Genomic DNA, 285998 nt, shown 5'->3' on the forward strand with positions numbered 1-285998 from the left:
TTCCCACAGTACTGGGATTACAGGCCTGAGCCACTGCGCCCGACTGTAGCAGTGTTATTCCACATCTCTCCCAATTTCTTTGCAACATCACCAATGAGTAGGCCTGGGTGTTCTTTCATTTTTGGGGAATACTCAGAACAGAAAGACAAAAAGGCTACAGGAGGCCTTTTGGATGCGCTGGGATCTTTGAATTTCTTTTTGTCTCCCCTTCACAGGGGACATAGGTTTTCATTTCTTTCTTTTTTTTTTTTTTTTTTGAGATGGAGTCTCGCTGTGTCACCCAGGCTGGAGTGCTGTGGCCGGATCTAAGCTCACTGCAAGCTCCGCCTCCCGGGTTCCCGCCATTCTCCTGCCTCAGCCTCCCGAGTAGCTGGGACTACAGGCGCCCGCCACTTCGCCAGGCTAGTTTTTTGTATTTTTTAGTAGAGACGGGGTTTCACCGTGTTAGCCAGGATGGTCTCGATCTCCTGACCTCGTGATCCGCCCGTCTCGGCCTCCCAAAGTGCTGGGATTACAGGCTTGAGCCATCATTTCTTTTTTATAATGGTCCTTGTCCACCTTTGCCATGTCTTCAAATTTTCCTTTCTCTTTAGCAGATAGTTTTCTACCTCTCTGAGCACTCTTAGAAAACGCTGGCTGGGCGTGGTGGCTCATGCCTCTAATCCTAGCAGTTTGGGAGGCTGAGGCGGGTAGATGACCTGAGGTCAGGAGTTCGAGAGCAGCCTGGCCAACATGGCAAAAACCCTGTCTCTACTAAAAATACAAAAATTAACTGGGTATGGTGGTGCACGCCTGTAATCCCAGTTACTCTGGAGGCTGAGGCAGGAGACTCGCTTGAACCTGGGAGGTAGAGGTTGCAGTGAGCCGAGATCGCGCCACTGCACTCCAGCCTGCCCAATGGGAGTGAGACTCCATCTCAAAGAAAAAAATAAAACTCTGAGAAGCTGACTGAAGCCTCTGGTTGCTTATGTTCCTCCCGACAAATTTTACTCAAAGAATGCATATGATGACATTTTGCCTCTAGGTTTCTAAAGATCTCCTTTGCTTATGTTTAGTTACCTTACCTCAGTGAGGCACAGGGTCACCCTGTGCATGTCAGGCTCTCACTTGCCCTGGTGCTGTCTCCATGGAGCTTAACATGCTGCAACAGCTGCCTACTTGCTTTTTTTTTTTTTTTGAGACAGAGCCTTGCTCTGTAGCCCAGTCTGGAGTGCAGTGGCATGATCTTGGCTCACTGCAACCTCTGCCTCCCGGGTTCAAGCGATTCTCCTTTTTCGGCCTCCAGAGTAACTGGGATTACAGTTGTTCACCACCACACCTGGCTATTTTTTTTGTATTTTTAGTAGAGACAAAGTTTCACCATGCTGACCAGGCTGATTTTGAACTCCTGACCTCAAGTGATCTGCCTGCCTCAGCCTCCCAAAGTGCTAGGATTACAGGCATGAGCCACTGTGCCCTGCCTTACTTGCTTTTTATCATTTTGTTTTGCTTTTGTTTTTTTGAGGCAGGGTCTTGCTCTGCCACTCAGGCTGGAGTGCAGTGGTGCATTCATGGCTCACTGTGGCCTAAACCCCCTGGATTCAAGCAGTCCTCTCACCTCAGCCTCCTGGGTAGCTGGGACTACAAGCATGTGTCATCATGTTTGGCTATTTTTTGTTTGTTTGTTTGTTTAATTTTTTGTAGAGATTGGTCCCCCTTTGTCACCCAGGCTGGTCTCCAACTCCTGAGCTCAAATGATCCGCTCATCTCGGCTTCTCAAAATGCTGGGATTACAATCATGAGCCACTCCACCTGGCCCTGTCTACTTGTTTCCTTTTCTTTTCTTTTTTTAGACGGAGCTCATCTTGTTGCCCAGGCTGGAATGCAAATGGCGCAATCTTGGCTCACTGCAACTTCCGCCTCCAGGGTTCAAGCAATTCTCCTGCCTCAGCCTCCCAAGTACTTGAGATTACAAGCATGTGCCACCACATCTGGCTAATTTTTTATTTTTCGTGGAGACGGGGTTTCTCCACGTTGGTCAGGCTGGTCTTCAACTCCTGACCTCAGGTGATCAGCCTGCCTCGACCTCCCAAAGTGCTGCGATTACAGGCATGAGCCACCGTGCCTGGCCCTGTCTACTTGTTAAATGGGAAAAACGAATCCCCTATTTGGTTAAGCTTGTTATTTGCAGTTAATCTGTTACTTTCAGTTGTATTCAGTTTCAACAAATAGATATCCTTGATAACAGTGTTTCTGAAATTGGTATTTGTAGGCCTCTGTACATTCCAATATAATTTAAAAAAATGAATGCTTGTAAATTGAAGAATTCAAGTGTTTTCTGAAAACTGTCAAATGCAGTGTTTTTCTTTTAGTGATAATCTAAAAAAATTTAGAATAAACATATTCTAAATCATCTGTATGAAAAATGAGCCCGGTAGTGGTGACTCAGCCTGTAATCCCAGCACTTTGGGAGGTTGACGTGAGTGAATCCATTGAGAACGGGAGTTCGAAACCCCCGTGGACAACATGGCATAACCCTGTCTCTACTAAAAATACAAAAATCAGCAAGGCATGGTGGCACATGCGTGTGATCCCAGCTACTTGGGAGGCTGAGGCACAAGAATCGCTTGAACGCAGAAGGCAGAGGTTGCAGTGAGCCGAAACCACGCCACTGCACTCCAGCCTGGGCAGCAGAGCAAGACTCTGTCTCGAAAAAGAAAAAAAAGAAAGAGGAAAAAAAAAAAAAGAAAAATGTCTTTTTGTCTTGTGATTTGGGTTCCCGTTGTTTTATTTTATTATTATTTTTTGAGACAGGGTCTCACTCTGCTCACTCTGTCACCCAGGTTGGAATGCAGTGGCGCCATCTTGGCTCACTGCAGCCTCGAGCTCCGGGACTCAAGCGATTCTCCCACCTCAGCCTTTGGAATAGTTAGGAGCACAGGCGCACACCACCCCACTGGGCTAATTTTTTATTTTTTGTGGAGATGGAGCTTCGCCATGTTGTCCAGGTCGATCTCAAATTCCTGGGCTCAAGTGATCTGCCCACCTTGGCCTCCCAAAGTGCTGGCTTTACAGGCATGCACCACTATGCCTGACATCCATTTTTTTATCTTGCATATGTTGTTACAACTATCTGAGAGCATTAGTTTCATGGTTTATGGGTTTAATTTTAATGGTTTATAAGTTTATAGAAGGCTGCTATTAGGTTAGCAAGTCTTACTGTTAAAATGATTGCTGTCCTGGTACATGGGCTTTATACTTACATTGAATTGCCTTACCTTTTACATTTAGTTGGCTGTGAAGAAGAGATAATGGCTGTTGATGAGTCAGGTATCTGTCTCCCATAGCAAATTAGTGCAGTGATGTAACTACTGCTTTTTTTTTTTTGAAATGGAGTCTTGTTCTGTTGCCCAGGCAGGAGTGTAGTGGCGTTATCTCGGCTCACTGCAACCTCCGTCTCCTGGGTTCAAGTTCAAGCAGTTCTCCTACCTCAGCCTCCCAAGTAGCTGGGAGTACAGGCTCATGCTGCCACACCTGGTTAATTTTTTTTTTTTTTTTTTAATTTTAGCAGTGATGGGGTTTCACTGTGTTGCCCAGGCTGGTCTCGAACTCCTGAGCTCAAACAATCCACCCGTCTTGGCTTCCCAAAGTGCTAAGATTACAGGCGTGATCACCACACTTGGCCTTTTTTTTTTTTTGAGATGGAGTCTTGCTCTTGTCGACCAGGCTGGAGTGCAGTGATGTGATCTCAGCTGACTGCAACCTCCGCCTCCCAGGTTCAAGCACTTCTCCTGCCTCAGCCTCCCAAGTAGTTGGGACTACAGATGCCTGCCACCATGCCCAGCTGATTTTTGTATTTTTAGTGGACACGGGGTTTCACCATGCTAGCCAGACTAATAATCGAACTCCTGACCTCAGATGTCGTCCTGCCTTGGCCTCCCAAAGTGTTGGGATTATAGGCGTGAGCCACCGCTCTCGGCCCGTTTATCGTTATTTTAAACCTCAAACCTGCTTTTCTTCCAGTGTTTCTTATGTCACAGGTTAATGACATCACTCATGTCACCAAGGAACTAGATTTAATGTACTCTTTCCTTTCATCCTAAATCCAATTAATCTAAAGCCTGAAGAAATATACCTTGTATTTCCTTCTTTCCATCCTGCTGCTAATGTCACATTATAGTTCTGAGACTTCTCTTGTCTGGACCATTGCTGTGGCCTCCCAATTGCTCTCTTTGCCTAATCTCCTAGTCATTAAATTTATTCATCACACAGCTTCCAGAGTCAACTTCCTAAAACATAGTTCAAATAATTTAATTCTACATCTCAAAAGTCTTCAATACATTGTAACATTTATTAAGTACTTCTATGCCAGTTACTGTGCTAGACTTGTTACTACAAATATAAATAAAACAAGAGGAATCATCCCCATACTAATGGTGAGCAAATGAAGAGAACACAATGGAATATATCTAAAAACAACTAGAGGTATACACCAGACCCTGCAAAAAAGCCTCCTGCCCATGGTTCTGAAATCTTTACTGTTCTTTGGAGAGACTACAAATCACTTAGATTTGTTCAACAGATTTCTTCTTTTTTCAGTACTCTGTCCAGTTATTTCACTTTTATATTCTTAAGGGGATAGATTGTTAACATTTCTCTAGACCAGGATAACTCTTTTTTTTTTTTTCTGTTTTTTTTTTCTTTGTTTATTTGTTTGTTTAGAGACTGGTTCTTGTAGCATTGCCTAAGCTGGGCTCAAACTTCAGGGCTCAAGTGATCCTCTCACTTCAGCCTACCAAGTAGCTGGGACTACAGGCACGTGCTTTTCTGGTTCTTTTTTTTTCCTTTTTTTTTTTTTTTTTGAGACGGAGTCTTGCTCTGTCATCCAGGTTGGAGTGCCATGGCGGGATCTCAGCTCGCTGCAACTTCTGTCTCCCGGGTTTAAGTGATTCTCCTGCCTCAGCCTCCTGAGTAGCTGAGATTTCAGGTGCCCGCCACCACGCCCAGCCAATTTTTGTATTTTTAGTAGAAATGGGTTTTCACCATGTTGATCAGGCGGGTCTCAAACTCCTGACCTCGTGATCTGCCTGCCTAGGCCTCCCAAAGTGCTGGGATTACAGGCATGAGCCACCACGCCCGGCTTTCATTCTTAAATTAGATAAATAAACTCAAGTGCCCAGCCCAATGCCTGGCATATGGTGAATACAATAGGTGGCAATTTTCTTTAGGCTGAAGTATGACTGTATGTACTGTGTATTGGTTTAGCCTGCCCATAGCCAATAACCATCCATTATTAAGCTCTGAACTTTTATGCTGCCCTTGCTCCTGCAAGAAAGAAAGGGGATTCTCTCTGAGCCTACACTGGCTCGGGTGGCTGCCTGATAAAAAAGAATAAAAGTTACATAAAATTTAAAAAAATGAATAATGCCAAATAACTATTCAGCCTCAGGCAAAGAAGGAAAAAGCAAATAAATCACTTCTATGCAAAGTAGTATGATAAATAACAAAAATTGAGATGCTCAATGAGCATGACACAGCACTTCTTCATTCATTATCCTATTGTAAGAGCCAAGGCAGTTGGTGGGGGAACTGGGGACAGAAAGAGAAACATAGTACTATTGACTGAATGCTCACTGACTGAGCTCCTATTTTATATCAGATGCTTTGTTGTGACTTGGGGGACACAGAGACAGATGTCACCCACATCCTACTCTCCAGAAAGTCACTCTAGCAGGCAGAGGCAGAAATATAAAACTAAAATTGCTGAAAATATATTTTTGGCTATACAAGCTATTGTTTGGACACAAAGGAGGGGAATTGTAAGTCCTGGGAATGAGTGAAGGTTAAGAAACAGCTGGAGAAGGAGTAATGCTTCAGCTGACTCTTAAAAGACATGTTTTCTCTAGGGAAAGAGTTTTCCAGGTTTGAACAAAAGTCTGAAGGTGGCCAGGCGCAGTGGCTCATGCCTGTAATCCCAGCACTTTGGGAGGCTGAGGCAGGTAGATAAACTGAGGTCAGGAGTTTGAAACCAGCCTGGCCGACATAGTGAAACCCCATCTCTACTAAAAATACAAAAAATTAGCCAGGCGTGGTTGTGGGTGCCTGTAATCCCAGCTAGTTGGGAGGCAGAGGCAGGAGAATTGCTTGAACGCTGGAGGTGAAGGTTGCAGTGAGCCGAAGTCGTGCCATTGCACTCCAGCCTGGGCAAGAAAAGCGAAACTCTGTCTTAAAAAAAAAAAAGAGTCTGAAGTCTTGAAACAGCTACACTGTGTTCTGGGTGTTATAAGGGTGAAGGATAGAAGAATTATAGTAATAGCAGCTAATATTTCTAATTTATAATAAGAACTAAACACTGGCTGGGCGCAGTGGCTCACGCCTGTAATCCCAGCACTTTGGGAGGCTGAGGCGGGTGGATCACCTGAGGTCAGGAGTTTGAGACCAGCTTGGCCAACATGGTGAAACCTCGTCTCTACTAAAAATATAAACATTAGCCAGGCGTGGTGGCAGGCACCTGTAATCCCAGCTACTTGGGAGGCTGAGGCAGGAAAACTGCTTGAACCTGGGAGGCGGAGACTGCGGTGAACCAAGATCACGCCACTTCACTCCAGCCTGGGTGACAGAGTAAGACTCTGTCTCAAAAAAAAAAAAAAAAAAAAAAAAAAAGAACCAAGTACTGTACTGAACTACATAGATAATCACAATAAAGTATTAATAGTATTCCCATTTTACAGTTGAGAAAAGTAAGGTTTAATGGGTTGAAGACTTGCCCAAGTTCACACCTAAAATTACAGCGAGTTTTTTTTTTTTTTTTTTGAGACGGAGTTTCACTCTTTTTTTTTTTTTTTTTTTGAGACGGAGTCTTGCTGTGTCACCCAGGCTGGAGTGCAATGGCCAGATCTCGGCTCACTGCAAGCTCCGCCTCCCAGGTTCACGCCATTCTCCTGCCTCAGCCTCCCGAGTAGCTGGGACTACAGGCACCCGCCACCTCGCCCGGCTAGTTTTTTTTTTGTATTTTTTATTAGAGACGGGGTTTCACCGTGTTATCCAGGATGGTCTCGATCTCCTGACCTCGTGATCCGCCCGTCTCGGCCTCCCAAAGTGCTGGGATTACAGGCTTGAGCCACCGCGCCTGGCCGGAGTTTCACTCTTGTTGTCCAGGCTGGAGTGCAATGGCGCTATCTCAGCTCACTGCAACCTCTGCCTCCCCGGTTCAAGCAATTCTCCTGCCTAAGCTTCCCGAGTAGCTGGGATTACAGGCATGTGCCACCACACTCGGCTAATTTTGTATTTTTAGTAGAAACGGGGTTGCTCCACATTGGTCAGGCTGGTCTCGAACTCCTGACCTCAGGTAATCCACCTGCTTCAGCCTCCCAAAGTGCTGGGATTACAGGCATGAGCCACTGCGCCCGGCCCTGACAGTGAGAAGTTTTTTTTTTTTTTTTTTTTGAGACTGAGTCTGGCTCTGTCGCCCAGGCTGGAGTGCAGTGGCCGGATCTCAGCTCACTGCAAGCTCCGCCTCCCGGGTTTATGCCATTCTCCTGCCTCAGCCTCCGGTGTAGCTGGGACCACAGGCGCCCGCCACCTCGCCCGGCTAGTTTTTTGTATTTTTTAGTAGAGACGGGGTTTCACCGTGTTAGCCAGGATGGTCTCGATCTCCTGACCTTGTGATCCGCCCGTCTCAGCCTCCCAAAGTGCTGGGATTACAGGCTTGAGCCACCGTGCCCGGCTGAGAAGTTTTAACTCAGTAAATTGACTACAGAGCCTCAGCTTTTATTTATTTATTTTTATTTTTATTTTCTTTTTAAATTTTATTTTATTATTTCTTTCTTTAGCCCCAGCTTTTAAACCACAAATAAGAGTGACATGATCAGATTTCAGAAAAATTTCCTTCGGCTGCAGTGGAAAGGATGGATAAGAGATAGTGTTAATCGAAATGAGTGACTAAACAGACTAAACCATGTCACAGACACTTCTGTGGCTGCTTCTTCCCAAGAGGTTCTCAGGAGGTTTTTAGCATTTATACATTTTCTTTGAAAAGTGGGGGTGGGAAAGTGAGGCGAAGACTTTAGCTAATGCTCAGTAAATCTACATTTTGTTTTTTGAGACGGAGTCTTGCTCTGTTGCCAGGCTGGAGTGCAGTGGTGATCTCGGCTCACTGCAACCTCTGCCTCCAGGTTCAAGCGATTCCCCTGCCTCAGCCTCCCGAGTAGCTGGGACTACAGGCGCGCCACCGCGCCCGGCTAATTTTCTGTATTTTAGTAGAGACGGGGTTTTAGCATGTTGACCAGGATGGTATCAAACTCCTGACCTTATGATCCGCCCCCTCCTCGGCGGCCTAAATCTACATTTTTACACAAGATAAGGTGAATGTTTGAGGAAAATGGGAATAGCGGAAGAAAACAATTGTGTGATGGACTCAGGGTAATCTAGTAGTAAGGTACTACTAGAAAGGTAGAAAGTAGTCTAGTAGAAAGGTAATATAGTAGTCAACATTTATGGAATTTGTGGAATAGAGGCCAGGTGAGGTGGCTCGCGCCTATATTCGTAGCACTTTGGGAGGACAAGGTGGGTGAATCACCTGAGGTCAGGCGTTGGAGGCCAGCCTAGCCAACAGGATGAAACCCCGTCTCTACTAAAAATATAAAAAATTAGCTGGGCATGGTGGTGCGTGCCTGTAGTCCCAGATACTCCGGAGGCTAGGCGGGAGAATCGCTTGAGCCCGGGAGGTGGAGGTTGCAGTAAGCCTACACCGTGCCACTGCACTACAGCCTGGGCGACAGGGTGAGTGAGACTCGTCTCAAAAAAAATGTGGAATACAACAAACTTTCGTTTTAGGAACTAGACTTTAGATTGCAGATCTAGTTACAATTGACACGTCCTTGTTTTATGGGAGGCTACATACTTTAAAGGTTTCCAGGGTAGCAAATAATTGTGATTTTGTGTATGTGTGTTTGTGGGGGGTAGTCATCAGGAAGTGTCTGAGGCCTTTTGCCTTACTGTGTAGGTCTGGCTAATGTGTAATATTTTGACTCAAGATTGTAAAGTCAAGTTATTCATCCGGGGAAAGGATGGTCGTGTAGCTGAATCAGCGTCCTAAACTGAACTTTCCCTTTGGCATAAGTTTAGGAGTCCTGATATTTTATTTTGCTTTACAACAGAAAGCAGCAACCCTGTAATCAAAGAGAACAATGAAGGAAGCTATCTAACCCATGAGGGTTACTGAGGATCTGCGCTGGGGTTAAGGCTGCTTAACTTAAGAAATATTCGGACAGACAGTTCTCATGGCTTGGTGTGGTTAGACGTGGTCATCCGTGGGCAGCAGCTAGGACGCTTACTCCGGTTTGGGCATTAAGGGCACAGTGCGTAGTGGTCCTGGAAGTAAAGGGAATCCTGGTTTTTCGCAGAGACCTTGGATTAACCTAAGCGTTTGGGTTTGGGAGCGGCCACAAGAGCGCCTCACTCCAGCCTCAGCCATCCGCAGCAGGGAGAGGTATTAGTATTTCCGCGCCCGCCCCCACGAGGAAAAGCGCCGAGTCATTCCGGTGGGGCGCGCCGGGCGGGGCTCGGGCCACATCCCCCTCCTCTTTCTTCTCTTCCAGAACCCCTGGTCCGCTCCGACTCTCGCGAGAGCCCTACTGGCTATAAAGGCAGCGCCCCGGGCGGATTTTGCGCGTTTTGTTCTTGCCTGTTTTGTTCTTCCGTGGTGTTGATCTGTGAGTTGTGTTAGGACTGGTGAGTGTGGGCAGCGCGGCCTCTGCGGAGTGAGGCGCGGCGCGCCTTTCTTGTCTGTTGCCTCTTCCTTCTCCTGTCCGGGGCTCGCCCGCCCTTGGGTGGGGGTACTGTGATGCGTGAGGCGGCCGGGGGAGACCCGGAGCCCGAGACTGCCTGAGCGCTACGCGCACCCCTCTCATGGGCCCCCCACGTAGGTGCGGGGACGTGGGACCCCAAGGCTAGCGTGGACTCGAGTCGAGTCGTTCCCCGGCAACTTGAGCACGTGGCGCGGCGTCTGGGCGGGCTGGTGGTGGGGTCTCCAAGACTAGCCTCCTGTCGGGCGGGGTGGGTTCGGGAAGCTTCTGGAATGGACCTGTATCCGGACTCGTGGCTGTAGAAGACAGCCTGTATTTTTGTCCATCTTGTGATAGGGTAAATGCTGTTCCGGGTCCTGAGCCTTGACTAGCTGCGGAGCTTCGGGTACCCTTTCCCCGTCTTTATTTTCCTGTACGTGGAATGGAGTTAGTGATGAGCCCAAATGTCCCCGCTGAAGCACTCTTTCTGCTGGTACTTTACACAGTGCTGGGGAGGGACAGGGGTACCTGAAGTGGGGTTCAGGGGTGTGGCCCTCGGCACTGGGCAGATCCCCTGAAGGGGCCCGGCGCCGGCCTGAAGCAGCCTTTACCCCGAATTGGTTGGGTTTGGTACTTGGGAGCCACCTGGGAAAGTAGGATGGGACGAGAAGGCCATTTGGGGACACCAAGTTGCAGCATGCATTAGTTTTTGGTTTTTGTTTTTTGTCGTTAAAGGTGTTAAGGACTTTTTAAAAAACAGTTTTTAAAGAACTTTAGGACTTGGAAAAACTTTTAGACTGCGGCTCAGTGGGTTAAAACTCTGTTTTTTTTTTGAGAGAGTCTCGCTCTGTCGGCCAGGCTGGAGTAGCAGTGGTGCGGTCTCGGCTTACTGGGACAACCTCTGTCTGCCGAACTCAAGCAATTCTCCTCCCTCAGTCTCGCGAGTAGCTGGAATTACAGGCGTGTGCCACCAAGCCCCGGCAAATTTTTGCTGTTTTTCTTTTCTTTTTTTTTGAGATGGAGTCTCGCTTTGTCGCCCAGGCTGGAGTGCAGTGGTGCGATCTCGGCTCACTGCAAGCTCCGCCTCGCGGGTTCAGCCATTCTCCTGCATCAGCTCCTGAGTAGCTGGAACTGCAGACGCCGGTCACCACGCCCGGCTAATTTTTTTTTTTTTTTGTAGTTGTAGTAGAGACGGGGTTTCACCATGTTGGCCAGGCCTGTCGCGAACTTTTTTTTTTTTTTTTTTTTGAGACGGAGTCTTGCTCTGTCTCCTAGGCTGGAGTGCAGTGGCGGGATCTCGGCTCACTGCAGCCTCCATCTCCCGGTTTCAAGTGATTCTCCTGCCTCAGCCTCCGGAGTAGCTGGGACTACGGGCGCGTGCCACCACACCCGGCTAACTTTTTGTATTTTTGTTAGAGACGGGGTTTAACTATGTTGGCCGGGCTATTCTCGAACTCCTGACTTGAGGTGATCTGCCTGTCTCAGCTACCAAAGTGCTGGCATTACAGGCCAAGATCTCGATGCTTATCTTGGTGTTGATCTGGGTGAATCCTGCGCAACCTTCCTTTTCAGAAGTAAATTGATTCTTGTTCTACTTCTTTTCGCCCTGGGATATTAGCCCAGAAGTCAGGAACCCATTTGTGAAGGGACTTCTAGGGCTTACACAATACCTAAAGATTTGAAATTAAGCAGACGCCAATATCTTGGTCTTCCCGCGCCCCCCCCCCCACCCACCGGCTTTTTTTTTTCTTCACTGTATGGCCCAGAGTGAAAAGTCTCACTCTGTCGCCCAGGCTGCAGTGCAGTGGTGTGATCTCGCCTTACTGCAACCTCTGCCTCCCGGGTTCAAGCGATTCACCTGCTTCAGCAGCCTCCTGAGTAGTTGCGATTACAGGCATGCACCACCACTCTCGGCTAATTTTTGTATTTTTAGTAGAGACAGGGTTTCACCATGTTGGCCAGACTGGTCTTGAACTCCTGACCTTGTGATCCGCCTGCCTCGGCCTTCGGAAGTGCTGGGATTACAGGTGTGAGCCACCGCGCCCAGTGGTCTTGCCTCTTAAAAGTTGGACTGGCTGGAAGGGTGCGGTGGCTCACACCTGTAATCCCAGCATTTTGGGAGGCTGAGTTGGGCGATCACCTGAGGTGAGGAGTTCGAGACCAGCCTGACCAACATGGAGAAACCCTTTCTCTAATAAAACTACAAAAAAATTAGCCGGGTGTAGTGGCTAGCGCCTGTAATCCCAGATACTCCGGAGGCTGAGGCAGGAGAATCACTTGAACCCTAGAGGTGGAGGTTGCGGTGAGCCGAGATAGCGCCATTGCACTCCAGCCTGGGCCCCAAGAGCGAAACTCCGTCCAAAAAAAATAAAATAAAACAAGTTGTGTTAGTTATAGGTCGACCGTGTGCTGTCTTTGACAAAGCTACCTGGAGAAAAGTCAAATATGCTTCTGACGTTATTAAGGCAGGTGGAGGCACAGTAATGGGAAAGGTCAACATGACTATGAGCCAAACAAAAGTGTTTGTGGCATTGTGCATTTGGATTCTGGTTTGAGAGTCTTCACCTGCCTCCCTCTCTGCTTCTGTCTAATGAATAAGATGCCACTGCACTAATTATGGTTCAGAAAGAGTGAGAGGTTTTCTTAGTATATAAAGAAATTGCCTTGTCGTTTTTAAATGAAAACAAAGGCTGAGATTCAGAGACTTGTTTTGTTTCAAAAGCTCTGATTGTGACCCTTGACTGCTGGCCTGAGCTTCTTACTAAAATAACATTTAATGTATTCAGGGACACTGGACAATGCCTTGATTGTTCTACAGCTAAGTCTCTTAAGTAGGTGAAGGCTGCTGGTTATCTAGAAAATTAAGGCTTGTTTCTAATTAATTTCTGTTATTTCTAGCTAATAGGAAGATGTCTTCAGGAAATGCTAAAATTGGGCACCCTGCCCCCAACTTCAAAGCCACAGCCGTTATGCCAGATGGTCAGTTTAAAGATATCAGCCTGTCTGACTACAAAGGTAAGAGAATTTACACTGGGCTCATTGAGATGGAGTTATTTTATATTCTAGGGATGGCTTGTTAGATTTGTGTCAGTGTTATGTTTGACTGTAAAACGTTTTGTCTCCTAGAAAGAAGTATTTAGGTTGTTACCTTCATGTTGAAGTAGTGATTATCAAGTGATTACAGGGTATATATCCTAGGACCAAACCACTTCTGGAGAAACCACATGCTTCATTATGTCTGGACATACTAGCTCAATTATCTTTTTAGTATTCCTCCTCTATTTTCTTTATTTATTTTTATTTTTGAGACAGGGTCTCATTCTGTCACCCAGGCTGGAGTGCAGTGGTGCAGTCATGGCTCACTGCAGCCTCTACCTCTCTGGACTCAGGCGATCCTCCCACCTCAGCCTCCCAAGTAGCTGGGACTGTAGGGGCAAGCCACCATGCCCGGCTAATTTTTGTGCTTTTTGTAGAGATGGGCACCATCTCCAACTCCTGGGCTCAAGCCCTCTACCTGCCCCAGCCTTTCAAAGTGCTGGGATAACAGGTGTGAGCTACTGCATCTGGCCCTCCTCTATTTTATTATTGGAGAAATTCGCATTATCTCTTGTTTTGTTTTGTTTTGTTTTTGAGACGGAGTCTCGCTCTGTCGCCCAGGCTGGAGTGCAGTGGCCGGATCTCAGCTCACTGCAAGCTCTGCCTCCCAGGTTTACGCCATTCTCCTGCCTCAGCCTCCCGAGTAGCGGGGACTACAGGCACCTGCCACCTCGCCTGGCTAGTTTTTTTGTATTTTTTAGTAGAGACGGGGTTTCACCGTGTTAGTCAGGATGGTCTCGATCTCCTGACCTCGTGATCCGCCCGCCTCGGCCTCCCAAAGTGCTGGGATTACAGGCTTGAGCCACCGCGCCCGGCTATCTCTTGTTATAAGAGACATTCTACATTTAAAGTCTCAGAACTCACTCAACTCTTTGGAGCTGTGACACTGCTTGTTCATTTGGGTCACATATATATTACAGTTGTTAATATTAAGCTGAGGGCTAGGCACTTTCCCTTGCCTGTTTTGACCCCAGAGGAGAGTTGATATTACAGATGGAACAACTCTCCTTTCTGTTGTCATAGTTTCATGCAGACACTTGGCAAGTTCTGTTGAGGCTCCTCCTTCCTTTACCTTGTAGTCCCAGAGCAGCTGGATCTCCTGGGACAGTTGAGGATATAGATTCCTTAGAATGCAAACCTGAAACTCAGGTGTCAAGTGTCCTTTTCTCAGTGGTGTAGCATCAGTTTCTGAAGTTAGTTTTTGCTAGAACATTTGACTAGGTTTCCTGACATAATCACAGTTTGTTGATGGGGCTTCTCCTAGCAAACAAGGTAAGTTGCACCGTAGGGAGGTGACCTTGGCCCAGGAGTATAAGCAGGAGGTCTAGGAGCAGCTGCTCTCTGCCCTCCAGGGTTTGACCTGCTGAGGCCCCATGGTGCTTGTTAGGCAAATCCCTGCAGGGGTTGTTTAGATGAGTTAGTTTCCAGTGATACTGCAAAGTGGTAATGTCTAAAAGGGCTGCTTGTTTGACTTTTTTTTTTTTTTGAGATGGAATTTTGCTCTTGTTGCATAGGCTGTAGTGCAGTGGCATGGTCTTGGGTCACTGCGACCTCCATCTCCCCAGTTCAAGTGATTCTCCTGGCTCAGCCTCCCGAGTAGCTGGGATTTCAGGCCCCCGCTATCACGCCCAGCTAATTTTTGTATTTTTAGTAGAGACACGTTTCACCATGTTGGTCAGGCTGGTCTTGAACTCCTGACCTCAGGTGATCCACCTGCCTCGGCCTACCAAAATGCTGGAATTACAGACATGAGCCACCATGCCAGGCTGAGCCACCACACCCAGCCTATTTGACTTTGCAAACATTGCTGCTACCTGGAAATGAGTGAATATTTGGAATTGTTCTGGTATTTAAGCCTGGTGGGTGTGGTGAAAAGGCTAGGCTGCCTGACCAGTTTGACGATCTGTTATTTCAGTGGTTAATCCCAGTGACTTCATTAAAATTGCAGCTAGAAGTTCTGTTACTCACTAGTACTTTTGTCTTTTCTCTGTCTCTCTCTGTGTATGTGTATGTATGTATTTTTTGTTGTTTTGAGACCGTCTTGCTCTGTTGCCCAGGCTGGCCTCAAACTCCTGGGGTCAAGGGATCCTCCCACCTCAGCCTCCCAAGTAGCTGGGACTACAAGCACGCACCACTGTGCCTGGCTTAAAATTTTTCCTGTCCTGTCAGGCACGTTAGGAACACATGTGATCACTTAAACCATGCTTGTTCCATTACTATGGTTCATCACGGGAGAAGTGCAAAGGCTCTGACTTCTTATTGGTGTCTTATCTCTACAGCAGAGGAGTGCTGCAATTCAGCTTCTCTGGGCGCTGTTTGTTAAGCGTTGGTATTAGGCCATGCTTATAAGTGCATTCTTGCTTTTGCTATCTTTGGAGAACTTGGTGTTTATGCTAATTTTAGCCACTCAGAAAAGATCAAAATTAGACTGAACAGTGTTTATTCTGTGGTTGGCAGCTAAGAATATGGAGGCAGGAGAATAAAGCATGGGATTGGAAGTTTCTTTCATTCAGGTTTTCCTAATGCACCAGGTTCTAAAAGTAGCTACTAGGAGACATCTATATCGAGCATCTTGGCATTTAGTGGTTATTGTGTCAGCCATCAACTTGCTTCTTTTTGTATAGGAAAATATAAAGCAAGGAAGTCTGTGTCAAATGCTAACCATGACTCCTGTTTTTCCCCCAGGAAAATATGTTGTGTTCTTCTTTTATCCTCTTGACTTCACCTTTGTGTGCCCTACGGAGATCATTGCTTTCAGTGATAGGGCAGAAGAATTTAAGAAACTCAACTGCCAAGTGATTGGTGCTTCTGTGGATTCTCACTTCTGTCATCTAGCATGGTAAATCTCTTGGTTCATTTGGCATATGAACTTTTTTTTTATTTTTTGAGATGGAGTCTCGCTCTGTCGCCCAGGCTAGAGGGCAGTGGTGTGATCTTGGCTCACTGCAAGCTCCGCCTCCTGGGTTCACGCCATTCTCCTGCCTCAGCCTCCAGAGTAGCTGGGACTACAGGTGCCCACCACCAGCCCGGCTAATTTTTTGTATTTTTAGTAGAGATGAGGTTTCATCGTGTTAGCCAGGATGGTCTCGATCTCCTGACCTCATGATCTGCCCGCCTTGGCCTCCCAAAGTGTTGGGATTACAGGTGTGAGCCACCGCACCTGGCCGCATGTGAACTTTTAAAACAGCAACTGGGAAGCTTTGGCAATAGACTTTCAAGTATTGGCTTCTCATGGAAGAAGTGCAAAGTCTGACTTTCTCTTACTGCTCATGACCTGGCAGCAGAGAAGCAGCAGCTTCAGTTGCAGTTGAGTGTACCCTAGTAACCTACCTTAACTGTTCTCAGCATTCACTTTATTGCTGGAAAAGGAAAAAAACAGTTTTTTTGGAAAGTTAGATTAGGAATATGGGAAAGGGGGAAAGAGGAATAGGTACAGTTAAGTCAAGAGTTTGAATGTAACTGTGTTTGCCTTTTGCCGTAGGATCAACACACCTAAGAAACAAGGAGGACTGGGACCCATGAACATTCCTTTGGTATCAGACCCGAAGCGCACCATTGCTCAGGATTATGGGGTCTTAAAGGCTGATGAAGGCATTTCATTCAGGTATGTCATCAGGACAAGTACCCAGTTGGCTGAAAGCCTTTTATTTGGAGAAATCTAGAGCCCTGATCTGTAGAGACTCCTTCATCATTTCATTCCTTTATGCAGGGGCCTTCTCACTAAGGCCAGGCCAGTATGAATGTGGAGACCAGTTCATTTCCTTAAGACTTCAAGCTTCTGTATTCTAACAAAGCACATCTTTAAACCTGTATTGCTTTTCCTTTCATCTCTTTTCCCAGGGGCCTCTTTATCATTGATGATAAGGGTATTCTTCGGCAGATCACTGTAAATGACCTCCCTGTTGGCCGCTCTGTGGATGAGACTTTGAGACTAGTTCAGGCCTTCCAGTTCACTGACAAACATGGGGAAGGTAAGCCATCTGTCTGATAAAAGGATAACAGAGTGGTGGTAGAATGGGAAAGATAGTAGGAACAGAAGCTACCTAATAAGAAAAGGGGTATTTCTCTTCAAGATATTGAAGCCCCTGGATTACAGTATGTGAGGGTGAGGGTAATGGAAAAGCTTGGGAAGGAGAATATAAAGACTTTTTATTCGAAGTGTACATACTCCTCTCTTCTGCCCTGCTCATTTAGAATCAGTCACTCCTAAAGATCTAACTTAATGTAGGATGATCTCACAGATGTATTAGGGCAAAACAAAATGGTTGGGAATCACATCTAGAGATGAAGCATGCCATTTAAAAAATAACTGTTGAGAGAAGAGGTTAATCCATATAGTTCATATTTGTATTTATTTATTTATTTATTTTTTGCAAGACAGAGTCTTGCTCTGTTGCCCAGGCTAGAGTGCAGTGGCGCAGTCTTGGCTCACTGTGACCTCCACCTCCCATGAGCCATCGCGCCCAGCCCAGACTAGCTTTCTAAGGCCCATTTTAGCTCTGATCTTGTAATTTAAAGAAAATGAAGTTTAGTGACTAGAGTCTGGATTAGTGGTGTATGTTTGGGAAGACCCAAAGGTGCTAGTTTGGCTAGCACCAAATAATCTTTTTACAGGGATTACTTTTTAATCCCTGTAAGAGTCTGATTATATAGGGATCAGTGAGCACTGATAACCAGGAGGTACCCTTTTCAGAAGGATGTGTGGGCAATTAGCCTGGACAGATAACACATGGCTCAGCTGACACCTGCTGAGACTGCCCCTTTGTGGGAGATGAGGTTCAGCATTAAGAAGGAGCCGGCAGTGGCAAAGTAGGCCCTTTAACTGGACTTTCCTGGGAACCTACATACAGGTTAGTCTCCCGAACACAAGCTTTCATGACTCAGAAGCTTGCTTCTTCAGACTCTATTGGTCTCTTCTGCTTCCCATCCCACTGGAACATGTACAGCTTCTTAAATAGGCACCATTCAAGAGCCTATGAATGCCAAACACTATATATATATATATATTTTTTTTTTTTTTTTTTTTTTTTTTTGAGACAGAATCTTGTTTTGTTGCCCAGACTGGAGTGCAGTGGTGTGATCTCGGCTTACTGCAGCCACCACCTCCTGGGTTCAAGCAATTCTCTAGCATCAGCTTCCTGAGTAGCTAGGACTACAGGGGCCCACCACCATGCCCCACTAATTTTTGTATGTTTTGTAGAGATGCGATTTTGCCATGTTGGCCAGGCTGGTCTCAGAACTCCTGAGCTCAAGCTCAAGCAGTCCTCCGCCTTGGCCTCCCAAAGCACTGGGATTATAGGCGTGAACCACTGTGCCCGGCTGCCAAACACTTGTTTTTTTGAGATGGAGTCTCGCACTGTCATCCAGGCTAGAGTGCAGTGGTATGATCTCAGCTCACTGCAACCTCTGCATCAAGCAATTCTCCTGCCTCAGCCTCCCGAGTACCTGGGATTATAGGCGCTCACCACCACGCCCAGCTAATTTTTTATATTTTTAGTAGAGACGGGGTTTCATTATGTTGGCCAGGCTGGTATTTATTTGCTTTTATGCTGTTCTTTCCAACTTGTTTATCTTTAGGACCTGTATTGTAACCCTTTGATATCACTAAAGCCAATAACTAACAATCAGATGGAGATTTTAGGAAAATAATGGCAGCTTGTCCTTCTATTTAGCTCTTGTTCCATCTGTACCTTATGCCTAGAGAGCTGTTTGTAGAGTCTTGATATTTGAGGTTATGATATCCTTGGACCAAAGAGGGGCCTCCCTATGTCTCACTTGAGCAATTGAGACTCTTGCTGCTCCTGCTGGACTTTGATTACATGTCTCGTAGAATATGACAGCACATGGTAGTGGAAAAATCAGGCCAGGTGCGGTGGCTCACGCCTGTAATCCTAGCACTTTGGGAGGCCGAGGCAGGCAGATCACCTGAGGTCAGGAGTTTGAGATCAGCCTGGCCAACATCGTGAAACCCCATCTCTACTAAAAATACAAAAATTAGCCGGGTGCGGTGGCAGGCGCCTGTAATCCCAGCTACTTGGGAGGCTTATGCAGGAGAATTGCTTGAACCTGGGAGACCAAGGTTGCAGAGAGAGGTGGGGATCACGCCACTGCACTCCAGCCTGGGCAACACAGCGAGACTCCATCTCAAAAAAAGAAAAAGAAAAATGAGAGATTAGTCCCCTTGCCTCACTTTCTTCAGGCTAGCCTGAGACACATTCTTAGGCATTGTCAGGAAAAGGTTGAAGGCTGTGCTTTCTGTATACATTCACGAAAAATCTCAAACTTTGCCTTTTGCTTACCGAGGGGTAGATGGCAGTTACTTAATGAAACAAGCAGGGGCTTCTATTAAGTTCTTGATCCTTTATAAGGTTCAGGCTTTCCAGTTTGGTAGCGTTAGAAGAATGCTGAGAAGGCAGACTGAGGTTGCTGCCTTCAGAGTTCTGAAAGGCTGTCAGAGGGAAACAGTTTAGTGTTAAGGGTTTACATAGTTCTATGTGTATCATTTACTTAGCTTTTTTTTTTTCCCTTAAGGACTAGAGAGTGTTGGCAAATCATTTAAACTTGCCTTTTTTGTGGAAAATTTAAATTTTAAGTGCTACATGAATAAATTAGGCATAATAGTATCTTAAGGCTGTGGTGATGATTATATAATGTTTGTAAAATAGTTAGGTTACACTAAAAGGCTGAATGATCTTAGACCGATTGCAGGGGTAGGTTTCCTGGTATCTGAGTGTTCAGGCTCTTTAGGGTGCAGAACTGGTTTTGTCCATAGGAGAATGGTGGTGCATACCATTGAGAAGGTTATTAATTAGTGGTACCTTTCTTTTGCAGTGTGCCCTGCTGGCTGGAAACCTGGCAGTGATACCATCAAGCCTGATGTCCAAAAGAGCAAAGAATATTTCTCCAAGCAGAAGTGAGCGCTGGGCTGTTTTAGTGCCAGGCTGCAGTGGGCAGCCATGAGAACAAAACCTCTTCTGTATTTTTTTTTTTTCCCCATGAGTAAAACACAAGACTTCAGATTCAGCCGAATTGTGGTCTGTTACAAGGCAGGCCTTTCCTACATGGGGTGGAGAGACCAGCCTTTCTTCCTTTGGTAGGAATGGCCTGAGTTGGTGTTGTGGGCAGGCCACTGGTTTGTATGATGTATCAGTAGAGCAACCCGTTAATATTTTGTAGTTTGTATTAAACCTGAACTGAGACCTTGATGAGTCTTTATTTTAGGAGGTATATTACTAGCTTTTGATTTTAAGAGGAATTTACTCTGCTTTCCCTGTTTAGGGGAAAATGAGAGCTGCCTCCAAATCGGGATTATATTGACACAGGTAGACACAGGGAATGGAACTGAATGAACCCAAGGTGTTAACATTTTGTTTCACTACACATGAGGGAGAAGAATAAGCCCTGCTATAGTGTTGACTGGAGCATGGCGACTTATGCCACAGACTGGGTTGCCAGTTAGTCTCGGTGTGACTACTTGGACACCTATTTTTACTTGGACACACTATTCAAAGGGCTGCATGGGAACCAGAAACTTGGCCTCTTCTGATAAATGCCTGGTACCTGCTATGTAAAAGAGAGTTGGAGGTTTCTTTTTCTTTTGAACTGGCAGAAAGAGGAAGACAGAAAGGGCTGGTGGCCTCGGGTAGGGCTTTCAGTAGTTGTACAGTACTGGGCAATTCTTAGCCTTCCCTGGGTTCTAGCCTTGATTAGAGATAGTCTTTTTTAGTGTCACTATGTTGCCCAGACTGGTTCTGAACTCCTCGCCTCAAGTGGTCCTCCGCCTCAGCCTCCCAAAATGGTGGGATTAGAGGTGAGAGCCACAGTGCCTGGCCAAAGCCCGTTTTGATCCTCATTTATATGTCATTGTCCTTAGAGAGGTTGTCAGCTGGGAAAAGTTATTCTGGGCCCTTGAGGCCAGGGTAGATTGAGAACTGAGGATACTTCTGTGTGTCATGTGATACCATTCCAGCCACTTGTCTTCCTCAGGTACTCCAACCTGCCCAGCCCTCTAGAACCCAGACTACACCCATGAGCAGCAGTACAGAATTCCCAGGGCCTTTGGTAACAGCCAACATACAGTTTACTGTATGTCAGGTACTTTCCAAAGTGCTGTACACGTGTTTATTCAGTTCCTACGTGAGGTAGGTACTTTTTTCTTTTTTTGAGACAGTCTCAGACTGTCGCCCAGGCTAGAGTGCAGCTATGCAATCTCGGCGCCAAAAAATGAGCCAGGTGTGGTGGCAGGCACCTGTTGTTCCAGCTACTCGGGAGGCTGAGGCAGAGAACTGCTTGAACCCAGGAGTCGGAGGTTGCAGTGAGCGGAGATTGCGCCACTGCACTCCAGCCTAGGTGACAAGAGTGAGACTGTCTTAAAAAAAAAAAAAATTGCATTTGAAGGCAGATGGGAATTCTGGTTTCCTGGCCTTTATCTTGGCCAAACTTCCTTGAGCCTTGTTACCTTCATGGAAGATCTCTATGGTATTATCAAAAATAGTAATCTTGTACTCAGAACCTTTTCCTTTGCCAAAGCCAATTAAGTCCTAGCAAGTACCTCCATAAATCAGGGTCTACATGGGAGAAAGGTATCAAGGGCCAGGGGATGCAGGTGGTGAGACCCTGGGGCTGAGCCAGCTCCGGGCTCTGCTGGGCTTCCCAGGCTTCTTGGGGGTGTGTGTGGTAAAAGGAAAGTCTGGGGAGGGAGAACTAGGCTTCTCTGAGGGCTGAACCAAGCCCAGGAGGGCCAATCGTTGGGCAGGCGGAGTGGAGAAGTAGGCCTTCTGCTCTTCGGAGTAGCGCTCCTGGGGTGTCACAGCATCCCGGTAAGTCCAGTCTCGCCAGTGGAAATTGAAGCCTTCGAGTAGGGCGATACGGGCAGCTCTTGTAGGTACACAGTCATGAGGTTTTCTGGGTGGCAGATCTGGCACCTCTATCCCTGGCAGCAGCACTACCCCTCGGATGGCAAACCAGCCCCCAAATCGGGGGTGTATGCACACACCTGATATGTGCTGGGGTGAGTGAAGAAAAGCAAGGTCACGGAGGTCCCCTTGGCACCAAGTCCAACTGCCATCATTGCAAGCTAGGCCTGTTCATTTATTTCCCACTCAGTGTACGCTGACTACATAAACTTCTGTCCCTTATGAAAGGGTTGGCAAACCCTTTCATAAACTATTCTGAGCACAAGGAAGGGCTTGGGCTTACCCAGTCTCACCACTATTCTGAACACTGCTGTGCCCCCTCTATCCTAAGATGGTTCTGCAGACTAGGTTTTCTGATCTCACAAGTCCCCAGTCAATCACATGTGACAGGACTGCCCCCCTGTCCAGGACAAAGCTTATTTGTTCTGGGTTGTGTCAAACAAATCCATCCAGGGAAGGCTGAGGAATGTGGGACCTGGTAGGGAGAGGCCTTTACCAGTCTGTCTCAGTCTCTATTTACATTTTCCCTCTCACCTGGTTCCCCCATGGGTCAGCCTCCACATCTTGTCGTTGGTAGTAGTAAGCAGCCCCTGCCACATGGGCTGCTGTCTGGGCCAGGATCTTGGGGCGTCGGTTGGGGTGCACTTCGTAGTCAGCAATGACTTCTATCTGCAGCTCTGGGAGGCTCTGGAACAGTGGACAAGATAGAGGGTACTGTCAGCATGAAGGGAGTTATGACCTTATCCTAGGGAGCCCTAGTTTGTTTGTGAACATGGTCCTGTCCTCAGAAAGGAAAACATGACCTTAACTTGGGAGGCTCCAGTGTGGACATAGTTATAGTTATTTCCAGAAGTGCCCATGTTTGAAGGGAAATACACAAGTTCTGGTGTGGAGGAAGGCATGGCCAGCTTTGGGGAGATCCAGTGGGTGTGTACATAGTTATGTGTATATGTGAGTGTGTGTTGGGAGAATATTGTTCTGTCCTCAAAAGGACAGCATAAAGCTTGCAGGTCTAGGGCAAAGCAACACCTGGGGAATGTTGAACTCATTCCTATTCCACTTGGAGGCCAAGGAAAACCTGGTCTGAGGTTCATGTAGTTGCCCATCAGTGTAGGGTGAGAGAGACTGATTACACACTGGGGTACTGGTAGAGGAGGGTAGTGGAACTTGGGTGTGTGAGAAGGCAGAATGAGGAAAGATCACAGAATGTCAAGCCTGACTTTAGGACATCATTTCACCTTTGAAGTGGCTCCTAGCCTTAGGTCTAGATCCTGCATTGAGGCTGGAGGAACTGGAGGCAGCTGTGGCTTTGGGAGGTGGGGGAAAACAGCCTTCCTCACCTCTCTAACACGGCCCAGATGGTAGGCCACACACTGGTCCACTGGGTCGGTCAGCATTCGGAGGTGGCAGCTCTGCAAGAAGGGCTTGAGGGCCTGGTCAAACATGGCAGGTGTGCTGAGTACCAGGAAGGCCAGGGTAGGTCCTGGCAGCAGTAGGTGGAAGGCTGGAGGCAAGAGTTCATTGTACCATGCCACCTGAAACAGAAAGTTCAGGCCAGGCTGGAGAGGGCCAGTCTAGGCCTTAGCCTGGCCCACACCTTAACCTTCAGGCCTCCCACTTTTGCCCCAGCCTCCAGCTCACTCATTCAGTTAATTTTCACTGATGCTATGTGATTTATTTTTACCAGCAACTCAACTGAATTTGACAGGGAATTATTTTTTGAGACAGAGTCTTGCTCTGTCACCAAGGATGGAGTGCAGTGGTGTGATCTTGGCCCACTGCAACTTCGGCCTCTCAGATTTCAAGTGATTCTCGTGCCTCAGCCTCCTGAGCAGCTGGGATTACAGACGTGCACCACCACGCCTGGCTATTTTTTGTATTTTTAGTAAAGACGGCGTTTCGCCATGTTGGCCAGGTTGGTCTCGAACCCTTGGCCTCACTAGGACCCACCTGCCTCAGCCTTCCAAAGTGCTGGGATTATATAGGCGTGAGCCACCGAGCGTGGCCCAGGGAATTATTTATTTGTTTATTGAAGGACTGACTGATAACAAATAATTCAGGCCTCATCCAACTACAAATGAACCAATGAAAATGAAAAACCCTGCTGGGCGTGGTGGCTCACAGCTATAATCCCAGCACTTTGGGAGGCTGAGGCAGGTGGATCACCTGAGGTCTGGAGACCAGCCTGGCCAACATGGTGAAACCCTGCCTCTACTAGAAATACAAAAATTAGACAAGCATGGTGGCGCTCGCCTGTAATCCCAGCTACTCAGGAGGCTGAGGCAGGAGAATCGCTTGAACCTGGGAGGCAGAGGTTGCAGTGAGACAAGATCGTGCCATTGCACTCCAGCCTGGGTGATGGAGTGAGACCTCGCCTCAAATAATAATAAAAGAAAATGAAAACCCAGGAATGAGGCCCCACAGAGCAGAGTTCCTAAATCCACAACTGACTGAGGTGCTTGAGGGCACAGGAACAGTCAAAGTGGCTGTCAATGCACTTGTCCTCCAAGTTCAACACCTTGAAGGTATTCTAAGACAAAAGCAAGATTGGAGATTTCTCAAAGCAGAATCAACATATGATGCTATAACAGTTGTTCAGAAAAATATTGTTAATCTGGAGAAGCATGTTGCTGCAGCCAAGCCTGAGAGGGAGAAAACCACCTGAACCCTCAATGCTGTTCATGCCACAGCCCAACTCATCCTCAAATGACACAAAACGATGTGGTTCCACCAGTCTCTTCCCAACCAGCACTTCTTTACCCTTTTGATATGTCGCCAGGGGAAACTATCAGCAGCAGCAAGCTACGTCTCCGCTGAAGATCAAGGGGTTATAATAGATGAAAACTTCACTATGTCCAGAGCATCTCCATACAGACAGATCAAAGACAACACCATAGTTCCAGGCTATGTAACCCTAACTCTAGAGATGAATTTGGAGAGAACAGGCAGTTTCTTTCTTTTTTTTTTTTTTTTTGAGATGGAGTCTCGCTCTGTTGCCCAGGCTGGAGTGCAGGGGCGTGATCTTCGCTCCCTGCAACCTCCGCCTCCCGGGTTCAAGTGATTCTCCTGCCTCAGTCTCCCGAGTAGCTGGGACTACAGGTGCGTGCCACCACGCCCAGCTAATTTTGTATTTTTAAGAGAGACGGGGGTTTCACCATGCTGGCCAGGATGGTCTCGATCTCCTGACCTCATGATCCACCTGCCTTGGCCTCCCAAAGTGCTGGGATTACAGGCATGAGCCACCGCGCCCAGCCCAGGCAGTTTCTTAAAATACTGTTTTTAGGCTGGGCATGGTGGCTTACACCTGCAATCCCAGCACTTTGGGAGGCTGAGGCAGGAGGACTGCTTGGGGCCAAGAGTTTGAGACCAGCCTGGTCAACAGAGCAAGAACTTGTCTTTATTTTTTTATTTTAATTAATTAATTTTTTTTTAGATGGAGTCTCACTCTGTTGCCAGGCTGGAGTGCAGTGGTGCAGCCTCGGCTCATTGCAACCTCCACCTCCCAGGATTCAAGTGATTCTCCGGTCTCAGCCTCCCGAGTTGCTGGGACTATAGGCGTGCGCCACTATGCCCAGCTAATTTTTGTATTTTTTAGTAGAGATGGGGTTTCACCATGTTGGCCAGGATGGTCTCGATCGCTTGACCTCATGATCCACCTGCATCGGCCTCCCAAAGTGCTGGGATTATAGGCGTGAGTCACCGCGCCTGGCGAGAACCTATCTTTAAAAACAAAGCCCCCCCACCCTTTTAAAAAAATGTATACAGTCTCACTGTCACCCACTGTCACTGCTAGGGTGCAGTGGCATGATGTTGGCTCACTGCAACCTCTGCCTCCTGGGTTCAAGTGATTCTTGTGCCTCAGCCTCCCAAGTAGCTGGGATTATGGGCGTGTGCTACCAGGCCTAGCTAATTTTTTGTACTTTTAGTAGAGACAGGGCTTCGCCATGTTGGCCAGGCTGGTCTCGAACTCCTGGCCTCAACTGATCTGCCTACCTTGGCCTCCCAAAGTGCTAGGATTACAGGCGTGAGCTTCCATGACAGGCCAAAAAAACCATTTTTATCAGTTGATGAACTGACGCTACCAAAGAGGCTAGAAACATACTTAACCTCTGACTTGAGCCCATCAGGGGTTTTCCTGCTTTTTTTTTTTTTTTTTTTTTTGAGACAGTCTTGCCCTGTCACCTAGGCTAGAGTGCAGTGAGGTGATCACAGCTCACTGCAGCCTCAACCTCCCTCCCTCAGGCAATCATCCCACCTCAGCCTCCCGAGTGGCCGGGACCACAGGTGTGAACCACCACACCTGGCTGGCTAATTAAAACAAAAAAATAATTTGTTGTAGAGACAGGGTCTCCCTATGTTGCCCAGGATGGGATTTTCCTGCTTTTGACAGACTTTCTTGTTACCATGCTCAACACCCCTAACAGGAATCTTGTATTTTTTTTTTTGAGACGGAGTCTCGCTGTGTCGCCCAGGCTGGAGTGCAGTGGCCGGATCTCAGCTCACTGCAAGCTCTGCCTCCTGGGTTTTTACGCCATTCTCCTGCCTCAGCCTCCCGAGTAGCCGGGACTACAGGCGCCCGCCACCTCGCCCGGCTAGTTTTTTGTATTTTTTAGTAGAGACGGGGTTTCACCGTGTTAGCCAGGATGGTCTCGAACTCCTGACCTCGTGATCCGCCCGTCTCGGCCTCCCAAAGTGCTGGGATTACAGGCTTGAGCCACCGCGCCCGGCCTTTTTTTTTTTTTTTTTTTTTTTGAGACTGAGTCTGGCTCTGTCGCCCAGGCTGGAGTGCAGTGGCCGGATCTCAGCTCACTGCAAGCTCCACCTCCCGGGTTTACGCCATTCTCCTGCCTCAGCCTCCCGAGTAGCTGGGACCACAGGCGCCCGCCACTTCGCCCGGCTAGTTTTTTGTATTTTTTAGTAGAGATGGGGTTTCACCGTGTTAGCCAGGATGGTCTCGATCTCCTGACCTCGTGATCCGCCCGTCTCGGCCTCCCAAAGTGCTGGGATTACAGGCTTGAGCCACCGCGCCCGGCTTTTTTTTTTTTTTTGAGATGGAATTCTGCTTTTGTTCCCCAGGCTGGAGTTTGTGGCGCAATCTTGGCTCACTGCAACCTCCGCCTCCTGGGTTCAAGATATGTCTGATCCAGTTTTGTTTTGTTTTTGAGACAGTCTTTCTCTGTTGCCCAGGCTGGAGTGCAGTGGTGCCATTTCAGCTCACTGAAACCTCCACCTCCTAGGTTCAAGCGATTCTCCTGCCTCAGCCTCCCGAGTAGCTGGGATTACAGGTGTCTGCCAGCATGCCTGGCTCATTTTCTGTATTTTTAGTTGAGACGGGGTTTCGTCATGTTGGTGAGGCTGGTCTTGAACTCCTGACCTCAGATGGTCCACCCGCCTCCGCCTCCCTAAAGTGCTGGGATTACAGGCATGAGCCACCGTGCCTGGCCAGCAAGCTTATGTTTTTGAGGTTGACCAATCAGCAAAGCAAATATGTGATTAATGCAAACTTTATTTTCAGTTTTAGGACACACAATATTTGCTTTTGTCCACTTGGCCTGGACATCCAAGAAATTGGATTCACCTGTAACACACTGTCTACACCCACATTCACACACTGAACATGGAGAAGAACTGTCACAAGAAGCCTGAACTAAAGACCTGTAACATAACCTGCAATGAACTTGCTAAATCACATAGTTGTGGAGGTTGCTGCTGTTCACACGAAGTGCTATGGATATACCTGCATCACTTACTGGGGATTTCTGACTCATAGTGCAGAACACTTGACACAGGTCTACACAGGCTACCTGGGGTTGTGCATTACTGGGACAGAGTGGGATGACCATTACTCGTTTGATTGTAGCTGGTTTTACTGCTGTAACAGATAAGTGAAGTCTGTGTCAGTGCTCAACTCATAATGTGACTGTTGTGGTTAGGTCTCTTCCCCCTCATGTCTACTATAGGTTCATGTATTATATGACAAGGAACTTAGAATAGAGAGGCAGAAATCCCAGCTACTCAGGAGGCTGAGGCAGGAGAATTGCTTGAACCCGGGAGGCAGAGGTTTCAGTGAGCCGAGATGGCGCCATTGCACTCCAGCCGGGGCAACAGAGTGAGACTCCATCTCAAAAAAAAGGAAGAAAGGCAGAGAGTTATTGAGTTATTATTATTATTATTATTATTATTATTATTGAGATGGAGTTTCGCTCATTTGCCCAGGCTGGAGTGCAATGGTGCAATCTCCGCTCACCACAACCCCCACCTCCCAGGCTCAAACAATTCTCCTGCCTCAGCCTCCTGAGAGCCGGGATTACAGGTGCACACCACCACACCCAGCTAATTTTCTATTTTTAGTAGAGACGGGATTTCACCATGTTGGCCAGGCTGGTCTTGAACTCCTGACCTCCAGTAATTCACTCACCTTGGCCTCCCAAAGTGCTGGGATTACAGGTGAGAGCCACCACGCCTGGCCACAGAAAGTTCTAGTAGGCAGAATCAACTAAGAACAGCAGAAATGACTGTACTATAGCTAGTGCAATGACAGGGTCAGATGGGGTCCTCTGAAATTAGAAAAGGCTTCCTTGTGGCTGGGCATGGTGGCTCATGCCTGTAATCCCAGCACTTTGAGAGGCCGAGGTGGGCAGATCACCTGAGGTTGGGAGTTGAAGACCAGCCTGACCAACATGGAGAAACTCTGTCTCTACTAAAAAAAATACAAAATTAGCCGGGCGTGTTGGTGCATGTCTGTAATCCCAGCTACTCTGGAGTCTAAGGCAGGAGAATCACTTGAACCTGGGAGGCAGAAGTTGCAGTGAGCTGAGATCGCACCATTGCACTCCAGCCTGGGCAACAAGAGCAAAACTCCGTCTCAAAAAAAAAAAAAAAAAAGAAAAGAAAAGAAAAGGCTTTCTTGGATGCTAAGTCTTGAAGGCTAGAAAATCAACTGGTCAACTGTCAGGTTGATGTGGGGAGGAGAATCTGGTGTGCATTTATTATTTATATTTCACCAAAAAAGACATAAACTCACTGGTATGTATTTTAAAAAGAGGTCACAGACTAAGTGCGGTGACTCATGCATGTAATCCCAGTGCTTTGGGTGGCCAAAGCAGGAGGACCACTTGAGGCCAGGAGTTCAAGACCAGCCAGGGCAACAAAGTGAGACACTGAGTTTTGGTGCATGCCTGGAGTCAGTTACTTGGGAGACTGAAGTGGGAGGATCACTTGAGCCCAGGAGTTTGAGGCTGCAGTGAGCTATGATTGCACCACTGCACTCCAGCCTGGAGGACAGAGTGAGACTTTGTCTCTAAATAAATAAAGAATAAAATAAACAGAAGTCACAGCATAAGCAAACACACTGGCAGAAAATTCCTGGGCATATTTGAAAATTGTCTAGTTTGGTGGAAGTGAAGGGTCCGTAGAGGGAATCAGAGGGAGAGAAGGCTGGAGAGATCAATAGGAGTGAGATTTTGATTGGCTTTGAATACCAATTTAAAGAATATGAATTTAATTTGGTGACAGTGAAGAGTCACTGATGATTTAAGAAGTAAACTAGCATGATCAGTTTTAGATCAAACTGGCTGCAGTGTGGAGGATGGACTGGAGGTAAAATGACAGCAAGGAGGTTATTACAGTAATCCAAGTGAGAAATGGTGGCCTGAACCACAGCATAGACGGGTGGAATAGAAGGGAATGGACTTGGGAGATTCAGTAGACAGTCTTATAGGATGTGGGGGTAGAGAGGTGAGAGGTAGGAGCCTAGGGTGACTGGCAGGGCTGCAGTTGGCTTTGTTCAGTACAAAAACTCCTAATACCCAGGTCTACTCAATTTGCCAGATAGGTATTTTCACTCTTCCACATACCTGCCATCCACTGAAACAGTGTCTCAAAGAGTTAAAGGTTGATCTGCAACAAATAGCTTTTGTTTTCTCAAAAACCCAGTGTCATAATATTGGCTTCTGGCACATCAGGCATCAAGCCCTTTTACTTGGTAACACCACACCACTATCTCCACACTTTTTTTTTTTTTTTTTTTTTTGAGACGGAGTCTCGCTCTGTCGCCCAGGCTGGAGTGCAGTGGCCAGATCTCAGCTCACTGCAAGCTCCGCCTCCCGGGTTCCTGCCATTCTCCTGCCTCAGCCTCCCGAGTAGCTGGGACCACAGGCGCCGCCACCTCGCCCGGCTAATTTTTTGTGTTTTTTTTTTTTTTTTTTTTTTGACGGAGTCTCCCTGTGTCGCCCAGGCTGGAGTGCAGTGGCCGGATCTCAGCTCACTGCAAGCTCCGCCTCCCGGGTTTTTACGCCATTCTCCTGCCTCAGCCTCCCGAGTAGCCGGGACTACAGGCGCCCGCCACCTCGCCCGGCTAGTTTTTCGTATTTTTTAGTAGAGACGGGGTTTCACCGTGTTAGCCAGGATGGTCTCGAACTCCTGACCTCGTGATCCGCCTGTCTCGGCCTCCCAAAGTGCTGGGATTACAGGCTTGAGCCACCGCGCCCGGCCTTGTGTTTTTTTTTAGTAGAGACGGGGTTTCGCCGTGTTAGCCAGGATGGTCTCGATCTCCTGGCCTTGTGATCCGCCCGTCTCGGCCTCCCAAAGTGCTGGGATTACAGGCTTGAGCCACCGCGCCCGGCTATCTCCACACTTTTACTCAATCTTTTTCTGATATTTGGGATGTACATAACCCTCCTTCCTTCCAATCTATCTTTTCATATATAGCTTAATTCCATTTTTTCTGGCAAGACCAGTCTCAAGCTAGACCCAACCTACTTCTCCCTCTATATCCTCTCCCAGGTCTGCTGTGAGCCACTCGGTGGAAGGAATGGGAAGTGGGTAGTCTCTTAAGCATCAGGCAGAGGGCTCAAGCTGAGTTGATTTAGCTTTGTAACTTAACTGCTCAGTGCACAGGGCACTGATGTTGGGAAATATAACTGTGTAAATGGGGGTCGGGGTGCGGTGCTGAGATTGCTGTGCCAGGCGAGTGTACAAAGTTTCATTACCCAGTCCAGCACTGATGACTGGAAATATCATGAATTATCCTTCTGTTGGTAGAGGGAACAAACCAGCCAATTGTTTGCCTGTTCATTACCAGGAATGCCGTCCCTCTTCAGCTGACCTAAATCATAGCTATGCAAACCTTCTGGGCTTTGACCTCTCCTAAATCCTTTAGGAAGTTCCAAGGTGACTCTGCCTCACAGGTCCCTTTCTTCTTGTAAATTATATAGGTGACAATCTGAGCCACACACGTTACAGGTCATATGGTGTCTCCTGTTAACCAATCCGGCATTATACTATATGGGGGTAAAAGGACAAACATGGGACAACTTTTTTTTTTTTTTTTTTTTTTGAGATGAGTTTCGCTGGTTGCTCAGGCTGGAGTGCAATGGCGCAATCTCGGCTCACTGCAACCTCCGCCTCAGGGGTTACAGCGATTTTCCTGCCTCGGCCTCCCCAGTAGCTGGGATTACAGGCATGCACCAATATGCCCGGCTAATTTTGTATTTTTAGCAGAGATGGGGTTTCACCATGTTGGCCAGACTGGTCTCGAACTCCTCACCTCAGGTGATCCGCCTGCCTCTGCTTCCCAAAGTGCTGGGATTACAGGTGTGAGCCACCACGCCCGGCCTCGACCACTATCTTTTTAACCCAAGCCCCCACTGAAACCCTGTCCCTGTTGTCACATGGACATTGGGCTGCAGGAACACAGGAGGAGCAGAGGCTCCTGAGGCCTCACGCCAGTTGCAACGAAGCCAATCATAGATCTCGCCCTAGAGCAGCAGGAGGGATAAACTAACCTGGAAGGGGTAAACCTCGAAGCCAAAAGGACATAGCATGTCCTCGATCTTCTGCTTCAGCTCTGCGACTTTCGGCTCCATAGCTCACGTTACACGCTGAGCTTGCCGGGGAATGAAGTCTCAAGGACAATTGGGCCGTTACGTTTTGAGTCAACTTCGACTCCATTTCCCAGGTAGGAAACGGGTAAAATAGCGGGACAGTATTGGCTATGCGCGATGCATCTTGGGATGCGTAGTTTGTTCGATCCCTGGAGACAGCTACACGGAATCAGGAAGACTCAGTTTCCCGGCAAGCTACACGGTGGGGGTGTGCATGTACGTGTCTCTTCCAGGGAAAGGTAGTTCCGCCGCCTCCATCGCCGGTTGTGTTTGCGAAAGGCGAACTCAGTTTCCCAGGTGGCGCAGCGGCAGCCAGTCCAAAGTCGGACTTTCAAAACCAACCCGAAGTTTTGAACCCGGCGGCGGCAGTTGTCACTGGCACAGGTTTGGCGTGGCGGCGCCAGTGTACTGCTTCTGGGGAGGTCTCGACCAGGTTCTGGCACCTTCAACCCCCACCTGATATCTGCGTATCATCAGGGTATCCCGCTTTCCCCCCAGTTCCCCAAGAGCGTCCTTCCTTTCCCTAGTCCCACGATCGCAGTTTTGGTCTGATAGTGCATCCCCCTACTCCAAGTTGCATCCCCACTACCCTCTTTCCATCTAACGTGGTGGCCTTTCCTGGGCTGTACCTTGGGTATCCCCCGCTGAGAGAGTAAGCACAAGGCACCAGGGAGCCAGACCCCTGCCGCTCCCCTGCCACAGGATATGAGTAGGAGCCTCAGCTGGTTTGAGCAGCTGGATGTGCTTCTCAACACTACTGATGGAAATGTGGCCCGGATTAAGGTGAGGGGTTGGTGGAAGTCCCCAGTTTGCGTGGGCACGCTAAGGGACTCTCAGAGCTCATTGACCTGTGCAACTGTTTCTTTTGTAGCAGTGGCTGTATCCTCTTGGGGTCTCCAACTCAGGTAAATAATGTCTCTTTCTACTTCCAAGCCCTTTCTCTTTCTGTGCCTTCCTCCAGGGCCTGTATCATCCATTACTCCTTCCAAATTCCAACTCTGTCCTTTCCTTAACTCTGTTTCCCCACACAGACCCTGCACTTAACCCTTCCTTATTCCCTCAGCTGGGGACCTGGCTGGGACCTGGATTTCCTCTCATCACTTGCCTCTGCAGTCAGGAGTCCAAGCTCAACAGCCTTGGGCTTTAGAGACTCCCACAGTCCTACAAAGACTGAGCTGCCCTGAGTCCTAGAGCCCATCCTCTCTCTGGGATGAGGTTACTATTCTCTGATCCTAGCTTCAATCTCAGGCTCAGATGAGGCTTGGAATCCTTGGTGTGTATATGTGATGTTTGTGTGAGATGAGGATATTAGGGATTGGGAAAAGCTGTTATACAGTAGCTCATATGTTTTTTTCTGCCTGGGTAGGTGACTGAGGCCCTAAGGCAGGCAGTGCAGGGCCTGCTAGAAGAGTGAGAGCAGCAGAAGTACCAGCTCAGTATCTTGGAATGTATCTGGCCAGTTATTTTCTTCATACACACAGCTTCATACGTATGCACACAATTTTGCCACACACCTGTTGTGTGTGCACATGTGTCTTGTTTTGCAAGTAGAGTATCTAGGGTCTTGTGAAACTCTTAGAGAGGATGATCCCTAACTTGTCCCACTACAGCATCACTAAGGTTGCTGCAGGGGGCCCCAAAGGGGAGGGCTCTTCTCCTGGAGCAATGCCGGGAGGAGCTGAGAAGGTAACTGCAGGGCCTTCGGAGCCAGGTGTGGGAGAAAGCCCAAGCCCAGATGCAAACAGGACCAGGAGAATGCAGTACTACCAATGGCCTTCCTCAGGAGCTGCAGACTGAGTAAGTGATAGGCAAAACCTTGCCTTCTTGAGGCCTTTGAACTTTTGGCATTCTGGGAGGCTGGTGGCCTTCTTACTCTGGATTTGTTGATTGACTCTAGAATAGCACTGCTGTCACTCCTACAGTGCTGTGGGAGGAGTCAGAGATTATGCAGAAGGAATTGAAGTTGCTGCAGTACCAGTTGAGTAAGTAAAAGGTTGGGGGTGAATATGTGTTTCCTTGTCCGCTTTTCTGGAAAGTCTTCTTCTTCTTCTTCTTTTTTTTTTTTATGAGATGGAGTCTTGCTCTGTTGCCCAGGCTCACTCTGTTGCCCAGGCTCTGTTGCAATGGCGCAATCTTGGCTCACTGCAACCTCTGCCTCCCGGGTTCAAACGATTCTTCTGCTTCAGCCTCCTGAGTAGCTGGGATTACAGGTGCCCGCCACCACGCCCGGCTACTTTTTTTCGTATTTTTAGTAGAGATGGGGTTTCACCATGTTGGTCAGGCTGGTCTCGAACTCCTGACCTCAAATGATCCGCCTGCCTTAGCCTCCCAAAGTGCTAGTATTACAGGTGTGGGCCACCGCACCCGGCCTGGAAAGTCTTCTTGCTCTCCCATTAAGTGGCCATGGCTCCAACTGCCTGAGCTACTGAGAAGTGTGGCCAAGTATTTTGTTGCACTCTTTGCCTCTCATGGTGTGAGTTTAGTCTTTTCAGTCAGCTTGGAAGCTTCCCAACGGCTGAGCCAGAATGTTTCTGTCTCAGTTTTCGGCAGCAGGCTGGTCACAGGCAGGGAGGGAAAAGGAAAGAAGTTGGGGAACAGCCCCCTTACATTCTCTCTCATCTGCGGGCCAGCGCCAGCAACTGCTGCTGAAACTGATCTGGCTAAGGGATGACAGGCTCAGTTTGGCAGTTGGAAGGTAGGACTAGGTTCAGTCCTACCTTCTCCCTGCATATTTCTCTGTGGAGGACCCTTCCTTTCTCTGTCTATCCTGTTCTGCAGGGAGGCCAGGATACCCTCTCCTGCCCCTGTCTCGATTACTCTCTTCCCTGTGCTGACTCTCTCTCCAGAGCTCTTCTTCCTAACCCTTCTGCTCCCGGCCATGAGAAACTATCCTTGCCCACATGAGGGTTCCAAGTGTGCTGAAGAGGACAGTCATGGCGAGAGGTTTGGTTCCACCTGAGCCTATGATCTGGCAGATGTTGGAGCAGTTGCAAAGTGGCCAGGAAGGCAAGGGTCATACCCTGGAGGCTGCCAGGACAGAGGACCAAGATGCCTGGAGGGAACACAACCTCCTCAGGTCAGGGGGTGTGGGTGCTGTGCCAGTGGAGGGGAATTGTCTCACAGGTCAGACACTGGGGACCAAAGTTCAGCTATCCTAGATTTGGTGTGGGCTGCTGGGGGCAGTATGAGTATCTGGTTGTAGCCCATAAGGGCATTCTTTACTTGATATAGAGTCACTGAGGTACCTTTATATGTTTGGATGTTAAAGAAGGAGGAGAGATTGGCAGGGCTCAGTGGCTCACGCCTATAATCCCAGCACTTTGGGAGGCCGAGGTGGGCAGATCACCTGAGGTCAGGAGTTCAAGACCAGCCTGGCTAACATGGTGAAACCCTGTGTCTACAAAAATTAGCCGGGCATGATGGCGGGTGCCTGTAATCCCAGCTACTCGGGAGGCTGAGGTGGGAGAATTGCTTGAACCCAGGAGTTGGAGGTTGCAGTGAGCCGAGATCATGCCGTTGCACTCCAACTTGGGTGACAGAGTGAGACCCCATCTCAAAAACAAAACAAAACAAAACAAAAAAAGAGGGAAGAGACCAGAGTCCTAGCCTCAGGAAAGAGGACAGTTCTGTGCCGGTAGGGCCCCCTTGACACATCATCATCATCTCTGTTTCTGGTTCTGTTCCCCTTTCCAGGACCTCCATACATGTTCTCCAATCTAAGCTGCCTCTGGCCACTACCTTCACCATGTCTGTTTCTTCATCTAGCTTTGAATGCAGTCTTCTGGACAGTAACAGTAGCTGGGAACTTTTATGGAAGCCAGGTGAGGATAAGGACAAGGATTCCCGTTTTGGGGGAGGCTAAATCTGAATGGTACCTGAATGCCAGCTGCCTAATTATTTAACACCAGGTAGAATGGAGTCTCTGCCTTTCTGTGAATTCATTGATATCTGTTGCTATTTATCCTGTCAGTCCTGTATGTCCCTCTCTATTAGAAAGGCCTAGGGCCTAGTTCTGTGCATATCACAATGCTTGCTGATGACTTGTTTTCTCTTCCCTTTTCCTTCCTCTTAGATCCCCAGAGGAGCACCCTTTCTATACTGGAGCCCAGAAGCTTTCAGCTCCATGCCCAGAGTCTTAAGCAAGAGGGCCTATTCCTTTGGGGCCCCAAGATGCTCTTGAATGACCTGTAAGGACTCGTTAAGAGTAGTAAGATGAAGGCTTCTTTGCCCACCCTCCCCTCCAAGGCCCTGTTTCTGGACTGCCTGCCTCTACCCTCTTGATGTAGCTATTATTTGTCCTCTCTACTGAGGCTTTTCACTGCTTGCCCATCCTTGTCGCTGGGCTGCAATAAAATGGTTTAACTCTCCCTGATGTGTTTTCTATGAGTCAGCACCCACATGGGATAGAATCAGCTGTACCTGTTCATCTTCCTGTTACTTGAAGTGCTTTCTATGACCTCTACCCCTGAAATCCAAGTTCATAGACATTTATAGCTGTATCTTTTTTTTTTTTTTTTTTTTTTTTTTTTGAGACAGAGTCTTGTTATGTTGCCCAGGCTGGAGTACAGTGGTGCCATCTCAGCTCACTGCAACCTCTGCCTCCTAGGTTTAAGCGATTCTCCTGCCTCAGCCTCCCAAGTAGCTGGGATTACAGGTGTGCGCCATCACGCCTGGCTAATTTTTGTATTCTTAGGAGAGACGGGGTTTCACCATGTTGGCCAGTCTGGTCTTGAACTTCTGACCTCAAGTGATCTGCCCGCCTTGACCTCCCAAAGTGCTGGGATTACAGTTGTGAGCCACTGTGCCCAGCCTATAGCTGTACCTTCTGAGTGCAAGCTCAGTTGAAATTGAAAAGTAATGGGAGCTCCCATTCTGGTGAGGAGAATGAGGTAGGACACTACTCTGGGGCAGTAGTGCTAGGGGGATGCAAAGGAGGATGAGATATTCTGATGGGACCTGGATCTGGACAGTAGGAGGCTACCTTTTCTCATCTCCAGCTTCTGGCAATTTTTTTTTTTTTTTTTTTTTTTTTGAGACAAGGTCTTATTCTGTTGCCCGGGCTGGAGTGCAGTGGCATGATCTGGCTCACGGAAGCCTCTGCCCCTGGACTAAAGCAATCCTCCCACCTTAGCCTCCCAAGTAATAATATATGGGACTATAGGCACACGCTATCATGCCTGGCTAAGTTTTAAATATTTTTTTGTAGAGACAGGGTTTCACCATGTTGCCCAGGCTAGTCTTGAACTCCTGGGCTCAACTGATGCACCAACTTCAGGCTCCCAAAGTGTTCGGATTACAAGTGTGAGCTGCTACCATGCCTAGCCCCAGCTTCTGCTGCTTGAGGCTCTCTTTGGCATCTCCACACATCATCCTTAGCAGTCCAGATTGCATTTCTGTAGCAGCCTGTTCCCTGGTCTCTTCTTTCACTCTCTCTGCCTCTAATACAGTGGCTTTAAGAATTTTTTGGCTGTGACTTCCAGTAAGAAATACAATTTACATTGTGACCTAGTAAATATGTGTGTAGATTTATTAACTGAAACAAAAATGTTATGATTTAATTTTTATCCTTACTAGGAGTGATACACTGATATTTTCTATTATATTTCATTAAAAAATGCCTTGTGACTAATGATCCTGATCCTTTCACTACTTGGACATCACAGAACATGAACTGCATAGGTCCACTTTTTTTTTCTTTTGAGATGGAGTTGCACTCTGTTACCCAGGCCGGAGTGCAGTGGCGAGATCACAGCTCACTGCAGCCTCAACTTCCCAAGCTCAAGCGATCCTCCCACCTCAGCCTCCCATGTAGCTGGGACGACAGGCATGCGCCACCACACCCGGCTAATTTTTTGTCCTTTTTGTAAAGATAGGGTTTCGCCATCTTGCCCAGGCTGGTCTCGAACTCCTGGGCTCAAGTGATGCTCCTGCCTCAGCTTCCCTAGTAGCTAGTACTACAGGCATGTGATACAACACCCACTAATTAAAAAAAGATTTTTGTTTGTAGAGATGTGTGTCACTATGTTGCCCAGGCTGGTCTCAAACCCTTGGGCTCAAGAGATCCTCCTACCTCAGTCTCCCAAAGCCCTTGGGATTATAGGTCTGAGCTCACACACCCAACCTCAACAGAAATATTAAACAGCAATATGGAAAATTGTTTTTTGAGCTGTCACCAGGTGGCAGCACATGATTTGTTGCCAGAAGAATGGCACCAAAAAGCCTTTGGTTAGGGGAACTGGGCTGGGGTGATCTCTCTTCTACCTTCAGAGATCCTGGGAGCTACCAATTAATCTTCCTATAACACTGCCCTGTTTAGTTTATGGTCCTGCTCAAGAATAGCACTCACAGCATAAAAAAGGACAAATTTGAATATTGGAATTTAAGCCCAACCCACATGCAGCCTCTTCTCTCTCCAATATCTCCTACCACATTTCTTTCTTTCTTTTTATATATTTTTTGGGACAGGGTCCTGCTCTGTTGTCCAGGCTGGAGTGCAGTGTCACCATCCACAGCTCACTGTATCCTTGACCTCTGGGCTCAGGTGATTTTCTGGCCTTAGCCTCCCAAGTAGCTAGGACCACAGGTACATGCCACCATTCTGGACTTTTTTTTTTTTTTTCCTGTACAGACAGGGTCACGTTATGTTGCCCAGGCTGGTCTCGAACTCCTGGCTTCAAGTGATCCAGCTTGACCTCCCAAAGTGCTGGGATTATAGAAGTGAATCACCGTGCCTGGCCATATTTCTTTCTTTCTTTCTTTTTTTTTTTTTTTGAGAGGGAGACTTGTTCTGTCGCCCAGGCTGGAGTGCAGTGGTGCGATCTCGGCTCACTGCAACTTCCGCTTCCCAGGCTCAAGCGATTCTCCTGCCTCATCCTCCCGAGTAGCTGGGACTACAGGTGCGTGCCACTACACCCAGCTAATTTTTATATTTTTAGTAGAGATGAGGTTTCACCATGTTGGCCAGGATGGTCTTGATCTTCTGACATCTTGATCCCCCTGCCTCGGCCTCCCAAAGTGGTGGGATTACAGGTGGGAGCCACTGCTCCTGGCCCTGGCCATATTTCTTAAACTTTATTGCCACCAGGAATGCATACCACCTATACTCTTCCAGGAGGATGGAAGTCTTAAGATGTCTGAAAAGGAGTCTCTAACCCCTGGGAGTGCTAATACAGTAAGTCCCATACTGCTTGCTCTTGCTGTCTTCCTGTTCCAGTCTCTTCAGGCATGAGATTATGAGCTCCTGATGTCCAGGCACATGCAAAGAGAGAATAAATATGTGCCTTGAATAGCGGGCAGAATTCTTAGTTGGGAGCAGTGGCTCACGCCTGTAATCCCTGCACTTTGGGAGGCCGACGTGGGCAGATCACTTGAGTCCAGGAGTCACAGACCTGGGCAACATGGCAAACCCCACCTCTACAAAATATACAAAAAATTAGTCGGGCATGCTGGCGTGCCCCTGTAGTCCCAGCTACCCGGGGAGGCTGAGTTGGGAGGATCACCTCAGTCCAGGAGTTTGAGGCTGTAAGTGAGCCATGATCGCGCCACTGCACTCCATCCTGGGCGACAGAGTGAGACCCTTCTTAAAAAAAAAAAAAAACCAACAGAACAAACAAAAAATCCCGACTTATTCCCCACCAGCTTTCTTTCAAAATCTGTTTTCAAGCTAGCTGAAGTGTTACCTCCAAGCCTTCACTTAACCGAATCTCATAGTCCTGATTAATTTCTTCCCTAGCATTTTGTTTAGCTCTACTGATTGCTCTTACTATTTCAAGTCGCTATTATTTATATATTTTTTCCTCCTCACTATACTGAGATCCTGCGGGACGCCGCATTCTTACCGCTTTTCCTTACTCAGCTATACCTTGACCAACCCGAAAGCCGCGCCAGTCTAGTCCATTTTCAATTGGCTTTATCAATTACCAATCATTTCTGTGTTTAACATTTTTATTGGTCCATCTTGTGTTTACTTCCCCGCCCTCTAAGAGGCTCCTGGACTTGAGTTTCCCCCAGGTGTATTCCCTCCTCCTCCGTTCCGTCTTTCCCACACACTGCTTCTTCTGTTTTTACCTCGACTTCCTTCCTATTGGTTCCCTTCGTCCTCCGGAGTTGGCGCCTACGGCTGTTGATTGGCTTTTCTGGACGCCCATTGTGCCCACCCTCATACCACGTGGCATTCCTAGCGCTAATTGGGTAATCCCACTAGCTCGTTTATCAGGAGTTGACGGTTGATTGGCTACTCTGAGGGAGGGCTTGAGGGAGGGGCGTGGTCAAGCGAGACCCCGCCCCCAGCCCCCCTGCTGGGCCCGGTAGGCGTTTCAGTCTCTCGCGGCCCGGGAGCTCAGCAGAGTTACCAGCTGCCCTCTTGGTTTCGCTGGTCGGATTGTCCTCCTGGCCCCGCCAAACAGGCGGGGGGAGCGGCCCCGACTGTGGGGCCATGGCAGTGGTCTCCTCGTTCTCCGCCGCCACTGGCCCAGCTGAGTCGCCGGCTTCTGCGCTAGGGGCTCCCACCGCCTCCGCAGGCTAAGGAGCCGCTGCCACCAACGAGCTGTGAGGGTTACTATGCTCCCTCTTTGCCGGCGTCTCCTCCTCTCGCCCGCGCACGCACCCCTCTGGCTGCTCAGTCCTGCCTCAGGTAACATGAAGAGAGGACGGGGGACACAAACCCGGGCATCCTGCCCGGCCCGCGCGCGCGGCCGCTCCACCTCCTCTGCCCCGGAGCAGAGGCGCCTGCGCCCCTCCGCACACGACGGGACCCCTCGGCTTCCCAGAGGTCCCCCTCTCAGCGGCGGCGGACGTTCCCTTCTCGGCCGCTTTCCCCTTTCCTTCTCACTTCCCTCAGGCTCCCCGCCACGTCTGCTCCCCCTTAGAACCTGGGAACCCATTAGAAGTTACCTCGCTCGCGTTAGGGATCTTTCGTTTTCTCGGAAAACTCTTGTTTCAGAGACTTCCAGCTCCCCACTGAGCGCCTCCCTGCTCGCATACCCGCTCCGGCCTCAGAGTTCTGGGTTCCTTCACTTGACTTCCCTCCGACACACTCTTCCCTTGAAAACGATCACCTCTACCCGGGAAAACACTTCCCTCCCCTCAGACCCTACTGCCTTCCCCCTCTTCTTTCCTCCCTTGTCATCATCTCCCTTCCTTTCCCCTCTCTGCTTTTTACTCTTCACTATGAAGACTGGACTAAGCCAGTGTTCAGATTTCGCTACAAGTGCAACCCAGGTTTGTGTAATTTAAAAATCTTTAAATTGTATACCTCTGAGAATAACTTGCTGAGGAATTTGGACTTTATGCTGCAGGCATGGAGAGCCGTTGAAGGTTTGGTAAGCAGGAGCTTGGTATGATTGCATTATCTCTGGTGAAAATATAGAGGAAGGATTGAAAGTGAAGACCGTGTGCAGGCGGAAAGGCCAGGTAGGCAGAAAACGAGTGTGCTCATCTAGGCGGGAGGGAATGGCACGAAATTCCAAGAGGTTTCAAAATAGAGTTGAGAGGAATAGTAGGAAGTTTCTGACATGGCTGATGGTGTGAATCGGTAGTGTTAATTGAAATAGGGAACATAGTCTCCGGTCATACCACCCTCAACGCGCCTGATCTCGTCTGAAATAGGGAGCATAAAGAAGCAATTTTGAGGGAAGGTAATGAATTTGGTTTTGAACAAGTTAACTTTCAGGATTTTTTTTTTTTTTTTTTCTGACGAAGTCTCGTTCTGTCACCCAGGCTGGACTGCAGTGGCGCGATCTCAGCCCACTACAACCTCCTCCTCCCAGGTTCACGCGATTCTCCTGCCTCAGACTACCGAGTAGCTGGGATTACAGGCATGCGCCACCACACCCGACTAATTTTTGTATTTTTAGCAGAGACGGGATTTCCCCACTTTGGCTAGGCTGGTCTCGAAAGTCTGACCTCAGGTGATCCGCCCACCTGGGCCTCCCACAGTGCTGGGATTACAGACGTGAGCCACTGCTCCCAGCCGAGTTTGAGGTGTTTTTATTTCACTGTGGGTAGCTGGAAATTTGGGTCTGAAAATTGGGAGAAAGCTTGGAGCTGGATACATAAATTTTGAGGGTCAAGAGAATATATGGGGGATATTTGTATGCCTTAGTATTTGGAATGGTAATACTGAAAGATGAGAAGAGCTGTGGACCAGAAGGAGCATCATTGTTTGAAAGGTAATAGACACTGAAAAAGAGAGATTAAAGGAATGGGACAAGAACTAGAACATAACAGCATTATAATAGGAGCCAAAGAAAGGATTTCAAGAAGGGAGGGGGATGACTATCAATGTCATGTGTTCCCGAGGTCCAGCTGAATGAGAATTAAGAAGCTTTTTTTTTTTTCTTTGGTGGCAGGGTCTCACTCTGTCGCCCAGGCTGGAGTGCAGTGGTGCAATCTCGGATCCTCAGCCTTCTGAGTAGCTGGCATCACAGGCAGGAGCCACCACACCCAGATAATTTTTTGTATTTTTTTGTAGAGACGAGGTTTCTCTGTATTGCCCAGGCTGGTCTCGAACTCCTGAGTTCAAAGCTATCTGCCTTCCCTGGCCTCCCAAAGAGCTGGGGTTACAGGCATGAGCCATCATGCCTGGCCTGCCCTGAATTTAGCAATCAGGAGTCACTTGTTTCCTCTGAAATGCAGTTTTGATAGGGTGGGGATGGCAAAGAAGGCAGTAGTGAGATCATGTTGGATTGAGGAAGAAATTAGTAAAATTATTCTCCAGAGTTTGGCTGTGAAGAAGAGCTGCTTCTAGTGAAACTCATTTTTATTGAGAATATACTATATGCCAGGAACATAAAGATGCTTTATAGATCACAACAGCCTTGTGGTTAATATGTCAGTCAGTGTCCCTCTTTTACAGTTGAGAATACTGTGGATAAGGATTTGAGCAGGTATGTCAAGTTCTGAAACCTGTGTTCTTTCCATTATGGCACATGTGTGTTTTTCTTTTCAGTACAGATGAAACAGTTCTGTAAGTGAGGGGAAAGTTTATCTAGGAAATATGTCAGTCAGGCATTTCGTCCTTTGACATGAAAAGGATAGAAGTGAAGACGGATAATGATGTGGTAGAAGAGAAGGAAAGTGAGGGAGTTTGACAGATGGCCTTATTGATGTGATCACTAATCTATGGAGAAGTCAGTTTGGAGACTGAAGACACTATGGTGAGTTTCTGACTTGAGTCAGAATCTTTATGTTCCTGGAGGCTGAGGTTGCGGGGAGTCGAGATTGTGCCACTGCACTCCAGCGGGCCGGGTGGGGAAGCAAAAGAAACTCAGGAGCTAAAAGATTGTTGACCACATTGAGGGTCCCACTACTTAGAAATAATATGGCTGGGCGCGGTGGCTCACGCCTATAATCCCAGCACTTTGGGAGGCTGAGACGGGCAGATCACAAGGTCAGGAGATTGAGACCATCCTGGCTAACCTGGTGAAACCCCGTCTCTACTAAAAAATACAAAAAACTAGCCGGGCGAGGTGGCAGGCGGCTGTAGTCCCAGCTACTCGGGAGGCTGAGGCAGGAGAATGGCGTAAACCCGGGAGGCGGAGCTTGCAGTGAGCTGAGATCCGGCCACTGCACTCCAGCCTGGACAACAGAGCGAGACTCCGTCTCAAAAAAAAAAAAAAAAAAAGAAATAATATATTTATAATGGGCCCAGTAGCATGGATTTTACACTTTATTCAACAACTTAAGAATAGTAGGACAAAAAAGATGGTTGGATTGATTCAAAATTGAAACTTGCAGGACAGAAAGATAAAATGGGAAGCAACTTTACACTGCTATTGATAGTGTAGGAGATATGTTTGATTCCAAGGGACCAAGCTGGGAGTGATAAGAAGCAAAATCTGTAGGGAGGCTGGTGTACTTAGAGAATAAAAAGACAATCAGAAATGTGGTTGAAGACCAGATTTTGTAAGAAATCTATAATTGGACAGCTCAGAGTTCATTATTTCAAGGTAAAGACAAAAACTGGCTTAATTGTCTCAATGCTGTTGAAAGGGAACGGAGGAGGTCAGGCGCGGTGGCTCACACCTATAATCCCAGCACTTTGGGAGGCTGATGCAGGTGGATCACGAGGTCAGGAGATCGAGACCATCCTGGCTAACATGGTGAAACCCCATCTCTACTAAAAACATAAAAAATTAGCCGGGCCAGGCGCGGTGGCTCACGCCTGTAATCCCAGCACTTTGGGAGGCCAAGGTGGGCGGATCATGAGGTCAGGAGATCGAGACCATTCTGGCTAACACTGTGAAACCCCGTCTCTACTAAAAATACAAAATATTAGCCGGGCGTGGTGGCAGGCGCCTGTAGTCCCAGCTACTCGGGAGACTGAGGCAGGAGAATGGTGTGAACCCAGGAGGTGGAGCTTGCGGTGAGCCGAGATCACACCACTGCACTCCAGCCTGGGCGACAGAGCGAGACTCTGTCCCCCCAAAAAAAAAAATTAGCCGGGTGCATTTGTGGGCACCTGTAGTCCCAGCTACTCGGGAGGCTGAGGCAGGAGAATGGTGTGAACCCAGGAGGCAGAGCTTGCAGTGAGCCGAGATAGTGCCACTGCAGTCCGGCCTGGGTGAGAGTGAGACTCCGTCTCAAAAAAAAAAAAAAAAAAAAAGGGAATGGAGGTGTAGGTTATTGAAGTAGTGGGAGATGAAGGGGCTGTGTTGAATATGTCATCTATATGAATGTCACAGTTGTCCAGCATGATAGCAGGAGATTGAGCAGAGGAGATAGTAAGTCCTGCAGGTGAGCCTGCTCACCCAGGAGGGACCCAGAGTTGGACTGGTGGTTCCTTGGCACTTGTTGAAAAGTAGTACCAAATGGTACAGATGTTTGTATATGAATTAATGGTGATATCCTCAGATACTTGATGCTCTGGATGTATGATGTGTTATTCTCTCTTACAGATATATGTTTGGGATAGACCTTCAAACATAAAAATTCCTTTGTAAGCTTGACATATGATGGGCTTTGATTCTGTTTAAAATATATGTGCTGGCTGGGTACAGTGGCTCACGCTTGTAATCCCACCACTTTGAGAGTCTGAGGCGGGTGGATCACCTGAGGTCGGGAGTTCAAGACCACCCTGACCAACATGGAGAAATTCCGTCTCTACTAAAAAATAAAAATAAAAAGATTAGCCGGGCGTGGTGGCACATGTGTGTAATCCTAGCTACTTGGGAGGCTGAGGCGGGAGAATTGCTTGAACCTGGGAGGTGGAGGTTGTGGTTAGCCGAGATCGTGCCACTGCACTCCAGCCTGGGCAACAAGAGCGAAACTCCGTCTCAAAAAAAAAAAAAAAAGTATATATATATGTGTGCTGGGAGGCTAGGGACTCTCTACCTCAGGATCCTCAGTAACATTTTTTTTTATGGTTTTAGTTAATTGTGTGTGTGTGTATGTGTGTTTTTTTTTTAAATGGAGTCTTGCTCTGTCGCCCAGGCTGGAGTGCAGTGGTGAGATCTCGGGCTAATTTTTGTATTTTTTGTAGAGACGGGGTTTCACCATGTTGGCCAGGCTGGTCTCAAACAGTTTTAGTTAATTGTAAAAATAAAATTGCACATTTACATGTGCTTATCCCGAACTTATTTTGAGGAGAAAACTGACTTGCTTTTATGCTTTCTTCCCTGTATAAAAGTATTTACAGATATATTCTTAGTGTCATACATTTCATTTTGTTTTGCAAAAAGAATGTAGTGTTGGAATTTGAAACCTATGATAAGGACATTTATGGGAATTTCATCTCCTTCTAGTAGATGAAGCCCAATTATTACATTGTATTGTGTGGGTGATGGTGAATGTTTTGACCCAACAATGGCTATTATACTATTTACCAAGTCATCATATGGAGATGACTTCAGTGTAGTCTCACTAGTGTTATTTTCCCTGAACAATCAGAGGCAGTGGCTGTTTCAGAGAAAAGCCTGCTTGTAATAAGTTTTATGTCTTCCATTCCTGAAAATTTCCAAAAGGCAGTGTGATAAAAGGAAAAGAACATTAGGAAAATCTTAGTCGTATTCAACTCTGTTGTTATTAACTATATGATGGTTAATACAAAGGCAAATTACTTATTTTTTGTGGGCTTTAGTTTCTTTTTTAAAGACACATTTAATCTTTGAATAGATAATACATTCAACTGATTATTAAATGTAAACATTTTTTAATATATAAATTTAGGGCTGGGTGCTGTGGCTCATGCCTGTAATCCTAGCACTTTGGGAGGCTGAGGCAGGTGGATTACTTGAGGTCAGGAGTTTGAGACCAGCCTGGCCAAAATAGTGAAACACCCTCTACTAAAAATATGAAACATTAGCTGGGTGAGGTGGCATGCGCCTGCTATCTCAGCTACTTGGGAGGCTGAGACAGGAGAATCGCTTGTACCCGGGAGGTGGAGGTTGCAGTGAGCCAATATCACGCCACTGTACTGCAGTCTAGGCGACAGAGTGAGACTCTGTCTCAAAAAATATATAAAAAAATAAATAAAATAAACAAATTTATATAACAGTGAAAAGTCGGTCGGGCGCGGTGGCTCATGCCTGTAATCCCAGCACTTTGGGAGGCCGAGTCGGGCGGATCACGAGGTCCAGAGATCTAGACCATTCTGGCTAACACGGTCAAACCCTTCTGTACCAAAAATACAAAAAATTACTGGGTCGTGGTGGCGCATGCCTGTAGTCCCAGCTACTCAGGAAGCAGAGGCGTGAACCTGGGAGGCGGAGCTTACAGTGAGCCGAGATCGCGCCACCGCACTCCAGCCTGGGCAACAGAGAGACTTCATCTCAAAAAACAAAAAACAGTGAAAAGTTTTCCTCCCATCCCTGTTCCTTATTAACCTGGTTCCATGCCCTCTCCCAAACACTTTGAATAGTCTCTTTATATTCTTTTAGATTTTCTTTTTTCTTTTTCTTTTCTTTTTTTTTTTTTTGAGACGGAGTCTCACTCTGTCGCCCAGGCTGGTGTGCAGTGGCTCAATCTCGGCTCCTGCAACTTCCACCTCCCGGGTTCAAGCTATTCTCCAGCCTCAGCCTCCTGAATAGCTGGGATTACAGGCACCTGCCACTACGCCTTGCTAATGTTTGTATTTTTAGTACAGACAGGGTTTCACCATGTTGGTCAGGCTGGTCTCAAACTCCTGACCTCAGGTGATCCACCCGGCTCGGCCTCCCAAAGTGCTGAAATTACAGGCTTGAGCCACCGCGCCGGCTCCGGCTAATTTTTTTTATTTTTAGTAGACACGTGGTTTCACTGTGTTGGCCAGGCTAGACTTGAACCCCTGACCTCAAGTGATCTGCCCACCTCAGCCTCCCGAAGTGCTAGGATTATAGGCATGAGCCATCGTGCCCAGCCTCTTTTAGACTTTCTTTAGGCAAATGCTTACAAATAAGAATATACGGCTGGGTGTCGTGGCTGATGCCTGTAACTCCAGCACTTTGGGCGGTGGAGGCTGGTGGGTCACCTGAGGTCAGGAGTTTGAGACCAGCGTGGCCAACACCGTGAAACCCCGTCTCTACTAAATTTAAAAATTAGCTAGGTGTGGTGGCAGGTGCCTGTAGTCTTAGTTACTCGGGAGGCCGAGGTAGGATAATCACTTGAACCTGGGAGGTGGAGGTTGCAGTGAGCTGAGATTGCCCGCCACTGTACTCCAGCTTAGGCGACAAGAGGGAGACTCCATCTCCAAAAAAAAAAAAAAAAAGTACCATTGGCCCTTGAACAAAACGGGTTGGGAAGCCAACCCCTGTGCAGTAGAAAATCCAGGTATAATTTTTTTTTTTTTTTTTTTTTTTTGAGACAATCTCTTGCTGTTGTGCAGGCTGGAGTGCAGTGGCAGGATCATGGCTCTCTGCAGACTCAACTTCATAGACTCAAGTGATCCTCCCCTTTTAGCCTCCTGAATGAGTAGCTGGGACCACAGGTGCATGCCACCATGCCTGGCTAATTTTTTTTTTTTGTAGAGACAGGGCCTCCCTATGTTGCCTAGGCTGGTCTCAAACTCCTGGGCATCAACAATCGTCCCATTTCAATGCCTCCCAAAGTGCTGGAATTACTGGCATGAGCCACTGTGCCTTGGCCCCAAGTATAATTTTTGACCCCCCTCCGCCGCCCCCTCCCGGCAAAACTTAACTACTGCTGTTGTTGTTGGTATTGTATAGCCTGGCTTCTTTAATTTCCTTTTTTTTTTTTTTTTTTGAAATGGAGTTTTGTTCTTGCCCAAACTGGAGAGCAATGATCTGATCTCAGCTCACTGCAACCTCCACCTCCTGGGTTCAAGCAATTCTCCTGCCTCAGATTCCCGAGTAGCTGGGATTACAGGGGCCCGCCACCACACCCAGTTAATTTTTGTATTTTTTTTTTTTTTGAGACGGAGTCTCGCTCTGTCGCCCAGGTTGGAGTGCAGTGGCCGGATCTCAGCTCACTGCAAGCTCTGCCTCCCGGGTTTACGCCATTCTCCTGCCTCAGCCTCCCGAGTAGCTGGGACTACAGGCACCCGCCACCGCGCCCGGCTAGTTTTTTTTTTTGTATTTTTTTTTTAGTAGAGAGGGGGTTTCACCGTGTTAGCCAGGATGGTCTCGATCTCCTGGCCTCCCAAAGTGCTCGGATTAACAGGCTTGAGCCACCGCGCCTGGCCAATTTTTGTATTTTTAGTAGAGACAGGGTTTCACCATGTTGGCCAGGCTGGTTTCAAACTCCTGACTTCAGGTGATCCACCCTCCTCGGCCTCCCAGCGTGCCTGGATTACAGGCTGGAGCAACCATGCCTGGCCCCAGGTATAATTTTTGACCTCCCCCAAAACTTAACCGCTGCTGCTGTTTGGCATTGCATAGTCTGGCTTCATGAATTTCCTTTTTTTTTTTTTTTTTTTTAAGTGGCTGACCACTACTGCTGCAGATCTCAATCTGTGGTATACATCACGCAATTCAAAATTTTATTTATTTATTTTTTTGAGGCAGGGGCCGTTGCCCAGGCTGGAGTGCAGTGGTCTGATCATAGCTTACTATGGCCTCTTCCTCCCAGGCTCAAGCCATCCTCCCATCTCAGTAGCTGGGACTACAGGTGTGTGTCACCACTCCAGGATAATTTTTTATTTTTTTGTAGAGGCATGGTCTCACTATGTTACCATGGCTGGTCTCAAACTCCTGGGCTCAAGCGATCCTCCTACCTCACCCTCCCAAAGTGCTGAGATTACAAGTGTGAGCCACCATGCCTGGCCAACTTTTTCTTGTAATGTCATGACTTTTCTGTGTCTTTTTTTTTTTTTTTTTTTTGGAGACGGAGTCTCGCTCTGTTGCCCAGGCTGGAGTGCAGTGGCCGGATCTCAGCTCACTGCAAGCTCCGCCTCCCGGGTCTACGCCATTCTCCTGCCTCAGCCTCCCGAGTAGCTGGGACTACAGGCGCCCACCACCTCGCCCGGCTAGTTTTTTTTTTTGTATTTTTTAGTAGAGACGGGGTTTCACTGTGTTAGCCAGGATGGTCTCGATCTCCTGACCTCGTGATCCGCCCGTCTCGGCCTCCCAAAGTGCTGGGATTACAGGCTTGAGCCACCGCGCCCGGCCGACTTTTCTGTGTCTTGAGAGCACTTCCAGCATTAGCGACACTTGGTATGGATCTCATGGTGTTATTCATGGTTTACAGTATTACACTAAGCATGATGAAAAATACACACGAACCTTGAGAGATCACTTTTTACTGTGACACTTTTTACTGGAGGAAGGAACTGCTCATGTGGAGGTGATTAGCATCACACAGCATTTTAAGGGATACTCACAACACTTGCTCAGTTAAACAGCAACAGAAGGTGGCTCCAGAATTATTACAGAAGTACAGTATGTACTACACTTAATTTTATGTAGTTATGATTTAATACTGTATCTTTCTGTGTGTTTATTGTTGACTATGAATGGTACCATGTATGGTTTGTATTTGTGTGCATAAGTTTTTATAAATTTTAACTTTTTATAATAGATTTGTGTATATCTTATAGTAAATTATAAAATAGATTAGTATCTACATATATTTTCTGCATTCATGGCATACCTAACGTTTTCTTAATTTTTTTTTTTTTTTTGAGATGGAGTCTCGCTCTGTCACCCAGGCTGGAGTGCAGTGGTGTGGTCTCGGCTCACTGCAACCTCTGCCTCCCGGGTTCAAGCAATTCTCCTGCCTCAGCTTCCTGAGTAGCTGGATTACAGGTGCCTGCCATCATGCCCGGCTACTTTTTTCGTATTTTTAGTAGAGATGGGGTTTCACCATATTGGCCAGGCTGGTCTCAAACTCCTGACCTTGTAATCTGCCCACCTCGGCCTCCCAAAGTGCTGGGATTACAGGCGTGAGCCACCACGTCCGGCCCTCAGTTTTTTTTTTTTTTTTTGGTAGCTTTTGGATACTGAGTAAAAAATATAGAAGAGCCTGGCTGGGTGTGGTGACTCACGCCTATAGTCCCAGCACTTTGGGAGGCCGAGGTGGGTGGATCACATGAGGTCAGGAGTTCGAGACCAGCCTGAACAACATGGTGAAATCGCATCTCTACTAAAAATACAAAAATTAGCGGGGTGTGGTGGCATGTGCGTGTAGTTCCAGCTACCTGGGAGGCTGAGACAGGAGAATTGCTTGAACCTGGGAGGCAGAGGTTGCAGTGAGCCAGTCTCGCCACTGCACTCTGCCCTGGGCAACAGAGTGAGACTCCATCTCAAAAAATAAATAAATAAATAAAAATTAAAAAAAGAAGGGCCTTCTGCATTTCAGTCCTTTATTTTTTATTCTATCCAATGGGAACAAGAAAACAATTATTGTGAAGGTCGAAGTGCTCTGTGAACTGTAAACTGTAAATCATTATACAGATTAAATATGGTGTTGTTATTCATTTGTCTTTGGAACAAGTATGGAGGCTACTCTCTCTTCCTCTGAATTAAATAAAATAGAATAATATAATTGTTTTTGGACCGGCGTGGTGGTGCATACCTGTAATCCCAGCTGCTTGGGAGGGTAAGGCAGGAGAATTGCTTGAACACAGGAGGCGGAGGTTGCAGTGAGTTTAGATTGAGCCACTGCACTCCAACCTGGGCAGCAAGAGCAAAAACTCCGTCTCCAAAAAAAAAAAAAATTTTTTTTTCTTTCTGCAGTATAGAAAACTAGGATGGTATTGATCTGTGGTCAGTGTTTTCCTTGGACAATTGCACGGAATCTTCTTCACAATGACTTCCACAATGATTTCACTATGGAAATCATAAAGTTTTTTTTTTATTCTTTATTCTCCTTATTCTTTGTATTAGGTATAACTAGAATCTGACTGAATGTTCTCAACATTTGTTTCACTTTCACATTGCATAGTATTTACTTTGGGTTTTGTATTGCAACTATTTGGTAGGAATTTGTATTTTGGAAGGATGTTAAAAATTTTTTGGTGATTATAAAAGTAATGCATATTCATTAAGGAAAAATTGGAAAATAGAGAAGATTTTAAAGAATATATACATTATTCATAATTTGCCCACGATTCATAAAGTTAAAAACAGGCTGGGTATGGTTGCTCACCTCTGTAATCTCAGCACTTTGGGAGGCTGAGACAGGCGGATTATGTGAGGTCAGGAGTTTGAGACCAGCCTGGCCAACATGGTGAAACCCTGTCTCTACTAAAAATACAACAATTAGCTGGGCATGGTGGTGTGCACCTGTAATCCTAGCTACTCAGGAGGCTGAGGCTGGAGAATCGCTTGAACCCAGGAGGCAGAGGTTGCAGTGAGCTGAGATCATGCCACTGCTCTCCAGCCTGAGCAGGCCATGGAGCAAGACTCTGTCTCAAAAAAAAAAAAAAAAAGTTAACAACTATTGTTAACGTTTTGGACTGTATCGTCTCAGAATTATTTGTCTGTGTATGTCTATATTGTCATCACCACCTCTCCAGGATTTGGCATAGTGCCTGGCCAGTAAGAATGCTAAATAAATATATGTCGGCTGAGTGGATGAAAGAATGAGTATGTTTTTTACATTGAAAATGTGGAATCTCGATGTCCTATTTATTTTATTTTTTCTCCACTGTACATTTTGACTCAGTATTGTTAGTATTACACTTTGTATTGCCATAGTTTGAAGGTAAGTTTGAGTCCAAACCCTTATGAAGCTCATAGTCCAGTGAAAGAGATGATAAGCAACAATTAAAATACTATATGATGACTGTAATAACTAAGACTTGTGCCAGGTGATATCAAAGCACAGAAAACGAGATTGAGGGGTCAGAGAACACCTCCTACATGAGATGATTACTGAGAGAGTCATGTGGAAGGATCTGGGAAGAACACACCAGGGAGAAAGAATATTACATGCATAGATATTGAAGTGTGAGCAGGGCTCTACAAATATAGCAGTTCTCTATGTTTGGAGTAGATCGTGGCTGTGGATAGAGGAATGGAGATAGATGTGGTGATGTGGGTAGGGGTCAAATGAGGCAGAACTTTTGTATGACACATGAATGATTCTCAGAAGTTTACTTAGCCTGGCGAAACAGATTGGAAAAGGTGTGAGAGTGGAGCTAGGAAGACCAAAAAGACATTAATTGAGTGCCAAGTAAGTAGTATAGTCAGATTAGTACAAGAGCTAGAATGACATGAACATCATATAAGCTGAGGCAGGAAGTCAACACTACATCAGAAAGCTACGTTAAGTGTGGGGAATAATAATTAGGCTAATTATAGTGGAGCAGAATCTATGAATGCCAGGCTAAAGAATTTTATAAGCAACAGATACCATTGAAGATTTTTAACTGTCACCTGTATTGTGTGAACAGTTATAGGTTGCAATATGCTTCCTTCTGGCTAGTCTGAAATGCGGTTGAAATCTTTCTTTTTTTTTTTTTTTGAGACGGAGTCTTGCTCAGCTGCCCAGGCTGGAGTACAGTGGTGTGATCTCAGCTCACTGCAACCACCGTCTCCCAGGTTCAAGCGATTTTCTCGTCTCAGCCTCCCGAGTAGCTGGAATTACAGGCACCCGCCATCATGCCCGGTTAATTTTTATATTTTAGTAGAGAGAGGGTTTCACCATGTTGGCCAGGCTGGTCTTGAATTCCTGACCTCAGGTGATCCACCTGCCTCGGCCTCCCAAAGTGTTAGGAGTACAGGCATGTGCCCCTGTGTCCAGCCGAATCTTTCATACCTGTGAAATAGTAGAAATATTATTAAAGAAAATTGTATCTTAAAAGGAGTAGAATTTTGGACTGAAAAATGACTGAAAAAGATATATATCATGCAGGAAAAAGGCATCAAGTTAAAAAATATATATATGAAAGACTTATGAAAATTGGCATTAGGTGGAAATACCTTTTATAATAAAAATTTGTGCTTGTTTCCTTTGGATTTTTTTTTTTTTTTTTGAGACAGGGTTTTGCTCTGTCACCTAAGCTGGAGTACAATGGCATGATCACAGTTCACTACTGCAGTTTCAATCTCCCAGGATCAATCAGTCCTCCCATCTCAGCCTCCCACATAGCTGGGATGACAGGTGCATGCCACTACACCTGGCTGATTTTATTTTTTGTAAAGATGAGGTCTCACTATGTTGCCCAGGCTGCTTTGGATTCTTTTTTTTTTTTTTTTTTGAGACAGCCTCGCTCTGTCGCCCAGGCTGGAGGAGGGCAGTGGCGTGCTCTCTTCTCACTGCAACCTCCGCCTCCTGGGTTTAAGCTATTCTCCTGCCTAGTTCAAGCTGTTCTCCTATCCTCAGCATCTGGGATTACAGGCATGTGCCACCACACCTGGCAAATTTTTGTATTTTTAATAGAGACAGGGTTTCACCATGTTGGCCAGGCTGGTCTCAAACCCCTGACCTCGTGATCTGCCCGCCTTGGCCTCCCAAAGTGCTGGGATTACAAGTGTGAGTCACTGCGCCTGGCCTTGCTTTGGATTCTTAAGACTGGATAACTCTCCTAGCATGGTAAAGTTCTGGCCTTGTTGAGACCTCACAACTAGTTTAGGAAAATCTCATTGAAAGCCCTTTTAAAACTCCTTAACTACATTACAAAGTACATTCTTAACTGAAACTGAAATTTACTTTCCTGAACTTTTATCAGGAAAAAACATTAAAGCAAGCAAACCTCTATCAGAAAGTGAAAGAAATTCCATCTATTATATATCAGTTAATATGAATTCAGTTTAATGACTATATCTTTTGTATTTGATTTTTTAATTTATTATTTTTTTCTTTTTTGAGACAGAATCTCACTCTGTCGCCCAGGCTGGAGTGCAGTGACGCGATCTCAGCTCACCACAACTTCTGCCTCCTGTGTTTAAGCAATTCTCCTGCCTCACTTAGGCTCCTTGGTAGCTGGAATTATAGGCGTGTGCCACCACACCTGGCTAATTTTTGTATTTATTTATTTATTTTTTTGGTAGAGACACGGTTTCACCACGTTGGCCAGACTAGTCTCGAACTCCTGACCTCAGGTGATACACCCACTTTAGCCTCCCAAAGTGCTGGGATTACAAGTGTGAGCCACTGCACCCTGCCGTCTTTTGTATTTGTATTTCTGTGTACTCATAATTGAATGTTTTAAGACATCTGGGCTGGGCATGGTAGCTCACACCTGTAATCCCAGTACTTTGGGAGGCCAAGGCAGGCAGATCATTTGAGGTCTCAGGAGTTCAAGACCAGCCTGGCCAATATGGCGAAACCTCATCTCTACTTAAAGATACAAAAATTAACTGGGTATGGTGGTACACACCTGTAATCCCAGCTACTTGAGAGGCAGAGGCAGGAGAATGGCTTGAACCCGGGAGACGGAAGTTGTAGTGAGCTGAGATAGTGCCACTGCACTACAGCCTGGGCAACAGAGCAAGATCCTGTCTCAAAAAAAAAAAAAGACCCAGTTTCATTATACATTGTGAAATTATGTGCACTATGCTACATTTATTACATCAATAAATTGATATTTTTATAATTGTAAATGCTGTATAACATAGAAAGTTTAGAATAACGGTACAGAATAAGTTGTAATCCCTCCACCCCCAAATAATATTATCATTTTGGTGTAATTTTTTAATTTTATCAAATATTTGGTATAATTTTATTCAGTGTATAATTTTCCACACTCATGATCATTGATTTTCTTCGGTGCATAAGGTTACACTTACAATCATTGATTATTCAATTTTTACATTCTCTGCCCATCCATCTTCCTATTTAACATTATATCATACATTTTATCTTATGTAGCTGCTAGTCTGAGCTACTATGATGGGAAAGGGGAAAGAATGATTTTTAGTTATTCTAACCTTTTTATCTTTTTTTAAAAAAGTAATTCATGACTTTTTTTGTTTTTTTTTTGGAGACAGGTTCTTGCTTTGTTGCCCAGGCTGGAGTGTGGTAGCATGATCAGGGCTCACTGCAGTCCCAACATTTTGAGCTTAAGCAATCCCCCACCTCAGCCCCCTGAGTAGCTGGGGCTACAGGTCATGCCATTATGCCCAGCTAATTAAAAAAAAATTTTTTTTTTGAGGCAGAATCTTGTTCTGTTGCCCAGGCTGGAGTACAGTAGTGTAATCTCGGCTTACCGCAACCTCTGCCTCCTGGGTTCAAGCGATTCTCATGCGTCAGCCTCCCAAGGAGTTGGGACTACAGGTGCATACCACTGTGCCCAGCTAATTTTTGTATTTTTAGTAGAGACAGGGTTTCACTATGTTGGCCAGGCTGGTCTTGAACTCCTGACCACATGATCTGCCCCGCCTTGTTCTCCCAAAGTGCTGGGATTACAGACGGGAACCACCGTGCCTGGCCAATTTTTAACTTTTTTTGAAGAGGCGGGGTCTTACTATGTTGACTAGATTGGTCTTGAACTCCTGGGCTCAAGCTGTCCTCCTGCTTCAGCCTCCAAAGGGCTGGGATTACAGGCATGAGCCACTGTGCCCAGCTGCATGACCATTAATTTCAGTCAACCTTACAGAAATGTATTCTATAAAAAAGCAGCCGCACGCAGTGACTCCCGCCTGTAATCCCAGCACTTTGGGAGACTGAGGTGGGTGGATCACTTGAGGTCAGGAGTTCGTGACTCGCCTGGCCAACATGGCGAAACCCCATCTCTACCAAAAATACAAAAATTAGCCAGGTGTGGTGGTATACGCCTGTAATCCCACTCACCTGTAATCTACTCAGGAGGCTGAGACAGAAGAATCGCTTGAACCTGGGAGGTGGAGGTTGCAGTGAGCCGAAATCATGCCACTGCACTCCAGCCTGGGCAACGAAGCAAGACTGCATTTAAAAAAAAAAAAACAAAATTCTTATAAGCACCTCCTTCACCAAGATGACATTCCTCTAAATTGTTGTCCAGGCTTTCAGTAATGCTTACGAATATATTAAAATATAAAAACAAGATCACTGTACATTCTGTTCTGCAGCTTGCTATTGTCACTTAACCATGGAACTTGGATATCTTTCCATGTTAGAGTATGCATAAAATTTACCCCATTCTTTTTTAAAACAGTTTTTATAGAGATGGGGCCTCACTATTTTGCTCAGGCTGGTCTAGAACCCCTGGGCTCAAGGGATCCTCCCCCTTGATCTCTCAAAGTGGTAGGATTACAGGCATGAGCGACTGTGCCTGACTACTTCATTCTTTTTTTGAGACGGAGTCTTGCTCTGTCACCCAGGCTGGAGTGCAGTGGCGCGATCTCGGCTCACTGCAACCTCCACCTCCCGGGTTCAAGCAATTCTCCTGCCTTGGCCTCCCAAGTAGCTGGGACTACAGGCGCATGCCACCATGCCTGGCTAATTTTTTGTGTTTTTAGTAGAGATGGGGTTTCACCGTGTTAACCAGGATGGCCTCGATCTCCTGACCTTGTGATTTGCCCACCTTGGCCTCCCGAAGTGCTGGGATTACAGGTGTGAGCCACCGCACCCGACCAGCTACCTCATTCTTTTAATGACTACATAATATTAAGTTGTATGGATGCACATAGATTGATTGATTGGTCTTGCTTTAGTGCCCTGGCTAGAGTGCAGTGGTGTCATCTTGACTCATTGCAACTTCCGCTCCTGGGCTTGAGCGATCCTCCTCCCTCAGCCTCCCAAGTAGCTGGGACTACAGGCATGGGCCACCACACTTGGCTAATTTTTATATTTTTTGTAGTCACAAGGTCTCCTCATGTTGTCCAGGCTGGTCTCAAACTCCTGAGCTCAAATATCCACCTGTCTCGGGCCTCCCAAAGTGCTGGGATTACAAGTGTGAGCCATTGTGCCTGGCCTGTACTGTAATTTATTTAATCTATCTCTATTTTTGGATATTTGGATTGTCTCAATTTTTCTGTTACTGTATTAGTCAGGGTTCTCTAGAGGGACAGAACTAATAGAATATATGTATATACAAAAGGGAGTTTATTAAGGAGAATTGGCTCACATGATCACAAGGTAAAGTCCCACGATAGGCTGTCTGCAAGTTGAGAAGCAAGGAAGCCAGTGACAAATCAGTCCAAGTTCCAAAACCTCAAAAGTAGGGAAGCTGACAGTACAGCCTTCAGTCTGTGGCTAAAGGCCTGAGAACCCCTGGCAAATCACTGGTGTAAATCCAAGAGCCCAAAAGCTGAAGAAGTTGGAGTCTGATATTCTTGGGCAGGAAGCATCCAGCATGGGAGAAAGATGAAGGCCAGATGACTCAGCAAGTCTGCTCTTCCATCTTCTTCTGCCTGCTTTATTCTAGCCACACTGGCAGCTGATTAGATGGTGCCCACCCAGGTTGAGAGTGGGTCTACTTCTTCCACTCCACTGACTCAAATGTTAATCCCCCTTGGCAGCACCCTCACAGACACACTAGGAACAATACTTTGCATCCTTCAGTTCAATCAAGTTGACACTCAATATTAACCATCACAGTTACCAACAATGTATACTTTAATATTCTTGTACATATATCTTACTGATAGCAACTGTCATTTTTCATGGCTATAAAAATATTCTCGGCCGGGCGCGGTGGCTCAAGCCTGTAATCCCAGCACTTTGGGAGGCCCAGACGGGTGGATCACAAGGTCAGGAGATCGAGACTATCCTGGCTAACGTGGTGAAACCCTGTCTCTACTAAAACAATAACGAAAAACTAGCTGGGCGAGGTGGCGGGCTCCTGTAGTCCCAGCTACTCTGGAGGCTGAGGCAGGAGAATGGCATAAACCCAGGAGGCGGAGCTTGCAGTGAGCTGAGATCCAACCACTGCATTCCAGCCTGGGCGACAGAGCAAGACTCCGTCTCAAAAAAAAAAAAAAAAAAAAAAATTCTCTTGGCTGGGTGTGGTGGTGGTTCACGCCTGTAATCCCAGCACTTTCAGAGGCTGAGGTGGGTGGATCACCTGAGGTCAAGAGTTCGAGACTAGTCTGGCTAACATGATGAAACCCCGTCTCTACTCAAAATACAAAAATTAGTCAGGTGTGGTGGCACATGTCTCTAGTCCCAGCTACTTGGGAGGCTGAGGCAGGAGAATCACTTGAACCCAGGAGGTGGAGGTTGCAGTGAGCCAAGATCGCGCCACTGCACCACAGCCTGGGCGACAAAGCGAGACTCAAAAAACAAAACAAAACAAAAGGCTGCGCTAACATGAGGAATCTAACTTCCTCTTTCCTCTTGATTGCTTTCTTTCCCACAGTCTCTGAAATAGCCCTCTAACATCAGAAGAAGAGGTGAAGAGGTGAGTTGCCTGTTTTTTTTTTTTTTTTTTTTTTAGAGATGGAGTCTTGCTCTGTTGCCAGGCTGTGCACCCAGCCTGTGAGTTGCCTTTCTGCCCCAAGTGGTCCTGTTCAGGCCTTCTCATATTTAACTAGAAAAATTGATCAAAGGAGATGTTATCCTGGAAATTAGTAAATCCACCTAGTGCTTTACCATCTCACATTATTTGCACTGGGTCCAATATTAGTTAGTTTTGTGTTATTTCATATTCCAGCATATAAAGTTATAGATACATTTAGTATACACAGAAGATCAGAAACTGCATTAAAAAAAAAAAAATAGAGATGGAGGCCGGATGTGGTGGCTCAGGCCTGTAATCCCAGCACTTTTGGAGGCCAAGGCGGGAGGATCACAAGGTCAGGAGTTCGAGACCAGCCTGACCAACATGGTGAAAACCCATTTCTACTGAAAATACAAAAATTAGCCAGGCGTGATGGTACGTGCCTGTAATCCCAGCTACTCAGGAGACTGAGGCAGGAGAATTGCTCAAACCCAGGAGGCGGAGATTGCAGTGAGCTGAGATCATGCCACTGCACTTCAGCCTATGTGACAAAGATTCCGTCTCAAAATATAATAATAATAAAAAAAAAGAGATGGGGTCTTGCACTCCATCCTGGGCGACAAAGCGAGACTCAAATGTTGCCCAGGCTGGTCTCAAAGTCTTGGCCTCAAGCAGTCCTCCTGCCTTGGCCTCCCAAAGTTCTGGGATTGCAGGAGTGAGCAACTGTGCATGGCTCAGAAAATTTCTTTTTGAAACAGAGTCTCACTCCATCACCCAGGCTAGAGTGCAGTCTTGGCTCACTGCAGGCTCCGCCTCCTGGGTTCAAGTGATTCTCATGCCTCAGCCTCCTGAGCAGCTGGGACTACAGTCATGCACCACCACACCAGCTAATCTTTTGTGTATTTTTGGTAGAGATAGGGTTTCATCATGTTGGCCAGGCTGGTCTCAAACTCCTGAGCTCAGGTGATCTGCCTGCCTCGGCCTCCCAAAGTGTTGGGATTACAGGTGTGAGCCACTGCACTTGACCAAAAAATGTCATATATAATCTTAATATCATTATTATACTTAACTAAATTAACAGTAATTTTCTACTATTATCAAGTAGTAGTGCTTATTAAAACTTCCTCAATTGACTGGGCATGGTGGCTCATGCGTGTAATCCTAGCACTTTGGGAGGCTGAGGTGGGAGAATTATTTGAGCCTAGGAGTTTGAGGCTGCAGATGAGCTATGATTGAGCCATTGCACTGCAGCCTGGGTGACAGAACAAGACTTTATCAAGAAAAAAACAAAACAAAACAAAACCCTAATTGTCTTTTATAGCTGGTTTGTTCAAATCAGGATCTAGCCAAGTATCATTATTGCATTTGGTTGTTTTAACTGTTTTTTTTTTTTTTTTTTTTTTTGAGACGGAGTCTTGCTCTGTCACCCAGGCTGGAGTGCAGTGGCCAGATCTCGGCTCACTGCAAGCTCCGCCTCCCAGGTTCACGCCATTCTCCTGCCTCAGCCTCCCGAGTAGCTGGGACTACAGGCACCCGCCACCTCGCCCGGCTAGTTTTTTGTAATTTTTAGTAGAGACGGGGTTTCACCGTGTTAGCCAGGATGGTCTCGATCTCCTGACCTCGTGATCCGCCCGTCTCGGCCTCCCAAAGTGCTGGGATTACAGGCTTGAGCCATCGCGCCCGGCCTGTTTTAACTGTTAATTCTTCAGAGTCAGAATTTGAACACAGTAGTGTGTACTCCAATGCCTTTGCTTTTTGTTGTGTCGTTGAAAAGAAGAAAAGCTTTTTAACAACCAGAACTTTGCAATAATAGAACAGACTGCTGAAGTGAGCTCTTTATTACTGGTATTGTTTTAGTAGGCCAGGCTGACTCTGCCTTCTGTAGTGTCCAATCCAGTGGACAGTTTTCTTCATACCATATACTACTTTGTGGTATTTGATATGTTTGCTGGTTCCACTTTTGGTTTCTGTGACTTATTAGGTTGGTGCAAAAGTAATTGTGGTTTTTGTCATTACTATCAATGGCAATATACTTTCTTCTGGTTTTGCTTTTTTCCTTTTTAGTCTCATTTGTATACTCTTCCTTTTTTTGTCCTGTATATGTTGATGTTGCCTTGACCACTTATCTGCTTTCACCTAAGCACAAAAAGAAGGGGCCTGGGCTTTGGTACATAGTAGGAACTCAGTATTACCTATGGTCATATTCTCTACTTCGGGAAATTCTTTAGTAAGTGCTAGTGACTTTTTTTTTTTTTTTTTTGAGATGGAGTCTCACTCTGTTGTCCAGGCTGGAGTGCAGTGGCATGATCTCAGCTCACTGCAAGCTCCGTCTCCTGGGTTCATGCCACTCTCCTGCCTCAGCCTCCTGAGTAGTTGGGACTACAGGTGCCTGCCATCATGCCTGGCTAATTTTTTTTTTTTTTTTTTTAAAGCAGAGATGGTGTTTCACCGTGTTAGCCAGGATAGTCTCGATCTCCTGACCTTGTGATCCACCCACCTCGGCCTCCCAAAGTACTGGGATTACAGGCGTGAGCCACCGCACCCAGTGTGCTAGTGACTTTTAAGTGTATATCTTCAGTCTAGTCTTCTCTCCTAAGCTCCAGTGTGGTGTCTCCAACAACCTCCTGGACATTGTTAACTGGTGTTCCTTCAGGCAACTTAAACTCAGTAAGATCTGAGAAGAATTTGCATCTCCTTACACATCATATCCTTTAGGTGAATGGCTAGCCATTCTCCTAGTTACCCAAACCAGAAACATGGGAGGGATTCTAGTTAAACTTGGAGTCATCTGGGTACCTCTTGTACCTCGTATATCCACTTGGTCACCTTTTTTTTTTTTTCTCTTGAGATGGAGTTTTGCTCTTGTCCCCCAGGCTGGAGTGCAATGGCGCGATCTTGGCTTGCTGCAATTTCTGCCTCCTGGCTTCAAGTGATTCTCCTGCCTCAGCCTCCCGAGTAGCTGGGATCACAGGGGTCTGCCACCATGCCTGGCTAATTTTTGTGTTTTTAGTAGAGATGGGGTTTCACCATGTTGGCCAGGCTAGTCTCCTGACCTCAGGTGATCTGCCCGCCTTGGCATCCCAAAGTGCTGGGATTACAGGTGTGAGCCACGGTGCTCGGACTTGAACACTTTTTTTTTTTTTTTGAGATGGTGTCTTGCTCTGTCGCCCAGGCTGGAGTGCAGTGGGGCTATCTCGGCTCACTGCAAGCTCCGCCTCCCGGGTTCATGCCATTCTCCTGCCTCAGCCTCCTGAGTAACTGGGACTACAGGTGCCTGCCACCATGCCCAGCTAATTTTTTTGTGTTTTTGGTAGAGACGGGGTTTCACTGTGTTAACCAGGATGGTCTCGATCTTCTGACCTCGTGGTCCACCTGCCTCAGCTTCCCGAAGTGCTGGGATTACAGGCATGAACCCCTGCGCCCGGCCAGAACACCTTTTAAAAAATGTCACTTATCTCTGCCCAGCATGGTAGTGCTGAGGAGGCTGAGGCAAAGGGGATCCCTTGAACTTAGGAGTTCGAGGCTGTAGTGTGCAATGATCATGCATGTAAAGTCCAGCCTGGGCAACATAGTGAGACCCCCATCTCTAAAAAAATAGGTCACTTATCTTCTCTCACTTCTTTTTCCTCAATGCCAGTACTTTAATTAAGCCTTCTCTCTTATCTGTCATTAACAATTATCTTGTTCGGGCACGGTGGCTCATGTCTATAATCTCAGCACTTGGGGAGGCTGAGTCGGGCAGATCACCAGGTCAAGAGATTGAGACCATCCTGGTCAACATGGTGAAACCCTGTCTCTACTAAAAATACAAAAAAGTTAGCTGGGTGTGGTGGTGTGTGCCTGTAGTCCCAGCCACTCGGGAGGTGGAGGCAGGAGAATCGCTTGAACCTGGGAGGCGGAGGTTGCAGTGAGCCAAGATCGCATCACTGTACTCCAGCCTGGGTGACAGAGCAAGACTCCATCTCAAAAAAAAAAAAAAAAAAAAAATTATCTTATTGCACTGTACTATATTCATTGATTTACATGTATCTTTCGGGAGACTGAGCTCTTGGAAAGGTGGAGTCATGTTTTATTCCATTTTGTACATCCTCCTACCAGAGAGGCAATATTAACATAGGGATTAAGAGTACAGGCTCTGGGTTTGAATTCTGCCTCCTCCACTTCTCTTTTTTTGAGACGGAGTCTCACTCTGTTGCCCAGGCTGGAGTGCAGTGGCGTGATCATAGCTTACTGCAACCTCCGCCTGCTGGGTTCAAGCGATTCTCCTGCCTCAGCCTCCTGAGTAGCTGGGACTATAGGCGCACGCTGCCATGCCTGACTAATTTTTGCATTTTTAGTAGAGACGGGATTTCACTGTGTTGGCCAGGATGGTCTCGATCTCCTGACCTCGTAATCCACCTGCCTCGGCCTCCCAAAGTGCTAGGATTTACAGGCATGAGCCTCTGTGCTCAGCCTTCTACCACTTCTTGGTTATGAGATTTGGCAAGTTAATATCCTTAATTCCTTCGTTTACACATTTGTAAATTGGGGGTAATAATAGTATCTATTTTATGGGACTGTTGTGGATATTAAATGTAAAGCACTTGGAAAAGCATCCGGATTATAGTAAATGCTCAGTAAATACTATAGCACCTGTCCTGATGCCTTGCACCTAGTGGCTACCCAATTAACATTTGAGTCAGCTAATAGAGGGGATTCCTGAATTGGTCGAAAGATTAAACTAGTTCATCTCTAACTGCCTTTATAACTTTCACCCTAAGTTTCTGTTTTATGTCGTGGCTTAGGGCCTGGTGGATTGAAATTACACAGCAAATATGATGCTTATTTAGAAGAGCTAATACGCTTTTAAGAACTGGCTTTTGATCTGTCTGGTACTAATATATGCCATTGTGTATATTCGTGGTTAATTAGTGAAGGGATGCCAGTTTTTATGCTAGATCGCCTTTGATTTGAATGGAAACTGCAACTCATTATTTCACAGCAGGATGGCAAGCTCAGCAGTATTGCTTTTATTTTTAATTAGACAGTCATCCTGAAATGTGTCTGTATTAGCTGTGTTGGTCCATAGACAGGATAACAGCTGAGCAGACTTGTCATGTAGATTTCCCATGTGTTTGGTATTGATACCCAGCTAATGTGCTTGTCAGTATTCCCATTCTAGAAAATAAATGACCAGTTTTTGGGGCTACATATTACTCATAATGAATCCTTAATTTGTTTTGGATTAGGTGGGGACTTTTATGATTATAGAAAGAAAACAATGTGATGAGGGTATTGGTATATTATGTTTGCAGCCTTTTTCTACTCTTTATATCTAGGGTGAAAAATCCACTGAATTCTCAGAAATCCTTTCTGATGACTTTGTGGGATAATATTACCAACTTGGTGCACACATGATTCCATATTTGGATGGACATTGACAATTTTTGATTGCTGGCTGACACTTTGCCAAATCCAGCTACCTGTTGGTAGATAGCTTTCTAGTGCATTACAGGATTAAATTTGTGTCTGGACTATTGTGAAGTTTTATCTACTTTGTTTCGGTGAAATGAAAGGGTGAGAAACAACAGATACTGTGCATTAGAATGGAAAATAGAGAATGATTGGGATTAGGCATATTTTCCCTGTCAGCATGGCATCCATTCTTTAGAATATCTGTTTAAATCAATACTAATTTTTCTGTCTGTAGAATGTGATTGAATGACTGAAGGAAGGCTTTTGCCTCTGAGACTGGTAGAGCTATCATTTGTACACTTTTTAGTCTCCCTGTTGAGGGAAGTTGGGGCATAGCAGTAGCTTTCTACATAGCTAACCCACAGATCATTTTTCACAGAAATTTGACTGTATTTCTGAAGGAGACATGTTATAATGGGAAGTGCTTAGGTTTGAAACTACTGGATTTGGTTCGTGAGTCTCACTAGTTGTTTATGTTTGGAGAAATCATAATCTCTCAGGATTTTGATTTCTTTCTTTAAATTAGAGATGATAATACATGCTTTGCAGAGTTGTCACAAAGATTAGAGATAACATACAAAACCCTTGGTAGAATGCATGGTCTATAGTAAATAGTGGCTGCAGTTTTTATTTCCAGAAGCATATTTCATACAGGAGTGTGGTCTGAGAGTCCTAAAAATTTCCTTGATTTTTCTGAAAAATGATTTTTGGAATTCTTACTTTGAAAAGATAAAAAAATATAATACTGAAGATAGACTATTTAGTTCACTAACTTTTTTTAATTGGTAGCTTTTCAAATTACTTTCCCCAATCAAAGCTTTTAATTGTGTTTTCTTTGTGAAAAACAAATCAACTCCTATATAAATGAAATTAATATTTGAAAAAACAAGGCTACCTATGTAGAAAAGAAAAAGTTTTGAACTTCCAAGTTTTTAGTATTTAAGTTGAGAACATAGTTACTAAAAAATTACTTGTGTCCTTATAAGCCACATAATTTGGGCATTTTTGAAAGACTGCTAAATGCTATTTCCTAGTTTAAGGACAAAAATGATTAAGCTTTTCTAACACAGTGTTTCTCAACCAGGACACTATTGGCATTTAAGGCAGGACAATTCTTTGTTTTGTGCATTGTAGGACATTTAGCTTCCCTAGCCCCTGCCCACTAAAATACCAGTAGTGCTCATCCCACATCCCCATCATTGTGACAATAACGCCTTATGTTTTTCTGGTAATGTGATGGTAACTGTAGTTATCTCTGCTCCAAAAAAATGTATATTAATACTTTGAGGGACACTATTAGTATCAATAGGTAATACTCAATAAATAAGACCAAGAGAGGTAATCGAGAGGCAGAAACCATCATAAAATGTCATATATTTCAAATAATGTGTTTTCTTATTTTAAAGGTAATCATTCCCACATTTTATAAAATTGGGCTTGGTTTTAGAATTTGTACATGTATACCTTTGCTACCTTTTATTAGTTATTAAAATTTGTCAGAATAAATTGACAGAATTTATAGCTTGATTGATTTCATTTAAAATGTAGTCATTTAGTTTGCTGGCCAAGGGAGCAGAAGGCATCGTTTGGAAGTTTTCCCTTGCTCAGCACTTCTCTAAAATGGATTAATACAGTTCTTACTCCCATGGAGAGGATTCTACTTCTTACCACTCATCTCAGCTATCTAATCATTAGTATTACTTGAGCATGTGATAGGGGCTCTATACTACATATCAGTGTTTGTTATGAGCTAATTTTTTTTTGTTTGCTTGTTTGTTTTTTTGAGACAGGCGTTTGCTCTATTGCCCAGGCTGGAATGCAGTGACCCAAACATGGCTCATTGCAGCTTTGACCTCCTGGGCTCGAGCAATCCTCCCACCTTGGTCTCCTGAGTAGCTAGGACTACAGGTGTGCACCACCATGCCAGGCTAATTTTTGTATTTTTTGTAGAGACGGGGGTTTCACTATGTTGCCCAGGCTGATCTTGAACTCCTGGGCTCAAGCAGCTGCCTGAGCCTCTAAAAGTGCTGGGGGATTACAGACATGAGCCAGTGATCCCACCCAATATTTTAAGTTTGTGGACTTAAATAAGTTAGGCTATCCAAAAATTCAGCCATGATTTTGAAGTTTTAGCCTAAGATATATATAGTCCTACGACCAAAAACTACAGTGGAAATTTAGCTGAATAAAAGTTTGAGAGTCTAGAAGCTTGGCTTGCACACTGTCATGCTGTTTATTTGCCAAATTGTTCTCAGTGTTTTGCCTTAAGCATGCTACGTAGCTGTTGCATTAGCAATAGACTTAAAAAAAAAAAAAAAAAAACCTGTGAAGGCCGGGTGCAGTGGCTCACGCCTGTAATCCCAGCACTTTGGAAGGCCGAGGTGGGTGGATCACGAGGTCAGGAGTTTGAGACCAGCCTGATCAACATGGTGAAACCCCGTTTCTAGTAAAAATACAAAAATTAGCTGGGTGTGGTGGCGCACACCTCTAGGGAGGCTGAGACAGGGGAATCCCTTGAACCTGGGAGGCAGAGGTTGTGGTGAGCCATGATCGCACCACTGTACTCCAGCCTGGGTGACAGAGCAAGACTCCATCTCAAAAAAAAAAAAACCTGTTAAACTTTTTTGAAATTAAAAAAATTTAAATGCAGAAAAGAGTACAGTATGATAAATACCACCCAGAATAACAAATATTTATTAATGAAAAATGGTAAAATTAACAAATATATCATTTTGTGTTGTTTGCCATAGGTTTATTTTTCAATAAAAGGAAACAAAAATATTATTGGCAGTCCATCACCTTAACCACTTGGCCACTTCATCATGTTAAGGAAACAAAATCTTATTGGCATAGTGGATGTCTCTTTTGTTTCCCTTCCTTGTCATTTCACTTCCTTCCCCCGAGACAAATACTGTTATGAATTTAGTGTCTACATTTTTAGTTCATGCTTTTAGGTGTTCACTATAAATATGTAATGTCTTTAATAATTATAATAACAAACAGGAGTTGAATGCTTATTGTTTATTAGGTACTATCCATTTAATCAATAACTTTGTGGTTATTGTAAGGATTAAACGAGTTAGTAGATATAAAATATAATGTAGGCACTGTTTTTATTTTCATTTTACAGATAGTGAACTAGAGAGGTAGAGAGGTTAAATAACATATCCAAGTTCATATAACTAGAAGTTATGGAGCAAGGATTTGAACCCAGATTGTTTGGCTGTAGATGTAGATGTCATACCATTCATCACTATGCTATTCTGCTTTTCTATAATATATAATATATATTATCATTATTATTTCAGATAGAGTCTTGCTCTGTTGCCCAGACTGGAGTTCTGTGGTATTATCATGGCTCACTGCAGCCTTGACCTTCTGGGGCCCAACTAATCCTCCTGCCTCAGCCTCCTGAGTAGCTGGGACTACAGGCTCATGCCACCATGCCTGGGTAATTTTTGTTTTTGTTCTTGTGTTTTTGGAGATGGAGGCTTGCTCTGTTGCCCAGGCTGGAGTCCAGTGGCATGATCTCAGCTCACTGCAACCTCTGCCTCCTGAGTTCAAGCTATTCTCCTGCCTCAGCCTCCTAAGTAGCTGGGACTACAGGTGCGCACCACCACGCCCAGCTAATTTTTGTATTTTTAGTAGATACGGGGTTTCACTATGTTGACCAGGATGGTCTCGATCTCTTGACCTTGTGATATGCCTGCCTGGGCCTCCCAAAGTGCTGGGATTACATGTGCAAGCCACCATGCCTGGTCAATTTTTGTATTTTTTGTGGAGATGAGGTTTAACCATGTTGCTCAGACTGGTCTCGAACTCCGGGGCTCAAGCGATCCACCGCCTCAGCCTCTCAAAGTGTTGGGATTATAGACATGAGGCACCGCGCCTGACTAGTATATATTATTTTGTGTATTTTTAAAATACATTTTTACAAAAATGGTATACTATGGGGTGGTTGTGCAGTTTTTTTAGTAACTTCTTTAAAAACCTTTTTTTGAATTAAATTTTAATAATATTGCTAACTACAACTTGCTTTCCCTCCCAACTCTACATTACTTTTTAAATACATCCACATTGCTACTTATAATTTATTCATCTAAGTGCTGTATGTTTTATTGAGAAATATGCTACAGTTTATTATCTATTGCTCCTACAGATGAACTTTAGGTTGTTTCCTTTCTTTCCCCTGATTACCCACAGTGGTAAAATGAAATGAATATCTTTATTCAGGCCTCTTGTGTTTATGTGCAAGAGTTTCTCTATGCATATAACATTTAAGAAATACATTTATACCTCTTGAAAAGTGCTGTGAGCCAAGATACAAATACCAAAATTTAGTCTATTGTGCTATTGTAAAACTTCTAACAGGACTCCTACCAAAGCAACTCAGTTGCAATTAGCATTTCATCCCCTCCCTTCCCCTCCCTCTCCTCCCCTCCCCTCCCTCTCCTCCCCTCCCCTCCCTCTCCTCCCCTCCCTCTCCTCCTCCTCCTCCTTACCCCTTCCCTTCCCTCCCCTCCCCTCCCCTCCCCTCCCCTTCTCTCCCCTTCATTCTCTTTCTTTCTTTTCTTCTTTCTTTCTTTTTTGGAGTCTCACTCTGTCACCCAGGCTGGAGTGCAGTGGTGCCATCTCAGCTTACTTCAACCTCTGCCTCATGGGTTCAAGTGATTTTCTTGCCTTAGCCTCCTGAGTAGCTGGGACTACAGGTGCATACCACCATGCCTGACTAATTTTTTTTTTCTTTTTCTTTTTTTTGGAGATGGAGTCTTGCTGTATCTCCTAGGCTGGAATGCAGTGGCGTGATCTTGGCTCACTGCAACCTTCGCCTCCTGGCTTTAAGTGATTCTCATGCCTCAGCCTCCTGAGTAACTGGGATTACAGACATGCGCCACCACGCTGGCTAAGTTTTGTATTTTTAGTAGAGATGGGGTTTCACCATGTTGGCCAGGCTGGTCTTGAACTCCCAACCTCAGGTGATCTACCTGCCTTGGCCTCCCAAACTGCTAGGATTACAGGCATGAGCTACCATGTCTGGCCTAATTTTTGTATTTTTAGTAGAGACAAGGTTTTGCCATGTTGGCCAGACCAGTCTAGAACTCCTGACCTCAAGTGATCCACCTGCCTTGGCCTCCCAAAGTGCTAGGATTACGGGAGTTAGCCACCGTGCCCTGCCGCAATTAGCAGTTTCTTACCTCCTCCTAGCTAGCTGAGAATGTAAAACCAGACCCGTTGAGCTGCAATGAGCAATTCTGTCTTCTGTTCTGTAATATGGAAAACTAGGATTTGCCACTCTCAGGGAACCCTGAGGGCATTGAGGAGGTTAGTAAGGTATTTTGTTAGGAATGAAACATATCTTGATAAACAATTCAGTAAAGTTGTAGGATACAAAATCAGTATACAAAAATCAGTAGCATTTCTGTATGCCAACAGCAAACAATCTGAGAAAGAAATCAGGAAGGTAATCCTATTTACAACAGCTTCAAATAAGATAAAATATCTAGGAACAGTCTTTTTTTTTTTTTTTTTTTTTTTTTGAGACAGAGTCTCTGTCAGGCTGGAGTGCCCTGGCGCGATCTTGGCTCGCTGCAAGCTCCGCCTCCCGGGTTCACGCCATTCTCCTGGCTCAGCCTCCTGAGTAGCTGGGACTACAGGCGCCTGCCACCGCGCCCGGCTAATTTTTTGTATTTTTAGTAGAGACAGGGTTTCACCGTGGTCTCGATCTCCTGACCTTGTGAGCCGCCCGCCTCGGCCTCCCAAAGTGCTGGGATTACAGGCGTGAGCCACTGCGCCCGGCCACCTAGGAACAGTCTTAACCAAGTAAGTGAAAGATCTTTACAATGAAAACTATAAGACCTTTTTTTTTTTTTTTTTTTTTTTTTTTTGAGATGGAGTCTCGCTCTGCCGCCCAGGCTGGAGTGCAGTGGCCGGATCTCAGCTCACTGCAAGCTCCGCCTCCCGGGTTCACGCCATTCTCCTGCCTCAGCCTCCCGAGTAGTTGGGACTACAGGCGCCCGCCACCGCGCCCGGCTAGTTTTTTGTATTTTTTTTTTTAGTAGAGACGGGGTTTCACCGTGTTAGCCAGGATGGTCTCGATCTGCTGACCTCGTGATCCGCCCGTCTCGGCCTCCCAAAGTGCTGGGATTACAGGCTTGAGCCACCGCGCCCGGCCTTTTTTTTTTTGATCCAGTGTCTTGCTCTGTTGCCAAGGCTAGAGTGCAGTGGTGTGATCTTGGCTCACTGCAACCTCTGCCTCCCGGCTTCAAGCGATTCTTGTGCCTCAGCCTCCTGAGTAGCTGGGACTATAGGTGTGCCACCATGCCTGGCTAATTTTTGCATTTTTAGTGGAGACGGGGTTTCACCACACTGGCCAGGCTAAAACTATAAAACATTGATGAAATTGAAGAGGACACCAAAAAATGGAAAGATATTGTTCATGAATTGAAAGAATCAATATTGTTAAAATGTCTATACTACCTAAAACAATCTGCAGATTCAGTGCAGTCCCCATCAAAATACCAGTGACACTCTTCACAGAAATAGAAAAAATAATCCTCAAATTTTAGAACCACAAAAGACCTAGAATAGCCAAAACCATCCTGAGCAAAAAGAACAAAACTGGAGGAATCACATTACCTGACTTCAAATTATACCACAGAGCTTTATTGTAACCAAAACAACATGAGAATACTGGCATAAAAACAGACACATAGGCTGGGCGTGGTGGCTCATGCCTATAATCCCAGCGCTTTAGGAGGCCTAGGAGGGTGGATCGCTTGAGCCCAGGAGTTTGAGACGAGCCTGGGCAACTTGACGAAACCTTGTCTTTATAAAAAAAAGTACAAAAATTAGCTGGGTGTGGTTATATGCACCTGTAGTCCCAGCTACTTGGGAGGCTAAGTTGGGAGGATCACCTGAGCCTTAGGAGGTCGAGGCTTCAGTGAGCTGTGATCACGCCACTCCATTCTAGCCTGGGCAACAGAGTGAGACCCTGTCTCAAAACAAAACAAAAACAAAAAACCAGACACACAGACCAATGGAACAGAATAGAGAACCCGGAAATAAATCCATATACCTACAGTTAACTCAATTTCAACAAAGGTGCTAAGAACATACGCTGGGGAAAGGACAATCTCTTCAATAAATGGTGCTGGGAAAACAGGATATCCATATGCAGAAGAAAAATCTAGTAAAAAATCTGATCAAAATGGATTAAAGACTTAAATCTAAGACCTCAAACTACTACAAGGAAACATTGGGAAAACTTTCCAGGATATTGGTTTGGGCAAAGATTTCTTGAGTAATATCCCCAAAGTACAGGTAACCAAAGCAAAAATGGACACGTGATCACATGAAGTTAAAAAGCTTCTGCACAGGAAATGAAGCAGTCAACAAAGTGAAGAGACAACCCACAGAATGGGAGAAAATATTTGAAACTACCCATTTGACAAAGAATTAATAACCAGAATATATAAGGAGTTCAGACAACTCTATAGGAAAAAGTCTAACAATCTGATTAAAAAATGGGCAAAAGATCTGAACAGACGTTTCTCAAAAGGAGGCATGCAAATGGCAAACAGATCTATGTAAAGTTGCTCAACATATTGATCATCAGAGAAATGCAAATCAAAACTATAATGAATTATCATCTCACCCTTAAAATGGCTTTTATTCAAAAGATGGGCAAATAATGCTAACCAAGATGTGGAGAAGAGGGAACCCTTGTACACTATTGATAGAAGTGTAAATTAGTATAGCCACTATGGAGAACACTATGGAGGTCCCTCAAAATAGTAAAAATAGAGCTACGATGTGATATAGCAATCCCACTGCTGAATATATACCCAAAAGAAAGGATATCAGTATATCGAAGAGACGTTTGCACTCTCATGTTTATTACAGCACTGTTTACAATAGCCAAGATTTGGAAGCAACCTAAATGTTCAATAGATGAATGTGGCACCTATACGAATGGATTATTCAGCCATAAAAAAATGAGATCCTCTTTTTTGCAACAACATGGATAGAACTTGAGGACATCATGTTAAGTGAAATAAGTCAGGCACAGAAAGACAAACTTTGCATATTCTTACTCATTGCTAAAGCTAAATATTAAGACAATTGAACTCATGGAGATAGATAATAGAATGATGGTTACCAGAGGGTGGGAAGGGTAGTGTGTTGGGGGTGTTGAGTGGGAAATGGGATGGTTAATAGGTACAATAATATAGTTGGATAGAATGAATAAAATTTAGTATTTGATAGCACAACAGAGTGACTACAATCAGCAATAATTCACTATATATTTTAGAATAACTGGGAGAGTACAATTGGAATGTTTGTAACACAAATAAATGATGAATGCTTGAGGTGATGGATACCTCATTTACCCTGATGTGATTATTACACATTGTATGCCTGTATCAAAAATCTTGTGTATCCTATAAGTATATATACCCACTATATACCCATAAAAATTAAAAAGAATATATATCTCAAAAATGAAAAAGTCAGTTGATGGCAAACTTATCGAATTGTTCAGTTTAGCAGACAACTATGTTTTATATAGTCAACAATGTTTTATGTACTTTACATATGTTTTGTATATTACTTTAATATCTTTTAGTTTTCTAAAGTTTCTTTTTTCTTTTCTGTCTCTGTTCAAATTATAATCAGCCTAGCCTTCCTCTGCACTTAAGTCTCTGTTCTTTTTTCTACCCAGATGATTAACTTAACTCCTACAACTCTCATAGTGGAAAAATACTGAGCTAAGTAATAATGAAATGGAAGAAGTTTGAGCTTTGGTGCTGGATAGAACTTGGCTCCAGTTTTGGTTCTACTAGCTCTGTGTCCTTAGGCAAGTTACTTCATCTTCTGAGCCTATATTTCTTTTTCTGTAAAATGGAGATCAGACCTATCTTGCTGGGTTTTTTTTTTTTTGAGACGGAGTCTCGCTCTGTCGCCCAGGCTGTAGTGTAGTGGTATAATCTCAGCTCACTGCAATCTCTGCCTCTCAGGTTCAAGGGATTCTCAAAGTGCTGGGATTACAGGTGTGAGCCACTGTGCCTGGCCACATTTTGAGATTAAATGAGGAAATGCTTGTAAAATTCCTGATGTTTAAAAAAAAAAAAAACAGTGGCCAGGTGCAGTTCACACCTGTAATCTTAGCACTTTGGGAGGCTGAGGTGGGAGGATCACTTGAGGCCAGGAGTTCAAGACCAGCCTGGGCAATATAGTGAAACCTTGTGTTTCAAAAAAAAAAAAAAGCTATCAAGGGTGAGACCTATGACTCTGGGTTTTAAACAAGCTTCTCAGGTAGTTTGAAGCACATTATCAACAGACATACTTTGAGAAATGCACTATCCTTGGCTCCTTGGTTTCAAGTCTAGCTTTGCTAGTAAATAGGTTATAGCATTGACTTTTAGCATTTCTACTTTCTGGGCCTTGTGTTTCCTCAAATATAAAATGAATGACTGAAGTTGGTGTTTTCTACTGGCTCTAAAATTAAGAAAATTTGTTTTTTAAAATTATTATTTTTTTTAGTGATGGGGGTCTTGCTGTGTTGCCCAGTCTGGTCTTGAACTGGCAGGCATGATGGCACACACCTGTAGTCCCAGCTACACAGGTGGCTGAGGCAGGGGGATTGCCTGAGCCTGGAAATTTGAGGCTGCAGTGAGTTGTGATAGCACCACTGCACTCCTACCTGGGCTTGGATTACAGGAATGAGCCCCTGCACCCGACCCTATTTTATTTTATTTTTATTTTTATTATTTAATTTATTTACTTTGAGACAGAATGTCGCTCTTGTTGCCCAGGCTGGAGTATAATGGCATGATCTCGGCTGACTGAAACTTCTGCCTCCCGGGTTCAAGCAATTCTCCTGCCTCAGCCTCCCGAGTAGCTGGGATTACAGGTGGCTGCCACCAAGCCCAGCTAATTTTTTTGTTATTTTAGTAGAGACAGGGTTTTGCCACATTGGCCAAGCTGGTCTCGAACTCATGACCTCAGGTGATCTGACTGCCTCGGCCTCCCAAAGTGCTGCGATTTTACAGGTGTGAGTCACGTGCCCAGCCTCTATTTTATTTTTAAAATTCCGTTTATATTTTAGATTCAGGAGGTATGTGTACAGGTTTGTTACAAGGGTGTATTGTGTGGTGCTGAGGTTTGGGCTTCTATTGATCCCACCACCGAGATAGTGAACATAGTGCCCAGCAGGAAGTTTTTCAGCCCCTGCCTGCCTCCCTCGTTTTGGAGCCTCTAGTGTCTGTTGTTCCCAACTTTATGTTTGTGTGAACCCAAGATTTAGCTCCTAGTTATAAGTGAGAACATGCAATATTTGGTTTTCTGTTTCTGCTTTGGTTCACTTAGAATAATGGCTTCCAGCTGCATGTTGCTGCAAAGGACATGATTTCATTCTTTTTTGTGACTGCAAATTTTTTGTCTTATAACCCTAAAATTTTTTGAGACAGGGTCTTGCTCTGTTGCCCAGGCGGAGTGCAGTGGTTCTATCATAGCTCACTGCAGCCTCAAACTCCTGGGGTCAGGCAATCCTCCTGCCTCAGCCACCTGTGTAGCTGGGACTACAGGCTTGTACCATCATGCCTGGCTAATTTTTACATTTTTTCATAGAGACGAGGTCTCACTATGTTGCCCTGACTGGTCTCAAACTCCTGAGCTCAAGTGATCCTCTTGCCTTGGCCTCCCAAAGTGTTAGGATTATAGGTATGAGCTACTGTGGCCAGGTAACCCTAAATTTTTGTTCTTGTGGATGTAAATATTTGGTCTGGTGGTGCTGATGCCACTTTTTGGCATAGGTTCAATAGAGGTACTTCAATGTTTTGTTATTTGGGAACTCAGAGTGTTCTTCCTTCTTTGAAGACTGTGGTAGAACTAGATTAACTAGATTCAGGGAGATCTCATGGAACCTCAGGATGCACTTAGGACTTAAGATTTGGGGATTAGAGCAGAATAGGGAATTCAAAAAGTTCCCTTTCTTTTTTTTCTTTCTTTGAAGATTGGCCCCAATCTCTTGACTTCTTCTGCCTTCAGGCTGTATTATAGACAATGGCCCTGGCCGGCAGCTCCTGAGTTTACATGGCTTCTATTTTAGAAAGCTGCCATATTGAGACTGGACTATCTTAATTCCAATTGCACATTGCCAGGAAAGAAACTGTGGTTGTACACACTGGGTACAGTGCTGACTTCTGGCAATGGATAAGGAGGCAGACTCATGTTGCTAAGATGGCCCTGGGATTCCTGCCACTTTTCTTTGAGTTGCGGAGCTGGTTAGAAGTGGTGGTGGTAAACTGAGTAGGTATCCACCTCCTTTATGAAAGCATTTCACTAATTGAGGAGTCACAATATTGTATTTTGCATAGAACCCTTACAATTGAGTCTCATGGAAAAAAGTAGAAATAGGGAGAGACAGGCTAAAAGAAAAAGTAGGCTTGTGCTATTATTCTTAGTTATGTACCAGATGGGATGGAGCCTTCTATAGTTACTCCTACTGGACTATGCTTTTTCATCAACAGTGAATTTTTAGATTGCTTTTGGATATAGTTTTCGTTTTAAAAAATTATATAATATGTAATTTTGAAGTTTCCTTGTAATGTTTGTTTTATATATTTGGAATTAATTTTTGAAATAAAGAGAAAATTATATGAGGCTATAAAGGGTATTGGTAGAAAGAAGCACAGGCTTTTGAATCAGATGGGCTTTGTACTTTAATTTTTTTCTTTTCTTTTTTTTTTTTTTCGAGACAGTGTCTCACTCTGTTGCCCAGGCTGGAGTGCAGTGGCACGATCTCGGCTCACTGGAACCCCTGCCTCCTGGGTTAAAGTAATTCTCCTACTTCAGCCTCCTGAGTAGCTGAGATTACAAGTGCTTGCCACCACGCCTGGCCAATTTTTATATTTTTAGTAGAGATGGGGTTTCACCATGTTGGCCAGGCTGGTCTCAAACTCTTGACCTCAAGTGATCCGCCTGCCTTGGCCTCCCAAAGTGCTGGGATTACAGGTGTGAGCCACTGCACCCAGCTTCCATTTTAATTTTATCTCTGCCTTTTAGTGACTGATTTCTTGATCTCTCTATGAAATGAACATAATCTTTATATCATGGATTATCTGAGAATCAAATGGCATATGTCAAGCTCTTATACTGTGTTTCCTAGAAAGTAGGTGCTCAATGAATGATAGATATTATCATTGTCATTTTGTTACTTAGAATGTAATTGGTGATCTTCATGATATTCTACTCATGGTAAAGACTAGCTATATCTTGGGCTTTAAATATATCAGTGTTATTTGAGGGTAAAGACATACAGCATTTTTTAGATCTGAAAACCAGGAACTAGAATATGAAAGGAAATATTTTTGCATTGAGTATTTATTGCTTTGCATGTATTTATTCATTAAAGATTTCAGTGGAAATTTTTTTGATCTCTTGTTTAGTGTCAAACCAGAAGAGAAGTACAATTCAACAAAAATTTATGTGTGGAGTTCCTTCTTAAAAGAAGAAAAAAGTGATTATTGAGACTATGGATCGGAGCAAACGGAATTCAATTGCAGGTTTTCCTCCACGTGTGGAGCGTCTTGAAGAGTTTGAAGGAGGTGGTGGAGGAGATGGAAATGTGAGCCAGGTGGGAAGAGTTTGGCCATCTTCGTATCGAGCTCTTATAAGTGCCTTTTCCAGACTGACGCGTTTGGATGATTTCACCTGTGAAAAAATAGGGTCTGGCTTCTTCTCTGAAGTGTTCAAGGTGAGTGATACTTCAGCTTTTCTCATATTGTCTTGCTGTGGTCACATTTACTGCAGGTTGACAGTTGTGTTTAATTAGGATGTAGGGTTTGCCTAATCAAGGTGCTGTGGATCTTGAACACCGTTCTAAATTCTCCTTTCAAGCTATTTATTAACTTATATTAAGATATTTCGTTTGAATCCCAAAAATAATGTGCTGGTTAAAAATTCAAATAACATAGGAGTCTCTTCCACCTCACCTCTACCCCCAGCCACACATGTGTGTATGTATCCACACATACATTCTCCAGTAATAACCACTATTAACAATTTGGTGTGTATACTTCTGGACCCTTTCTGTGCTTATACATATATTATTTACACACCTTATATACATATATTAAAATTATATATATACACACCCACATATATAGTTTTTGTTTGCTTATCTTCAGTAAAATTGATAGTTGGGTGCGATGGCATGCACCTGTAGTCCGAGCTACTCAGGAGGCTCGCTTGAGGCTGTGAGTTTGAGAGCAACCTGGGCAACATAGCAAGGCCCTGTCTCAAAAAAATATGAGCTCATAATGCTCCTGAGCAATCATATTTCCCTAGTTCACTCATTCCCTCAAGAGAGTATTTTGTACCTTTTCTTCTCTCATCAAATCCCGGTATTTCCTCTCTAGTCCCCATTGTCAGTAATTAATGAATTGCTTCCCAATTCACTGAGAAAATTGAAGCAAGCAGAAGAGAACTTCCACAGACTCCCATTACTACAAATAGCTATCAACACACATCTTTACCCAGTTACTTGGCCTTTATACCTTGTGCTATGGATCAACTACCCATGCTCCTAAGTCCATTATTTCTGTTTATATTGTACATTCCATTTCTACTTGCCTACTAATAGGCATTGCCTAAGAAATTCTCCCCTCTCTTTTCTACATTGTATTTTCACTACTAAGTGTTACCATTAACATGTTAAAAAAATTCTTTTAAGGAAAAAAAAAGCACAAAAAAACCCCCCAAACATTTTGGCTCTGTTATTTCCCCTTTATTTTATTTTATTTTATTTTATTTTTTATTTTTTTGAGATGGAGTCTCAGTCTGTCACCCAGGCTGGGGTGCGGTGGCACAGTCTTGGCCCACTGCAACCTCTGCTTCCCAGGTTCAAGCAATTCTCCTTCCTCAGCCTCCCTAGTAGCTGGGATTACAGGTGCCCGCAACCACGCCTGGCTAATTTTTATATTTTTAGTAGAGACAGAGTTTCAACATTTTGGCCAGGCTAGTCTTGAACTCCTGACCTCAAGTGATCCGCCCACCTCAGCCTCCCAAAGTGCTGGGATTACAGGCATGAGCCACTGCACCCAACCTATTTTATTCTATTCTTTTATTTTTTGAGACAGGGTTTCGCTCCGTCACCCAGTCTAGAGTGCAGTGTGGTATGATCGTGGCTTACTGCAGTCTTGACCTCCCTGGGCTCAGATGATCCTCCCACCTCAGCCTCCAGAGTAACTGGGACTACAGGTGCATGACACCATGCCCAGCTAATTTTTGTATTTTTTGGAGAGTTGGGGTTTCACCTTGTTGCCTAGGCTGTTCTTGAACTCCTGAGCTCAAGTGATCAGCCTGCCTTGGCTTCCCAAAGTATTGGGATTACAGGTAAGAGCCACCACGTCCAGCTCCTATTGTTTCTTTTATTAATAGGTATACTTTCCCATGTCTTGTTTTTTTTTTTTTTTTTTTTTTTTGGACCAAAACAACTCCATAGAGTTGTCTCTATGTACCATTTCCAGCTTTCTTTCTAGTCTTTCTCTAAAATATTTTTTATTGCAGTAAAATATATATAACATAAATTTACTATCTTAGCCATTTTTTAAATGTGGAGTTCAGTGTCATTAATTACATTTACAATGTTGTACAACCATCCCCATTATCCCTTTCCAGAACTTTCTCATCATCCTAAACAGAATCTCTGTACCTATGAAACATTAACTCACTAATTCTCCCTTCTGTAACTGTAAATTGGTTCATTGCCCAATGCACACGGCAAGTCAATAAGCTGAGACACCAGGTTGCAGCAGAGAAAGGTTTAATCATAGGGCCACCAAATGAGGAGATGGAGGGAAACCTCAAATTCCTCTCCCCTAGGAGATTGGGGCTAAGGTTTTTAAGGGTTTTGAAGTGGGCCGAAGTGTGGCAATTGTTTATTTGTTAAAGAGTACAGGGTGAAGTCATGGGACAGGGAGATGAAGAAGCCGTATTCTCTTGCAGATCCTGTTCCTCTGTGGGGGTCTTCAAACTGGTTGCTGGAATTCAGGGGTGTGAAAAACATATTAAGCAATCCGTAAACAAAAGCCTTACGATTATGTCAGAGATCCTGTTATAGGAAAGATGGGGATGGAAATAAAATCTTAAATTTTATGACCCTAATGTCAGAACTCCTATTCTGTAGGAACAATAGGGATGCAAATAGTCAGTATCTAGTGCTATGTGACTTTTTAGCAACCAGGAAGTGGACCAAAGTGAGGCCTGATTAATGCTTAATTATAACTATATTTCTGTCCAGAACCTGGCATGCGCTCGTTGTGAACCCCATGGGGGCAGTTTCACTCCCACCCCCTAATATCTTCTTTCTGTTTTTATGAATTTGCTTATTCTAGGCACCCTATATAAGTGGATTAATATAATATTTATCCATTTGTGTCAGAGTTATTTCACTTAGCATAATGTTTTCAGGGTTATTCATGTTGTAGCATATATCAGAATTTCATTCCTTTTTATGGCTAATACTGCATTATTTGTATAGGTCATATTTTATCTGTCTGTTGATGGAGTTGTTTCTACCTTTTGGCTATTTTGAATAACGCTGCTATGAATACCGATATACAAGTATCTGTTTTGTTCTTTGCTTGCAATTCTTTTGGGTATTTAGCTGTAAATAGAATTGCTGAGTCATATGAGTAATTCTATGTTTAACTTTAAGAAAAGATTATGGTAAAATACATACAAAATTTACCATTTTGCCTGGGTATCATGGTTCACGCCTGTAATCCCAGCACTTTGAGAGGCCAAGACAGGAGGATTGCCTGAGCCCAGGAGTTTGAGACCAACCTGGGCAACATGACGAAACTCTGTCTCTGGGGGAAAAATAAAATAAAAATTAAAAAATAATAATTTTTTTTTCTTACTATCTTAACAGTATTTAAGTATGTTAAGTACATACTTAACACAACTATTAAGTATGTACACATGGATGTGCCTCCAAACTCCAGAACTTTTTCATTTTGCAAACTGAAACTCTGTACCCATTAAACAACTCCCCATTTCTCCATTCCCCCCAACTCCTGGCAACCACTATCCTACTTTATTTCTAAGAGTTTGATTACCCTAGATATCTCATATAAGTGAAAACATACAGTATTTGTCTTTTTTTGACTGCCTTATTTCACCTAATCAGTCTATGTTTAACTTTTTTCCATAGCGGTTGTGCCATTTTACAGTTCTATCAGCAATACGTAAGGGTTCCAGTTTCTCCACGTGCTCACTGGCACTTATTTTTCTTTTTCATGATAATAATCCTATTTGGTGTGAAAAGTGGTATATCATTGTGGTTTTGATTTGCATTTTTCTAAACGACTAGTGATATCTAGCATCTTTTCATGTGCTTATTGACCTTTTTTGTATATCTTCTTGGAGAAATGTGTATTTGAATCCTTTGCTCATTTTTGAATTGTGTTGTATTTATATATTTTATATATAGGGAATATTTATCCCTTACCAGATATATGATTTGCAAATATTTTCTCACAATTTGTAGTTTGTCTTTTCACTCCCATGATGGTGTCCTTTTTTGCACAGAAATTTTAAATTCTGATTAAGTCAAATTAATTTTTTCTTTTGTTACCTTTTGCTTTTTATGCCAATCCAAGGAGTCATCACCAATTCCAATATCATGAAGATTTTCCACAATGTTTTCTTCTAAGAGTTTTATAGTTTTAGCTCTTACATTTAGGTTATTGATCATTTTAAGTTAATTTTTCAATGTGGTATAAAGGCTCCATTTCATTCTTTTGCTTGTGGATAACAAGTTTTACAAACACTATTTGTTGAAAAGACTGTCCTTTCCCCATTGAGTGATTTTGGCGCTCTTCATGTCACAATTAACCATGTTAGCGAGGGTTGATCTCTCTCTCTCTCTCTCTCTCTCCCTTTTTTTTTTTTTTTAAGACAGGGTCTCATTCTGTTACCTAGGCTGGAGTGCAGTGGTGCTATCTCACTGCAGCCTTGACTTCCCAGACTCAAGTGATCCTCCCACCTCAGCCTCCCAAGTAGCTGGAACTACAGACACACACCATCATGCCTGGCTAATTTTTGTATTTTTTTGTGTGTACAGTTGTGGTTTCACCATGTTGCCTAGGCTGGTCTTGAACTCCTGGGCTCAAGTGATCAGCTTGCCTCTGCCTCCCAAAGTGCTGGGATTACAGGTATGCACCACCTTGCCCAGCCTCTTTTTTTCTTAGAGACAGGGTCTCACTGTCATCCAGGCTGCAGTGCAGTGGTGTGGACATAGCTGACTGCATCCTCAAACTCCTGGACTCAAGTGACTCTCCCATCCCAGCCTCCCAAGTAGCTGGGATTACAGGCATGTTACTGTCACGTCAGCTAATTTTAAAGTGTTTTGTACAGATGGAGTCTTGCTCTATTGCCCAGGCTGATCTTGAATTTCTGGGCTTAAATGATCCTCCTGCTTCAGTCTCCCAAAGTGCTGGCATTATAGGCATGAGCCACTGCACTCAGCCTTTTCTTTCTTCTTTTTTTGAGACAGGGTCTCACTATGTTGCCCAGGCTTGTCTTGGACTCCTGGGCCCGGGCAGTCCTCCTGCCCCTGCCTCCCAAAGTCCAAAATGCTGGGATTATGGGCGTTAGCCACCGTGCCCAGGCTTTTTCTTAAGATGAGGTCCCTCTGTGTTGCCTAGGCTGGTCAAACTCCTGACCTCAAGCAATCTTCCTGCTTCAACTTCCTGAGTTGTTAATTCATTTTAATTTTTGTACTCTGATTGTTAGTGAAGTCCTTTTTGTTTATTGGTCATTTATAAAACTTGTTCACTTATATTCTTACCTGCCTTTTTCTGTTGTGTTGATTTTTTTGTAGTTCTTTACATATCCTGATAGTAATTCTTTTTTTGAAGTCATTATTATGTTAATTTGGCTTCTAGATACTTTCTTATTCAAGCCACCATTGCATTTCATAGTGAAAAACTCAAAGCCTCTCCAGTGTATTTGCATACGTTTAGTGCAGAATTTGATCCCAACACTCTAATCAATAAACATCTAGGAAAATGTGGTGAATATTACTGATAAAGTAATGGGAAGTAACTGAAGAATTTTGTGCAGGCTGAGTTTTAACTAAGACTTAATTTTTAATTAAAAGCAAAACTTACATTTTCAAAAGAGTTTGCCCCTCCAAAAAAAAAAACAGATTAGATAGCTTCTAAACTATATTAAAATATGCCAAATAAATTTTTTTTTTTTTTTTTTCGAGACAGAGTCTTGGTGTGTCTCCCAGGCTGCAGTACAGTGGTATGATCTTGCTCACTACAACCTCTGCCTCCCGGGTTCAAGTGATTCTCCTGCCTCAGCCTCCTGAGTAGCTGGGATTACAGGCACCCACCATCATGCCTGGCTATTTTTTATATTTTTGTAGAGACAGGGTTTCACCACGTTGGCCAGGGTGGTCTTGAATGCCTGACCTCCGGTGATCTGCCCACCTCGGCCTCCTGAAGTGCTGGGATTACAGGTGTGAGCCACCACTCCCAGCCACCAAATAAAAATTATTATAAAACAAGTTACTGCTTCAAAGAAACACCACCTCCATAAATGTCGAGCCAGTTCAGGTGCTGCCAATAGAATCCTAAAGAGTGATGTCTCTGGTTCATGTGAACAATTTCCGCAGTCCATGTGCTTTGAGGACAATTCAGGCCCTAAGGCAGACCATGCTCTACAGAGCTGCCCCTTCCCCACCCCAGTTACCACCCTACCTTGTGCTGGGCAGGCAGCACGGGGCTAGGAATGCTGCCTCCCTCAGGCTTCCCAAATCAAATCAAGTGCATATGTGGCTCAGCCACACTTTTGCACTTATGTTTACTACATACTTCTGCTTAACTTTACCTGTGAAAAATCTTAGACAGTTTACTGTCACACATCCCCTGCTCCAGATGAGTTATGTGGATGTAGCAATGGGCATATCCTCAAACACAGCATGAAAAGGGTACAGGAAGACTCCGGTCTAGCCCACTCCCACTTCAAAATAATTTGGCCTTGGGTTCTTCCTCTAAAAACACAGGTAGATATAAACTCTAACTATAAAATCATGAATCTATAGAACTTTAGAATAATTAACAGCTCCCAACACTAAAGTCCAGCTGTCAGGCTGTGTTTGTGCATGTTGATGAGACACCATCAGCACCAAACCCCAGACTCCAGTGTGCTGGGGACATCTGACGCCTGCCTGATAGTAATTCTTTATTACATATGTTGCAAGTATTTTCTCCCTGCCCATCTTTTATCATTTTAGTTTTTATGTAGTTAAACCTTGGCTTGGCGGTGGTAGCTTACACCTGTAACCCCAGCACTTTGGAAAACTAAGGCAGGAGGATTGCTTGAGCTCAATAATTCAAGACCAACCTAGGCAACAGTGAGACCCTGTCTCTAAAAAAAGAAAAATAAATAAATAATACAAAATAAACCTATCAGTCTTTTCATTTACAACTTGTGGATTTTACGTATAGCCTAAGAGGTTTTGAAAATATTGTTTTCCTCATGCTTTTATGATAGATTTCATTGAATATAAGATGCCATTGATTATAAGATGTACTTCTTGCCAATTAAACTATGACAATTCCCATTACTTAGAAGTTTAATTTTTTATTTAAGAGGTCTTTATGGGCTTGATGCAGCATAGTTGTGGGTTTTGTGAGTCTCCTATTGTTGCCCAGGGTAGAGTGCAGTGGTGTGATCTCGGCTCACTGCAGCCTTGACTTCCCGGGTTTAAGCAATTCTCCTGCCTCAGCCTCCCAAGGAGCTGGGATTTCAGGCACATACCACCATGCCCAGCTAATTTTTGTATTTTCAGTAGAGATGGGGTTTCATCATACTGGTCAGGCTGGTCTCGAACTCCTGACCTCAGGTGATCCACCTGGCTCAGCCTCTCAAAGTGCTGGGATAACAGGCATGAGCCACTGTGCCCAGCCTATTAATTAAAAAAAATTAATTCTTCCATATTCTGCTGTAGAGCTTTTACAATTTTAATTTTCATATTTAAATTTTTGATCCATTTGGAATTTATCCTAGTATAAGCTATAAAACATTGATCCAATTCTATTTGCTTTTCAGATGACTACCTAGTTATGTTAACATCTTTTGACTAGTTCATCTTTTCCTTACTAAAGAAAATATCTCTATCATACACTAAATTAGCATATATATTTGAGCCTATTTCTGGATTTCCTGTTTTATTCCATTGTTCTGTCTATTCAAATGTCAATCACACCAGAATTCAAGGATAAAAATGAAATTTCAACCTACTGGGGGGAGAGTAGACTAATTAAAAAATTGTATTTAGACAATTAACTTTCTGAAAAAAGATAAAATTAGATGTTTATACCTAATTTCAAACACTGAAATAAACTCGAGATGAGTTAAGCATAAAAAACTGTCTACTACATTTCATCATTTCTAACATTTTCAATATTTTGAAATTGACATGTCTTAAAATTACTTCCAGGCACCTGTACATGTGCATCAAAACTTGTGAAATGGGTGTCAGTGGTTAAAGAAACACCTGGATATAATAATGTAGCAATCTCTTAAGAAATTATGCATCACCACACTCTTGATAGCTTGAAATTAATTAATTAATTAATTAATCTGTCCTCCATGCTTTTTCATGGCTTAATAGCTCATTCCTGTTTAGCACTGAATAATATCCTATTGTCTCAATCTACCACCGCTTATCTGCTCACCTATTGAAGGACATCTTGGTTGCTTCAATATGTTGACAATTATGAATAAAGCAGCTGTCAACATGCATGTGTGGGGTTTTTTGTGGACATAAGTTTTCAGTTCATTTGGGTAAATATCACAGAGTGCAATTGGTGGATTGTATGATAAAAATATGTTTAGTTTTTTTTTTTTTTTTTTTGAGACGGAGTCTTGCTCTGTCGCCCAGGCTGGAGTGCAGTGGCTGGATCTCAGCTCACTGCAAGCTCCGCCTCCCGAGTTTACTTGCCATTCTCCTGCCTCAGCCTCCTGAGTAGCTGGGACTACAGGCACCCGCCACCTCGCCCGGCTAGATTTTTTGTATTTTTTAGTAGAGACGGGGTTTCACCATGTTAGCCAGGATGGTCTCGATCTCCTGACTTCGTGATCCGCCCGTCTCGGCTTCCCAAAGTGCTGGGATTACAGGCTTGAGCCACCGCGCCCGGCCAATATGTTTAGTTTTATAAAAAACTGCCAAACTCTTCCAAAGTGGCAGTACCATTTTGCATTCCTTTTTTTTTTTTTTTGAGACAGGGTCTCGCTCTGTGTCCCAGGCTGGGGTGCAGTGGTGTGATCTCGGCTCACTGCAACTTCTGCCTTCCGTATTCAAGCAATTCCCTCCCTCAGCTTCCTGAGTAGCTGGGATTACGGATGTCCACCACCACGCTCAGCTAAACGTTGTATTTTTAGTAGAGGTGGGGTTTCACCATCTTGGCCAGGCTGGTCTTGAACTGCTGACCTTGTGATCCACCTGCCTCAGCCTCCCAAAGTGCTAGGATTGCATACGTGAGCCACCGTGCCCTGCCCCATTTTGCATTTCAACTAGGAATGAATACAGAGTTCCTGTTGGTCCATATCCTTGTCAGTATTTGATGTCAGTGTTCTGGATTTTGGCCAATCTAATTAGTATATAGTAGTATCTCACTGTTATTTTAATTTTCAAATATCTAATGGTATATGATATAGTTTGGATGTTTGTTCCCTCCAAATCTCATGTTGAAATGTGATTTCCAATGTTGAAGGTGGGGCCTAGTGGGAAGTGATTGGATCATGGAAGTAGATCCCTCATGAATGGTTTAGTACCATCCCATTGGTGATAAGTGAGTTCTTGCTCAGTGTGTTCATGTGACATCTGGCTGTTTAAAAGAATCTGGGACCTCCCCCTACTCTCTCTCTCTTGATCTCACTCTCCCCATGTGACATGCTGGCACCACCCTGTCACCTTCCTCCATGATTGTAAGCTTCCAGAGGCCCTCACCAGAAGTAGATGCTGGCACTGTGTTTCATATACAGCTTCCAGAACTGTGAGCCAATTAAACCTCTTTTCTTTATAAATAACCTGCTCTCAGGTGTTTCTTTATAGCAATGCAAGAATGGCCTAACACAACATATGATGTTGAATATTTTCTCAGATACTTAATTGCCATCTGTGTATCTTATTTAGTGAGATATCTGTTCAACTTTTTAATCAGGTTTTTTTTTTGTTTGTTTGTTTTTTGAGACAGAGTCTCACTCTGTCTCCCAGGCTAGAGTGCAGTGGTGTGGTCATGACTCACAGAAGCCTTGAACTACCAGGCTCAAGTGTAGAGACAAGGTCTCTACAAAAAAAAAAACAAAAAAACACATTCAGTCTTCCTATCTGTTATCATGAAATATCTCTCCATTTTATTTAGTTCTTCTTTGATGTCTTTCATCAGAGTTTTGTGGTTTTTCTCATATAGATCCTATATATATAGTCATAATGACATTTCAGACAATGATGGACTGCTTATAAAGTGGTGGTCCTATAAGGTTATAATAGAAATGGAAAATTCCTATGGCCTAGTGACATTGTGTATCTGTGTACCTGTTTAACATCATAGTGCAATGTATTACCCATGATGGTGGTATTGCGGGTGCTAATAATCCTACCACAGTGCCAATTGTATAAAGAATAGCACATATAATTATGTACAGAACGTAATAATTGATAAAGATAATAATTGACTATGTTAATGGTTTATATATGTACTACATTATACTTTTAATTGTTATTTTAGAGTGTACTCCTATTAATTAAAAAAAAAAAGTTAACTGCAAAACAGTCTCAGGCAGGCCCTTTAGGAGATATTCCAGAAGGCATTGTTACCGTAGGATATGATAGCTCCATGTGTGTTTTTGTCCCTGAAGACCTTCTGGTGAGACAAGATGTGGAGATAGATGACAGTGATATTATGATCCTGACCTTCTGTAGGCCTGGGCTAATGTGTATGTTTGTGTCTTAGTTTTTTACATAAATGTTTAAAGAGTAAAAAAAAAAAATTAATAGAAAAAACTTATAGACTAAAGAAAGAAAATATTTTTGTACAGCTTGGTACAATGTGTTTGTGTTTTAAGCTAAGTGTTACTGTGAAAGAATCAAGCAATTATATTTTTAAATTTCATTTTGTTTTGTTTTTAAGATAGACCTCACTCTGTCACCTAGTCTGGAGTGCAGTGGCATGATCTTGGCTCACTGCAGCCTTGAACTCCTGGGCTCAGGAGATCCTCCTGCTTCAGCCTCCTGAGTACCTGGAACTACTGGCATACTACTGTGCCCGGCTAATTTTTAAAATTATTTGTAGAGTTGAGGTCTCACTATGTTGCCCACGCTGGTCTTTAACTCCTGGGCTTACATAGTCCTCCTACCTTGGCTTCCCAAAGTACTGGGATTATGGGTGTGAACTACTGTACCTGGCTGAGGCCCCATTTTAAAAAATCACACTTAACACAAATTTATGTTTTCTTTCAAAGGATACCCCTTCTTTCTTTTTTAAAACTAGCTGTTGTTTATTGATGAATGGAAAGCTTAAAAAATGGATTCTGGAGGTAGGGGTATTTGGTTTTGCCCCTGTACCTGCCTTAGGGAAGTTTGACTTTGTATATTTGCCAAACCTACTGATAGCTTTACCCTGGGCAGAACCTGACAGTCAAATAATTACTCTTTGATTGTACTGATTATCTACTGTTTGTATGCATTTTATAGTTCATTGTTTTCTAATTCTATCTTCAGTTACTTTCTTTTGCCTACTTTCTTGGGCCTATTTTTTTGTTCTTTCTCTAGGATCTGGAATGTTATTCTTATCTCAGTTTTTCCTAATATTTCATATTTTCTAATACATGCATTTAAGTTTTAATATTTCCTCTTTTTTATTTTTATTTAAAAATTTTTTAGAGACAGAGTCTATTTCTGTTGCCCAGTGCGGTAGTGCGATCATAGCTCCCTGCAGCCTCCGGCTCCTTGGCTCAAGGGATCCTCCTGCCTCAGCCTCCTGAGTAGCTAGGCCTGCCTACAAGTGTGCAACAATATACCCAGCTAATTTTTTTGATTTTTTTTGTAGAGATGGAGGTTCACTATGTTGCCCACGCTGGTCTTGAACTCCTGGCCTCAAGTGATCTGCCTACCTTGGATAGCTTGAGCTATCCTGGGCAAAATAGTGAGAAACCCTGTCTTAAAAAAAAAAAAAGAAGTTTTTCTCTTCTATGCTTTGAAACAGCTTAAGTGGTATTAAAATGATTTATTTCTTAAATATTTGGTAGAATTTCACTGTGAAATTCTGTGCCAAGTACTTGGAAAACTTTTCCTATTCTTCTAGGATAATTGGTCTATTTAAGTTTTTGTTTCTTCTGAGGCCAAGTTTTGTAAATTATATTTTACTAGAAAATTATAATTTCTTATAACTTTTCTAATATACTTGCAAAGAGCTGAGTAAAATTTGACCTTTAAAATTTTTTTCGTTAAGTCCTTTTCAGATTAGTTGCAACTCTTAGAGTGTAGATCATAAGTTCAGCTATTAATTGTGTTTACTTGTACTTTTTCATGGTTTATTTATTTATTTCTTGGAGACAGGGTCTTGCTCTGTCACCTAGTTTGGAGTGTGGTGATGTGATCATGGCTTACTGCAGCCTTGACTTCCTGGGCTCAGGTGACCCTCCTGCCTCAGCCTCCCAAGTATCTGGAATCACAGGTGTATGCTGCCATGCCCACCAATTTATTTTTTATTTTTATTTTTGGTAGAGACAGGGTCTCATTATGTTGCCCAGGCTGGTCTTGAATTCCTGGCCTCAGGTGATCCTGCCACCTCAGCCTCCCAAAGTGTTGGGATTACAAGTCTGAGCCACTGCACCTGGCCTTGGCTTTTTGTTTCTCCTTTGATTTTTAATTTTTTATTGAAAGCCGATCTTCAGGCCGGGCGCGGTGGCTCACGCCTGTAATCCCAGCACTTTGGGAGGCCGAGCTGGGCGGATCACAAGGTCAGGAGATCGAGACCACGGTGAAACCCCGTCTCTACTAAAAATACAAAAAAAATTAGCCGGGCGCGGTGGTGGGCGCCTGTAGTCCCAGCTACTCGGGAGGCTGAGGCAGGAGAATGGCGTGAACCCGGGAGGCGGAGCTTGCAGTGAGCCGAGATCGCGCCACTGCACTCCAGCCTGGGCGACAGAGCGAGACTCCGTCTCAAAAAAAAAAAAAAAAAAAAGAAAGCCGATCTTCAAGGGTAGATGTTTTTGTAATTGTCCAACTGGTTCTTCTTACCCATTTCTCAGAAAAGCCAATAAAGAACAGCAGGAGTTGCAGCAGAGAAATAATTTAATAATCACAGGGCAAGCCAAGCATGCGAATGAGAGATATTTCTCAAGTCTGTCTCCCCAAGAATTTAGAGGCTAGGGTTTTTCGAGGATAGTTTGGCAGGCAGGGGGCTAGGGATTGGGGAGTGCTGATTGGTTGGGTCAAGGATGAAATCATAGGAGGTTGAAACTGCCTCTTGCACTGAGTCAGTTACTAGGTGGCGGTGGTGGGGGGTGTCACAAGAGCAGTCAAGTTGGTTTCTTGTTATAGGTTGCCAATCCAGGTGGTGCCATCTGGTTCATCAGAATGCAAGGTCTGAAAAATACCTCAAACACCAGTCTTAGGTTTTACAATAGTGATGTTATCTGTAGGAGCAGTTGGGGAAGTTACAAATCTTGTAACCTTTGGCTACATGACCCCTGAACCATAATTCTAACTGTGTGGCCAGTCCATTAGTTTTACAAAGGCAGTTTCATCCCCAAGCAAGCAGGGGATTAGTTTCCTGAAGGGACTGATATCATCTTTGTTTTAAAGTTAAACCATGAACTAAATTCCTCCCATAGTTAGCTTGGCTTATGCCCGGATACGGGGAGGGACAGTTAGCTTATGTGGTTAGAAGCAAGATGGAGTCAGCGATGTTAGATTTCTCTTACTGTTACAATTTTGCAAAGGCAGTTTCATTTTTCCTGGGAGTTATTTTATTCTAGGTTGTGGATATGTTCCAATATGGTGAGCTCACTTTTGCCTCTGCTGGGGTCAAATAGATTCTGGATCTGAACCTAAATGCTTTATTTTTATTTATTGGCACAGTCTTTCTGTACAGTGTGTATGGTTCAAATTTGAAGCCTAAACCTGAATCTCATAGTTGGCTGTTATTCCTCATTCGAGACAATAGGGATAGCATTATCCCACTATGAATGCCTATTACAAAATAGGAGAAAGCTAATTAAATGTATTTTGTGGTGTTTTAGAAAGTAATTATTTAGCCGGGTGCGGTGGCTCAAGCCTGTAATCCCAGCACTTTGGGAGGCCGAGACGGGTGGATCACGAGGTCAGGAGATCGAGACCATCCTGGCTAACACGGTGAAACCCCGTCTCTACTAAAAAATACAAAAAACTAGCCGGGCGAGGGTGGCGGGCACCTGTAGTCCCAGCTACTCGGGAGGCTGAGGCAGGAGAATGGTGTAAACCTGGGAGGCGGGGCTTGCAGTGAGCTGAGATCCGGCCACTGCACTCCAGCCTGGGCGACACAACGAGACTCCGTCTCAAAAAAAAAAAAAAAAAAAAAAAAAAAGAAAGTAATTATTTAATTTTATGGTGAAAACATTATCACTGGGAAAGCGGAGAATAGGTTTGTTTATTTTTGGTTGCATGTAATATAGTCTGATACAGTATTTGGTAAACTACAGCCTTTGGACCAATGTTTTAGAAGTAAAGTTTTATCGGAACACATCTGTACTCATTGAGTACTTTGTAACAGAGACCATATGTCCCTCAAAGCCTTTTTTTTTTTTTAAATAGAGTCTCATTTTGTCACACAAGCTGGAGTGCAGTGGCATGATCATAACTCAGTGTAACTTTGAACTCCTGAGCTCAAGGGATCCTCCCATCTTAGCTTCACAAATAGATAGGACTACAGGCGTGTGCCACCACACCCAGCTAATTTTTAAATTTTTTTGTAGAGACAGTGTATCGCTATGTTGCCTAGGCTGGTGTCAAACTTCTGCCTCAATCTATCCTCTCACCTTGACCTCTCAAAGCATTGAGATTGTGGGCATGAGCCACTGTACCTGGCCTTCAAAGCCTAAGATATTTACTGTTTTACCCTTTACAGAAAAAAGCTTCCAACTCCTGATCTAATAGCTGTAGTGCACAGGTAGGTGATGTTTAGTTTTTATCTTTGATTACAAAGTACAGATGATTATCGAGCTTTAAAGGTCAGGTTAAATAAAAAGTATATCCGTGGTGATAAAAGGAAATGTTTGACTTCTGGTGTAGGATATACAAATTGCACGGGTAACTTTAAGGACTTTTAGTTGTCCTAGATAGCAAAATAAAGATTGGTTGATGGATTACTTTACAATTAGAGTGTGGATTTATGTAGTTTATTTGTATGCCTCTTTTTTTTTTTTTTTTGAGATGGATCTCGCTCTGCCACCCAGGCTAGAGTACAGTGGCATGATCTTAACTCACTGCAAACTCCACCTTCCGGGTTCAAGCGATTATCCTGCCTCAGCCTCCCAAGTAGCGGGGACCACAGGCACGCACCACCATGTTCGGCTAATTTTTTTTTTGTATTTTTTAGTAGAGACGGGGTTTCACCATGTTGGTCGGGCTGGTCTCGAACTCTTGACCTCAAGTGATCCTCCTGCCTCGGCCTCCCAAAGTGTTGGGATTACAGGCATGAGCCACCATGCCCGGCCAGTTTATTTGTCTTCCTTTAAAATAATTTAGTGGGCCGGGTGCGGTGGCTCACGCCTGTAATCCCAGCACTTTGGGAGGCCTAGACGGGCGGATCACGAGGTCAGGAGATTGAGACCATCCTGGCTAACACGGTGAAACCCCGTCTCTACTAAAAATACAAAAAAATTAGCTGGGTGTGGTGGCGGGCGCCTGTAGTCCCAGCTTCTTGGGAGGCTGAGGCAGGAGAATGGCGTGAACCTGGGAGGCGGAGCTTGCAGTGAGCCGAGATCGCACCACTGCATTCCAGCCTGGGCAACAGAGCGAGACTCCATCTCAAAAAGAAAAAAAATAATAAATAAAATAAGATAATTTAGTTTTGGAATTCAGGATCATCTGGTCATCCTTAAAAATAGACCTTAGTTGGCTGGGCACGGTGGCTCATGCCTGGTCTCAAGTGATCTCCCCACCTTGGCCACACAAAGTGCTGGGATTACAGAAAATCTCTTTTAAGTGTATTTAGCTTCTTAGAAATAATGAAAGTAGGCCGAATGTGGTGGCTCACTCCTGTAATCCCAGCACTTTGCCAAGACAGGCAGATCACCTGCGCTCAGGAGTTCAAGACCAGCCTGGCCAACACAGTGAAACCTCGTCTTTACTAAAAATATAAAAATTAGCCGGGTGCGATGGCACATGCCTGTAGTGCCAGCTACTTGGGAGGCTGAGGCAGGAGAATTGCTTGAACCCAGGAGGTGGAGGTTGTAGTAAGCCCAGATCACGTTGCACTGCAGCCTAGGTGACAGAGAGCGACTGTCCCAAAAAAAAAAAAAAAAAAAGAAGAAGAAGAAGAAAAAGAACATTGGAATGGTTTGGATGTGAGTGAAATTTATTTAGGGAAGAATTGAAGTACGTGGAAGTGGAAGTGGCACATGTGTGTGCATTTGTGAGAGAAGGTAAAAGCAAATGGCATAATTGTGCCAGCTTCTACCCTCTAGTAAGTGGAAAAGCTTTTCAGCTGCAGCGTAGCAGTGGCCGACAACCTGTTTAATCTTTCAAATTAAGAATGCTTCTGTTGAGGATGTCCAAAAGAAAAAAGAGTGGTTCTATTGGGATACAGTAAAAGGCTCTTGCTTTCTTTTTATAATAGTCCTAGTTTTGTTTGGGAGTATAATTGGAAACTTCCTAGAAAGTCTCCTTCCTTGAAATCTTGTAAGAAAATGATTGTTCTAGTCTCATGAGATAATTCAAGTACACGTCATTACCCATGAGGTAAGTCTGTTGGTATGTATTGTGAAGCTGTAAAACCTGGAATCCCATCCCAGAGCAAAGTATCAATGTAAATTAAAAAAAAAAAAAAAGCTTTAGTGAGAAATAATTCACATACCATAAAAGTCTTTCTTTAAAAATGAACAATTTTGGCCAGGCACAGTGGCTCACACCTGTAATCCCAGCACTTTGGGAGGCTGAGGCGGGCGGACCACCTGAGGTTGGGAGTTCGAGACCAGCCTCACCAACATAGAGAAACCCTGTCTCTACTAAAAATACAAAATTAGCCGGGCATGGTGGCACATGCCTGTAATCCCAGCTACTCGGGAGGCTGAGGCAGGAGAATCGTTTGAACCTGGGAGGCGGAGGTTGTGGTGAGCCAAGATAGCACCATTGCACTCCCGCCTGGGCAACAAGAGCAGAACTCCATCTCAAAAACAAAACAAAACAAAAACAATTTTGCTGAGCATAGTGGCTCATGCCTGTAATCCTAGCACAGCACTTTGGGAGGCCAATGCAGGTGGATCACTTGAGATCAGGAGTTCGAGAGCAGTGTGGCCAACATGGTGAAACCCCGTCTCTAGTAAAAATACAAAAATTAGCCGGGAATGGTGGCACCCACCTGTAATCCCACTGATCCCACTACTTGGACGCTGAGGCAGGAGAATCATTTGAACCTGAGAGGCGGAGACTGCAATGAGCTGAGATAGCACCACTGTACTGCAGTCTGGGCAACAGAGTGAGACTCTGTCTAAAAAGAAAAAAAAAAAAAAAGAATTTTGGCTGGGTGCAGTGGTTCATGCTTGTAATCTCAGCACTTTGGGAGGCTGAGGCAGAAGGATTGCTTGAGGCCAGGAGTTCAAGACCAGGCTAGGCAACATAGCAAGAGTCTGTGTCTATTAAAAAACAACAGGCGGCCGGGCGCGGTGGCTCAATCCTGTAATCCCAGCACTTTGGGAGGCTGAGATGGGCGGATCACGAGGTCAGGAGATCGAGACCATCCTGACTAACACGGTGAAACCCCGTCTCTACTAAAAAAATACAAAAAAACTAGCCGGGCGCGGTGGCGGCGCCTGTGGTCCCAGCTACTTGGGAGGCTGAGGCAGGAGAATGGCGTGAACCCGGGAGGCGGAGCTTGCAGTGAGCTGAGATCCGGCCACTGCACTCCAGCCTGGGCGGCAGAGCGAGGCTGGGCGTGGTGACTCACGCCTGTAATCTCAGCACACTGGGAGGCCGAGGCAGGCGGATCACCTGAGGTCTGGAGTTAGAGACCAGTCTGACCAACGTGGCGAATGGTGAAACCCCATCTCTACTAAAAATACAAAATTAGCCGGGCATGGTGGTAGGCACCTGTAATCCCAGCTACAGAGGAGGCTGAGGCAGGAGAATTGCTTGAACCCGGGAGGCGGAGGTTGCAGTGAGCCGAGATCATGCCATTGCACTCCAGCCTGGGTGATGGAGGGAGACTCTGTCTCAAAAAAGAAAGAAAGAAACAAACAAAACTACAACAACAAAGCAGTATTACCACAAATGTAGTGATTTAAAAGAGCATATATTTATTATATCTGTTTCTGTAGTTTAAGAGTCCACTGGATTACTGGATTGCCTTCTTCAAGGTCTCTCAAAGCTATAGTGAAAGTGTCAGTCAGAGCTGCTCTCTTATGTGAAGTTCGGCTGGGGAAGGATCTGCTACTAACTTCATATGGTTGTTGGAAGCATTCAGTTCCTTGCAGGTTGCTGAACTGAGGGCCTCAAGTTCTTGCTGAAGGCTGCCTTCAGTTCCTTGCCATTATGGCCTTTTCTCTATGACAGCACACATGTGGCTGCCTGGTTCATTAAAGTCAGCAAATGAGAGTGTCAGGATCTCACTCTGTGGCCTGCAGTGGTGCAAATATATATATATATATATTTTGAGACCGAGTCTTGTTCTGTCACCCAGGCTGGAGTGCAGTAGTGCGATCTTGGCTCACTGCAGCCTCTGCCTCCCAGGTTTAAGTGATTCTCCTGCCTCAGCCTCCTGGGTAGCTGGGAATACAAGCACACACCATCACGCCCAGCTAAGTTTTTTATATTTTTAGTAGAGGTGGGGTTTTGCCATGTTGGCCAGGCTGGTCTTGAACTCTTGGCCTCAAGTGATCCACCTGCCTTGACCTCCCAAAGTGCTGGGATTATAGGCATGAGCCACTGCGCCCAGCTCCTGGCCCCACTATTTTTTAGATGTGATTTTATTTTTGATGACTATATGAAATGAGATGCCTTGTTTTCTTACCATTATATTTTTCATAGCATGATTGATCATTCCTTCCTTTGTCCCTTCTGTATGTTTTATACAGACTTTTATTGGAGCAATGATACCTTTTTTTGGGGGGCCTTGGCCAGGTGTGGTGGCTCACACCTTAATCCCAGCACTTTGGGAGGCAGAGTGGAGCAGATCACGTGAGGCCAAGAGTCTGAGCTCAGCCTGGCCAACGTGGTGAATCCCTGTCTCTACAAAAAGTACAAAAGTTAGCCAGGTGTACTGGTGCATGTCTGTAATTCCAGCTACTCCAGAAGCTGAGGAATGGGAATCGCTTGAGGCAGAGATTGCAGTGAGCCAAGATCATGCCACTGCCCTCCAGCCCAGGTGACCTAGTGATACTCTGTCTCAAAATAAAATAAATGAAATGAAATGAAATGAAATGAAATGAAATGAAATGAAATGAAATGTTGCGGGGGGCGGGGATGCTTGCTTTGTTGCCCAGGCTGGAGTGCAGTGGCACAATTTTAGCTCACTGTAACCTGGAACTCCTGGGGTCAAGTGATCCTCCTGCCTCAGCCTCTTGAATGGCTAGGACTACAGGCATGTGCCACCAGCATGCCTGGCTAAGTTTTAAATTTTTTTGAGAGATGGGGTCTTACTATGCTGCCTAGGCTTGTCTTGAACTCCTGGGCTCAAGCAGTTCTCCTGTCTCAGCTTCCTAAGTAGCTGGGACTACAGGTGTATGCTGCCATGCCTGCCTGAGTTTGAGTCTTGGCTCTACCACTTACAAACTTTTTGACCTTTTTGTGCCTCCGTTTCCTTATCTGCAAAGTGAGGATTGTAATAATATCTACCTTTAGAGTTGTTGAGAAAATATAATGAACTAGTATATGTAAAACATTAGAATAATGTTATAAATAATTCACCCTATTTAAGGGCTAGTTATTTCTGTTATATAGGTAGCTAATATCTATGGAGCTATTTCTTTGAGCTAGGTATTGTATTAAGAACATGTGTACATTTTCTTGCATAGTATCTATAACAATCTTGTAAATAGTTACACTTTCATTTCATAAATGAGAAAACTGAGGTTCAAAGATGTATAAATTTTTTTTTTTTTTTTTTTTTTTTTTGAGACGGAGTCTCGCTCTGTCGCCCAGGCTGGAGTGCAGTGGCGCGATCTCGGCTCACTGCAAGCTCCGCCTCCCGGGTTCACGCCATTCTCCTGCCTCAGCCTCCCGAGTAGCTGGGACTACAGGCGCCACAACCGCGCCCGGCTAATTTTTTGTATTTTTAGTAGAGACGGGGTTTCACCGTGGTCTCGATCTCCTGACCTTGTGATCCGCCCGCCTCGGCCTCCCAAAGTGCTGGGATTACAGGCGTGAGCCACCGCGCCCGGCCAAAGATGTATAAATTAAAAGAGCTAGTATGTGCCATCTGCTTGATACTGAAAAATTGATTCATTGGCATTCATGGTTACACATTTATTATTTAGTGCATATGCAGTTTGTCATGCAAACTATAAATTTCTTGCAGTGTTGTAACAGTTGTGGTTTAAGGAAAGTAAGAGGAACATTTTAGTAAGTGAATGTTATTTTGTTTTGGGATATTTTATTTTTGTGCTTGGATGTGTAAAGGTTTTATATTTTCTGTTGGGGAGCTTTGTCTGAGAGCTTAGATACTGCATCTCAAAATGCTGGTGCTTCTACAGTGGCCTCAGTGTCACAACTGTATTAAAAACTGACTAATTTTTTAATCTTCCAAACAGTAACTTATGAAATTGTCTAGAGAGTGAATCTTTTCTCTTTTAAATGTGATTATTGTCTGAATCTAAAATACTTAAGGATTTTCCTCAAATTATCACTGTCTTATTTCATGGTTGTGTTTGTTTCTCTGTATGCCTTTCTGAGACCTCACTATAAAAGTTTTCATCAAACCAAATGCTACATAGTCTCATTTATAAGTGGGAACTAAATGGTGAGAACACATGGACACATAGAGGGGAAGAACAAACAATGGGGCCTATGGTAGAGTGGAGGATGGGTGGAGGGAGAGGATCAGGGAAAATAACTAATGGGTTAATACCTAGGTGATGGGATAATCTGGGCAACAAACCCTCATGATACAAGTTTACATATGTAACAAATCTGCAGGTGTACCCCGATCTTAAAAGTTAAAAAAGTGTCTTCAACAGTGTGTGATATTATTTTAACAAGATGCAGTGCTTGTATTTTTTTTTTTTTTTTTTTTTGAGACAGAGTCTAACTCTGTCACTGAGGCTGGAGTACAGTAGCACCGTGTCAGCTCACTGCAACCTCTGTCTCCTGGGATCAAGCAATTCTGCTGTCTCAGCCTCCCAAGTAGCTGGGATTACAGGTGCCCACCACCATGCCTGGCTAGTTTTTGTATTTTTAGTAGAGATGGGATTTCACCATGTTGTCCAGGGTTGTATCCAACTCCTGACCTCAGGTGATCCACTTGCCTCAGCCTCCCAAAGTGCTGGGATTACAGGTGTGAGCCACTGTGCCCGGCCAGTGCTTCTATGTTTTAATAACTACTCTATCAGAAAAGAGTTTAGCTCTATAGTCATGGAAATATGTAAAGCAACTTTTGTTAAGATGGCTAAGAACTGGGCAGTAAGGATGATGTGAGATGGTAGATGTTCTACTTGAAGGTAAAAGTTAGGAGAAAGCCTATTAGGTATTTCTTTTTTTTTTTTTTTTTGAGACGGAGTCTCGCTCTGTCGCCCAGGCTGGAGTGCAGTGGCCGGATCTCAGCTTACTGCAAGCTCCGCCTCCCGGGTTTACGCCATTCTCCTGCCTCAGCCTCCGAGTAGCTGGGATTACAGGCGCCCGCCACCTCGCCCGGCTAGTTTTTTGTATTTTTTAGTAGAGACGGGGTTTCACCGGGTTAGCCAGGATGGTCTCGATCTCCTGATCTTGTGATCCACCCGTCTCGGCCTCCCAAAGTGCTGGGATTACAGGCTTGAGCCACCGCGCCCGGCCCACCTATTAGGTATTTCTGACGTACCAGTTTTCAGAGTGTTTGCTCTGACTGAGATGTCAGTATATACCAAGACCATTTGGGGAACAAAAATTAAATGCTCCCAAAAAGACTACTTGGGAGTATTGAGAACCATCCCCAAACCCAACATCTATGAACAACACTTGTGTGTGTGTAACCAAGAAGGTTTGCTTGTCTGTCTCATATCAAACCAGCCAGTTTAGAATTTAACTGTTCCAGGTAGTCAGAGAGTTAAGGTAACCTTCAAAATCTAGAAAAAGTATTTTATAAAATTCAACATCCCTTTATGATAAAAACTCTCAACAAACTAGTCATAGACAAAATATACCTCAACATAATAAAGGCCATATATGACAAATCCACATCTAATATCATACTGATAGGGAAAAGCTGTGAAAGCCTTTTCTCTGAAAATTGGAACAAGGATGCTCACTTTCACCACTCCTATTCAGGATAGTACTGGAAGTCCTAGCTGCAACAGTGAAGCAAGAGAAAGAAAGAAAAGGCATCCAAATGGGAAAAGAGGAAGTCAAATCATTCCTCTTTGCAGATGAAATGATGTTATATCTAGAAAAATCTAAAGATTCCAACAAAATCTTTTAGATCTGATAAATTCAGTAAAGTCACAGGATTCAAAATTCAATGCACAAAAATCAGCATTTCTATACACCACTAATTAGCTGAAAAAGAAATCTAGAAGGCAATCCCAATTACAAGAGAGCTGCAAAAAATATAATAAAATACCTAGGAATAAATGTAACCAAGAAGGTGAAAGATCCTGCAAGAAAAACTACAAAACACTAATGAAAGCAATTGAAGAGGACACAAGCAAATAGAAAGATACCTCATGCTCATGGATTGGAAGAATTACTATTGTTAAAATGAGCATGCTACCCAAAAACAATCTACAGATTCAATGAAATCCCTATCAAGATACCAATGTTGGGTCAGATGCAGTGGCTCACTCCTGTAATCCCAGCATTTTGGGAGGCCAGGGTGGGTGGATTGAGCCCAGGAGTTTAAGGCCAGCTTCGCCAACATGGTGAAACCCTATCTCTACTAAAAATAAGAATATTAGCCAGGTGTGGTGGTACATGCCTGTAGTTCCAACTACTTGGGAAGCTGAGGTGGGAGGATCACTTGAGTCTGGGAGGCAGAGGTTGCAGTGAGATCGTGCCACTACACTACAGCCTGGGTGACAGAGACTGTCTCAAAAAAAAAAAAAAAAAAAAAAGATACTAATGCTACACTCCAGCCTGGGTGACAGAGACTTTGTCTCAAAAATAAATAAATAAATAAAAGATACTAATGTTGTCTAGGCGCAGTGGCTCACCCCTGTAATCTCAGCACTTTGGGAGGGCAAGGCGGGAGGATCACCTGAGGTCAGGAGTTCGAGACCAGCCTGACCAAAACGGAGAAAACCTGTCTCTACTAAAAATACAAAATTAGCTGTGTGTGGTGGCACATGCCTGTAATCCCAGCTACTCGGGAGGTGAGGTAGGAGAAGCGCTTGAACACGGAAGGTGGAGGTTGCGGTGAGCCAAGATTTGGCCATTGCACTCCAGCCTGGGCAACAAGATTGAAACTCCGTCTCAAAAAAAAAAAAAAAAAGCCAGGCGCGGTGGCTCACGCCTGTAATCCCAGCACTTTGGGAGGCCTAAGTGGGAGGATTTTCTGAGGTCAGGAGTTTGCAACCAGCCTGGCCAACGTGGTGAAATGCCATCTCTACTAAAAATACAAAAATTAGCCGTGCGTGGTGGTGCATGCCTGTAAACCCAGCTACTCGGAAGGCTGAAGCAGGAGAATCGCTTGAGCCCAGGAGGCGGAGGTTGCAGTGAGCTGAGATCATGCCACTGCACTCCAGCCTGGGCGACAGAGTGCATCCCCCCCAAAAAAAATAAATCAGATACCAATGTCATTTTTCACAGAAATAGAAAAAGCAATAAAAAAATGTGTATGGAACCAAAAAAGAGCCCAAATAGCCAAAGCAGTCCTGCACAAAAAGAACAAAGCTGGAGGCATCATACTACCTGACTTCAAAATATATTACAAGGCTATACTAACCACAACAGCATGGTATTGGTATAAATCAGACACACAGACCAGTGGAACAGAATAAATACATGTGTTTACAGCCAGCTGATTTTAAACAAAGGCACCAAGAGCATACACTGGGGACAAGACACTTTCTTGAATAAATGGTGCTGAGAACATGGTATATTCTATATGTAGAAGAATGAAACTGGATCTCCATTTCTTACCATATACAAAATTCAAATCCAGTCATGCCAGTACACTCCAGCCTGGGCAACCGAGTGAGACTCTGTTTCAAACAAATAATAATAATAATAAAATAAAACCAAGATAATTTAAAGACTTATATGTAAAACCCCAAACTACAAAACTGCCAGAAGAAAACATAGGGGTTTCAGCATGTTATTCTGGGTCTTAAAAATAATAATTAAAAAAACAATACTGGGCAGCATAGTGAGACCTTGTCTCTACAAAAAAAAAAAAAAAAAAAAAAATTAGGCCACAGTGGCTTACACCTATAATCCCAGTATTTTGGGAGTCTAAGGCAGGAGGATCATGTGAGCCCAGGAGCTCGAGATGAGTGTGGATAATATAGTGAGACCCCGTCTTTAGAAAAAAAAAAATTTGGCTGAGTGCAGTAGCCCATGCCTGTAATCCCAGCACTTTGGGAAGCCAAGGCAGGCAGATTGCCTGAGCTCAGGAGTTTGAAACTAGCCTGGCCAACATGGTGAAACCCTGTCGCTGCAAACAATACAAAAAAATTAGCTGGGTGTAGTGGCGTGTGCCTGTAGTCCCAACTACCTGGGAGACTGAGGTGGGAGGATTGCTTGAGCCCAGGAGGTTGAGACTGCAGTGAGTTGTGATCACACCACTGCACTCCAGCCTGGGTAACAGAGTGAGACCCTGACTCAAAAAAAATAAAAAATTAGCCAGCCATGGTGGTGCACACCTGTAGTCCCAGCCTGGGGAGGCTGAAGTGGAAGGATTTCTTGAGCCTAGGAGTTCAAGATTGCAGTGAATTATGATCAAGCCACTGCACTCCAGCCTGGGTAAGAGAGAGAGACCTTGTCTCAAAAAAAGAAAAGAAAAAAAAATAAAAAAAGAAAACAGAGGAAACGCTTCAAGACATTGGTCTAGGCAAAGATTTTATGGCAAAGACCTCAAAAGCATAGGCAGCAAAACCAAAAATCGACAAATGGGACTATATTAAACTAAAAAACTTCTGCACAGCAAAGGAAACAATAGAGTGAAGAGACAACCTTTTGAATGGGAGTAAATACTTGTAAACTATTCATCCAAAAAGGGGCTAATATTCGGAATATACAAGGAACTCAAACAACTCAACCGTAAAAAATAAAAAACCATCTCTCCCCACCCCAATAATCCCATTTAAAAATGAGCAAAGGACATGAACACAAATTTCTTGAAAGAAAACATAGGAATGGTCAACAGGTATATGAAAAATGCTCAACATCATAAAATATGCTAATCAGGGAAATGCAAATCAATACAATGAGATAGTATCTTACCTCATTTAGAATGGCTACCATCAAAAAGACAACAAAGACAAAAAGACCCCATCTCTACAAAAAAAAAAATTAGCTGGATGTGGTGGTACACACCTGTAGTTCAAGCTACTCGAGAGGCTTAGGTGGGAGGATCTCTTGAGCCCAGACTGATGCTTCAGTGAGCTGTGATCGTGCCTCTGCACCCCAGCCTGACAATAGAGCAAGACCCTGTCTTAGACAAACAAACACAACAAAAACAGGCCAGACCTGGTGGCCATTGCCTGTAATCTCAACACTTTGGGAGATCGACACAGATTGCTTGAGCTCAGGAGTTCGAGACCAGCCTGAGCAACATGGTGAAACCTCGTCTCTACCAAAAATACAAAAATTAACTGGGTGTGGTGGCACATTCCTGTAGTCCCAGCTACTTGGGAGGCTGAGGCAGGAGGATCCCTAGAGCCAGGAGTTTGAGGCTGCAGTAAGCTATGATCATGCCACTGCACTCCAGCCTGGGAGACAGAGTGAGACCGCATCTCAAAAACAACAACAACAAACCCCCAAACCCAAAAAATGAACAAACAAAAAACAAGCCAGATCTGATGAGGATATGGGATAAAGGGAACTCTTACACTCTTGGGGGGAGTGTAAATTAGTATGTTCACTATGGAAAACAGTATGGAGATTTCTCAAAAAAGTAAAAATAGAACTACCATATGATCCAGCAATCTCATTAGTGGATATTTATCTAAAGGAAGGGAAATCAATATACCAAAGGTATACTTGCATCTCCATGTTTATTGCAACACTATTCACAGTAGCAAATCTATGAAATCAACCTAAGCATTCATTGATGGATGAGTGGAAAAAGAAAATGTGATGTAAATACACAATGGATCACTATTTGGACATAAAAATGTATGAAATCCTGTCATTTTCAGCAACATAGATGGAACTGGAGGTCGTTGTGTTAAGTAAAATAAGCCAAGCACAGAGAGACTAATATTGCCTGTTCTCAACTTATATGTGAGAACTAAAATAGTTGATCTCATAGAGGTAGAGTGTAGAATGATAGTTACCAGAGGCTGGAAAGGGTGCGTGGGATAGAGAAAGTTGGTTAATAGGTACAAACATATAGTTGGATAGAAAGCGTAAGTTATAGGCTGGGCACAGTGGCTTATGCCTATAATCCCAGCACTTTGGGAGGCCAAGGAGGGCGGATCAGTTGAGGCGAGGAGTTCCAGATCAGCCTGGCCGATATATGGCAAAACCCTGTCTCTACTGAAAATACCAAAAGAAAAAAATTAGCTGGGCAAGATGGGTATGTGCCTATAGTCCCAGCTACTTGGGAGGCTGAGGTATGAGAATCGCTTGAACCCAGGAGGTGGAGGTTGCGGTGAGCCGAGATCACGCCACTGCACTCTAGCCTGGATGACAGAGCGAGACTCCATCTCCAATAAATAAATAAATAAATAAATAAATAAATAAATAAAAAGTTACAATATTCAATAGGAGAGTAGGGTGACATTAATAATGTATTGTATATTTCTAAGCAGTTAGAAGAGCGGACTTGAAATGTTCCCAACACATATAAATGATAAATACTCAGCCTAGTGTAGTGGCTCACACCTGTAATCCTAGCACTTTGGAAGGCCGAGGCAGGAGGATCACTTAATGCCAGATGTTCAAGACCAGCCTGGGCAACGAAGCAAGATCCTGTCTCTACAGAAATAAAAATAGTCAGGTGTAGTGGTGCATGCTCGTAGTCCCAGCTACTTAGGAAGCTGAGGTGGGAGGATTGCTTGAGCCTGGGAGTTCAAGGTCACAGTGAGCCGTGATTGCACCACCCCAGCCTAGGCAAATGAAATCCTGTCTTAAAAAAAAAGAAATGGCAAATACTCAAGGTGAGGGAAACCCAAAATACCCTAACTTGATCACTGCACATTCTATGCATGTAACAAAATATCATGTGTACTCTATAAATACCTGCAAATATTTTATGTCAATTAAAAAATAAGGTTAAGAAAGAACAAACATAGGGAAAATGATGAATTGTACAATATTACGCTGACATAAAGTCATTGTTATTGAGAGCATTTTTAACTATCAGAAAATGTTTTGAATGTCAGAAACAGTCAAGGAAAAGACTGAATAGAGAAGACTAGAGCAATAGGAACTGAATCTTGAGTCTCTCTATTTGGGGGAAGGTGTAGAGAAGAAGGAAAAGAAATATAATACAACATCTGTCCAGTTCATACTTAAATGAAGCAAAATAGTTAGAGAGATGAGCCGCGGTCAGAGATAGGTTCCTAAAGATGAGGAAAGTTGCCAAATCTCCCGAACATATATTCCAAGGGGCTGAAACCATATTGCAGGAATTTACAAAAGTGAATAAAGAGGGAAAACAACTTACCTCCCCACCTCTTACCACCCTTTAAAAAAGATTTTGGCATTGAAAAGCCTGGGACAAAAAGGATTGTAACAGTTCAGTGCTTCTTGGGGCTCTGCACCTTGGAAATGGTCTTCATTGCATATCCTTATTACTTCTCAAACTACTTCTTGCTAAATTTCCTATTATTTTTCCTGTTGCATTTATCTGGTTTTGTAACCCCTTTGAGGTACAGGGGTTTCAGAGACAAAGCTTTCCTGGGAAGATTCAGTGTTTTGGGGGTGTGAAATGATGTGTTTGAAATGAGACCTTCCTCATTTGTATCACATGTGTATTTAAGGTTCACACAAAACAGTGTGTTTTCGGTCAGTTTCAGTGTATTTTGCATTTGCTCCAGAGCTGATGAGGGAAGTATTTCTTTTTTGTTGTTTTAATTTTTGTGGGTACAATATTAGGTATATATATTTATGGGGGTACATGAGTTGTTTTGATCTAGGCATGTAATACATGATCACATCATGGAAAATGGGGTACCCATCCCCTCAATTTATAACACAAAAGGGTTATAAACAATCCAATTCATTCTTTCTATTTTTGTGTACCCAGGCTGGAGTGCAGTGGCGTGATCTCGGCTCACTGCAGCTTCAACCTCCCGGGCTCAAGTGATCCTCCCATCTCAGCCTCCCAAGTATCTGGGACCACAGGCATGTGCCACCATGCCTGGGTAATGTTTTTTGTATTTTTTTGTAGAGATGGGGTTTCATCAGGTTTCCCAGGCTGACCTTGAACTCTTGGGTTTAAATGATCCTCCTGTCTCAGCCTCCCAGAGTGCTGGGATTACAGGCATGAGCTACTGTGCCTTGCCCTAAAAATCTTTTATTTTCTGGTTCTTGCTTTCCATGCTAGACTCATCACAAACTTGCAATTCCTTTACATGTAGCCACCAGGCCTTGAGCCAAACCCAGTTTCTCACCATTCCTTAGAATATCCCATGTGTTTATTCCTCTGAGCCTCTGCACATGCTTTTACACCTGCTCAGTATGCCCTTTCCTTGCTTGTTCCATTTGACAAGCTCTCTCTTATTCTTTAAGAAAACTGGGCCAGGCGTGATGGCTCACGCTTGTAATCTCAGCACTTTGGGAGGCCGAGGCGGGCAGATCACGAGGTCAGGAGATCGAGACCATCCTGGCTAACACGGTGAAACCCCGTCTCTACTAAAAATACAAAAAAATTAGCCGGGCATGGTGGCGGGCGCCTGTAGTCACAGATACTCAGGCGGCTGAGGCAGGAGAATGGCATAAACCCGGGAAGGTGGAGGTTGCAGTGAACTGAGATGGCGCCACTGCACTCCAGCCTGGGTGACAGAGCGAGACTCCGTCTCAAAAAAAAAAAGAAAAAAAGAAAACTGAAGGATGACTTCCTCTGGGAATCCTTCTCTGACCCCTTTTACTGGTGGCCAGTAAAAGGTTGAGTATCCCTTATCCAAAAGCTGGGAACCAGAGTGTTTTGGATTTTGGAAAATTTTTTTGAATATTTGCATTATACTTACTGGTTGAGCATCCCTAATAACTACTCTTGATGCATGCATCATGTCTTTGTTCCAGGTTATAATAAGGGAGAAGGAAAAAGTACAATTTCATCAAGAAATTAATAGCATCCCCAGAAATTCCATGTAGCAATTCCCACTTGCATCTTTTTTTTTTTTTTTTTTTTTTTTTTGAGATGGAGTCTTGCTCTATTGCCCAGGCTGGAGTGCAGTGGTACAATCTTGGCTCACTGCAACCTCCACCTCCTAGGTTCAAGAGATTCTTCTGCCTCAGCCTCCTGAGTAGCTGGGACTACAGGCACATGCCAACATGCCTGGCTAATTCTTTTGTATTTTTAGTAGAGACGGAGTTTCACCATATTAACCAGGATGGTCTCGATCTCCTGACCTCGTGATCCGCCCACCTCAGCCTCCCAAAGTGCTGGGGTTACAGACATGAGCCACTGTGCCCGACCTCTTGCATCTTCTTACTTGCAGTATGTTACATGGACTCTCCTACTTGCAAGGAAGATTGTCAGGTTGGGTTTCTTTCAGTCACAAAAAAGAGGAAAATTGGTGTTGGGTAAATAATTAGTATTGTTTAATCTGCTTACTTTTCAGTAAATAGGTTCTAGGCCATAAGCTCAATTTTTGTACAGGAAGTGTAAGTCACTGGAGGATTATCTCCAGAATTTTTTGGGTGATTCTGCCTTATAAAACTGTAGCTTTTTACACTAACTACAAATATAATGCAATCTATATTTCTGTCTGTCCATATATTAGTAGAAAGTGAGATGTAACCCACATTTCTGTCCAGCCATATTCTTGGGGGCTTGGTTCAAGCCTTTTATAAAACCACACATGAAATGTCTCCAAAGAGGAAGCAAAAAGATGCAACCCTTGCCAGTGACTTGTCAGCCACCACAAACCCAAAAGTCATGTGCCATGCTACAGTACAAAGTAACCCTAGCTATCTTATCATCAAATGCTCTCTCACAGCAGAAACTAACCCTTGGTACCCCAAAAGGCAAAGATATCAGAGAGATCAAAGGCAAAAGAGAGCAGAGCTCAGACCTAAGAGAGTTTTACTCACAACTCTATTTTTTCTGTTTGATTGTTTGTTTTAGACAGGGTCTCACTGTGTTGCCCAGGCTGGAGTGCAGTGTCTTGATCATGGCTCACTGTAGCCTTGATCTCCTGGGCTCAAGTGATCCTCCTACCTCAGCCTCCTGAGTAGCTGCGACTACAGGTGCGCATCACCACACCCAGCTAATTTTTGTATTTTTTTGTAGAGATGGGTTTTACCATGTTGACCAGTCTATCTCGAACTCCTGGGCTTAAGCAGTCTACTTGCCTCAGCCTCCCGAAGTGTTGGGATTACAGCTGTAAGCCACCATACCCATCTTCACAACTCTTTAGGCTCCATGAGAAGACAGAGATTCTCCTCCAAAAGGGGGTTAGCAGAGCCTTTCTGTGTTCCTCCAAGGGTCTCAGGGTCTTCAGCAGTCTCCTTCAGGTCCCTTTGTGGTCACCAGATCTGTTAAAGGACATAATTAGAATAAATATAGTTTAAAGATTATAGTTGTCTTTATTGCTATTCTAGAGTCCAGCAACTCTTCATTTCCTAAAATAGAATAAGTGTACCAATGAGCTGAGCGGAAGAATTTGGCTTTATAGTCAGAGAAGGGCTTAAAAAAGCAGAAGCAAAGACCCGAAAGTATATTATTAGCCCTTTAAAAGTTCTTATAATGCAAAGGCAGGGATATAAAACAACAGAAAAGTAACTGATTTGTTGGTATCAACTTCAGGCTACTTCTTTTGTGTAAGAGTTAAAGCGGAGGGACTTTAGTTATGCCAATTGAAAATTGAAGCTGGCCAGTTTGGGTGATTGGTTGTTATTTCTCTTTCCTGATTTCTTGGAAAGTCAGATAACAACTCAGTGGAACAACTTAGTAGAATTTTAGCATGGGTAACTCCATTTTCTTTTTTTTTTTTTCTTTTTTTTTTTTTTTTTTGAGACGGAGTCTCGCTGTGTCGCCCAGGCTGGAGTACAGTGGCCGGATCTCAGCTCACCGCAAGCCCCACCTCCCGGGTTTACGCCATTCTCCTGCCTCAGCCTCCCGAGTAGCTGGGACTACAGGCGCCCGCCACCTCGCCCGGCTAGTTTTTTGTATTTTTTAGTAGAGACGGGGTTTCACCGTGTTAGCCAGGATGGTCTCGATCTCCTGACCTCGTGATCTGCCCGTCTCGGCCTCCCAAAGTGCTGGGATTACAGGCTTGAGCCACCGCGCCCGGCCTCCATTTTCATTTTTAGTCTCGTCTGTTGAAGCATAGTGCAGGAACTCAATCCAGAACTGTTACGGCCTCCTATAATTTTTGTTTAGTAGCATTTTGGTAAATTTTGTCATATATACTTTTAAAAAATGCCTGTCTTTGAGGAAGGATTAGAGCAAACATGCCAATTTTGTTATTGAAATGTTCCATATCCTTACTAATTTCTGGTCTTCTTGAGCTTTGAGGTTTAAAAAAAAAATTTTTTTTTAAATATTTTTTTTTAGATGGAGTCATGCTGTGTTGCCCAGGCTGGAGTGCAATGGCACGATGTCGGCTCACTGCAACCTCTGCCTCCCGGGTTCAAGCGATTCTTCTGCCTCAGCCTCCCAGGTAGCTGGGACTACAGGCGCATACCACCACGCCAGGCTAATTTTGCATTTTTAAGAGACGGGGTTTCACCATATTGGCCAGGCTGGTCTTGAACTCCTGACCTCGTGATCCGCCTGCCTCGACCTCTCAAAGTGCTAGGATTACAGGCGAGAGCCACTGCACCTGGCGAGCTTTCAGTTTTTGAGAGATGTGTTAAAATGTCTCATAAGATTTAGGGGCCAATGCAGGCAGATCACAAGGTCAGGAGATTGAGATCATCCTGGCTAACACGGTGAAACCCCGTCTCTACTAAAAATACAAAAAATTAGCCAGGCATGGTGGCACGTGCCTATAGTCCCAGCTACTCAGGAGGCTGAGGCAGAGAATGGCTGAACCCGGGAGGCAGAGCTTGCAGTGAGCCAAGATCACACCACTGCACTCCAGCCTGGGCAACAGAGCGAGACTCTGTCGCAAAAAAAAAAAAAAAAAAAAAAAATCACGGATTTAGAGCTGGGTGCAGTGGCTCATTCCTGGCCGAGGCAGGCAGACTGCTTGAGCCCAGGAGTTTGAGACCAGCCTGGTTAACATGGCGAAACCCTGTCTCTAAAAAATATATATAGAAATTAGCTGGGCATGGTGGTGCACACCTGTGGTCCCAGCTTCTCAAGTGGCTGAGGTGGGAGGATTGCTTGTTCCCAGGAAGGGGAGGCTGCAGTGAGCTGAGGTCATGCCACTGCACTCAAGCATGGGTGACAGAGCGAGACCTTTTAAAAAATAAATAAAAATAAAGATTATAGATTTGTCACATGTGCCTTACATTGTCAGTTTTTGTTTTCTATATTACAAGACCATGTATTACAAGACCATGCTGTGAGATACATACAAGATTATGAGTATTATCCTTTGGTAGAATAATTTTTATGCAATGTTCACCCAGTGCTTTTTTTCTTGAATCAGTTGGTCTGACTGTATCAGGCTCAATATTCTTTGCATAGTTTGTATTCAAATTGTGTCTCTGCCATTTACTAGATGTATGATCTTGAGAAAGATTTAATCTCTCTGTGCCTCAGTTTCCATGGCTGTAAAAGGAGGTTATTAGCGATACTTGCCTCAGAATTATCTTGAAGATTAAATAAGTTAATATGTATAAAGCAGTTACACAGCAGTACCTAGTATGTAGCAAATGCTGTAAATGTTAGCTGTGTTATTGCTGTTTCATAACTGCGTGTGATGGTGGGGACATCTTTTAAACTTTTATTTTTATGGGTACATAGTAGGTAATATTTATGGGGTACATGAGATATTTTGATACAGCCATACAGTGTGTAATAATCACATCGGGATAAATGGGATATCCATCACCTCAAGCATTTATCATTTCTTTGTGTTGCAAACATTCCAATTATACTCTTAGTTATTTTTAAATGTACAGTTAAATTATTGTTGAATGTAATCACCCTGTTGTACTAAATCTTCATTCTATCTAACTATATTTTTGTACCCATTAACTGCTCCCACTCCCCCACACCCTGCACTACCCTTCCCAGCCTCTGTTAACCATCATTCTACTCTATCTCCATGAGTTCAATTGTTTTATTTGAGCTCCCACAAATAAATAAGAACGTGTGAAGTTTGTCTTTCTATGTCTGGCTTATTTAATTGAACATAATGTCCTCAGGGTCCACCCGTGTTGTTGCAAATGGCAGGTTCTAATCCTTTTTTATGACTCAATAGTACTCCGTTGTGTGTATGTACCACATTTTCTTTATCCATTTGTTTGTTGATAGATACTTAGGTTGCATCCAAATCTTGGCTATTGTGAATAGAGCTGCAATAAACATGGAAGTGCAGATATCTATTTAACATACTGATTTCCCTTATTTTGGTATATACCCAGTAGTGGGATTGCTGGATCACATGGTAGCTCTAGTCTTAGTTTTTTGAGGAACCTCCAAATTGTTCTCCATAGTGGCTATACTAATTTACATTCCTACCAACAGTGCACGAGGCTTCCCCCTTTCTCCACATCTTTGCAATAATTCTTTTTTTTTTTTTTTTTTTTTTTGAGACAGAGTCTTGGCTCTGTTGCCCAGCCTGGAGTGTAGTGGCATGATCTTGGCTCACTGCAAACTCTGCCTCCCAGGTTCAAGCGATTCTCATGCCTCAGCCTCCCAAGTAGCTGGAATTACAGATGTGCACCACCATGCCCGGCTAATTTTTGTATTTTTAGTAGAGATGGGGTTTCACACCACGTTGGCCAGGCTGGTCTCCAACTCCTGACCTCAGGTAATCCTCCACCTCGGCCTCTCAAAGTGCTAGGATTACAGGCATGAGCTACTGTGCCCAGCCTGCAAGAATTCTTTATTGCCCTTCTTTTGGATAAAAGCCATTTTAACTAGGGTGAGATGATATCTCACTGTAGTTTGGATTTGCATTTCTGTAATGATCAATGATGTTGAATACCTTTACATACACCTGTTTGCCATTTGTATGTCTTCTTTTGAGAAATGTCTGTTCAGATCTTTTGCCCATTTAAAAAATCTGATTGTTAGATTTTTTTTTTTCCTATAGAGTTGTTTGAGCTCCTTATATATTCTGGTTATTAATCCTTTGTCAGATGGATATTTTGCAAATATTTTCTCCCATTCCATGGATTGACTCTTCACTTTGTTGATTGTTTCATTTGCTTTGCAGAAGCTTTTAACTGGATGTGATCCCATTTGTCCGTTTTTGCTTTGGTTGCCTGTGCTTTTGGAGTGTTACTTGAGAAATCTTTTCCCAGACCAATGGGAGAGTTTCCCCCAATGTTTTCTTGTAGTAGTTTCATAGTTTGAGGTCTTAGATCGAAATCTTTAATCCATTTTGATTAGATTTTTGTATGTGGCTAGAGATAGGAGTCTAGTTTCATTCTTTTGCATATAGCTATACAGTTTTCCCAGCACTATTTATTGAAGAGACTTTCCTTTCCCTAATGTATGTTCTTAGCACTTTTGTTGAAAATGAGTTTATTGTAGATTTATGGATTTGTTAGTGGATTCTCTATTCTGTTCCATTGGTCTATGTTTCTGTTTTTATGCCAGTACTGTGTTGTTTTGGTTACAATTGCTCTGTGGTATAATTTGAAGTCAGGTAAAGTGATTCCTCCAGTTTCTTTTCTTTTCTTTTCTTTTTCTTTTTTCTTTTTTTTTTTCTTTTGAGACAGAGTCTCAGCTCTGTCGCCTAGGCTGGAGTGCAGTGGTGTAATCTCAGCTCACTGCAACCTCTGCCTCCCAGGTTCAAGCCATTCTCCTGCTCCAGCCTCCCTAGTAGCTGGGATTACAGGGTTGTGCCACCATGCTCAACTAATTTTTGTATTTTGTTTGTTTTTTTAGTAGAGGCAGGGTTTCACCATGTTGGCCAGGTGGATCTCAAACTCCTAACTTCAGGTGATCCACCCATGTCAGCCTCCCAAAGTGCTGGGATTACAGGCGTGAGCTACCACACCTGGCCCAGCTTTTTTTCTTTTCCTCAGGATGGCTTTGGCAATTCTGGATCTTTGTGATTCCATAGAAAGTTTAATATTTGAGTAGTATGGAAATTTTTAAAATACTCATTCTTCCAGTTCATGAACATGGAATATCTTTCCGTTTTTTTGTATCTTTTTTAGTTTCTTACATCAATGTTTTATAACTTTCATTGTAGAGATCTTTTTTATTTGTTTGTTTTTGAGACAGTCTTGCTGTGTCACCCAGGCTGGAGTACAGTGGCACGATCACAGCTCACTGCAGCCTCGACCCTCTGGGCTGAAGCAATCCTCCCACTTCAGCTTCCCAACTAGCTGGGACCACAGGCTTGAGCCACCAAGCCCAGTTAATTTTTTTTTTTGTATTTTTTGTAGAGATAATGTCTCACTATGTTGCCCAAGCTGGTCCCGAACTACTGGACTGAAGTAATCCTCCTGCCTTGGCCTCCCAAAGTATTGGGATTATAGGCATGAATCACTGTGTTTGGCCTTTTAGAGATCTTTTACTTCATTGGCTAACTTAATTTCTAGGTATTTAATTTTATTTGGAGCTACTATAAATTGGATTACTTTTTGGTTTCTTTTTCAGATTGTTCGCTGTTGGCATATAGAAATGCTACTGATTTTTGTATGCTGTAACTTTTCTGAATTTATCAGTTCTAATAGTTTTTTTAGTGTAGTCTTTAGGTTTTTCCAAGTACAAGATCATATCATCTGCAAACAAGAATAATTTGGCTTCTTCCTTTCCAATTTGGTTGCCCTTTATTTCTTTCTCTTGTCTGATTGCTCTAGCTAGGATGTCCAGGACTATGTTGAATAACAGTGGTGAAAGTGGGCATCCTTTTTGTGTTCCATATCTCAGAGGAAAGGCTTTAAGTTTTTCTCCATTCAGTATGATACTAGCTTTGGGTCTGTCATATATGGCTTTTTGAGTTATGTTCCTTTTATACCTAGTTTTTTGAGGGTTTTTATCATGAAGAGATGTTGAATTTTATCAAATGCTTTTTCAACATCTAACGAAATGATCATATGGTTTTTGTCCCTCATTCTGTTGATATAATGTATCACATTGATTGATTTACATATGTTGAACTATCCTTGCATCCTAGGGCTAAATCCCACTTGGTCAGGATGAATGATCTTTTCATGGGTTTTGCCATTTTGCTAAAATCTTAGTGTGACAGTTTTCAGATGATGGAAAAATAAGAAGAGTGACTTTCAGATGGAGAGTCCTTATTAAAACACAGATGTCTTCTGTAAATAGAGTTGGAAAAATACTGCCAGTGAGCCCTTTGTTTATAAATGTTTCTTTTAACTTACCCATGCAGGATCTAAAATGGAAAGCTACTTCTCTTTCATCAGTCAAGAGGTGCATTACAACAGAATCATTGATGCACTGAGAAGAGAGCTGGGTTCCAAATCTCACTCAGTGATCTAGGAGAGGAGAGGCAGCCAGTGTTCTGCCTGCCTTCGTTTTTCCGATCAGGGTTCCTGTGGTTCTTTGTGTTTTGGCCTGGCCTCCCCCTCAACAACCTTCCCTCTTCTGCCTGGCCACTCTGAAACATTGTTTCTTTGAATTCTAAGATAAGCTGTAATGTCTGACCTGTATTAATAGCTATGATAAACTTATGGAGCTATTATCATTTCAAGGAGTTTTCGGATATTGAAGAGTTTAAGTAAGTTGTCATGTTTTCTTTTGGAATTCCCATTTGATCAAGTATAGCATACTGAAAGGATATTCCTGAAGTCCATAGGATAATGACATTTTTGTATAGTAAAGTCCCCGTTGTGCAAGATATGAAATGAATTTTTTTTTTAACCAGAAAGATCTTTGTGACTTCATGATTTTTCTACTGCCTCATTCATAATTCCTAAGCAGGAAACACATGTATCTCATTTTAGCTTCTTTGAATCAGACAAAATGTTTTGTCTGGTGGTCTTAGTGTGCTACCAATGAGACCACATTTACAGGGTGAAAACAATCTTTTCTCAAGTAAAGTGTTATGGTTTATGAAACCTGTGGAGTGTGCATTGAAATGATAAATAGTATTTACACATGCACAATAGACTGAGTTCTATCGAGGGTGAATGCTTTTAGAAGTAGACTTTCCTCTGTGCATATGGGTAATAGTGTGAGTCGTGTGGCCCATGTTTGTTGTATTTAACTTGAGTGTGTTTAAATGATTATAAGGTGCTTTGGGTAGAGTTACTACAATATTAGCTCCAAAAGGTTCACGGACTTCTTTCTATATTTAGCATGAAATTTTTTTTTCTTATAGGTTTTTTTTTTTTTTTCTTGATACGGAGTCTCGCTCTGTTGCCCAGGCTGGAGTGCAGTGGTGCAATCTTGGCGCACTGCGGGCTCCGCCTCCCGGGTTCACACTGTTCTCCTGGCCCAGCCCCCCGAGTAGCTGGGACTATAGGCACCCGCCACCACGCCTGGCTAATTTTTTGTGTTTTTAGTAGAGACGGGGTTTCACTGTGTTGGTCAGACTGCTCTCAATCTCCTGACCTCGTGATCTGCCCGCCTCGGCCTCCCAAAGTCCTGGGATTACAGGCGTGAGCTACCGCGCCCGGCCTATAGATATATTTTTATGGTACTTGGGGGAGACTTTGAGTATGTGGGTTTAGCATCTTATAAAGACAGTTTCATTAAGTGTTATATAAGGCTCATGCATATATCTTCTTTTTGCACACTTAGAATGCCACAGAAGGGACTCTTTTCTGTTGGTGTCTTAAGACTCACCAAGGTCAGCTATGAGGAATCAGCCTAAAATTTTTCCCTCATTTTTTTTCCTAAGGTATTAAAAACAGGCCGGGTGTGGTGGCTCACACCTGTAATCCTAGCACTTTGGGAGGCTGAGGCTGGTGGATCACAAGGTCAGGAGTTCGAGACCAACCTGGCCAACATGGTGAAACCCTGTCTCTACTAAAAATACAAAAATTAGCTGGGCACAGTGGCAGGCACTTGTAATCCCAGCTACTTGGGAGGCTGAGGCAGGAGAATCACTTGAACCTGGGAGGTGGAGGTTGCAGTGAGCTGAGATTGTGCCACTGCACTCTAGCCTGGGTAACAAAGCAAGACTCTGTCTCAAAACAAACAAACAAAAAAAACAGACATGATTGGCTGGGCATGGTGGCTCACACCTGTAATCCCAGTACTTTGGAAGGCCGAGGCAAGCGGATCACCTGAGGTCAAGAGTTTGAGACCAGCCTGGTCAACATGGTGAAACCCTGAGTCTGCTAAAAATACAAAAATTAGCCGGGTGTGTTGGCACATGCCTGTAATCCCAGCTACTCAGGAGGCTGAGGCAGGAGAATCACTTGAGCCCAGGAGGCGAGGTTGCAGTGAGCCGAGATTGTGCCACTACACTCCAGTCTAGGTGACACAGTGAGACCCTGTCTCAAAGAAAAACAACAACAGCAACAAACTAGACATGATTTCTTTTATTTATTTATTTATTTATTTATTTTTTCTTTATTTCTTCTAAAAAAAAAGAAAAAATGGGATACATGTGCAGAACGTGCAGTTTTGTGCCCTGGTGGTTTGCTGCACCTATTGACTAAGTTCTAAGTTCCCTTCCTTCAGCCCCCACCCGCTAACAGGCCCTGATGCGTGTTGTTCCCCTCTCTGTGTCCATGTGTTCTCAGTGTTCAACGCCCACTTATGAGTGAAAACATGCGGTGTTGGTTTTCTGTTCCTGTGTTAATTTGCTGAGGATGATGGCTTCCAGCTTCATGGTACCCAGCAGTTAATGGGTACAAAAATATAGTTAGATAGAATGAAGAAGATTTAGCACAACAGGGTGATTACACTCAACAATAATTTAATTGTACATTTTAAAATAACTAACAGTATAATTGGAATGTTTGCAACACAAAGAAATGATAAATGCTTGAGATGGTGGATATCCCATTTACCCCTTCCCTGCAAAGGACATGACCTCATTCCTTTTTATGGCTGCATAGTTTTCCATGGTGTATATCAGACATGATTTATTGAGATGTTATTAACAATGTTTTTCTGGCCAACTCCATTTGAAATAATACTGGTCTTGGGTAGAATAATTCGTCTTCATTCATGGAAGTGATACTTTAATGTAATTAGATGTATATTTTATCTAAAGTGGCACAGAAATATCTTGGCATATTGTACATTTGGAGATGTTGACCTCATATATAGCTGTTGCCCTTGACCCTCTTTTCTTGTTCTATTTAATATTCTAGGTACGACACCGAGCTTCTGGTCAGGTGATGGCTCTTAAGATGAACACGTTGAGCAGTAACCGGGCAAACATGCTGAAAGAAGTACAGCTCATGAATAGACTCTCCCATCCCAACATCCTTAGGTAATGGCTTTTCCTTCCTTCTGATCATCAGTGAGAAAACTGAAACATTGGAGGCTTGCTAGAATAGCACTAATAGCAAAAAAAGGAGGGATTCAGGATTTATCATGCTGAATCTATCTTGCTGGAGTTTAGTGGTACTCTAGGTCGTTTTCTGCCCATCAAGACTTAATTTATTGGTAATTAACTGCATTTAACAAAGCAACTTCCTCTGTCTGTCAAGTTGCTTTACTCTAATTAGAACATTAGTAGCAGCTCATTAGAACAGTTGTTTCCTATTGCTGACTGGTAATTTATCAAAGAGGAGAGATTGTTATTTATTTATGGGAAATTGTAATTAAATCAGTGAGTGACAATAAAAGTAAAATTATGTCCTCAAGTTATCTATCCTTAACTTTTAGCACTCACTTGAGGAGACACATTTTGCCTTTGAGTATTATTATTATTATTTTGAGATAGGGTCTCACTCTGTCACCCAGGCTAGAGTATAGTGGCATGATCATGGTTCAACGCAGCCTCGACCTTCTGAGGTGGGGAAGAATTGATCTTCCCCACCTCAGACTCCTGAGCAGCTGGAACTACAGGTGTGCCACCACATCCAGCTAAATTTCACATTTTTTGTAAAGTCAGAGTTCCGCCATGTTGTCCAGGCTGGTCTCAAATTCCTGGGCTCAAGCGATTCATCCTCCTTGGCCTCCCAAAGTGGGGAATTATTTTTATAAGTTTATATAATTGTCACTTTTTAATAATCTGTATCGGAATCTTTCTTGCTTTAATTATTTTGATATTTTAGTCAGGCAAGTATATTTTCTTTTTTAAAAAAAATTTGGCTGGGCTTGATGGCTCATGCCTGTAATCCCAGCACTTTGGGAGGCCGAGGTGGGCGCATCGTGAGGTCAGGAGATCGAGACCATTCTGGCTAACGTGGTGAAACCCCATCTCTACTAAAAATACACACAAAAAAATTAGGCGGGCGTGGTGGCACGTGCCTGTAGTCCCAGCTACTCGGGAGGCTGAGGCAGGAGAATTGCTTGAACCCGGGAGGTGGAGGTTTCCTCTGGGAACCGAGTGCAGTGAGCCAAGATTGCGCCACTGGACTCCAGCCAGGGCGACAGAGCAAGACTCCGTCTCAAAAAAAAAACAAAAAAGAAATTTTATTTGGCCAGGCATGATGGCTCATGCTTGTAATCTCAGTACTTTGGGAGGCCAAGGTGGGTGGATCCCTTGAGCCCAGGAGTTTAAGACCAGCCTGGGCAATATGGTGAAACCCCATCTCTACAAACAACAACAGCAATAACAAACAACCAAAAAAATTAGCCAGGTATAGTGGCATGTGCCTGTAGTTTCGGCTACTCAGGAGGCTGAGGTGGGAGGATCTCTTGAGCCCATGAGTTCACAGCTGCAGTGAGCCATGATCGCAGCACTGCACTCCAGCCTGAGTGACAGAGTGAGACCCTGTCTTAAAAACAAAAATTATTTTATTTAAAAAAAAACTTTGTTTTAATAAGACAAGGTCTCACTGTGTTGTTCAGGCTGGGATTACAGATGTGATCCACCACACCTGGCCAAATATATTTTCAAATGAGACCAAATAAGACAATTTAATTCAATGTATATTTAGTTAGGGTTTATGTGCAGGATGCTTTGGAAAGTTTAAAGTGCTATTTACTTAGGGTCATTTATTGCTAATTTTTATATGTTTATATTGGGCTAGAGAGAACTCATATGGCTTAAGTATGACTTACATGTTTGGTCAATGGTGTTAAATTATGGAATTAAATTATACTGCTTACTTGAAACTTTTTATCTTTGTATAGAATTATTGGCTTCCTAGTCTACCTCAAAAATATTCAGCCAGTATTTTTATTGTGGTGACTTTCTTTCAAATTTATAAGTCAAATTAACACTTTTTTTTTTGAGACGTAGTTTTGCTCTTGTCGCCCAGGCTGGAGTGCAATGGCTCGATCTCAGCTCACTGCAACCTCCACCTCCCAGGTTCAAGTGATTCTCCTGCCTCAGCGTCCCAAGTAGCTGGGATTATAGGCACTCACCATCATGCCCAGCTAATTTTTGTATTTTTGGTAGAGACAGGGTTTTACCGTGTTGGCCAGGCTTGTCTTGAACTCCTGACCTCAGGTGATCCACCTGCTTTGGCCTCCCAAAGTGCTGGGATTACAGGTGTGAGACACCACACCTGGCCAGATTAACACATTTTTTGAGCATATGTCTGGTGATATATTCAGACATCAGAAAGGTATCAAGATATATATAAAATGGAGTGTCTGCTAGCAAGGAATTTATACTTTACTTGCTCTACTTACATTGATGGAAATAGAACTAATAAATTAACTAAGACACCACCATTTGAGTAGAATAAACTCTTAAGTGCTATAGGAGTTCAAATGAGTGAGGGGTCATATTAACTTTGAAGAGTCAGGGAAGGCTTGGCATGATGGCTCACCCCTGTAATCCCAGCACTTTGGGAGGCCGAAGCAGGCAGATCACAAGGTCAAGAGTTCGAGACCATGCTGGCCAACATGGTGAAACCCCGTCTCTACTAAAAATACAAAAATTAATTGGGCATAGTGGCACACGCCTGTAGTCCCAGCTACTCGGGAGGCTGAGGCAGGAGAAGCTGTTGAACCCAGGAGGCAGAGGTTTCAATGAGCTGAGATTGTGCCACTGTATTCTAGCCTGGCGACAAAGCAAGACTCTGTCTCAACAACAACAAAAAAAAAAAAAAAAAAAAAAAAAGGAAGAGTCAGGGAAGCCTTCTAGGAGGGGACTTGAACTGGACTTTGAATTTTTTAAAAATTACGTTTAATTTTTGTGGTTACATAGTAGGTATATATACTTATGGGTTATATAAGATATTTTGATGCAGGCATGTAGTGCATAATAATGAACCTTGATTTTTAATAGGATTTTAGAAGATAGAGGAACTCAGAGCAAATAGTGATATAGAAAGCACAGATACAAAAATGCAAAGCTTTTTGAGGAGTCAGTGAATAAAATCTTATTTGGCTAATAATGACAATAATAATAATGACCATTTATTGAAGGCATGTTGTATACTAGGTGTGTTACTTATTTAAAGATTTAGTCTTCACACTCACTGTCCATTGAGGCCAAGAGATTATGTATGGGCCAAAGTCTCCTCTAAGGCCTGGGTTCTTTCTACCAGGCTTCTCTTAGAAGAACTGAGGATTTGATAGGATAGTATTGGTAGATAAAGGTAGAAAAGTAGAATTAGGTCAGATTATCCAGAAATGTTTTGCATAAATCCAAAGGATTGTAGTTTATGATCTGTGATTGGATTCTGAGCAGAAACTAGAATGGTAAGGTAATTGATGACAAGATGCAGAATGGTTTAGTGTTAGAGAGACTGGTAGCAAAGATATCAGTTAGGGGGCTTCCACTATGTTTGAGAGTGAGGTAGATGAGGCTTTGATATTCTGCTTAGGAATTTTTAAGATGATCATATTTTAAGTAATATCATCTAGCTTAAGAAGTCATATTTTAATTTTTTTATTATTATAGAAGTGATACATAATTGCAATGCAAACATTTAGAAAATAGAATTAGTAAGAAAAAGAATATAAAACTTGCCCTTAATCTCAGCATGTAGGGCTAAAACTAGTTTTAGCATTTTGGCATCTTTCTTGCCAATCTTTTTATTTTACCATTTCTTTTCTTGCTCTCTTCACTATGAACTGAACTAGCAAATGCATGGAAAGTTGACTTTAAATAAATTTTATTCCATTACAGCAAAATCTTTAGATGTACTTGTTATATAATAAAATGGTATAGTATAACCTGAAACTGTAAAACTACTAAAAGAAAAGGCTTGGCGTGTTGGCTCACACCTGTAATCCCAGCACTTTGGGAGGCCAAGGTGGGCGGATCATGAGGTCAAGAGATCGAGACCATCCTGGCTAACACGGTGAAATCCCATCTCTACTAAAAATACAAAAAATTAGCTGGGCATGGTGGCAGGCACCTGTAGTCCCAGCTACATGGGAGGCTGAGGCAGTAGAATGGCATGAACCTGGAAGGCAGAGCTTACAGTGAGCCGAGATTGCACCACTGCACTCCAGCCCAGGTGACAGAGTGAGACTCTGTCTCAAAAAAAAGAAAAAGAAAAAGAAAAAGAAAACATAATAGAAAAATCTCCATGAGATTGGGTAGACAATTTTTTTGGATGTGCACAAGCAACAAAAGCAAAAATAGACAAATGAGATTGCATCAAACTAAAAGCTTGGAAGGCCGAGGCAGGTGGATCACCTGAGGCCAGGAGTTCGAGACCAACCTGACCGATATGGAGAAACACCGTCTCTACTAAAAAATATAAAATCAGCCGGGCATGGTGGCACATGCCTGTAACCCCAGCTACTCAGGAGGCTCAGACAGGAGAATCGCTTGAACCTGGGAGGCAGAGGTTGCAGTGAGCTGAGATCGTGCCATTGCACTCCAGCCTGGGCAACAAGAGTGAAAATCTTTCTCAAAAAACAACAACAAAAAGGAAGGAAATACTGTCATTTGGGACAACTTGGGTGAACCTGGAGGATGTTACACTAAATGAAATAAGCCAGACACAAAGGCAAATAACTCACGATTTCATGTATGTATGAACTCTAAAACAGTCAATCTCATAGAAGTAGAGAGAAGAGGCTGGGCGCGGTGGCTCATGCCTGTAATCCCAGCACTTTGGGAGGCCGAGGTGGGCGGATCACAAGGTCAAGAGATCGAGACTATCCTGACTAACACGGTGAAACCCTGTCTCTACTAAAAATACAAAAAATTAGCTTGGTGGGGTGGCATGTACCTGTAGTCCCAGCTACTCAGGAGGCTGAGGCAGGAGAATGACTTGAACTTGAGAGGTGGAGGTTGCAGTGAGCCGAGATTGCGCCACTACACTCCAGCCTGGGTGACAGAGCGAGACTCTGTCTCAAAAAAAAAAAAAAGAAAATTTGGAGAGAAGAATGGTGGTTACCAGAGGATAGGGGTGAGTGGGGTGGGATGGGGAGGAAATGGGGAGATGTTGGTCAGGGACACAAAGTTTCAGTTACCTATGAGGAATACTTTTCTGAAATCTGTTGCGCAGTATGGTGACTATAGTTAATAATAATGTGTATTTCAAAAAAACAGAAAAAATAGAACTGCTGTATAATCCAGCAATAGGAGTAAGTTTCAAATATGTCACCACAAAAAATGATGTGAGGTAATACGTATGTTAGTTAGCTTGATTTAATCATTCTACACTGTATACATTTATGTTTGATCTATTTCAAAAAGTAGTAGTATAGTATGATTAAAAATGAAGGCTTTAGGTTGGGTGTGCTCACACCTGTAATCCCAGCACTTTGGGAGGCTGAGGCAGACAGATCCCTTGAGCTCACAAGTTCAAGACCAGCCTGGGCAACATGGTGAAAACACGGTTTTCTCTACAAAAAATACAAAAATTAGCTGGGCATGGTGGTGTGCACCTGTAGCCCTAGTGACTTTAGAGGCTGAGGTGGGAGGATGGCTTGAGCCTAGGAGGCAGAACTTGCAGTGAGCCGAGATCACACCACTGCACTCCAGCCTGGGTGATAGAACCAGAGCTTGTCTCAAAAGAAAAAAAAAAAAAGAAGACTCTAGATTAGAGGTGTCCAATCTTTTGGCTTCCCTGGGCCATATTGGAAGAAGAATTATCTGGGATCACATATAAAATACACTAACACTAACAATAGCTAATGAGCTAAAATAAACAAACAATTGCAAAAAACATATCAATTTTTTTTTTTTTTTTTTTTTTTTTGAGACGGAGTCTCGCTCTGTCGCCCAGGCTGGAGTGCAGTGGCCGGATCTCAGCTCACTGCAAGCTCCGCCTCCCAGGTTTACGCCATTCTCCTGCTTCAGCCTCCCGAGTAGCTGGGACTACAGGCGCCCGCCACCTCGCCCAGCTAGTTTTTTTGTATTTTTAGTAGAGACGGGGTTTCACCATGTTAGCCAGGATGGTCTCGATCTCCTGACCTTGTGATCCGCCCGTCTCGGCCTCCCAAAGTGCTGGGATTACAGGCTTGAGCCACCGCGCCCGGCCTACTCAGAATGTTTTAAGAAAGTTTATGAATTTGTGTTGTGCCACATTCAAAGCTATTCTGGGCTGCCATGTGGCCCGTGAGCTGTGGGTTGGACAAGCTTGCTCTAGATTCTAGATCAAACTGTCTGGATTCAAATCCTGGATCTTGGGAAAGTTTAGTTAACCTGTCTGAGCCTTAGTTTTCCCATCTATAAAATGAGGGTAATGACAGTAAATATTTTATGGAGTTGTTACTGAAGATTAATTAAATTAGTACATGTAAATCACTTAGAATAGTACCTTGTATGTGGTAAGTACTCAGTAAATGTTAGCTATTATTATTAGTTTATTTTCCTCTGGGTGCTTCTTTCAGTGGCCTATTATAATAGCCTATCTTTGTTGTTGTTGTTATTTAGTTTTTATTTCATAATCATAAACTTAATTTAACTCTGCAATGCAGCTAGGCATGGAAGGGAACAAGGAAAACATGGAACTCAAAGGGAGCTGCAGCGAGAGCACAAAGATTATGGGATACTGTGAGCAAATGGGGTGGAGGAGTGCTCTCTTGAGCTACAGAAGGAATGGTCTGGTGGTTAAGATAAAACACAAGTCAAATTTATTAGAGCTGTCCACAGTCAGCAATGGTGATCTTCTTGCTGGTCTTGCCATTCCCAGACCCAAAGTGTCCCATGGCCTCCGCAATATTCATACCTTCTTTTCACCTTGCCAAAGACCACATGCTTGCCATCCAACCTGACACATAAACCCTGGAATAATTTTGTGAAAGCAGGAACCCTTATAACCAAATCCTTTCTCTCCAGTGGTCAGAGCACAAAAGTTTTCTGCTGTCTTTGGAACTTTGTCTGCAAACAGCTCGAAGGAGACGTGGCCTAAGGGCTCGCTGTTTGACTGTGATGTTGAAGAACATGGTGGGGTTGACCATGGCTGATAGTACAGCGCTCCCGGCGGTGGCAGCAGCATCTGCAAAGCACCTACCTTTTTTTTATTCATTTACTCACCAAACATGTGTTGAGTGCCTACTGCTGCTTTTAATAGATTCAATGGTTTTCTACTATTGTTGTCCAATAGAACCTTCTGCAGTGATGGAAATGTTCTATATTTTTGCTGTCGAATAGCCACATGTAGCTAATAAGCATTGAAATATGGCTAATGCAAATGAGAAATTAAAATTTTATTTGAATTGGTTTAAATTTAAATTGCCACATGAAGCTAGTGCCTACTGTATTTGATAATGCTGGGCTACTTACATCTTTGCCTTTGTTTTGCTACCGGTATATGTGTTCCAGCCTAGAAACATGTAGGGTTGTGATAAGACCAACATTACCATTCCTATTCTGTATCTTCTTGATATACTTTCTTAGCTTATCTCCTTTTGATACTTTTGCTTAGGAATGATCCCCACCTCCACCCTCATCCCCCTTAACTTAAAAAAGTAATATTTTTTGCTCTCAGCCAAGTTTTCTAATGTATGAAAGGTAGCATTCAGTCTATCTAAATCTTCCCAATAAGCCCACAAAAGAGATGATATATATAAAGCCTCTGGCACAGGAACTGTCACACTGCAAGTATAATACATGAGAATGATACTTATTGTTAACCACGTGGGTTTGCCCTTTGATGGTGACCATTTTTGTTCTGCATAAGCCATCTGTCTCAAATATACTGTGGTTTAAAAGCCTGAAAGTGGATTACTTTTTAAAAGAAGCTTCTAATTATTTATATCTTTTATGTTTTTATGTCTTCACTTTCACTATATATTTTGAATACAACAAAAGGAAATTATTCTAACCAGTGGCCCAGAGCAAACAAAGTCCTCTTGTCTTTTGTTACCCAGAGGACTATTAATGTAGTAGAAACATTTATTATACTTCCCTGTGACTCCTTAAATGTCAAATCAAGCATGACTATGTTTTATTCTCAAGGTTCTTAGAATTTGTATTTTCTAAATGCTTTCTGGTTGTCTTAGCAATTTGCTGTTAATACTTATGATTTAAATTTTTTGATTGCTATTTGTTGGTATGGCTCTTAGTCTATTTTCAAGTTGTAAACATTATAAGCTCTCTTTTATATGTGCAGAAGTATGAACCAGCGTTTTCCCCCAAATTGAGATTAGATCTACATTGGGAAGAATCCATCTCTTGGAACCCTAGGATTACACAGATGTGCCTTCTCAGGTGCTGGCCCAGGTGGGAAGTTGCTGAGTAGATGAGACTTCTGTTCTCTTGGATTCGTCTAGTCAGAACAATTCCCCTTTTTATCTTTTTTATGTTGAACTTCTGTATAAGAGTTTTGAAGAAAAGGTCTCCTGCTTAAAAGAAAGAGAGAGAGAGAAACGAAGGAAAGAAAGGAAGAAAGAAAGAAAAAGAGTGTGCTGAAAATTACATTGTTAGTGCTTTGGAAAGTCTACTTGGGAAAGAAGACTATCTGCATGATCTGCCAGATGGTAGGCATTTAATCCTCTGGGCATACCTTGGTTCTCTTCTGCCAGAGCTATTGTGTGCCCAGCAGGAGTGAGTGAGCTGAACCTCTGTAGTTCTCTTTTTCTTGACCCCAACCTCCCAGTTTCCCTTTTTCCCTTTATCTCCCTTCCTCCTAAGATTTCTATTTGGAAGGAAAAGTGTGGGCCTGGTAAGTCATAGAGGTAGTACTTGTGTAAATTTTGTTCATGTGTATGTATTCTGTTTATACATGGGCCCAGGGAAGATTGGTTGTTTTATCATCAGTTGCTCAAAGTTATCAGTTAAAAAAAGGAACAATAAAGTACTTTGTTGAGTGCAGGGACTGATTGTTTAGGTCTCTTGTGAATAAGGTTGTTTATGCCAGGAAGTCTTATGCCCAAGATCTGTAACCCAGTTCCATGCCCCACTTACTTCCACTCCCCGGTGGCCTTTCTGAGGAACTATACACTCAGGTTTGTTCTCATACCTCCCCCCAACCCCGATACAGGGTCTCACTCTGTTGCCCAGACTCACTGCAATCTCTGCCCTCTGGGCTCTAGCAGTCCTCCCACCTCAGCCTCCTGAGTAGCTAGGACTGCAGGCGGATGCCACCACACCTGGCTAATTTTGAACAAATTTCTGTAGAGAAAGGTCTCACTATATTATGCCCAGGCTGGTCTTGAATTCCTGAGCTCAGGCAGTCCTCCCACTTTGGCCTCCCAAAATACTGGGATTATAGGCTTGAGCTACGGCACTGGGCCCCTCTTTTTTGTTATTTATGCCATGAGAAATTTAATATTTCTTTTAGACTCCTCCTTCAATTCACCAAGTATGAAATTGAAGAGTATGCCTTCAGTTCATAAATATTTACTTGGAACTACTCAGTCCTTCCCTGTGCTAGGTAATATGATTAATGCAAGAGAAATAGAGGCTTCTTGTCTCCCAGAGAGTCTCTTTAAGAAGTAAACTATACAATGTTGGAAATAGACTAGCATTAGTGAGAATATGGTAGGATATTTTCCCAGTCTCAGTTATTAAGACAGCCATCTTTCCAGTTATCCATCCTGAAAAATTCCAGCCATTTTTGGTTATCATGTATTCCTTGCTTCTAATGAGAAGCTAAGCTGTGATTCTAAATATTCAAAGACTTTTGCATCTATTCCTTCCCTTACATGTGTGCTGTAATTCAGCCTTCTTCACTTTCACCTGGAGTGAATTATTTTCCTTGCCTCTTTGCCCTCTTTTTCACTCTTCCTGATACACAGCTCTAGTTGTATAGTTTATTTCTTAAAACTTTTTGTGGCTCACATTGGTTTCAAAATTGAGCCAAAAATTCTTTAGACTGACAGTTAAGGTTCGATCTGTTTTTCCAACCTTTTCTTCCACTCTTTCTCTTGTACAGTTCACATAGCTCCACCATTTCCTAATTATATTCTCTAGGACAAGTTATTTAACCTCTGTGCTTTGATTTCTTCTGTTTAATGAGAATGGACCAGATCAGTTGTTAGAAATCACATTGGGGCAGGGCATGGTGGCTCACACCTATAATCCCAGCACTTGGGAGGCTGAGGCGGGAGGATCATTTGAGCCTAGGAGTAGTGAGCTACGATGGCTTCTTCCTGCCAACTGCACAGACAAAATCAATTCCCTGAGATTGTGGCATTGCAGTAAGAAAGAGTTTAATTGACTCAAGGCCAGCCATGCCAAAGAAGCAGTTATCACTTAAATCAGTCTTCCTGAAGCCCTCTAGAGGTTAGAGTTTTTATGGACAATTTGGTGGGCAGGGCTGAGGGAATGGGTGCTGCTGATTAATTGGGGGTGTGGAAAAGTCCTTGTGCACTGAGTGTACCTCTGTGTAGGGCTACAACAGGAGTCCTCAACCCCCAGGTTATAGACCGGTACCAGTCTGTGGCCTGTTAGGAACTGGGCCACACAGCAGGAGGTGAGCAGGTGAGCAAGAATTACTGCCTGAGCTCTGCTTCCTGTCAGATCAGTGGTGGCATTAGATTCTTATAGAAGCGTGAACCCTGTTGGGAACTGTGCATGCAAAGGATCTTGGTTGTGTGTCCCTTATGAGAATCAAATGCCTGATGATCTGAGGTGGAACAGTTTCATCCCAGAACCATCCCTCCACCTGCCCCTCCCCCGAGTCTGTGGAAAAATTGTCTTCCACAAAACCAGTCCCTGGTGCCAAAAAGGTTGGGGAACGCTGGGCTACAGGACCAGTTGAGTCATGAGTCACAAGTCTGGGTGGGGTCAGTCTGAAAAAATCTCTCAGAAAACCAGTCTTAGGTTCTATAATAGTGATGTTATCTATAGGAGCAGTTTGAGAAGTCATAAATCTTGTGATCTCTAGCCACATGACCTCCAAGCAGTAAGAGGCTGTAGAGCTATACCTACATTTTAGCAGAATTCTGGCCCCTCCCATAATCCTAACCTTGTGGCCTTTCCTTAGTTTTACAAAGCTGGTTTAGTTTTGGGAAGGGCTATTATCATCCTTGCTTTAAGGTTAAACTGTAAACTAAATTCCTCCCAAAGTTAGCTTAGCCTATGCCCAGTGATGACCAAAGACAAACAGCTTGAGATTGGAGGCGAGATAGAGTTAACTATGTCAGATTTCTCTTTTGCAAAGGTGGTTTCAGTTGTGCTGCTGAACCACAGACTGCGTGATATAGTGAGACCCTGTATGTAAAATAAATAAATAAATAAATAAGAAATCAAATTGAATTAAATGTTGAATAATTTTTAAATAATCAGATTTTTGAAATATCTTAAGGGTGAATGAATGTGGATGTGGGGTGTGTTACAGAATAAATGGGCAGTCTTTTAATTTTTTTTTTTTTTTTTTTTTGAGATGGAGTTTCGCTGTTGTTGCCCAAGCTGGGGTGCAATGGTGCAATCTTGGCTCACTGCAACCTCTGCCTCGCAGGTTCAAGTGATTCTCCTGCCTTAGCCTCCTGAGTAGCTGGGATTACAGGCGCGCGCCACCATGCCCAGCTAATTTTTTGTATTTTTAGTAGAAATGGGGTTTCACCATGTTAGCCAGACTGGCCTCGAACTCCTGACCTCAGGTGATCCATTTGCCTCGGCCTCCCAAAATACTGGGATTACAGGCATGAGCCACTGCTACCGGCCTAAAATGTTTTTTTGCATCTGTTGAAAGTTGAAAAAAAATAATAAAGTGGATCTCTGATTTTATCATTGTAATCCTCGTGGGTAACTAGGTGAAAGACTCTCAAGAGAGTTCACAAAGCATCTTTTGTAACACTAGCATATTGGTAAGGTGATCTTAAATTTTTTTTTTTTTTGAGATGGAGTCTCACTCTGTCACCCAGGCTGGAGTACAGTGGCATGATCTCTGCTCACTGCAACCTCCAACTCCCAGGTTCTTGTGCTTCAGCCTCCCAAGTAGTTGGGATTACAGGCATGTGCCACCATACCCAGCTAATTTTTGTATTTTTAGTAGAGATAGGGTTTCACCATGTTGGTCAGGCTGGTCTCAAACTCCTGGCCTCAAGTGATCTGCCCCCCCCTTGGCCTCCCAAAGTGCTGGGATTACAGGTGTGAGCCACTGTGCTTGGCTGAAGATTTTTAATATAAACATTGATTACTAGTTGTTGAGTACCCTTTATGGACCACTATTAATTTCCTGCTGCACTCCATTTCTTCCTTTCCAGACCTCTCCCACCATTCATCTATCACTTGAGCCAAAAGCTTACCATTCTTATTATCTTTCTCTTACACTCTATTTCAAACCATCAAGTAGTTCAGCATTATCTTCAAAATATGTCCTGAATCTATTTGCCACCTCTACATCTACTACTGTAGCCCAACCATCCTAATTGATCTCTTGTCTTCCCCCTTTGCCCCACAATAGCCAGATTGAATTTTAAGAAGGTAAATCAGATTATGTCATTTCCCTGCTGAATTTCCTAATATAGCTTTTTGTCATTCTTCAAAGTTCATACTCTGGGCTTTAACCTATCAGGCCCTAAATGATTTGGTCTACCTGGCTCTGCCCATATTTCCAATCATTCCTCCTTTTTCTTACATCATTCTAACCACACTCACTAACCTTGTTTCTCAGACACATTAAGCTTTTTACCCTACTTCAGGGCCTTTGTACTTACTTTATTCCAGAATCATATGATATACTTTTGCTGAGATTCTCCTGCCTTAGCCTTTTGCCCCTCCTCAAAGAAATCTTTTTGACTAGTCTAAAATAGACATCGATATCACTATATATATATTTCCTCTTATTGTGCTTTGTTACAAGTTCTCATTACTTCTGAAAAGAACCTTATTCATTTGTTTGTTTACTTATTGCTTAAAGCCTCCAGTATTGAGTGAGCTCTCTGAGGGTAGAAGTTTATCTTTTTCACCATCGTATTTGTAGCGCCTATAGTGTAGTATCTCTAGAAGCTGATGCCAATTAGAACCAAGCCAGTTTGCATCACAGAAACTTACAAAAGCTCAGTAACTGAAGGTGGGTGTCAGGCTTGGGCTAAAAATAAGAGGGCTATTCAAAGTCTTTTAAGGGGTAACTGGGCCTGAAAGTCAACATCCCCATTTCTTGTAACTATTCAGTTAAATATCACCCACCCCAAAAAGACATGGTTTAGTTTTGGAGAAAAATTGAACCAGAAATACTTCATACTAGTGAACATCTGATAGAATATGGGGGAGAATGCAATACTTAAAAGAGGAGATGGGGGGATAACCTGCATACTGGAATGGTGAGGCTCATAAGACTTCTAGTCACCTTTCATCACCTGGCTCTCAGGCAGGCAAAAATCATTCCTATCCTACCCTCAACCCTGCCACTTGCCAGGAAATTGATGGATTTTTTCCTGGAAAAAATGAATAGCCCCAAATAAAGGAAGACAGTTTTTTTTTTTTAAAAAGTGACAACCTTTGTCAGAAGTATTTGACTTTGGCAATATAATAAAAATAAAACAATTTTAAAAATTTAAAAAGTAACAACCAAAAAATCTTACAGTTGTCATCCTTTTAGGAGGTTAGAGAAGATACTGCATCCATGAAACAAGAATAGAATACTATAAAATGTGAACAGAAAACCACACAGATTATTGTTTTTGGAAATTTAAAAATATGATATAAAAAGTCAATAGATGGTTAAGGAGATGAAGTTGAGGAAATCCTCCATTAGTCGGAAAAGATAAAAGAAAATAAGAAAAGATACGAAAATTTAAAGATTAACCTAGGAAGTTTAATTTTGATTGATAAGAAAACATCTTCTAGAACCCAGAGAGCGTGAGTCTACGGCCATACCACCTAAGATCTTAACTAAGATCAAATGGGATGAGGCACATTGGGGTGGAGTTAAGATCAAATGAGATGAGGCACATTGGGGTGGTATGGCCATAGGCTCATGCTCTTTGAGTTCTCACTATTCAGTATGCAGACTAACCCATTGTGCTGGGCCTGGCTAATACCTGGAGGGGAGAACCAAAGGACATGTGCTTCCAGATTGAAAGGGCCTAGCACAATGAATGAAAAAACAGCCACCTAGAGCATATCATTGTGAAATTTTAGAATATGTATAATAAAAATATTCTAAACATTTCCACAGAGGAAAAAATTTTTTAAAAAACCTTACCTGTCATTTTTTATTATTGTTATTACTATTGTCATAATAATCTGAAATATCATATATTGAGGCTGTATATCTTAAAGTTTAAGAGTTAAAAATTCACTCCCTGACTCTTCCGTTTGCTCATTGTGTGCCCTTAGGTGAGCCACTTAATCTTTATTTTTCTTATCTCTAAAATAGAAATAGGCCTGGTGTGATGGCTCAGGCTTGTAATCCTAGTACTTTGGGAGGCCAAGGCAGGCAGATCACCTGAGTCCAGGAGTTCGAGACCAACCTGGCCAACATAGTGAAACCCGTCTCTAATAAAAATACAAAAATAGCCAGGCATGGTGGTGCATGCCTGTAATCCCAGCTACTAGGGAGGCTGAGGCAGGAGAATTGCTTGAACCCAGGAGGTGGAGGTTGCCGTGAGCCAAGATCGCGCCACTGCACTCCAGCCTGGGTGACCGAGTGAGACTACATCTCAAAAAAATAGTAATAATAATTAAATAAAATAGAAATATACTTATCATATATTTTTATAAGGATTAAATAAGATAAACTCTGTAAAAGTATTTACAGAGGCCGGGCGCGGTGGCTCATGCCTGTAATCCCAGCACTTTGGGAGGCCGAGTCGGGCGGATCACGAGGTCAGGAGATCGAGACCATCCTCGCTAACGCGGTGAAACCCCGTCTCTACTAAAAATACAAAAATTAGCCGGTCGCGGTGGCGGGCGCCTGTAGTCCCAGCTACACGGGAGGCTGAGGCAGGAGAACGGCTTGAACCCAGGAGGCGGAGCTTGCAGTGAGTGGAGATCGCGCCACTACACTGCAGCCTGGGCGACAGAGTGAGATTCTGTCTCAAAAAAAAAAAAAAAAAAAAAAAAATAATTTACAGAGTGTCTGACGCGTCCTTAGGTGCTCGGTAAATGTTATACATCACCATCATTGTTTGTCTGTTTCCTTGAAGGAAGGAACATTACATTTCTTCCTTTTTTTTTTTTTTTTTTTTTTTTTGAGACAGAGCCTCGCTCTGTCGCTCAGGCTGGAGTGCAGTGGCGCGATCTCGGTTCACTGCAAACTCCGCCTCCCAAGTTCACGCCATTTTTCTGCCTCAGCCTACCCAGTAGCTGGGACTACAGGCACCCGCCACAACACCCGGCTAATTTGTTTGTATTTTTAGTAAAGACGGGGTTTCACCTTGTTAGCCAGCATGGTCTGGATCTCCTGACCTCGTGATCCACCCGCCTCGGCCTCCCAAAGTGCTGGGATTCCAGGCGTGAGCCACCACGCCAGACCATCACATTTATTTCTATAGCCCCCACTTAATCCGCTTTGCATGGCACTGTACTTAATATATATGTGACAGACAGTACAAAAATTTCAAGTATTCTAATATTTATGGAGAGCACAAACCTTGCACATACTAATTGCTTGATACATGCTTATTAGATTGATGTTTTCTTTCCTCTGTACATTTCATTCACTTTGGGATAGGGAGAGGAAATAAATCATTGTGAGAGTATTATCAAACTCTCATTGTGAGAGTTTCAGAAGTATGCTCACATAGATTGAAGTCTATATTTCTATTATGTTACTTTGGTGTAAATTTATAAGTAATTTTAGAATAAAGGAGAAATTTGGGAAGGAAGAAGAAACTTTTTTAGGGCTTGGGGAGACAACTTAGATATGTGAGTTTGTGATTATTAGTTCTCTTTTGAACTTCCTGGATTAAGAAAAAGCTTTTTGGCCGTATTTAAAGTCACCATATGTATATGTATTAATAGTTCTGCCTTTGTCAGGAGACTTGTTTTTTGTTTGTTTGTTTGTTTGGTTTCTTTGCTTGCATGGCAGTTTTGAGCATTGTGATTTAAAATTTTTTGTTAAACTACTTATAAATTCATTCTTTGTTTAATTTCAGTTTGTTATTCAAGATAGAGGGTATATATTTTCCTCCCAGAAATCTTGGGTGTTTTTTATTTATTAAACTATTTTAATATTTGTAAGCAAGCAGATCTGACTTTAACTTTTTAGATCTTTGTATTGCTTCACCTCAAAAAAGTAAAATTGGACCATGAACTTGATTGGGCCTCTTGTTATTATGTGTAGTGCTATTGACATAATCTGATTGCTGAGCAATGTTTGTTCTGCTTTTGGCTGTCTTAAAATTGGACTGTTAAAAACCATAGGCAAAAAGGAGAAAGCGAGACTGAACCAGCTCTGCCTAGTGTCACCTGATGTGACACTCTGGTGGTTAATGTCTGTTCAGCTGAGTTTTCCTTAGGAGTTCTCATATCTAGGACCTAGCACAACCAGTTTTCCATGATGTAATACCTCTAAAACATGTTTGAACTGCAGCGAGCCTTACCCAAGGATATTACTGCCTTTTTATAGGTTTAGATTCTTCTGGGACTTGAGATCTGAGCCATTGCCTTCCTTCCTCCTCCTTCTCCTCCTCCTTCCTTCTTCCTTCTTTCTTTCTTCTTCTTCTTCCCCCACCCCCCCTTTTTTTTTTGTCTGCACGGCTCACTGTAGCCTTGACCTCTCAGGCTCAAGCCTTCCACTTCAGCCTCCTGAGTAGCTAGGACCACAGGCGTGCCCCACACCCAGCTTTTTTTTTTTTGATATTTAGTAGAGATGAGGTCTCCCTATGTTGCCCAGGCTGATCTTGAACTCCTGGGCTCAAGCAATCCTCCCACCTCAGCCTCCCAAAGTACTGGGATTACAGGTGTGAGCTGCTGTACCTGGCCTTTTTGTTGTTATTGGTGACTTTTTTTTCTAGCCCAAGTCCAAGAAATGACGGTATCTTTGTATTATTTGGGAGTAAAATGCAAAGCAATTTATTTTGTGCTACATGTTAAAGGTTAGTGGAGTCTGGTAGAGTATGTTACAGGTCCCTTTATTCCAAAATTATGAGAGGAAATTAGATAAAAATTCTGGAAAAACATACTTTTTAAAAAAGAATAGTCCGGGCACATTGGCTCACGCCTGTAATCTCAGCACTTTGGGAGGCCAAGGTGGGCGGATCACTTGAGGTCAGGAGTTCGAGACCAGTCTGGCCAACATGGTGAAACCCTATCTCTACTAAAAGAATACAAAAAATTAGCTGGGTGTGGTGGTGCACGCCTCTCAGCTACTGGGGAGGCTGAGGCAGGAGAAAAGTTTGAGCCCAGGAGGTGGAAGTTCCAGTGAGCCAAGATCATGCCACCGCACTCCAGTCTGACCAACATGGAGAAACCCCATCTCTACTAAAAATAAAAAATTAGCTTGGCATGGTGGCGCATGCCTGTAATCCCAGCTACTTGGGAGGCTGAGGCAGGAGAATCGCTTGAACCTAGTAAGTGGAGGTTGTGGTCAGCCAAGATAGTGCCATTGCACTCCAGCCTTGGCAACAAGAGTGAAACTCCGTCTCAAAAAAAAAAAAAAAAAAAAATAGTAAACCGATTTATGTAGATTTCATCAATCTTTGTATGCATCTGTTTCTTTTTCTTCTTTCTTTTTTTTTTAAAGACAATGTCTTGCTGTTTTGTGCAGGCAGAGAAGTGCAGTGGTATGATCATAGCTTACTATAACCTTGACCTTCTGACCTCAAGTGATCCTCCTGGCTGTCTTCTGAGTAACTGGGACTACAAGCACACACCACCATGCCTGGCTAATTTAATTTTTAAATTTTTTTAGAGACAGGGTCTCACTGTGTTGCCCAGGCTGGTCCTGAACTCCTGGCCTCAAGTGGTCCTCCCACCTTGATATCCCAAAGTGCTAGGATTACAGGTGTGAGTCACTGTGCCCGGCCTCTTTTCTTTTCTTTTTTTTTTTTAATGGTTATTTTTCTTAGCAGAGTTTCAGTGTTTTAGATGTAGGCCTTTTAGAAAACATAAGTATCAAATTTATGTCCACGTTTTAACGTTGTATTATAGGTTTACTTAGGCCTCTCAATCGTTGTTACTATAACCTTTAGAATCAGACATTTTTCTGGAAAGACCAGTATGGGTCAGAAGAACCCGTATGATATGGATGCTGCTTGCTGCTCAACGTTGGCAGCAGAAAAGCTGGTAAAGCAAACCAGGTAGATTTTCATTGGTTCATAGATAGGCAGTTCTTTTTAATGAATCAAAAATCAAAAGTGGTTTTATTGAACCGCTGGCCTTTTTTTCTTTCATAACCATTATCACAGGGCAAAACATAGACTTTGGAGCCAAACATCCAGATTCTAGTACCCTCTTTAACGTTTGTCAAGTCATTTAAATACTCCAAACCTCATTTTCCTAGATGAAGAAGTGGGGGTAATTTCATCTCAGGTAATATATTTATAAAGGAACTAGCACAGTTTCCAGGTATATTGTAGGTAAGCAGTAAGTAATTTTCTTGACAGCTTTGATACAGTGGCCACATAACTCTTCCTACCAGGTGCTGTTATTCAGCCTTCAGGAGGTCCATGAACAGTAGTAATAGTAGTGTTATTATCATTATTATTATTATTATTATTATTATTATTATTATTTTGAGATGGAGTTTTGCTCTTGTTGCCCAGGCTGGAGTGCAATGGTGAGATCTCGGCTCGCTGCAATCTCCGCCTCCCAAGTTCAAGCGATTCTCCTGCCTTAGCCTCCTGAGTAGCTGGGATTACAGGCGACTGCCACCACGCCTGGCTAATTTTTATATTTTTAGTAGAGACAGGGTTTCACAATGTTGGCCAGGCTGGTCTCAAACTCCTGACCTCAGGTGATCCACCCGCCTTGGCCTCCCAAAGTTCTGGGATTATAGACCTGAGCCACCACACTTGGCCAGTAGTGTCAGTGGTTTTTTTTTTTTTTTTGAGACTGAGTCTGGCTCTGTCGCCCAGGCTGGAGTGCAGTGGCCGGATCTCAGCTCACTGCAAGCTCCGCCTCCCGGGTTTACGCCATTCTCCTGCCTCAGCCTCCCGAGTAGCTGGGACCACAGGCGCCCGCCACCTCGCCCGGCTAGTTTTTTGTATTTTTTTTAGTAGAGACGGGGTTTCACCGTGTCAGCCAGGATGGTCTCGATCTCCTGACCTTGTGATCCGCCCGTCTCGGCCTCCCAAAGTGCTGGGATTACAGGCTTGAGCCACCGCGCCCGGCTGTGTCAGTGGTTTTTAAATCAGAGTAAAGACAGCTAAGTATGTTTTAGACTGTGTCACACCTCTTTCTTCACTTCTTTTTTCACTTCTTTTTTTTTTTCTTTTTTTTTTTAAAAGACAGAGTCTCACTCTGTCGCCCAGGCTGGATGGAGTACAGTGGCATGATACCGGCTTACTACAACCTCTGCCTCCTGGTTTCAAGCAATTCTTGTGCCTTAGCCTCCCAAGTAGCTGGGATTACAGGTGTGTGCCACTGCATCCGGTTAATTTTTATATTTTTAGTAGAGATGGGGTTTCACCATGTTGGCCAGGCTGATCTCGAACTCCTGGCCTCATGTGATTCACCTGCCTTGGTCTCCCAAAGTGCTGGGATTATAAGTGTGAGCCACCATGCCTGGCTCTTCCTTCACTTGTTTGTTTAGGTAATAAAGTTTTGAGGGAGGATATTTATGCTTTAATGTTTAACTCTGAGCTTTATACAGAACTGTGAATTTGATAAATATTTGACTGACTGAGTGTGAATGCCACCAAGGAACACGTTAATGTTATTTTCCTTATGCTAGTTTACAAAGAGTCAAAGTCTAAAATTTGTTTTAAATCTGTGAACATTATATCACAGGGGAGTGACCCATGCAATTTTTTGTATTATGTATCTATTATTAGTTTTCTGTGGCTATCATAATGAATTACCACAAACTTAGCTTAAAACAACACACATTTATTTTATCTTACTGTTCTATAAGTCAGAGGTCTGACAAGAGTCTCACTGGGCTAAAATCAAGGTATCAGCAGGGCTGCATTCCTCTCTGGAGACTCCAGAGGAGAATCCATTTCCTTACTTTTTTCAGCTGCCAGTAGCTGTTTGCATTCCTTGGCTCATAGACCCCTTCCATCTTCAAACCCAGCAATGAGTCTTTCTCACATTGCATCACTCTGATATTGACTCTTCTGCCTCCCTCTTCCACCTATGAGGACCTTGTGATTACTTTGGACCCACCTTAATAATCCAGGATCATCTCTATTTTAAAGTCTTCCGATCAGCAACTTTAATTGCACCTACAATTTTGATTTATTTCCCTTGCCATATAATGTGACACAGTCACAGGTTCTGGGGGTTAGGACATAGATATCTCTAGGGGGCCATTAATCTGCCTACCTCAGTATCCTATTAGGAAGGCATTTTTGAGCACATCCCCATGTGCTACTATTAACCCATAATTAAATATTAGTAAAAGTAAGTTTCTCTTTTTATCAAAAATAAGTAAAAGTTTTAATTTTCTTCCCATACTCCAATGAATAACCCGGCTCATTACCCATTTTGGAGACTGCTGGCTAATAGCAGGTCCTAGGATAAGACCTGCCTTGGAATAAGAATTTCAACTTTTGTCAGGGCGCAATGTCTTCATGCCTGTGAAATCCCAGCAATTTGGGAGGCCGAGGCAGGCAGATTGCTTGAGCACAGGAGTTCAAGACCAGCCTGGGTAACATGACAAAACCCCATCTCTACAAAAATACAAAAATTAGGCCTGGCACGGTGGCTCACGCCTGTAATCCCAACACTTTGGGAGGCCAAGGTGGGCGGATCACCTGAGGTCAGGGATTTGAGACCACCTTGACCAACATGGAGAAACCCCATCTCTACTAAAAATACAAAAATTAGCTGGGCGTGGTGGCACATGCCTATAATCCCAGCTACTTGGGAGGCAGAGGCAGGAGAATCGCTTGAACCCAGGAGGCGAAAGTTGCAGTGAGCCGAGATCGCGCCATTGCACTCTAGCCTGGGTAACAAGAGCAAAACTCCATCTCAAAAAAAATACAAAAATTAGCTGGGCGTGGTGGCGTATGCCTATAGTCCCAGCCACTTGGGAGGCTGAGGTGGGAGGATTGCTTGAGCCCAGGAGGTGGAGGCTGCAGTGAGCCAAGATTGTGCCTGGGCAAAAGATGGAGACTTTGTCTAAAAAAAAAAAAAGAAAGAATTTCAACTTTTATTTAAATTCACTGAATACTGAGCACTAACTATGAACAAGGCAATGTTTTAAGTATATGGAGAGACACAAAACTACATGGTATATGTTGTCCAGGTGGACTAACTATTGGCTTAAAGACTTGTTTTTTTTTCATGTCCTAGTCCAATGAAGGTTGGGTGGAGGTGGAAGGGGAGCTCATTTTCACCTGGAACAGGGCCTCGGATTCCTCCACTGGATCTTCTGCATCTGCTGGCAGATGAAGGAAGAAGGTGTGGAAGATAGTGTTGAGGTTTTATGGAACAGGCCTAGAAATGACGTAATCATTTCTGCCCATATACCACTGGCTAGAACTTAGTGTTACAATCTTAACCAACTATAACGGACACTGGGAAATGTAATCTGCTTCGGGAGGAAAGGGGAAGCAATTTGTTGAACAAGTAGCTATTCTCTTCCACACACAGGATCCCTGCCCTCAAAAACCTTTTAATATTGTGGAAGAGGTAGACATTAGGTAAAACTTGATGTAGAAGGCAGAGCCTCATAAGTGCTCCAGTAGAGGTTTATTTTTATTATTATTATTATTTTTTTGAAATGGAGGCTTGCTCTGTTGCCCAGGCTGGAGTGCAGTGGTGCAATCTCGGCTCATCCTGCCTCCGCATCCTGAGTAAGTGGGACTACAGGTGCAGGCCACCACACCTGGCTAATTTTTTGTATTTTTGGTAGAGATTGGGTTTCGCCATGTTGGCCAGGCTGGTCTCAAACCCTTGACCTCAAGTGATTCACCCGCCTTGAGAAAGATTAATCTTGATTGGAAATATTTGAAATTACATCTCTGAGCTAGAGATTCTTATAACCAACTTCAAAGAGCTATTTTAAGAATTAAGTGACAGGCCAGGCACAGTGGCTCCCACCTGTAATCCCAGCCCTTTGGGAGGCTGAAACAGAAGAATTGCTTGAGACCAGGAGTTCGAGAGTAGCCTGGACAACATAAGGAAACCCCATCTCTACAAAATATTTTAAAATTAGCCAGGTGAGGTGATGCATGCTTATAGTTCCAGCTATTTTGGAGGCCAAGGTGTGAGCCCATGAGTTCAAGGCTGCAGTTAGCTATGATCACACCACTGCACTCCAGCCTGAGTGATAGAGCAAGACTGACCCTGTCTCTAAGAAACACAAAAAGAGTTAGGTGATTTAATATATGGATGTGTCTGGCACACTAAATGCTATATAAATGTTTGGTGCTATTACTGTTGTTATTTGGAGATGTTCTTGAGCCAAGTTTTTAAGGATTCGTAGAGCTTTGAAAAATGGATTCCAGAAAGAGAGACTCATTCTCGCAACAATATGGAAGTGGGAGGATTCAGGACATATTTAGAGGTGCAGGTTATATAACTGAAACATAGAGAAGGCAGGTGGTGCCTGTGGCCTCAGAGCCTGCAGGCGGTGCTGGCTTTGGGTCCAGGCTGGAAAAATAAAAATTTTATAAAATGTAAAATAAAAAGAAAAGAGAGAGAATGCAGGTGGATGTAACAGGAGATAAAGCAAGAAAGGTTTGGATCAGATCATTCAGACCTTTGAATAACATGGTAAGGAATTTGGACTTTAATCGGGATCTGTAAGCTGCCACAAAAGCTTTTTGAGTAACAAACAGTTTCTCAAGGGAAGAAATTGTGTCTTGCTCATCTTTATATACTTTTTATAACTATATGGAGAGGTAATATAGCATTGTGATTAAGAACCCAGACTCTATAATCAACTGTTTAGGTTTGACTCCTGACTCTGCCTTTTATTAGCTGTGTAACTTGGGGCAAGTTACTTAATCTCTGTGCCTCAGTTTCTTTATTGGTATGATTGGAATAATAAAAGTACTACTTCATTGGATTATTATGAGGATTAAATGATTTCATATAAGGTAAAGTGCTTAGAACAATGGCTGCATAGTAAGTGCTCATTAAGAGTTAGGTGATACCAGGCTGGGTGCGGTGGCTCACGCCTGTAATCCCAGCACTTCAGGAGGCCGAGGACGGCGGATCACTTGAGGTCAGGAGTTTGAGACCAACCTGGCCAACATGGTGAAACCCTGTCTCTAATAAAAATACAAAATTAGGCCGGGCGCGGTGGCTCAAGCCTGTAATCCCAGCACTTTGGGAGGCCGAGACGGGTGGATCACGAGGTCAGGAGATCGAGACCATCCTGGCTAACACGGTGAAACCCCATCTCTACTAAAAAATACAAAAAACTAGCCGGGCGAGGTGGCGGGCGCCTGTAGTCCCAGCTACTCGGGAGGCTGAGGCAGGAGAATGGCGTAAACCCGGGAGGTGGAGCTTGCAGTGAGCTGAGATCCGGCCACTGCACCCCAGCCTGGGCGACAGAGCAAGACTCCGTCTCAAAAAAAAAAACAAAAAAAAAAAACAAAACACAAAAATTAGTCAGGCATGGTGGTGCACGCTTGTAATCCCAGCTGCTCTGGAGGCTGACGCAGGAGAATCCCCTGAACCTGGAAGGTGGAGGTTGCAGTGAACCAAGATCGTGCCACTGCACTCCAACCTGGGCAACAGAGCAACAGAGTGAGACTCTATCTCAAAAAAAAAAAAAAAAAAGTTAGCTGATACCAGGCTGGGCATGGTGGCTCACGCCTGTAATCCCAACATTTTGGGAGGCCGAGGCAGGTGGATTATCTGAGATCAGGAGTTTGAGACCAGCCTGGCCAACATGGCAAAAGCCTGTGTCTACTAAAATTATAAAAATTAGCCAGGCATGGTGGCAGGCACCTGTAATCCCAGCTACTCGGGAGGCTGAGGCAGGAGAATTGCTTGAACCTGGGAGGCAGAGGTTGCAGTGAGCTGAGATTGCGCCACTGCACTCCAACCTGGGCAACAGAGTGAGACTCTGTCTCAGAGAAAAAAGAAGAGTTATCTGACACCATCATCATTATCAACGGTACCAGTGCCTGGCACATAGTAGGCACTGAAAAAATTTTGAGTTGTGTTTTAAATTTACCCAGTGAAGGCTGGGCGCAGTGGCTCACACCTGTAATCCCAGTACTTTGGGAGGCCGAGGTGGGCGGATCACTTGAGGTCAGGAGTTCAAGACCAGCCTGGCCAACATGGTAAAATTCCTGTCTCTACTAAAAATACAAAAATTAGCCGGGTATGGGGGCACACGCCTGTAATTCTAGCTACTTGGGAGGCTGAGGTGGGAGAATCACTTGAACACGGAGGTGAGATAGCGCTGCTGCACTCTAGCCTGGGTGACAGAGCAAGACCCAGTCTCAAAATAAAAATAAATAAATAAAAATAAATTTGCCCAGTAAAGAATCACTTGAGCCCAGGAGTTTGAGGCTGCAGTGAGCTATGATGGTGCCACTGCTCTCCAGCACAGTTGACAGAGTTAGATCTTGCCTCAAAACAAAAACAAAAACAAAAACCATAATTTACCCAGCAAGTGTTTTTTTATTTATTTTTAGCCTCCTTCAGAGAAAGACTAAGAAGTGTTTATATATTGTCATATGCCAGGCAAGAGAATGATATCTTGCTGTTAAGAAGCTTGTGGTCTAGTAAAAAAGTTATAAGGCATATGATAAAACATAGTTAAAGGTTGGAAATGATGCTATAGGAAGGTGATATAGGCTGGGCATGGTGGCTCACACCTGTAATCCTAGCATGTTTGGGAGGGTGAGGCAGAAAGATTGTTTGAGCCCAGGAGTTCAAGGTTGCAGTGAGCTGTAATTGCAACACTGCACTCCTGCCTGGGTGATAGAGTGAGACCTTGTCTCAAAAAAAAAAAAAAAAAGAGGAGTGTAAATGGGTCCCTTGGTAGTTGAAGAACATGGGAAGGAAGTATTTGAACTGGTATTTGAGGATGAGTAGAATCTAACTACAGTCATGCACTGCATAAGATATTTTGGTTAACAGCAGACCACATACATGATGGTGGTTTCATGAGATTATAATACCATATTTTTGCTGTACCTTTTCTATGTTTAGATGTGTTAAGATACACAAATACTTACAATTTTGTTGCAGTTGCCTACAGTATTCAGTACAGTAATATGCTGTAGAGGCTTGTAACCTAGGATCAATAAACTCTACCATATAGCCTGAGGGTATTGTAGGCTATACCATCCAGGTTTATGTAAGTACACTCTATGATTACGCAACCACAAAATCACCTAAGAATGCATTTCTCAGAATGTATCCCCATCATTAAGTGAGGTATATGGAAATGAAGAGAGGGACATTTTAGGTAGTGGGAACAGTCTGAGAAAAGGCAAAGATGTGGAAAAGCTTAATAATGACACTTTATGGGGAATGGTAAATCATGCTATGGAAAAGACTCTAGTCTCTAGACAGAGTCTAGTTTACCAGTAGTATCAGAGTTAAGAGTTCCCTGTTGGGGCCAGGTGCAGTGGCTAATGCCTGTAATCCCACCCTTTTGGGAGGCCGAGATGGGCGGATCACTTGACGTCAGGAGTTTGAGACCAGCCTGGTCAAAATGGTAAAACCCCAACTCTACTAAAAATACAAAAATTAGCTGGGTGTGGTGGCGGGCGCCTGTAATCCCAGCTACTTGGGAGGCTGAGGCAGGAGAATCTCTTGAACCCAGGAGGCAGAGGTGCAGTGAACCAAGATCGAACCATTGCACTACAGTCTGGGCAACAGAGTGAGGCTCTGTCTCAAAAAAAAAAAAAAAAAAAAAGAGTTTCCTGTTGGTCTTACTATCTTTAGAGCAGTGATAAACAGTCCTTTGTTTAGACAAGGCCTTGCTACTCACTACATGTAGTCTGTAGACCAAGCGACATCAGTATCACCTGGAATTTTAGAAATTCAGATTCTTAGGCCCCATCCCTGACCTACAGAATGCGAGTCTGCATTTTGACAAGATCCCTTATGGGTTTATTTCCACAGTGGTCTAAAGTACAAAAGCAATCCTTAGCCTAGTGTGGTGGCTTACTTCGGGAAGCCAAGGCAGGAAGATCACTTGAGGCCAGGAACTTAAGACCAGCCTAGGCAACATAGTGAGACCCTGTCTCTACCAAAAAAAAAAAAAAAAAAAAAAATAGCCAGCTGTGGTGGTGTGTGCCTGTAGTCCCAGCTACTCAGGAGGCTGAGACAGGACAGTTGCTTGAACCCAGGAGGTTGAGGCTGCAGTGAGCTTATGATCACACCGTTGCACCGTGCCACTGCACTCCAGCCTGGGCGACAGAGCAAGACTTTGTCTCAAAAAAAAAGTAACCCTCCTTCTCAACATGAATCTGTATGTCATATGAAACTAAAAATAACAAAGTTGAGTAATCACTTACTCTCAGAGCACATGCAGTAAGAAAGTACCCCCCTTCCTGAGTTAAGTAATTCTAACTGGTATGATTTGGAGTAGGGTATGGGGATAGGGGAATAAAAATCATTCAGAATATAAATTTTTAAGGCCTTATCTTGTGACATGACAATGATTTGAGGCTTCATTTCGATTTTTGATATAGTTAGCAATAAAAACTTAAGTGAAAACTTATTGTTGATGTTACATTCTTTTCTAGACACATGTCACTTCCCTGTCAAGGATGAGTAATAGTTCCCCTTTATAGTGTATATTTTTTATAACATTTAGAGTGATTAACTCTGTTAAAACTCTTTTTTTTTTTTTTTTTTTTTGAGACGGAGTCTCGCTGTCACCCAGGCTGAAGTGCAGTGGCATGATCTTAGCTCACTGCAACCTCCACCTCCCGGGTTCAAGTGATTCTCCTGCCTCAGCCTCTCGAGTAGCTGGGACTACAGGCATCCACCACCACGCCTGGCTAATTTTTGTATTTTTAGTAGAGATGGGGTTTCACCATGTTGGCCAGAATGGTCCTGATCTCTTGACCTCATGATCCGCCCACCTTGGCCTCCCAAAGTGCTGGGATTACAGGCGTGAGCCACCATGCCCGACCGCTCTTTTTCCAATATAAAGCTAATGCATGTCTCAGCTTGCCAGCTCTGTGACACCATTTTGGATGTGGTGGTGGTGGTGGTGGTTTTCTGTTAGGAATGAGTTGAGAGAGGTCAGGCAGTCAAGTTGCACATAGAAGTAGAATTATGTGACACAACTGTGATACGGTTATTTGAGTAGAGGGTGGGAAGAAAGCAGACAGAAAACTGTCCTATGAAGCCAGTGCCTGCCTGGATGTGCTGTGACATCCCTGTAGATGGCGTGGTCAAAATGATAGTGGGCCCGGGAGGAAGAAAAGCAAGGGTGTGTCACATCCAAACCAGGTCTTTTCAACTTCTAGAAAAACCCACGATTTTAAAATGTAGCTGTTGTTTTTCTAGTAGAACCCTATTGCCTGACTTCTTTATAAATATTTGATTAAAGAAAATCAAATACCTCTTGGTTTTACTGCCTTGTACCTGCCTCTAATGTTCTTTATTGTAACACGAGTTTACATTGTGAAGTTAATTTGGTGATTATTGCTTCTTCATTCAATAAATGTGTGTTTAGCAACTTGTGTACAAAACATTTTGTGTGAGACATTGTATATAGAAACAAATGAGACAAGATCTGTACTCTTAAAAGACTTGGCCCAGCATGATGGCTCATGCCTGTAATACTAGCACTTTGGGAGGCCGAGGTGGGAGGATCACTTGAGCCCAGGAATTTGAGACCAGCCTGGGCAACATAGCAATATCCCATCTCTAAAAAATAAATTTCTTTTAAAAAATATTCTTTTTTTTTTTTTTTTTTTTTTTTTTTTGAGACGGAGTCTTGCTCTGTGCCCCAGGCTGGAGTGCAGTGGCTGGATCTCAGCTCACTGCAAGCTCCGCCTCCCCGGGTTCACGCCATTCTCCTGCCTCAGCCTCCCGAGTAGCTGGGACTACAGGCGCCCGCCACCTCGCCCGGCTAATTTTCTTGTATTTTTAGTAGAGACGGGGTTTCACCGTGTTATCCAGGGTGGTCTCGATCTCCTGACCTCGTGATCCACCCGTCTCGGCCTCCCAAAGTGCTGGGATTACAGGCTTGAGCCACCGCGCCCGGCCTTTTTTTTTTTTTTTTTTGAGACAGAGTTTCACTCTTGTTGCCCAGGCTGGAGTGCAATGGTGTGCTCTTGGCTCACCACAACCTCCACCTCCTGGGTTCAAGCAATTCTCCTGCCTCAGCCTCCCGAGTATCTGGGATTACAGGCATGTGCCACCACACCTGGCTAATTTTGTATTTTTAGTAGAGACGGGGTTTCTCCATGTTGGTCAGGCTGGTCTCAAACTCCCGACCTGAGGTGATCCACCTGCCTCTGCCTCCCAAAATGCTGGGATTACAGGCATGAGCCACCATGCCTGGCTAAAAAATATTTACATAGGCTGGGCACGGTGGCTTACACCTGTAATCCTAGCACTTTGGGAGGCTGAGGTGGGCGGATCACCTGAAGTGGGTGAATCACCTGAGGTGAAGAGTTTAAGACCAGCCTAGCCAACATGGTGAAGCCCTATCTGTACTAAAAATACAAAAATTATCTTGGTATGGTAGCAGTTGCCTATAATCTCAGCTACTCAGGAGGCTGAGGCAGGTGAATTGCTTGAACCCAGGAGGCGGAGGTGGCAGTGCGGCAAGATTGTACCACTGCACTCCAGCCTGGGTGACAGAGCGAGACTCCGTCTCAATCATTCAATCAGTCAATACCTTATATTCCAGTCTGGGGAAGGAGTCAGAAATGTTAGAGTAGCAAGAATAGCTAACATTTTCTAGTGCTTATTATGTTCCAGGAGCCCAAGTTATCTCATTTTATCTTCACAATAACCATGTGGGTTAGGTAATATTAATATTTACATTTTGCATGTGAAGAAACTGAATTGCAGAGAGGTCATCAGTAAATGGTTGAGCCAGGATTCAACTCAAAGCAGTCTAACTCAAGATCCAGACAACTTAATACTAATTAGCAGTCATTCAAGGTAGGGTGAAAAGTGCTAGTTGTACTGTGGGAGGTAGGGAGAGACAAAAGAGAGAGAGAAGGGATTAATGCTAAGGGCATCCGGGAGATCCTTTGTATAGAAGATGAAATTTTAGCTGATCTTGGATGATTTTCAGTAAGTATAGTATTCCAATTCAAGGAAGGAACTTCAACCAAGTTTCCAAGTCATAAAAATCATTCATGCCATTTAATAAATCTTTACTGAGAACTAGCTTACTGTGTGCTAGACACTATACTAGGTAGTAGAAATGCAGAGATAAATGAAGCTCTGAATCTTCCATAGTGAGAAAAGTTACAAGAGTGATATGGGGCCAACGCAGGAGGATTGCCTGATGCAAGGAGTTCAAGACCAACCTGGATAACAGCAAGACCCCATCTCTATTTTAAAAATTAAAAAATTAACTCGGTGTGGTGATGTGTGTCTGTAGTCGCAGCTACTCAGGAGACTGAGGTGGCAGGATCACGTGAGACAATGAGGTTGAGGTTGCAGTGAGCTATAATCACACTGTTGTACTCCAGCTTGGACAACAAAGCAAGACCCTGTCTCAAAAAAAAAAAAAAGAGCCGGGCAAAGTGGCTCACACCTGTAATCCCAGCACTTTGGGAGGCCAAGGTGGGCGGATCACAAGGTCAGGAGATCAAGACTATCCTGGATAACACGGTGAAACCCCATCTCTACTAAAAATACAAAAATTAGCTGGGTGTGGTGGCACACGTCTGTAGTCCAGCTACTCGGGAGGCTGAGGCAGGAGAATTGCTTGAACCCAGGAAGCAGAGGTTGCAGTGAGCCGAGATCACGTCATTGCATACCAGCCTGGGCGACAGAGGGAGAATCCGTCTCAAAAAACAAAACAACAGCAACAACAACAAAAAAACTCTTAAAGGAGTGATGTGGGAATAAGGCAGATTAAAATGAATTTAGGAATCAGTGAAGATTAAAGAAATGTAGCTAGAGACTGGGTGCAATGGCTCACGCCTGTAAGCTCAGCACTTTAGGAAGCTGAGGTGGGAGGATTTCTTGAGGCCAGGAGTTCCAGACCAGCCTAGGCAACATAATGAGACCCTATCGCTACAATAATAATAATAACAATAATAATAATACCAAAATTAGCCAGGCGTGGTGGTGCACACCTATAGTCCTAGCTGCTCATGAGGCTGAGGTGGGAGGATTGCTTGAGCCCAGGAATTCAAGGTTGCAATGAGCAGTGATCACACCACTGTACTCCAGCCTGGGCAACAAAGTAAGACTCTTTTTATTTTTTTATTTTATTATTATTTTTTTTTTGAGAGGGAGTCTCGCTCTGTCGCCCAGGCTGGAGTGCAATGGCCGGATCTCAGCTCACTGCAAGCTCCGCCTCCCAGGTTCACGCCATTCTCCTGCCTCAGCCTCCCGAGTAGCTGGGACTACAGGCGCCCGCCACCTCGCCCGGCTAGTTTTTTATATATATATATATATATATATATATATATATATTTTTTTTTTTTTAGTAGAGACGGGGTTTCACCGTGTTAGCCAGGATGGTCTCGATCTCCTGACCTCGTGATCCGCCCGTCTCAGCCTCCCAAAGTGCTGGGATTACAGGCTTGAGCCACCGCGCCTGGCCAAGACTCTTTTTAAAGAAAAAAAAAAAGAAACCTAGAAACATAGATAGAGAATGTAACCTATTCTTAAAGTTTGGTAACAATTTAAAAGAGTGAATTAGATTCATATTTTAGCGAGTGGACAAGGGAAGATTTTTATTTGTATTTTTCAGACGGAGTCTCATTCTGTCGTCCAGGCTGGAGTGCAGTGGCACGATCTTGGCTCACTGCAACTTCTGCCTCCCTGGCTCAAGTGATCCTCCTGCCTCAGCCTACTGAGTAGCTGGGACCACAGGCATGCCACCATGCCTGGCTAATTTTTGTATTTTTGTATAAACAATACAATTATTATTTTGTGTTTTTTGTAAAGATCCTATTTTGCCATATTCCCCAGGCTGGTCTCAATCTCCTGGGCTCAAGAGATCTGCCCGCCTTGGCCTCCCAAAGTGCCAGGATTACAGGTGTGAGCCACTGTGCCTGGTGGAGGAATTTTTTTTTTCTTTTTTGAGACGGAGTCTTGCTCTGTCGCCCAGGCTGGAGTGCTGTGGCGCAATCTCGGCTCACTGCAAGCTCCGCCTCCCAGTTTCACGCCATTCTCCTGCCTCAGCCTCCAGAGTAGCTGGGACTACAGGCTCCCGCCACCACGCCTGGCTACTTTTTTGTATTTTTAGTAGAGACGGAGTTTCACCGTGTTAGCCAGGATGGTCTCGATCTCTTGACCTTGTGATCCGCCCGCCTCAGCCTCCCAAAGTGCTGGGATTACAGGCGTGAGCCACCGCGCCTGGCCAGAAGAATGTTTTAAGATGAGGGAAATTTAAGTATATATTTGTAGGCTAGGATCATAGAACCCAGAGGAAAAGGACAGATGGGTGAAAAATAAGGCTCATGGGAAAATGTGAGGTTTCAAAGATAAGTTGGAGTGGATCATGGGAAGTTTTGATGTTATTCTGTAGGCAGAAGGGGACCATTGAAGAGTTATGAAGAGTGACATATTTTATGTTTTGCAAAGGTAACTCTCATAGCCATGTAAAGGATGATGTAATTTAGGATTGTTAATAATGATAAAATAAAAACCATTTGAGCATACACTGGGCATTGCTAAACAGTATACTTGAAAATATCCCATTTAATTATAACAACCTTTTAAGGTAGTGTTATTTTTCTGTCCATTTTCATAGATGAGGAAATTGTGATTTATAAAGATTAGGTAACTTTCTTAATGTCTCCCAGGTGGAAATGGATAGATATCCCTGTGTTCTAGAGCAAGGGTCAATGCCTTAGTGTTTTCTATTGCTTACAATACCAGAAACTGGGCAATTTATAAAGAAGAGGAAACTATTTCTTACATTTATGGAGTCTGAGAAGTCTAGGGTTGAGGGGCCACATCTGGTGAGAGCCTTCTTGCTGGTGGGGACTCTCTGCAGTGTCCCGAAGTGGCTCAGGGCATCACTTGGCAAAGGGGCTGGGTATGCCAGCTCAGGTCTCTCTTCCTTTTTTTTTTTTTTTGTTGGAGACAGGTCTTACTCTGTCACCCAGGCTGGAGTACAGTGGCATGATCTCAGCTCACTGCAGCCTCAACTTCCTGGGCTCAAGTAGTCCTCCCACCTCAGCCTCCTGAGTAACTGAGACCACAAAAGTGTGCCACCACACCAAGCTAACATATGTATATGACAAGGTCTCAGGTCTCCCTATATTGCCCAGGCTAGTCTTGAACTCCTGGGTTCAAGCAACCCTCCTGCCTTGACCACTCAAAGTGTTGGGATTATATGCATGAGCCACTGTGCCCAGTCTCTTCCTCCTCTTATACAGCTACCAGACTGATTCCTGCAATAATCCATTAATCCATGAATGGATTAGGCAGAGCCCTCATGACCCAATCACGTCTTAAAATCCATACCTCTCAATACTGCCACATTGGGAATTAAGTTTCACTATGAGTTTTGGAGTGAGCAAACATTCAAATCATTGTAGTCAGCAGACTTTTTCTATAAAGGGCTACATAGTGAATATTTTAGTCTTTACAAATCATACAGTCTCTGTCACAACTATTCAACTCTGCCATTGTAACATCAAAGAAGCCATAGATAATACCATGTCTATGCTCTAGTAAAACTTAATTGATAAAAACAGGTAGTTGGCCATAGTTAGCCAATGCCTGTTAGTACCCATCATAGTTTGGAAAGCCTTAATCAAGCAGGAAATGTAGCTTATCATATTTTAATTTAACTGTTTTTGTTTTGGTGGGATAATGGGAATAGAATTATTCCTAGGCAAGGATATCATTTAATCTCCGAGAAGCAGTCTTTCTGAAAGAGGCTGACTAGAAATAGCAGTTCATGTATACAATTTAACCACATTCTGCATAATTTATCTTTTTGTTATAATTGCCCTCCAACAGAATGACCCTAGAATGAAAGTTTTTATTTACTCTCTGTCCTTAATACTTTCAACATAGCAGCCATTCAATAAATAATTGTTGAATAAATTAATGGCATACCCTCATAATTCTAGTGATTGGGGAGTTGTATGAACATTTAGAGAAAAATGGCCTATCTTATTTTATTTTTATTATTAATTAATGTATTTATTTGTGAGACAGAGTTTCACTCTTGTTGCCCAGGCTGGAGTGCAATGGCATGATCTCGGCTCACTGCAACCTCCACCTCCTGGGTTCAAGTGATTTTCCTGCCTCAGTCTCCTGAGTAGCTGGGACTACAGGCGCCTGCCACCATGCCCAGCTAACTTTTGTATTTTTAGTAGAGACAGGGTTTCACCATGTTGGCCAGGGTGGTCTTGAACTCCTGACCTCAGGTGATCCACCCGCCTTGGACTCCCAAAGTGGTGGGATATTTCCATATTAGTTGAAATATGGAAGCAGCATGTTTTAAAAACTCTGCTGTGATATTACAGCCAACCAGGCATTCTCCTTTGTTTCTTCTCACTCAGCAATCATTTACTGAATTTGCTTACTCTTTGTTTAGTAGGTGGTGTTAGGTTCTGTGAACACAGGGAAGAATATGACATAGACCCTGTCTTCCTGGAATTTATGGTCCTTTCTAACACAGTCACTGCTGTGCCTTGCACTCTGCTTGTAGTCAGTCTCTTCCCATTTCTTTGCTCTTCTAAACTAGAACTTACTTGGGACTTGGGTATTATTAATGGCTTTAAGACATTTATCTTCCCCTACTTCGTGATCATTATCAGTTATACTCATTGATTTATGGTTTTTATTTAAAAATCATTTATACATATATAAATATAACCTATTGGTTGAGAAAAACTTCAAATATCACTGAAGTATGTAAACTAAAAAGAAATTAGTGACTTGTGTGTGTATCTGTGTGTAAGCATGTAGTCAGGTAATGGCAGAGCTGAAACCAGCATCAAGCTTACTTCCAGTTGGGGCTTTTTCCATTATACCATGCTATTTTCAAGGCTTACTACTCTCCTTCTTCCACCATTGCTTTTTACCACCAGGTCTTGCTACAACCAGATATTTCATGGTAAATTTAGAAATTTATCAGCCTGTCATCTTAATCAAGAGTAAGAGTCTTATGCTAAATCTTATGCAAAGGCATGAGAATGATATAATGAACCTTGAGGACCTGGGGGGAAAGGTTGGGAGAGGGACGAGGGATAGAAAACTACATATGGGGCCGGGCACGGTGGCTCATGTCTATAATCCCATCACTTTGGGAGGCCAAGGCGGGTGGATCACAAGGTCAAGAGATTGAGACCATCCTGGCCAACATGGTGAAACCCCGTCTCTACTAAAAATACAAAAATTAGCTGGGCGTGGTGGCATGTGCCTGTAGTCCCAGCTACTCTGGAGGCTGAGGCAGGAGAATTGCTTGAACCCGGGAGGCGGAGGTTGTAGTGAGCCAAGATCGTGCCACTGTACTCCAGCCTGGCAACAGAACGAGACTCCGTCTCAAAAAAGAGCAACAACAAAAAAAACTACATATGGGGTACAGTGTACAATGCTCAGATGACAGGTGTTCCAAAATCCCAGAAATCACCTGTAAAAAAACTTATCCATATAACCAAAAACCACCTGTACCTCAAAAACTCTTGAAATAATTTTTTTAAAAAAAGATTAAGAGTCTACAGGGCTGTACAGGATAGCAGAGAGCTTCACAGGTTCTTTTCTCCTCTCCTCCCCCTCCCCTTCCCTCCCCTCCTCTTTCCTTTCTTTTTTTTCTTTCTTTCTTTCTTTTCTAGCTATCTTTCCTTTTTTTTTTTTTCTCAGATGCAGTCTCCCTCTGTCACCCAGGCTGGAGTAGTGCAATCTTGGCTAACTGCAACCTCTGCCTCCAAGGTTCAAGAGATTCTCCTGCCTCAGCCTCCTGAGTAGCTCGGACTACAGGCGCGTGCCACCACACCTGCCTAATTTTTGTATTTTTAGTAGAGATGGGATTTCACCATGTTGGCCAGGATGGTCTTGAACTCCTGACCTCAGGTGATCTGCACACCTCTGCCTCCCAAAGTGCTGGGATTACAGATGTAAGCCACTGTGCCCCACACCCCACAGGTTGTTTCTAATGCATGGATAACTAACCTAATTTCTCTATATGACATTTATGTTTGTGTCCTTTTCACTTGTTAAATAATTCTGTTTTGTTCTTTAGGTTTATGGGTGTGTGTGTTCATCAAGGACAATTGCATGCACTTACAGAGGTAAGACATCAGTAAGTGTTGAAGTAACGTATTTGCCTTAGTTTCAGCATTTATAGTTCCATAGTAAGTGTTGCTTGCATATGTAAACAAAATGTATGTGCATTTATGTTTATGCAAAAATGGCAGTGTTAATAATGCTTTCTTCTGTTGCCTGGGAACAATGGCAGTATTTCTTTATACATCTATGTATACTTTAAGTTCTGGGGTACATGTGCAGAATGGGCAGTATTTCTTAATATCCTTGTATTCCCTCATAATACTTGGTGAATACTCTGAGAATATGAGTGCTCAAGTATTAAAGTATTAAATTGGCTCTTGCTGCCTAGATATGACTCCCTCCTAAGCCAAGGGATGACAGCACTTGACTGCAAACTCTCTATGGCAACAAATTACCAGACCACCTGGTAATGTTTGGTGTCTGGATCTAGAATTCCACAGTCCCTGCTGTTATTTCCTGATTGCTCATATTACTTGTTGGAATCAGTTTATATCTTCATTCTCGTTTCATTTCCAGCCTCTGCTAGGCAGAATATGTGATAGTCATTATTCATCCTCTGAGGATCAGAGAACTCTCTTTAGAGCAAATTCAGGTGCCAAGTTATCAGCTGCAGACCTTGCTTGGGTGCTCCTTGGAAACACAGATTCCTGGAATCTTCTAGGTTTAATAGGTTTGTATAGGGCCTATTACATCTATGTTTTTAAAAGCTCCTCAGATTATTTCATGAACATCTAGATTTGAGAATCTGTGTTCTAGATTCTTTTCACATTCCTCCTTGAGAAGCAATTACCAAAGTACAAAGTGAAGAAACTTAGGAAGGAAAGTTGTTGAACAGAATTTGCAAGAGCGTTGGTTTTGTACTGGCTTGGTATCTGGTCTTAGTCCTTAATATCTTATGAAAGAGGATCCCATGTGCCTCAGTCTCTCTCTCTTCTCAGTTACTGAAGGCACTAGAATGTGGAATGTGTGCAGCTATGCCCTGTCTCTTAAATGGAAAGCCAAAGACAGCAGAATGGTGAAGAGGTTAAGAGCATGGCCTCTGAAGTCTTGATTGCATAGGTTTGAATCTCTCTGTATCTCAAAGTTTCCATCTGTATAATGGGAATAATAATAATTAATAATTATGCCTGCCCCAGGGAGTTTAGATAAAGAAGAGGACCAAGAGCTGAGCCCTTGAGTATTTAAATTTTAAATGTCTAGGGAAGGCGGGGTGCTATAGCTCACACCTGTAATTCCATTGCTTTGGGAGTCCGAGGTGAGAGGATTACCTGAGATCAGGATTTCAAGACCAACCTGGGCAAGGTAGTGAGACTCTATCTCTAAAAAAAAAATAAAAAAATAAAAAATTAGCTGGATGGGATGGCATGTACCTGTTGTCCTAGTTACTCAGGAGCCTGGGGCAGCAGGATCGCTTGAGCCCAAGAGTTTGAGGCTACAGGGAGCTGTGATTGTGCCACTGCACTTCAGCCTGGGCAACAGAGTGAGACCCTGTCTCTAGATAGATAGATAGATGCATACATACATACATACATACAGTGAGACCCTGTCTCCAGATAGATAGATAGATAGATAGATAGATAGATAGATAGATAGATAGATGAATGAATGAAAGTCTGGGGAGAAGGGCAGACTGAGAAGGAGCAGTTAGTGAGGTAGGTAGAAAACCAGAAGAGCATGTTGGCCTGGAATGGAAAGGAAAGAGTTTCAAGGAGAGAGTATTAATTGTGGCAAATGCTGTTGATATAATGTTGACCTCACAAGGATGTTGTGAGGATGAAATATAAAATACTTATTTAGTACAGTGCCTGCCATATAGAAATTATTTAATACATGTTAACTCTTTTAACTTTTATTAACAGTGACTAGTCCCTCTTCTGAACTCTGAATTGTTAATATTTTTCATTTTGTACTTACTTTATACTGCTGTTAGTGTCATTAAATTAGACTTTTTACTGAAGTATAACGTATCAGAAAAAGTATACATATGAAAAGTACAGCTCACTAAATTTTTACAAATGAACACACGCATAACCAGCACCCCAGATCAAGAAACATTTCCTATGTAGTTCTTTTCTTGAAAGTGAGTCTATAAATTCTTCAAAGATAAAGTTCTTACCTTCCTTCTATCTACCAGAGTTCTGACGCTAATAAGCGTAAAAGTATTTGTTGCATTCCCTGCATATGTGATTGTTCTCTGAAATGTGAATTCATTGAAAGGGCTGGTGTGTTAGTTTTGCTGACAGAGAAGAACATCCTTTAAAATCTGTGTTAAGTTGCATGTTTTAAAGCAGGATGTGGTGGAAATGACAGTAATGGATGATCATAATGCAATATTCTCTTGGCCATGTTGTACTTAATCTGCTGCTTGCTAGCTTGTTTATAGCCATATACAACATACAATGTGTACTTTATGAAAGAGTATTTATTGCCAGTCTTTCCAGAAGCATTAATGAGATTTTGACATAGCTTATGATATTAGTAATTTTTAATATGATGTTAATAGACTGATGGTGATGAAGCCCAAATAGCCAAATGCTCTTGGTTATTTTTAGAAGGGGATCAGCAAAGGCCTTGATGGCATAGGTCTTTGGAGACTTCTAGGTTTAATTGCCTTATAATTTGACTTGGCAGCACAACTATATGGTAAGGATCATAAAAAAGAAATTATTAATAATATCTAGCACAGTCCTTGAAACTTAGATGGCATTCAGTAAATACTTTTCAGTTGGTGGAATGCTTGTCCTCCAAAGTAATGTGAGTACCATTCCTCATTTCTCTTCACAATTTATTTGTCAATAATTACAGTAGACAAGCATAGCACTCATTAATACCTATAAAACACTGACATTATTTGGAAGAATATTTCTCATATACATTAGTGATATGGACTTTCCTGGGCTTGAACCATTTCCATGAGTCTTCTTTGTAATTGTAGACATTAATTGAACTTGGAACAGTCCGACAGTTAGGTTTTTATTTTGTTTTTGTTTTTAACCTACCTGTAGTAAGGATAGACTCAAGATTTTTTTTTTTTGAGATGGAGTTTCGCTTTTGTTGCCCCGGCTGGAGTGCAATGGCCGGATCTCAGCTCACCGCAATCCATCTCCCGGGTTCAAGCAATTCTCCTGCCTCAGCCTCCTGAGTAGTCGGGATTACAGGCATGTGCCACCATGACTGGCTAATTTTGTATTTTTAGTAGAGACGGGGTTTCTCCATGTTGGTCACTTTGGTCTTGAACTCCTGACCTCAGGTGATCCGCCTGCATCGGCCTCCCAAAGTGCTGGGATTACAGGCATGAGCCACTGCGCCCGGCCAGCTGAATCAAGTTTTTAAGCAAACTAGTATTTGTTAAAGTGAAAGCGTAGGCTGGGCATGGTAGTTCATGCCTGTAGTCCCAACACTCCCAGAGGCCAACGTGGACAGATCGCTTGAGCTCAGGAATTTGAGACCAGCCTGGGCAACATGGCAAAAGCCTGTCTCTACAAAAAATACAAAAATTAGTCAGTTGTGGTAGCATGCACCTGTAGTCCCAGCTATTGGAGAGGCTGAGGTAGGAGGATCATCTGAGCCTAGCAGGTTGAGGCTGCAGTGAACCATAATTGCACTACTATATTCCAGCCTTGGTGACAGAGCAAGACCCTGTCTCAAAAAATATATAGTGAAAACAGTTTGGTGAAAGGTCACATGAAACCTTTTAATTTTAATGAGTTGAAATAAGAATCTGTATTGAGGCTGGGTGCAGTGGCTCATGCCTATAATTCCAACACTTTTAGGAGGTGGAGGCAGAAGGATTGCTTGAGGCCATGATTTTGAAACCAGCGTTGGCAAGGTAGTGAGACCCAGACTCTATAAAAAATTTAAAAATTGGCCAGATGTGGTGATACACACCTATAGTCTCAGCTACTTGGGAGGCTGAGACAGGATGATTGCTTGAGCCCAGGAGGTTGAAGGTTGACAGTGCAATGAGCCATGATTTTACCACTGCACTCCAGCCTGAGCAACAGAGAGAGACCTCTAAAAAAAAGAATAGGAATGTACCATAAGTATGTCTTTCATTCTGTCTTTCTTTCATAAGACCTAACCATGTCTTTCACTTAGTCACAAGTATCAGGGAAGTGTAAATCTTTGGTTTTTTTAGACAGAAAATATAATTCTGTGTATTGGTTAGCTGTTGCCCTCCAACCACAAAACCTCAAAAGCATACAATAAATGTTTATTTCTCATACATTTCCAGGGTTAGCTGAACTGAGTGGGGCTAGATTGGGCAGTTGTGCTGATCTCACTTAGGCTCACTCATGCATCTGCAGGTCAGCTGGTGGTCTGCTCTATGCTGGGATTTGCTGGGAGAGCTTTGCTCTAGCTCATCCTTCTGGGGCCAGTGGGCTAGACTCGACTTGTCCTTTTTAAGATGATACCAGAATAGCAAGAATATGCCAGTCCATTTGCAAAACTGCTTTTCATGACTCTCCTTTTGTTCAGATTTGCTTGGTCAACATCCCATTGGACAAAGCAAGTCACATGCTTGAGTCCAGGGGTAGGAAATATGCTCTGCCCTTATCAAGAGTATGCTGCAATTATCAAGAGTATGCTGCAAAGTTATGTGTCATAAGGTACAGATTCAGTAGGAGGTGAAGAATTGGAACCCTTGACAATCACCCATGCCCTATAAATATCCCAGTCAGCAGATCATAAGTATTTGTGTTTTCTGCCCCATTGGTGGGTGAAGAATTTCTCCCATTTCTTAAACTGTAACAACTATTAGTTATTAAACTCCCACTATGGGCAGAATTCTATGGTTGATACTTTATATTAACTATAATTCTCACAATGCTATAATCTTATTTCTTCCTTTTTGTGGATGAGAAAACTAAAACTTTAGAGAAATTAAGTTACTTCCCCAAAGTAGGATTGCATCCAGGTTCATCTGACTTCAAAGTCTATTTCTATTACAACATCCTGTGCTTAACTGATTTTTATATTCCCCGCAGTGCTAAGCACAAGATCTTATATGTGTAGCATGCATAGTGTTTGTAGAATTCAATTCACTTTTTATGTATTCTGGGTTATTTGGAAAAGATACTTCCTTCCTGGTCATTGGGTATATTAGAATATGTTTGGGAGCAAGTAACAGAAAAAAGTTAAATGGCCTTTAAACAACAAAAGGACTCATATAACTGGAATTTTAGCAGTTTATTAGATTAAGTATTGATATAATTCAGTGGTTAAATTGATGTTGTCCAGAGACCTTATTCTCTTTGCCCTGTCTTTATGTTGTCAATTTCATCCTAAAATAAAGATGTCTGTCACTCATAATCAAAAAGTAGCTGCCAAAAACTTACATGGTATATGTTTTCTCTTCTATATCCAAGATGAGTGGGAGGTTGGGATAGAGAGGAGAGAGAGAGAGAAAAAGAGAGGAGAGAAAGAGATGCCTCTGGATAGATTGTGTGTCATTTCAAAGCGCTTTTTCCTTTTAATATTGTTAAGAAAGGCACAGAGAAGGAAATACCATCACATCAAGCCATTTGGGAACCTGTTAGTGCAGAACCTCTCAGTGACTAGAAGACTGGGGAATTGGGTAAGGTATATGGTTGTGGAGAGGGATCACAAATGGCAGTACTCTCTGATCAGGGGAGTCAGCATTTGAATTACTTGGTGAGCAGGATGTTTTGGGTGTCTCTCTTGCCTTTTCTGCCATGAAGACGACTATCTGGCCAGGTGCAGTGGCTCATGCCTGTAATCCCAGCACTTTGGGAGGCCAAGGCAGGTGGATCACTTGAGGCCAGGAGTTTGAGACCAGCCTGGCCAACATGGTGAAACAAAAAATACAAAAATTATTTTTTGTATTTTTGTCTCTACAAAAAATACAGAAATTAGCCAGGCGTGGGTGGCACATGCCCATGGTCCCGGTTACTCCAGAGGCTGAAGCAGGAGAATCGCTTGAACCTGGGAGGTGGAGGTTGCAGTGAGCCAAGATCATGCCACTACACTCTAGCCAACAGAGCTGTAGGAAACAGAGCGAGACTCCTGTCTGAAAAAAAATAATAATAAAATAAATAAACTATTCTTATTTTCTTCTGTGGCAATGAGAACCACTGAGCCAATTCTGCAGTTGCAGAATACTCCTTGGCCTAGTCGAGGTGATTCGGTCTTTTTACAACAGAGCCACCTCAATCGAGCAGATGTTTGGTACTGAAAGAAATGCTTTTAGCTAAAGGCTATTGCAGTTTTTTATTCACATAGCCCTGATCCTGCTGTCACTCCCTATTCCCACACAACCATACATCTTCTTTCTTTATTAAGAGTATTAACCGGGCGCGGTGGCTCACGCCTGTAATCCCAGCACTTTGGGAGGCCAAGGCGGGCGGATCACAAGGTTAGGAGATGGAGACCATTCTGGCTAACATGGTGAAACCCCGTCTCTACTAAAAAAAAAAAATACGAAAAATCAGCCGGGTATGGTGGTGGGCGTCTGTAGTCCCAGCTACTCAGGAGGCTGAGGCAGGAGAATGGTGTGAACCTGGGAGGCGGAGCTTGCAGTGAGCCGAGATTGCGCCACTGTACTCCAGCCTGGGTGACAGAGAGAGACTCCGTTTCAAAAAAAAAAAGAGTATTAGTGACTTTGGAAATTTCTTGTTTATGCGGGTTGATATGTATTGCTTCTGAGTTGCTTTTGTCAGACTTATAAGAAGCCTTATATAATCAGACATGCATTATTTATGAGTTTATAAACTCATAGTTAAATGAGTTTAATATTTATGAGTTAAACTCATAAATAATGCATGAGTACCAGTGAGCCACTATGCCTGGCCCTTATCATTATTAGAATCCTTGTTCTCAGCCAGGTGTGGTGGCTCTCACCTGTAATCCCAGCACTTTGGGAGGCCGAGGTGGGCAGATTACCTGAGGTCAGGAGTTCAAGACCAGCCTGGCCAACATGGTGAAACCCCGTCTCTACTAAAAATACAAAAATTAGCTGGGTGTGGTGGCACATGCCTGTAATACCAGCTACTCAGGAGGCTAAGGCAGGAGAATCACCTGAGCCTGGGAGGCGGAGGTTGCAGTGAGCCGAGATTGTGCCACTGCACTCCAGCCTGGCCAACAGAGTGAGACTCTGTCTCAAAAAAAAAAAAAAAAAAAAAATCCTTGTTCTCCCGTTAGAATCCTTTGTACTTTGGGATTAGTTTTGATTTTTTTCTCATCACTTAAATTTAATCGGCCCCCAGTCTTATCCTCTTTTCTTCTTTGTGATATCTTTCTGATTATTCTTCTTTCTCTTCATTCCAAGACTATAATATTATTCCATGCCTCAATTCCTATAAATACTTTTTTTTTGTTTTGTTTTCTCTTAAGAGTCAAGGTTTTGCTGCTCTGTCACCTAAGATGGAATACAGTGGCACCATCATAGCTCACTGCAGCCTCAAACCCTTGGGCTCAAATGATCCTCCTGTCTCAGCCTCCCCATTAGCTGGAACTACAGGTGCATGCCACCACACCCAGCTAATTTTTACATTTTTTGTAGGATGGAGTCTCACTATATCACCCAGGCTGGTCTCGAACTCCTGACCTTAACAGATCCTCCCACCTGGGCCTCCCAAAATGCTGGGATTACAGGTGTGAGCTATCACACCTGACCTCTTTTCTTCATTTTGACATACTACTATCTGAATAATAGTCATCAAGCACACTTGATAATGTGATGCTTCTGTCTAAAAAATTCTCTCTGATCTTGTTTGATAATATGAATCCCTCCTTTAGTTACATGGGTCTTTTTGCTCTCTTTTATACATTCTGGCTTTGGGTATCCCTTCCAGGACTAGGAATGTCCTTATCTCTCTTATCTCCAAGCTGTGTCAAATCCCAGGTTCTCTAATTGGAACTAAGTCTCCTAGATAGGGCCTATAGTAATACCCTGTGTGGCTGGGTCCATAGTACATGCTTAGTGTGTGTTTGTAGTTGATGGTCTAGTGTAGACCCAGCTCTAAGAAAGCTGAATTAGTCCTAGTGGAAAGAGCCAGAAATCAAAAATAGTGTGAAGGGAGGCACAGTGGCTCACACCTGTAATCCTAGCACTTTGGGAGGCCAAGGCAGATGGATCACTTGAGGTCAGGAGTTCAAGACCAGCCTGGCCAACATGGTGAAACCCTGTCTCTACTCAAAATACAAAAAAAAAAAAAAAAAAAAAATTAGCCATACATGGTGGCGGGGGCCTGTAATCCCAGCTACTTGAGAGGCTGAGGCAGGAGAATTGCTTCAACCCTGGAGGCAGAGGCTACAGAGCCGAGATCACACCACTATACTCTAGCCTGGATTACAGAGTAAGACTCTGTCTCAAAAAAAAAAAAAAAAAAAGAGAGAGAGAGAGAGAAAGAAATGTCACATCTCAAATCCTTTCATAATTAGAAGTTTATTTCACTTAAACTTCTATGTGCAAAAAATATTTCTACAAATACAGTTTGACATATACTTTGCTTTTGGAAAAAGTAATTTTTATTTAATTTTTTTGCTTTGCTCTTTTAGTAATAAAAAACTCTCAAACTGCGGTACATTTCTGTTCTTATTTTTAGTAACTCCCTGTGACATTTGAGAAACAAGAATTTGAGGTTGGCAAGCTAGCCCACAAATAATAGAAGAGTTTATTTAGTTTACTTTATCCTTAAAACAGTTTTTCTCTGACTTGCTTGCTTGCTTTTGGCTCATTTATTCATCCAAAAGATATTTATTTGGCTCCTACCATGTCTGGCACTATTCCAGGTACTGGGAATATAATAATGAACAAATAAAAATCCCTGTCCCACATTTAATTTTTTTCTTTTAAGTTTAACTTTATTTTATTTTATTTATTTTTGGTAGTGAGAGGGTCTTGTTATGTTGCCCAGGCTGGTCCTGGGCTCAAGTGATCCTCCCATCTTGGCCTCTCAAAGCACTGGGACTACAGGCATGAGCCACTGTACCCAGCTGGAATTTATATTTTAATCAGCAGGGGGTGGGCAGAGGAGTTAAACTAAACAAGGAAACAAATTGTAGTATATATGATGTTAAGTGCTAGGTGGTTTACAATTTTCTTTTTCTTTTTTTTTTTTTTTTTGAGACGGAGTCTCGCTCTGCTGCCCAGGCTGGAGTGCAGTGGCGCGATCTCGGCTCACTGCAACCTCTGCCTCCCAGGTTCAAGCAATTCTCCTGCCTTAGCCTCCCAAGTAGCTGGGATTACAGGGACTCACCACCAGGCCCGGCTATTTTTTGTATTTTTAGTAGAGACAAGGTTTCACCATGTTGGTCAGGCTGGTCTCGAACTCCTGACCTCGTGATCCGCCCATCTCGGCCTCCCAAAGTGCTGGGATTACAGGCATGAGCCACCGCGCCCGGCAGAAGATTACAATTTTCAACATGTAGACAGGGAAGGCATCACAAAAGAGGCTAAAATTTAAGAAGGTGGGCCGGGTGTGGTGGCTCACACACACAAAAAAAATTTAAGAAGGTGAAGAAACTAACTGTGTGGATATGAAAGTGTTGTAGGTAGTTGGAATAGTATGTGCAAAGGCATGGAGACAGAAGTGTGCCTGGTCCGGTTGAATAACTCCAAGGTGGGTGATGTGACTGCAGTGGAGAGCTTGAGGAAAACAGTAGTAGATGGAGTCAGAGAGGAAACACTGGCTAGATCAGAGTCTCATATATACTGCTGTAAGAACTTTAGATTTTACTCAGGATGAATTGTGAAGTCTTTTGAGGTTTTTGTGACATTCTTTAATGGGATCATCCTGGCTACTGTTTGGTGAATGACTGAAAAAAGAGAAAGGATGAAAGCAGGAAAACCAGTTAAGAGACTGTTACAATAAAGTCTGTGCAATAGATAAAGGCTACAAAAAAGGTGAGAGTTGATGGTAATGGACCAGAATGATAGCAGTGGAGCTGGGAATTCTGGATCCATTTTGAAAGTAGAAGAAAAGCAAAAAAATAGGCTTTCCTGATGCATTGGCTGTGGGGTATGAGAGGATGAGAGAAGTCAAGGATAACTCTGAGGTTTTTGGCCTGAACACCTAAAAAATAGAGTTGCCATTAATGGAGATGGGGAAGACTATAGGAGGTACACAATGGGAGATGACCAAGAGGTCATTTTTGAATAGGTTCAGTTTGAGATATTTATTGAACATTCGAGTTGAGATATCTTCATAGAGTACTGGTGTCTGAAGGAGTACTCTGAGTGATACCTTCCTTGTTCATACCCTGTTTATCAACATTTTCATTAGAGAGTGTTTCATTGATTTGGAAGGAGGCATTTTTCAACTGCTGTATTATCTCCTGAGTAACAAAAATAAAAAAAATCATTAAGTGATTTTTCATAGTAAATGTTTTCTATGTGCCAGGGTCTGCTAAGCTTTTTTTTTCTCCCTCTCAATATATATTATTTAATTAGCATGCAATCCTATGAAATAGGTAATATTTTTCCCATTTTACAGATGACAAATCTGAGGCTCAGAAAGAGATTAAGTTAGCTAAGGTCTCGTAGCTGAGCTAGGATTTAAATCAAATTTTGGCTGACTATAATCCTGTACTTACAGGTTTATAGATTTTGAGCTCCTTGGGCTTGGCTATTGTTCACTGCTGAATTGTCAGTAACTGGAGCATAAAGGCATGCAATAAATATTTGTTGGGTAAATGGAAAATGGATAAATGGGTACTCCTCCCCAACACTTGAGCTTTTAACAGTAAACTGTTAGCTGCAAAGATATCTGCCTCTTTCAAGGTCGTTTTGGCCATCCATTTGATGAATCTCTTTACAGCATTGGTAGTATGAGGACAGCAGAAGGATTTAGAAAGTTCTTCAGAGGATTTCTAGCTAATCTTTCTCCTAATCCCCTCATGATTGTTAAACTAGTGCGACAGTTGAATTCACAGAGTTCTTTTTGAGTTTAGGCTAGATGTGTTTCTAATAGATTTGCCAAGTGTAATTTTCCTAACTCGATAAGTGGTATCATTCCCAGGAGTTGGTTCTATGTTGGCTCCTGGGAGCTGTTCCAACTTTGGAATCTGCAGCAAGTAGGACCATGGAAGGAGGGTGTCCCGATATACCTCTCACACATTGCTACTACTCAGGGGCAGTTCTGCATCCCTGTGCCTGATACATAATCACTGTCTACACTTTCTGTATTTACTTTCTTTTTCTCTTTATGTGGTTTTTTCTTGTTATCCTGGTCACCATTATTTGCTTAGATAATAAATTCTTAGATCAGTGGTTTCCAGAGTCAATCATAGGCATTTATTTCCTTACTTGCTCATTTTAGCTCATTTCAATGCAATTGCTTGTGTCTGTTTCCTACTTAACAAATAATTATTAAGCAGGTACTGTGTCAAGGGCTAGTTTAGTGAACTTCAAAAAATGAGAAGCTGTTCTATGATAGTGGCAGAATGATTGTGTAAAATCTTCTGTAATACTAGGCACAAGTGGCTGCTCAATAAATGTTTGTTAAATGAATTAATAACTTGCAAAAGTATTAATACAGTGCTTGGCTCTTCTACAAATGATAGTTTCCTTTTCCTTTCTCCCTAATCTATCCCTTTTCCAAATCTTATCAATCACCATGTACTGTTCATCTCACCTCTTTACTATCTTGAACTATTTATCTTACACCATTCCTTCTGCCATCATCATCTCTTGCCATAACCTTTTAACTAGTCTCTCTGTCAGTCTTGTTTCACACTTTAAATCTATAGTCTATATTGCCAACTGGAGTGGTCCTGAAATACAAATCTTTGTTTGTTTTGAATCATCTTATCCATTTTTAAGTATGTAGTTCAGTAGTTAGTATTATGTTCACATTGTTGTGCAACAGATCTCCAGACCTTTTTATTTTCTTTTTTTGAAACGGAGTTTCGCTCTTGCTGCCCAGGCTGGAGTGCAATGGCGCGATCTTGGCTCACCGCAACCTCCGCCTCCCAGGTTCAAGCAATTCTTCTGCCTCAGCCTCCCAAGTAGCTGGGTTTACAGGCATGCACCACAACGCCCAACTAATTTTGTATTTTTAGTAGAGATAGGGTTTCTCCATGTTGAGGCTGGTCTCGAACTCCTGACCTCAGGTGATCCTCCCGCCTCGACCTCCCAAGGTGCTGGAATTACAGGCATGAGCCACCACGCCTGGCCTTTTTTTCTTTTTTTTAAAGAAAGAAGCAGAGTCTTGCTCTGTTGCCCAGGCTGGAGTTCATAGTATATTACAGCCGCAAATTCTCGGGCTCAAGCAGTCCTCCTGCCTTAGCCTCCCACGTAACAGGGACAGTAGCTACTGTACCAGGCCAGATCTTGTTTTGTTGTTGTGGTTGTTGTTGTTGTTGAGACAGAGTCTCACTCTGTCACCCAGGCTGGAGTGCAGTGGACGATCTTGGCTCACTGCAACCTCTGCCTCCTGGGTTCAAGCGATTCTCCTGCCTCAGCCTCCCGAGTAGCTGGCATTACAGGCATGCACCACCACACCCGGCTAATTTTTTGTATTTTGTAGTGGAAACAGGGTTTCACATGTTGCCCAGGCTGGTCTTGAACTCCTGAGCTCAGGTGATCTGCCCGCCTCGGCCTCCCAAAGTGCTGGGATTACAGGCATGAGCCACGCGTCCGGCTGCCAGATCTTTTTCATCTTTTTTCAATTGTTATTGTTTCAAAAATAAGATGGGTCTCACTCTATCACCCAGGCTGGAATGCAGTGGAGTGATCATGGCTTACTGCAGTCTTCATTTCCCAAGCTCAAGTGATCCTCCTGTCTCAGCCTTTCAAGTAGCTGGTACTACAGGCATGTGCCACCACATCTGGCTAATTTTTTATTTTTTGTAGATATGAGGTCTCGCTGTGTTGCCCAGGCTGGTCTCAAACTCCTGGGTTCAAGCAATCCTCCCACCTTGTTCTAAAGTGCTGGGAGTATAGAAGTGAGCCACTATGGCTGGCCTTTTTCATCTTGTGAAACAAACTCTATACCCATTAAACAACGACTGCTCATTTCTCCCTCTTCCCAGCTCCTGGTAACAACCATTCTATTTTCTTTTTTACTTTTGAGACAGGGTCTCGCTGTTACCCAGGCACCCAGGCTGGAGTGCCGTGGTGTGATCTCGGCTGCCTGCAACCTCCACCTCCCAGGCTCAAGCGATTCTCCCACCTCAGCCTCCCAAGTAGCTGGGACTACAGCCGTGCATCACCATGCCCAGCTAATTTTTTTTTTTTTTTTGTATTTTTTGTAGAGATGGGGTTTCATCATGTTGCCCAGGCTAGTCTCGAACTCCTGAGCTCAGGCAATTCGCCCACCTCAGCCTCCTAAAGTGCTGGGATTTACAGGCATGAGCCACTGCACCCAGCCTATACTTTCAGTTTCTATGAATTTGACTAATTGTGATACCTCATATAAGTGGAATCATATGGTATTTGTCTTTTGGGGATCGCATTATTTCACTTACCATAATATCCACAAGGTTCATCTATGTTGTTGCATGTGATAGTATTTTCTTGCTTTTTATGGCTGCATAAATATTTTATTGTACGTATATACCATACTTTGTTTATCCATTCATGGGTCAATGAACATTTGTGTTGCTTTCACCTCTTGGCTAGTGTAAATTATGCTGCTATGAACATGGGTATGCAAATATCTCTTTGAAACCCTACTTTCCAGACTTTTGGGTACATACCCAGAAGTAGGATTGCTGGACTGTATAGTAGTTCTATTTTTAACTTTTTGAGGAACTGCTATATTTTTTTTCTGCAGTTGCACCATTTTACAATCTCACTGACGGTGCATAAGGGTTCCAGTTTCTCCACATCCTCACCAATACTTGTTATTTTCTTTTTTTCTTTTTTTTTGATAGTAGCTATCTTAATGGATGTGAGGTGATATCTCATTGTGGTTTGATTTGCATTTCTCATTTGTTGCAAAGACTGTCCTTTCCCAATTGATAGGTGTTTATTTCTGTGCTCTCTATTCCATTACATTGGTCTATATGTCTGTTTTTATGCCAGTATCATTTTGTTTCTCCCTGAAAAAACCCTTCTATGGCTCCTCATTGTCCTCAGGGTAAAGTCAAAACTGATCTTGCTACTGCTTATCTCTGTGGCCTCACTGCTCACTTCTCTTGCCTCTCTGCTCCTGTCTCAACTGGGCGCTACAGCTGTACTGAACTTCTTTCAGTTCCACAAATGGAACATGACCCTTTCCACCTTTGGAGCTCTGCACCAGATTTTTTCTTTGCCCAGAACACACCTCTTCATCGCCCCGGCCCAACCAATTCTGCAGGCCCCAGCTTAGAATTCATTTTCTCTGGGAAGCCTTGTCTGATCTTCCAAGATTAGTTTGGTACCCCTCCTATGTGCTCCCATAATACAATAGAATTTATCTTTGATTTCAGCTGACTGTTCATATGTGTAGATTATAAAGTCCTTGAGGGCAGGGATTGTTTTATTTACATTGACATCCTTTGGTTCCTAGCACAGTGCCTGACAAATGGTAGCTGCTTATCATATTTGTTGATTGAATAAATAAATTAACAATCAATGGCATTTCCTGGCTCAAAAACCTTCAGTGATTTCCTTATTGATTAAAGTCTTGGGTGAGATGCAAATATCTGTATTTAAAAATAAATAAATAAAGTTCTACAAATTATTTTGATTCACAGCTAGAGTTTAAAAATGGAATTCAGGATAAACTCAGCCTGATATTCTAGTCCTTTATACCCTACCATAATACTACTTTTCTCCTAGTTCTCCTCTTCTTTAACAAGTACTCTATAATTCAGGCAAACTGGATTTCTTATTGTGTGCTGAACATGGTCTGTGTTTTCCTGCCTCTTTATCCGTATTGTTTCTTCAACCTAGAATATACTCTTTCCCTCTGTCCCATATAAATTATCTTCCCTGGCTGGATGTGGTGGCTCACGCCTGTAATCCCATCTCTTTGGAAGGTCGACGCAGGTGGATCATGAGGTCAGGAGTTTGAGACCAGCCTGGCCAACATGGTGAAACCCCATCTCTACTAAAAACACAAAAATTAGCTAGGTGTGGTGGTGCACACCTTTAATCCCAGCTACTGGGGAGGCTGAGGCAGGAGAATTGCTTGAACCCAGGAGGTGGAGGTTGCAGTGAGCCAAGATCTTGCCACTGCACTCCAGCCTGGGTGACAGAGCAAGACTCCATCTCAAAAAAAAAAAAAAAAAAAAAATCATCTTTCCTTCAAGACCTGGCCTCAAAGTCCACTTATTTCCCCATAAAACCTTTCCTGATTATTTTTCTTGGCCACATCCTCTCTACCCGCCTCCACTGCCACCACTCATTTGATCATAATGTTTCCTTCCATTAATCTTCTCCTATATAGAATTTTTGTACTTTTGTTATTACACATTCTTTATTTTATTTTATTTATTTATTTTTTATTTATTTATTTAGAGACAGAGTTTCACTTTTGTTGCCCAGGCTGGAGTGCAGTGGTGCAATCTCGGCTCACTGCAACCTCCACCTTCTGGTTTCAAGTGATTCTTCTGCCTCAGCCTCCCGAGTGCCTGGAATTACAGGCGCCTGCCACCATGCCCAGCTAATTTTGTTGTAGAGGCAGGGTTTCACAATATTGGCCAGGCTGGTCTCGAACTCTTGACCTCATGATCCGCCTGCCTCGGTCTCCCAAAGTGCTGGGATTACAGGCGTGAGCCACTGCAGTCAGCCCCATTCTTTCATTTATTAAAGCTTTTTTTGCTTTAGCTTCTCTACATGAGTGTACACTCCTAGGGTAGAAGAAACCCAGGCTTTGAGGTCGCAAGGCTTGGATGCAAATCCAGGCTGTACTATTTACTAGCTGAATAATCATAGGCAAGTTATGTAAATTCTCTGGGCTGGCCTAGTGGCTCACACCCATAATCCCAGCACTTTGGGAGGCCAAGGCAGATGGGTCACTTGAGGTCAGGAGTTTGAGACCAGCCTGACCAACATGGTGAAACTCCATCTCTACTAAAAATACAAAGTTAGCCAGGCATGGTGGCACACACCTGTAATCCCAGCTACTTGGGAGGCTGAGGCAGGAGAATTGCTTGAAGCCAGGAGGTGGAGGTTGCAGTGAGCCAAGAAGGCGCCATTGCACTCCAGCCTGGGCAACAAGAGCAAAACTCCATCTCAAAAAACAAACAAACAACCAGCCAGGTTCGGTGGCTCATGCCTGTAATCTCAGCACTTTGGGAGGCCAAGGCGGGTGGATCACCTGAGGTCAGGAGTTCGAGACCAGCCTGACCACCAATGTGAAACCCCCATCTCTACTAAAAATACAAAAATTAGCTGGGCGTGGTGGCAGGTGCCTGTAGTCCCATATACTCAGGAGGCTGAGACAGGATAATTGCTTGAACCCAGAGGCAGAGGTTTCAGTGAGCTAAGACTGCATCACTACAGCCCAGCCTGGGCAATGGAGCAAGACTCCATCTCAAAAAACAAACAAACAAACAAAAACAAAAAAAAAACCCAAAAAAACCCAAAAATGAAAAATGACAAGAATGTTTCAAGATATTATAATAGTCAGGCCAGGTGAGGTGGCTCACGCCTGTAATCGCAGCACTTTGGGAGGCCAAGGTGGGTGGATTCCTGAAGTCAGGAGTTCAAGACCAGCCTGGCCAATAAGGTGAAAACCATCTCTACTAAATATACAAAAAATTAGCCGGATGTGGTGGCGGGCGCCTGTAATCCCAGCTACTCAGAAGGCTGAGGCAGGATAATTGCTTGAACCCAGGAGGTGGAGGTTGCAGTGAGCCAAGATCGCACCATTGCACTCCAGCCTGGGCAACAAGAGTGAAACTCCATCTCAAAAAAAAAAAAAAAAAAAAAGATATTACAATGGTCAGATGAGGTAACTATGAAAGTGCTCTGCCAGGTGTGGTGGCTCACGCCTGTAATCCCAGCACTTTGAGAGGCTGACTGAGGTGGGCAGATTACCTGAGGTCAGGAGTTCGAGCCCAGCCTGGCCAACATGGTGAAACCCTGTCTCTACTAAAAACAAAAAATTAGCCAGGCATGGTGGCAGGCACCATCTCAAAAAAAAAAAAAAAAAAAAAAGAAGGAGAATGAGGAACCAAATGATGCCCAGTCTCTAGGTGGATGGCGATGCCATTTACTGAAATATAGAAAACTTGGTGGGTGCAGCTGGAATACTTCCTTCTTTCAGCTGTGTATGCATTACTTCGGAATTGGTTTTTTTGAACGTAACACTAATCAACATGGTCTCCTCAATGTAGAAGATCAGACTCAGTCTTGCCTGAGCCTTTCTTTGTCTGAGTAGACATTACTGAACATTTTATTTTATTTTATTTTATTTTATTTTATTTTATTTTATTTTATTTATTTTTGAGACAAGGTCTGGCTCTAATGCCCAGGCTGGGGTGCAGTGTTGCAATGTTGGCTCACTGCAACCTCTGCCTCCCCAGCTCAAGCCATCCTCCCACCTCAGCCTCCTGAGTAGCTGAGACTACAGGCATGCACTACTATGCCCGGCTAATTTTTGTATTTTTTGTAGAGACAAGGTTTTACCATGTTACCCAGGCTGGTCTCGAACTCGTGAGCTCAAGCAGTCTGCCCACCTTGGCCTTCAGAAGTGCTGGGATTACAGGCATGAGCCTCTGCGCCCAGCCAGCATTATTAAATATTTGTTTTTGCATGATATTTATTGGAAAGTTCCTCTAAAAGCACATTTCTCTTTTATATCTTAAATTACATTTTAATGATTAAATTGGGGGGGTGGGGCTTCCAATAAAAGAGGGAACTTAAAACCCACCTCCATTTATTTAAATGCACTTACTTATGCATTTGTTTGTTCAACAATTTCACTGAGTTTTACAAAGGGGCTTACAAAATTGAGCAGGACCTAGTTCCTGCCATAAATGTTATACTACAGTGTGATGTGTGATGAACAATAGTAGAAACATGTGCAGGATGCTAAAGTGGCACCAAGAGTGGGCTCAAACTCCTGGGCTGAAGCAATCCTCCCTCCTCAGCCTCCCAAAGTACTGGGATTACAGGCATGAGCCACTGTGCCCAGCCTAGCACAAAGAATGGGATGAAGTATCAAGGAATGCTTTCCATGAGTTCAGAAGGATGAATAAGTGGCTGGCCGTGGCGGCTCACACCTGTAATCCCAACACTTTGGGAGGCTGAAGCAGGCAGATCACTTGAGGTCAGGAGTTTGAGACCAGCTGGTCAACATGTTGAAACTCCGTCTCTGCTAAAAATACCAAAAATTAGATGGGTGTGGTGGTCCGTGCCTGTAATCCCAGTTACTCAGGAGGCTGATGCAGGAGAATTGCTTAAACCCTGGAGGTGGAGGTTGCAGTGAGCCGGGATCGCACCACTGCACTCCAACCTGGGCGACAGAGTGATACTCCGTCTCAAAAAATAATAAATAAATAAGGCCCAGTGTGGTGGTTCATGCCTGTAATGCCAGCACTTTGGGAGGTTGAAGCAGGCAGATCACCTGAGGTCAGGAGTTTGAGACCAGCCTGGCCAACACGGTGAAATCCCATCTGTACTAAAAATACAAAATTAGGCCGGGTGCGGTGGCTCACGCCTGCAATCCCAGCACTTTGGGAGGCCAAGGTGGGCAGATCATGAGATGAGGAGTTCAAGACCAGCCTGACCAACATGGTGAAACCCTATCTCTACTAAAAATACAAAAATTAGCTGGGTGTGGTGGTGCACCCCTGTAATCCCAGCTACTCAGGAGGCTGAGGCAGGAGAATCGTGTGAACCCAGGAGGCAGAGGTTGCAGTGAGCTGAGATTGTGCCACTGCACTGCAGCCTGGGTGACAGAGTGAGATTCTGTCTCAAAAAAAAAAAAAAAAAAAAAAAAAAGAAGAGGAAGCCAGGTGTGGTGGTGCACTCCTGTAATCCTAGCTACTCAGAAAATCACTTGAACCCAAGAGGAGGAGGTTGCAGTGAGCTGAGATCGTGCCATTGCAGTACAGCCTGGGTGACAAGAGGGAAACTTTGACTCAAAAAAATAAGATAAAAATGAAAATAAATAAATAAATAAGAAGGATGAATAAGAATTAGCAAAGCCATGAAGGAGGGCATGAAGAAGGATATTCAGTAAGCATATATGAAGGCCAAGAGTTAAACACTTAAATATTCTGAAATATATTTTGGGTTATTAAGAACATTTTACTCTGTGGCTTGATCTAGTGTTCCCTTTTTCTTTTTGAGTCAGCTCATTACTACTGACTGTTTCAGTTAGGCAAGCCCTGGTGAACCTCCTGGAGTGGTAAGCAAATTTAGTCCTTGGCAGATATACGGATGTACGCTTGTAGTGGCTGTGGATTCTTGAGCTGAGAACAGGAGGCTTCTTTGGAGCACAAGCCTCCCACAGGGCACTCTTGGGATGTCTGTCCTGGAATTACCCAGAGCAGTAACAAAGCTTTCTTTTCTTCTTTAACCCAAGCCAGCAGGATGGGATGTCGGCTAGCCTTTGTGTTTGAAGCCTACCAACAAACATACAGTGGCCAGCACAAAAACATTGTTGGGCTACAGTGAAAACTAGGTCGGGGCCCAAACCCTTTTTTGCAAAGAGCCCCTCCAAAGAGTAGAGTGCCAACAAGCCACTGATTTGGCTGTTTGACATTGATACTGGTTTATGACAGGTTTCTGACTTACTGATGGCACATCGAGTCGTTTAAGATTCTGAAATATTTTTCCATTGCTGTCTGAACCTTTCAATTTGGAATCTCTGAGATGTCTTTGACTCTTTTTTCCTTATTTCTCATATCTATCACTCAGTTGCTAAAAAGCTTTATATTCTGACTATAGCCAACTTTTTATTGCCCATAAATAGCACTGTTAGATGTTGGTCACCTCTCATCTGGCTGTTGCAGTACCCTCCAAACCTGCCTCTAGTTCCTTCTCTATCCTGCTACCAGAATGATCTTTCTAAAAGGCAGTTTGGGTCATGTATTAGTTTCTTAGAGCCGCCATAGCAAAGCACTACAATGTGGGTGACATCGCAGAAACTTACTATCTCAGAGTTCGGAAGACTGGAAGTCCAAAATCAAAGTGTTGGTAGGGCCCTGTTCTCTCTGAAGGCTCTACGGGAAGATCCTTCCTTGCCTTTTCCTAGCTTCTGGTAGGTTTTTGGTGTTCCTTGCCTTGTAGATGTCTCAGTCCAATTTCTGCCTCTATCTTAACATGACAATTCTCCCTGTGTGCCTGTATCTCTTGCCCCTCTTTTTATAAGAATTCCAGTCATATTGGATTAAGGGCCTGCCCTACTCCGATATGACCTCATCTTAACTTGATTATATCAGCAAAGACCCTATTTCCAAATAAGGTCACATTTATAGTTACCAGGGTTTAGGACTTGCATGCATCTTTTGGGGGGATATAATTCAACCCTCATTAGATCATATTATACCTTTACCTATAAACCTTCAGTGGCCCATGTGATTTACTGAATTAACTGTAGATGCTTCGTCTTGGTATTCCAGAACTTCTGCACTAATAACAAATATAATAATAATAGAAATAGTCATAACTGACATATTGAGGACTTTCCTTGATATTATTCTTAGCATTTTACGTGTATCAACTTACTGAATCTTCACAGCAACTCTGTGGGTTAGGCACTATTATTATTCCCATTTTATAGATGTATATTAAACAAACTGAGTAACCAACTCAGGGCTCTGCAACTATTATAGTCTGAGATGAGATTCAATCCTAGCCAGTCTAACTGCAGTCCCCACTATATTATATTGCCCATCTTAACTTTGTAGCTTCATCCTTTCTCCCCTACTTATACAGAAAAAAAAGAATAATTACTAATCTCTGTGCTTTGTTATCTTTGTGTTCCTTTTGCATAGACTATCTTTCTTATCCCCAACCCTGCCTATGGGTAACCATGAAATGGAATTAAATCCTCAACAATGAGTGAATATTAGCCAGGCCTAGGTGGGCAAAGGGGAAGGATATTACAGGTAAAGGGACCAGCAATGTGTACAAATGTGCAGGTGAGCAGGAGTCAGACTTTTTTTTTTTTTTTTTGAGACGGAGTCTCGCTCTGTCCCCCAGGCTGGAGTGCAGTGGCCGGATCTCAGCTCACTGCAAGCTCCGCCTCCTGGGTTTACGCCATTCTCCTGCCTCAGCCTTCCGAGTAGCTGGGACTACAGGCGCCTGCCACCTCGCCCAGCTAGTGTTTTGTATTTTTTAGTAGAGACGGGGTTTCACCGTGTTAGCCAGGATGGTCTCGATCTCCTGACCTCGTGATCCGCCCGTCTCGGCCTCCCAAAGTGCTGGGATTACAGGCTTGAGCCACCGCGCCCGGCCAGGAGTCAGACTTTTATAAGCAGGAGTGAAAGGCTTTGTGTGCCTTTCTGAGGATTGTGGGTTTTATCCTACAAGTAATAGAGCGTCACTGAATAATTTTAACAAGAGAGTGGCTTCAGGTTGGCATTTCAGAAAGACTGTCTTTGCTATATTGTGAAAAATGGATTGGAATGAGGGCTAAATCTTTTCAAGATGCAAAAGCGGGCAAGAAAACAGGTTAGAAAGCTAACGGAATAACCTAAGGGAGGGGTGAGAATGGTAAGTTATTGATAGTGGGTTCTACCTGTTGTAAAAAATGAAAATAAAATTTAAAAAGATACTGTTAATTGGGAGAATGAGTTGTGTACTGTGAGCTAAACACCATACTAGACTGACTTTGTATTTATACCTTATCTCTTCAGTTACTCCTTGCTGTTGAACAAACACCAAATCTTGTTGATTCTACCTCTAATGTCTCTTAGATATTAACCTCCTTTCCATTCTTGCTGCCATTGTCTTATTCAGGCCTTGGTTATTCTAACTCTTCTCCCAGCCTCAGTTTCTGATCTTTTCATACATTTTTATACTACCGTTAGAATGATATTTCTGGCCGGGCGCGGTGGCTCAAGCCTGTAATCCCAGCACTTTGGGAGGCCGAGACGGGCGGATCACGAGGTCAGGAGATCGAGACCATCCTGGCTAACACGGTGAAACCCTGTCTCTACTAAAAAATACAAAAAAACTAGCCGGGTGAGGTGGCGGGCGCCTGTAGTCCCAGCTACTCAGGAGGCTGAGGCAGGAGAATGGCGTGAACCCGGGAGGCGGAGCTTGCAGTGAGCTGAGATCCGGCCACAGCACTCCAGCCTGGGTGACAGAGCGAGACTCCGTCTCAAAAAAAAAAAAAAAAAAAAAAGAATGATATTTCTATGTAGCATATCTGATCATGTTATTCTCCTGTGTGGAAAAAAAAGTGTTAGTTGATTGTATGGCATCTCTACTAGACCATCTAGGCTAGACTAGTCTCTGTGGGCAGAGACTGGCCCCATTTATCTTTGTGTTTCACATTGTAGGTTTTCAGTGTTTGGGTAGGTGAATAGAAGGATGGATGAATCTTTCTCAGTACCATGTTGCTAATTAGATGGTAGCAAATTATCTGCTAGTTGGATGGCAGCACAGTTATCTTCCTTGGGTAAGTGCCCTAACTCCTGGCCAGTTGGGTAGATTTTTCAAAAGGGAATAATAATTCTTACAGTTGATATTTTCTCCAGACCTTCTCTGAATGCCTTTGAGCCACTGTTCAGAGATAAGCTTATTTGGTTGCAGGTATCAGTACATTGATAATTCAAAATTTTTTAAAGCTACTATTTTGTCTTATGTTCTGAATAGTTATGACTGGTTGAGACTACTGTAGCTGACTAGAATCAGCAAGAATTGGGAACTGGAGTCCTGGGTGCATTTACCTCAGAGAGAGGTACATATTCCCTAGAGCCAGTCCAGAATATTCTCTGTATGGATGTGTTTATGTGCTTGTCTGTGCCTGAATTGGTACCTACCAGACCCTATAGGGAATATGTGGGAAGAACCTATACTCTTTAGCCTAGGCAGTTGTCTTAGTCCATTTGTGCTGCTATAAGAATATATCATAGACTGGGTAGCTTATAAACAACAGAAGCTTATTTCTCACACTTCTGGAGTCTGGGCAATCTAAGATCTAGGCACAGGCAGATTCAGTGTTTGGTGAGGGCCTACTTCATGGTTCATAGATACCTGTCTTTTTGCTATGTCCTTACATAGTGGAAGGGACTAAAGAACTATGGGGACGCTTGTACACACACACACACTCTCTCTATCGTGGTAAAATACATATAACATATAATTTATCATCTTTTTTTTGAGAGGGGGGTCTTGCTATGTTGCCTAGGCTGGTGTTGAGCTCCTGGCCTCAAGCGATCCTCCCACATCAGCTTCTCAAAGTGCTGGGATTACAGACGAGAGCCACTGTGCCTGGCCAAGAGACAAGTTCTTACTCTCATATGGAAGTGGCAGTAGGGGAAAGAGTGCTCAATAAATGTTTGTAGAAATAACCTGAATTGATATTCCTGAGTGGAGAACTGAATGTCCACTTCTCTGTGCCTTTGGTGATATTAAAAAGATGTTGGCATATGATTTCTTGCATTTTAGTAATAAAGGTTTATTTACATAATATAGTTGAATTACCAATACACTTTTAAAAGTTACTGAGTGCCTTCTAGGAAAAGGCTGTGTATATGTAATGAAACCAAGTGTCAAACACAAATGAAATGCAAGAAACTCTGTTATTTTATTAGACCATGAGGAAGTGAGGCAGGTTTTGGTATAGTTAAAATTGGTATAGAAAAAGGTAACAGCCACTGAGAGGTATTGAAGTACCTGTAACACATTTTATTGGCTGTATTATGGTTTCTAACTTAAAAGCTTAAAATAACAACAATTAAAAATGTTAAAACTTCTGTAATAATTAACTGTATTACCAATGCCTTGGGTTGTTTTATAGGGCTGACCGAGGGAGTGGTCTAGCTGAAAATGAAAGCAAAACAGCTGTTATCCCTGTCTGGGAAAGCTGAACATGCTAATACAGTTGCTCTTGTCTCTGCTTCCTGCAGAGGGATTTGTTTAGAAGCCACACCAGCTGAGTCTGCACTGCGAGTTGCTTATGGAGAAGTGAACATTCCAGCTAATGGGCACAGAGACTGTGTAGAAATCTTCTGGCTGGGTGCGGTGGCTCATGCCTGTAATCCTAGCACTTTGGGAGGCTGAGGCGGGTGGATCACCTGAGGTCACGAGTTCGAGACCAGCCTGGCCAACATGGGAAAACCCTGTCTCTACTAAAAAAAATACAAAAATTAGCTGGGCCTGGTGACACGAGCCTGTAATCCCAGCTACTCGGGAAGCTGAGACTGGAGAATCACTTGAACCTGGAAGGCGTGGGTTGCAGTGAGCCAAGATGGCGCCACTGAACTCCAGCCTGAGTGACAGAGTGAGACTCCATATCAAAAAAAAAAAAAAAAAAAAGAAGTCTTCCTTGTTGGCAGATCTTAAATTTCCTTTTCTCATACATGTAAAGGTCTTGAAACATTGAGAAGTGGTTTCTGAGGGCCTAGAGGCTTATCAGCCCAACTAATTTATTCACCAAAGGCAGGCAAGAGAAATGGGTTATAAAAGCAAATTCCATTTGTTTTTCCTCCCTGATCCTTGGTTTGCGCTTTTTCCATCTTGCCTGGAAAAGCCAGAATCTATTAGCCAAGTGTGATTCCTCATCTTTTGTCACCTTTTCCTGTGCTCTCCACCCTCTGGCTTTGCATATGGATTTCCAGGGTCTTCAAAGACATTGCTGAACAGAGTAAACAAGTGTTTCCCAGAGCCAAGAGTCCTGGCCTCACCTGGCCTATAGAGAGTGCACATACAGTCTTTTCATTATAGTGTCTTCTGCCTGGCACTCAGTTGGGAAACCTGAGTGGCTCATGAAGACAGGCCCGACATATCACACTGTCATCATGCTAAAGAAGTGAACCACTGCCTACCTTTTGACTTTCAGAGCTAAAGAAACCTGCCTGCATGATGAGACGTCAGCTTCACTGCCCACTTATAACTTGAAGTTCACAAGCTCAGTTTCTTTTCAGCAAATGGGCACCTCAAATGTGAACCTTAGGCAGACTCAACTAGAATGAAGAGAGCAAGGCGCTGTGCTTATGCCGTCATTATGCCTTATTTTAAGATTTTCAAAGATGGATTATCAAGCAGGATGAAGCAGATCAACAAGTTTCCCTTTTGAGAAGTTAGAAGATTTATTTTTAGTCATTCTTTCTGCCTTGCCAAAACCCATCGACGCTTCCAAGGATCTGAAGTGCTGCATGGTGCTGCCCCCAACTGGTTCTTTTTGGCGCATGACATTTAAATTTTTTTTGAAGCACTTTCACATGTTTTATTTTATTTTTTGTTGCCCAGGCTGGAGTGCAGTAATATGATCTCTGCTCACTACAACCTCTGCCTCCCAGGTTCAAGCGATTCTCGTGCCTCGGCCTCCCGAGTAGCTGGGATCACAGTCATCTGCCACCATGCCCACCTTATTTTTGTATCTTTAGTAGAGACGGGGTTTTACCATGTTGGCCAGGCTGGCCTCGAACTCCTAGCCTCAGGCGATCCACCTGCCTCGGCCTCCTAAAGTGGTAGGAATACAGGAGTGAGCCATCTCACCTGGCCAACTTTCACATATTTTTTTTCGAGACAAGATCTCACTCTGTTGCCTAGGCTGGAGTGCAGTGGCTCAATCTCGCTTCACTGCAGCCTCCACTTCCCGGGTTCAAGCGATTCTCCTGCCTCAGCCTCCCAAGTAGCTGGGATTACAGGCACCCACCACCAAGCCTGGCTAATTTTTGTATTTTTAGTAGAGATGGGGTTTCACTATGTTGGCCAGGCTAGTCTTGAACTCCTGACCTTAGGTTATCTGCCTGCCTTGGCCTCCCAAAGTGCTGGAATTACAGGCATGAGACTTTCACGTATTTTATTAGATTCTCATAACACTGCAAATTAGGTGAATCCGGGATTATCATACCTACTTATAGTTGAGAAAAGTGAAAGATGGATAGCCTTATTAGTTGATTTGTCCAAGTTAAATGGCTATTAGGAGGCTGAATTGGGCTAGAATTCAGATATTTCTCCTCTTATCCCATTAAGTTCCCTAGTCCTTTGTAAATTCAATAGTACCCCAAAATATGTATTAAGATACAAATTTTAGGCTCAGAGGAATTTCTGTCTTTTTCTCCCTTGGGAGGAGGAGGGAAATAATACATCATATAAGGTTTGAGTAAATTCATTTTTGAGCTCCTGTGCTGAATGAGGCTCTCTGACTCAGATGCTGTGGTCTCTAACTCTCCAGTGCAACGTAGTGGTAAAGAATATGGACTTGAGCCAGACTGCAGAGTCTGCCAGTCTCTGCCACTTAATAATTGGATAATCTTAAGCAAGTTGCTTAATTTCTAAATGCCTTCTCTAAAATAGGAGTAATAGTATATAGTCCTTTTGTAGTCCATAGCATGATTATTGGATTTTCACGTGCATGTATGAGGTTTATTACCCTCAAACCTTATTAATGTCTGCATGTTGCCTGTCTGACATTAAAAAAAAAAAAAAAAAGGAAAAAAAGTAACAGTATAGCTACAGGGTTATTGTGCAGATTAAATGAGATAATATATGCAAAACTCTCAGAACAGTGCCTCAAACAATTTAAGTACTATATAAATAACAGCTGCTATTATTATCTATAAATAAATATACTGGGTCTCGTTCTGTTGCCCAAGCTGGAATCTAGTGGCACAATCATGGCTCACTACAGCCTTGACCTCCTGAGGTTCAAGTGATCATCACAACCTCAACCTTGTGAGTAGCTGGGACTATAGGCACACACCACCACACCCAGCTAATTTTTTTTTTTTTTTTTTTTGAGATGGAGTTTCACTCTTGTTGCCCAGGCTGGAATGCAATGGTGCGATCTCGGCTCACTGCAACCTCTGTCTCCCGTGTTCAAGCAATTCTCCTGTCTCAGCCTCCTGAGTGGCTGGGATTACACACACCTGCTACCATGCCCAGCTAATTTTTTTGTATTTTTAGTAGAGACAGAGTTTCACCATGTTGGCCAGGCTGGTCTTGAACTCCTGATGTCAGGTGATCTGCCTGCCTCGGCCTCCCAAAGTGCTAGGATTACAGGCATGAGCCACTGCACCTGGCTGTCCTTCTGAACGTTTAGAATGTTTTCCTATTGACATTCTTGCCTGTTCCTTGGGATTCTGTTAATTTCCCATCTTACATGTTAAACCCTGGGCATGCATGACCTTGGAATGCAAGACTGCTTCAGCTCAATGTTTTTGCCTCCTAAATATTAAGTCTCTCACTTAGACTTTGTTCTTAAACTTCAAACTGACTGTATTTAGATCATTTCCACCTTGGTTGTCCAATAAGCACCTGCAACTTTAATAATTTAACTTCTCCCAGCTGAACTCACTATCTTTTTTTTTTTTTTTTAAAGACAAGGTCTCACTCTGTCACCCAGGCTGGAGTGCATTGGCATGATCTTAGCTCACTGCAGCCTCAACCTCCCAGGCTCAAGTGATCTTCCCATGTAGCTAGGACTACAGGTGTGCACCATCACATCCAGCTAATTCTGTTTATTTATTTATTTTGAAGTGGAGTCTCGCTCTGTCGCCCAGGCTGGAGTGCAGTAGCGTGATCTCGGCTCACCGCAAGCTCCGCCTCCCAGGTTCATGCCATTCTCCTGCCTCAGCCTCCCGAGTAGCTGGGACTACAGGCACCCACCACCAGACTTGGCTAAGTTTTTGTATTTTTAGTAGAGACGGAGTTTCACTGTGTTAGCCAGGATGGTCTCATCACTGTGTTAGCCAGGATGACCTCGTGATCCGCCCGCCTCGTCCTCCCAAAGTGCTGGGATTACAGGCGTGAGCCACCACACCCAGCCAATTCTGTTTATTTTTTGTAGAGACTAAGTCTCTCTCACTATGCTGTTCAGGCTGGTCTGAACTCCTGAGCTCAAGCGATCCTCCTACCTCTCAAAGTTCTAGGATTATAGGCATGAGTCACCATACCTGGCCTGAACTCACTGCCTTTTAACATTGCCTCATCTTCTAAACACCTACTCCTCTCCTTACTCTCTGGGTATTTAATAATGACATCCAGGGACCAATAGCCTATTGCTCTCATTCTCTAATCCAGGTAATTATCAATTTTTTTTTCAACTCTGCCATCTAAATACATTTTGAATCTTGCTTTCATTCCAGTGCCTCTACTATTGCCATGATTCAGATGCCCTGCTCTCACCAGGATTATTGCAGTAATCTCCTATTTCCCTTTCTCTGTATTTTTCACTCTAATCCATCTATCATACCATTGCTAAAATAATATTTTCTTTAAAAAGCAAATATAACCATGTGGTTCTCCTGCTTAAAATGCTTCTTTTGTTTCCTATAGACAGGATAAAGTTCACATATCTTAGCAAAACGTATCAGCCTCACTTCCTGACTCATCTATAAATGCACTCTGGCCATATCGAAGTAAATTAAGTTCCTGAATGCATCATGCACTTAACCTGTAACTTTGCATATGCTGCTCCCTCTGTGTCCCTCTTTCCTGCTACTCCAGGTCATCCTTTCTGACTCCTTATTTCCTCTCTGCATCTTCCTCTGAAATGCCTTCACAGTTTAGCTTTATCCTTGGTACTGCATGGTGTTGTCCTACCTGCACATAACTATATTTTAATAGTTATTATATGATATTGTTTGTCTATGTCCCTTAATAGATTTTGGTCTCCTTAAAGGAAAGTGTCATTGTGTGCAGCACCTACTATAGTGTTTGGAGGCAGAATAAGCCCTCAACAACTTAAAAAAAAAAAAAAAAAAGTCTCTCTCTTCTAGGTGTTTACTCTCTAATGGTTTCACTACTAGCCTAAACATTTCTGATAAATGGTAGCTGGGTTTTCCTTCTGTTTTGCAGTATATCAACTCCGGGAACCTGGAACAGTTGCTAGACAGTAACCTGCATTTGCCTTGGACTGTGAGGGTAAAACTGGCCTATGACATAGCAGTGGGCCTCAGCTACCTTCACTTCAAAGGCATTTTTCATCGGGACCTCACATCTAAGGTATGAAGGCTTTACTTTCACAACTCATTGAGAGATACCACCCTTCTCTTTTGCCAAGAAAGCTGTCAGATTTAACATTTAATCACAGAGGACATAATTCGTTACATTTTATAGTTAGTCCTTAGAAAGCCTACATCTTTTCCTTCTGTTTTTGAGATAGGGTCTCACTCTATTGCCCAGGCTGGAGTGCTTCTGCCTCCTGGGTTCAATGATTCTCGTGCCTCAGCCTCCTGAGTAGCTGGGACTAGAAGTGCGCATTACCACACTTGGCTAATTTTTAGTAAAGGAAGAATTTTGCCATATTGGCCAGGCTGGTCTTGAACTCCTGGCTGCAAACAGTCCACCGCGTTGGCCTCCCAAAGTACTGGGATTACAGGCGTGAGTCACTGTGCCCCACCATAAGCCTATATTTTCTTACAGAAGGTTCCTTTCAGTGCTGAGTGAGCCAACACATATACTTTTTTTTTTTGAGACAAGGTCTCACCCTGTCACTCAGGCTGGAGTGCAGTGGCATGATCTTGGCTCACTGCAGCCTCCACCCCATGGGCTCAAGCAATCCTCCTACCCATGGGCTCCTCCATGGGCTCAAGCAATCCTCCACCCCATGGGCTCAAGCAATCAAGCCTTCTGAATAGCTGGGACCACAGGCGTGCACCACCATGCCTAGCTGTATTTTTGGGTTTTTGGGGCTTTTTTTTTTCCTGCTCTTATTGCCCACGCTGGAGTGCAATGGAGTGATCTTGGCTCACTGCAGCCTCCACCTCGTGGGTTCAAGCAATTATCCTGCCTCAGCCTCCTGAGTAGCTGGGATTACAGATGCCCGCCATCACCCCTAGCTAATTTTTTGTATTTTTAATAAAGATGGGGTTTCACCATGTTGACCAGGCTGGTCTCAAACTCCTGACCTCAGGTGATCCATGTGCCTTGGCCTCTCAAAGTGCTGGAATTACAGGCGTGAGCCACTGTACCCAGCCTTTTTTTGTATTTTTAATAGAGATGAAGTCTTGCCATGTTGCCCAGACTGGTCTCAAACTTGTGAACTCAAGCAGTCCACCTGCCTCAGCCTCCTAAGGTGCTGGGATTACATGCGTGCACTATGCCCAGCCAACGCATACATCTTGAGAGCCTTCATGTTTAACTTCAATCTCCTGAATATGTGTAACAAGAGCAAATGACATGAGAAAGGTTAATAAATTCTTGCCTTATAGGAGTGACAGCAGTCAAGGCAGTATAGGGGCCTATCAATTTTCTTTCCCGTGGCCCCCAGGATGTAGGTCTTAGCTAAGAGCAGGAGTTCAGTGATTTTTAGTCACTTGAATGCAGGTTTTTAGGGCCATAATGTACTGACCCATTTTCTGCCTGTGTGATTGAGTTTCTGCTGCCCTGCCAGTTCCTCTTTGGCATCAGCTGATCTCTGTAGCACTCTTGCTGTCCAAATTGCTGTGTGACCAGGTTAGAAAAGAGTCTCTTTCAGAGGAAGTTGGCCATGCCACAAAACAGGCACCTCATAGCCAAATGGCCTAAGATACCATCATGACAAGGTTTATATAAATAATACTGTTTGATTATTGATGGGGGAGCTATAAGGCGATCTAACATATCTAATATGACTTCTGCCCAAGAACTGAATTAAAGTCTGCTAGGGAGGTGTATGAGAGTTTTGTACTTGCCTAAGAATAGCTGTCACTTCATTCCCCACCCTCAATACCTACATGTACACATATTCACACATGCATGCACATACTTCTCCTCCTTCTGCCCTAGATGAAGGGGAGGGGAGCCTGTCTTAAGAAAAAGCTTGAAAGGGAACAGAAGTAGCAGTACTCTGAGTCAATAAAGCCTAAAGCAGTAAGTACCTGGATGCCTCACATGGAATGGTTTTGGTGTGTGGCAGAGTCATTTGTAGTCAGCTGCACTGTTCCTGAAGGAGCACAAGACTGGCAAGTAGAAACTGGGAACCAGCTGAGGCCTAGTTATAAGGAGCCCTTTATCTACTTTACTGTCTGCAAGAACTGGACAGTTAGGCAGTTGGGACCTGAAAGGTGATATCTTATCTCTTCATTAGCCATTTCTTCTCCCCCAGAATGTTTTGGAAAACCAAAACTAAGAAAAGTGCAGGCCGGGCGTGGTGGCTCACGCCTGTAATCCCAGCACTTTGGAAGGCCGAGGTGGGCAGATCACCTGAGGTCAGGAGTTCAAGACCAGCCTGGCCAACATGGTGAAACCTTATCTCTAATGAAATACAAAAATTAGCCGGGTACGATGGCGGGTGTCTGTAATCCCAGCTACTCGGGAGGCTGAGATGGGAGAATCGCTTGAATCTGGGAGATGGTGGTTGAGGTGAGCTGAGATCGTGCCACTGCACTCTAGCCTGGGCAACTGAGTGAGACTCCGTCTTGAAAAAATAAAAATAAAAATGCATTTGTTCCAGGTAAATGGATGGGGTTGAATCAATTTAGATATCAAATCCTTGCTTCCTACTCAGAAAGCACCATTTTTTCTAAGATAGAGGGAGTTTGTGACAAAATATGTATCAGTTACACAGATATCCACCCCCCCCCACACACACACACACGTGTCTCCTGTCTCTGGCTGCAATGATGAAAGAATATTAGAAAAGAGGAACTTCTGACCTAGAGGTGCGTACAGTCTTATTGGCAAATAACTAAAAAGTAGTGGACAGCATTTTATAATTGTTTAGCTACATAGACGACAAGTTTTCAGAGCAGGAAAGATCACTCTGGGCCAGGGTAGCTATGCTTCCTCCAGGAAAGCCTCCACTCCCTAAGAGTTCATCATATTCCCTTCTGTGCCCTGAAAGCACTTTGTCCCATTGCACTAGTGTCCAAGTGTGGTTCTGTCCGGGCTTGTTGTGCTGTATTACAAAAATAATTAACCTTTTTGGACTATAGGATAAGACCACTATCCTTTGCTTTTCCTAATGGGGAATGAGTATTGCCAGTGTCAATTGGCTTGAGACAAGAAACTAGGAACATAGGAGAAATAACTCCCTATATTTCTGGGCTATACTTTCTTGGGTCTGGACTTTAAGGAGGTTTTGAGGATACTTCCAGGTGGTGAAAGCAAAGGACTTTTGCAAACTCTAGAGGAAGGCTGGGAAGTATACTATAGGGGATCTCAAGTTGAAGACAAACAAGTGAGTCTTATGAACCAGACTGTCCAATTTGAGATACTGTCTGTGTTCATTGCCCTTTTATCATCTCTGAGATTTATCTGGTAAAGTTTTGTCTGAATGTTTCAGCCTCATTGTAACCGTGTTGCAGGAATTAGGGAGAGGAGTGTATGTCTACACCTAGGCCAGAGTAGCCCACCCAAGATACCTGTGTGGTGGTGGCAGTGGCCCTAAGAACAAAAAGTCCCAAGGAGAAATAAAGCAAAAGGGACAGTAGAGGGCTCTGAGGTTTCTAAATTCTCTCTTCATAGTCCATCTTGGGTCTGTGTTTTATTTCTTTAAGGACAGTATCAGGTTTTCTTACATTTTAATATTATACACTCCATATCACTTGATTGTTCTGTTGTGTCTGTATCTCCCACCAGCATATGAGTTTCTCAAGTGCTCCTCTTATTTACTTTTGTTTTCTTAGCACCTAGCATAGAGCCTATGAGAGTAAAGGCTTCCTGGGCATATTTCAGGGAAGGGCTTGATAGCAAAGAGGCTGAAACGCCTGCTCCAGAGCTGAGATTCTGGGTCCCAGGCCCAGTTTTGTCCCCATCTCTGAATGACTTCAATGACCTTAGAACTCCGTGTTCCCAGTCTGTAAAATAGATGCTGTCCTTGACTTTGCAGGAGTGATCAGTCCACATTGCTCAGACCAGAGCTGACAGGAGGGATTTAAAGTAGAGGTAACATGTTCCACATGGGTAAACCAGGACAGAGAGAAGTAGATGCCTTTTTCCAAATGATCCTGAGCCTGTGGTTGGAAGCAAAAAGATCCCAAGTTTCCTATCAACGTGCCTCGTGAAAGTAGTATTGCCTTTATAGGATTCATGTCTGCAGCTACTGCAATAATACTCTAAGAGTAAAATGTCTGTCAGATATAGCCGTTCAGTCTCATTTTGTAATTACTTCTAAGAAACAGCCTGAAACAGACTTTTACAGTGGCAAGGCTAAGAACTTACTTAGAAGGAAGTGGGAGGCAGTGTGGCTTTAAAAACACTCAGTTCATGAGCACTATGAAGAAATGCCAATAGCCACACACAGGCTTTTATCAGTAGCTCTAGGAGTAACCAGTATACATATACCCGAGCCTTGGCTCTTGGGGGCAGCTGAGAAAGTAGTTGCTTCTGCTTAATACCATTACTGCCCAACATCAGGAAAGTACTACTGATCTTCTGTGGTTACTGTTGGGAATGAGTATGAATTATGAATTGCACCTTTAGTTCTTAGTTCTTTTCTGTTGTTATTGTTGACTGCATAGAAGCCACTTAGGTGATTTCACTAGAATGAAAAGCCTATTCAGTTATGGTCTCAGGCTATGCCACACAACGAGGAATAGAAAATGCCAATTTTCAGAGTGAAGAGAACATGAATTAGGAACAATGTTGAATGCTGGAGGGATGTAGAGAATGACTGTTAGTGTACCCTGCAGTTAATTTTTATAATTAAAACCATCAGCAGCTTCTGGGAACTATTTATGCTATGCTATTAGAGGGCACAATATTGGGGAATCCAATCTCTACCTTTCATGGGCTCTACTCTAGTTGTGGAGATATTTAAGTCAGCAGGTCATTACACAAGAGCTATGGTAAAGGTACAGGATCACATGGTGGGATTGAGGGTAAGGGATGGGACATATCACACCAAAACCGATAATCCTCTAAGAGACTTGAAATGTAGCAGTCCCTGAGGCATTTAGGAGTCCGGCAGTTCGGTCACTGATCTCCCTGTGCTATGAAAAGAACCTCTTGACTGTTCATTCTTTCAGTAGAATCAGTCTTTTCCTGCCTGATCCTAACTGAGTTTATGGAGTCAGTTTTTTGGAGGTGAGGGGAAAGAGGTGAAGTCACATAGAAAGTGTTTTGTTGCAGAAACAGCTTTGGAGTGAACATGAATTAATAGACTTGGCATTTCTCCACTCAGGTGGCTTTATTCAATGTTAATACTGACTGTGCAGCTGTTCCAGGACACCTCAGGTACTTCTCTCAGGTGTCTGATCTGGCCCAGTTCTGAAGAATTTGTGTAGGTTTCCAGGAAATGCATCCATGGCCACCCTTTTGAGTCTCTTGTCATCTCAGTCCTCACTATGGAGAGTGGAATATATGATTATTGTATACGTTTGACACATGCTTTTTGTAATTTCAATTTTTGAGACAGAGTCTCACTGTTGCCCAGGCTGGAGTGCAGTGGCATGCTAACTGCAACCTCTGCCTCCTGGGTTCAAGTGATTCTCCTGCCTCAGCCTCCCGAGTAGCTGGGATTACAGGTGCCCACCACCACACCTGGCTAATTTTTGTATTTTTAGTAGAGACAGGGTTTCACCATGTTGGCCAGGCTGGTCTTGAACTCCTGACCTCAGGTGATCTGCCTGCCTTGGCCTCCCAAAGTGCTGGAATTACAGGCATGAGCCACCATACCCAGCTTGACACATGCTTTTAAAAGAAGCCCCGTTGCTTCAGTCATCAGATCAAACTTTCTTTTTTTTTTTTTTTTTTTTTTTTTTTTTGAGACGGAGTCTCGCGCTGTCACCCAGGCTGGAGTGCAGTGGCCGGATCTCAGCTCACTGCAAGCTCCGCCTCCCGGGTTCACGCCATTCTCCTGCCTCCGCCTCCCGAGTAGCTGGGACTACAGGCGTCCGCCACCTCGGCCGGCTAGTTTTTTGTATTTTTTAGTAGAGACGGGGTTTCACCGTGTTAACCAGGATGGTCTCGATCTCCTGACCTCGTGATCCGCCCGTCTCGGCCTCCCAAAGTGCTGGGATTACAGGCTTGAGCCACCGCACCCGGCCCTCAAACTTTCATTTAACACACTTTTGCCAAGCTCCTTCTGGGTGCCTGTGCTAGGTTACAGATACAGAGACAAATGAAATCATTCCTTGCCCGTGAAGAGGCAAACATGTAAGTCACTGCTGCAGTGTGGTATAATAGGTGTGAGGACAATGAGGAATGGGAACCAGGCAGCAGTAGTGCCTGGGCTGCTTTTTGAAACTGAAAAGGTCACCTCTTGCCTCAGGGAAATCAGACTGGGCCTCTCTTACTGCTTAGTGTAGGCAGGCTTCTGGGAAGGAAGAGACATAGGTGACATATTTGAGCTGCCACTGCCTCACAGGCTGGTGCCCTATAGCTGGGGCTTTGGCTGATAGGAAGGCTGGCCTAGGGCCCATCTTCTTACAGACAGTCAAAATCAGGGAGTGGGGGGTGCTGAGCCAGCAGGACTGATGAGAGAGCCAAAGCCAGGACAAGCATGAGGACTGTCCTTCCTGGAAGCCAGAGATGAGGCATGTCTACCTGTGATCCAGGGTAGAAGGGATGAAATCACGGCTCCTTCCAGCTTGGGGAAGGGGAATGGTGTAATCATGTCAAGGCCAGAGTAAGGGATTGATTTGTACCTGACAGGAGTAAGCAGGAAGTGACCTGGCCATGTCTTAGCAACTAGATACTAAGGCTGGCAAGGAAGAGGGAGGGCTGGTTTGGGTCAGATGGGGCCTTGCTGGCTCCAGAAGTGTTTCTGTGAGCCAAGGATCCCTGCTGTCTGCTATTCTGAAGGAAGGGGGTGGGGTGAGGTGCCTCTTGAGCCAGAGCAGTGTAGGGCTATTTTGAAAGCAGCTATTTGGGGAGAGGTGGTTGCTGCTTTGTTTATTTACAGGTCATTTGGGTTGACCTGAAGACAGCATTTGTTCAGTGAGCATATTCTCAGCCTGTCTCATGAATTGAAACCTGTGAGGAAGGAAGGACCAAACCAGAACTTGCTCCTGAGGGGTTCATAGCTTTTCTGCTAGACTGTAAGAGGAGTATCATAGAGGAGGAGCTAAAGAAGTTGAGATGAGAGGGAGAGAGAAAGATGAGGTCATGGCTAAAAAGGTAGCTTGCCTTAAAAGACAAAATTTTCTTAGGTGAAAAGGATAATTGGGAGGATGTTTCAAATGGAACAGAACAGTGTAAGCAAAGGCAAAGGCTTGAAGGACCTGTTCAGGTTTGGTAAGTCAAGCTTGTCTGTGACAAGTTTGGATGAGGATATGTGCATAGGGGCACCAGGAACAGGGGAACAGCAGCTAGGCCAGTTGGATAAAGCCAGATCATAGACTTTTAATGCCAAAGAGGTTGGTTGTGATCTTGTGGACAGTGAAGGTTAGTGTAGGCTTAGACACTTGTCTTGTGCTTATATGAAGTTGGCAAGGTCAGGCCTGGGCTTTGGGTCTGTTTCTGAGGAAGGAGGAAGGGAGACCAGGGGCCTGATAGTCTGTTGTTCTCCCCTATATTGCAAGCTCCAAGAGGACAAGGATTTTGGTTGTTTTCGTCTAGCTATTTCTAGCACCTAAAACTATGCCTAGCACTTAGAAAGCAAAGACGAGTAATTGTGTTTGGAATGTGAAGTGTATCCTAGGGCAGCCTAAATGTAACCAAGACCCAGGATTAACTAATCTCACCTGGCTGTCTTAGAGCCCCTGATCTGACCAGTGGGGTCAGCTTAAGAGTGTGGTTCACCAAGAAGCAGAGAAGAAGGTGCCCTGTGGTAGGAAGGGAGGAATGGGTGGTAACTCTGTGGCTGACTGATCCCCACTTCTGAGCCACATTATTTTCTCTTCCTTCCTGGGAATCCTAGAACTGCCTGATAAAGAGGGATGAGAATGGTTACTCTGCAGTGGTAGCTGACTTTGGCCTGGCTGAGAAGATCCCCGATGTCAGGTATGTAGCCCTACTGGATGCTGGGGTTCAAGGGACATGGGGCTGAAGCTAAGGGAAAATTCTAGCCTCCTCCCCAGAGGCCAGGACTTGGTCACAGCTCAACTTCAGCTCCCTAAATTTGGTTAGTCCTTGCCTATACCCATCCTTGGGATGGAGGAATGGTCAAAAGATTCCATTGCACCAGCCAATGGCAAGCTCATTTTCTGTATAATCTCACCCCACAGCATGGGGAGTGAGAAGTTGGCCGTGGTGGGTTCCCCATTCTGGATGGCACCTGAGGTTCTCCGAGATGAGCCCTATAACGAAAAGGTAAGTTTTGAGGATCTCAAGGCCTGATTCTCCTTTTTTTTTTTTTCTTTTTTTTGAGATGGTCTCACTCTGTTGCCCAGGCTGGAATGTAGTGGCACGATCTCAGCTCACTGCCTCCCGGGTTCAAGCTATTCTCCCGCCTCAGCTTCCCAAGTAGCTGGAATTACAGGCATGCGCCACCATGCCCTGCTAATTTTTTTTTATTTTTAGTAAAGACAGGGTTTCACCATGTTGGCCAGGCTGGTCTCAAACTCCTGACCTCAAGGGATCTGCCCGCCTCAGCTTCCTGAAGTGCTGGGATTACAGGCATGAGCCACCGCGCTCAGCCCTGATTCTCCTTAGAATCTACTCTTAGCAGAGTGTCCAAGATGTTCCTACTAAGAACAGGTAGATGTTCCTACAAGGTACCAGGGGTGTACCTGGCAGCTGCCCAGTGACTGACTTGGATGAAATATGGGCAATATTAACCCAAGCCTGGGTTGTTAGATGGGGGGGTGGGGCGAGGCAGAGGCAGGGGAAGATACCCTACCCCTCAACCCATTAAGAGGGAAACCAAAGTCTGACTACCCACCAGGCAGATGTGTTCTCTTATGGTATCATCCTCTGCGAGATCATCGCCCGCATCCAGGCCGATCCGGACTATCTTCCCCGCACAGAGGTGAGCTGCAACCATGGGGATCATTGCCACTGATGGGGCTAGTTTGAAGCAATGAAACTGTTCTGTTCCTGGGGTGGACTTGCTGGAACTGTCTGTGGCTGGTTGTCAGGGGCAGCTCCCAACCTCTTCTACTGAGTAGACTAGGATGGGTCGGGGGATTAATGAACTGTCTACCTAGGCTTTCCATACCCATCCACAGAATTTCGGGCTGGACTATGATGCCTTCCAGCACATGGTAGGAGACTGTCCTCCAGACTTTCTGCAGCTTACCTTCAACTGCTGTAATGTGAGTATCTTTCTCCCTCTGCCTTTCATCAGGGGCTGGTTGAACCCTTTTCATCTGGTTAGGACTGTACAGAGAGGCTGCTAATTAGCTTCATGAGGGACCTCATTTTCTTTTCTTTTTTTTTTTTTTTTTGATACGGAGTTTCGCTCTTGTTGCCCAGACTGGAGTGCAATGGTGTGATCTTGGCTCATCGCAACCACCACCTCCCAGGTTCAAGCAATTCTCCTGCCTCTGCTCGGCCTCCCGAGTAGCTGGGATTACAGGCATGCACCACCATGCCCGGCTAATTTTGTATTTTTAGTAGAGATGGGGTTTCTTCATGTTGAGGTTGGTCTCGAACTCCTGACCTCAGGTGATCCACCCGCCTCGGCCTCCCAAAGTGCTGGGATTACAGGAGTGAGCCACCGCGCCCAGCCAAGGGACCTCATTTTCACTGTAGTGACAGCAACCACACCTCCTTCTCCTCCCTCTGGCTCTTAGCTAACCTATTCGGAGCCCTGGACCAAGGAAAGAAAAAAATTGCTTTGTATTATCTGGTCCTCAGCCTGTAGGATAGACCCATCACTCCTTGCCTTGGGTGTTGATGGAACTCTGGTCCAGTTTTATTGTTGGACTGTGGATCCAACTGGTCCTGAGGCATATGAGAAAGGCTCTTCTTGGCCTTCATATATATAGCTCTGGGGCTAGACCTTACCTGTTAGGATCAAGGGGTAGGTGGGCTTTGTTCAGATACCTCCCAGAAACACATTAGGAGCAGAACTCAAGAACAGAATAAACTAATATAAGCATACTTTTGGAAGGTTCTGTGACAAGGTGACAAGACAAACACTAAGACAGGGAGGGAAGTAGACAATAGTGTTTTCCCTGACCTGAACTGTATCTTCATTGTCTGGGGCCTTGAGAAAAGGTCTCTTAGCTGCACATCTGAATCTTCAAAGATGCCAGAAATAGACTCAAATGCCATCTTTGGGGTGGGAGATGGAGGGCAGGGCTCATGGCTGTTGTGTATACCTACAGATGGACCCCAAACTGCGCCCATCTTTTGTGGAGATTGGGAAGACCCTGCAGGAAATTCTGAGCCGCCTACAGGAAGAAGAGCAGGAGAGGGATAGGAAGCTGCAGCCCACAGCCAAGGGTAAGAGATTAGACCAGGGAGCCAAACCTAACCCTAAGGGAGGAAATTTGGATGTGGGGCCTTCTCCTCTTAGGATTGTGATTGCCAGGATCCCAGGTCCAGAAATAAAGGGGAGGGGAAGGAGATAACACAGAAAGTACTGGCCTCTTTAAGAGCTGTGGCTTAGCATACTGCTTCCCGTCTCCGAGTCTGTTTCTTCATTGGTGAAACGGGGCTGTGGTATCAACTTTGCTTTCATGAGTGAAAACATTCTGTGGTAAAATGCTGCTTCTATTTGTCATGACTAGTGAGAGTAACCCAGACTTAATTATTCTTCAGGACTCTTGGAGAAAGCACCTGGGGTGAAGCGACTAAGCTCACTGGATGACAAGATCCCCCACAAGTCACCATGCCCAAGACGTACCATCTGGCTGTCTCGAAGCCAGTCAGACATCTTTTCCCGTAAGCCCTCACGTACAGTGAGCGTCTTGGACCCATACTACCAGCCACGAGATGATGCTGCCCGCACCCCCAAAGTCAACCCTTTTAGTGCTCGCCAGGACCTCAAGGGAGGCAAGATCAAGTTTTTTGACCTGCCCAGCAAGTCTGTCATCTCTCTGGTATTTGACCTGGATGCACCAGGGCCTGGAACTATGCCCCTGGCTGACTGGCAGGAGCCCCTGGCCCCACCTATTCGCCGGTGGCGTTCCTTGCCTGGTTCGCCTGAGTTCTTGCATCAGGAGGCTTGTCCATTTGTGGGCCGGGAAGAATCGCTATCTGATGGGCCCCCACCACGCCTAAGTAGTCTCAAGTACAGAGTTAAAGAGATCCCACCATTCCGGGCATCTGCCCTACCAGCTGCTCAAGCCCATGAGGCTATGGACTGCTCCAGTCTCCAGGAAGAAAACGGTTTTGGGTCCAGGCCCCAGGGGACCAGTCCATGCCCTGTGGGTGCTTCTGAGGAGATGGAGGTAGAAGAAGAAAGGCCAGCAGGCTCAACTCCAGTCACCTTTTCCACCTCAGGCATAGGCCTGCAAACCCAGGGAAAGCAGGATGGGTGAGGGGGGTTAGTCCCTGCCTCACCTTGGGGATGGACCTTCAGCTGAAACCATATGGCCCCCTAGGTGCACAGCCTTGATTCTTCCCTGGAGCCTACAGAGTAGGCAGGCTAGGCCAACCCAGGCTCAACTTCTGGGCTCCCGGTGCCCATTGGCTGTGTATGATAGGGGAGGCAGGAGTGAGAGGCCTTCCTAGTTAGGGCCAACAGCTGATACCAAGCCTCCGAAATCTGGCAAAGAGGTCTGCCTCTCACTGGACCCCCTCCAGTGCACTTCCCCAGACAGGACCAGAGGATGTCTAGTTCTAGGCTGAGCTGGCAGGCAGCTATTACCCCGGTTCTTTCCCCACCCCAGGTCTGTCTCTTGCCCTTTCTTGGGGCATGTAAGCTACTGAGTGGAACATGGAGCTGACTAAGAGGGCATAATGGGCATGGCTGTTTCCCAGACCTGAAGATTGGGGTGCTTCTTGCCAGTATTCTAAGACACTTGAGTAATTGCTGTTTGCACTTACTGCATGGTCAGACCACGTCACTACGTTTCTATGCAAGGGGAGAGCAAGGCAGTGTTGTGGTCATGGCTCTTAGCTAACCTATTCAAAGACCTTTTTCCCATTGATTAATCTATTTTCATATTTATAAAGGAGTCTTAATGTTCTGCCCCATAAGACTTTCAACCTTGTGGTTGGGAGTGGGGCTGATTTTGTAGGCCCTAGGGCCTGCTTCTATGTATTTGTCAACATGTGATACATTCAGTTGATTAAATGGTTTATACATGGACTGATTTTCTTCCCTTCCTGCCATGGCTGGAACTTTGGGAACAGTCTGTCCTTACAGAGCTGCAATAAGAAATAACCAAAGATGAAGCTGGTCAAATATTTTCATAACTTGCTTCTGTTGATTTTTTTTGTAAAACTTTCCCAAGACATTTTCAGACTTAAAAATAAAGTCGGTGTTACAGGTGCTGGTCAGCCTTCTTACTTGTACCTCAGGCACTGAGATAAAGGAGGAGGTCCAGGGCAATGCAGTGATATGTCTGTCAGGACACTCCCCCTCCCCTAAACTCAGTAGTAGTTGAGTATGACATTTACAGGCTAGAAAGACCCAAAATACCTCCGATCCACCTGAGTGCTAGGTGGAAGTTGCATCAGCTGCTGCCCCAAGCGAGCTTCATCTTCTGATTGTGGGCTTTGGAGGAACGGGAGAACTGGCTCTTGGCCACTGTGAGGGGTACAGCTTTGCCACTCAAATATACCTTATTGTGGCATTCAGGGAGCCAGGGTCCAGAGCTGCTGGGCTGGGGTCCCTGGCTTACTTCCACATAGGCCATCACATAACCTGTCATAAAGGCATCAAAACCAGCCCGGTGCAATCCATCCCCAGGTACTGGGTTAGAACTGGCTTGGCTCCCTGGCACTTCTGAGGTAGCTGTATCAGCTATTTCAGGCCTTGCTGCCGTAACCCCCATCTCTAAGTCATTTTTGTTGCCTTGGTTGGAGTGAGGCAGATTTCTAGTTTCATTCTCAGCCACCTCCTCGGTTTCTTCAGCCTTGAGGCTATCCCCACAGACCTGCTTCTTGGGAGGACCATCCTTAGCTTCCCCAGAGGTCTGTGTCCCTGCTAGGTTCAACAAAGCCCTCTTCCGTTTTTCCCTACGTCGTCGCCGTCGCCGCTTGTCCTCTGCTGCAGCCTCATCAGTGTCAATGATAAGGTCAATATCGTGGGACTGAGGACACTGTGGTCCCAGGGGGCACCAGCCATAAGCCTAGGGGTGGGAAAGAGGCTTAGAAAGAGGCTCCAGGCATCAGAACCTCCCCTCCCAAGAAATAGGTGGGTGCTCTCACCGAGAAGTTGTCACAGATGCTGGTGGGATGAGGACGGTGGGTTGCTGGGGGCAGGCAGCAACGGTAATCAATATGGTCCCTCATGCTGGAAGGATAGTTGCAGAACTCCAGGGTAAGGTGTGGGCTGCCAGCTGCCCGCTGCTTCCCATTTTCCCGTTCACTGCAACAGCGCAAGAGGGTAATGGTCCACTAGCATATAAGCTCCATAAAAGCAGGGTTTTTTGGTCTGTTTTGTTCACTGCTGAATCCTCAGCACCTAAAACACTGTCTGGGCACATGGTAGGAGCTCAATAAATATCTTAAGTGAATGAAATAAACTCATATCAGGCCCCACCCCTTTCCCTCAACCATTTCCTCACCATTTCCGGAAGGCATATTCTAAGTAGGAGGCCACGAAGCGGGCATGAAATTCAGCAGCATATTTGGTGTCATAAATGCCTGCTGGGAACATCTCACACAGGTCAGCAGTGAAGGTTCCCAGACTCTCAGGGAGGTGTGCATAGAAGTTCTGGTATAGGAACACCAAGTCTATAAGGCCATTGTGTAGCACCAGGGGCCGGCGGGCTCGGATTAGCTCCAGGAATAGGGTCCGTACTGACTGGCTCTGGCTCTCATCACCCTAGGTGAAAGTAAAGGGGTCAATGAGGAGGACAGAGTCCCCCAGGGAGCCTCTTCTGCTGGGCACTTATCCCAGGCTTGCCCACTTGGAACGCTCTCTCTCTCTCTACCCAATGCTACCTACCCTCCTAGCAGTCTTGTTTCCCAAGCCCTGTCACTAGTGATTCCCCATACTCCCTAAGAAGCAGGTTCTCCCCAGGCATCCAGCCTAGGATAGGAAGAAATAAAGTCACAGAAGGGCACACTCAAGGCTAGGGAATCTGGAGGCCTACCTTGTCATTGCCCTTATGGTAGGGGATGCCTTGGGCATACTGCTGGTTGAAGTTGAAGCCATGCTGTATCAGGAACTGCACAGACTTTGGTTCTATGACATACTCCTCCATGCACAGCAGAGTGAGATTGAACACCTGAGCCAGATAGGAATGTTCACCCTGGGAGAAAGAGAAAGTCTGCTATATCAAGATTTGGGAGAGCCAAGTTAGGAGGATGTAAAAGCTTAAGAATGATACAATGGACTCGGCGGGGAAAGGATGGAGGCAGGTGAGGGATAAAAGACTACACATTGGGCACAGTGTACACTGTTTGGGTGATTGGTGCACCAAAATCCCAGAAATCACCACTAAAGAACTTACTCATTTAACCAAACACCACCTGTTCCCCATAAACCTATTGAAAAAAAAAAATCTATCAAGTTAGAAAAAAAAAACAGATTTGGGAGAAAAAAGCTTCATATCTGATGTTCCCCAGAATCTCTCTACCCTCCTCCCCACAGCCAGACCTAGGATTGGGGTGAGATCAGCTCATACCTTGTCTGGCTGTAGCTTGAAGCAGGCGAGGCCCAGGGAGAGGATAGAACGGGTCCTGGCAGCATGACACACAGCCTTGTAACGTTCCTCGATGCACCTTGGGGTTGGGTTTGGGGGTTGCTGTGGCTGGGAGTTAGCCTTATGAAGGACCCAAACCACCCAGGTCTGTGACCGCCCCCCTCCACAGTTGAGGGCTGGCACTAAAGAGAACAGGGCTTATACTTACTGGTTCAGCAAACTCTTCCTGTCCCCAAGCCCACTCAGCTCCTGTGGGGAGGTAAAGGGAGGGTTGACAGGCCTCTAGCACCAGCCCCTTCACAAACACCTGCCCTCCTTGTTTTCCAACTCTCACCGTGTCCACAGCCACGAAATTAGCTGTCTTTATGGCTAGCAGGAGGGATGGCCACATCTCTTTGAAGTTGTTGCTTTGCACATCCACTACGGGAACCCGGACTACTAGCTCCTCCCCAGATGTTGTGCTTTTGCTGACACCACCTGGGGGTTAAGAGGGTGATGGATGTTCATGCTTAAGGAAAGAGCCCAGGGGAACAGACAGCAAGCTAGGCCACGGTGATGGTGGTGAGGGGGGTAGTTTCCATTGGCAGCTTTTCCCACAAGCCTTTGTATCCCACGTGTTCTACACACAGGCCTTGGAGTGGAGAGTGCCCTGAATTTGGGGAGGAAGCCTGGGTCTTCCCGTGGCTTGTATGAGTCTGGGTAAATTACTTCCCACCTCGCTGTCACAATATATAGAGCAGAAAGTTGGATTAGATGACCTTTGAGATTCTTTTTTCCCGTGTCCTGCAGGAAACATTTTGCAGGGCTTGAGGATCTCAGCTCCCTTAATATCCCACAGAATCCACACTACTGTTCTCATGGTGCCCCAGCGCCATAAGCAACAGTTCCCAGTAATCCCAGAGCCTGATAGTGCCACACACCAGAGCTGCCAATACGTCCTACCTTCCTTTGGACCACAATGCTCAATCCACCCCACTGAACTGAATCACAACTATCATTAGTAACCGTTATGAGCTCCAGACTACATCTCCCGCCATGCCTCCATCAGCCCCATGCTCCCAACGCTCCAGGCTTTTGCAGCCCGAGCCGCGGTGTACAATGGGACTTGTAGTCTCCTCGTGGCTAGTTCAAGCGGAAGGAGCAGTCCTCTGAAGCTTGAGGAGTCTCTAGAACTATGAGCCCGAGGCCTTGCCCTCTCCCAGAGCGCAGAGGCTTTGAAGGCTACCCCTGGGAAGCCGCTCACCGTCGGAAGCTGCGGGGGCTGAAGCTGCGCCATCGTCACTGTAGGCGGCCATGACACCGCTCGTCTCCCGCCTGAGTCGTCTGTGGGTAAGCTGGCCTTGCGCTCCGTCTCCTGGAGCGGTTCAGGCAGTCGGGGATGGCGCGGGGTTTAGCCGTCGGGTCGCCGAAGGGTCGGACTTCCGTTCAGACCTCCCGGGTCCGGCGCGGGGAAGGCAGCCCGACGCGCGCTAATTGCCTATTGGCCGGTGCTGCCGCCTCGCCGCCGGGATGGGCCCGAGCCACGCCCCCTGAAGTGCGCCGAAAAGCTGGGCGCGCTAGAGCGCGCTGGAGGTAAATTTTCTTTCCCGCATTCGCTGCGGGAACGCGGGGGTTGGGTGTACTGCTCTCTTCATCAGCGTGGGCCGGGGGTGGGGGGATGACTGGGTTTGGGCTTTCCGGAGAAGGTGACGCTGCCTGAGCTGAGCTTAAAGCACGCCCAGGAGTTAGGCTAGGAGAGGGTCGTGTGGGGGAAAGAAGGGTGTTCTGGGCATCGGTAAATTCCCAGAGAGGATGGAGAGCGCAGTGCTCTCCAGAAAGTGAAAGAGGCGGGGAGTAAGCCGTCGGAGGAGGCTGAGGAGGGTGTAGGGCGACCGACTGGTAGGGAAGCTTTTGAAATAATCCAATCAAGTGATAATGTGAACTTGAATTAAGGCTGGCAGTATGGATGGCGAGGAAGGGATAAATTGAAAAGCAACTAGGCCGTATAGTCGACCTAGAGGGTGATTGAGCTTGAAAGAGATATCTAGGCCGGGCGCAGTGGCTCACACCTGTAATCTTAGCACTGTGGGAGGCCGAGGCGGACGAATTACCTGAGGTCAGTTCAAGACCAGCCTGGCCAACATGGTGAAACCCCATCTCTACTAAAAGTACAAAAAAAATTAACTGGGTATGGTGCGGGCGCCTGTAATCCCACTAAGGAGGCTGAGGCAGGAGAGTCTCGAACCCGGGAGGCGGAGGTTGCGGTGAGCCGAGATCGCGCCATTTTGCACTCTAGCATGGGCAACAAGAGCGAAACTCCGTTTCAAAAAAAAAAAAAAGAGGTTCCTATTGGAGACTAGTACCTCCCTAAACACTCCGATTCCCATCCACCTGTGCCTTCCAATGCTCCTTTGTTACTCTTTGTTTATAGTTCATCTTCAGCTTCTCTCAGCTCAGCCCATTTCATCATTATTCAGAACTGCTTGGGCCTGGCGCAGAGGCTTATGCCTATAATCACTTTAGGAGGCCGAGGTGGGAGGATCACTTGACCCCAGGAGTTCAAGACCAGCCTGGGCAACATAGTGAAACCTTGCATCTACAAAAAAATATTAAAAATTAGTTGGGTATGGTGGTGCGCACCTGTAGTCCCAGCTACCTGGGAGGCTGAGGCGAGAAGATGGCTTGAGCCCAAGAGATCGAGGCTGCAGTGAGTCATGATCTCCCCATTGCATTCCAGCCTGGGTGGCAGAGCAGCAGAGTGAGGGACACACTGTCTATAAAAACAACAACAAAATAAAACTGTTTGGATTTCTCCTATCCTAAAAAAGGGAAACTCTTTTGACTATCCCCCATCCCATTAATTCATTTAACAAGCATTTATTGTGTACAGTTTACCTGGCACTGACTTTGGACACACACCAGTCAACAGAAGAAAATCAGTCCTCGCACTCAAGTCGCTTTTTACAGTCAAATTCAGGAAGTACACACTGATGGAAAGAATCAAAGTAATGTGAAATTACATTGGGGTAAGAGCTACAAGGCAGAAATACATGATAGGATAAGATGAGGGGACCTGATCTGGACATTTCAGTCAAGACTTGAAAAATGATTAGATGTTAGGTAAAGCATAAAAGAGTCCAAACAGGAAATGGATTGTGTGAGGCCCCAAGATGTACAGACACGTTTGAGGTGTTTAAGCAACTAAATTCAATCAACCTTGGCTAGAGCACAGTGAGAGGGGATGAGGCGGATGGTGCCCGGATTATTGGACCCACAAGGCCGTAGTAAAAGGACTGCCTTCTATTCTAAGAGCAAGGGTGTGGCAGCCAAATCACTCCAATGGCCTATAAGGGACTTTGTGACCCTCTCCTCCCCACCTCATCTGGTTTACTTCTCTGACCTACCACTCAGCCCCATCTCATTCCATTCTAACCACATTGGCCTGTTTACTGTACCACAGACATAGCAGGCACCCTCCTTGGGGCCTTTGCACTCACTTAGAATGCTTTGGGTCTACCTTGACCACAGTCTTTAAAATTGCAACATTAAACCCCACCTTGGCACTCTTTTTTTTTCCCCACTTGCTCTAATTTTTGCTTTTTATGCTAATATTTATCACCTAACATGTTATGGAATTTACTTATGTTCATTATTCCTTTTCTGTCCCCATTAGAATATAAGCTCCCTGAGGGCAGGAACTTTTGATGTTTTATTTACTGAAGTATGCCAGGTGCCTAAAACTGCTTGGCATCTATTAGGGGCTCCATAAATATTGCTCAGTCTTTTTTTTTCTTTAAGAGACAGGGTCTTGCTGAGCCCAGGATGGAGTGCAGTGGCACAATCATAGCTCACTGCAGCCTCGACCTTCTGGGTTCAAGCTGTTCTTCACTTCAGCCTCCAGAGTAGCGGGATTACAGTGTTGAGCCACCACAACCAGCTTGCACAAGAATTTAATGACCCGTAGTAAAGGCCTAGAGTATTTAAAAAAGAAAGAAAAAGGAAAACAGGAAGGAAGGAAAGAGCGGGGGAGAAAAGAAAGAAAATAAAAGAATATAATGGGGTGCCACACGGTGCCGTAGTTCATGCCTGTAATCCCAGCAGTTTGGGAAGCTGAGGCGGTTTGATTGCTTGAGCTCTGTAGGTTGAGACTAGCCAGGGCAACATGGTGAAACCCTGTCTCTAACAAAAATACAAAACTTAGGTGAGTGTGGTGGTGGTGTGCGCCTGTGGTCCCAGCTGCTTGGAGTTGGGGTTGGGTATTGGGGTGGGAGGATTGCTTGGGCTGAGGAAGCAGAGGTTGCAGTGAACCACTGCACTCCAGCCTGGGTGACGGAGTGAGACCCCATCCCCCGCCCCCCCAAAAAAAAGAATGGGAAGCCATTGAAGGTTATAAGGAAGGAAGTGACATGATCTGGAAAAGGTTCCTTTGCTCTTTGGAGAATGGATTGTAGAATGAATGTGGAAGTAAGCAGGTTTGGTGAAGGAAGTTTGGCTATGAAGGGAAGGAGGGTGGAACTTGATTGTGTACGAGTCAAGGGGAAAATCTTTCACTTTGCCCTCTGAAGATCTGCTGAAAAATCAGCTCACAAATAGCAGGTTAACTGGAGAAAAGGCATACAAATTTATTAACATGCACACTGGGAGAACCACAAAGTGATTACCCATCCCCCTACAGAGATCATAAGTTTATATACCATCTGGCAAAACAGATTATGGGAGGGGTAGAAGAGAAATTCTGTTTTTCTGTTTTTGTAGAGACTTGCTATGTTGCAAGCCTAATCTCGAATTCCTGGGCTCTAGCAATTCTGCCTTGGCCTCCCAAAGTGCTGGGATTACAGGCCTGAGCCAGCATGTCCAACTCTATTTGTTTTTAAATAAACTGAACTTTGGCCAGAAGGAGATTCTGTTGAAGGGCAATAAAGGGTTACTAGGGAGACTGGAATGGGGACAGAGAATGGAATTGTTAATAGTTCTCTTTGGAATTTGAATGATCCTGAGGTACACAACACCTTGTGAAATGGTTTGTTCAGGTATGGTTACATGTTAGTCTTAGCGAGGGGGGAAGAAAAACACAAGTATTCTTTTTAGTGGGTTTGGACTGTAGGCAGATAAAGAGTTCCAGAGGAACAACTTTGTCCTGGCTTTGGGAGAGTCTGGGGTGGAAGGAGCAGAGAGACCTTGAGGCTTTTTGAGTTCAGCATGTCAGAGTGCCATATTTTGGGGTATTGGTTTCTTTTTTTTTTTTTTTTTTTGAGACAGAGTCTTGCTCTGTCTCTGTCGCCCAGGCTGTGCAGTGGCATGATCTCAGCTCACTGCAAGCTCTGCCTCCTGCGTTCAAGCGAGTATGTCCAGCTAATTTTTTTGGATTTTTAGTAGAGATGGGGTTTCACCTTGTTGGCCAGGCTGGTCTCAAACTCCTGACCTCAAGTGATCTGCCTGCCTTAGCCTGCCTTAGCCTCCCGCGGTGTTGAGATTACAGGGGTGAGCCACTGCGCCCGGCCTGGGGTATTGGTTTCTGAGTTCCAGCAGTTAGATGGGATTGGAGGAGCAGGACTCTGAAGAGGAGGAGGGTAGGACAGTGCAAATGGAGGTAGATTTGAAGTTGTTTTTTTTTTTCTGAAGGAGGAGGCAAGCTCTTTTGATGAAAATGAGGTGGTAAAGTCAAAGTTTTTGGGGAAGAGTTTGACACAGAAGCTTAGCAGGGACTGCATTTTATCACAGTGTAAGAATGCTGGTTGTGGATTTGAAAGAACAAGTTGCTTAACTTCAATTCCCTTATAAGTAACTTCAATTCCCTTATATATAATATATATATATAACTTCAATTCCCTTATAAGTAAGATGGAGGTGATACTAGTACATACCTCATGGAGTCACCAGGAGATTAAGTGATCCGGTAAAGCTCTTCATGGGGTCTGACATAGAGTCGGCACTCACAAAGTATCAGCTAATTTTAGCTGTTAGAGAAAAGGCAGCCATTATAACAGTCCGGGAGCAGTGAAAATCAACCAGGCACACTTTCTCATTGTTGATGGTCAGCCACCTATGGTTTACTAGATCAGGAAAAGATTAGGAATAAAAATAGCTAATCTCTTATTCTCCCACTGATTTGCCATCTGTTCTCAGACAGATCTTTTGTCCCTCTGATCCCTGGTTTCTTCCAGGATAAAATGAAGGTTTTGGACTAGGTCACTACTAAAGGCTGTTTCAGTGTAACCATGCTACATCTCTAAGAGGCAGAGAAACCTCCTACCCCCATTTTCCCAGACACACCTAAACAACCCCTAAACACCTAAACACACAGTCACAGTAAGAATCAGGGATACACAAATGCTCCCAAACAGGAGGTTTTGGTCCTTGACCCATCCCAGCCCTGGCCTCTGTTTTTGCATGTCTCCAGGGCTGTAACGCTGGCCCCCTTGAGGCCACTTGCTTAGCTATACTAGTTGTATCTCAGTGCTGCAGCCAGCCAAGAGTAAACTCATGAGCATCTTGAGAGTGCTTAAGAAAAGCTGGACCCTATGTGAATGGTGGATCAGATGGAGATGGCTATCACCCTTGGAAGGCCTCAAGATTCTGCCTCATTGTGACTGCTTTGGCTGGGTCTTTTTGTTTCAGGCCATCATGAGGAAGCCACGAGCAGCCGTGGGAAGTGGTCACAGGAGGCAGGCAGCCAGCCAGGAAAGGAGGCAGAAGCATGCTAAGAGCAACAGTCAGGCCAAGCCTTCTGCTTGTGATGGTAAGGAACTTGGCTGTGGCCCAAGGCTCACTGGCCATGAAAGGGGGCAGATTCAGTCTGGGAAGGGATTGTGATAAGTATCAAGACATTAAGAGACTTACTAAGGGCCAGGTACGGTGGCTCACACCTGTAATCCCAGCCCTTTGGGAGGCCGAGATGGGTGGATCCCTTGAGCCCAGGAGTTTGAGACCAGCCTGGATAACATGGCAAAACCCCCTCTCTATGCTCACATGGTGGTGAGCGTCTGTAGTCTCAGCTACTCGGGAGGCTGAGGAGGGAGGATCGCTTGAACCTGCAAGGCAGAGGTTGCACTGAGTCGAGATAGTGCCACTGCACTTCAGCCTGGGCAACAGAGCCAGACTCTGTCTCAAAAAAAAAAAGAGACTCACTAAGGGTGTAATTCTGACTATATTGCTGTGTGACATTAGGATAATTGCTCTGGATGGCTGTTTTCTTACCAGTAAAATGGAGCAGTAGTTCAGCATTTCCTCCCTCATGTGACTTTCATGGGACCAAATGAGTTCATGAACCTGAAAGTGTTTTGTAAATAGGAGGGTCCTGCACCAGTATATATTATAGCTGGCTAAAACTATTAGGTTTTCATTATGGCTCAGAGACAAAGAAGCCAGCAGTACCACCCTGAGAAATTAAGGCCAGAAACTTAGCCACAGCTACACACAATTACATAACTCTGGTCTGACTCTAGCTCCAAAGCTTAAAGGGGTTTGTTGGGGGAAGCCCTAACTGGGAACATACTGCCACAAACTGCTGTGTCCCAAGACCCTGGTGCCCAGCCTATGCAGGGATGATTCCTAAGTGTCCTGGGGCCCCAGCAGGCCTGGCCAGGCAGCCGGAAGAGGTGGTATTGCAGGCCTCTGTCTCCCCATACCATCTATTCAGAGACGTAGCTGAAGTCACAGCCTTCCGAAGGAGCCTGCTAAGCTGGTACGACCAAGAGAAGCGGGACTTACCATGGAGAAGACGGGTAGGCAGGCGAGGAGCAGGGACAGTGGGTGGGAGGCAGGCACCCAGCCCCCTCCACCCTAACTCCTCATCTGGGGTTGCATTGACAGGCAGAAGATGAGGTGGACCCGGACAGGCGGGCATATGCTGGTCAGTACATCTCCTGAGAGCAGGGCCACTTTGCCTCGAGGCCCTTGGGTCTGGGGGCTGTGGGCCAGGTAGGGCAGGTCAGCAGTGTCCTTATGCCAACCCCTTTCCCTAGTGTGGGTCTCAGAGGTCATGCTGCAGCAGACCCAGGTTGCCACTGTGATCAACTACTATACTGGATGGATGCAGGTGACTCCAGGGGAGGAAGGGAAGGGTCATGGGTCGGACCCCAGATGAGAGCCTTTACTTTGGGATGGGTGTAGAGAAGGTTTCCTCTACCACCCTCACCCTTGACCTTGCCTCTTTCTGCCTGCCTGTGGCTATAGAAGTGGCCTACACTGCAGGACCTGGCCAGTGCTTCCCTGGAGGTGAGAGCCACCCTAGGGTAGGGGAAATGGGAACGACAGAGGGACTGACGGGTGATCTCTCTGACCTCTGATCCTACCCACAGGAGGTGAATCAGCTCTGGGCTGGCCTGGGGTACTATTCTCGTGGCCGGCGGCTGCAGGAGGGAGCTCGGAAGGTAAGGGGATGGCAGGAGGGTAGGAACCCAGGAGTCTTGGGTGTCTCATAATCTTAAGTCTTACACTCCAATCAGGTCGTAGAGGAGCTAGGGGGCCACATGCCACGTACAGCAGAGACCCTGCAGCAGCTCCTGCCCGGCGTGGGGCGCTACACAGCTGGGGCCATTGCCTCTATCGCCTTTGGCCAGGTGATTCCACAGCCCACCCCCACTTTGTGCATGCCCAGCCTTCTTCCTCCCAGCCCAGGCTAACTCTTTGGCTCCTCTGTGCCAGGCAACCGGTGTGGTGGATGGCAACGTAGCACGGGTGCTGTGCCGTGTCCGAGCCATTGGTGCTGATCCCAGCAGCACCCTTGTTTCCCAGCGGCTCTGGTAGGATGTTGGGGTAACAAGGGTGCTTCAGGGGTGTCTCCAAAGGAGCTCTGGCTTACAGCAGTGTTCCCTTCTTTTAGGGGTCTAGCCCAGCAACTGGTGGACCCAGCCCGGCCAGGAGATTTCAACCAAGCAGCCATGGAGCTAGGGGCCACAGTGTGTACCCCACAGCGCCCACTGTGCAGCCGGTGCCCTGTGCAGAGCCTGTGCCGGGCACGCCAGAGAGTAAGCCTACTGGGGAAGGGGCACTGAGAAGTCCTAAGGGGTGACTCTGCCCTATGACACCCAACCCTGTGCCTCTCAGGTGGAGCGGGAACAGCTCTTAGCCTCACGGAGCCTGTCGGGCAATCCTGATGTGGAGGAGTGTGGTGAGCACCAAACCTAGCCCCCACCCCAGCCCTTCCTGGCCCAGTCAGAAGCCCCACTCCAGTTCTTCCTCTAACCTGAATAAGATTCTGCAGAACCTGGCCAAAGCCTGCTCTCTAGATTGGCCCCTAAAGCCCTCTCGGCCTGAGTAGGGTTTGGGGATCTCCATTCCCAGCTCTCAACACTGGACAGTGCCAGTTGTGCCTGCCTGCTTCAGAGCCCTGGGACCAGACCCTGGGAGTGGTCAACTTCCCCAGAAAGGCCAGCCGCAAGCCTCCCAGGGAGGAGAGCTCTGCTACCTGTGTTCTGGAACAGCCTGGGGCCCTTGGGGGTGCCCAAATTCTGCTGGTACAGAGGCCCAACTCAGGTACCTGGATACTGGGCGTGGAAGGCAGTGGCGTGAGTAACAAGGGAGAATGGAGGGAATCGGCAGCTGAGGCCTGACCCCTGCCTGGCTGCCCTCCCTCTCAGGTCTGCTGGCAGGACTGTGGGAGTTCCCGTCCGTTACCTGGGAGCCCTCAGAGCAGCTTCAGCGCAAGGCCCTACTGCAGGAACTACAGCGTTGGGCTGGGCCCCTCCCAGCCACGCGCCTCCGGCACCTTGGGGAGGTAAGTGAGCAGCAGAACGGCCAAGGATGGTGGCTTTTGAGGCTATATCCACAGGCCTATTTGAACCTCTTGGCCCTTCCTCCAGGTTGTCCACACCTTCTCTCACATCAAGCTGACATATCAAGTATATGGTCTGGCCTTGGAAGGGCAGACCCCAGTGACCACCGTACCAGCAGGCGCTCGCTGGCTGACCCAGGAGGAATTTCACACCGCAGCTGTTTCCACCGCCATGAAAAAGGCACTACCTTTGTTGTCTTTGTTGTACTTCCTTGTGTTTCCTACATGAACACAAGCATGTAAACAGAAAAAAAAGCATTTTTTTTTTTTGAGATGGAGTCTCGCTCTGTTGCCCAGGCTGGAGTGCAATGGCGCTATCTGGACTGACTGCAGCCTCTGCCTCTTGGGTTCAAGCGATTCTCCTGCCTCAGCTTCCTGAGTAGCTTGGATTACAGGTGCCCGCCACCACGCCTAGCTATTGTTTCTATTTTTAGTAGAGACGGGGTTTCATCATGCTGGCCAGGCTCATCTCCAACTCCCGACCTCAGGCGATCTGCCTGCCTCAGCCTCCCAAAGTGCTGGGATTACAGGTGTGAGCCACTGTGCCCGGCTATTATTATTATTTGTTTTTTGAGATGGAGTCCCTGTCACCCAGGCTGAAGTACAGTGGTGCGATCTTGGCTCACTGCAACCTTTGCCTCCTGGGTTCAAGTGATTCTCGTGCCTCAACCTCCCGAATAGCTGGGATTACAGACGTGTACCACCATGCCCAGCTAAGTTTTATATTTTTTGTAGAGATGGAGATTTCACCATGTTGGCTTGGCTGGTCTCAAACCCCTGGCCTTAAGTGATCCACCCGCATCGGCCCCCCAGAGTGCTGGGATTACAGGCATGAGCCACTGTACCTGGCCAAAAAAATCGCTTTTTTTTTTTTTTCTTTTTTCTTTGAGACGGAGTCTCACTCTGTTGCCCAGGCTGGAGTGCAATGGCATGATCTTGGATCATTGCAACCTCTGCCTCCCAGGTTCAAGTGATTCTGCTTCAGCCTTCCAAGTAGCTGGAATTACAGGCGTGTGCCACCATTCCTGGCTGATTTTTTATTTTTAAATTTGTATTATTTGTATTATTTGTATTTTTAGGGGGGAGAGACGCTGTCTCCCTCTGTCACCAAGGCTGGAGTGCAGTGGTATGATCTCAGCTCACTGCAAACTCTGGTTCCCAAGTTCAAGTTATTCTACTGCCTCAGCCTCCCATTAGCTGGGATTATAAGCTTGTGCCACCACACCCTGCTAACTTTTTTTTGTATTTTTAGTAGAGATAAGGTTTCACTATGCTGGCCAGACTGGTCTCTAACTCTTGACCTCAAGTGATCCACCCGCCTTAGCCTCCCAGAATGCTGAGATTACAGGTGTGAGCCACCACACCCAGCCATGATGTTTTGGATTTTTAGAAATGGGGTTTCACCATGTTGGCCAGGCTGGTCTCGAACTGCTGGCCTCAAGTGATCCACCCACCTTGGCCTCTCAAAATGCTAGGATTACAGGCGTGAGCCACCATGCCTGGCCAAAAAAACATATTTTAAACAAAAGTATTGGGACATAAAGTTAAGGGCAGAACACCGGTTCATCTCTTTTGGAAAAAGTGCCAGCCCTCACCTCCCCGTCTTCTTGTCTAGGTTTTCCGTGTGTATCAGGGCCAACAGCCAGGGACCTGCAAGGTAAGTCTCCTAGGCCTCTCCCAACCCGTCTCCCCAGGCCTGAGGCCATGGGTTTTTAGTCAGTTAACTGACGAATGTTTGGGTGAACATTCTCCACTCCAGGCTTCACTGGAGAGAGGAATAGTTCTTGACCTGGAGAAGTTGCATTGTGGGGTGCAGGGTAGAGGGAAAGGAAAAAAATGATGAGGACTCTCCAGTGTCACAGGTGTGTGAAATGCATGTACTGGATTTTGTGGGATATGAATTGTGGAGCCATCAGTTCTTTTTGTTTTGTTTTGTTTTGTGACAGTCTTGCCCTGTCACCCAAGCTGGAGTGCAGTGGCCCAATCCCGGCTCACTGCAATCTCCAATAACTAGATTAAAGTGATTCTCCTGCCTCAGTCTCCCAAGTAGCTGGGATTACAGGTGCCTGCCACCACGCCCAACTAATTTTTGTATTTTTAGTAGAAACAGGGTTTCACCATGTTGGCTAGTCTGGTCTCGAACTCTTGACCTCAAGTGATCTGCCCGCCTTGGCCTCCCAAAGTGCTGGGATTACAGGTGTTGAGCCACCACACCCATCCATGGGAGCTGTCAGTTCTATCTGGGAGACAAGGATCAGGAAAGGCTGTTTGGAGGGAGCAGCTGGTAATCTTGTAATACCTAACCTTATTTTAGACTCTCCCTTAATCACCTAGCCTTGTTTCCACATGAATAGGCTCTCCCTTCATTGAGAAAGCCAGACAACTCCATTTGGCTCCTTCTGTAAATGAAGCCTTGGAAATAGGTTTCAAGGACTCTTCACCCACCCCCTTCCTCAAGGAGTTAACTTGTGTATGCAGACTCCCAACATATCAAAGAGTCCAATTAACTGATAAGGTACTGAAGCAAGCAATGTTTGAAGTTCCCAGGATTTTGCTCAAGAGATAACACCATAAAGCCTTGAGTTTGTGTCCAACAGAGCCCACATATATAACATCTTATGAAAGATTTAGAGTCCCTGCACCTGGAAACTGTTTGTTTCTCTGTAACCATTTGTCTTTTTAACTTTTTTACATGTTTTTACTTCTGTAAAATTGTTGCAGCTGAACTCCCCCTCCCCTTCCTAAACTGAAGTATAAAGAAAATGGAGCCTTCCTGGGGCCGAGAGAATTTTGAGCGTTAGCCATTTCTCGGTCACCGCCTAATAAAGGACTTTTTTTTTTTTTTGAGACAGGGTCTCGCTCTGTCACCTAGGCTGGAGTGTGGAGTTCAGTGGCGCAATCTCGGCTCACTGCAAGCTCTGCCTCCCGGGTTCACGCCATTCTCCTGCCTCAGCCTCCCGATTGCTGGGACTACAGGTGCCCGCCACCACGCCTGGCTAAATTTTTGTATTTTTAGTAGAGATGGGGTTTCACTGTGTTGGCCAGGCTGGTCTCAATCTCCTGACCTCGTGATCTGCCCGCCTTGGCCTCCCAAAGTGCTGGGATTACAGGCATGAGCCACCGCGCCTGGCCAGGACTCTTAAATTCGTCTCAAAGTGTAGCGTTTCTCTAACTCGCTTGGGTACAACAATCTGGGTCCTAGAAATGAATCATTTTCTTCAGGTTTGGGAGGGGAATCAACCGTAGCGATGTTCTTTCCAGTCCCAAGAGTAGTGTGAGCAAAGGTGGGGCCCAGTGCAGGCTGCAGTGCTCAAGGAGCTGTGAGCAGTTGGTTTAGCTGGAAAGGTCAGCAGGGTCTGCTGAGTCAGTCAGGGTGTGAGCCCTAGGCTGCTGACCCATTTTAGGGGGAGAAGAGTCAGATTCACATTTTTAGGACAATTCGATTCCCTCAGGCAGCCTTTTGGGAGGTTGATTGATGGGGCAGTTACTTGAGGCAGGATGAAAGCTCTACAGCATTCCAGGCTAAGCCTGAGCTAGATCAGTAGAGTCAGGGAAAGGGAGGGGGAACAAGGAGAGGATTCTCTGCTCCCCCTCCCCTAACTACAAGGCCTCCCACCTTCCATTTTTTCACAGGGTTCCAAAAGGTCCCAGGTGTCCTCTCCGTGCAGTCGGAAAAAGCCCTGCATGGGCCAGCAAGTCCTGGATAATTTCTTTCGGCCTCACATCACCACTGATGCATCCAACCTCAACAGTGCAGCCCAGTGACACTTCTGAAAGCCCCCATTCCCTGAGAATCCTGTTGTTAATAAAGTGCTTATTTTTGTAGTTATTTTGTGTTGTATTTTTTTGAGATGGGGGTCTTGCTATGTTGCTCAGGCTGGTTTCGAACTCAGGTGATTCTGGCCTCAAGTGATTCTCCTACTTCAGCCTCCAAAAGGGCTTGGATTACAGGCATGAGCCACCACGCCCGCCCTTTTATAGCTATTTTGGAGAGCCTTCCACCCTCTCCCTAGTCCCTTACTCCTCACATCTGAAGGAGGGACCCAGAAAAGTGGTGACGTTCTGCTTGGTCCTGACTTCCTCTGGCTGAACTCCCAGCCAGCCCTGGGCAGATGGGGTCGGGGGGTGGGTGTTCTGTCCAGACTGATCTGTCCTCCATCCCCCCAGGAGAAAGGCAAGGCAGCTACAGGGAGCACCTGCCAGTGGCTGACACCCAGCACCCTCCGTCTAGGTCTCAGGTCAGCTCTGATTGGAGCGGTGGCATCACTCTGGAGAAGGTAGTTGGGCTCAACTCCCAGCCAGCCCCTTCCCACCTGCAGTCGCTCCCTAGGGGGAGACGAAGCACAGGAGAAGATTTGTTCTGTTTTAAATTCCTACTTCAAATATGAAATCATTTATTTTTTTTTTATTTTTTTTTTTTTTGAGACGGAGTCTCGCTCTGTCGCCCAGGCTGGAGTGCAGTGGCGCGATCTCGGCTCACTGCAAGCTCCGCCTCCTGGGTTCACGCCATTCTCCTGCCTCAGCCTCCCGAGTAGCTGGGACTACAGGCGCCCACAACCGCGCCTGGCTAATTTTTTGTATTTTTAGTAGAGACGGGGTTTCACCGTGGTCTCGATCTCCTGACCTTGTGATCTGCCCGCCTCGGCCTCCCAAAGTGCTGGGATTACAGGCGTAAGCCACCGCGCCCGGCCATGAAATCATTTATTTAGGGTTATGTTACATACGGAGTGAAACGATACAGAAAAGCAAAGGGCTAATAATGACAGGATTTGAGGAGTGGGTGGGAGGAAACAGAATCACAGTGGAACACAAGGAGGACTCGAGAGTATTGGTTATGTTGTTTCTTAGTGTGTAATTCTTTTATTGTTTTTTGTATCTTACATATTTATTATAGACTGTATATAAGAAATGTTTTAGTTTTTAAAAATCCCACCTCTTTGGAGCCCAGTGAGAGACACAGCTTCTGGCAGGCACTGATGAGATGGAAGTCACACCTGCCCCCTGGAGGCAAAGTCTTTCACTAGTTGGGCCTCCTGCAGATGTTCCTCAGTTCTATGCTGGTCTCCCCAGAGCTGCAGGTCAGCTGGCTGCACTCAGCTCTGGGCATCCTTCCGCTTCCTGGCTCTTGGCAGCTTGCTCCTGTACAGACTGCCACAGAGCTCTGATGTTGCCCTGACCAAAGCCAGTGGCCCCCTGCCTCTGAATCAGCTCCAGGAAGAAAGTGTCCTCAGTGAAAAGGGACTTGGTGAAGACCTGAAGCAGAAACTTGCCTTCATCACCATCTAGCAGGATCCCCTGTCTAGCAAGCAGATGAGGCTCGTGCCCTGCAGCTCGGATTTGCCTCTCCTTTCCTGGCTGCTGGTAGTATGCCCCAGGGGGAGCCAGGAACTGGCCTCCAGCAGCTGCCACCCGCTCAGTGGCCTCCACAATATTAGGCGTATACAGCCCCACGTGCTGCAGGCCTGGCCCCTTGTGCCGGGCCAGGAACTGCTCCACCTGGTCCTGTCGTGTCGTCGCCCCCGGCAGGGACTCAGCCAGCACAAGAGTGGGGACAATGCTGCCCGGCTGCGCCTGCAGGGCTGTAAGCCTCAGTCCCCCAAGCCCAAACCCTGCTGTTATTTCCAGGCCCAGCTCGGGATCCTCATCTGGGCTCAGCGGCAAGTGGCAAAAGCCCAGGCAGTTGTGGAACCAGCGCAAAAGTGTGGGGGAGCTGCCGGCGGTGCAGGCCAAGGTCAGGTGGTCCACGCGGCTGACCCACCCAGGGCCAGGCGCAGAGGGCACGGGCCTGAAGCCGGGCAGGAAGGGTCCGCGGTAGCCGGCGCGCTCCAGCAAGGTCAGGCTGATGTTGCCGGCGGGCGAGCTGACCACGGCGTAAGTGGCGGCACCCTGCGTGTCCCGCACGCGAACGGGAGGGACAGGCACGCTGCAGCCCAGCGCTGCCAGCTCCCGGGTTGCAGCGCCGACGTCCGCCACGTCGAAGCACAGGTTCGTGGCGCTGGGGACGGCGTGACGCGGGTCCAGCCCATACAGCGGCTCTCCAGACCCTGGGCCCTCGTTCACCAAAAAGACAGCGTCGCCGCTGCGCAAGGCCAGCTGCCGCCAGCCGTCCACCTCCCGCGAAGCCAGGGGCTGGAAGCCGAAGAGGTGCTGCAGGTCCCGGGCGAGGGGCTGCCCCGCGGGCACGTGGAAGGCGATGTGGCACAAACGAAGGGCGGGCGCGGCCATGGCGCTCTGGACAGCGACCTAGACTTGTCCTTCTGGGGCCGCTCACTTGTGGTTGGGGACTTCGGGACTCTCAGTCCTGGGCTGATCGTCCGGAGTTGGAGAGTCCAGTTCACCCCGCAGAGCAAGTTTCTCGCTTTCTTCCGGAAAGAAGTCACCCGCCGACCCCTGAGAGCTCGCGGTTCTCCCTGCAGCGCCACCCCAGCTAGGAGCAGCCTCTGGGGCACAGGGTCTCACTGAGCCGAGCTGCTAGCTGTGAGAACCACGCGGAGCCCGTGCTCGCGCCAAGCTGGAGAAAGAGGGCGGAGCCCGTGACTCCGCCTTTGACTCCCCACCCTCCCGCCCACACCCTGTCGCCTAGGATACTGCGGGATTGCTGCGCTGTTCTTTCCCCGGGGCCTCACGCCGGGTCACATCCTTGGGCACTGAGCTTCCCTTCCTCAGGCCAGGAACTCACAATGGCTGCCTTCATTCGGCGCCAGGCGCTGGGCTCCCACTCATCCCCACAACCTCATAGCGAAGGGACTCAGCCCGGGTTCAGGGAAAGAGTTGGAATTGTCTCTCCACAAGCACGGAATTTCTTAGCACTTTCATGTTTTGTCTTTAAGTTCTGGAGTTTGCCTCTAAGTCTTAATGTTCCCTGGAACACACACACACACACACACACACACACACACACACACACACACACACACACACACGTTTATATGTTTTGAGACAGGGTCTCACTCTGTCACCCAGGCTGGAGTGGCACAATCACAGCTCACTGCAGCCTCCATCTCCTGGGTTCAGGCGACTTTCCTGCCTCAGCGCACAAATAGCTGGGACCACAGGCGGACGCCACCTCACCCAGCTAATTTAAAATATATATCTATAAAATTATTATTTTTTTTTAAGAGATGAGGTCTTGCTGTATTGCCCAAGCTGGTCTTAAACTCCTGGGCTCAAGCCATCTTTCAACCTCAGTGTCTCTAAGTGTTGGGCAATCTCTCAACCACTCCTATCTCTTTCTTCAATCCCACTTCTGTCAACATCATTTAACCCCTTGTCCCAAGCAACATTTGGAGGAAAAATCTGACGGTTCGGGATCTGAAAGGAACAGCTGCCTGGCTGTCCTTCCCCTTCCCCATCCTTTAAGGACTGGAACTCAGGCCCTCCTTGCTCTTTGCAGCTTCCTGACTTGGCACTGAGCCAGAGATTTCTGTGGTGGGGGCACCTCTGGCTCTGGAACCCAGAATTGTGTGAGATGACTGGATTGAGGAATTTGGAGTCTTCTGGAACTTCAACTGAGTGGCCCTTGCAGGGTTAGGGAAGGGCATCCAAGAAGGGCAAAAGGCATAAGCAAAACTCAGTAAGAACGTGAGCCAGACTCGTAAAGGAGCAACGGGCCATGCTGTTAGGGAGGCATTTAGGATGAATGCCACAGTCCAAGGCATCACAAGAGATTTTTTTTGTCAGGCAGCCTGATCTATTGGGTTTCATTGGCAGGAGGGAGAAGGATGTCATAGGGGACAGGGGCTAGCTGGATGTCGTGGTGTTGAGGCCTGCAGGCAGAAGGGCAGTACCCAGGAGCTGGTCAGGGTGGTAAAAGGTACTTGGTGCTACTCTGCAGACCAGTGAATGTGAGGACATGAGTTCCAAAAGCCAGATGGACCTGGATTTGAATCACCAGCAACACTTACTGTCTGTATGGGCAAGTTGCTTAACATCTCTGAGCCTTAATTTGCTCATCTGTAAAAATGGAAATAATAGTACCTACTTCAAAGAGTTGTGATTAAATGAAGTGGAGTAAGTGTTCAGTAAATAGTAGCTGTTGCTATTGCAGTTACTGTTTTTTTAAATTAATTTTATTTTCCCACATGTTCTAATATTTATTTATTTTAAAAAGTTTTTTTTTTGACCAGGTACGGTGGCTCATGCCATCTCTACTAAAAATACAAAAATTAGCCGGGCGTGGTGGCGAACGCCTATAGTCCTAGCTACTCAGGAGACTGAGGCAGGAGAATGGTGCGAACCTGGGAGGCAGAGCTTGCAGTGAGCCGAGATCACACCACTGCACTCCAACATGGGCGACAGAGCAAGGCTCCGTCTCAAAAAAAAAAAAAAAAGATTTTTTAGGCCTGGGCGCAGTGACTAACACCTGTAATCTCAGCACTTTGGGAGGCTGAGGCAGGCAGATCGACCTGAGGTCAGGAGTTCAAGACCAGCCTGACCAATATGGTGAAACCCTATCTCTACTAAAAATACAAAAAATTGGCTGTAATCCCAGCTACTCGGGAGGCTGAGGCAGGAGAATCACTTGAACCCAGGAGGCGGAGGTTGCAGTGAGCCAAGATCACACCATTGCATTGTAGCCTGGGCAACAAGAGAGAAACTCTGTCTCAAAAAAAAAAAAAGAAAAGAAAAATGGTTTTTAGAGATGAGGTCTCACTCTGTTACCTAGGCTGGAGTGCAGTGGCATGATCATAGCTCACTGCAGGCTCCAACTCCTGGGCTTCAGCAATCCTTCCGCCTCAGTCTCCCAAGTAGCTTGGGACTACAGGTGCACACCACCATGCCTGGCTATTTAGTTATTGTTTTATTTTATCTCATGATACAATGCCAGTGGCACCTCCCAGAAGGTGTTGTGTGGCCTGCTGGAGAGATGGGGACAGGGGCTTCACTGGCATGGGCCAAAGGCTAGGCAGTCTAGTCAACGAGCAGCTCACCCCAAGGAATCCTGGATAGTAAGAAAGGAAAATAAGGCCGGGCGCGGTGGCTCAAGCCTGTAATCCCAGCACTTTGGGAGGCCGAGACGGGCGGATCACGAGGTCAGGAGTTCGAGACCATCCTGGCTAACACGGTGAAACCCCGTCTCTACTAAAAAATACAAAAAAAAAAGCCGGGCGAGGTGGCAGGCGCCTGTAGTCCCGGCTACTCGGGAGGCTGAGGCAGGAGAATGGCGTAAAAACCCGGGAGGCAGAGCTTGCAGTGAGCTGAGATCCGGCCACTGCACTCCAGCCTGGGCGACACAGCGAGACTCCGTCTCAAAAAAAAAAAAAAAAAAAAAAAAAAAAAAAAAAGAAAGGAAAATAAATCTTGGGGGCCCCAAATCACTAAGCTAAAAGGAAAAGTCAAACTGGGAACTGCTTAGAGCCAATCTGCCTTAAAGTCACAGTAAGAGTTAAAGAAAGAGGAAAGAAACAGGAAAAGCAGCTCAATAGTCAAACCTGAGAGGGGCTTCTGACTGATTTCAGTCAGGAGTGCTCTCTCTTACAGACTAAGAATATTTATTTATTTATTTATTTAGAGATGGAGTCTTATTCTGTCACCAGGCTGGAGTGCGTGATCTCAGCTCACTGCAACCTCCGCCTCCCAGGTTCAAGGGATTCTCCTGTTCAGCCTCCCCAATAGCTGGAACTACAAGCATGTGCCACTATGCCCAGCTAATTTTTGTATTTTTTTTTAGTAGAGACGGGGTTTCACCATGTTGTTTAGGATGGTCTCAATCTTTCAACCTTGTGATCCGCCTGCTTCTGCCTCCCAAAGTGCTGGGATTACAGGCGTGAGCCACTGTGTCTGGCCCAGACTAAGAGTATTTATTGGTGAGAGAGCTTGGAATGTTTCTGTGTGGGGGAGAAGTTTATGGCGGAGTTGGAATGTCTCTGGTTGAAGGGGAGGTTATCCTGGGGCTGACACCTCTCCAGCGGAGGGGCTGGCATGTCTCTGGTCAGGGAGGAGTTTGGAATATTTCTGGTCGGAGATGTTACTTGTGGTTTATGGTCATGCTGACCTTAGCCATTAGGCTGATGCCCTTTGGATTTAGGCAGTTTTTGATCAAGGCAAAACTTAAAATGGCAGTGCTTGTCCAAGATGGCAATGCTCCTGCTCTGTCAATCCAGACCCTATAGTGGCAAAAAGGACAAGGGGCGGCCAGGTGCAGTGGTTCACACCTGTAATCCCAGCACTTTGGGAGGCCGAGGCGGGTGGATCACTTGAGGTCAAGTATTCAAGACCAGCCTGACCAACACGGTGAAACCCCATCTCTATTAAAAAAATACAAAATTAGCCAGGCATGGTGGTGCACGCCTGTAATGCCAGCTACTTGAGAGACTGAGGCAGAATTGCTTAAACCCATGAGGCGGAGGTTGCATTGAGCCAAGATCACACCATTGCACTCTAGCCTGGGCAACAAGAGCGAAACTCCATCTCAAAAAAAGAAAAAAAAAAGAGGCCAGGTGCGGTGGCTCATGCCTGTAATTCCAGCACTTTGGGAGGTTGAGGTGGGTGGATCATCTGAGGTCAGGAGTTCAAGACCAGCCTGCCAACACAGTGGAAACCCCATCTCTACTAAAATACAGAAATTAACCAGGTGTGGTGGGCGCACACCTGTAATCCCAGCTACCTGGGAGGCTGAGACATGAGAATCACTTGAACCCAGTAGGCTCAGGTTGTAGTGAGCAGAGATCATGCTACTGCACTCTAGCCTGGGTGACAGAGTGAGATTCTGTTTCAAAAAAAAAATAAAAGAGGGGCGGCATGTTCTTTCTGCCTACTTCCTGCTGAAGGGGATGGAGAGTTTTCTGGTCTCAGATTGACTGTAGGAGTAACGCCATCTGTGGATGTTTTGGGGTAGTTGTCTGTGAAATGGCCATGATCCTGTCAGTTAAAAATCCTTGAAACAAGTTAATTAGGCAGGGTAAGAAAATTAGTCCTGGGCATGTTATTAGGAGAAGGCCCAGAAATGGGGATGACTCATGATACAATTTTATTCCCAAACCAAGAATCTATTTGGTTGTTTTGGTATTCCCTTAGCTTTTTAGTCCTTTCTTCAAGTTTTTCAGCAGTGTCTCTTACTAGGCCCGATTGGTTGAGATAGAAACAATATTCCTCACCCAATGAGAGGCAGAGGTGCATGTTTGGAAAGGCCTATGTGTCATTTTCTGTTATAACCATTATTCCTGCGATGAGAATAATAATTAACCAAAATGCTACAGTAGCCGGGCGCAGTGGCTCAAGCCTGTAAAACCAGCACTTTGGGAGGCCGAGACGGGCGGATCACGAGGTCAGGAGATCGAGACCATCCTGGCTAACACAGTGAAACCCCATCTCTACTAAAAATACAAAAAATTAGCCGGGCGTGGTGGCGGCGCCTGTAGTCCCAGCTACGCGGGAGGCTGAGGCAGGAGAATGGCGGGAACCCGGGAGGCGGAGCTTGCAGTAAGCTGAGATCTGGCCACTGCACTCCAGCCTGGGCGACAGAGCGAGACTCCGCCTCAAAAAAAAAAAAAAAAAAAAATGCTACAGTAATTGAGATTCTCTGTCCGATATTCCACCCTGAGGGTGCTACAGCATATACTCCTACTGCAAATAGCAGAGTGAGTAAAGCAATTCCCACAGGGGTGGCATAGTACATAATTTTCATTAAAAGTTTTAATATTTGGCTTAGAAGGCAAGGTAGGAACAACAGAAGTATTTAGTGAGGTAAGGGTGAGACCGGGTAAGATGAGTAGTTCTCAGTTACTTATCTTTTTATGATTTTTCAGCTTAAGATTTCCTATTTCTTTATTTCCTCCTGTGAGAGTCGGGGAGCTTAGAGGCAGCACCTGCTGAAATATCTAGTTTTCAATGTATAGGGCTTTAAGAAAACACAGCTTATTTTGGAAACTTGTAGCCAGAAAAATTAGAATTTAATTTAAACAGTACAAATAATAAAAATTGAAAAACATTAGGCAACACTAGAATTTAACAACAGGTGTGCTATAGTTTTTGAAACATAATTTTCTCTCTCCAGTTTCCCATTTTTATTAAAAGACAAATTATGGTAGGACTGGTTTGCTTTATTATACTTGGCTTAATTATTTGCATACAGTGCAGCAAGAATAATTATTTGTTAAATAGGCCTTTTAAATTGTCTTGTTCCGTAGAAGGAATCTAAGATAACACCTTTTTAAAGCCAAGCCCGGCCATGGATTTGTACCACCAAATACCTATGAGTTGGGTGAATTCCTCTCCTCTTGAGGTTCCTAGATAAGTTGGGTTCCCGGCCTGCTAGAAAGTGACATTCTTTATTTACCGCAGATCAGAAACCCTACATAGAGACTGTGCACCCAAATTATGAGGCCCATTTCCCAAGGGCTTTATTGGCTTCATAAGTCAAGTTTGATTCCTCAAAGGAAAGCACACCGTTCCAGTCAAAGCCATGGAAAAATAACCAGTTTCTCCCATTGTGTCCTATTAAAAAGAAAACAGATTCTTATTACTTTTATGCAAATAACTATATTGCCATAACTTAAGAACACTCACAGATAGTTTCCAAATTCTGGAGAAAATCAGGCTCTACCTGAATTTGGGAAACAAGTATGCTCCCAATTTCATTCATGGGAGTATACTAAATTGTTAAAAGCTATCAATAGCTCAAAAGAAAAGTTTGACTTTGAAAAGCAAAACAAAGGATTAGCAGTATTTTAAGCAAAACGTTAAAAAGATCACCCCAGTCTCCTATTAGTTTAGTTCATGCAGTTAATTTATATCCTGTTTGATATTAATTAACTTTTATTTTATTTTATTTTTTTGAGAAAGAGTCTCGCTCTGTTACCCAGGCTGGAGTGCAATGGTGCAATCTCGGTTCACTGCAACCTCCACTTCCCCGGTTCGAGTGAGTCTCATGCCTCAGCCTCCCAAGCAGCTGGGACTACAGGTGCGCACCACCATGCCTGGCTAATTTTTTGTATTTTCAGTAGATACAGGGTTTCACCATGTTGGACAGGCTGGTCTCGAACTCCTGACCTCAGGTGATGTGCCCGCCTTGGCCTCTTAAAGTGCTGGGATTGCAGGAATGAGCCACCGCACCTGGCCTTAATGAACACTTTAGCTCTTCAAGAGCCCTAAACATTTTTCCTCCATTCTGATGTAATAATCTCCAAAGTTATCAGAAACCTGCATTCAAGAGCACCTGTTAGAGCTTTATAGCTGATTATAAAACCACCTTCTAAAGAGGACCAAAACAAGACAACAGTTGTTCATGGATGACAAAAAGTTTTAGGGTAGTCATAAAGTTACAGTTGACAAGGATTTCTGTCACCTTTGTGGCACACAATAATTTCAACCTAACAATTATAATTATTACTGATAATGTACACTAAGATATATCAGAATTATAGGAGTCTCCTATAACTTTGGAACACATACCAATAATATATTTATACAAATAATAGCTCTAAAAACACCATTTTATATTTGACAATGCTTCCTGTATTATTTTATAACAAATAAGCCAAATTTTGTCTTTATATTAGTGTACTATTAATGTTAAACTCAATTTTAATAAAACCTTGTAAATATATTTATCCAACTTTAATGTTTGACCATAAGGTAAAATTTTAATAGACCCTTTTTAACCCATTATAATTTTTGTTAAAGAGCAGATTAACCGGGCACGGTGGCTCACGCCTATAATCCCAGCACTTTGGGAGGCCAAGGCGGGTGGATCAGGAGGTCAGGAGATCGAGACCATCCTGGCCAACATGGGGAAACCCTGTCTCTACTAAAAATACAAACAATTAGCCCGGCGTGGTGGCAGAAGCCTGTAGTCCCAGCTACTCGGGAGGCTGAGGCAGAAGAATGGTGTGAATCTGGGAGGCGGAGCTTGCAGTGAGCCGAGATCATGCCACTACGTCTCAAAAAAAAAAAAAAAAAAAAAAAAGAGCAGATTAGTGGTTTAAGAGAAACCCATTGCACTTTTAATGCTCAATTTACAGAAAAGCTGGATGATACCCTTTCAACTTTAGCCCATAGGTTTACACACAGAATTTCCTTTACAATTAACCTTTCAAAACTTGCTTAAACCTTCAAAGCAATTCTTCAACTTTTTAATCTAGGTAAAAACCCACATTCTCATGCCTCCTTATAATCTTTTTACCAAAAGTATATGTAAACTGTTTTTTCAGTAGTCTTTTTTTTTTTTTTTTTTTTTTGAGACGGAGTCTCGCTCTGCCGCCCAGGCTGGAGTGCAGTGGCCAGATCTCAGCTCACTGCAAGCTCCGCCTCCCAGGTTCACGCCATTCTCCTGCCTCAGCCTCCCGAGTAGCTGGGACTACAGGCGCCCGCCACCGCGCCCGGCTAGTTTTTTTGTATTTTTTTAGTAGAGACGGGGTTTCACCGTGTTAGCCAGGATGGTCTCGATCTCCTGACCTCGTGATCCGCCCGTCTCGGCCTCCCAAAGTGCTGGGATTACAGGCTTGAGCCACCGCGCCCGGCTTTCAGTAGTCTTAAATACATGTTACGCTGTTACCTTTTAGCAATTTTTAGTTTTGTTGGTAAGTTTGGGATTTTATTTATGTACTAGGTGTAGAGCCTGGGACCTAGACAGAGTGCAGCGAGGGTCTGAGTTGTCCCAGCATTTACTCCATGTGTCCCACATCTTACCAGCTGCAAAGCAGGCAAGCTGTACAGCTAAGAGTTACAGGGGTGTTTTATAAAGCATTTGGCAGGCCTAATCACTTTTTAATTGTACAACATGTCTTGTATAAATTCCCTTTTATAAATTTTTTTCACGATTTACGCTGACAATTTCTGACATGCCTTGGCTTTCTGACTTGTTGTAAACATCCCTCTCTTTAAACAACCTGTTAATTTACTTTAGTGCAAGAATTTACCATATAAGATTCTTTTTATATAAATTCTCTCTTCTTTAATATCAAAGATGATACCAGTCCTTTCCCAAAACAAACTTCCTTCACGTGTATTAGACTGCCTAAGGCCACAAGATTAGAAGTTAGGACATTTCACTAAATAGTTCAAGATGCAGCTATCTTTATTAAACTAATATTAATGTTTCATTTATTACACAAGCAAAGCTTATTCTGTTTGGGCTGAGTTACAGTTTTTTAGCCTCGATGCCAAATTTTGACACCTTATAGTATTTGGCAGAGATAAGTATGAAATTGCTTGACCAATAAAGGCAAACAAAAATGTTTGCTGGCAGCTCTTAAGACATTTCTAATTTCACTATACCAGTAAGTTTTAAAGTCACATGAACTGAAAGGTCCTACAGCTTTTACTTTTCCCTTAAAAATATTTTATTTAAGAGCTTATTTTTCTTATGGCAATTAAGTAGAGCTCTTTTAATAGACATTGCACACATAACACATATATAGCCACACAGACAACCAGAAGAAGATTCAGTAGTTACAAGATTTTTTTTTTTCTGCCGATTTCCCAATTGGATTATTGGTTTTCAGGTGAGGCCCTTTAAGAACAGGACTAGGAAAATTAGCTGGGAGCGGTGGCCGGCGCCTGTAGTCCCAGCTACTCAGGAGGCTGAGGCAGTAGAGTGGCATGAACCCAGGAGGCGGAGCTTGCAGTGAGCCGAGATTGCACCACTGCACTCCAGCCTGGGCGACAGGGCGAGACTCTGTCTCAAAAAAAAAAAAAAAAAAAAAAAAAAAGGCCGGGCACGGTGGCTCAAGCCTGTAATCCCAGCACTTTGGGAGGCCGAGACGGGCGGATCACGAGGTCAGGAGATCGAGACCATCCTGGCTAACACAGTGAAACCCCGTCTCTACTAAAAATACAAAAACTTAGCCGGGCGAGGTGGCGGGCGCCTGTAGTCCCAGCTACTCGGGAGGCTGAGGCAGGAGAATGGCGTGAACCCGGGAGGCGGAGCTTGCAGTGAGCTGAGATCCGGCCACTGCACTCCAGCCTGGGTGACAGAGCGAGACTCCGTCTCAAAAACAAAAAACACAAAACAAAACTTTTATATAATCAAGTCGTCACATTATTACTAACTTTTGGTTTGCTAAGGAAAAAACATAATTTTTTAAAAAAATTAAGGTTAAGACATCTGTGTATCTCTCTGTATGTGCTTTTAAAGTACTTGTGACATTGAGGCCAAGTGCAGTGGCTCATGCCTGTAATTGCAGCACTTTGGGAGGTCGACGTGGGTGGAGCACTTGAGGTCAGAAGTTCAAGACCAGCCTGGCTAATATGGTGAAACCCTACTAAAAATACAAAATTAGGCCAGGCATGGTGGCTTATGCCTGTAATCCCAGCTGGGAGGCTGAGGCGGATGGATCACCTGAGCTCAGGGTTTCCGAGACCTGTCTGGCCAACATGGCGAAACCTCGTCTCTACTGAAAATACAAAAAGTAGCAGGGCATGGTGGCATGCACCTGTAATCGTAACTACTTGGGAGATTGAGGCAGGAGAATCATTTGAACCTGGGAGGCGGAGGCTGCTCACTGCTGAGATTGTACCACTGCACTCCAGCCTGGGCAACAGAGCAAGACTCTATCTCAAAAACAAAACAAAAGAAAACAAAACAAACAAACAAGCAAAAATTAGCCAAATGTGGTGGTAGGTGCCTGTAATCCCAGCTACTCAGGAGGCTGAGACAGGAGAATCACTTGACCTGGGAGGTGGAAGTTGTAGTGAGTTGAGATTGTGCCACTGCACTCCAGCCTGGGCAACAGAGCAAGACTCCATCTCAAAAAAAAATTAGCTGGGCATGGTGGTGCACACCTGTAATCATAGCTACTTGGGACACTGAAGCAGGAGAATCACTTGAACCTGGGAGGCGGAGGTTGCAGTGAGGCTAGATCGCTGTACTCCTGCCCAGATGACAGAGTGAGACTCTGTCTCAAAAAAAAAAGTACTAGCCGGGCGCGGTGGCTCAAGCCTGTAATCCCAGCACTTTGGGAGGCCGAGACGGGCGGATCACAAGGTCAGGAGATCGAGACCATCCTGGCTAACATGGTGAAACCCCGTCTCTACTAAAAATACAAAAAAACTAGCCGGGCGAGGTGGCGGGCGCCTGTAGTCCCAGCTACTCGGGAGGCTGAGGCAGGAGAATGGCGCAAACCCGGGAGGCGGAGCTTGCAGTGAGCTGAGATCCGGCCACTGCACTCCAGCCTGGGCGACAGAGTGAGACTCCGTCTCAAAAAAAAAAAAAAAAAAAAAAAAGTACTTGTGACATTGAGTTACAGGACTTGGACTCCTGGGTCTGAAAAGGACACCAAGTCCTGCTAAATCTTAAACACTGACAGCAATTAAAGCCCCATCTTTAGGTCTGGAAGAAGATGCCAATCAAAATAAACTGCATTCCTGAGACACAGGGCCGAAAATTAAACCCATTCAATACCGCAAGGCCCAGGGACTATCATGGAAGAGGTGGGAGCATGAGATTGTAAGGGCCAATTTGAATGATAAAATAAGTTTAGTTTCTCTATAAATTAATTATTAATGTCAAAGGTACACTGATGAAAGGCCATCATATAGGCCACTGTGTCATATTAAAAAGGTGGGTTTTTTTTTGTTTTTTTCTTTTTGAGACGGAGCCTCACATTGTCGCCTGGGCTGGAGTGCAATGGCTCCATCTCAGCTCACTGAAACCTCCACCTCCTGGATTCAAGCAATTCTTCTGCCTCAGCCTCCCAAGTAGCTGGGATTATATGTGCCCACCACCATGCCCAGCTAATTTTTTGTATTTTTAGTAGACATGGGGTTTCACTATGTTGGCCAGGCTGGTCCCGAACTCCTGACCTCGTGATCCACCTGCTTCAGCCTCCCAAAGTGCTGGGATTACAGGCATAAGCCACCACGCCTGGCCTTAAAAAGGTATTCTTGAAGCATTATCTGACTGCTAAATAAAAATTATAAAGGTTATAAAGGCTTATGGAAGTTATATCTTATGATCAAGATTAAAATTTTATAGATTGTTGGCCGGGCGCGGTGGCTCAAGCCTGTAATCCCAGCACTTTGGGAGGCCGAGACGGGCGGATCACGAGGTCAGGAGATCGAGACCATCCTGGTTAACACGGTGAAACCCCGTCTCTACTAAAAAATACAAAAAACTAGCTGGGCGAGGTGGCGGGCGCCTGTACTCCCAGCTACTGGGGAGGCTGAGGCAGGAGAATGGCGTGAACCCAGGAGGCAGAGCTTGCAGTGAGCCGAGATCGCGCCACTGCACTCCAGCCTGGGCGACAGAGCGAGACTCCGTCTCAAAAAAAAAAAAAAAAATTTATAGATTGTTTATAAAATTTGGAAAAATGGGTCTGGGCGAGGTGGCTCACGCCTGTAATCCCAGGACTTTGGGAGGCTGAGGTGGGAGAATCACCTGAGGTCAGGAGTTCGAGATCAGCCTGGCCAACATATTGAAACCCTGTCTCTACTAAAAATACAAAAATTAGCTGGGTGTGGTGGTGAGAGCCTGTAATCCCAGCTACTCAGGAGGCTGAGGCAGAAGAATTGCTTGAACCCGGGAGGCGGAGGTTGGCAGTGAGCCGAGATCACACCACTACACTCCAGTCTGGGCATCAAGAGGGAGACTCTGTCTCAAATAAATAAATAAATAAATAAAAATAATTTGGAAAAACAAATTTAATTCCTTCAGGCTGTTTTTATTAGGGCTTCTTGCTTAGAAAATTCAGTCTCCTCTCAAGGAATGAAGGATTTGCCCTTTTTTTTAAAAAAATCCTTGAGTTATCACTTCGGTTAAATGAATGACTTATTTTACAATGAACTTTCATATCAAGTGTTTTAAACCTTTTATATTTGAGAAACTTTCCAAAATCAAATGACAAATTATGTCTTTTTCTGATCTAATTAATCCTTTAAGATATTAGGGTCCAAGGCCGGGCGCGGTGGCTCAAGCCTGTAATCCCAGCACTTTGGGAGGCCGAGACGGGTGGATCACGAGGTAAGGAGATCGAGACCATCCTGGCTAACACCGTGAAACCCCGTCTCTACTAAAAATACAAAAAACTAGCCGGGCGAGGTGGCGGGCGCCTGTAGTCCCAGCTACTCCGGAGGCTGAGGCAGGAGAATGGCCTAAACCCGGGAGGCGGAGCTTGCAGTGAGCTGAGATCCGGCCACTGCACTCCAGCCCGGGCTACAGAGCAAGACCCCGTCTCAAAAAAAAAAAAAAAAAAAAAAAGATATTAGGGTCCCGCCGGGCGCGGTGGCTCAAGCCTGTAATCCCAGCACTTTGGGAGGCCGAGACGGGCGGATCACGAGGTCAGGAGATCGAGACCATCCTGGCTAACACAGTGAAACCCCGTCTCTACTAAAAAATACAAAAAATGAGCCGGGCGAGGTGGTGGGTGCCTGTAGTCCCAGCTACTCCGGAGGCTGAGGCAGGAGAATGGTGTGAACCTGGGAGGCGGAGCTTGCAGTGAGCCGAGATCATGCCACTGCACTCCAGCCTGGGCGACAGAGCAAGACTCCGTCTCAAAAAAAAAAAAAAAAAGATATTAGGGTCCCTAAAAATCCAAAAATGACATAATTTTGCTTATTTGGTATAAAATTATACAGGAAACATTGTCAAATATGAAATGATGTTTGGTTTTCCTTAGGCTGTATTTGTACAAATATGTTATTGGTATGTGTTCCAAAATCATGGGAAACTCCTATAGTTCTGATATGATGTAGTGTACATTATCAGTAATAATTATAATTGTTATGTTAAATTATTCTGTGCCACAGGGGTAACAAATTTCCTTGTCAACTGTGTCTTTGACTACAGCTTCCCTAAAACCTTTTGTCATCCACGGACAATTGTCTTGTTTTGATCCTCCTTAGAAGGTGGTTTTATAATCACCTATAGAACTCTGGCAGGTGTTCTTTTTTGTGTCTGAGATAAAGATTCTTTGTTTTGTATTTTTAGTAGAAATGGGGTTTCACCGGGTTAGCCAGGATGGTCTTGATCTCCTCACCTCGTGATCTGAGGTCAGGAGACTCAAAACTTGCCTCATATCTTTGTCTACACAGTCCCTGTACAGAGTCCCTGACCCATGGCAAGTAAAGACTGTCACTTTCTGGCAGGCCCAGGAGTCCCAAGTTTATCTTAGAACCTCAAGAGGAGAGGATCATCCAACTCATGGGTATTTGACGGCACAAACTCATGACTGGGCTTAGCTTCAAAAAAAAAAAATCTTATCTGAATGGCCAGGCACAATGGCTCCAGCCTATAATCCCAGCACTTTGGGAGGCCGAGGCGGGCGGATCATCTGAGGTTGGGAGTTCGAGACCAGCCTGACCAACATGGAGAAACCCCGTCTCTACTAAAAATACAAAATTAGCCAGACGTGCTGGCGCACACCTGTAATCCCAGCTACTTGGCAGGCTGAGGCAAGAGAACTGCTGAACCCGGGAGACAGAGGTTTCGGTGAGCCGAGATTGCACCACTACACTCTAGCCTGGGCAACAAGAGCGAAACTCCATCTCAAAAAAAAAAAAAGAATCTTATCTGAGATTCCTTCTAAGGAACAAGTTCCATCAAAGCCAATTTCAAAGTCTATGTAAGAAAATATTCTTGCTCCACTGTATACCAATAATTTGGCCAAGCATAATAAAGCAAACCAGTCCTAGCATGATTCATCTTAAGTAAAAATAGGAAACTGGAGAGAAAAAAATTATGTTTCAAAAACTATAGTAAACCTGTTGTTACATTTTAGTCTTGCCTAATGTTTTTCCACTTACATTATTTTCTACAGTTTGGATCAAGTTCTGATTTTTCTAGGCTACAAGTCTTCAAAATAATGTTTTAAATTTTTTTCTTCTTTTTTCCCCCATTTTTCCTAATCTGGAGTAAGCTAGACAACTTAAATTTCAGAAAAAAATACCAGCAACCTATTTACATACATAAGCCACTTTCATACCTGCTTACTGATGTACAGACTTCAGAGTAAAGTGGCCTATATCGATTTTCCAGAATTGCTTTTTTTTTTTGAGACGGAGTCTGGCTCTGTCGCCCAGGCTGGAGTGCAGTGGCGCAATCTCCACTCACTGCAAGCTCCGCCTTCCAGGTTCACACCATTCTCCTGCCTCAGCCTCCCGTGTAGCTGGGACTATAGGCGCCCACCACCACGCCTGGCTAATTTTTTGTATTTTTTAGTAGAGACAGGTTTTCACGGTTTTAGCCAGGATGGTCTCCATCTCCTGACCTCGTGATCCGCCTGCCTCGGCCTCCTAAAGTGCTGGGATTACAGGTGTGAGCCACCGCGCCCAGCCTCCAGGATTGTTCTTATGTTTGTTGTTGTTTTTCTCCCTTCCTCCCCCATTTTCCTTCACAGGACATGAGACTTCACAACCTGCTAAAAATGAGCTGTCCTAATATCTCAGGACCTGCCTGTGTAAGAATAAACCCTCCAGCCATGAGAGATTAGATGAAACGTGAGACCAGAGACTCATTTTGTTGTAAAATGCTTTCTCTCAAAGATTTTTTAAAAGCGAGGGCCAGCACTTTGGGAGGCCAAGGCAGGTGGATCATGAAGTCAGGAGTTCAAGACCAGCCTGGTCAATATGGTGAAACCCCATCTCTACTAAAAATCCAAAAATCTAGCCAGGCTTGGTGGCACACGCCTGTAGTCCCAGCTACTCGGGAAGCTGAGGCAGGAGAATCACTTGAACGCAGGAGGCAGAGGTTGCAGTGAGCTGAGATTGCATCACTGCACTCCAGCCTGGGTAATAGAAGGAGACTCCATCTCAAAAAAAAAGTCGGGGGAGGAAATGTGTGTGGACCCCCAAAATTTGAGACAGGTCTCAGTTAATTGAGAAAGTTTATTTTGCCAAGGTTGAGGACACAGCCCCGTGACACAGGCTCAGAAAGTCCTGATGACATGTGCCCAAGGTGGTTGGGATGTGGCTTGGTTTTATACATTTCAGGGAGACATGAGACATCAATCAATACATGTAAGAAGTACATATGTTCCATCCAGAATGGTGGGAACAACTCGAAGTGGGGAGGGGGCTTCCAGGTCACAAGTAGGTCAGTGACAAATGGTTGTATTCCTTTGAGTTTCTGATTAGCCTCTCTAAAGGAGGCAATCCAATATGCATCTATCTCAGTGAGCAGAGGGATGAATTTGAATAGGATGGGACGTAGATAGCCCCTCAGCAGTTTCCAGCTTGTCTTTTCCCTTTAGCTTTAGTGATTTGGGGGGGGGGATTTATTTTCTTTTCACAAAGCCACTTGTGTCTCACCTACCTGTGACCTGGAAGCCCCCTCCCACTTCCAGTCTTCCCAAGTTTGATTCGAGTTGTCCCACCTTTCCAGACTGAACAAATGTCCATCTTGCATATGTTGATCGATGTCTCATGTCTCTAGAATGTATAAAACAAAACTGTGCTCTGACAACCTTGGGCACTTGCTGTCAGTACCACCTGAGGCTGTGTCACTGGCATGTGATCTCAACCTTGGCAAAATAAACTTTCTAAATTAACTAAGACCTGTCTCAAATTTGCGGTGTTCACATTTTGGTAACCACAGAGGGATTCTCAGTGGAGGTGCTCCCGATCTTTGACAAATCTCCTACCAGTGCTTGGTACCAGCACGAGCTAACTTTATGGCTCAAGAAAATAGGACTGTCAGGCCTCTGAGCCCAAGCTAAGCCATCATATCCCCTGTGACCTGCACAAATACGTCCAGATGGCCTGAAGTAACTGAAGAATCACAAAAGAAGTGAAAATGGCCTATTCCTGCCTTAACTGATGACATTACCTTGTGAAATTCCTTCTCCTGGCTCATCCTGACTCAAAACCTCCCCCACTGAGCACCTTGTGACCTCCACCCCTGCCCACCAGAGAACAACCCCCTTTGAGTAATTTTCCTTTACCTACCCAAATCCTATAAAATGGCCCCACTCCTACCTCCCTTTGCTGACTCTCTTTTCGGACTCAGCCCGCCTGGACCCAGGTGAAATAAACAGCCTTGTTGCTCACACAAAGCCTGTTTGGTGGTCTCTTCATGTGCAAGCGAGTAAAATGGACGGAGTTTTGCTCTGTCGCCCATGCTGGAATACAGTGGTGCAGTTTGGGCTCACTGCAACGTCTGCCTCCCAGGTTCAAACGATTTTCCTGCCTCAGCCTCCTGAGTAGCTGGGACTATATAGGTGCATGCCACTATGCCCAGCTAATTTTTGTATTTTTAGTAGAGATGGGGTTTCACCATGTTGGTCAGGCTGGTCTGGAACTCTTGACCTCAAGTGATCTGTCCAGCTCAGCCTCACAAAGTGCTGGGATTACAGGCGTGAGCCACTGTGCTTGGCCCCCAAAAGGACAATTTGCTGAGGTCTGGGAGTATGCCCTCCAGAGAATCCCTGATTTCCTCAAGTTTGGTCAAGATCAAAGTTTGTTTTGCTGTACAATTCCCCCACTTTTTTTTTTTTTTTTTTTTTGGAGTTTTACTTGCTTCCAACATAAGGCAGGCAAGTTTTCCTATTTCCATAATGATGGAATGCAGGTAAGTCCTTCATGGGGGTTGAGCTTGCTTCCAACAAGAAAGATGAAGTTTTTTTCCTGCTTCTAGGATGGTACAGAATAGTCTTCAGCCTGAGACTCATTCCTGGGTAAGTATCTGAATTGGTTTTTTTTCTTGGCTAAAATTAACAACCAGCTGTTCTTAGTTTCTCCTTAACATTAGAGCACTCGGTAATCATATAAGTTGTGCGATCATTTGTTTTGCTTAAATGTTTTGTTGTTGTTGTTTGCTTGTTTTTGTTGTTGTTTCGGTCTTTTTCCTATTGGTTTTGACCAACTCGATCTGACTTGATCAAATCCAGAGGAAAGTTCCAAATTAATGTGGAACAAAGCCTCTCAAATGGTTGAATTAAAAAAAAAGAAAGGTGGTGTGGTGAGGCAGAAAAACGGCCTGCAAAAGGAAAAAAAAGAGGACAGATTTTTGATTTTGACTACCTTAGCCCCTTTAGGGGCTTTATTTACATAACAAGGCCACCTTTTTGCTAGCCAGGCCAAACTGAAAGAGCAGTGGCTGTACTTCGGAAATGGCAGCAATTTGTCCCAGCTGAAATATGGTAATGAAATTTAAAAACATTTTTAAAAAGGAGCTCCATGGTTAAAGTCAGCTTAATTAAAAACTAGCATCCAAGATGGGTGTGTGTACGTGTGCATATGTGTGTGTTTGTATTTAAAGGCAGTCATTTTTTCTCTCTCCTAGGACCTTGTCCCTTATTTTTGAGAAAAGGTTTCTTCTAAGTTGACTGAATTCTGTTTTCTTCATTTACTTCTCCTATCTCTCCTTTCTCTTGTACCCTCTGCTGCATGAGGAAGCTAAAATAGTTTATAATAGCCTGGGGTTCCCTTAAGAAAACGGAGAAGGCCTGGCGCGGTGGCTCACGCCTGTAATCCCAGCCCTTTGGGAGGCTGAGGAGGGCGGATCACAAGGTCAGGAGATCGAGACCATCCTGGCTAACACAGTGAAACCCCATCTCTACTAGAAATACAAAAAATTAGCCAGGCGTGGTGGTGGGCGCCTGTAGTCCTAGCTACTCGGGAGGCTGAGGCAGGAGAATGGCGTGAATCCGGGAGGCGGAGCTCGTAGTGAGCTGAGATCGCGCCACTGCACTCCAGCCTGGGCGGCAGAGCAAGACTCTGTCTCAAAAAAAAAAAAAAAAAAAAGAAAAAAAGAAAACGGAGAAGTTGCCAGACTCCCTTTGGGGTAGATAGAAACTTGTTTTTCCTTATAGAGCCTCAAAAGTGTAAACAGACAAGTTCATCTCAGCCTTTAAACTGCTTGCTTTTCTATTGTGTTACCTGATATATTGACTATAATAATTATTGCAACACAGGGTACTCTGGGTTTTTAAAGAAGGATATAGTTTAGACACTTAGAAATATTTTTGTTTAAAAAAAAATTTTTAAGTGCACTGTAAAAACATCAGATAGTCTAACCTCAGAAAAATTCTCCCAGTTTGGAAACACAGGATTCAGTGTGGGCTCTGCCCAGAGCTCAGAGAGCCAGTTAAAAGATAGGCAGCCTGGCTGGCGCAGTGGCTCACACCTGTAATCCCAGTACTTTGGGAGGCCAAGGCGGGTGGATCACCTGACGTCAGGAGTTCGTGACCAGCCTGACTAAAATGGTGTAAACCCCATCTCTACTTAATACAAAAAAATCAGCCAGCCATGGTGCTGCATGCCTGTAATCTGAGCTACTTGGACTGAGACAGGAGAATCACTTGTACTTGGGAAGTGGAGGTTGCAGTGAGCTGAGATTTTGCCATTGCACTCCAGCCTGGACAACAAGAGTGAAACTCCATCAAAAAAAAAAGGTAGTCCATATCTAAATAAAATTGGTCTTCTTATACAATCCTATGATAGATTTTTATAATTTTTTTTTTCTCACACAAAGCCACCAAACAGACTTTGTGTGAGCAATAAAGCTTTTTAATCACCTGGGTGCAGGTGGACTGAGTCCCAAAAAGAAGTCAGCAGAGATAGTTAGGGGTGGGGCAGTTTTACAGGATTTGGGTAGGTAGTGGAAAATTACAGCCAAAGGGTGTTGTTCTCTGGCGGGCAGGGGCGGGAGTCACAAGGTGCTCGGTGGGGGAGCTTCTGAGACTCATTGTCCAGGAGAAGGAATTTCACAAGGTAATGTCATCAGTTAAGGCAGGAACTGGACGTCTTCACTTCTTTTGTGGTTCTTCAGTTCCCTCAGACCATCTGGATGTATACACACAGGCTTGGGCTCAGAGGCCTGACACTGAGTGAGTACTTAGGATTACAGGCGTGCACCACCATGCCTAGCTAATTTTTGTATTTTTAGTAGAGATGGGGTTTCACTATGTTGGCCAGGCTGGTCTGAAATTCCTGACCTCAAGTGATCTGCCCGCCTTAGCCTCCCAAAGTGCTGGGACTACAGGTGTGAACCACTGCGCCTGAAAATTTTTATAATTTTATGCTTGATTTGGCATCCATCTTTTATTTATTTATTTATTTATTGAGACGGAGTTTTGCTCCTGTTGCCCAGGCTGGAGTGCCATGGCACGATCTCAGCTCACCACAACCTCCACCTCCCAGGTTCAAGTGATTCTCCTGCCTTAGTCTCCTGAGCAGCTGGGATTATAGGCATGCGAGACCACGCCTGACTAATTTTGTATTTTTAGTAGAGACAGGGTTTCTCCATGTTGGTCAGGCTGGTCTCAGACTCCCAACCTCAGGTGATCTGCCTGCCTTGGCCTCCCAAAGTGCTGGGATGAAAGGCATGAGCCACTGCACCTGGCCAGCATCCATCTCTAATTTTCCCTAGCACACCAGACTTTTTATCTCTGTAGCTTATGATATAAATTTTGTCATTTGATTTTTACCCAACTTGTTTCCTTTAATCTGCAAATTTCGAGGCTATTTAGTTGACAGTTGCCTAGGGTTATGAAACAATTTATCAATAATCTGGAAGTCTAAGAAACTATAAGATGTACATCTATTGGGATGCCTAATATGTGTATGAATTTATGTGTTGTGTATATAGTGGTTCACTACTAAAAATACATAAAAGAGCTCTAATTAATTGGCTAAAAAGAGGCACTTAAATCAGATACTAAAGAAAAACAAGTAGTCAAAAGCTTTTCCAAGTTCACATGACTTAAGTAAAATAATAAATAAGCTGGGCTGAGTGCACCTGTAATCCCAGCACTTTGGGAAGCCGAGGTAGGAGAATCGCTTGAACCTGGGAGGCGGAGGTTCCAGTGAGCCGAGATCATGCCACTGTACTCCAGCCTGGGTGACAGAGCAAGACTCCATCTCAAAAATAAAATAAAATAAAATAAAATAAAATAAAATAAAGTACAATACAATACAATACAACACAACACAATACAACACAATACAATACAACAAAACAAGACAACGCAACACAACACAACACAATAGCTGGAGTTAAGAGTTGTAGGTAGTGGTACTGATTGATGCTCTGGATTGAGTTGTAAAGCTCAAAATTGTGGGGAAAAGAAAGAGATCAGCCTGTTACTGTGTCTATATAGAAAGAAGTAGACATAAGAGACTCCATGTTGTTCTGTATTTGAGATGCTGTTAATCTGTGACCCTACCCCCAACCTTGTCCTTGCAAGAGACATGTGCTGTGGTAACTCAAGGTTTAATGGATTTTGGGCGTGCAGGGTGTGACTTTGTTCCTAGAAAAGCTAGGTATTGTCCAAGGTTTATCCCCATGTGATAGGATGAAACAATGTTGCTAAAAGGTTTATCTCAAGGCACAGGATTTACCTTTAAACTTATTCATGTCACAGATCCTTGTTCTTATGTCTTACTGCTAATTTCCTCCCTAAAAATGATCCTATTGTCCTGCCACTCCCTTATCTTTAAGATGGTAAAGATAATTATCTATAAATACTAAGGGAACTCAGAGGCCGGTGCCGGCGTGGGTCCTCTGTAAGCTGAGCGCCGGTCCCCTGGGCCCCGCTTTTCTTTCTCTATACTTTGTCTCTGTGTCTTATTTCTTTTCTCAAGTCTCTCGTTCCACCTAACGAGAAACACCCACAGGTGTGGAGGGGCAGGCCACCCCTTCAAAAATGAAAAAAGCCAAGAGACTACTTGAGGAGAGAGAACCAAAACTCAAAGAAAACATTTAAAATTATTTCATACTTGTCCCTGCCAAATACTGTAAGGCATCAATATTTGGCATAGGGGTTACAAAAACTATACACCCAGCCCAAGACAGAATGATGTTTGCTTATATAATCTTTTTTTTTTTTTTTTTTTTTTTGAGACGGAGTCTGGCTCTGTCGCCCAGGCTGGAGTGCAGTGGCCGGATCTCAACTCACTGCAAGCTCCGCCTCCCGGTTTTACGCCATTCTATTGTCTCAGCCTCCCAAGTAGCTGGGACTACAGGTGCCCGCCACCTCGCCCGGCTAGTTTTTTGTATTTTTAGTAGAGATGGGGTTTCGCCCTGTTAGCTAGGATGGTCTCGATCTCCTGACCTCGTGATCCGCGCGTCTCGGCCTCCCAAAGTGCTGGGATTACAGGCTTGAGCCACCGCGCCCGGCCACTTATATAATCTTTAGTAAATAAACCATTGATATTTGTTTAATGAAAACAGCTTTACTGAATTCAGTAAGGAAATTTGCTTTGGGAAAGGACTTTTACCATTTTTGTTTCAAAGCTAACCTATAAACTATGTTCCTCCGAAAGTTAGTTGAGCCTATGCCCAGGAATGAGCAAGGACAGCTTGGAGGTGAGAAGCAAGATGGACTCAGGGCAGATCTTTTTCTTTTTCTTTTTTTTTTTTTTTTGAGATGGAGTCTCCGCTCTGTGGACCAGGCTGGAGTGCAGTGGCCGAATCTCAACTCACTGCAAGCTCCGCCTCCTGAGTTCACACCATTCTCCTGCCGCAGCCTCCCAGCAGTTGGGACTACAGGCACACGCCACCATGCCCGGCTAATTTTTGTGTTTTTAGTAGAGACAGGGTTTCACTGTGTTAGCTAGGATGGTCTTGATCTCCTGACCTTGAGATCCGCCCGCTTCGGCCTCCCAAAGTGCTGGGATTATAGGCGTGAGCCACCGCGCCTGGCCTAGGGCAGATCTTTTTCACTGGCTCAGTTGTAATTTTGGGATGGCAGTTTCATAACTTTAAATGATGACTATCACAATTTTCATAAATAGTCTAGGTAAATGATTAAAATAAAATAGGTAAAAGAAATGTGATAAATACTTGCAGACAAACTTGTCATAATTCAGAATCTAAAGTTATATTAAATAATAGATATTTCATTATTTGGGTATTTTCAAATAAAATATATATTGTAGGAAAACATTCTTGCTTAAAAAAAGTGAATTCACCTTTAATAAGGTGAATCATTTTTGTCTAATTCAAAGATTATTTATGTATGACATAAGATAGAAAGTTATAAAACAAAGAGATTTGGCCAGGCACAATGGCTCACGCCTGTAATCCTAGAACTTTGCGAGGCCGAGGCAGGTGGATCACCTGAGGTCAGGAGTTCAAGACCAGCCTGGCCAACATGGTGAAACCCTGTCTCTACTAAAATACAAAAATTAGCTGGGCATGATGGTGGGTGCCTGTAATCACAGCTACTCGGGAGGCTGAGATGGGAGAATCGCTTGAATCCAGGAGATGGTGTTTGCAGTAAGCCAAAATCATGCCACTGCACTCCAGCCTGGGTGGCTGAGCGAGACACTGTCTCTAAATAAATAAATAAATAAATAAGGCCAGGTGCAGTCTCTAAATAAATAAATAAATAAATAAGGCCAGGTGCAGTCTCTAAATAAATAAATAAATAAATAAATAAATAAGGCCAGGTGCAGTGGCTCATGCCTGTAATCCTAGCACTTTAGGAGGCTGAGGTGTGTGGATCACCTGAAGTTGGGAGTTCAAGACCAGCCTGACCAACAAGGTGAAACCCCGTCTCTACTAAAAATACAAAAATTAGCCAGGCATGGTGGTGCACACCTGTAATCCCAGCTACTTGGGAGACTGAGGCAGGAGAATCGCTTGAACCCAGGAGGAGAAGGTTGCAATGAGCCAAGATGGCACCATTGCACTCCAGCCTGGGCAACAGAGCAGGACTCCATCTCAAAAATAAAAAAATAAATAAAATAAAAATAAATAAATAGTTTTTTTGTTGTCAGGAAGCTTAAGGAGAAGTAATTTCATATGAGAAAGAGAAATTTCATTTGAGGAAATGACTAGTTGTTTAAGAAGGAGAGATGTTCAGGACAAACCAGCATGTCATGAAGAGTCTGAAATTTAAGTTGAGTAGCTTCAGTTCATAGGGCTTTAAGAAAGCACAGCTTAGTTTTCAGTGACTCCAAATTAGGAAAAATGGGGGAAAGAAAGAAGGAGAAAAAAATAAAAACATCATTTTGAAGACTTGTAGCCAAGAAAAAAATTAGAATTTGGTCCAGATTGCAAAAAATAATGAAAATTGGGCTGGGCACAGTGGCTCACACCTGTAATCCCAGCACTTTGGGAGGTTAAGGTAAGAGGATCACCTGAGGTCGGGAGTTTGAGACCAGACTGACCAAAATGCAGAAACCCCATCTCTACTAAAAATACAAGATTAGCTAGGTGTGGTGGCGCATACCTATAATCCCAGCTATTTAGGAGGCTGAGGCAGGAGAATCTCTTTTTTTTTTTTTTTTTTGAGACGGAGTCTCGCTCTGTCGCCCAGGCTGGAGTGCAGTGGCCGGATCTCGGCTCACTGCAAGCTCCGCCTCCCGGGTTCACGCCATTCTCCTGCCTCAGCCTCCCGAGTAGCTGGGACTACAGGCGCCCGCCACCTGGCCCGGCTAGTTTTTTTTTTTGTATTTTTTAGTAGATACGGGGTTTCACCGTGTTAGCCAGGATGGTCTCGATCTCCTGACCTCGTGATCCACCCGTCTCGGCCTCCCAAAGTGCTGGGATTACAGGCTTGAGCCACCGCGCCCGGCCAGGAGAATCTCTTGAACCCAGGAGGCAGAGGTTTCAGTGAGCTGAGATCACACCATTGTACCCCAGCATGGGCAACAAGAGCAAAACTCTGTCTCAAAAAAAAAGAAAAATGAAAATAAAAATTGAAAAAACATTAGGCAAGACTAGAATCTAACAACAAGTATACTGTAGTTCCGAAACATAATTTTTCTCTCTCTAGGTTCCCATTTTTACTAAACACAAATCATGGTAGGACTGGTTTGCTTTATTATACTTGTCATAATCATTTGTATAAAGTGCAGCAAGAATAATTATTTTTTACATAGGCTTTTATTTATTTAATTTTATTTTTTGAGATGGAGTTTTGCTCTTGTTGCCAAGCTAGAGTATAATGGCAGGATCTCAGCTCATTGCAACTTCTGCCTCCCAGGTTCAAGTGATTCTCCGCCCTCAGCCTCCTGAGTAGCTGGGATTATAGGCGGCCACCACCACGCCTGGCTAATTTTTTTGTATTTTTGGTAGAGATGGGGTTTCACTAAGTTGGCCAGGCTGGTCTTGAACTCCTGACCTCAGGTGATCCATCCACCTCAGCCTCCCAAAGTGCTGGGATTACAGGTGTGACCCACTGTGTCCACCCTACATAGGCTTTTAAATTGGCTTTGATGGAACTTCGTTACATAGGAGGAATCTCAGATAAGACTTTTTTAAAGCTGAGCCCAGCCATGGATTCATGCCATGAAATATCTATGACTTGGGTGAATTTCCTCACCTCTTGAGGTTCCAAGATAAACCTGGGATCTCTGGGCCTGTCAGAATGTGACGTTATTTACTTACCACACATCAGAAACCCTGATGTGATAGGGACTGTGTACACAAAATATGAGGCCAGTTTTCCCAAGGCTTTTATTGGCTCCATAAATCAGGTTTGATTTCTCAAAGGAAAGCACACTGTTCCAGTCAGAGCCTTGGTAAAATAACCAGTTTCTCCAATTGTGTCCTGTTACAAATGAAAACGGATTCTTTTTTTGGTTTTTTAGACGGAGTCTCGCTCTGTCTCCCAGGCTGGAGTGCAATGGCATGATCTCAGCTGACTTCAACCTTTGTCTCCTGGGTTCAAGAGATTCTCCTGCCTCAGCCTCCCAAGTAGCTGGGATTACAGGCACGTGCCACCATGCCCAGCTAATTTTTCTATTTTTAGTTGAGATGGGTTTTCTCCATGTTGGTCAGGCCGGTCTCCAGCTCCTGACCTCAGGTGATCCATCCGCCTTGGCCTTCCAAAGTGCTGGGATTATAGGCATGTGCCTCCACATACGGCCAAAAACAGATTCTTATTGAACTTTGCAAATAACTGTCTTGCCATGAGTTAAGAATACTCACAAATAGTTTCTAATTTCTGGAGAAATCAGGTAGAGAGAAACAAATATGCTCCAAAGTTTTTCTTTTTTTTTTTTTTTTTTTTTTTTTTTTTTTAGACTGAGTCTGGCTCTGTCGCCCAGGCTGGAGTGCGGTGGCCGGATCTCAGCTCACTGCAAGCTCCGCCTCCCGGGTTCACGCCATTCTCCTGCCTCAGCCTCCCGAGTAGCTGGGACCACAGGCGCCCGCCACTTCGCCCGGCTAGTTTTTTGTATTTTTTAGTAGAGACGGAGTTTCACCGTGTTAGCCAGGATGGTCTCGATCTCCTGACCTCGTGATCCGCCCGTCTCGGCCTCCCAAAGTGCTGGGATTACAGGCTTGAGCCACCGCGCCCGGCCAGCTCCAAAGTTTTTCATAGGAGTATATTAAATTGTTAAAAGCTGTCAATAGCTCAAAAGAAAAGACTCTCAAACACAAAACAAACGTTCAGCAAACATTTTTTTATTTTTTTGAGACGGAGTCACTCTGTCGCCCAGGCTGGAGTGCAGTGGCCGGATCTCAGCTCACTGCAAGCTCTGCCTCCTGGGTTTGTGTATGACACAAGATAGAAAGTTATAAAAACAAAAAGGTTTGGCCAGGCACAATGGCTCACACCTGTAATCCTAGAACTTTGCAAGGCCGAGGCCATTCTCCTGCCTCAGCCTCCTGAGTAGCTGGGACTACAGGCGCCTGCCACCTTTGCCTGGCTAGTTTTTTGTATTTTTTAGTAGAGACGGGGTTTCACCGTGTTAGCCAGGATGGTCTCGATCTCCTGACCTCGTGATCCGCCCGTCTCGGCCTCCCAAAGTGCTGGGATTACAGGCTTGAGCCACTGTGCCTGGCCTTCAGCAAACATTTTAAGCAAAAAGTTAAAAAGATTAGTTCAGTCCATGCAGTTAATTGCTGTTCTGCCTAATACTCATGAACATTTTAGCTCTCCATGAGTCCTGAAAGTTTTTCTTCTATTCTGATGTCACACTTTCCAAAGTTATCAGAAACCTGCAGTCAAGAGCAACTGTTAGAGTTCCATAGCTGACTATAGAACCATCTTCTAAAGAGGACCAAAATAAGACAACAAGTGTTTGTAGATGACAAAAGGTTTCAGGGCAGCCATAGTCAAAGACAAAATCGACAAGGAAATTTACCTCTGTGGCATACAATAATTTAATATAACAATTATAATTATTACTGATAATGTACACTAAGTTATATTATATCAGAATTATAGGAGTTTCCCATAATTTTGGAACACATATGAATAACATAATTATAGAAATACAGCCTAAAGAAAAGAGACACGGCCGGGCGCGGTGGCTCAAGCCTGTAATCCCAGCACTTTGGGAGGCCGAGACGGGCGGATCACGAGGTCAGGAGATCGAGACCATCCTGGCTAACACGGTGAAACCCTGTCTCTACTAAAAAAATACAAAAAAATAGCCGGGCGAGGTGGTGGGCGCCTGTAGTCCCAGCTACTCGGGAGGCTGAGGCAGGAGAATGGCGTGAACCCAGGAGGCGGAGCTTGCAGTGAGCTGAGATCCGGCCACTGCACTCCAGCCTGGGCGACAGAGCGAGACTCCGTCTCAAAAAAAAAAAAAAAAAAAAAAAAAAAAAAGAAAAGAGACACCATTTCATATTTGACAATGCTACCTGTATCATTTTTATGCTAAATAAACCAAATTATGTCATTTTTGGACTTTAGGGAACCTAATATCCCAAAGGATTAATTATATCAGAAAAAGACCTAACTTACAATTTTGTTTTAGAAAGCTTGTCAAATATGAAAGGTTTAAAACACTTGATATCACAAAACAGGATCACAGGTCATTGTCAAATAAGTCATTCATTTAACCAAAGTGATAACTCAATGATTTTTTTTTTAAAAAAACCTTCATTCTTTGAGAGAGGCAACTTAATTTTCCAAGCAAGGAGCCTTAATAAAAACAGCATGAAGCCAATTAAATTTGTTTTTCAAAATTTTATAAGTGATCTATAAAATTTTAATGTTGACCATAAGATAGAGCTTCCATAAGCCTTTTATAACCTTTATAGCCTTTCTTAAGGAGTCAGTTAATGCTTCAAGAGGCAGGAGAATTGCTTTTAATCTGACACAGGGGCCCATATACTGGTCTTTCATCAGCACATTCAAGTGCCTTTGACATCAGTGATTAATGTATAGAGAAACTGAACTTACTTTATCTTTCAAAATCAGCCCTTAGAATCTCACGTGCCCACCTCTTCCATGATAGTCCCTGGGCCTTAAGGAGTTGAACGGCTTTAATTTTTGGTCCTGTGTCTCAGAAATGCAGTTTATTTTGACTGGCATCTTCTACGGAGCCTGATGAGGCTTTAATTGCTGTCAGTGTTTAAGATTTAGAAGGACTTGATGTCCTTTTTGACACAGGAGTCAAAGCCCTGTGACTCAAGGTCACAAGGACTTTAAAAGTGCATACAAGAAGATACACGGATATAATAACCTCAATTAAAAAAATTTTTGGACTGGCGTTGGTGGCTCATGCCTATAATCCCAGCACTTTGGGAGTCCAAGGCAGGTGGACCACTTGAGGTCAGGAGTTCGAGACCAGCCTGAGCAACATCGTGAATTCCCGTCTCTACTAATAATACAAAAATTAGCTGGGTGTGGTGGCGTGCGCCTATATTCCCAGCTACTCAGGAGGCTGAGGCAGGAGAATTGCTTGAACCCGGGAAAAAGAGGTTGCAGGGAGCTGAACATTACTCCTTCCTAAGCAATTAGTCATTTTATTTTAGGACTAAATTTACCATTCAAGATTTTTTTTTTTTTGATAAGCGCTTTAATTTTTTAATTTTTTTTTTTTTTTTTTTTTTTTTGAGACAGAGTCTTGCTCTGTTGCCCAGGCTAGAGTACAGTGGCGAAATCTCGGCTCCTGCAATCTCTACCTCCTGGATTCAAGCAATTATCTGTCTCAGCTTCCTGAGTAGCTGGGACTACAGGCGCATGCTGCCATGCCTGGCTAATTTTCGTTTTTTTAGTAGAGATGGGGTTTCACCATTTTGGTCAGGCTGGTCCAGAACTCTTTACCCAATTTGGCCACCCAAAGTGCTGGGATTACAGGCATAAGCCACTGCTCCCAGCCATCATACAAGATTCTTTCTTGTATAAAATTACTTCTGTTTAAGCTTTCTTACCACAAAAAACCTTTTTTTTTTTTCTATCTTTATCTCTCTTTTTATTTCCTGGTTTCTTTTACCTTGTTTTATTCACAACCTTAAAATAATCTTTGAATTAGACAAACTTGTTCACCTTTTTTAAGAAAGTTCACACTTTCTAAAATCAAGAATGTTTTCCTGTATTATATCTTTTATTGGAAAATACCCAAATAATGAAATATCTATTAATTTAACTTTATATTATAAATTAAGACAAGTTTGTCTACAAGTATTTATCCCATTATATTTACCTAATATTTTTATTTTAATGGTTTACCTAGATTATGAAAACCACAAGTCATGATTTTTTTTTTTTTGAGATGGAATTTTGTTCTTGTTGCCCAGGCTGGAGTGCAATGGCGTGATCTCAGCTCACTGAAACCTCTGCCTCCCAGGTTCAAGTGATTCTCCTGCCTTAGCCTCCCGAGTAGCTGGGATTACAGGCACGTGCCACTATAGCTAGCTAATTTTGTATTTTTAGTAGAGACGGGTTTCTCTATGGTGGTCAGGCTGGTCTCGAACTCTCCACCTCAGGTGATCTGCCTGCCTCGGTCTCCCAAAGTGCTGGGATTATAAGCGTGAGCTACTGCGCCCAGGCCCAAAAGTCATGATTTAAAGTTATGAAACCGCTGGGCGTGGTGGCTCACGCCTGTAATCCAGCACGTTGGGAGGCCGAAGTGGGCAGATCACCTGAGCTAAGGAGTTCAAGAGCAGTCTGGCCAACATGGTGAAACCCCATATCTCCTAAAAATACAAGAATTAGCTGGGTGTGGTGGCGGATGCCTGTAATGCTAGCTACTAGGGAGGCTGAGGCAAGAGAATCCCTTGAACCCGGGAGGTGGAGGTTGTAATGAGCCGAGATTGTGCCACTGCACTCCAGTCTGGGTGACAGAGTGAGACGCCATCTCCAAAATAAAATAAAGTTATGAAACTGCCATTGCAAAATTACAACTGAGACAGTGAGGAAGATACGACCTAACTGACTCCATCTTGCTTCTTTTTTTTTTTTTTTTTTTTTTTTTTTTTGAGACGGAGTCTTGCTCTGTCGCCCAGGCTGGAGTGCAGTGGCCAGATCTCAGCTCACTGCAAGCTCCGCCTCCCGCGTTTACGCCATTCTCCTGCCTCAGCCTCCCGAGTAGCTGGGACTACAGGCGCCAGCCACCTCGCCCGGCTACTTTTTTTGTATTTTTTTTTTTAGTAGAGATGGGGTTTCACCGTGTTAGCCAGGATGGTCTTGATCTCCCGACCTCGTGATCCGCCCGTCTCGGCCTCCCAAAGTGCTGGGATTACAGGCTTGAGCCACCGCGCCCGGCCCATCTTGCTTCTAAACTCCAAGCTGTCGTTGTTCATTCCTGGACTTTGGGAGAAACTTAGTTCATAGTTTAGCTTTGAAACAAAAATGGTAACAGTCCTTTCCCAAAACAAACCTACTTATCGTCTGTGGATTAGACTGCCTAAAAACACAAGATTAGAAGTTACGGTAATTTTACTAAATAATTCAAGATTTAACTATGTTCATTAAACTAATATCAATATCTTATTTGTTAAAGGTTACACAAGCAAGATCATTCTGTCTCGGGCTGCGTTTATAGTTTTGTAACCCCTATGCCAAATTTTGACACCTTTTAGTATTTGGCAGGGATGAGTATGAAATTGCTTCATTAATACATGCAAAGAAAAATGTAGGTGGGCAATTCTTAAAACCTTTTTTTTTTTTTTTTTTTGAGACGGAGTCTCGCTCTGTCACCCAGGCTGGAGTGCAGTGGCCAGATCTCAGCTCACTGCAAGCTCCGCCTCCCGGGTTTACGCCATTCTCCTGCCTCAGCCTCCCGAGTAGCTAGGACTACAGGCACCCGTCACCTCGCCCGGCTAGTTTTTTTTTGTATTTTTTAGTGGAGACGGGGTTTCACCGTGTTAGCCAGGATGGTCTCGATCTCCTGACCTCGTGATCCGCCCGGCCTCCCAAAGTGCTGGGATTACAGGCTTGAGCCACTGCGCCCAGCCTTAAGACATTTCTAATATCACCTTACCATTAATTTTAAAGCTAGCTTATTTATTAAAGATTTTACTTAAGTTACATAAACTTGAAAGAGCACTTCACTAGTCTTTTCTTTTGTAGTATATGATTTAAGCACTTTTATTTCATTATTTTAAGCCAATTAATTAGCACTCTTTTATATATTTTTAGTAGTGAAACATTGTGTACACGACACATGAATACATAGACGTGTTAGGCATGCCGATAGAAGTACATTTTACAGATTTATGAAAACCTTTTTCTCCCCTATATTAGACTTTCAGATTCTTTTTTTTTTTTTTTTTTTTGAGACAGAGTCTTGCTCTGTCGCCCAGGCTGGAGTGCAGTGGCTGGATCTCAGCTCACTGCAAGCTCTGCCTCCGGGGTTTATGCTATTCTCCTGCCTCAGCCTCCCAAGTAGCTGGGATTACAGGTGCCGGCCACCTCGCCCGGCTAGTTTTTTTTTTTTTTTTTTTTGTATTTTTTAGTAGAGACAGGGTTTCACCGTGTTAGCCAGGATGGTCTCGATCTCCTGACTTCATGATCCGCCGTCTCGGCCTCCCAAAGTGCTGGGATTACAGGCTTGAGCCACCGGGCCTGGCCAGACTTTCAGATTCTTAATGACCTATTTCATAACCCTGGGGAATTTTCAGGTAAATAGCTTTAAATTTGCATATTAAAGAAACAACTCAGGTGAAAGTCAAATAGCAAAATTTACATTATAAGGTTGGACAGAAAATGTTTGGTGTGCTAGAGGGAAATTAAAACAGATTTAATTGCCAATTAAGCATAAAATTGTAGAAATTATAAAGGTCTTTTAAATATATATATATACACACACATAGACACACACATAAACAAATATCCTATAGCTTTTACTTCAGAACTTTTAGCCATGAGATAAACACAAATTCGCTAGCCTGCAAAAAGAACTTGTTGGATACAGTGCTTTTTATCTTAATAGAAAAATAACAGCAGATTTAGAGCAGGCAGAAAAGAAAAAAATAGAGAAAAAGAGCACTTAGGAACTGTATAATTTGCAGGTCGATCTTAAGGCTCTTTTTCCTTAATGTAAATGTGCACAAAGGCCATATTATTTCCATTTTCATAAACTTTGGCAAGCAGAGGTGCCATCAACTCTATGGAGTGCTCGAAAGGGGGTCATTCTCCTTGTTTCCTCCTCATTCTTAGATTGGTTCCAACTTTTTTTTTTTTTTTTTTTTGTCTTAATAGGAGGAACTGAGCTGTGGCCCAGGTTTTTTTTTTTGTGGTGGATTGATATGTGCTGCTTGTGGGCAGGACGCTACGGTGTGTCATCGCTGAGTCGTTTCCACCCTCTTACATGTCTGGGTTTCTCTCTCCAGAGGTTTATGACCTCAGAGAGGGCTCAGAAGGCTGGGTGATCAGCCCTTATATGCATTTCCTGGATAAGCCATTTTAAAAAATAATTTTTATTAGGGATTTCCCTCCAGGGCGCTGCCTGTCGCAAGGGGTCAACCCCCCAGAGACTCCCATGAGGCCTCCAGTCACCCAGGGGCGCTTCCAGCTGGGAGGAGTAAATGCCCTTTCTCTTTGGAGCTGAGAAAACTGTCATTAACTTATGAAAACAACAGTTCACTTCTCCATGCAAATACACACAGACAAACCGAATTAAGTTTAAATTTGGGAGAAAAAGCAATAGAGAAGACCCTTTAGAATGCATCTCTGAACTAGAATGAGGATCCTTAAACAACAACTTCAGACCGGAACAAAAATAACAACAAAACACCAACAATAAGATCACCAAGCGCTCTAATGGTAAGGAGAAATTAAGACCAGCTGGTTGTCAACCTTAACTTTATCCAAGAGAAACCCCAATTCAGTTACTTATCTAGGGATGGGTCTCAGGCTGAAGGTTGCTTTCTACCATCCTAGAAGCAGGAAAAAAACAAAAAACAAAAAAGAAACAAACTCACCTTCCCTGTTAGAAGCAAGCTCAAACTCCATAGGAGTTATTTGCATTCTATTGTCATGGAAGCAGGAAAAAAGCTGCCTTCCTTGTGTTGCAAGCAAGTAAAACTCTAGAAAAAGAGGAGCTGTACAGCAAAATAAACTTTAGCTCTTGACCAAATTTTGGGAGATCAGGGATTCTCTGGAGGGGGTACTCTCAGACCTCAGTAAATTGTCTTATTGGTTTGGCATAAAGTTAGCTCCTGCTGGTACCAAGCACTGACAGATTTGTCAAAAGTCAGGGGCATCTCCACTCAGAATCCCTCAACGGTTACCAAAATGTGAGCTCTGAAAATTTGAGACAGGTCTCAGTTAACTCAGAAACTTTATTTTGCCAAGGTTGAGGATGCGTGCCTGTGACACAGCCTCAGGGAGTCCCAACGCCATGTGCCCAAGGCGGTCGGGGCACAGTTTGTTTTCATACATTTTAGGGAGACATGAGACATTAATCAACATACGTAAGAGGTACGTTGGTTCCGTCCAGAAAGGCGGGGACAACTCCAACCGGGGAGGGGGCTTCCAGGTTGCAGGTAAGTGAGAGACAAATGGTTGCATTATTTTATTTTCTGATAAGCCTCTCCAAAGGAGGCAATCAGGTATGTGTCTATCTCAGTGAGCAGAGGAGTGACTTTGAATCAAATGGGAGGCAGGTTTGCCCTGAGTAGTTCCCAGCTTGACTTTTCCTTTCAGCTTAGCGATTTGTGGGGCTGAAGATTTCCCACAAGTGAAGGGAAAATATCTCAAACTGCCCCCCCAACCCCGCCCCAAATCACTAAGCTCAAGGGAAAATTCAAGTTGGGAACTGCTCAGGCCACACCTGCCTCCCATTCTATTCAGTCACCCCTCTGCTCATGATGAACAGAATGCTGCTGAACCCTGGGGTCGCTGGGGCCTTAAATGACTTTGATGATGAGAGACTGGGCATGGAGAGCTAGAGGCCCTCATCTCCCTTCCCCAGCGAGTCGGAAGCGACCCCATTACTACTTCTTAGACTGTGCTGAGATTTCTCAGGTTGCGGTGTGCAGCTGGGAGTTGCAGCCTGGCAGGAAGCCCAGGTTTTAGCCTGTGAACCTATGTAGGCCAGGGTGTCTCTGACCTGGCACTCTGTGGAGCCAGGGCAGCCATAGCAGCAAAGGCCATGGGGTCACAAAGAGAGAGACTGCAGAAGGATCAGGAATAACAGGCATAATGGGGCTGCTCTTCCCTAGGCCTGAACACTGGGAAGGCACTGGCAGGGCCCTGGTTTTGATGGTGGATTCCTGGGGCAGGGGCCTTGGTAATAAGGTTCTGAGTGCTGGGGCAGAATGGACTATCTTGACCCTTCATAGTCAGGGTCCCAAGTGAGCAATCCTGGAACCTTCAGGTCTTTGGTACAATGGCTGGGGCTTTCACTCAAGGGCCACAGGTACAGACAGAGGGAGCAGAAACAGGCCCCCCGGCCTTTCACTTCCCACCTGCTCCAGAGGGAGGGAGTAAGGTTTCTGGGCGTAAGTGGGGGCTATCTGAAAGAAAAGGGTGATTTGGCTGGGGCTCGGTGCCCTACAAGAGCCCTGTGCTTGACTTTGATGCAAGGCACAGACTGGGCTCTGAAGAGGGAGGCTGGCGGGCAGACGTCATCATGGATGTTGGGTCTCCCTTCCGGCCGTGGCCCACGTACGACCCCTTTTCCCTTAAAGTCAGGACCACGGGGAACTTTCACAAGATGGGTCCTCGGAGCCTGGCCGCGATTGCCCTCCCAAGGGGTGCTGCTGCGGAGGATAGGCGCGCCAGTCGAGACCAAAGCGAACGGGATGACGCCACTGGAGGGCGCGCGGGGCCGCGGGGCAGGGTGCTGCTGCAGGCTTCAGGCCTCTTCTGCCTTCTACAGCAGCCAGGTCAGCAGAGGCGGAGGCCCGGCTGTGGATGGCCGAGGAGCCGAAGTCGTGAAGCCACGTTCCTCCTACTGCTCTTAACCCAGGCGCGGCGGCTTGCCGAGCAGCTCCCCTCACTCCGAAACCGTAAGCCTCGGCCCTTCCCTCTCTTGCCTATCCCAGCAGGAGCAGGCTGACACCCCAAAAACCCAAGCCCTCTCCTTCCTGGTCCCGCCCCCTCTAGGCTCCCTCCCCTTTTCCTTCCAGAGGCGGCGGCCCCGGAAGCTCCAGCCGTTCTGGACCCGCCCCCTCCAAGCTCCCGCCCCTTTCCCTTCCCGTGGAGGCGGCTCGGAAGCTCCCGCCTTTCTGGACACGCCCCTGCCTCCCCCACAGGACTCCGACTCTCTTCCGGCTTGTGGAGGGCTTGACATTTTACCTGGGGATGGCCCAGAAAAACCTCGCAGAGATGGTGACTTTAAAAAATTCTTTTTCGGCTAGGTACGGTGGCTGACGCCTGTAATCCCAGCGCTTTGGGAGACTGAGGCGGGCGGATCACTTGAGATCACGAGTTCGAGACCCGCCTGGCCAACATGGTCTTTACAAAAATACAAAAATTAGCCGGGCGTGGTGGCGCAGGCCTGTGGTCCCAGCTACTCGGGAGGCTGAGGTGGGAGGATCTCCTGAGCTGGGGGAGGTTACGGCTGCAGTGAGCTGTGATCGCACTACTGCACTTCAGACGGGGCGACAGGGCAAGACTGCCTTAAAAATAAAAAATTGTTTTGGTAAAATACACATAATATTTACCATATGTACTTTTTTTTTTTTTTTAATGGAGTCTGGCTCTGTTGCCCAGACTGGAGTGCAATGGCACACCACTGGGTTCGAACGATTCTCATGTCTCAGCCACTCAAGTAGCTGGGATTACAGGCGTGCGCCACCACGCTGGGCTAATTTTTGTATTTTTAGTGGAGATGGGGGTTTCTGCCATGTTGGCCAGGCTGGTCTGGAACTCCTGACCTCAGGTGATCTGCCCCCCTTGGCCTCCCAAAGTGCTGAGATTACAGGCTGAGCCACTGTGCCCAGCCCTACCATGAATTTTTTTTTTTTTTTTCTGAAACAGAAGTCTCACTCTGTGCCCAGGCAGTGACACGATCTCGGCTCATTGCAACCTCCGCCTCCGGGGTTCAAGTGATTCTCCTGGCTCAGCCTCCCGAATAGCTGGGATTACAGGCACTCGTCACCACGCTGGGCTAATTTTTGTATTTTTAGTAGAGATGGAGTTTCGCCATGTTGGCCATGCTGTTCTCGAACACTTGACCTCAGGTGATCGCCTGCCTCGGCCTCCCAAAGTGCTGGGATTACAGGTGTCAGCCACTGTGCCCAGCCTACCATGATATTTTTAATGGCCACATAATACCCTGTTATGTGGATGTGTTATATTAATTTAACCAGCCCTCTATTGATGAACATTGTAGCTGTTTATAAAATGGTGTAGTAAACATCCTTTCTGTGGGTCTTTGTGCACATGTGGAGTATGTTTGCAGGCTGATTTCTTGGAAGCAGAATTGTTGGGGTAAAAGCTATGTGTGTGTTTAATTTATGATTTTACCTATTTACCCTCCTGTTGGTGACTTGTTTAGCTACATTTATTCAAATTGTCTGCACTCACTTTCTCCACCGCCTTACCTCCTACTCACTCCACAACTCATTCTAATTTGGCTTCTCTCTATCACTCCACCTTCAAAGGCTCTAAGGTCATCAATGATCTTCATGTTGTCCTATGGACAATCTTCAGATCTCATTTCACTGCTTCTCAAAAAGACTTTATACAGTTGACCATTCTCTCCTTTTTGAAACATTCTTGTGCCAGAGGAGGAACACTTGCCTGGTTTTCCTCTAACCATGTTGTGTTTCCTCTGCCCACTGAAATGTTAGTGCTGCTCAGGGCTTTGGTTACCATCTATATGCAGTTGGTCCACACAGTGAAGTCTCCCTTGCTAACCTTTATTCAACTGCTTATTTGTCATCTTGAGTTGAATGTCCCACAGGGACCTCAAATCAATCATACCCACCATTATCCTCCCCCTTCTCGTGCTCCCATCTCAGTAGCTGTTCCACTGCTCTCCTAGCCAGAAACCTACAGGTCATTTTTGAACCTCCCTATTCGTCAATCCACCATGGCCCTGTCCATTCTATTTCCATAATCTCTTTCCCTTTTTTTTTCTTTTGAGGCAGGTTCTTGCTCTTTTGCCCAGACTGGAGTGCAGTGGTGCAATCATGCCTCACTGCAACCTCAGCCTCTCCGGCTGTAAGTGATCCTCCTGCCTTAGCCTCCCGAGAAGCTAGGACCACAGTCACACACCACCATGCCTTGCTAATTTTCCATTCTTTCTTTTTTTTTTTTTTTCTTTTTGAGATGGAGTCTCGCTCTGTTGCCCAGGCTGGAGTGCAGTGGCGTGATCTTGGCTCACTGCAAGCTCCACCTCCCGGGTTCACGCCATTCTCTTGCCTCAGCCTCCTGAGTAGCTGGGACTACAGGCGCCCACCACCACGCCCAGCTGATTTTTTGTATTTTTAGTAGAGACGGAGTTTCATGGTGTTAGCCAGGATGGTCTCGATCTCCTGACCTTGTGATCCACCCGCCTCAGCCTCCCAAAGTGCTGGGATTATAGGTGTAAGCTACCGTACCCGACCAGTTTTCTATTATTTTTTACCAACAGTCACCTTTCTTTTCCTCCCCTTGTCCCCACCACTTTCTGTACCACCTGGACACTGCAATGATATTCTAGTTGGCTCTCTGGCTTTAGGCTTGCTACTCTCTTTTTTTTTTTTTTTTTTGAGACACGGTCTCACTTTGTCCCCCAGGCTGGAGTGCCCTGGCGTGATCTCAGTTCACTGTGGCCTTGACCCCCCGGGTTGAAGTGATAGGCTTGCTACTCTTTAAACCAGCCTCCACCCTGCAGCCAGAGTTAACTTTGAGAAATGCAGCTCTAATTATGTGACTATCCTGCTTTTTAAAACCTTTCAATAAGTTCTGATTGCTCTTAGGGTAAAGACAGAAACTTTTCCATGGCTGATTAGTACAAACTCTCCAGCTTTTTTTGGTTACCACTGTCCCCTTCCCCATGCTGTAATTTGTTTTTTGAAGGTTTTCTGTTCCTTCACACTCAGGGCTTTTTTCTTTGCTGTTCTCTCCATCCTGGAGTACTCTTTCTTTCCCTCCCACCTTAACCTGGCTAACACTTTTTGAATCACCAAGCCTCAGCATAAATTTCACTTGCCGGTGGATGCCTTCCAACACCCCCGAGACTTATGCCCAGTGTTGAGAGCACAATAAATATATGAATATGTTTATTCACAATACATATATGAATATATGAACCACAATAAATATATGAACGAACCACTTATGGGCCAAGTGGGTGATTCCTAGGCTGCAGTTTTTGCACATGACCTGTAGATGTCATCATTGGCCTCAGCTTAACTCAGTCTAGGCTGAGTGGTCCCCAGCCTGGTGTGTTCATCCAGGAAGGTTGTCAAAAAGCCCAGCTTCTTCCCACAGGTCTGATACCTTTCCATCTGTCTTGGCCAGCTGCCTTGATAGGATGACCAACCATCCCAGTTTTCCCAGGACTGAACTTTCAGTGTTCCAAGGACAAGGAATTTTCAGTGCTAAAGCTGGGATAATCCCAAGCAGTTGGGAGAGTTGGTCACCCAACCACGGACAAAATAGCCAAAACTCCCATATCTGCCCTGGACCAAGGTCTAGGCCCAGCAAGAGGGCTTAGCTTCAACCCAGCCAAGCCCCTCACAGCAACATCTGTGGTGGGCAGACCCTGCATGCAGCCTGGTAATTGTAAGAATTAAGAGAGAAACAGTATTTACACTGTAAATAAATATAAAGAGACTCACCTTTGTCAGGCAATCGCTACCATTTAGTGAGTGCCACCGGGTATAACACACTTACACATACTGTTTCTAATCCTTATAGAAATCCTAAGAGTACATATTACTCCCCTTTTAGAAATGAGAAAACTGAGACTCAGAGATGGTGACCAGCCCAAGTCACACAGGTGTTAAGTGGTGAAATTCAAACCCATGTCTGTCCAACCACACAGCTCCTGCGATTTTCCCTGAACCTGCAGCCTGGCCATTTTTCTGCTGCTCTGATCTTCGTTTGGAAACCCAGGGATGTGAATGGGAAGCAAGAGGCAGGTGTGGGTGGAAGCGGTTGAGGAAGGAGGCCTGTAATCAGAGCTTGGGGAAGGGGATGGACACATGGCATTGACAGCTTGCTTGTCCTTTCATGAGTGGGCTCTGCCACCTTGAACTAAATGTGGACGTAGCCTGGGGACATCCAGGGAGGCTCTTTCATGAGCCCTTATTCTGACACCTTGAACTAAATGTGGACATAGCCTGGGGACATCCAGGGAGGCTCTTTCATGAGCCCTTATTCTGACACCAAGCTGGGTCCTAATTGAGGAGCCAGGGCTATGTTTCCCAGAGTCAAGGATGGACCTAGCCCACTCCCATATGATTGCAAAGGGACGTCTGGACATGGGAGAGCACAGGAGTTAGCCATAAACTGGAAGGACAAGTGCTGGGTGGGGGCTGTGACCAGGGTCATGCTCAGTGAATGGTTGCAGTTAATTGTATAGCCAGGCTTCTCTCCTTCCCAGGAACATTGTAAGGCTGAGTTTTATTTTGCCCAGGCAGTCACTTAGGAATTGAGCTGCTTTTGAATATTGAACAAAAGTTGCTTTTGTTGTGATGGGCAGTGGTCTGGCAGCCAGATGTCCCCTCCACAGGAGGTGTAATAAGCCAGACTCTGGGATTCCTTCATATTAAAAAACAAAATACATCCTTCAGGAATCTTAAGTTCCCTGGCAGGGAGTTGCTATTCAAATGCAATGGGCTTTAGGCTGTGCAGGTTCACTGCATTTCCTTGACTCTGTCCAAGAGTCTTAGGGTGCAAAAATCTGCCAAGGCCACCTTGGCCCCAGACCTACCCAGCACCTGTGCCTGGTGTGACCTGTTGCCCTGTGGCCAATTTCTGCCCTGTGGCTCCACTCAGCCAGCCACATCATCGGATAGGTGATGGAGCTTGAGCAAGTCCTCAAGCTTCCATCTTCTACCAGAGAACTAGGCCTTGCACATCTAGGGCAGGCTGAGCATAATGCAGGGCTGGAGTGGACAGAAATGATTGATGAAGCTGCCTTGTACTCGGGACTCCTCTGTCCTTCATTCTGAAAACACCCAGTACCTTCCAACTGTGACTAAACGGAAGAGGGAACTGTGAGACAGTCATCAACAATGTACCCTTACACTGACCTGGGGCTTCTTGCCAGAAGCTCATGGAAGACAGTCACCTGGTGCGGTGGAAAGCGTAGGACTTTATAGTCAGACAGAACTGGGTTCTGCTATTTTCTTGGTGGGTGACCTCGGGAAAGTTACTCAACCTCTCCGAGTCTTGAGTTCCTAAACTGGTAAATAGGAATAATAATATCTATGTCACAAGTTTGTTTTGAGGTCTAAATTTGCTGATCAATGTCTATAAAAATGTATATAAAAATAAAATCTTCATTGAGTGCTTATCATGTGGCAGGCCGTGTTGAAGTGCTTTCTAAGCATAATGTGAACTTGTATACCCTATGAGCTGTGTACTTTCATTATCTGTGCTTTACAGGTGCAAAGATTGAGATGGGAGAGCTTGAGTAACTTGCCCGAGGTCACAGAGCTAGTAAATAGCAGAGCCAGGATTTGGACCCAAGCACTTAGGCTCCAGCTCACACATACTTAGCTACCAAGCCATGGTACCATATGGAGTAGGGCTGAATAAAGACTAGTTATTATGATCATTATAATTTAGCATTAAGTGCTTTTTATATCCATGGTGCTAAGTGTTAATTATTAGCATATTTGGATGCAACGTTTATCCTTTTTGTTCCTATTTTTCCACAGCCATGGCAACAAAGGGCCTTGTGCTCACTCTAGCAGAGCATCCTGCCTTTGTCTCTGATCCAGCCTGGTGCGTCAGTCTCTGCAAACAAAAGATGTGGTCACCCGGCCACTTATCCCTGCCCCCACCAAGGCAGTAATGAAGGCTGAGGCCTCTCCAATCGAGCTGAGCCAGGAGAGCAGCAGACAGGTACAGATCAGCAGGCCAGGAGCAGGGCTCACAAAAGAGAGGTCATGCTTAATAAACCTGATTAATTTCTTGGAGCGGCAACAATGCAAGTGGACAGAGGTGAAATGAGGGACAGTAACTCATCCTGATTCCGAGGCACAGAAGCACAGCTAAATTCAACAGAGAGATTTTGTGGAGATGCTGCTGGGGCCTGAAAGGGTCTGGTGGGGCTCAGTTCTGGGGGAAGCCGGATGGAAACTCAGTGAAGGGAAGAGGTACCTCTGAGCAGGGACAGAACACAGGCTGCCCAAGCTACCTGATTGAGACGCAAAGCTAACCAGGACGCTTTCCTGCTTAGATCCCATCCATTGGCCTCCCATCACCTAAATATGATAATCATGTGGACAATAATAACTGTATTTGATATTTACTATGTATAGGGTGCTTACAGAGGAAGAAACTGATTCATTGAGCTTAAGTAACCTGCCCAAAGTCACACAGTTATTAATACACAACTGAGACTCCAATCCAGTTTACTGTCACAGGCTGACCCAACTACACTTTGGGTCCATCTGTAACTGTATTTGATGGTGGTCTCTTCCATCAGACAGGAAGCCCTTCTGCAGCAGGAGCCGTAACTGATTCAGTCTCTGCCTCTGTAACCTTCCAGTTGAGCTGGAGATGCTGAAGCTCCCAGGTCCTCTGTGCTTCTTTTCCTCTGAACACTCTCTGGGTGAGCTCATCCATGCTTTCAGCTTCAATTCCCACCTCCCAGAGGAAGACTTCTAGAGAAGGCATAGGGTTGACTCCCTAAGCACTCTTCCACCCCACATGATTGATCTCAGCCCATCACATTCATTCCATCCTTCTAGCCAGTAGTTGGTTTAGGAATGAAGATATGTTCCAGTCCTGCTCAGTGAGATGAGAGGGACCATCTTAGTCAGTTCAGGCTGCTATAACAGAATACCATCGACTGGATGATTTAAATAATATACATGTATTTCTTACAGTTCTGAAGTCTGGGGACCAAGATCAAAGGATGGGAAGATTCAGTGTCTGGTGAGGGCCTGCTTCCTGGTTCATTGACTGTCTTCTTGCTGTGACCTCACTTGGCAGAAAGAGGGCTAGAGAGTTCTCTGGGGGCCGGGCACTATGGCTCACACCTGTAATACCAACATTTTGGGAGACCAACGCAGGAGGATTGCTTGAGGCCAGGAATTCAAGACCAACCTGGGCAACATAGTGAGAACCTGTAGGTCCAGCTACTTGGGGGCTGAGGCAAGACCATCGCTTGAGGCCAGGAGCTCAAGGCAGCAGTAAGCTATGATCATGCCACTGCACTGCAGCCTGGGTGACAGAGCAAGACCCTGTCTCTAAAAAAATAAAAATAAAATAAGATGATAAGAGAGCTCTTTGGGGGTCTCTTTTGTAAGGGCATCCAACACCTAATCACCTGACCTAATTGCCCCCCAAAGGCCCCATCTCCTAATACATACCATGGGGGTTAGGATTTCAACGTAAGAATGTTGTAGGACACAAACATTTATTCCATAACAAGGACATTTGGTGAAGGCCTTCTGGGAAAGGTTTCCTCACTGCTAGGTGAGAGCGATGTAAACAGCAGTATCTCTTTTTCCTGGGAATGTTGTCAAGTCTGAGGGTGTCCTGGAACTGCTGCAGCTGTTTTGCTAACACCTGAGGATGGAGCCATCTGTAAAGATGGCAGAGCGGAGAGCTGGAAGGAGTCTTTGACCTTTAGGGCACTCGATCTGCCAACCCTGAAGGCCACACTAATGCTGAACTTCCTTACACAAGGGAAATTAAACCATTGTCACTGTTGGAGCCATTGCCAGTGGGTTTCTGTTATAGCAGAAAGCATGTTTATTGTTACAAACAGAGCAGCATTAAGACTTTTGTGGGCCCCTTCCTATGTAAACTTTTTTTTTTTTTTTTTTTTAGAGACAGAGTCTCACTCTGTCGTCCTGGCTGGAGTGCAGTGGCATGATCTCTGCTTACCACAACCTCCACCTCCCGGGTTCAAGCGATTCTCCTGCCTCAGCCTCCCGATTAGCTGGGACTATGGGCACGCGCTACCATGCCCGGCTAATTTTTGTATTTTTAGTAGAGATGGAGTTTCACTATGTTGGCCAGACTGGTCTTGAACTCCTGACCTCGTGATTCTCCCGCTTTGGCCTCTCAAAGTGCTGGGATTACAGGCGTGAGCCACTGCGCCCGGCCTGTAAACATTTTTTTAACATTATATTTTATGACTGCATTAGCACAAAATAAATTATATTAATATTATTTATTAAAACATCTTTGCCAGGCGCAGTCAAGCCTGTAGTCCCAGCTACTTGGGAGGCTGAGGCAGGAGGGTCACTCAAGCCCAGGAGTTTGAGGCTGCAGTGAGCTACTATCAGGCCACTGCACCCCAGCCTGGCCGACAGAGCAACTCTGTCTCTTAAACAGGCTGTGTGCAGTGGCTCACGCCTATAATCCCAGCACTTTGGGAGGCCGAGGCGGGTAGATCACTTGAGGTCAGGAGTTCGAGACCAGCCTGGCCAACATGGTGAAACCCCGTCTCTACTAAAAATACAAAAATTAGCTGGGTGTGATGGTGTGCACCTGTAATTCCAGCTACTCGGGAGGCTGAGGCAGGAGAATCGCTTGAATACAGGAGGTGGAGATTGCAGTGAGCCAGGATCATGCCACTGCACTCCAGCATGGGTGACAGAGCGAGACTCTGTCTCAAAAACAAGCCAAAAATCCTTTGACTTAAAAGTTTGTTTTTTCTTCTGATTTAAAGGGAATTGTATTAGAGTGTTCTTGTACTGCTAGAAAGAAATTCCTCCAGCCTGGGCAACATAGAGAAACCTCATCTCTACCTAAAATTACAGAAAAATAAAAAATTAGCCTGTTGTGGTGGTGTGTGCCTGTAGTCTCAGCTACTGGGGAGGCGGAGATGGGAAGATTGCTTGGACCCAGGAGGCAGAGGTTGCAGTGAGCTGAGATTGTTCCACTGCACTCCAGCCTGGGTGACAGAGCAAAATCCTGTCTCAAAAAAAAAAAAAAAAAAAGAAAGAAAGAAAGAAGAAAGAAATACCTGAGACAAGAAAGAAGTTTTGGCTGGGCACAGTGGCTCATGCCTGTAATCCTAGTACTTTGGGAGGCTGAGGCAAGAGGATCACTTGAGCCCAGGAGTTTGAGACCAGCCTGGGCAACATGGCAAGATCCCATCTCAATTATTTTAAAAAAATGAAAAAGAAATAGAGAAGAGGTTTAATTGGCTCATGTTTCTGCAGGCTGTACAGGAAATGTAGTGGTATCTGCTTCTGGGAGGCCTCGGGAAGCTTCCAATCATGGTGGAAGGTGAAGGGAGAGCAGGCCTATCACATGGGGAAAGCAGAAGCAAGAGGGCGGGGCAGGGCAGGGGAGGTGCCACACCCCTTTAAATGACCAGATCTTGCAAGAACTCACTCACTATTGTGAGGACAGCACCAAGAGGATGGTGCCAAACCATTCATGAGAAGTTCACCCCCATGATCCAATCACCTGCTACCAGGTCCCACCTCGAACACTGGGGATTGCAATTTGACATGAGATTTGGGTGGGGACAAACATCCAAACCATATCAGGAATTAAAGCATTTTTGTCAGCCCTAAAAGTACTGGGGCACTCATGTCTCTACTGTGCCTAGTGGATGGGCTGGTCCTGGTTACAGCTCCCAAATACGTACCTCCAGCCCACACCTCTGTTTTGACTTTCGAGCTCCCATGTCCAACTGTCTTTTGGATAATTCCCCTTTGGTGTCTTACTCAAATCCAACATGTCTCAAGCTGAACACGCTTTCCCCCAAATCTTTTCTTTGCCCAGCATCCCCTGTCTGAGTGAAATATGTACTACCCAGCTAGTTGCACCAGCCAGAAACCTGGACCTCAACCTCTCCCTCACCCCGTAGCCATATCCAGTCACCAAGTGCTGCCAATTTTCTCTCTTACATGGCTCTTGAAAGCATCCACTTCTTTACATTTTCACTTCTATCTCTACTGCTGTTGTCCTAATCCGCATTACCAGCGTCTCTTGCTTGGATTACCACCATGGACCCTAGTGGTCTCCCTGCATTTCACTCTCCATGCAATCATTTATCTACACTGTCCCAGAAGAATCTTTTCCAACTGCTTAAAACCTACTGATGGCTTCACCTCATTATTTCTCTGTTTAAAACCAGCTGATGGCTTCCTGTTGCTCTTATAACAGAGATCTAAAACTTCAGGGAGGCCTTCAAGGCCTTGTCTAGCCTGGCCTCTGCCCCATCTTGCTCAGCTCTCTTCTTACCCTGCTTCAGCCACATGATCTTCTCTCAAACACACAGGCTCCCTCCTGGTGCAGGACCTTTGCACATGATACTCATCTTAGTCCATTTGGGCTGCTATAACAAAATTCCATAGACCAGGTAGCTTATAGAACAAAAGAACTTTATTTCTCACAGTTCTAGAGGCTGGGAACTCCAAGATCAGGGTGCTGGCAAATTTGGTGTCTGGTGAGGGCCCTCTTCCTGTTCACAGATGGCGCCTTCTTGCTGTGTGCTCACATACTGGGAGGGCAAACAAGCTCCCTTGAGCTTCTTTAATATGAGCACTAATCCCATTCATGAGGAACCCTCGTGATCTGTTTCTCTCCCAAAGGTCCCCCACCCAATACCTTTCACCTCGGGAGTTAAAATTTTAACATATGAAACTTAAGGGACACAAACATTCAGACCATAGCAATATTCTTCTATTTTCTACTCCTTCAGCTCAAAGCTTCTCAAGGAAGCTTTCTCTGACCGTAGTCTAGGTCAAGTATCACTAACTATGTGGCATTAGGAAAGTTTCTTTTATTTATTTATTTAATGAGACAGGGGCCTTCCTCTGTCGCTTAGGCTGGAGTGCAATGACGCGATCGTGACTCACTACAGCCTTGAACTCCTGGGCTCAAGAGATGCTCCTGCCTTGGCCTCCCAAGGTGTTGGGAATACAGGTGTGAGCCACTGTGCCTGGCACAGGGAAGTTTCTTTACTGCGTGGTGCCTCCGTTTTCTCATCTGTAAAATGAAGATATAATACTGCCTAACTTACAGGTTTGTTGTGAGGATTAAACAGAATGTCACGTGTGAACTGCTGTGAGGGCAGCTGGTGCAGTGCCTGCTTGCCTAGTTGTCCTGGCCCCTGGCTAGCTCTCTAGAGGGGGACAGTGGTGGAGAGATCCCACCCAATTAACACTAGCGGGAGATGTTGGGGTGATATAGGTTCTAAAATGTGAGGATTTCAGGGAAGGGCATCTCTACAAGGGCACAGAAGATTTCTGAGTTAACTGAGTGAAAGCAAAGAGCTAATTGTGCCAGGGAGTCATTGACAACGCCTGGGGTTGGGCTGGGGTACTCGGAGAAAGAGGTCAAGAGAACTCACAAAGGTCAAGGAGAAAGGGGAGGTGAGTGGGAGTATACCACATTTCTGTCAAATCTCTGAGTAGCCCAGACGTCTCTATGTCAAGCAAACCTGGGCTGTCATCCCTAGCCTGTCATTTATGAGCTGGAGGAGGAGGAAAGTCATGTCACTTCTCTGTGTTTCAGTTTTTTTTTTTTTTTCTTCCATTCCACAATCACATCCTTTATTTCTATTCTTATTTTCAAGATAGTATTAAGTGTCCATATTTCTTAAGCCACATTCAAGGAAATCATGTCTTAGCTATTTTGGATGTTGCCTCTCCTTCATCTTGCATATGAAACTCCAGCAGATTTAATATTGGCATCCATCATCTAGTCAAACCTCTCACATGTTCTGTAAACCAATCAAATTTGGGATTCTCAACATTTTCTGTGTCAATAAAAGGTGTGGAATTAGTAGATTCGACGAAGCCTGTTTTTCCTTGCCACATTGGACTTCCAGACGCCATGTGGATTGGGTGTAGAAGATGGGGGAGTTTAGATGTTTCTTGGCCTGAGTCTTTTGACAGTAGAGATGTAGAAGAGAGAGTGAGACCACGAAGAGACTGGCTGTTGACTGCAGGGCACCACCAACCGCCTTGGTGGTGGCATTAGCTGGATTTGGGGCCGTTGAAGTACTCTGGGAGGAGTTACTTGAAACTGTTACAACAGTTGTTTGATTGGAATAAATCTGCGTGGGTAGGAGCAGTCCCAGCAGCAGCAGCCCCAGCCCGAGCCTGGTCACCATTGCTCTGCCCATGTCCCCTCTGTCGGTGTGCGACGTGTCTCGCTGGATGCTGGGTGCTTGGAGAACCGCTGGCTCCAGGCGGGCGCAGGCGAGGTCTGTTTTCTTACCTATAAAATTGAGCTAATGAATTGACTTTGCAGGGTCAGTGGGAGGATTAAATGGGGCTATATTAGTTTGCTCGAGCTGCCTAATGGCTTGAGCTGAGATGTTGGTCTTCTCTGGCCCTTAGACTGGGACTTACACCATCAGTGCTTCTGGTTCTCAGGCCTTTGGACTGAAGCTGAAATCTGTATCGCTGGCTTTCCTGGGTCTCCAGCCTGCAGATAACAGATCACAGGACTTTGCAGCCTCCATAACTGTATGAGTCATTTCCTTATAATACATCTCATTGTACTCTCTCTCTCTCTCTCTGTGTGTATATACACACATGTATATACACACACACAGTATATATATACACATATACACACACACACATATGTATACACACACACACACACACACACACACACACACTGTGCCAGGCCATGTTTTGTTTCTTCTGATCTACAGATGATTAATTGCGTATCTAATATTCATTTTTTCCCTTCTTCGTTAGGAAAAATTTACGGACCATATGTCTAGAGGAAAAATTTTACATCCTAACCTCTCTTTTAGATAGGGTGGCCAATAAGCTGTAAGCAGTAGGGCTTCCAGAGAAGCCCTTTCACTGAAATTCTCTTACTTTCATCTCCCTGCCCAGAACTATGATATGATGGCTGGAGTGCCAGTAGCCACATTTTAACCTTGAAGATAGAAGCTGCATAAAGAATGGTGAAGCACAAAAATAGAATCCTAGGTGACTTTCTAGAGCATACCAGTCTTAGACTGCGTGCCTCTGGAATTCTCTTACGTGTGAGAATAAATTTGTACAAGCCATCATAGTTAAATCTCTATTACTACTCACCAACTACAATCCCTAATAAATAAACATGCCCCCGCCTTTCTGCCTACTCAGCCTAGAGTTCCAGGAACTTTTTTTTTTTTCTTTTTTTCTTTTTTTTTAGACACAGCCTTGCTCTGTCATCCAGGCTGGAGTAGAGTTTGCAATCTTGGCTCACTGCAGCATCTGCCTCCTGGGTTCAAGCAATTCTCGTTCCTCAGCCTCCCAAGTAGCTGGGATTACAGGCGTGCACCACCACACCCGGCTAATTTTTGTATTTTTAGTAGAGACAGGTTTCACTATGTTGGCCAGCCTGGTCTCGGACTCCTGACCTCAGGTAATCTGCAGGACTTGGTCTCCCAAAGTGCTGGGATTACAGGTGTGAACCACCGCGCCCAGCCTCTAGGACTTTAAGTGGGCATTTCTATGAACATCCAATCATTCCTGAAGAAAAAAGGTGCTTATTACACCATATGGTGTAAGAACAAAAATCACTTTCTTTTTTTCTTGGAGACAGAGTCTCTCTCTGTTGCCCAGGCTGGAGTGCAGTGGCATGATCATGGCTCACCGTAGCCTTGACCTCCCAAGTTCAAGCAATCCTTCCGCCTCTGTCTCCCAAGTAGCTGGGACTACAGAAGCTTGCCACCATGCCCGGAACATTTTTGTGTTTTTTTGTAGAGACTGGGTTTTACCATGTTGCCCAGGCTGGTCTTGAACTCCTAGGTTCAAGTGATCTGCCTGCCTTGGCCACCCAAAGTGCTAGGATTACAGGTGTGAGCCATCATACTTTCCTTTTTTTTTTTTTTTTTTTTTTTTTTTGAGGTGGAGTCTTGCTCTGTCACCCAGTAGCTCCTTATGCACCACCACTCCTGGCTAATATCTGTATTTTTAGTAGAGACAGGGTTTTGCTGTGTTGGCCAGGCTGGTCTTGAGACTCCTGACCTCAAGTCGTCATCTGCCTCAGCCTCCCAAAGTCCTGGGATTACAGGTGTGAGTCACCAAGCCTGGCCCAAAGATTACTTTCTATTCCACTTTATATCCCCAGTGCCTACGTCATTCTTGGCCCATTACTCAATAAATGCTGGGTAAAAAAATGAACAGATGAATGGATGGATGCTTAATCAAAATATTGAAGAAGAAGAAGAAAGTGCCAAATATTAATGTATTGCTTCATAGCTCTAGAGTCATCATTTTTTGCCCTGCTTTGTCATACTGGATGGTAGGACTGGGAGACAAAATTGTAACTTGAGTCAACAGAGTAAAGAATCATAGCCGGGCGCGGTGGCTCAAGCCTGTAATCCCAGCACTTTGGGAGGCCGAGACGGGCGGATCACAAGGTCAGGAGATCGAGAGACGATCCCGGCTAACACGGTGAAACCCCGTCTCTACTAAAAAATACAAAAAAAATAGCCGGGCGAGGTGGCGGGCGCCTGTAGTCCCAGCTACTCGGGAGGCTGAGGCAGGAGAATGGCGTAAACCCGGGAGGCGGAGCTTGCAGTGAGCTGAGATCCGGCCACTGCACTCCAGCCTGGGTGACAGAGCAAGACTCCGTCTCAAAAAAAAAAAAAAAAAAAAAAAAGAATCATGGACATTCACCCAGTTTCCAGAAGTAAGCCAGTTTTCAGACCCAAAGCCCCTAGATTCAAGGGGAGGCTGAGTCCCTTTAAAAAACAACCCTGTAAGCCTGGACAACATGGCGAAAACCCATCTCTACATAAAGCAGAAAAATTAGCTGGGTGTGTGGAGCATGCTTGTAGTCCCAGGTACTTGAGAAGTTGAGGTGGGAGGATCACCTGAGCCCGGGGAGGTCAAGGCCGCCGTGAGCCATGATCACCCCACTGCTCTCTAGCTTTGGCAACAGTGAGACCCTGCCACAAAACAAAACAAAACAAAACAAAACAAAGCAAAACAAAACACAAGCCTGCAGAATTGCTACAATATATGATTAAATGTCCCTCTGAGTCTTCTTTAATGAGACCTAATGCCATTAACTAGAGATCCAGGCCTTTGGGAGGTGACTAGACACTATGTCTGGATTGATATAACTCTTGGGGGCCCAAAAATGCCACTGTGGCCTACCAAATATGGAACCAGTTGGTCTATGGGCTTATCCTGTAGTTATTTCCGCAGTTCCTGAAAGAATAATTGGAACAGACATTCTACCAGAGGCAGAATTCCTGCACTGGCTCTCTAAATCCATGGGATCAGGGTCATTATGGCAGAAAGAGTTAAGAGGAAGTCCGCCTGGAACTTTCCCCTTCTTACCAACATAGCAAACCAGAAGCAATGCTGCATTCCTAGGGGAATTACAGAGAATAGTGTCATCACATCAAAGACTTGAAACATGGGAATATCTATCATATACCCATTTAATTCCCCTATTCGGCTTGGGCAAAAGCAGAATGGATATTGGGAAATGGTTGTGGATTTCAGAAAACTTAGTTCAGGTGTGACTCCAATTGCAACTTCTATTATAAATTAGTATCTTTACTAAAGCAAATCAGCAGAACCTCTAGCATTTGTTATGCAGCTGTTGATCTGACTAATGCTTTTCTCTCCATACCAAGTTGCAAGGACTAACAGAAGCAGTTTATTTTTACCTAGCAAGGTCAACAGTACACATTCACTGTCCTGTCTCGATGCTTCTGTATCAGCTCTCAAGCTCTCTGCCATATTACAGTGAGCAGAAATCCTGATTGTCTTGACATTACATAAAACATGACTCCTGTCCATTACATTGACCTTATGCTTGCTAGATCTGATGAACAGAAAGTAGCAATCAATTTGGAAGTCTTAGTAATATATAAGCAAACCAGAGAATGTGAGATAAGCCTGAGGGGCCTGCCGTCTCAGCCACCTCAGAGAAATTTCTGAGGATTCAGTGGTCTGGCCCTTGTTAAGATAACCTTTCTAAAGTGACAGAAGTTGATGCACCATCTACCATGATTAAACACTTGGTAGACAATGTTGGATTTTGGAGGCAAACACATTTTTAGCTTGGACCTTCTAAGGAGTCACACATAAGGCTGCTAATTTCAAATGGGGATCAGAGCAAGAAAAGGCTCTGTAATATGTCTAGGCTATAGAGTAAGATGCTATTCTACTTGGTCCTTATGATCCAGCAGATCCAGCGATACTCAAGAGTGTGTATCAAATGTGGATGGTCAATAAAACCTTTGGCAAAACATCATACTGAATAGGGAAAAGCTGGAAGCATTCCCCTTGAAAACCAGCACAAGACAAGGATGCCCTCTCTTGCCACTCCTATTCAACATAGGATTGGAAGTCCTAGCCAGAGCAATCAGGCAAGAGAAAGAAATAAAGAATATTCAATCCTGTTTGCAGACATGATTCTATATCGAGAAAACCCCATAGTCTCACCCAAAAGCTCCTTCAACTGATAAACAACTTCAGCAAGATTTCAGGAAACAAAATCAATGTACAAAAATCACTAGCATTCTTATCCACCAACAACCAAGCTGAGGGCCAAATCAGGAATGCAATCTCATTCACAATTGCCACAAAAAGAGTAAAATACCTAGGAATACAGTTAACCAGGGAGGTGAAAGATCTCTACAATGAGAATTACAAAACACTGCTCAAAGAAATTAAAGATAACACAAACAAATGGAAAAACATTCCATACTCATGGATAGGAAGATTAAAATGGCCATACTGCCCAAAGCAATTCACAGATTCAATACTATTCCTATCAAACTACCAATAACATTCTTCACACAACTAGAAAAAACTATTTACAAATTCATATGGGGCCAGGCATAGCAGCTCATGCCTATAATCCCAGAAATTTGGGAGGCTGAGGCAGGCTGATCACTTGAGGCCAGGAATTTGAGACCAGCCTGACCAACATGGAAAAACCCTGTCTCTATTAAAAATACAAAAATTCTCTATTAAAAATACAAAAATTAGCAGGGCATGGTGGGCACACATCTGTAGTCTTGGCTACTCAGGTGGCTGAGGCACGAGATTCACTTGAACTTGGGTGGCAGAGGTTACAGTGAGCCAATATTATTCCACTGTACTCCACTCAAACACACACACACACACACACACACACACACACACTCTCATATGGAACCAAAAAAGAGCCTGAAAAATAACCAAGGTAATCCTAAGCAAAAAGAACAAAGCTGGAGGCATCACATTATCCAACTCCAAACTATGCTACAGGACTACAATAACCAAAACAGCATGGTATTGGTATAAAAACAGGCACACAAATCAATGGAACAGAATAGAGAGCCCAGAAATAAGGCCACACAACTACAACCATCTGATCTTTGACAAAGCTGACAAAAACAGGCAATGGGGAAAGGGCTCCCTATTCAATAAATGGTACTGGAATAACTGGCTAGCCCTATGCAGAAGATTGAAACTGGACCCCTTCCCTACACCATATACAAAAATCAATTCAAGATGGATTAAAGACTTAAATATAAAACACCAAACTATAAAAACCCTGGAAGACAACCTAGGCAATATCATTCTGGACATAGGAATGGGCAAAGATTTCATGCTGAAGATGCCAAAAGCAATCACAAGAAAAGCAAAAATTGACAAATGGGATCGAATTGAACTTAAGAGCTTTTGCACAACAGCATAAACTATCAACAGAGTAAATAGACAACATACAGAATGGGATATTTGCAAACTATGCACCTGACAAAGGTCTAATATTCAGCATCTATAAGGAACTTAAACAAATTTACAAGGAAAAAACAAACAATGCTATTAAATAGTGAGCAAAGGACATGAACAGACACTTTTCAAAAGAAGACATATATGCGGCCAACAAACATATGAAAAAAAGCTCAATATCATTGATCATTAGAGAAGTGCAAATCAAAACCACAATGAGATACCATCTCATACCAGTCAGAATGGCTACTATTAAAGTCAACAAATAACCGGGTGTGGTGGCTCATGCTTGTAATCCCAGCACTTTGGGAGGCCGAGGTGGGTGGATCATGAGGTCAAGAGATCGAGACCATCCTGGCCAACATGGTGAAACCCTGTCTCTACTAAAAATACGAAAATTAGCTGGGTGTGGTGGCATGCACCTGTAGTCCCAGCTATTCAGGAGGCTGAGGCAGGAGAATCACTTGAACCTGGGAGGCACAGGTTACAGTGAGCTGAAATAGTGCCACTGCACTTCAGCCAGGCAACAGAGTGAGACTCAGTCTCAAAAGAGAGAAAAAAAAAAAAGTCAAAAATAACAGATGCTGACGAGGTTGTGGAGAAAAGAGAATGCTTATACACTGTTGGTGGGCGTGTAAATTAGGTCAACCGTTGTGGAAAGTTGTGTGATGATTCCTCTGAAAGCTAAAAACAGAACAACTATTTGACCCAGCAATCCCATTACTGGGTATATACCCAAAGGAATATAAATCGTTCTACCATAAAGACACATGCAGGCCGGGCGCGGTGGCTCAAGCCTGTAATCCCAGCACTTTGGGAGGCCGAGACGGGCGGATCACGAGGTCAGGAGATCGAGACCATCCTGGCTAACACGGTGAAACCCTGTCTCTACTAAAAAATACAAAAAAACTAGCCGGGTGAGGTGGCGGGCGCCTGTAGTCCCAGCTACTCAGGAGGCTGAGGTAGGAGAATGGCGTGAACCCGGGAGGCGGAGCTTGCAGTGAGCTGAGATCCGGCCACAGCACTCCAGCCTGGGTGACAGAGCGAGACTCCGTCTCAAAAAAAAAAAAAGACACATGCACTCGAATGTTCATTGCAGCACTATTCACAACAGCAAATACCTGGAATCAATCTAAATGCCCATCAATGATATTAGATAAAGAAAATGTGGTACATATACAACATGGAATACTATGCAGCCATAGAAAATAATGAGATCATGTCTTTTGTGGGAATGTGCATAGAGTTGGAGGCGATTATCCTTAACAAACTAAAGTGGAACAGAAAATCAAATACCACATGTTCTCACTTACAAGTGGGAGCTAAATGATGAGAACACATGGACACTTGGAGGGGAACAAGACACTGGGGTCCACTTGGGGGTGAAGGGTGGGAGGAGGGAGAGGATCAGAAAAAATAACTATTGGGTATTGGGCTTAGTACCTGGGTGACAAAATAATCTGTACAACAAGCCTCTGTGACATGAGTTTACCGATATAACAAACCTGCACATGTACCCTTGAACCTAAAATAAAAGTGAAAAAAACAAAAACAAAAACAAAAACCAAACAAACAAAAAAACCTTTGGTAAGCACCAGTAGGAGAATCACAGTATAGACTTCTAAGATTTTGGAGCAAATCTATGCCCTTTCATCAGCCACTCCAATGTTTGTTTAATGGACTCATGAACAAAGTGGCTATTGTGAGGGTGAAGACTGCATGGGCTCAGCAACATGGATTTCCCTTAAGGAAGCTATTCCGAATATTCTGGGCCCAGACGTGTCTTTAGCTCCCTCACATCCGCATCATTAAAAAGAACTTTCCATTTAATATCCTCGGGTGAACAATTGTTGCAAAAAACTATTAGTGTCATTAACTTTAAAAAAGATTGTCAAAAGAGAAGTAGGGGTAGTTCTTGACTTAATTACAACCTGTACTTTTGTGCATTACGCTTTGATATCTCTAAATAAAGCATGCTTGCTTTTTTTTGAGACAGAATCTGGCTCTGTTGCCCAGGCTGGAGTGCAGTGGCATGATTTCTGCTCACTACAAGCTCCACCTCCCGGGTTCACGCCATTCCATTCTTCTGCCTCAGCCTCCCAAGTAGCTGGGACTACAGGCGCCCACCAACACACTGGGATAATTTTTTTGTATTTTTTTTTAGTAGAGACGAGGTTTCACTGTTTTAGCCAGGATGGTCTCGATCTCCTGACCTCGTGATCCACCCGCCTCGGCCTCCCAAAGTGCTGAGATTACAGGCATGAGCCACCGTGCCCGGCCTAAATAAAGCATGTTGAATGTTTGCACATCTGCTGATAAGTGAACATTTTTATCTCACAGTGTGCTAAGCAACAGTCTGATTTTGCCAACGTTGTCAGTACAAGACAATTTGTACAGCTATTTGAATTTTTTGTGCATTTTACTGGTATTTTATATAAATAAGTGGGAAGGCCGGGCCTGGTGGCTCATACCTGTAATCCCAGCACTTTGAGAGTCTGAGGTGGGCAGATCACGAGGTCAGGAGATCAAGACCATACTGGCTAACACGGTGAAACCCCGTCTCTACTAAAAATACAAAAAATTAGCCGGGCGTGGTGGCGGGTGCCTGTAGTCCTGGCTACTTGGGAGGCTGAGGCAGGAGAATGACGTGAACCCAGGAGGCGGAGCTTGCAGTGAGCCGAGATCGTGCCTCTGCACTCCAGCCTGGGTGACAGAGCGAGACTGTATCTCAAAAAAAAAAAAATAATAATAATAAATAAATAAGTGGGAAATGGAAAAATGAAATTGCTGATAGTGGTGACAAAATGTATGTTTTATAAATTTATTACAATTGAAGGCCGGGCGCGGTGGCTCAAGCCTGTAATCCCAGCACTTTGGGAGGCCGAGACGGGCGGATCACGAGGTCAGGAGATCGAGACCATCCTGGCTAACACGGTGAAACCCCGTCTCTACTAAAAAATACAAAAAACTAGCCGGGCGCGGTGGCGGGCGCCTGTAGTCCCAACTACTCGGGAGGCTGAGGCAGGAGAATGGCGTGAACCCGGGAGGCGGAGCTTGCAGTGAGCTGAGATCCGGCCACTGCACTCCAGCCTGGGCGGCAGAGCGAGACTCCGTCTCAAAAAAAAAAAAAAAAAAAAAAAAAAAAAAAATTTATTACAATTGAGATCCAGTGGCCACCATTAAGTTATGCTGAAAGTGCTGACTCTTCCTTCTCATTTGGATGCCCATTGGTGTTTATTCAATTCATTCTGTGTTGATTTGCAAGGGAAAAAAATTAAAGAACATGTACTCGTACAACTTTCTTTTTTTTTTTTTTTTTTTTTTTTTTTTGAGACGGAGTCTCGCTCTGTCGCCCAGGCTGGAGTGCCGTGGCCGGATCTCGGCTCACTGCAAGCTCCGCCGCCTGGGTTCATGCCATTCTCCTGCCTCAGCCTCCCGAGTAGCTGGGACTACAGGCGCCCGCCACCTCGCCTGGCTAGTTTTTTGTATTTTTTTAGTAGAGACGGGGTTTCACCGTGTTAGCCAGGATGGTCTTGATCTCCTGACCTCGTGATCCGCCCGTCTCGGCCTCCCAAAGTGCTGGGATTATAGGCTTGAGCCACCGCGCCCGGCCTACTCGTACAACTTAATAGTGAGAAAACAAATAACTAAATTTAAAAATGGGCAAAGGAGTCTCGGCACAGTGGCTCTTGCCTATAGTCCCAGAACTTTGGGAGGCTGAGGTGGGAAGATCGCTTGAAGCCAGGAGTTTGAGACCAGCTTGGGCAACATAGTGAGACCCTGTCTCTATAAAAACCATTCTTTTTTTTTTTAGATGCAGTCTAGCTCTGTTGCCGAGGCTGGAGTGCAGTGGCGCCATCTCAGCTCACTACAACCTCCACCTTCCAGATTCAAGCGATTCTCCTGCCTCAGCCTCCCATACAGCTGGGATTACAGGCATACACTACCACGCCCAGCTAATTTTTGTATTTTTAGTAGAGACAGGGTTTTACCAGGTTGGCCAGGCTGGTCTCAAACTCCTGACCTCAAATGATCTGCCTGCATTGCCTCCCAAAGTGTTGTGATTACAGGCGTGAGCCACCGTGCCTGGCCTCTACAAAAAATTTTTAAAATTAGTCAGACGTGGTGGCATGTGCCTGTAGTCCTAACTACTTAAGAGACTGAGGCAGGAGGATCACTAGAGCCCAGGAGTTCGAGGTTGCAGTGAGCTATGATCACTGCACTCTAGCTTGGGTAACAGAGGGAAACCCTGTCTCAAAAGCAAAAACAGAAAGAAAGAGAAAGAAGAAAGAAAGAAAAGAAATAAAAGAAAGAAAGAAAGAAAGAAAAGAAAGAAAAAAAAGAAAGAAAGAAGAAAGAAAAAGGAAGGAAGGAGAAAGAAAGAAGAAAGAAAGAGAAAGAAAAAAGAAAGGGAGAGAAAGAAAGAAAAGAAAAAGGAAACCATAAACTTTGTGAAAACACTTCAAAATGTTTTTTTTTTTTTTTTTGAGATGGAGTCTCGCTCTATCGCCCAGGCTGGAGTGCAGTGACTGGATCTCAGCTCACTGCAAGCTCTGCCTCCCAGGTTTACGCCATTCTCCTACCTCAGCCTCCCGAGTAGCTGGGACTACAGGTGCCGGCCACCTCGCACGGCTAGTTTTTTGTATTTTTAGTAGAGACGGGGTTTCACCGTGTTAGCCAGGATGGTCTCGATCTCCTGACCTCGTGATCCACCTGTCTCGGCCTCCCAAAGTGCTGGGATTACAGGCTTGAGCCACCGCGCCCGGCTCAAAATGTTTTTAATAAAGTACTGAAAAGGAAACAACAAAAATGACCAATATGTTAGGGGTTAAATATATGACATTTTCTGGAAGATTGGGGCTGATGAAATATTTGCTTTGCTAACCTGCAATGTATATGGGAATGCTATGGGAAACTAGCATTAGAGTCAACAACACAAGTAATTATTAAAGTATTAGTGCCATAGTGTATAGTTACCTGTTTTTACCTTAAAACCGAATCTCGATAAATGTGAGCATTCCTTTCCCTAAATTTGCTACTTTAGGTAAAAGCAGCTCTTTTCCAAATGATCTAGAGGAGAATTTTAAGAAATCAGAAGAATTGTGTTGTTAGCTATTAGCTACTATTGAAGCTATTTCACTTGCAGAGGAAGGAAAGTAAACCCACAAATGTTGAGCAAATGCCAAAATGCCAAAAAGGTCTTACAAAATGGTACAGAGACCACAGGAAAACAGCTGGGTTTCTGACAAGCAGCGTGCTCCATCCTGGAAATACAGGAATTAAAGGAGTTAATGAACATGTGGAAGGAAAGGGAAGTATGATCCAGTCTTGGCTAACTTTCACCTTAGAGGAGCTAATAACAATTCTAGAAATAAAGCAGCAGGAGGAGAAACTACTGTAATGGTAGCTCAGAATTTGAGGCCCATGAGATTAAATTTGAGCCAATTTTGCTTTATTTTTGCTGAAGATTTTTTGCAGAGATGAATGCTGTTTGTATTTGAGAGTCGAGAACACATAATGTATTTATTCAGTTGGCAAATGTAAGAGGTGTTGGGGATGGTAATGTTTCAGTGAGACTTGAAGTTTTGTAGGATGGATGGGCCAAGCGAGGGTGTTGGGGAGTGTGTGGGGTGTTCCAGGCAGAGGGAACAGTATATGCAGAGGCACAGAGGAGGGGCAGATGATGGTAAAGGAATGATTTTCTCTATTTAATAGTGGGAAGGAAAAACGTTGCTTTTCAGAAAGATAATTCCTGGCTTATTATCACTTCCAGGGAAGGGACAACATTAATGGCACAGATAGGTGGTTCTTTTTTTGCTTGCTTTTTCGCTCTTGTTGCCCAGGCTTTAGCCTGGCATGATCTCAGCTCAATGCAACCTCCGCCTCCAGGGTTCAAGCTATTCTCCTGCCTCAGCCTCCCGAGTAGCTGGGATTACAGGCATGCGCCACCACGCCCAGATAATTTTGTATTTTTAGTAGAGATGGAGTTTCACCATATTGGTCAGGCTGATCTTGAACTCCTGACCTCAAGTGATCCACCCACCTCAGCCTCCCAAAGTGTTGGGATTACAGGCGTGAGCCAACGCGCCCAGCCAGGTGGTTCTTTTTATTGAGGAAACAGCCGATGATTCTTGGGAGGGGTGAGGAATGGAGGGGGAGGTATGAGATAAAGTGAGCAGAATTGCTCTGCTCAAGAAAGTAAGAAGTGAGAGGAATTTGGAGTTTGGGGTAGCCTGGGGGAATAGTACTGAGAAAGTTGGAGAGAGTGGGTCAGTGAGGAGAGTAAATGAGAAGATGGGAAGGTCCAAGGAAGAACCTTGAGCCAAATAGAGAAGTCATTATGAGCTGGAGAACAGGAGAAGCAGAGATAAGGGGTACATGAGATTTTTCCAAGGAATATATAAAACACAAAGTTTTTTGGCACAGACTTCCACATTGTGTGGGACAGGGCTTGAGTAATTTTTTTTCTTTTCTTTTTTTTTTTTTTTGTCACTGTGTCTCGCTTTGTCACACAAGCAGGAGTGCAGTAGCATGATCATGGCTCACTGAAGTCTCAAACTCCTGGGCTCAAGTGATCCTCCTACTTCAACCTCCAGAGTAGCTGGGACTACAGACCCCCACCACCACGTGCAGCTAATTTTGTATTTGTTTTTTTGTGGAGATAGGGTCTCATTATATTGCCCAGTCTGGTCTTGAATTCCTGGCCTCCAGTGATCCTCCCACCTCAGCTTCCCAAAGTGCTGGGATTATAGGTGTAAGCCATCACTTATGGCCTGAATTTTAAAAAATTTTTATTTATTTATTTAATTTAATTTTTTTTTTTTTTTTGGAGGCTGAGTCTTACTCTGTCACCCAGGCTGGGATGCAGTGGCATGATTTTGGCTCACTGCAACCTCCGCCTCCTGGGTTCAGCGATTCTCCTGTTTCAGCCTCCTGAGTAGCTGGGACTACAGGTGCACACCACCACACCTGGCTAATTTTTGTAGTTTTAGTAGAGATGGAGTTTCGCCCCATTAGCCAGGCTGGTCTTGAACTCCTGACCTCAGGTGATCCACCCTCCTCAGCCTCCCAAAGTGCTGGGATTACAGGCGTGAGCCACTGTGCCCAGCCATTTATTTATTTTTTCATGGACAGAGTCTTGCTCTGCTGCAAGCTACTTAAGAGACAGACGTGGGAGGATGGCTTGAGCCTGGGAAGTGGAGGTTGCAGTGAGCCAGGATGGTGTCACTGCACTCCAGAATGTGTGACAGGGTAAGACCCTGTCTCAAACAACAACAGCAACAACAACAACAACAAAAAAAAAAAAAAAAAAAAAAAAAGAAAGAAAAGAAAAGAAAAAAGAAAAGGAAGAAAGAAAATCCCTAGATACAATGGCTGTGCCACTTTGAGACTGCAGTAAGCTACGATTGTGCCACTACACCCAGGCTGGAATGCAGCAGCACAATCGTAGCTCACTGCAGTCTCAAATTCCTCACCTCAAGAGGTTCTCCCCGCTTGGCCTTCCAAAGTGCTGTGATTACAGGAATGAGCCACTGTACCCAGCCCCTGTATCACTTTTAAAATGGATTTTTCTATTTAAAAATGTCATTGGGATTTTGATAAGGACTGCATTGAATCTGTAGATTGCTTTGGGTAGTATGGTAATTTTAACAATATGAAGTCTTCCAATACATGAACAAGTGATGTGTTTCCATTTATAACTTCTTTAATTTCTTTCAGCAATGTTTTGCTGTTTTCATTGTATAAATCTTTCACTCCTTTGGTTAACTTAGTTCCTAAGCATTGTAAATGGAATTGTTTTCACAGTTTCCTTTTCAGATTATTCACTGTTAGTGTACAGAAATGCAACTGCTGCCAGGCGCGGTGGCTCACGCCCATAATCCCAGCACTTTGGGAGGCCGAGACAGGTGGATCACCTGAGGTCAGGAGTTTGAGACCAGCCTGGCCAACATGGTGAAACCCTGTCTCTACTAAAAATACAAAAATTAGCCAGGTGTGGTGGTACGCGCCTGTAATCCCAGCTACTCAGGAGATTGAGGCAGGAGAATCGCTTGAACCTGGGAGGTGGAGGTTGCAGTGAGCCAAGATCGTGCCATTTTACTCCAGCCTGGGCAACAAGAGCAAAACTCTGTCTCAAAAAAAGAAATGCAACTGCTTTTGCATATTGACTGTATATCCTGCTACTTTGCTGATTCATTTATTAAATAGTTTTTTTTTGTGAAATCTTTAGGGTTTTCTACATATAAAATCACATGATCTGCAAACAGATAATTTTATTCCTCTTGTCCAATTTGTATGCTTTTTCTTTTGCTTGCCTAATTGCTCTGGCTAGAACTTCCACCATTATGCTGAACAGAAGTGGTGAAACAGACATGGTGAAAGTTGGCATCCCTTCCTGCTGCAGATCTGGAAAATAAAAAAAAAAGTGGGAATCCTGTCTTGTTCCTGATCTTAGGGGAAAAGCTTTCAGTCTTCTTCCATTGAGTATGTTGTTTCCTGTGGGTTTTTCCCATATGGTTTTTATTATGTTGATGTAGTTTTCCTTTATTCTTAGTTTTTCAAGTGCTTTTTATTGTGAAAGGGTATCGAATTTTGTCTGTTCTTTTTCTGCATCAATTGAGAAGATCATGTATTTTACTTCCTTGCATTCTGTTAGTGTGGTATATAACATTTTTCAATTTTCATATGTTGAACCATCCTAGCATTCCAGGAATAAATTCCATTTGTTTGTGTTACATCATCCTTTTAATATGTGGCTGAATTTGGTTTGCTGGTATTTTGTTGAGAATTTCTGTGTCAATGTTCATATGAGATATTGGTCCATGGTTTTTGTTTTTGTTTTTGTTTTTTGTTTGTGATGTCTTTGTTTAATTTTGGTATCTGGGTAATGCTGGCCTCATAGGATGAGTTAGGAAGTATTCCTTCATCCTGAATTTTTAATGAAAGTTTGAGAAGCACTGATATTAGTTCTTCTTTAAATGTGTGGTAGAATTAACCAGTGAAGCCATTATATCTAGGGATTTTCTCTTTTTCTTTCTCTCTTCCTTTCTTTCCTTCCCTCCCTCCCTCCCTCCCTCCCTCCGTCCCTTCCTTCCTTCCTTCCTTCCTTCCTTCCTTCCTTCCTTCCTTCCTTCCTTCCTTCCTTCCTTCCTTTCTTTCGGCAGGGTCTCACTCTGTTGCCCCTCTGGAATGTAGTGTCACCATCTTGGCTCACTGCAACCTCTGCTTCCTGGGCTCAAGCCATCCTCCCACTTCAGCCTCCCAAATAGCTGGAACTACAGGCACATGCTACCATGCCTGGCTAATTTTTGTTGTTGTTGTTTTTGTAGAGACAAAATGTTTTTAAAAATTTAGCCAGGCATGGTGGCATGTACCTGTCCTAGCTATTAGGGAGGCTGAGGTGGGAGGAGCACTTGAACCTAGAGTTTGAGGTTACAGCAAGCTATGATCATGCCACTGTACTCCAACCTCAGGTGACAGAGCAAGATACTGTCTCAAACTAATAATAGTATTAATAATAAAGTCTATATTGTCTGGTATTTGTTTTGTCTCTTTTGGTTACTATTTGCATGGAATACCTTTTCCATCCTTTCACTTTCCATTTGTGTGTGTCTTTGGATCTAAAGTGAGTTTCTTGTAGACAGCATATAGTTGAATCATGTGGTTTTAAATTATTTTGTTTTGTTTTAGAAACAGAGTGTTGCTCTGTCACTCAGGCTGGAGAACAGTGGCATGGTCATAGTTCACTGTAACCTCAAACTCCTGGGCTCAAGTGATCCTCTTGCCTCGGTCTTCCAAGTCATTGGGATTACAAGCATGAGCCACCATACCTGGCCTGCTTTTCTGTATATTCTACGACTTTTTTCTTACCATGGGGATTATATTTAACATCTTAATGTAATAACACTCTAATTTGATTTTGCACTAGCTTAGCCTCAATAACACACAAAAACTCTGCTCCTCTACAGCTTTTTCCCCACTCTTTTCAGTTACTGATTTCACAAAATTATATCTTTATATCCTTATGCCACAAAACATAAACTAATCATTTTTAAAAGTGCATTTATCTCTTAAGTTATGTAGAAAACAAAATGTAGAGTTAGAAACCAAAACTACAATAATACTAGCCTTTAGACTAATTATTATTATTATTTTTTGAGATGGAGTCTCACTCTGTTGCATAGGCTGGAGTGCAATGCTGTGATCTCTGCTCACTGCAACCTCCACCTCCCAAGTTCAAGTGATTCTCCTGCCTCAGCCTCCCAAGTAGCTGGAACTACAGGCATATGCTACCATGCCCAGCTAATTTTTTTTTTTTAGTAGAGACAGGGTTTCACTATATTGGCCAGGCTGGTCTTGAACTCCTGACCTCAAGTGATCCACCCACCTTGGCCTCCCAAAGTGCTGGGATTACAGGCATGAGCCACCATGCCTGGCCTTGACTAATTGTTTTTTAATGTATTAATTTCTTAAAGTGTGTAGGAAACAAAAAGTTTGGCCAGGTGCAGTCACGTACACCCGTAATCCCAGTACTTTGGGAGGCCAAGGTGGGAGAATTGCTTGAGTCCAGGAGTTTGAGACCAGCCTGGGCAACATAGTGATACCTTATCTCTACTAAAAAATAACAAATAAAATTAGTTTGGGCATGATGGCACATACCTGTAGTCTCAGCTACTTGAAAGGCTGAGATGGGAGGTTGACTTGAACCTAGGAGGTCAAGACTGCAGTGAGCTGTGATCACACTACTGCACTCCAGCCTGGACAACAGAGAGAAACCTTATCTTTAATTTAAAAAATAAAGAAAACAAAAAGTGGACTTATGAACTATTGTTATAATAATACTAACTTATTATAATTGCCTACATATTTACTTTTAATGAGGTATTTATTTCTTCATATACCTTCAAGTTATTGTCTAGTGTTTCTTCATTTCACCTTGCAGGACTCCCTTAAGCATTTCTTGCAAAGCTGGTCTAGTGGTAATTAACTCCCTCAGCTTTTGTTCATCTAGGAATATCTTAATTTCTCCCTCACTTTTGAAGGACATTTTGTTTGTTTGTTTGTTTTGAGATGGAGTTTTGCTCTTTTGCCCAGGCTGGAGTGAAGGGGCATGATTTCAGCTTGCTGCAACCTCTGCCCCACAGGTTCAAGTGATTCTCCCATCTCAGCCTCTAGAGTAGCTGGTATTATAGGCATCTACTACCACACGCAGCTAATTTTTGTATTTTTAGTAGAGATGGGGTTTCACCATGTTGGCCATGCTGGTCTCGAACTCCTGACCTCAGGTGATCTGCCCACCTCAGCCTCCCAAAGTGTTAAGATTACAGGCATGAGCCACCACACTTGGCTAAAGGACAGTTTTGACAGATATAGAATTCTTGGTGTACAGTTCTTTTCTTTTAGCACTTTGAATATATCAGCCCACTGCCTTCTGGCCTCCGAAGCTTCTGATGAAATATGTGCTGATAACCTTATTGAGGATCCCCTGTATGTGATGAGCTGTTTTTTGCTGTTTCTCTCATTTTGTATTTGGCTGTTGAAATTTTTATTATGATGTCCCAGTGTGGGTCTCCTTGAATGCATGTTACTAGGATATCATTGAGCTTCTTGGATGTTTACATTCATATCTTTAATCAAATTTGGAATGTTTTTTGTCATTATTTATTCAAATATTCTCTCCTTCCCCCTTTCTCTCTCTTCTTCTCCTTCTGAGAATCCCACAATATGTATGTTGGTCAGCTTCATGGTGTCCCAAAGGTCCCTTAGGCTTTGTTCACTTTCCTTCAACTTTTCTTTTTTTTTTTTCTGTTCTCTAGACTCACTAATTTTCATTGTCCCACCTTCAGTTCACTGACTCTTCTGCCTGCTTAAATCTGCCTTCGAATCCCTCTAATGAATTTTTCTTTTTGGTTATTGCACTTTTAAGCTTCATAATTTCCTTTTTGTAGATTTTTAAAAATCTCTTTATTTATATTACTATTTTGTTCATACATTGTTTTCTTGGCTTTCTCCACATCTTCCTTTCGTTCTTTGAACATATTTAAAACTGTTGTTTTAAAGATTTTCTTGCCAGCACAGTGACTCATGCTTGTAATTCAAGCTACTCAGAAGGCTGAGAAGGGAGGATCACTTGAGCCCAGGAGTTCAAGGCTGTAGCGCATTGTGATCACAACTGTGAAGATCCACTGCAGGTGGGGTGCTGTGGCTTGTGCCTATAATCTTAGCACCTTGGGAGCTGAGGCAGGAGGATCACTTGAGGCCAGGAGTTTGAGACCAGCCTGGGCAACATAGCAAGACTCTGTCTCCACAATAAAAAAATAAATAAATAAATAAGGGCCACTGCACTCTGGTCTGGGTGACAGAGCATGAAACCCTATCTCTAATAAAATAAAACAAAGTCTTTCTCTAGTACATCACCCATCTAGTCTTTTTCAGGGATAGTTTCTGTTTATTTATTTTTTCCTTTGGGCCATATTTTCCTGGCTTTTCAAAAATGTTTTGTAATTCTATTGTTGAAAACTGGGCATTTGCATCTGATGTGGAAACTCTGGAAATCAGATTCTCTTCAGGGTTTGCTGGGGTTTGTTATTGTTTTTGTTTATTTATTTATTTATTTAATTTCGCAGGCAGTCTTTGTGTCAAAGATCAGCCTGAGATGAAAACTTAAGGTCTTCCCAGGTCTTTTCTGAAACTGCACCTTTTCCTAGGCATGCACACTTTTAAATTTTAATTTATATATTTTAACATATAAAAACCAATTTATATGCAATTGTTTTTTAATGTCCTAGTCTTCAGTGTCTGGTTCCCAAAAGGAGAAAAAATTGGAAGAGAGAAGAAAAGGATCCTGGCTGGGCCTTTAAATCTCCAGGAAGTCACTTCAACTGTAGAGGAGGGACTTGTGGCAATGGAGGGAGGTGCAACAGCAATGGCCTTGTGACTCTGTCTGCACATCTGTGACCAGAAGCAGTAATGAGCAATCAGAGCACAGATCCCTGACATTTGGAGAATAGAGCCATCCTGGTTCCCACAAACTATGTGCAGGTTGCTCCAGGAACACATCGTATCATTCTCCTTGGGGGTGGGAGATGGGTAGCTGCTCCTGTGCTAACAGTTGAAATTTACTGAAATTAACTACAGTTTATCACCAAGTCTTCCCCTGGAAGTTGCAAGCCTTCAGTAGACCCTGGAGTTCCAAAATACTTACTTTAGACAGAATCTAACAGTGCAATTGTTGTCTAGGTGGGGAGATATATTCTTGGTTCTTCCTATTCTGCCAACTGCCCAGAATCATCTCCAGATTTTTGTTTAGATAGAAGTGCAGGTTCCACTCTAAGAAAACCTTGGTGATATAGGTATCTGAGGGAGTTTGTAGGTCTTAGAGTGGAAGTTCAAGAGGATACAGAGGAGTGATTGGGGACCAAAGCAAAGAAGGAGGCTGGGTTAGTTGAAAGGATGTATAGAACAGGTAGAGAGTTACAAGGAGAGTTAGAAAGGTAAGGCGACACCTTTGGGTGGAATTCATCTTAGGCATTCCTTGGTGAAAGAGGTACACACAGGCCAAGTGTGGTTGAGAGCCTTTCTCTAGTGATTTGGTAATAACAGGGTACTGGGCTCCTGCAGCTTTATATGTGGGTGCAATATAAAAAGAGGGGGTTAGGTGGCCTGGAGCATCTGTCCCAGGGTCACATGGTCACTCAGACTCAGGGCCCAGTTTGTGGGGGGTCCCTGCCTCCCTCTCCAGTCTTCATTGCACTCTGCTCCAGACACAATAGCCTCCTTTTAGACCCTCCATCATGCCATGTTCTTCCTTACCATAGGAGGCACGTGCCCTTCTTTCTGCTTGGGATGCCCTTAGTCTTCCTTCGGCTCTTGACTAAAACATCACTTCTTTGGATATACCCTAGATCCCCCATCATTCTCTCTCATCACACTGTGTATCATTCCTTCAAGAACTTATCACAGTTGTAACTTTACATTTATTTGTGTGTTCATTTGATTAAAGCCTCTCTTCTCTTTCTTGTCTGTAAGTTTCAGAAGGACCATGCCTGTTTTATAAACCGGGTCTCCCAGCATTTATCCCAGTACTTACACAAAATAGTTGTGGTAGCAAAAAAATGTCCACAGGCCAGGCACAGTGGCCCATACTTGTAATCCCAGCACTTTGGGACGCCAAGGCAGGAGGATTGCTTGAGCCTAGGAGTGCAAGACCAGCTTAGGCAACATAGTGAGACCCTCATCTCTACAAAAAAATAAAAAAATTAGCCAGGTATGGTGGTGCATGCTTGTAGTCCCAGCTACCCAAAAGGTTGGGTTAGGATAATCACTTGAGCCCAGGAAGTTGAGGCAGCAGTGAGCCTCATGGCGCATGCTACCAGGCCTGGCTAATTTTTGTATTGTGCCACACTGCACTCCAGTCCAGGCAACAGAGTGAGACCCTGTCTCAAAAAAAAAAAAAAAAAAAAAAAAAAAAAAAAGAGTCCACAAATGTTTTAACACTCTTGTTTTGTTTTGTTTTGTTTTGTTTGAGACAGAGTCTCGCACTGTCTCTGGGGCTGGAGTACAGTGGTACCATCTTGGCTCACTGCAGCCTCCGCCTCTCGGGTTCAGGAGATTCTCCTTGCCTCAGCCTCCCAAGTAGCTGGGATTACAGGTGCCTGCCACCATGTCTGGCTATTTTTTTTTTTTTTTTTGTATTTTTAGTAGAGATGGGGTTTCACTATGTTGGCCAGACTGGTCTCGAACTCTTGACCTCATGATCCATCCACCTCAGCCTCCCAAAGTGCTGAGATACAGGCGTGAATCACTGTGCCTGGCCCAACACTCTTTTTTTCAAAGGCACTCTTTGTTTCTCCTCCTCGTGAATGTAAGGCCAGACTTAGTGACTTCCTTCTAACAAATAGACTGTGGTGGAAGTGACTGTGTGTGACTTCTGAGGCTAGGTTAAAGAAGATACAGCTTCCTCCCTGCATTTTCTCACTCTTGGATCACTCATTCAGGGGAAGTCACACCATGCTGGGAGGTCACTGAGGAAAACCAGAACACCCCTGTGGTATTATGTCATGGCAACACAAAATGGATTAAGTCAATGCCAAACCAAAAGAAAGCAAACAAAAAATTGCTCATAAATATGCTAATTCATTCACTCAGCATTCTTCGCAAAATTATTGTATTATTATTCGTCTATTGCTACATAACAAATTTCCCCAGAACTTAGAGGCTTAAAACAACGATAATCATTTACTATCTCTCACAGCATATAACTTGGTATGGTGGCTCTGGCTAAGAATTAGCCAGATTCTGTGGGAGGCCTCAATTCCTCTCCAGGTATCACCTAGAGAGGAATTGAGGCCTCCCACAAACAGCCAGCACCCACTTGCCAGCGATGGGAGAAAGCTACCTTGAAAGTGGATCCTCCAGCCCCAGTCAAGCTTTCAGATAGCTGCAGTTCTGGCTGACATCTGAACTGTAACCTCACAAGGGATTCTCAGCCAGACCACCACACCAACTTATATCCTGTGAGAGATAATAAATGATTGTTGTTGGCCAGGCGCGGTGGCTCAAGCCTGTAATCCCAGCACTTTGGGAGGCCGAAATGGGCAGATCACGAGGTCAGGAGATTGAGACCATCCTGGCTAACATGGTGAAACCCCGTCTCTACTAAAAATACAAAAAATTTAGCCGGGCATGGTGGCGGGCGCCTGTAGTCCCAGCTACTCGGAGGCTGAGGCAGGAGAATGGCCTGAACCCGGGAGGCGGAGCTTGCAGTGAGCTGAGATCCGGCCACTGCACTCCAACCTGGGCGACAGAGCGAGACTCCGTCTCAAAAAAAAAAAAAAAAAAGATTGTTGTCTTAAGCCTCTAAGTTCTGGGATAATTTATTATGTAGCAATGGATAGCTAATCACAAAATAGTTAGTTTTGTGATGAATACTGAATAAACAAATCAGCATATTCATGAACAATTTTTTCTTTTCTTTTGGTTTGGCATTGTCTTCATGCATTTTGTGTTGTTATCACAGAATACCACAGACTGGGTTATTTTATTTTATTTTATTTTATTTTATTTGAGACAGGGTCTCATTCTGTTGCCCAGGCTGGAATACAGTGGCATGATCACAGCTCACTGCAGCCTCAACCTCCTGGGCTCAAGTGATCCTCCCACCTCAGCCTCCCAAGTAGCTGGATCCACAGGTACATACCACCACACCTGGCTGATTTTTGTATTTTTTGTAGAGATGGAGTTTTGCCATGTTGCCCAGGCTGGTCTTGAACTCCTGGGTTCAAGCAATCTACCAGCCTCAGTCTTGCAAAGTGCTGGGATTACAGGTGTGAGACACCATGCCCAGACTGGGTAATTTTAAAAGAACAGAAATTTATTTCTTACAGTTCTGGAGGCTGTGAAGTCCAACATTGAGAGTCTGCCTCTGGTGAGGGCCTTTTTGCTGCAACATCTCATGGTGAAAAGTGGAAAGGCAAGAGAGGGCATGTGAGAGCAAGAGAGCAAGAGGTGGCCGAACTCGCTTTTATAACAACCCACTATCATGATAAATAACCTGCTCCTGCGATAACAACATTAATCCATTGATGACAGCAGAGCCCTCAGAACCTAACCACCTCTTATCAAGCCCCACTTCCCAAGACTGTTGCCTTAAAGATTAATTTTTAATTTTTGAGACAGAGTTTTACTCTCGTTGCCCAGGCTGGAGTGCAATGGCGTGATCTCGGCTCACTGTGACCTCTGCCTCCCAGGTTCAAGCAATTCTCCTGTCTCAGCCTCCCGAGTAGCTGGGATTACAGGTGCCTGCCACCATGCCCAGCTAATTTTTGTATTTTTAATAAAGACATAGTTTCATCATATTGGTCAGGCTTGTCTCAAACTCCTGACCTCAGGTGATCCTCCCTCCTCGGCCTCCCAAAGCACTGGGATTACAGGCATGAGCCACTGTGCCTGGCCTTAAAGATTAATTTTATAACACATGAACTTTGGGGGACACATTGAAACCATAGCAGAAATAAATCAGGAATTACATTAGTAATAATTCCAACAGGTGCCTGAAAGTTTCTTTTACATTTTCTCTGTACTTTATGGACTTTCTCATCCATACAAATTGGAGTAAAAACACAAACAAGATAGCACAGCTATCTAATCCTTGAAAGACTGTGTTGGTTGAGTGATTTCAGTGTGAGGAAAGATTAATTATACATGTACTTCCACTATCCACTGCCAGAGATTAGTTGGCATACAAGGCACAATGCTTATGGATCATGAAATCATGATGAAATTTTGGTCAAGGAAGGTTTTTTTTTTTTTTAAATCTTAAATGTAGATTTTTACCCAATCTTTAAGGCAATAGTTGATTTACATTTTATTACATGCTTTGACCAAAAGTTTGTACTCTTTGGGTTAAAAAAGCCAAATATTTGCTGGGCGCGGTGACTCAAGCCTGTAATCCCAGCACTTTGGGAGGCCGAGATGGGCGGATCACGAGTTCAGGAGATCGAGACCATCCTGGCTAACACGGTGAAACCCCGTCTCTACTAAAAAATACAAAAAACTAGCCGGGTGAGGTGGCGGGCACCTGTAGTCTCAGTTACTCAGAGGCTGAGGCAGGAGAATGGCGTAAACCCAGGAGGCGGAGCTTGCAGTGAGCTGAGATCTGGCCACTGCACTCCAGCCTGGGCGACAGAGTGAGACTCCGTCTCAAAAAAAAAAAGCCAAATATTTAAGGGTAATCAACCACTGCAGCTGCTTTGTTTTTGTCTCTGTCAACAGAACCCTCTGAATCATTTCAGCCTTATAAGGGATAAAGAGAATTTTCATAAGGAATCTTGATGTATTAGTCTGTTTTTATGCTGCTGATGAAGACATAAGGCTGGGAGGAAAAAGAGGTTTAATTGGACTTATAGTTCCACATGGCTGGGGAGGCCTCAGAATCATGGCGGGAGGCAAAAGGCACTTCTTTATACAGTGGCGGCAAGAGAAAATGAGGAAGAAGCAAAAGTGGAAACCCCTGATAAACCCATCAGATCTTGTGAGACTTATTCACTATCATGAGAATAGCACGGAAAAGGCCAAGCCCTACGATTCAGTTACCTCCCCTGGGTCCCTCCCCCAACATGTGGGAATTCTGGGAAATACAATTCAAGTCAAAATTTGGGTGGGGACACAGCAAAATCTTATCATTCCAACCCTGGCCCCTCCAAATCTCACGTGTTCATGTTACAAAACCAGTCATGCCTTCCCAGCAGTCCCCCAAAGTCTTAACTCATTTCAGCATTAACCTAAAAGTCCACAGTCCGAAGTTTCATCTGAGACAAGGCAAGTCCTTGCGCCTATGAGCCTGTAAAATCAAAAGCAAACTAATTACTTCCTAGATACAATGGGGGTACAGGTATTATGTAAATACAGCTGTTCCAAATGGGAGAACTTAGCCAAAACAAAGGGGTTACAGGGCCCATGCAAGTCCAAAATCCAGCAGGGCAGTCAAATCTTTTTTTTTTTTTTTTTTTTGAGACAGAGTCTCGCTCTGTCATCCAGGTTGGAGTGCAGTGGCACGATCTCAGCTCACTGCAAGCTCCGCCTCCCAGGTTCACACCATTCTCCTGCCTCAGCCTCCCGAGTAGCTGGGACTACAGGTGCCTGCCACCATGCCCAGCTAATCTTTTTGTATTTTTTAGTAGAGATGGGGTTTCACGGTGTTAGCCAGGATGATCTCGATCTCCTGACCTCATGATCTGCCTGCCTCAGCCTCCCAAAGTGCTGGGATTAGAGGCGTGAGCCACAGCACCCAGTCAGGGCAGTCAAATCTTAAAGTCCCAAAATGATCTCCTTTGACTCCATGTCTCACATCCAAGTCACACGGATGCAAGAGGTGTGTTCCCATGGTCTTGGGCAGCTCTGCCCCTGTGGTTTTGCAGGGTACAGCCTCTCTCCAAGCTGCTCTCATGGGCTGGCATTGAGTGTCTGCGGCTTTTCCAGATGCACGGTGAAAGCTGCCAGTGGATCTACCATTCTAGGATATGGAGGATGGTGGCCCTCTTCACACAGCTCCACTAGGCAGTGTCCCCAGTAGGGACTGTGTATGGGGGCTCCGACCCCACATTTCCCTTCTGCACTGCCCTAGCAGAGGTTCTCCATGAGGGCCCCACCCCTGCAGCAAACGTTTGCCTGGGCATCCGGGTGTTTCCATACATCTTCTGAAATCTAGGTGGAGGTTCCCAAACCTCAGTTCTTAACTTCTGTGCACCCGCAGGCTCAACACCACGTGGAAGCTGCCGAGGCTTGGGGATTTCACCTTCTGAAGCCACGGCTCAAGCCATACACTGGCCCCTTTCAGCCACGGCTGGAGTGGCTGGGACACAGGCACCAAGTCCCTAGACTGCACACAGCACTAGGACCCTGGGCCTTGTCCTGAAACCACTTTTTCCTCCTGAGTGGTCTCTGGGCCTGTGTTGGCAGGGCTGCCGTGAAGCTCTCTGACATGGTCTGGAGACATTTTCCCCACAGTCTTGGGGATTAACATTAGGATCCTTGCTACTTATGCAAATTTCTGCAGCTGGTTTGAAGTTCTCCCCAGAAAATGGATTTTTCTTTTCTATTGTATAGTCAGGTTGCAAATTTTCCAAACTCTTATGCTTTGTTTCCCTTATAAAACTGGATACCTTTAACAGCACCCAAGTCACCTCTTGAAGGCTTTGCTTCTTATAAATTTCTTCTGCCTGGCCCGGCGTGGTGGCTCACACCTGTAATCCCAGCACTTTCGGAGGCCGAGGAGGATGGATCACTTGAGGTTAGGAGTTCAAGACCAGCGTGACCAACATGGTGAAACCCTGTCTTTACTAAAAATACAGAAAAAAAAAAAAAAAAAAAAAAAGCTGGGTGTGGTGGCAGGTGTCTAATCCCAGCTACTCTGGAGGCTGAGGCAAGAGAATCGTTTGAACCTGGGAGGTGGAGGTTGCTGTGAGCTGAAATTGCACTACTGCACTCCAGCCTAGGTGACAAAGCTAGACTCTGTCTCAAAAAAGCAAAATAAAACAAATAGAAATTTCTTCCACCAGGTACTCTAAATCATCTCTGTCAAGTTCAAAGTTCCACAAATCTCTAGGGCAGGGGCAAAATGCCACCAGTCTCTTTGCTAAAACATAACAAGAGTCGCCTTTGCTCCAGTTCCCAACAAGTTCCTCATCTCCATCTGAGACCACCTTAGCCTGGATTTTATTGTCCATATCATAATCAGCATTTTGGACAAAGCCATTCAACAGGTCTCTAGGGAGTTCCAAACTTTCCCACATTTTCCTGTCTTCTTCTGAGCCCTTCAAACTGTTCCAATCTCTGCCTGCTACCCAGTTACAAAGTCGCTTCCACATTTTCAGGTATCTTTTCAGTAACACCCCACTCTACTGGTACCAATTTACTGTATTAGTCTGTTTTCATGCTGCTGATAAAGACATACCCGAGACTGCGAAGAAAAAGAGGTTTAATTGGACTTACAGTTCCACATGGTTGGGGAGGCCTCAGAATCACGGTGGGAGGTGAAAGGCATGTCTTACATGGCAACAGCAAGAGAAAATGAGGAAGAAGGAAAAGCAGAAACCCCTGATAAACCCATCAGATCTCGTTAGACTTATTCACTATCACGGGAATAGCACAGGAAAGACTGGCCCCCATGATTCAATTACCTCCCCTGCGTTCCTCCCACAACATATGGGAATTCTGGGAGATACAATTCAAATCGAGATCTAGGTGGGGACACAGCCAAACCATATCACTTGACCCGGTAAGATGTAATATTCATTATTCCCTGTTGTAACCCAGCACAGAAGTAATGCCTGATACACACACAGCAGACACCCAAAAATATCATTGAATAAACAAGTGAGTGAATAAATCTCTTTACTTATCATAATCATTCAGATGTTAAATTCCATTCCAGTTGCCTAAGTAGGAATGGATGTATAACATTGGTAGAAACAGAGGAAGTCTAAATTATGCAGCATTAATCTGACAAGTACAGTGAACTACTGTATTATTGCTTGTTTGCTCATGTTTACATTTTGTTCACAAAAGTATAATTTTTGTTTTACAACTGTGTGGTAAATTAGGGTGTGGCTTATTCTGTGACCAGCTCATTCATCATCTGTTCCAATGTCATTATGGTGTGTCTTCCTGGAATGCAGAGACTGAAAAGCTTAAACTATGTTTCCCAGGTTCCTTTGCTGTTAGAGTTCTAAATGAGACTTAGGTTCCTTCAATCAAATGCATTCACATGGGACCTGAAAAGGAACTGAGCTCCTAATAATTCCCTCATACAGTATATGGTAATTTCCCCTACCTGCAGACTCACCTTCTCTATGGTTCCAGGGGAGAAAGAGTTTTAGGAATCCATCTTTCTGGTCCCAGTGGTCATAGAGCTGTTTGGTCTGGACCTGGAAGTGCAAGTGATGGCTCCCTAATTTGGCAGGAGCTTCCTGAAGTGGAAGAAGTGGCATGATTTCAGAGAGCTGGTGGCTACTAGGTGTTAATCCCTGATTCAGCTGGTAGTTTCCTATTCTTAGTGGGAGCAGCAGCTTCCTTTACAGCTCAGCTCTAGAGTGTGGCTTTGAGAGTTGTTTCTGGAAGACTGGCCTACAGTTTCCCCAGCCCATCTAATCATATTGTAAGCCATTTAATAGCTTGCATTAAATCCATGTCTTTTTTTTTTTTTTTTTTTGAGAAGGAATTTTGCCCTTGTGCCCAGGCTGGAGTGCAATGGTGTGATCTCAGCTCACTGCAACCTCCATCTCCTGGGGTTCAAGTGATTCTCCTGCCTCAGCCTCCTGAGTAGCTGGGATTATAGGTGCCCACCACCACGCCCAGCTAATTTGTTATGTTTTTAGTAGAGACGGGTTTTCACTGTGTTGGCCAGGCTGGTCTCGAACTCCTGACCTCAGGCAATCCACCCACCTCGGCCTCCTAAAGTGCTGAGACTACAGGTGTGAGCCACTGTGCCTGGCTACAATAAATCCATTTCTGTACAAAGGAGTAGTAATTTTTTTCCCTCTGCCACTGAAACCTAACCAAAAAGCAAGGGACTAGGAAGTCCTATACAACTGACATGATTTATTACTATGTAGATTATTAGAATACAGATGTAATTTAATATTTATGAAATTTCACATACTCTATTGTCAGGGACATCCAGCTTCAAACAAAAATATATGCTCCTGCAACATTCTACAAATTGAATTTTCAAAAAATCGTACCAAATTTAAATTCTATTGAAATGTTCTTTTATTGTTCTCTAGTGCCATTAGGACTGTGGTTTGCATGCAACAGAATTATACTAGATTTAAGCAAGATAAAAATAAATTTATATAAGAATACAGGTCATCTCATGAAACTCCAGGGCTAGGAAGTGGTAGAACCTCAGGAAGAACCTGGAGCCAAGGATTACAGTGTTGTAGAGAACTTAGGAAGCCCTCTTGCCAGCTCTCACTCTTTCTCTCTGTGTATCTCCTTCATTCTTTCTCATTACTCACTGTAAGGAATATGGCTGTGCTTTGGTCAAGGATAGGCCACTGTAAACATCCCGAGTGAATCAGTGA

At 44.4% G+C, this 285998-nt stretch overlaps 7 protein-coding genes and 1 non-coding gene across 69 annotated transcripts; 5 read left to right on the top strand and 3 right to left on the bottom strand.

The window, feature by feature from the left end:
• The first annotated feature begins 9649 nt into the window (after positions 1–9649).
• Positions 9650–20059, top strand: PRDX1 (peroxiredoxin 1). 3 transcript variants are annotated; one of them, XM_045371993.1, is made up of 6 exons: positions 9650–9711; positions 12663–12779; positions 15546–15699; positions 16342–16464; positions 16701–16831; positions 19692–20059. In XM_045371993.1, exons 2-6 carry the CDS (start codon positions 12674–12676, stop codon positions 19775–19777), a joined length of 600 nt encoding a protein of 199 aa, XP_045227928.1. In that variant the 5' UTR covers positions 9650–9711; positions 12663–12673; the 3' UTR covers positions 19778–20059. The 3 variants fall into 3 exon arrangements, with proteins under 3 accessions (XP_045227928.1, XP_015306963.1, XP_045227945.1); XM_015451477.2 differs by having other exon boundaries at positions 9650–9692; XM_045372010.3 differs by lacking the exon at positions 9650–9711 and adding an exon at positions 10033–10197.
• MMACHC (metabolism of cobalamin associated C) lies at positions 20055–31674 on the bottom strand. The gene is made up of 4 exons (XM_005543533.5): positions 31561–31674; positions 23116–23310; positions 22310–22462; positions 20055–21865 (listed from the first exon to the last, which is right to left on the bottom strand). The coding sequence occupies exons 1-4, from the start codon at positions 31639–31641 to the stop codon at positions 21446–21448; spliced, it is 849 nt and encodes a 282-aa protein (XP_005543590.3). The 5' UTR covers positions 31642–31674; the 3' UTR covers positions 20055–21445.
• A 544-nt stretch (positions 31675–32218) lies between these two features.
• On the top strand, positions 32219–36026 carry CCDC163 (CCDC163 homolog). Its single transcript, XM_045372016.3, is given in 5 exon segments — positions 32219–32481; positions 32484–32564; positions 33557–33641; positions 35353–35480; positions 35732–36026. Coding segments are annotated over 5 exon segments (519 nt in total). The 5' UTR covers positions 32219–32364; the 3' UTR covers positions 35840–36026.
• Positions 36027–40002: 3976 nt separating this feature from the next.
• TESK2 (testis associated actin remodelling kinase 2) lies at positions 40003–192609 on the top strand. Of its 6 annotated transcripts, XM_065523377.2 has the most exons (12): positions 40003–40291; positions 40956–41070; positions 76240–76547; positions 115905–116026; positions 151347–151395; positions 180216–180362; positions 188143–188225; positions 188450–188534; positions 189109–189192; positions 189392–189478; positions 190496–190613; positions 190932–192609. In XM_065523377.2, the coding sequence occupies exons 3-12, from the start codon at positions 76326–76328 to the stop codon at positions 191651–191653; spliced, it is 1719 nt and encodes a 572-aa protein (XP_065379449.1). In that variant the 5' UTR covers positions 40003–40291; positions 40956–41070; positions 76240–76325; the 3' UTR covers positions 191654–192609. The 6 variants fall into 6 exon arrangements, with proteins under 6 accessions (XP_065379449.1, XP_065379450.1, XP_005543603.2 ...); XM_065523378.2 differs by lacking the exon at positions 40956–41070 and having other exon boundaries at positions 40003–40878; XM_005543546.5 differs by lacking the exon at positions 40956–41070.
• Positions 177729–177829, top strand: LOC123571256 (small nucleolar RNA U13). The gene has a single exon (XR_006695438.1). It is a non-coding gene; the product is annotated as a small nucleolar RNA U13 (small nucleolar RNA).
• Positions 192525–196388, bottom strand: TOE1 (target of EGR1, exonuclease). 6 transcript variants are annotated; one of them, XR_012420908.1, is made up of 8 exons: positions 196176–196388; positions 195267–195409; positions 195141–195181; positions 194915–195011; positions 194381–194539; positions 193850–194109; positions 193491–193754; positions 192525–193411 (listed from the first exon to the last, which is right to left on the bottom strand). XR_012420908.1 is itself a non-coding variant. In XM_005543542.5 (8 exons), the coding sequence occupies exons 1-8, from the start codon at positions 196225–196227 to the stop codon at positions 192794–192796; spliced, it is 1530 nt and encodes a 509-aa protein (XP_005543599.3). In that variant the 5' UTR covers positions 196228–196388; the 3' UTR covers positions 192525–192793. The 6 variants fall into 6 exon arrangements, 4 of the variants coding, with proteins under 4 accessions (XP_005543599.3, XP_045228064.2, XP_073864609.1 ...); XR_012420911.1 differs by having other exon boundaries at positions 193491–193758; XM_005543542.5 differs by having other exon boundaries at positions 193491–193650.
• On the top strand, positions 196033–208515 carry MUTYH (mutY DNA glycosylase). 50 transcript variants are annotated; one of them, XM_065523408.2, is made up of 18 exons: positions 196469–196504; positions 197802–197937; positions 201530–201650; positions 202487–202635; positions 202724–202763; positions 202876–202949; positions 203087–203128; positions 203212–203283; positions 203359–203472; positions 203558–203655; positions 203736–203880; positions 203960–204023; positions 204197–204388; positions 204493–204629; positions 204715–204867; positions 206302–206343; positions 207539–207662; positions 208320–208515. In XM_065523408.2, exons 3-18 carry the CDS (start codon positions 201536–201538, stop codon positions 208391–208393), a joined length of 1635 nt encoding a protein of 544 aa, XP_065379480.1. In that variant the 5' UTR covers positions 196469–196504; positions 197802–197937; positions 201530–201535; the 3' UTR covers positions 208394–208515. The 50 variants fall into 50 exon arrangements, with proteins under 50 accessions (XP_065379457.1, XP_065379461.1, XP_015307246.2 ...); XM_065523385.1 differs by lacking the exons at positions 196469–196504; positions 197802–197937 and adding an exon at positions 196033–196261 and having other exon boundaries at positions 202484–202635; XM_065523389.1 differs by lacking the exons at positions 196469–196504; positions 197802–197937 and adding an exon at positions 196033–196261.
• A 1008-nt stretch (positions 208516–209523) lies between these two features.
• HPDL (4-hydroxyphenylpyruvate dioxygenase like) lies at positions 209524–211165 on the bottom strand. Its single transcript, XM_005543549.5, has one exon. The coding sequence runs from the start codon at positions 210909–210911 to the stop codon at positions 209766–209768; it is 1146 nt and encodes a 381-aa protein (XP_005543606.2). The 5' UTR covers positions 210912–211165; the 3' UTR covers positions 209524–209765.
• Between the last annotated feature and the right edge of the window lie 74833 nt (positions 211166–285998).

Source organism: Macaca fascicularis, chromosome 1, assembly GCF_037993035.2.
Source record: "Macaca fascicularis isolate 582-1 chromosome 1, T2T-MFA8v1.1".
Taxonomy (NCBI): domain Eukaryota; kingdom Metazoa; phylum Chordata; class Mammalia; order Primates; family Cercopithecidae; genus Macaca; species Macaca fascicularis.

What these genes read in the sequence shown, in the direction of transcription:
- TESK2 (XM_065523378.2), top strand. Translation starts at nt 76,326, where the DNA reads ATGGATCGGAGCAAACGGAATTCAATTGCAGGTTTTCCTCCACGTGTG. An exon ending in ACTATCTTCCCCGCACAGAG is followed by an intron (nt 189,193 to 189,391) that starts GTGAGCTGCAAC and finishes ACCCATCCACAG; the next exon opens with AATTTCGGGCTGGACTATGA. An exon ending in TTACCTTCAACTGCTGTAAT is followed by an intron (nt 189,479 to 190,495) that starts GTGAGTATCTTT and finishes GTATACCTACAG; the next exon opens with ATGGACCCCAAACTGCGCCC.
- TOE1 (XM_005543542.5), bottom strand. Translation starts at nt 196,227, where the DNA reads ATGGCCGCCTACAGTGACGATGGCGCAGCTTCAGCCCCCGCAGCTTCC. An exon ending in ATTTCGTGGCTGTGGACACG is followed by an intron (nt 195,182 to 195,266) that starts GTGAGAGTTGGA and finishes ACCTCCCCACAG; the next exon opens with GAGCTGAGTGGGCTTGGGGA. An exon ending in TCAAGCTACAGCCAGACAAG is followed by an intron (nt 194,540 to 194,914) that starts GTATGAGCTGAT and finishes TCTTTCTCCCAG; the next exon opens with GGTGAACATTCCTATCTGGC.
- MUTYH (XM_065523385.1), top strand. Translation starts at nt 196,226, where the DNA reads ATGACACCGCTCGTCTCCCGCCTGAGTCGTCTGTGG. An exon ending in TCCTGATGTGGAGGAGTGTG is followed by an intron (nt 204,024 to 204,196) that starts GTGAGCACCAAA and finishes CTCCATTCCCAG; the next exon opens with CTCTCAACACTGGACAGTGC. An exon ending in GCCTCCGGCACCTTGGGGAG is followed by an intron (nt 204,630 to 204,714) that starts GTAAGTGAGCAG and finishes CCCTTCCTCCAG; the next exon opens with GTTGTCCACACCTTCTCTCA.
- MMACHC (XM_005543533.5), bottom strand. Translation starts at nt 31,641, where the DNA reads ATGGAGCCGAAAGTCGCAGAGCTGAAGCAGAAGATCGAGGACATGCTA. An exon ending in TCGAGGTTTACCCCTTCCAG is followed by an intron (nt 23,311 to 31,560) that starts GTTAGTTTATCC and finishes TTTCTGTTTCAG; the next exon opens with GTGGCATGGTACAATGAACT. An exon ending in ATCTGGGCCGTGTTAGAGAG is followed by an intron (nt 22,463 to 23,115) that starts GTGAGGAAGGCT and finishes CCACTGTTCCAG; the next exon opens with AGCCTCCCAGAGCTGCAGAT.
- HPDL (XM_005543549.5), bottom strand. Translation starts at nt 210,911, where the DNA reads ATGGCCGCGCCCGCCCTTCGTTTGTGCCACATCGCCTTCCACGTGCCC.
- PRDX1 (XM_045371993.1), top strand. Translation starts at nt 12,674, where the DNA reads ATGTCTTCAGGAAATGCTAAAATTGGGCACCCTGCCCCCAACTTCAAA. An exon ending in CAGCCTGTCTGACTACAAAG is followed by an intron (nt 12,780 to 15,545) that starts GTAAGAGAATTT and finishes TTTTTCCCCCAG; the next exon opens with GAAAATATGTTGTGTTCTTC. An exon ending in CACTTCTGTCATCTAGCATG is followed by an intron (nt 15,700 to 16,341) that starts GTAAATCTCTTG and finishes CTTTTGCCGTAG; the next exon opens with GATCAACACACCTAAGAAAC.